Raw genomic sequence first — 208,979 nt, 5'->3', positions numbered from 1 at the left:
GCTCCTGTCTCAAATCTTTCTCTACTACAATGATCAATGTATTGTTCTACTTGTTGCACTCACATAAAACTCAAAAAATTCATTAACTTGTTTCTGTTGCGTGGCAGTGGAACAAACCCAAGTGCTGAACACGGGCGCAGAGGTCAAGTCAGGATGCGTTACAGTCATAGCGAGCGTGGAATGGGTGCCAAGGGAGTCTTTACCCAGAGTCTTGGTTTTAATAGAGAATTCAGGAATGATGGTAGACTTAGAACTGGTAGTCCTAAGAACCATGGAATGAGGTTACTCATACACGAGTCAGCCAACAAACTGGCACCTCCTTCTTGTGGTCACAGGATTTTTATGAGCAAACACAAGGAAATCTGCAGATGTTGGAAATTCAAACAACACACAAAATGCTGGTGGAACACAACAGGTCAGGCAGTACCTGTAAGGAGTAGCACTATCGACGTTTCAGGGGTCTCGGCCCAAAATGTCAACAGTGCTTCTCCTCATAGATGCTGCCTGACCTGCTGTGTTACACTAGCATTTTGTGTGTGTTGACAGGATTTTTATACTGCATTTGCTGATGGAAAGCAGGTGTTTGTAGTTAGTGGAACCTGGGAATGATTGGGAACTAAATAATGTGATTGAGGCCCAATTCCTGAGGAAGATAGCCAGGTGCCAGAAGGGACCATGACAATTGCCAATTTGCACCCGGTTCTCACCATGACATCTTTATTATGCTTTCCATTCTATTTCCAGATCTCATTTAATGAAACACATCAGCTACAAGCCCACAGTCACCCACCACTATCCTACCATCACCTTCCACCCTGCTCCTTTAAGGATTATGTTCCATTCCCTCAGTACTTCTCTGTTATATCTGCTCTGATGATTTTTCCTCAAAGTGCCTTGGAGGTGTCTTCCTTTCACCTGAACAATGCCTTCCTCTCTTCTATAGTTGACAGAGCCCTCAACCGGTTTCCCACAATCTTTAATCTCACTATCTGCCTCTTTGCCAATGCAAGGATAAAATTCTACTGATCTTCACTTTCAATACCACTAGTCTCCACACTCAATAGGCCATCCTTTGTAACTTCTAATACCTTCATGCATATTCCATCACTGGGTGTATCGTCCTTTCCCTTCCCCTTTCAGAAGTCAGAAAAAAAATTACTTGCAAAGCTCTTAGCCTGTCTTTGGATCAACAAATACACTGGACGCTAGAGAAGCAGAAGTAGATTTTCTTTCAGAATGAGTTTGGTGAAAATGTGCAGGGAAGGCTTGGGGCTTCTCTATTTTAGAAAACTTTGATTCATTCATTGGAATTAGTCTTGCAAGTCTAAACTGTTTCAGATTTCTCCTTGGTCACAACATTGAAAGCTTAGGATTGTTATGTAGAAAGAGAAGGATATATTCGGAAATTAAGGTCCTGATTTAGAGGAAGGTTGATTTTGATGAAATAACACATAGCACAAGTGGACCGGGTGCAGCTACTTGTGCTTTAGTCTACACGGGATCAAAAATGAAATTGTGAAAGCTCGGGGTCAACTTGTTACCATAATAGAGAAGGGTAAGACAACAAGTCAAAGGAACCCCAGATGCCAAGGAATATCAAGGGTTCAAAATAAAGGTTTTTAAAAAAAGATAAGATTTGGCAAGTTTAGAAAACTGATACCAAGAGAGGATGTAAAAGAATATAGAATATGTGGTAAAGAAAATCAATTTGGAAGGTGAACAAGGAGCAAAAAATGTCTCTGGAAAATCCCAAAGCATTTATAAGTACTCTAAGGATAAGATGGATATCAGGGAAGAAGGGTCCAGTTGGTACCAAAGTAGTAATCTCTGTCTGGAGCTAGAGGATGTAGTCAAGGCCTTAAGTAAGTACTTCTCATCATATTCATGATGAAGAAAGACTTAACAGCTAGAGGATTCAAGGAAAAGTACAGTGGAATTCTAAACAAATAGCTATCAAAAAGATGGTGGAATTAGATAGTAAGCTGTAAGATGGATAAATTCTCATATCCTGATGTATGTTATATGCTATGGAAGGCAAAAGAGGAGATTGCTGGGCTCTGACAGAAATTTTCAAATCTTCTCCAGCCAAAGGAGAGATGCCATATGACTGCAGGCCAACAAATATAAAAGAGGCCAGGCATTAAAGCCAGTGACTCCAAAGATTAGGTTTATTTGCCACATGCAATGAAATGCACCGTTTCGATCAACAACCAACCCAGTCCAAGGACGTGCTGGGAGCAGCCCGCAAGTGTTGCCACGCTTCCAGTGCCAGCGTAGCGTGCCCATAATTCACTACCCCTTACTGTCTGGTTTGAAATGTGGGAGGAAACTGGAGCACCTGGAGGAAGCACGCTCGGTCACGGGGAGAACATACAAACTCCTTACAGACAGCGGCGAGAATCAAACACCCGACTAGTGATTGCTGACACTGTGAAGCATTGTGCCAACTGCTAGGCTACCATGATGACTCTAAAATCAATGTTAGGGAAATTATTTTTTTTTAAATCTGAGGCAAAGCATTAATCAGCACTAGCAGAGAAAGGGAATGATTAGGGATAGTCAGCATAGGCTTTATTGTGAGAGTGGGGTGTGATTTATATCTGACTAATTTGATTGAATTTCTTCATGGAGGTCACTAAGTATACCACTGTATACCAAAGTATACCATTATATAACACATAGACTACAGGAAGACAAGGTTTGGCATGGTAGGCTCCTTAAAAAGATACTGTAAGAGCTCATGTAACCAAATAAGAGACCAAGGAACTGATTATAGACTTCAGGAGAGGGAAACCAGAGTTCCATGTGCAAGTCCTCATCAGAGGATCAGAGGAAGAGAGGGTTAGCAACTTCAAATTCCTAGGAGTTACAATTTCAGGGGACCTGTCTTGGGCCCAGCATGTAAATCCAATTGCAAAAAAAGCAAGGCAGTGCCTCTGCTTTCTTAGGCATTTGCAGAGATTTGGCATGGCATCTGAAACTTTGACATAGTGGAGAGTATATTGACTGGCTGCATCACAGCCTACTATGGAAACATGAATATCCGTAAATGGAAAATCCTACAAAAAGTAGTGGATTTGGCCCAGCATATCATGAGTAAAGTCCTTCCAACCATTGAGCACATCTACTTTAAAAACTATGATAGAAAAGCTCCATCCATCATCTGGGTTCCCCAAAACCCAGGTCATGCTCTCTTCTTGCAACTGCCATCAGGCAGAAGGTACAAGATTCACACCACCAAGTTCAAAGACAGTTACTATCCCTCAACCATCAGGCTTTTGACAAAAGGAGATAACTTCACTCAACTTTACTTGACCCATCATTGAAATGTTCCCACAACCAATGGACTCACTTTCGAGGATACTTCATCTCATGTTCTCGTTATTTATTGCTATTTATTTATATTTGCATTTGCACAGTTTGTGAGATGGTTTGTTATCTTCTTCACTCTGGTTGAATACCTAGTTGGGCAGTGTTTCATTGATCCTGTCATAGTTACTATTCTATAGATTTGTTGAGTATGTTGCTGTGTGCCAAATCAAAGGTGGGGATAAATCAGCTTACAGGAAGGAGGTAGAATACTTGGCCGAGTTTTATGCCTCATTCCTGACTTCTGAAGAACCCCTGGATCACGAAATGACCACGATTCAACAGTGCCAAATGAAGGCAAATCAGACCAGCTGAGGAAAGCACCCTGGTCAACAAGGACGAGTGAGCTATCGGCTCTGTTTGGGTGCTGTAAGATTCTTTGACGGTAATATTAATGAACAGGTTCCAGTTTATAAAATCCAGTCCAGGAACCTGCTCTAGAATCCTGAATGTGATACAGCTGACGAAATTTTCTCACAGTACCGATCTGCCGAATAATCCTACCTATTCTTTCTGGCTGCATTTCACCTTACCCACACAAACTGCATCGGATGTCCTTCTGATTCCAGACCATTTCAATCCCTCTCCCTACACACCAGGTCACACAACACAGCTCGCACCCCACCACCAGGCATGGACCTGTCCACTTCACGACCACCCCCTCCCCGTTCCCAGTGTGCTTTGCTCCACACCTGCGCCTAAACAAACATCTCTCAGTTTTGAGGCCCGCATGTGAGGGGAAGATCCACCGTTAGTACACCCGGCCCACTTTAACTAACCTGGATTTCAAATTATCCGTGTGGTCTTTTTTTTTCAATCAGTTATTAGTCACTGAAGAATACATATAGGAACAAAATAAAATCACTTAAAGTTTACTTTCTAAATAAATACGTCAATATTGATCACTGCAATACAGTATTGTCAATCCCTGGTTCAATGCGAGGTACATCCGAACAGCATCATAACAGAAAATACACGCATTGCCAACATTTTTTTTGCTTTTATTTCAGATTTCTAGCTTCTGCATTTTTGTTTGCTTTCTCCGCTGCTCGTGACTGTGACTTTTGGACTGTTGTCGGTTAAGGTCTATTTTTTACTGATATTCTAAGCGACGACGTGTATTTTTGCTCTTCGTTTCCTTCCAATCGCCTGGCAAAATATTTACCAATTACGCAATGGTGACAAAACTATAGGGAAGAACCTTCACACACCCTTTAAACTGAAAACTTCCGCCCTGTGCCAGGAAAAAAAGGTTACTGGGATCAGTCGTCGCGCCGCTTAGGTCAGGCTGAACACTAAGGCGAGTTCTCTGTGGTACCAATGGCTACGAAGTTGCCGACTCGGGAAGAGTGTGAAAACTGGAGATGTTGGGAACTTGCAGAGTACCTACGACTAGTAAGACGGAAGTTTCTCTCAATTTAAAGAAACAAAACGAGTTCCAGATAGATTCCCTTAAATGAGCGCTAAAACCACGGCGTAATTTTATATAAAACTATGTGTTTGTACAATACTGCACCTGTTCGCCTGCAAAATCTTGAGATGGTTGTATTTAAGAAAATGGAGTAAAATTTAAGTATAGTTTTGGTATTCCAAAAAACCCAGGAAGTTTTGCAAGGCTGCGCGGCTGCTCTGTAACAACTGATCAACTTAACAGAGACAAACTACCCTTGTTACAGATTAAGCAAAACGCTAGCTGACAACGTGCATTCCATGAAGTGATAACTTAAAGTGAATCTGTTGATTACGTAAAATAGTTTAGTAACAGTTTTGCCTTACGATTAAATGTGATTTTATTTTGTAATCTTTTAACTAGTTGATGCTTGGAGTTAACCACTTCCTAAATCTGTCTTTCCACAGAATAATTTATATGATGCTGCCAAGGTTGTGGAAAAGCAGCGAATATCTGGTGCAATATTTTTGGTAAGTGAATGGATGGCTCCTTGCTTTCTTTCATGAAGCAGTGATATCTTGCCTCTTAGGAATATAGGACTCTGACGTTGATGGGTGGAGTCTTAAACATTCATATGTCCTATAGATTGAAAAGTATCCAACCTAATACAAAATCTCATAGATTACGATTTTATAATACAATAGAATGCAGCTGAGCAGATAAGAACTGCATCAACCTTTGGTATAGAAAAAAAAACCTCACACTTCCTAGTAAAAAGAGCCAACCAAAGGGTTAAGTATTTTTTAATGTTTTACATTGGTTGTTTACCACGTGGCTTTCTCTAAATTTTGAACTCAAGAAGACATCCTTCCAACCTTTATACAAGCAGTGTGGGTTGTTGGTCACCAATTGTAGAGTAGAAGCCGATGTGATGGAAAATGGAAGATGTTGCAGGAGACCTTTGCCGAAAATGTCTTCAACAGAACATATATTTTCTTGTGTGTATACAGTACCGTGCAAAAGTCTTAGGCTCATGTAAAAAAAAATCAGTAAAGCAAAGATACTTTCAAAAGTAAAGGAATGAAAAGTTTATAAACTCCAAAAAAAACTATAAAGAGCGGTACACAGTAAAAAAAACACACTAAAACAAATCAATATTTTGTGTAACTACCCTTTGCCTTTAAAACTGCATGAATTCTCTTAGGTACACCCTCATGCCGTTTTCTAAGAAAATCAGCTGGTAGGTTGTCCCAAGCACCTTGGAGAACTTGACACAGCTTTTCTACAGACTTCAGCCATCTTGCTTGTTTCTGTTTCCCTGGTAACCCCAGACAGCCTTGATAATGTTGAGATCAGGGCTCTGTGGAGGCCATACTATCGGAAACCATATAAATTTGGGGTCCACGGACCCCTTGGTTAATGGTAAGGGTCCATGATATAAAAAAGGTTGGGAACCCCTGACTAGGAGAGCTAAGACTTGTGCACAGTACTGTATATATACTCGGATTCAGTATTAATTTGCCCATTCCCAGTTGCCTTTGAGAAAGTCATGTTTAACTGCCTCCCTGAACCACGGTAAACTTTGTGATATGGGTATACCCACAATATTACTAGATCAAAGATTTTGACCCAGCAACAGTGAAAGAACAAGCAATATTTTTGACGTATCAGGATGGTATGTGGTTTGGAGGCAACACTCATTTGGTATGCTGGTTGGTGGTGTAGTGGCATCAGAACCAGACTTCGAGGCGAATGGTCCTGAGTTCAAATCCAGCCGGTTCCTTGCACGCTTTCCATCTGTGCTGGGTTGAGGGTCAAGCCAGCAACTTGGCCTTGGGGGGGGGGGGGGGGGGGGGGGAACAATCAAAATGCTATGGAAATGGCAAAAGTGCATCCTGATATGCCACAAGGCGTGAAAAGGAACAACAACTCGGTAGTGGCTCCATGCTTTTTCTGCCCTTGTCCTTCTAACTGGTGGTTGTTGTGAGTTGGAAGGTGTTGTCTGAGGAGTTTTGGTGTGCTGCTACGGTCCATCCCGTAGCTGAGACAAACTACTGCTACGGTGAAACTGTGGTCGAGTGGGTGAAATAAAGGTGATGGAGGAAATGGCAGAATAGAATGGAGTCCTTACAAAAAGCAGAGTGTGAGGAAGTAGAGTTGATATAGCTGTGAGGTTCTTTGAGTTGGTTTGTCATTCGACAGTCCATGAGAAAAAGACAGAAAGATCTGAGAAGAGAAGGTAGACCACGTCAAGATGAAATCCGGGTATATACTGAAATTAAGTAATAATGTGTTTGAGTTACGTTTGAGTATAGGAAGAAGTTGTCATTGATAACAAAATGGGTGAGGTGGTCCAAGGAGGACTGAAATAAGGACTATTCCAGATATCCCACAGAGTGCCAGCTATAGCTGGAGTCAACATCAAGAACCACTTGAACTTCAAGTAATGAAGTATACCTGCAATTCAAAACAAAAGGCTAGCCACACTAACATGTTTCTCTTTTCCTCAGCAATTAGAGCTGTAAAAATAAATATTTTCATGGCCATTTCAACACCTATATCAGGACAATAAAACAAATTGCCCTTCCAGCTGCAGGAACAATACCATTTGGGCCAGCATGCCTAGGTCAGTTTTAGGGTAGTTGTATAAATTGGGCCTAATTGCCCCTTGCTTTTTTCAGGTTAGCCCTGTTTATTTTCATTCCTCTAACTTTAGAATGCTGTTAATTCACTACATCTGCCATTGAAATGAATCTTGACCATTTGTAGCAGATCCATAGAAACAAGAATAACTGATGAAATTGGAAGATATAGGGTTCATGAGGTGGTCAAACTGTCCTCAAGAATAATAATTCTGAGGATGCATTACTTCAGCAGAAAAAGTATACAAAAACAAAAGGTATATTGGTGATACAATGCAATTCCATTTCCTGTCTGCATTTAGCAAAAAGTGCCAGTTAATGTCAAAGTTTACCAGTGGCGTCTAAAAACATTTGTAATTTGGCCAGCATTTTATGAATCATAAAAAGCAAATGTGGCCTTGGAGAAAAGTGTGGAAAACAAGTGCTGGTAGTAGACTTTGAGGCCAAGCCTTAGATATGTATTTCTGGCAACGTTTCCAAAAACATAAGTACGACCCCATGATGCAAGTGCGATTAAATGGTAAAAAAGATCAAGTAGATCTCCAGAAAACACAGGGAGGTGCAAATTATGGAAGAATAAAAGGCAAATAATTGGAAACAGTGGGATCTGACCATGCACCAATTTTTGAAAGTCTTGAGGCAGTTTCAGAAAGGTGTTGATGAAATATATGGGATGCTAGGTTTCATAGTGAGCAAAAGCCAGGACATTATGTTTGATCTTTGTACAACAGTGTTTAAAATATTGTATCCAATTCCAGACATCACACTTTAGCAGAATGCAAAGGACGAGAAAGGTGCAGTAAAGATTTATGGGACTAATTCCAGGAATGATGAATATTGGTTATGACGTTGACTGAAGAATTTGGGATTGTTCTTCCTGGAGCTGAGGTGGTTTTTGCTAAATTTAATAAACATGTACACAATGAACAATGATGAAATATTAGGGAAAATATGAACTCATTAGAATAATGCAGGACAATCAAAACCAGACAAACTGTTGAAGAATGCAGGAATAACATGAGGGAATTATTTTTGTGTGCTGCCAGTAATAGTTTGGAATACACTTCCTGACAATGTGTTAGATGCCCATTTAGTTATGGCTTCCAAAGAGAATTGGATTGATAAACGAAGGTAAATGATTTGCAAGTCAATGTGGATATAGCAGGGGGATGGGATTGACTATTTACTCTACAATATTCCAGCACAGAATTGATGGACCAGATGTCCTTGTGTATTACTATGACCCTATCATTCAATGTCCAAACTGCTTTGCTCAGTGATCTCAGAGAATCCTCTTACTTTTAATGGTTTTACTATTTCCTTTATGTATATCTGTCCTTCATTGACCATAAATTTTCTAATTTTTCTATTCATATCCTGCCAGTTGAGATATCAGCTCAAGTTCAGGGGTATGCTGCCAATTCCTGCTTGCTTCCTTTTTGCAGGAATTAGCACACATTGCCCCTTATCTTCTGATGCAACAGTGTAGCATTGTGAGTATGATAATGAAACTTCTTTCAGTGCAGAACTGGTCTTCATGAACAAGCAAATACTTTCAGCCTTCTATTAAGGCCAGTTATGTTTACACTAGACAAGATGTCATGTATGTCATGCTTTGGGCTGCTTTGTTAAAACCATACACTAAATGTACAAAGTAGTAATGTAACATTATGTACATGTTGCAGTTGGTATGATTTCTGTTTAAGTATCATTACAGTGTTAACCCATTCACTAAGACATCTACCTAATGTGATAGCATGAACTTTCAGTCAGTTTCCTATCCCAGTGTGAGTTTGTAAAAGCCTCTCTTCAAAAAAAAATGGACACCAAGAGGTCATCAACATTAAGACGTGAAATTAGTTGCTTAATGTCCACAGATTGTTAAATTGGTCATTTATAATTGTGTTCAAGTCAAATGCCCATTTGAAATTCCTGTCCTTTGCCTATAGACCTTCCCTCCTTCATGATGCTATCCCTGATACTTAATATTTCAGAAGTCTTTTTTTCAGAAAACAAATTAGAAATGGTTAAACCACCTGTCTGGTAGAAATGGGCCAAATATATTTTAACCTTAATTTAGAGCAAAGATCAAGCCATCAGATAGTGATACAATTCTACTCTCTTGTGGGTGAACCCTTGAGCATTTTCTTTTCCATTTTTCACTTGTGCAGCTTGAAACTTTGCTTGAACTTGCTCAATGATAAAAAGCTGGTTTATTTTGCAGCATTCTCAAAAATAACATAGCGGATCTTTTCTAAACTCCCGTGGTGTTTCTCATAACAGTAAAAGCAGATAATGCTGTAACAATGTGGTCACTTCAAGATTCATTTCCTTTCAGGTGAACTTCTCATTACAAAAGCAACCTGCTTTCATTCTGAACTGTAAGCAAACGACTACAATTAGGATTAGTATAGGTTTATTTTTGCCACAAGTATGAGATACAGTGAAAAGCAAGAGAAAATCTGCAGTTGCTGGAAATCCGAGCAACACACAAAATGCTGGAGGAACTCGGCAGGCCAGGCAGCATCTATGGAAAAAAGTACAGTCGATGTTACGGGCTGAGACCCTTCGGCTGGACTGGAGAAAAAAATGATGAGGAATAGATTTAAGAGGTAGGGGTAGGAGAAAGAGAGAAAAACAGAAGGTGATAGGTGAAACCAGGAGGGGCAGGGGTGAGGTAAAGAGTTGGGAAGTTGATTGGTGAAAGAGACGCAGGGCTGGAGGATGGGGAATCTGATCGGAGAGGACAGAATGCGGCGGAGATGGAGGAACTGGGAATAGGAAAAAGGGATGGGGAATCATGAAAGAAGGGGGGGGGCATTACTGGAAGTTCAAGAAATCGATATTCATGCCATGAGTTTGGAGGAATATAAGGTATTGTTCCTCCAACCTGAGAGTCACCTCATCTTGACAGTAGAGGAGGCCATGAATTGACATACCGGAATAGGAATGGGAAGTGGAATTAAAATGGGTGGCCACTGGGAGATCCCGCTTTTTCTGGCAGACAGAGCATAAGTGCTCAGCGATATACAAGAGGCCAAACTGGGAGCACCAGACACAGTATATGACCCCAACAGACTCACAGGTGAAGTGTCATTTCACCTGGAAGGACTGTTTGGGGCCCTGAAAGGACTCTCAAAATGGCATGGACTATACCTCTTCCCACCCTCTTACTTGTAAAAATGACATCCCCTTCTCTCACTTCCTCCATCTCTGCTGCATCTGCTCTCAGGATGAGGCGTTTCATTCCAGAACGAAGGAGATGGCCTCCTTTGGTTCCCCTGCCATCAACACTGCCCTCAGCTGCATCTCTTCCATTTCTCTTACCCATCCTTCTGCCTCCTTACCAGGGATAGGGTTCCTCTTACCCTCACCTGCCACCCCACCAGCCTCTAGCACATAATTCTCCAGAACATCCGCCATCTCCAACTGGATCCTACCACCAAGCACATATTTCCCTGCCCACCGCCCCCCTTCTGCTTTCCCCAGGGATCATTCCCTATGCAACTCCCTTGTCCGTTCGTCCCTCCCCACTGATCTCCCTCCTGCCACTTACCCTTGCAAGCGGAACAAGTGCTGACCCCACATCTCCTCCCTCACTACCATTCAGGGCCCCAAACAATCCTTCCCTCAGGTTGGAGGAACAACAGCTTACTCTCAGGTTGGAGTAACAACACCTTACCTTCCGTCTGGCTAGGCGCCAACCTCACGGTATGAACATCGATCTCTTGAACTTCCAGTAATGCCCTCCTCCTTTCACCATTCCCCATCCCCTTTTCCCTTTCTCACCTTATCTCTTTGCCTGCCCATCAACTCCCTCTGGTGCTCCTCCCCCCTTTTCTTTTTTCCATGGCCTTCTGTCTTCTCCAGTTGGATTCCCCCTTCTCCAGTCCTGCATCTCTTTCACCAATCAACTTCCCAGCTCTTTACTTCATCCCTCCCTCTCCTGGTTTCACCTATCACCTTGGGTTTCTCTCTTCCCTCCCCACATCTTTTAAATCTACTCCTCATCTCTTTTTTCCAGTCCTGATGAAGGCTCTTGGCCCAAAACATCAACAGTACTCTTCTACAGCATTCCTCCAGCATTTTTTGTGTGAAAAACTTCTGTTTTCCATTTTTGCGTGCAACCAGACAGACCATGTTATACATAATGATATTGGGATAGTAACAAGAAAAGAGAAAATTACAGAATATCGTGCAAATCATTCTAACTGTGGAGAACATCCTAACCTGCTGCATCACTGTCTGGTATGGGGGGGGGGGGGGGGGGACACTGCACAGGATCGAAATAAGCTGCAGAAAGTTGTAAGCTCAATCAGCTCTACCATGGACACTAGCCTCCCCAGCATCCAGGACATCTTGAAGGAGTGATGCCTTAAAAAGTTGGCATCCATCTTTAAGGATCCCTATCACCCAGGACATGTCCTCCTCTCATTATTACCATCAGAGAGGAGGTACAGGAGCCTGAAGGCAAACATTCGACAATTCAGCAACAGCTCCTTCCCCTCTACCATCAGATTTCTGAATGAACATTGAACCCATGAACACTAATTCACTACCATTTTTGCATGAGAGGTCTTTTAAAGAGCATGATTCAAAAGGATAGTTGCTGGACATCCTGAAATAAAATAGAAAATGTTAGAAGTACTCAGTTTGTCAGTCAACTTGTGTGAAGAGAGAAACACTTGTCAGTGCCCCTTCTTCAGAACTAGGAAAAGTTGAAATAAAACAACTTTAAAGTTGCAGAGAATGTGGACAGGGCAGTGAGAGCAAGATTGGATAGCAAGAAAGGTGAACCAGTGCTGGCTGAAAGAGGGTGATAAAGGCTATTGAATAACAACAGATATATTTGAGAGAGAAGTAAATAGACAATGAATAAAATTTAAACTTGCTGGAAGAGAAGTAGAAGGGGATGCTGCACAAGTGAAATAAAAGCTCAATCTGAAATTGTTGAATTCCATGTTGATTTAATAATTACAGACATTTATAATAGGGAAATTCAAGTGTCATACTGTTGAAAGTCAAAGTTTAGAGGCAGTGAATTTCCTGATTGAAATAAGGATTTCCCAGCATAATGCTATGTACTACTGTACTTATTTGTCCAAATTTGTGTGCTGCCAACGTCCAACTCGAGACCACCTCCTCAGTTTTGAAAGGGTGATGAATGGAGATGAACATTCAACAGTTGCACTTCTGTTCAAGAATATTCATTGATGGTGGGGTTAAACATGCTCCAAGGTCTTGAAGATTTTCAGAAAGACAAGATTTCCAGTATGGTTAATGTTTGATAAACCGTCTCCATGATTTATTATAGAAAAGAACACCAGTCAGTAGTAATGTGATGAAAATAGATGGTGGAAGAGATTGGGAAGTATTTAGCCATGGTGTTACCTGATCCAGAAGCAATTATTGAATGAATTGACTTTAATACTTACATCCTTCATATAGATGAGGAATAAAAATCTTTACGTCTCTGCTCAAATGTACAATGTGCAATTATAGTAATTTATAATAAATACTATATAGAACAGGATAGTCAATATAACATAGAAATATAGTAGCATCAACATGAATTAAGCAGTCTTATGTACATCAACTGTGCTTTTTAGCAGCCAGTTTATTTGTCACTTGCAATGTGGAAAATCCTAAAGTAAGGGATATCCACCCAGGGATATTTTTAAAATCCAGTGTAATTTTCATATCAAATCCATGCAGCTCATTTTCATAATGATATTAATCCCTATTAACTACTTGTAGAACATTAGAAGGTGGAAAAAACAGATAAATCTAACAATGTCTCTTCCCTCTCTGTTGCACCTGCAGTCCCTAAACTCCCTGACATAAGTTTAGCATTACAACTGTTGAGCTATACCTTTTGGGTAATTTTTTTAACAATTTACCTGAGTCACACAAATTATCTCCTTATATATGCTGCAATTTATGTCACTTTATTGTACAAAAAGTGGTTCCATTCTAAGAACCTTCTGGCTAAATAGTTCTTAATGCTAATTGTGCAGTAAGTGCTGTGATGCATTTAGCAACTGTACATCCACGTTCCAGATTTAATGCCTTTCCTTGTGTTTTTGATGAGCTTTGTAGACAATCCTCTCTTTATGGAGTAACTTTGCAATTAGTCATCACTGTGCCCATTCACAGTGATCACGACCATGGGGAATATTTCTAGTTGCTTGGAGGCGGTTGTGATGGAAAGGTCAAATGCCAGGATGGTGTGGTTGTATTGCATGAGGAGAGCTCCTGCTACTTACCAGCTCTGCTCCAGGTAGTTCCCTCGTACAACAAGTAAAGCCTAGAATCGTGTCCAGAGTTGCAGAATAATTCTCAAAATTATCAGACCATAAGACGTAGACGCAGAGTTAGGCCACTTAACCCATCGAGACAACTCTGCCATTCGATCACGACTGCTTTATTATTATCCTTCTCAACCCCATTCTCCTGACTTTTCCGCATAACCTTTGGTGCCCTTACTAATCGAAAGTCTATCAACTTCTGCTTTAAATACACGTAATGACTTGGCCTCCACAGTCATATGTAGCAGTGAATTCCACAGATTCACCACAGCCTGGTGAAAGAAATTCCCCCTTATTTCAGTTCTAAAGGGATGTTCTTCTACTCTGAACCTGTGCCCTCTTCCACAGTCTCTACATTAACCCTTCCATTCCCAGAACCATTCTTACGAATGTCCTCTGGCCCCTCTCCAATGCCGGCACATCCGAGAAGGACAATCGCTGTCAGAGGTGCGTAAAGAGAGCTCGATTTCAATCAGGGCGGCGATCGATATTTTAAAGGCAGAGCCTCGCGGCAGTTTCTCCAAGTTGTAGGGTGACCAATCAGCAAGAGGAGTTCATTAGAAAGCGCTGATTAAAAATAGCACAAGTGCAAGCAGAGTGGTTGTTCTTTTTGAGTGTGCTGGTATTTAGAGTGGTTTTGGCTCATCAGGCTTGGGTGACATCAGTAAACACAAAATACACTGCAGATGCTGTGGTCAAATCAAGACGTACAAACAAGCTGGATGAACTCAGCAGGTTGGGCAGCATCCGTGGAAACGAGCAGTCAACGTTTCGGGCCGAGACCCTTCGTCAGGACTGAAGAAGGAGGGGGCAGGGGCCCTATAAAGAAGGTGGGGGGAGGGTGGAAGGTGCCAGGTGAAAAACCAATCAGAGGAAAGATCAAGGGGTGGGGGAGGGGAAGCAGGGAGGGGATAGGCTGGAGAGCTGAAGAAGGAATGTAAGAGGAAAGCACTGTGTAGTAGAAGAAGGCAGAATCATGAGAGAGGTGATAGGCAGCTAGAAGAGGAGGCAGAGTGAAAGTGGGATGGGGGAAGGGAGAGGGAGGGAATTGCCGGAAGTTTGAGAATTCGATGTTCATACCAAGGGACTGAGACTACCCAGACGGTATATGAGGTGTTGCTCCTCCAACCTGAGTTTGGCCTCATCATGGCAGTAGAGGAGGCCATGTATGGACATATCCAAATGGGAATGTGAAGGAGAGTTGAAGTGGGTGGCAATCGGGAGATCCTGTCTGTTGTGGCGGATGGAGCGGAGGTGCTCAACTAAGCTGTCCCCCAATCTGTGTCGGGTCTCTCCGATGTAGAGGAGGCCGCACCGGGAGCACCAGATGCAATAGATTACCCCAACAGACTCACAAGTGAAGTGTTGCCTCACCTGGAAGGACTGTTTGGGACCCTGAATGGTGGTAAGAGAGGAGGTGTAGGGACAGGTGTGGCACTTATACTTGTAGGGATAAGTACCAGGTGGGAGATCTGTGGGGAGGGACGTGTGGACCAGGCAGTCGCGGAGGGAACGATCCCTGCAAAAAGTAGAAAGGGAAAGATAAGCTTAGTGGTGGGGTCCTGTTGAAGGTGGTGGAATTTGCGGAGGATAATATGCTGGATTCAGAGGCTGATGGAGTGGTAGGTGAAGACAAGGGAAACATGGTCCCTGTTGTGGTGACGGGAGGATGGGGTTAGGGCAGAAGTGTGGGAAATGGAGGAGATGCGGGTGAGGGCATCATTGATGACGCCAGAAGGAAAACCACGATTCTTAAAGAAAGAGGACACTTGAGATGTCCTGGAATGGGAAAGCCTCATCCTGGGAGCAAATGCGGCGGAGACGGAGGAACTGAGAATAGGAAATAGCATTTTTACATTTGGCAGGGTGGGAAGAGGTATAATCGAGGTGATAGACTGGAGCTAGAGGAAGGGAGTCACCCCTAGATTGCAGGAGACAGGTAACTGGGTGGCTGTCAGGAGGAGGAGGGGAAATGCACTGCTAGTGCAGAGTACCCCTATTGAGGGGGACGACCTGCCTGGGAGAGCCACAGTGACCAGGTCTCTGGCGCTGTGGCTCAGAAGAGCGGAGAGGTGAAGAGGACTTCAGTGTTGATAGGAGATTCCCTAGTCAGAGGAACAGAGACGAGGTTTTATGGCTGCAATACAGACACCCGGATGGTATGTTGCCTCCCTGGTGCCAGGATCAGCGATGTTTTGTATCAGGTCCATGGTGAGGGTAAGCAGCCAGAAGTCTTAGTACATATTGGTACCAATGTGTTACATTAACCCTACAATTGGTAGATAAGTGAGGAGGACCCGAAGAGAGATTTTAAGGAGCCTGTGCCATGTGCCCATGAGGGTAGGAGTAGGATGATTTGGCAGGTGAATGCATGGCTGAGGAACTGGTGCAGGGGCAGGGCTTCAGATTTATGGATCATTGGGATCACTTCTGGGGAAGATATGACCTTGTACAAAAAGGACAGGTCACACCTGAACAATAGGTGTCCAATATGCTTGTGGGAAAGTTGGCAAGAGTTGTTCAGTAGGGTTTAAATTAATTTGGCAGGAGGATGGGAACTGGAATTATATTCTAGTCCTCTTGAAATTAATGCAAACATTGCATTTGCCTTCCTTAACATCAACTCAACCAACAAGTTAAGCTTTAGGGAATCTTGCACAAGGACTCCAAGTCACTTTACACCTCTGATTTTTGTATTTTCTCTCCATTTGTCTTTACTTTTATTCCTTCTACCAAAGTGCAAGACCATATACTTCCCTAAACTATATTCCATCTACCACTTCCTTGCACAGTCCCCCAATCTGTCTAAATCCTTCTGTAGACTCCCTGCTTAATCAACACTACCTATCCCTCCATCTGTCTTCATATCACCCACAAACTAAGCCACAAAGCCAACAATTCTGTCATTCGAATCATCGAGATATAATGTGAAAAAAGCAGTCCCATCACCGACCCCTGTGGAACACCATGAGTCATCGGCAGCAAATCAGAAAAGGCCCCCTTTATGCCCATTCTTTGCCTACTGCCAGTTAGCCAATCTTCCACCTGTGCTGGTATCTTTCCTGTAATACTCTTGTTCTTAGCTTGTTTTTCTGCCTCATGTACAGTATTTTGTCAAAATCCAAGTATAATATGCACTAATTCTCCTTTGTCTATACTGCGCCATAATTTCCTCAAAGAATTCCGACAGATTTGTCTGACATGAATATAAAAGCAAGGGCGTATTGCTGAAGTTTTATAAAGTATTGGTCAGACCACTTGTGGAGTATTGTGAGCAGTTTTGGATCCCTAAGGATGTGCTGCACTGGAGAGGTCCAGAGAAAGTTCACAAGAATGACCCTGGGAATGAAAGGGTTAATGCAGGAGCAGCTTTTGATGGCTGTGGACCCTTTACTTGCTGGTGTTTAAAAGAATAGGGGAGGAATCTCACTGAATTCTATTGAATTCTGGAAAGCCTAGATAGAGTGGACATGGAGAGGAATTTTCCTATAGTAGGGGAGTCCAGGACCAGAGGACACAGCCTCCGAATAGAAGGACGTCTCTTTCTAAAAGAAGTTTATTTAGTTGGAGGGCAGTGTACCTTTGGAATTTATTGCCACATGCCGCTGTGCAAGCCAAATCATTGAGTATATTTACATAAGAACATAAGAGATAGGAGCAGGAGTAGGCCAATTGGCCCCTCAAGCCTGCTCCGCCATTCAACAAGATCATGGCTGATTCAATCTTAACTCTAGTTTTCACCGAATCCCACAAGGCAACAGTGCCAACCAACAGGGCACCATGCCGCCCATTTTATTTTATTATTCATCCCGCCCAAACCCATGTGATCACCCGAGGAAAAAAAACCGAGTTGCCAATTGAGGAGAAAAAATCCGGAAAATTCCTCTCCGACCCATCCAGGCTATCGAAAACTGGTCCAGGAGATCACATGGCTGATCTAAACCTAGCCTCATGTCCACTTACCTGCTCGCTCACCGTATCCCCTAGTGCCATTTTTATCCAGGAAAATGTCTATCTCCATTTTGAATTTATTGAGTGTAGTAGCTTCCACAGCTCTCTGGGGCAGTAAATTCCACAACCCCACTACCCTCTGAGTGAAGAAATGTCTCCGCATCTCAGTCCTGGAACGGTATCCCCTTATTTTAAGATTATGCCCCCTAGTCCTAGTTTCACCCATGATTGGGAACATTCTCCCCGCATCCACCCGATCAAGCCCCTTCACAATCTTATATGTTTCAATAAGATCGCCTCTCATTCTTCGGAACTCCAATGAGTAGAGTCCCAATCTACTCAACCTCTCATCATACATCAACCCACCCATCCCTGGAATTAACCTAGTGAACCTTCTCTGCACTGCCTCGAGAGCCAGTATGTCCTTTCTTAAATATGGACACCAGAACTGCACCCAGTACTCCAGGTGTGGTCTCACCAATACCCGGTACAACTGCAGTAAGACCTCCCTGTTCTTATACTCCATCCCCCTAGCAATAAAAGCCAGCATTCCATTGGCCTTCTTGACCACCTGCTGCACTTGCATACTAACTTTCTGTGTTTCCTGCACCAGGACCCCCAGATCCCTTTGCACAGAAGCACTTTCCAGTTTCTCTCCATTTAGATAATAACTTGCTCTATTATTTTTCCTGCCAAAGTGCAAGACCTCACACTTGTCAGTATTATATTTCATCTGCCAAATGTCTACCCAATCACTCAGCCTATCTATGTCCCCCTGCAGGGTTTCAATGTCCTCTGCACTCATTACACTCCCTCCCATCTTTGTGTCATCAGCAAACTTCGATACATTGCACTTAGTCCCTTTCTCCAAATCATTATTATAGATTGTAAAGAGTTGGGGTCCCAACACCGACCCCTGCGGAACACCACTAGTCACCAACTACCAGTCTGAGAATAAACCATTTATCCCAACTCTCTGTTTTCTGTAAGAAAGCCAATCCTCCACCCATGCCAGAATATTATCCCCAATCCCATGATTTTTTACTTTAAGTAATAATCTTTGGTGTGGCACCTTGTCAAATGCCTTTTGGAAGTCCAAATACACCACATCCACTGGTTCCCCTTCATCTACCCTATATGTTATGTCCTCAAAGAACTCCCAACAAATTTGTCAAACATGACTTCCCTTTTGTAAAGCCATGCTGACTTTGTCCTATTAAGCTATGTTTATCCAAATGCCCTGTTACTGTTTCCTTAATTATCGATTCCAACATTTTGCCAACCACAGATGTTAGGCTAACTGGCCTATAATTCCCAGCCTTCTGTCTATTGCCCTTTTTAAATAAAGGAGTTACATTAGCATTTTTCCAATCTGCCGGGACCATTGCCGAGTCCAGCAAGTTTTGAAAAATTATCACTAATGCATCCACAATCCCGACCGCCACTTCCCTTAAGACCCTAGGATGTAAGCCATCCGGTCCAGTGGAGGTTTGCTTAGTAATGGTGTTAGAAGTTCTGAAGAGAAGGCAGGAGAGTGGGATTGAGAAAAATGCTAATCTATGCTACAAGATCATTTACTTTTTTACTGTCTACTCTGTGCATTCAAATACACTCAGTGGCCTCTTTAATAGGTACACCTGGATAATGCAGATATTATTCATTCATGACAACAACTCAATGCATAGAAGCATGCAGATAGTGTTAAGAAGGAATGAGAAAGAAATGTGAACAAAGTGACTTTGACCATAGAATGATTATTGGCGTTGGATGGGATGGTTTGAGTATCTGAGAACCTGCTGATCTCCTGGGATTTTCACACACATAATCTCTAGTTTTAAACAGAGAATGGTGTGAAAAACAAATTTTAAAAATCCAGTCAGTGGTAGTTCTGTGGGCAAACAAATGGCTTTTTAATGAGAGCGGTCAGAGGAAGAATGGGCAGACTGGTTTGTACTGACAGGAAGGTGACTGTAACTCAAATAACCATGAGTTACAACAGAGGTTTACTGAAGAGCATTTCTGAACACACAACATACCAAACTTTGAAGTGGATGGGCTACAGCAGCAGGCCACAAACATACATACTCAAGTGGCCACTTCATTAGGTACAGGAGGAACCTAATAAAGTGGCCACTGAGTGTATAACACATTCAGTTCTATATTCATCACACTTTCCAATTTTGTTCCCATGTTACCAGGTTAAATTCTTATCCCTTTTTAAACTTCACAAAACATTTACTTGTATACCAAGTTCCCCCTCCTCTACCCCATCACTTTAGTTCCTAGCCCCAACAAAATTAGTTTAAACTCTTTCCAACAGTTCTAGTAAACCTGCCCACAAGGATATAGGTTCCCCTTGGACTCAGCTGTAACCCATTCTTTTTGTAAAGGTCATACCTTCACCTGAAGAGATCCCAATGATCCAGAAATCTGAAACCCTGTCCCCTGTATTAATTCTACAGCCATACATTCATCTACCAATCATCTCGTTATTACCCTCACTGGTTTGTGGCACAGGGTGCATTCCAGAGATTACTACCCTTGAGGGCATGCTTTTCTGCTTTGTACCTGACTCCCAATATTCTCCTTTCAGGACTTCATCCCTTTTGCTACCCACACCATTATTGCCAATATGTACCACAACTTCTGGCTACTCGTCTTTCCCCTTAGAATGCTGTGCATCCAATCTGAGACATCCCTGACCCTGACACCTGGGAGGCAACATACCATCCAGGTGGGTTGGTGCTGCTTCCTGCACCCATGCTGAGCTCGTCGACTTCATTAACTTTGCTTCCAACTTCCACCCTGCCCTCAAATTTACTCGGTCCATGTCTGACTCCTCCCTCTCCTTCCTTGATCTCTCTGCCTCTGTCTCTGCAGACAGTCTGTCTATTGATATCTTGTATAAACCCACTGATTCTCACAGCTACCTGGACTATACCTCTTCCCACCCTGTCGCTTGTAAAAAATACCATCCCTTCCCTCAGTTCCTCAGTCTCTGCTGCATCTGCTCTCAAGATGAAGTATTTCATTCCAGAACTACTGAGATATCTTCCTTCTTCAAAAAAAAGGGACTTCACTTTCTCCATTATCCTTGCAAGCAGAACAAGTACCACACCTGCCCCTGCACCTCCTCCCTCACTACCATTCAGGGAACAAAACAGTCCTTCCAGGTGAGATGACACTTCACCTGTAAGTCTGTATCCGGTGCTCCTGGTGTGGCCTCCTGTATGTTGGTGACACCAGACATAGATTAGGAGACCACTTCACCTGCCACCTACATTCCATCCACTAGAAAAGCAGGATCTCCTGGTAGCCACCTATTTCAATTCCACTTCCAATTTCCATTCCAACATGTTAGTCCATGGCCTCCTCTAGTGCCATGATGAGGCCACATTCAGGTTGGAGGAGTAACACCTTGTATTCCGTCTGGGTAGCCTCCAACCTGATGACACGAACATCGATTTCTCATACTTCCCCTAATTGCACCCCCTGTCCTTCACCATTACCCATTCCTGTTTCTCTCACCTTATCTCCTTACCTGGCCATCAACACTCCTCTCTTTCTTCCATGGTCTTCTATCCTCTCCTATCAGAATCTCCCTTCTCCAGCCCTTTATCCCTTTCACCAATAAACTTCCCAGCCCTTTACTTCACCCCCTCCTCCCCTCCTGGTTTCACCTTTCACCTGCCACCTTGTACTTCTCCCTCCCCTCCCCCTCCCATATTCTTCCTCTGACTTCTCCTCTTTCTTTCCAGTCTTGGTGAAGAGTCACGGCCTGAAACGTCGACTATTTATACTCTTTTCCACTAATGCTGCCTGGCCTGCTGAGTTTGTGTGTGTTGCTGTAAATTTCCTGCATCTGCAGATACTATCCGGGTGTCTCTTTTGCATCCACAGCATCTCCTGCCTGTTCTTCTAACCATGGAATCCCCTATCATTACTGAACTTCTCTCTCCCCACTGCCCTGCTTCCCTTCTGAGCCAGACTCAGTGTCAGAGATCTGTTCTCTGCTGATTTCCCCTGAGGTTATTCCACACCCTCCCCCAACAGTTTCCAAAGTAGTATACTTGTTATTAATGGGAATGGCCACAGGGGTACTCTGCACTATCTGCCTATTCCCTTTCCCTCTCCTGATACTCACCCAGCTACCTGCTTCCTGCAACTCTCTGATCAAATTCCCATGCAGGCACAGCTGTGCCTGGAGTTCAACTAGGTAGCTTTAACCTTGACCTTTGTTCCTAAACAGACGGCCTCCGTAAGCAATATGAGTCAGCAATTTTTGGATTGATTAAGCAGATAGCCGATGCCATGTTTAGAAGACCAAGGAAGCTAATCACCTTTCTCTGAGGACAAACGTTAGAGCAACAAGAAAAAAAATGTGGGCTTTGTTCAGATAGCTGAGCTTTGTAAAGTACATTGCAACTCGTGGACCAGCTGTAACTTCAAAAGTTTCTGAAGGTAATGAAAGGCCTGCTATGAACTGAAATGGCTATTGTTGGCTTAACATGAGTCATTTGTTCAGAAAGATGTGTGTAACTGCCAGCCAAGAATCAGGTTATCCTCATTTTAGGGCAGTTCATGACATTGTTTGATCAATTGTCTATCTTAGACATCGAGGCAGAATTAGATCACTTGGCCCATTGAGTCTGTTCCACCATTCTATCATGGCTGATTTATTATCCCTCTCAACCTCAATTTCCTGCCTTCTCCCCATAACCTTTGACCTCAAGAGGCTATCAACCTCTGCTTTAAATATACCCAATGACTTGGCCTCTGCAGCAGTTCTATGACAATGAATTCCACAGATTCACCACCCTCTGGATAAAGTTGCACCTCATCCAAAGAGACGCTCTTGTATTCTGAAGCTCTGCCTTCTGGTCCTAGACTCCCCCACTATTGGAAACATCCTCTCCACGTTCACTCCATCTACGCCTTGCTTGTATCGTGGCCTACACTGCCTGGTCAGCAAAATGGGACTATAGCAAGTGTGGGTTCCAAACGGTGTAAACATCCACCCTGCACTGAAACCATGCTGATAGATGTGGGTCTGGGAGCATCCTCCAGTGTACCCCTAGAAAGCACTCCCTGCATGCTCTATAACTTAGCACATCAAAGTATTAGCATTAACTCTTCAACAAGAAGTTACTAATCTGGTTCGCTGCAACTATGATGACGTAGCAGTTAACATGACGCCATTACAGCTCAGGGCATCGGGAGTTTATTCCCAGCATCCGCTGTAATGAATCTGTACATCCATCCCATGGAATGAGTGGGTTTCCTCCCACAGTACAAAGACTTACTGATTAGTAAGTTAATTGGTCATTGTAAATTGTCCTGTGATTATGCTCAGGTTAAATTGGTGAGTTGTTGGACAGCGTGGTTCGTAGGGCCAGAAGGGCCAATTCCGTGCTGTGTCTCAAAATGAATTAATTAAATGAAACCCCTTTTGGCAGTCAAAAGAGTTGCATTCATTTTCCACTGAATCCCTGATTATCAGATCCTGTTGATATGACTAGTCTTCTCTCAATCTTCCCACTAGCCCAAGAAAAAGCAATTGCTTAGGCTACAATGGTATAGTAATCTAACCAAGATGTTCTCGGTGTGTGCTGTATCACAAAAGCCAACATGTATTATCGATTTGAGCTCTGTCTCTACCTGTATTTATTGTGTTGTGGCACCCAAGATCAAGACATCTCCTCACCCATCCTTCCACCATTAGAAAGGGAAAAAGGACTTTTTATGGTCTCTTGCTCAAACTGTATTTTTTTATCAGTAATATTTTTCAATTCGCTCTTTCTTGAATATCAGCAGAAATATATAATAAGATTACTACCATTTTCCATCAAGGAACATCTTAATTCTTCCTCTTAATTATTTACATCTTTCCTGTAGGTCAGTGACCAAAACTGCACTCAATACTCCAAGTCAGGCCTCACCAATGTCTTACACAATTTCAACATAACATCCCAACTCCTGTACTCAGTACTGTGATTTATGAAGGCCAGTGTGCCAAAAGCTTTCTTTATGACCTACCTACCTGTGATGCCACTTTCAATGAATTATAGACTTGTATCCATAGACCCCTTTGTTTTAACACACCCCTCAGTGCCCTAATGTTCACTGTGTAAGACCTACCCTGGTTGACCCTACTGATGTGCAACACCTCACACTTGTCTGCATTAAATTCCATCCGCCATTTTTTCAGCCGATTTTTTTTCCAGCTGGTCCAGATCCCACTGCAAAGTATGATAGCCTTCTTCGCTGTCCACTACACCTCAATCGTGGTGTCATCTGCAAACTTGCTTTCCAGTTAACCACATCATCGTCCAAATCATTGATATAGATGACAAACAATAATGAACCCAGCACTGATCCCGGTGGCACACCACTAGTCAACGGCCTGTAGTCAGAAAGGCAACCATCTACTACCACTCTCTGGTTTCTCCTACAAAGCCAACGTCCAATCCAATTTACTACCTCATCTTTAATGCTGAGCAACTGAACCAACATCTCATGTGGAATCTTGTCAAATGCCTCACTAAAGTCCATGTAGACAACATCCACTGCCTTGCCTTCATCAAACTTCCTGCTAACTTCCTCTTAAAACTGTAAGATTGATTAGACATGACCTACCATGCACGAAACCATGCTGACTATCCTTAATCAGTGCATGTGTATCCAAATACTTATACATCCGGTCCCTCAGAATATCTTCCAGTAACTTTTCCACTACTGATATTAGACTCGCCAGCCTATAATTTTCTGGTTTATTTTTTAGAGTCTTTCTTGAACAGTGGGGCAACATTGGCTATCCTCCAATCCTCTGATAACCTCACCTATCACTGAGGATGATTTGAATATCTCTGCTAGGGCCCCGGTAATTTCTACATTTGCCTCCCACAGGGTCTGAGGGAATGCCTTGCAGGCCCCTGGGGATTTATCCACCCTAATTTGCCCCAGGGCAGCAAACGCCACCTCCTCTGTGATCTCTCTAGGGTCCATGAAGGTGATGCCGTTTTGCTTCACTTTTACAAACTCTTCCACCTCCTGAGTAAATACAGATGCAAAAAAAAACTTAAGATCTCTTCCCCCATCTCTTTTGCCTATTATTTTTCCAAAGGTGTTAAGAAAGTTCAGTTAACAACTATAAAAAATATAACCATGCTGTCAAATATGGGAAAGCTCTAACTCTTCTATTACAGGTGGCCCCCGTTTCTCGAATGTTCACTTTACGACAGCTCGCTGTTACAAAAGACCTACATTAGTACCTGTTTTCGCTAACCAAAGAGGATTTTCGCTTTTACGAAAAAATGACGCCCGCTTTACACGTGTGTTTACCCCGAGAAAGACTACCATGACCGTGAAGCCTTGTGCGGGCAGTTGTGTGCGCATGCGTGTACCTGCGTAGGCATGTACATATGCATGTACGCGTCGATTTTTTTTTTCTCCAAATCAATTTTGGCTTGCTGTCTTCCCAATTCTGATAAATGAAACTACACCATACATGCAATATTTCTATTTTATATAGGCTGTATATTTATCATATCATTCTTGCTTTTACTATATGTTCGTGTTACTTTAGGTTTTCTGTTATTTGGTATGATTTGGTAGGTTATTTTTTGGGTCTGGGAACGCTCAATAATTTTTCCCATATAAATTAATGGTAATTGCTTCTTCACTTTATGACATTTCGGCTTACAAACGGTTTCATAGAAATGCTCTACCTTCGGATAGTGGGGGAAACCTGTACTTTTGTTAGAAATTAGCCTCCAGTTCCACCCTCTCTTCTGGGAACTGTGTGGGTTCTAGTCTGACACTTTATATCACACTACCATTTGTGGTGCAACCATTTTTGAAATAAGGTTTATTCCATATTGTTTCTCAATTGGCCAATAACATTCATTCTGATAAAACTATAATTTCAAGTAGTCTACAATGAAAATGAATCTTTTGGTTCTAAAGGTAAGGTAGTACAGAATCTTCAAAAACCTTCTACAATTGAGAATACTCCTACTACAGCCATTGCCATATGTACTGTATACATTCAGTTTGCCATTGCAATTAGAACCCTGGAAAAACAGCACTAGGAAATTGACCAGCTGAATTGGAAACACTTAAGATTCCAATTTAGATCTCCGCCGGGTTTTTGGTCTGGTTTTAGTGCCATTTTGACATCCACTTCCTGCATGGGCAGGTACCTTTGTTCAGCCACTATTGAATTGAATTGTTTTGACTTTATTACTTACATCCTTCTCATACATGAGGAGTAAAACTCTTTATGTTACATCTCTGTCTAAATGTGCAATGTGCAATTTATAGTAATTTGTAATAAATAGTATATACAACGGGACTGTTAGTATAACATAGAAATACAATTGTATCAACGTGAATGAATCAGTCTGATAGCTTGGTGGTCCTGGCTTTTATGCTGCGGTACCGTTTCCCGGATGGTAGCAGCTGGAACAGTTTGTGGTTGGGGTGACTCGGGTCCCCAATGATCCTTCAGGCCCTTTTTACACACCTGTCTTTGTAAGTGCCCTGAATAGTGGGAAGTTCACATATACACATGCGCTGGGCTGTCTGCACCACTCTCTGCAGAGTCCTGCGATTGAGGGGAGTCCAGTTCCCATACTATGCAGTGATGCAGCCATTCAGGATGCTCTCAATTGTGCCCCTGTAGAAAGTTCTTAGGATCTGGTGGCCCATACCAAATTTCTTTATCCGCCTGAGGTGAAAGAGGTGCTGTTGTGCTTTTTACGCCACACAGCTGGTATGTACAGTCTACATGTGATTCTCAGTGATGTGTATGCTGAGGAAATTAAAGCTGTTCACCCTCTCAACCACAGATCCATTGATATCAACAGGGGCTAGCCTGTCTCCATTCCTCCTGTAGCCCTAGTAGTGGAGGTGCCCAGTCTAGTGACTTAAATGATTTCTTTCCTGGCAGTTCAAACAGAGCCAACAGAAGACCAAAGTAATAGTGGAAATTCTGTCCTCCCGTAATCCTGAAGCATAGTTGAATCATTCACGTTTTGAATCTAAATAAATTTTCTTTAAAAACTAATAAAGATAATTAGTTTGTCACAGTCAAAGAGGCGAACATCAGGAAATAGTCCTTTCAGCCCACTGTGTAGACTGTAGCACACTCATTTGCATTAATCCTGTTCTATTCTTCCTGTTCTCCCATTAACTTGACTCAGCGCACCTTCTAGGTCCTACCAATGCACTAGGGGCATCTTATAGTCACCAATAACCAACTAGCCCTCTTGCTTTTCGCATGTGGCAATAAACTGAAGCACCAAAGAAAACCCACCTGACCCACCTGGTCACAGTGGTGGGGGAAAGTACTTGAAATGAGGAATAACACATATAAGATGCTAAATTGGAATAAACAGTCGACATTTCAGGCTGAGACTGAAGGGTCTCGGCCTGATATGTCAACTGTTTATTCTGCTCCCTAGATGCTGCCAGACCTGTGTGTGTGTGTGTGTGTGTGTGTGTGTGTGTGTGTGTGTGTGTGTGTGTGTGTGTGTGTGTGTGTGTGTGTGTGTGTGTGTGTGTGTGTGTGTGTGTGTGTGTGTGTGTGTGTGTGTGTGTGTGTGTGTGTGTGTGTGTCTCTCTCTCTCTCTAGATTTCCAGCATCTGCAAAAATTCTGTTGATGAATTCATGAATAAACCTGAGTTGCTGGAGCTTTGAGTTTGCAGTTCTACTACCTGTGCCTTTCTCCTGAGTAAATGCCAAAATGCATTCAACATTTGCCAGAAATCATATATTGAGAAATGTTTAAAACTTGTTTTCTTCCTGTTGAGTTGTTTGTTGCTTTGCATTATAGGCAAAAAATAGTTTGTCACTAAATCTTAGCTAATCAGGCTCATTGATGAGCTGACATACTGTTAATGCAGTTAGAAAGCTGCGGGAAAGTAATTGATAAACAATGAACAGATACAAAGGATAGTTTTCTTCATAAAAACAGACCTAAAAGGTAGTTGCAAATACAGTTTCATTTTTCAGCTGCGAAATGTCAAAGACCTATGTAAGCAGAAGGGGTTACTTTTCACTGGACAATTTAACTAATACCAGATTAGGAAGGGCCAACAATTCTGGGATAGGACCAATTTTTTGCTGGAGAGGATGAATAGGTTCTTGATCAGGCTTTAAACTGAAGGACTGAAGCGTACACATTTTAAAGAAAAAAATAATATGATAAGGAAACAGTTAAAAAACAGAATAATTGGGGAAAACAAAGCAGCAGAAGAAAAATAGACTTCATTAAAATAATGTTAGAAATAGAATCCAATTGGACTGAAATGAAAGAAAGCAATAATGGTATAACAGAAACTTAATAAGAGAAAACATGTGGAGAAAGAAATATGTAAATATCTGTGTGAATTTATTTGAACTATATGGCTAGAAATTCAATTACGTGCCTTGTGTTCCTGTTCTATAAGCCTTGACAATTATGTGAAATTGATGGTTGTGTGATCTGTAAAATGCATCTCCTATATAATGAAAGACTGAATCCTGAGAGTCTAAATGAAACTCCATAAACCTATGGAAAGCCCATAATGGAGGCAAATCAGTGCCCAGACAATCAGTTGCTCTCTTCTTAAAGAGAAGGAAACTCAGTCCATTGATGTCATCCTTTAAATTATAGAGGCGTTAAATCACAAAACTCTGCTTTACTGAGAGGTTATATCACACAAACTGCCCGTGTGAGCATTCTATAGGTTTTTATTGCCTTGATTGGTCTGCTGTGTGGAATCCTTACAAAAAATCATGCTGAGAGCCTTGGATATTATATTAATTGTTTTATACTTATTAACACTACTTGTTTCTACCTATAGGAATGTCATGGGAATTAAACACCAGCTTCTTTTAATAGATCTATGCTGATTACTTTCGAGTAACCTTTGTGAATTCTGATTCATGTTATCTCTCAGAATTTTTACTGATGTTAAAATCTGGACTGCAGCTACTCAATTGTTTACTTGCTGCTATAGGATTTTTGCAACTTCCACTGGTCAAGACACTTCCTTGCAATATTATTGGGTGTTTATAGAATACTACCAATAGAGTGATTGTCCCCTTCCTATTTCTGACCTGCCACCCACACTCAGTGGAGGAACTCTCTATGACATCCTCCTTTTCTGGAGATGACAAAGTTAAAGTACTCATGAATATAAAATAATTGGTATTCTGCAGAAAAGGAACATTAAGAATCTGGAAGGGCTACAAATTGTTGCATACAAAAACTCACAATTAATGGCAAAGAAAAGAGCTACTGGATTTATATGACTGTAAATCAACAAGACTCTGTTAAGTTTATATAGTGTGTTGTTTAGACCACACTAGGAGTGCTGTGTTATAAAACATGATGTAGAGACATTGGCGAAAGTACAAAAGAGATTTATTAGAGTGACACGTTTAATGAGAAGTTATACTTATCAGGAAGGGCTAGCGTCCTTTTCTGCAGAAAACAGTATTACATGATTTATTTGTGTTCTTAGCAAGGAACTAAATAAATATAAAGAAGATATTTCTCCTTGCAAGCAAGGCAAAATCTAGGAATCCTAGCCAATAATAAATCCAAAGCAAATTGGTAGAGAGAGTTTCATTGTGTGAGAGGTGAGAATCTGGAACTTGCTGCCACAGTGAGCAGTTGAGTGGAAAAGGATGGTGGGATTTGAGAGTAACTTCGGAAAGTCTGTGGTAGAATGGAATAGCAAAAAGGGGTGGGATGAAAGTTTGTGATGTCAAGCATAATTTCAAACCTGATGTGTATGGAACAATTGGCCTCCTTTTTTGACCTTGTAACTATAAAATTTAGAAAGGTTTATCAGCAATTTGAATTTGAGATCAAAATAGCTGCCTTTTTCAATTATAAAATAATTCAGTGAGTAAATGCTTTTGTTGAACACATCGGTGAATAAAACTGTCAAGTGCAGTTTGGCTTGGTCTCCAAGCAAGTGACTTGTGGAAATCACAAATTCTGACAGATTAAACAAAGAATATGCTTGGATTTTTTGTATACTCATAAATATATGTAGCTCAACCTCCAAAAACATACAATCAAATTAGTCACCCTGACAAATTGAGTCTGAAGATACATCTGTGAATTTGATCAAATCTAGGCTTGGGCTGAGAGTGTGTGCTGCACTAAGTCCACCATTGAAACTAAGAGTGGACCAGTGTCTCTAATGGGACTCAAAAGATCATTCTGCAAACAGGAAATACAATGGTATTTCTGAGGCCAGGGAGAACAACTGAAGCTTCTTTTCTGGTAATCTATTTCTATTTGAGCAACCATGCTGTATGCAAATAGGCTGTTGTATCTCATCAAACCTCAACGGAGTCTCTGCTTAAAATTATTTAATTGACCTTCATTTGTCTGGTATGGTTTGAGGTTGTGATAGGTGCTTTATAAAGGTAAGCAATTTACTCTTTAAAATATCAGAGCTCGTGTAATTTGCATTGTTACCAATATTTGTCTAATGGTGTAAACTGAATTGTGAATGGGCAATGCATTTTTCAGAGCCTCCAATTTTTATTTCTATTAATTTCAGAAAATAAATCTGAGTGATAGGATCTCAATTAGCCTTAATGCTGTCAGCACTCAATTAAGATCAACACAAGCTGCTTCGGGAAGACAGAGTGGCAGTGGGAGAATAAAAACATTTACTTTCCCTGGGCAAAAAGTCTAAGATCCTGTTTCATTCATCTATAAACTCCTGTACGTTGCAGTTTTCAAAATGATTTTTTAAGACATTGATCAAAGTTTCTGAGTTAGCAAATGTAAGTAAACCACGAGTTTCCTCTAACCCTTTGCTTGTTCAGCCACTTCAGTGGAGTGTTGATGGAGCATCTTGAAATATAGGGCTGAAGAGAACATCTGTTACCATGTTGCAACACGACGGCTTAATTGTATAACATTTCCGTACTTTGGCTAATTTCCTCTTCTCTTTTATGCTAACGACCAACAAGAGCAGAACTTCACTTATTTTGAAAGTAGCTACGGAAGCTGTTGAGCATTAATATTCTTATAATGATTTAAGGTTAGGGTCATTCAAATTTGCTTTACTTTGCAGATTTGGATGGAAACCAAAATGTTACGTGCTGAGACAAAGTTGTGGGTATGACAACATTAGATAATTTGATACTATCTATGGATGAATGTGAGCAATTGGATAAATAACTCAAGCAATGTACAACATGAGCAGGAATACACAGTATCTGCCAATTTGTTTAAAAACCTGTACATTGCAGTTTTCATTTCTAGTGCATTCCACAGAAGCGGTAGGATATGGTCTGTGTTTATGATGAGTAGCTTAGTAGTGGGAAGCATGCATAATGGATGACTAATAGTCAATGACTGTAATAGGGAGAATGCATAATGCATGAGATATGTGAATAGTAGTCAATATTCGGTTGGGTAATGGTTATAGTGTGTAAAATCTATAGGTTATATGATGGAAGAGGTGCATATTGGATGGCTAATCTTCTGCCAACCAGTTTGCAATCTTATGAAAGTTGACAGCTAAACCTAAGGGCCCCCAAGAGATGGGGAAACTGGAAATGTGCAAGCATAAATGAATTGCTTCCTTCCCTTCTTAACAAAAAAAATTGCTGATTAATCAGCAAATTTAACCACTATCTGCAAAGAAAGCAAAAACATAAGTCTTTCACAGAGCAAACACGAGGAAATCTGCAGATACTGGTAATTCAAACAACACACACAAAATGCTGGCAGAACACAGCAGGCCAGGCAGCATCTATAGGGAGAAGTGCCGTCGATGTTTCAGGCCGAGACGCCCTCGGCCCGAAACGTCGACAGCGCTTCTCCCTATGGATGCTGCCTGGCCTGCTGTGTTCTACCAGCATTTTGTGTGTTAGTCTTTCACAGAGAAGTTTTGATTTTAGTATTCTCACTTTTGTTTCCAAACCTATTCAAGGTGTTAACCCAACACCCCTCCTGTTTTAATTCCAGCTTCTAAGTCAATCCTGAATTTAATTGATCCGTCATTGGCAGCTGCACCTTCAGCCGTTTCCATCACACGCTGTGGAATTCCATTCTATATTTTCCCAACTCTTCCCTCCTTTCAAGAGGCTCTTCCACCATTAGGTCACCTGTTCTAATCCCTCTTCATGTAGTTTAGTGTCAGATTTTGTCTATTACCACTTCTGTAAAGTGGATTTTCAGTGGAGAAGTGTGATTGGAACCAGAGGAGATAGTTGAGGTACTTAATGAATATTTTGCTTCAGTATTCACTATTGAAAAAGTTCTTGACGATTGTAGGGATGACTTACAGCAGATTGAAAAGATTGAGCATATAGATATTAAGAAAGAGGATGTGCTTTAGCTTTTGGAAAGTATCAAGTTGGATAAATCACCAAAACCAGACAAGATGTACCCCAGGCTACTATGGGAGGCAAGCAAACAGATTGCTGAGCCTCTGGCAATGATCTTTGCATTATCAATTGGACGGGGAAGGTTCTGGAGGATTGGAGGTTTGCAGATGTTGTTCCTTTATTCAAGAAAGGGAGTAGAGCTAGCCCAGGAAATTATAGACCAATGAATCTTACTTCAGTGGTTGGTAAGTTGAGGGAAAAGATCCTAAGAGGCAGGATTTATGAACATTTGAAGAGGCATAATATGATTAGAAATAGCATGGCTTTGCTAGAGGCAGGTCGTGCCTTATGAGCCTGATTGAATTTTTTAGGACGTGACTGAACACATTGATGAAGGAAGTGCAGATGTAGTGTATATGGATTTCAGCAAGGTATTTGATAAGGTGCCCCATGCAAGGCTTATTGAGAAAGTAAGGAGGCATGGGATCCAAGGGGACCTTGCTTTGTGGATCCAGAATTGGCTTGCACACAGAAGGCAAAGAGCGGTTGTAGATGGGTCATATTTTGTATGGAGGTCAGTGACCAGTGGAGTGCCTCAGGGATCTGTTCTAGGACCCCTTCTCTTAGTGATTTTTATAAATGACCTGGATGATCAAGTGGAGGGATAGGTTAGTAAATTTGCTGATGACACAAAGGTTGGGGGTGTTGTGGATAGTGTGGAGGGCTGTCAGAGGTTATAGCGGGACATTGATAGGATGCAAAACTGGGCTGAGAAGTGCCAGATGAAGTTCAACCCATGTAAGTGTGAGATGGTTCATTTTGGTAGGTCAAATATGATAGCAGAATATAGTATTAATGGCAAGACTCTTGCCAGTGTGGAGGATCAGAGGGATCTTGAAGTTAAGAAGGCATACAATGCATTGGCCTTCATTAACTGTGGGATTGAGTTTAAGAGCCAAGAGGTCATGTTAGAACTTTATAGGACCCTGGTCAGACCCCACATGGAGCACTGTGTTCAGTTCTGGTCACATCACTACCTGAGGGATGTGGAAACTATAGAAAGGGTGCAGAGGAAATTTACAAGGACGTTGCCTGGATTGGGGGGCATGCCTTATTAGAATAAGTTGAGCGAACTCGGCCTTTTCTCCTTGCAGCAACGGAGGATGACAGCTGACCCGATAGAGGTCTATAAGATGATGAGAGGCATTGATCATGTGGATAGTTAGAGTCTTTTTCCCAGGGCTGAAATGGCTATCATGAGAGGGCACAGTTTTAAGGTGCTTGGAAGTAGTTACAGAGGTGATGTCAGGGGTAAGTTTTTTACACAGAGAGTGGTGAGTGTGTGGAATGGGCTGCCGGCAATGGCGGTGGAGTCAGATACAATAGGGTCTTTTAAGAGATTCCTGGATAGGTAGAGGGCTATTGGTAATCCTTAGGTAATTTCTAAAGTAAGTACAGGTTTGGCACAGCATTGTAGGCCAATGGACCTGTATTGTGCTGTTGTTTTTCTATGTTTCTGTTGCATACATAGCATGGCCACAATGTGCAGCAGAACAATACAAGTAACAATAGCAAAAGCAAGCCCCTTTTTCCTTTCCCACTCTCTCTTGCCCCCCTCCCCAACCCCACAACAGACCACTACCTTTTACATCGGCAGCACAGCCGTGGAAGCCATGAGCAGATTCGGCCTCCCAGGAGCGCACATCTCACACAACCTCTCATGGTCACAGAACACATTCTCCACAGTCGAGAAAGCTCACCGACACCTCTGCTTTCTGAGGAGGCTGACGAGAGCTGGACTGTATGCATCATTTGCTGTCAGAATCACCTTGTGTACAGACCTAATGTCCTGTACCTAATGTCACTGTATGGACATATAATCAATCTATGTATATAAGCTATCTTATGTATTTATATTTATTGTGTTCTTTATCTTAATGTGTCATCATATGCTGCAAGAAATCTGTAACAATTATTTCCTTCTCCTTTACACTGGTGTACTGCAATGACATTAAACAATCTTGAATCTTAAACAATCTGGAAGTTCACTCACCTCGACTCTGAATTGATTCCACAACCTATGGACTCATTTTCAGCGATTCTACAACTCATATTCTCAGTATTATTTATTTATCAATATTTGCCCAATTTGTCTTCTGCACATTGGTTGTTTGTCCGTCTTTGTTTGTGCTTTGTTTTTCATGGATTCAGTTGTACCTCTTTATTTTCCTATAACTGCTTGCAAGAAAAAGATCTCAAGGTGGTATATAGTGATATATACATAATTCAATTCAATTTGAGTTTAATTGTCATTCAACCATACATGAATACAGCCAAATGAGACAGCGTTACTACGGGGTCAAGGTGCTAAAGCACATTACCAACAGTCACACATAAGAACACATTTTCAGAATAAAAGAGTCACGGCGTTCCCCTGCCCCACAATGTTGCAACTTGATGCCCGGTCCTCCTACATCAAGTCAACACACCCATAAGGAATATCAGTAAAGTACGATGCAGAATAAGCGTGTATATAGTTCAGACCCCTCCCAACCCACCGATAACATCTATTGACCAGTCCCGATGCTCGCTAGGCGACACCACAGCTTTGAGGCCCAGACTTCACATATACAAGCTCATATAGAATATTAGGAAAAATACAGTAATGCAGGATATGCACTTGTATTATAATGAATCTACTTTAAACTCTGAAATTTGCAAATATACGGTGGTGCTTTCCTGTATCATTCATTGTATATGCTATATCATTCTATTTACTTAGACAATTTACTTTATACCTCTATGTATCAGCATTTATTCTAATTATATTCCCTTTAGCAAGCAGTCAAGTGGGTTTGGAGATGGATTCAGCATCTTGGTGTGTAGCGCTAATATCTCTTTAATAGAGATTTTTCTTTAGCGAGCCTTGGTGATTACTGAACCAATCTTTGGAGTATTCTTCACCACACAGTACTGGACCATAGGATGTGGCAGTCTGCACCTTACAATTTATTTTTACTTTATTTTATTAAGATACAGTATGGAATACGCCCTTCCAGCCTTTAGAGCCACACTGCGCTGCAATCCCCCAATCTAGTCCTATCCTAATCGCAGGACAATATACAATGACCAATTAACCTACCAACCGGTATGTCTGGAGCATCCAGAAGGAACCCACATGGTCTCGAGGAGAACATGCAAACTCCGTACAGACAGCGACGGGAATTGAACCGGGTCGCCTGTACAGTAAAGTGTTGTGCTGGCCACTATGCTACCGCGTTGTGTACAGTTCCTCACATTGGGAGCCAAGTAAGGTTAGGCAGACCAGAGGGTGTTTTGGTCATGAGTTGATGATCTTCCAGCAACAATTTAAGAAGAATGGTTTCTTTTTTGTGTAGTCTGTGAATTTTAAATTTAATTCACACCTGACCCAATCGCTCACTCTCTCTACCTTCTGATCCTTCTATGAGGATTGGTTTGTGTTCCCTTGTCTTAACCTTTCTAAAGTCCACAATCAGCTCTTAATTGGAGGCACTTAATTTATATGCTGCATATATTGTACAACAAAAACGTTCATTGTCTCTGAGTCAAAAACGGTACTTAACTCTTCAGATTAATAATCATTCACTTTCTTGCTCGTAACACGGCTCTCTGTTCTTGATCATGCTGTGTGATATTAATATTGTACTGATTGTGGTTGCTTTGTGAATGAACTGTTTCATGAATGAAAATTAAGTAATGTAGTTCTAATGAAACTTGTGATTAATAATAATCAACAAAGTTTATTTAACAAAGGGGATTTTTCTTATATATTACCGTTAATTTTAAACATCACTTCCTCTAATGCAAGTAATTTTTTTCAACATGACTTCCTCATTGTGGGATGAGGTCTCTTGATGTTTGTCAGGAATGTTATTTTTTGTAATGTATTATTTTAATTTTACTGTTACATTTAAACTCTACTATTTTTGTATTATTACTAAAATAGCGGTACTCATATTGTTGAAGTGAATTACTAATCATTTACAATCCTTAGGATATATATGAGCAGTTGACAGACACCAAAATATCCAACTATCAATCAAGGTTTTTTTTAATAATTGTGACTATGGGATGATTATTTTAATGTACGTATGTAGTAATAAAGGAGAATTAGAGTTTTATTTACCCCTCAACTACATTCTCCTGCTTTCTCTTCAGCGCTCTAACTAATCAAGAACGTATCAACCTCCATTTTAGATATACAGTATCCAATGACTTGGCCTCCACAGGTACCTGAAGCAATGAATTCCACAGATTCTCCATCCCCTGGCTAACGAAGTTTATTCTCATCTCTGTTCTAAATGGACATCCCTCTAATCTGAGGCTCTGCCCTCTGGTCCTACGCTCCCCTACCGTAGGAAACATTTTTCCCCATCCACTCTCTCTGGGCCTTTCAATATTCAATAAGTTTCAATGAAATCCCCCGTTATTCTTCTAAGTTCCAATGGGTACAGGTCCAAAACCATCAAATGCACCTCACACCTTTCCCAGAATCATTCTTGTGAACTTTCTCTGGACCATCTCAAATGCCAGCATATTTTTTCTTAGATTGGGGCCTAAAACTGCTCACAATACCCCAAGTGCAGTCCAGCCTCAATGTTGCATCCTTACTTTCATATTCTAATTCTCTGAACATGATACTAACATTGTATTTGCACTGGCACAACCTGCCAGTTAACCTTTAGGGAATCCTACGTGAGGGCTCCCAAATCTCTTTGCACTTCTGATTTCTGAATTTGCTCCATTTAGAAACCTTTCAAATTCGCATTTGATTCACATTTTATGTCGAGCCCCTTATCATCTCTTCTATCTGTGCACGCCTACAGTCTCTTGTGCATTGTTAATCAAGTCTACAGTGGCCCAGGCAAGTTTTTACCATGTTCAAATCTCACTTCAACGTGAACTTGTACACGAAGCTATAGTGTTTTTTTGTGTTATTTGTCAGATGTAAACACCATTGGCAATGCTGACATTTCTCTGTCAGTCGCTAACTGGCTCTGAACTAACTGAGGAACTGTAGAGATGGGCAAATTTTCTTCCCTGACGGTATTAGCAAATACAATAGGTTTTCTTAACAGTCAAGTAGTTTTTGTGGTTACCAATACCAAAGCCTAGGTTTTGTTTCTTTCTATTTCCAGATTTTATTTAAATAATCAAACCACTATTCCCCAGCTGAGAAGGAAAGGTCCAGATTCATGTCCATGGATCAATAGATAAGAACTGTGGCTGTATATCCATTAAATTAACCCTTGCACTTCTGATCTGGGTACACGTTAAATCAAGTGATAACGTGCCTTCAGCTTTGCTCTCCTGCTACTCAATTGCCACCTAGCTAGCTTGCTTATCAGAAAGAAGAAAGGTTGGATCTTGTGAGGAGTTTTATTTATTAAGATTCAGCATGAAATAGCCCCTTTGAGTCGTGCTGCCCAGCATTCTCCAATTTAAGCCAAGCCTAATCCTGGGATTATTTACAGTGTCCAATCAGTATGTCTTTGAGCTGTGGGAGGAAACCAGAGATCCACAGGAAACTCGCAGAGAGTGTACAAACTCCATACAGACAGAGGCGGGAGTTGAACCCGGGTCGCTGGTACTGTAAAGCGTTGTGCTAACCACTATGCTAGGGATCTAAGAGCTGTGTGGTTACATCACCTGCTGCTTCTAAATCAGAAGTTATGGAAGGGAATTGGTAAAATGAGAACATGGCTACTGGCCCGAGAAGCACAAGGTGATGTATTTGGGAAGGGTAAAGAAGGCATTCATGGTAATAGCTACAGGGAATTAGATAAACATTAGCTTTTATTGTTACATGTACATTGAAAAATACAGTGAATTGCCTCGTTTGTGTCAACATAATCCAAGGATGTGCTGGGGGGTGGGGCGCACAGGCCACGAGTGTCACCATGTTTCCAGCCCACAGCATATTAACCCTAACCTGTGTGTCTTTGGAATGTGGAGGACACCAGAGCATCTGGAGGAAACCCACATAGTCGTGGGAAGAACGTATAAACTCCTTACAGTGGCAGGGAATGAACTCGACTCACATCACTGGCACTGTAAAGTGTTACACTACAATGCTGCCCCCTATAGGTTGCACATCCTCACATCCTGGGAAGTAGCAGCTGTTAAAGTGGTGCAGCGTACATACAGAGTGTTTCTTTTTTTGGTTTCAAGGAGCTTAGAATATAGGAAAAGAAGTGGGTGCTGTTACTGTTACAAGAGGGAAGGTGCTCAAAAAGCTGAAAAACCTGAAGGTACATTAGTCACCCGGACCCTAGGGTTCTGAAAGAGGTAGCGTTAGAGATAGTAATGGTTTTTGAAATGATCTTTCAAAAACCATTGGACTCTGGCATGGTGCCAGAGGACTGGAAAATTGCAGATGTTACTCCAAATTGGGACTTGGGAGTCCTTGTGCTGACACCCTAAAGGTTAACTTGCAGGTTGAGTTGGTGGTGAGGAAGGAAGATGCCATATTGGCATTCATTTCAAGAGATCTAGAATATGAGCCGGGATGTGATGCTGAAGCTTTATAAGGCACTGGTGAGGCCTTGCCTTGACTATTGTGAACCGTTTTAGGCCCTTCATCTTAGAAAAGATGTGCTGGTATTGGAGAGGGTCCAGAGGAGGTTCATAAGGATGATTCCAGGAATGAAAGGGTTATCATACGAGGAACGCTTATTGGCTCTGGGTCTGTACTCACTGGAATTCAGAAGGATGAGTAGGGATCTTACTGAAACCTTTTGAATGTTGGTGGGAGAGTCTAGGACAAGAAGGCAACAGCCCCTTTCAAAACAGAGAGGCGGAGAAATTTATTTAGCCAAAGGGTGGTGAATTTGTGGAATTTGTTGCCACGTGCAGCTGTGGAGGCCAGGTCGTTGGGTGAATTTAAAGCAGAGATTGATAGGTTCTTGATTGGGCATGGCATCAAAGGTTACGGGAAGAAGGCCAGCTGGGGTTGAGGAGGGGATTTAAAGAAAAAAGGATTATCCATGATTGAATGGCAGAGAATACTCGATTGGCCAGATGCCCTAATTCTGCTCCTATATCTTATGGTCTTATAAGAATATAGATCATAGAACAGTACAGAACATATAGAACCTTTGGCCCAAGATGTACTGATCTTTGGGGAAGTACATGCATAGAAGTCTATTTAGGCTACAGCTAGAGTACTGCGTATATTCTAGTCACCACTCTACGTATTCAGTGTGAATATATCCAATAGTTCAATAGTTCCATGTAATATCAGAGAATATATTCAATATACAACCTGAAATTCTTGTTCTTTGCAGACATCCATGAAAACAGAAGAGTGCCCCAAAGAAGGAGTGACAGTAAAAACGTTAGAACCCCAAACCCCCTCCTCCCCTCCTCCCACGCTCAAGCAGCAGCAAAGCAATGACCTTCCCCCTCCCCGACCTACTACAGCAAAACAAAATCATCAGCACTCCTCCCACCAAGCGATCAATAGCAAAGCCCCCAAGAAAGACCATGATCTGCAATACAACAACAACTCATTGTTCACCTGACAATTCAACATGACACAGGCTCACTCTCTCCTAATGCTTTCACGGCGAGAGGGGAGACCAACAAAGACAAACAACTCACTGATTTATGATGTTAAAGTCTGCCACGTCACTTCCCCCCACCCCCCACCCCCGAGTTCTACAACTCACAGAATCAGCACAAACTCTCTCCCACTGAGTGAAAGAGAGAGAGAGAGTGCAATCTGAATACGGAGCCCCCGCCAGCTGATCCACTGCTCTCAATGTTCGACTTTCTCCTGCAACGCTCCAGTCAATGGTACCGGCATAGAATTGGCTTGTCCCCGGGCGGCAAAGCCTCGGAACCCCCAAGGTGCACTCACCTTCTAGACCGCGTCCTTGGGATATCGAAAAACAGCTGGTCAGTGAGCCCATTCACACTTATCCAATATCAATCTCATTTTTATTCTCCCTACATTCTTATTAACTCCTGCCAATTTGTGACACTCAGCCTCGGAGCAATTTACCGTGCAAATTAACCACTTAATCTGCACATCTTTGAGTATACTGATGAAAGCCATGCAGCCACAGGAGAACAGGTGAACTCTGCACAGTATTGAACCCAAGAACCTCATACTATGAGACAGCAACTCCACAAGATGTACCATAATGTTGCACAAGTCATCTGCAGAGTTCTGGCAATGGACATTGTTCCTTCCCCAGGAGGATATGGTTAAGCATGATCCCAGTCAGTTTATTGCTTTTAGTGCTGGTTTAAGAAGAGAAGAATGGAGAGGTTTTGCAATGTGCTTAGCTGATATGGCTCTTGTGGTAGATTAGCTAGCATTGTGAAAGCTATGAGATGTGATTGCATACTTAGTGGTTAATGTGCGAAGACAATAGTTCACCGAGGATCATCAGCTTGACAAAGTGGAGAGGCTTGTGAGTTCCTAAGAGCCCAAGAGCTATGCTGTCTGGGCCTTGGATCCTAATAGGTTAGAGTCGCCCGTGGTGGTAAAGTCGAGGGGGAAGTTTCAGAAAAAGAGCGATTCAATCAAGACCTCAGTGGTAGAGCTGACAGAAGATGATGACACATTACAGTGCCGGCAGAGGTGGAGGAAGGATCCAGTAGAGAATGGCTCGCATTTGTCTTGATTTCCATGCACTGGATTCTGACCCCAATCTGTCAAGGAATGTGTGGTGTAAACCTGTGCATTCGTCTCCCTGCGTTAAACAAAGCAATGCACAGACATTCTCTATAAACAGAATAACCCCCTAGGAGACTGATTGCACTACTACTGTGCATAGATGTTCTGGGGGCCAGTAAATGTTAGATCCTAGAGCTGATTTGATGCAGCTATCAGTAGAGTGGTGCTTTGAGGAACTCATGGTACAGTCTGAGTGAAGAGATAATTTGAAGATCTATTCACTATACTCATTCAGAAATTGCACTCGTTACAGCACCACATCTGGGTCATGGGACTGGGCACTTAATGCCCCCCTCTATCACCTTCCAGTACCTGAAGGCTGCATCGTCAGCCTGGGAGTAGGTGGGATGTCACCCCCTCAAAACCCATTGGCCAAGACTTCCTAAGGCAGTTCTTCATCCATTTCAACCAGAACGATTTTCACCAGTTAAGCAATCAAGAATACTGTATAACTCACCTTCAGAATGCCCTTAAGCTGCACAAGCCAAAAACTCTCAAATTGGACCCACAGGTGATGTACTCACAGCTCAACAGTTGGTTGATTATTGAAATCCTGAAAACAATATGACAAGCAGGTAGACCAAATTTTAAGCTCGGTATGTACCTGATAAAACAGATGCAGGTTAACAGGCTATCATCCTGGCAGCTTGCAATTTCACCAACCTCCAAGCTTCCCACCACAGTGATGTTGCCCATGACCATGGGCTACAATATATGGCTGGTGGGCTCAATTTCATCCAGCCTCTTTCAGAAATTGACAAGCCCCTTGGTCTCCCCACTTCTCTCACACACACAGTTCTGTCACCACTGGCCATGTCTACAGGACACAAGGATTTCCTTGTATTATGGACTGACGACAATGAAAAGTGCGAAGGAATTGAAACCCGAGAGGGGTAACATTTGGGAAAGAGTTGGGCTTTCTTTAATTAGTGAATGATAGAATAAACACTCCAATTTTTAAGGATTCCTTGGTTGATGCATGAAAGTTTATTCTTAAAATGTCAACTTGCAGATTGTATTTATACAATGTTGTGTTGCTTAAATAGGCCTTTAAGGATGTCTAGGGCCTTAGTAGCTATCAAAACTTTTGAAAGATCAAATGTCTGTGAATGTCTCGAGCCTTTCTCTCAGACCTGACTCATAATCTTGTCTCGGCCCAAAACATTGTTTATTCCTGTCCATAAATGCTGCCTGACCTGCAGAGTCCCACCAGTGTTTCTCCCAACATTGCAATCCCGGTCTCTATCTCCTCTGAACCTGTCCCATCTTCTGAACTTCCTACTGGCAGTACTCAGCGGAAACAAAATGCAGCAGGATGTGATGTTAGAATTTCAGCATTAGCTAACAGCTTCACTGCTACAATCAGTAGTGAAAAAAATCATACCTTTTTGGAATGTAGTGTTTCTTTTGATTGTGAATTAGTGAGGCCAGGAAACAGTCGCTTTTGTGCTATTTCAGTGTTCTAGATGATGCAGGAACCTAGCAGTTATTCCAGAATAGAATCCACATGCGGTACTTCAGGGGGACTGTGCATGTGCAGTCTTTCACGTTTACCATGCCCCAGGTTTCGCGCATGGATTCTCCCCTCTTCCTAACTCTGTAACTTCGAATGAACTGCAAATTTACAGAAGGAGATTACAAGAATTATTAGAAAATCACACCTGACGATTTGTCACTGAACGTCTTGCTGATGAGTGTTTTTTAGCGAGCTGCCGTCAGCTTGTTTTCTGCTCCGTCGCCTGACAGCCAATGATCACGACTACCTCCAGCACCTAACCCACTCCCAACATAGACGGTGCTGTTTCCTAAGCAACCTCGGGAGAGAGAGGTTGGAGAATGCTTATTATTCTAATTTCTTGCTGAAGAAGTAATTGGACATAATAATACAGCATTATCCAGCCTTTTCTCTGTTCAGCAATGACATCATGTTAATGCCAGGTGTAAAGACAAAGTGTAGATGAACAGTCATGGGGCTCTGTCCTGATGCTCACCATTTGTTCCAATGCCCTGAAAGAAAATTGGTGCCACCACGTGGATGGTATGTGAATAATTTTAACATAATACTTTTAACAACAGAGTAGCTGTGCCAAATGTACCACTAAATAAAGATACCATTCAGCCCATTGTAATTGGATGCGTGTGCAAGAATGACTGCCGATGGGGGCTTTCAAAGTTATTTCATTAAATTTGGTCCTTTCTTACAACTCTCTGAAGGCAGATTCATCTGTCCCCATTGTGTTGTCAAATTTCCCTCAGTCTTTCTTCCCTGGAGATGGCAGGAGCAGAGAGACAGAACATGGTCCCAAGACAGTTTCAGCACTGACCTATTTTAAGGAAAGGCTTTGTTTTTATTATTTTTTTCAGGATCTGAGCAATCCTGGAAAGGTGAGCATTTATTTCCCATCTGTAATTGCCACTGAGAGTGCAATGGGAAGTCACCTTTTTTTAAAAAAAAAACTTTTTTTTATTGTGTTTTCAAATAGTTACAGAATAAAAGTGTGTGAAAAAGAAAATATGTGTTACCCATCCCCCCTCCCCTTAACCCCTCCCCCCTAACATCCCTTTGAAAGAAAAAAGAAAGAAAGAAAAAAAAAGGAATGCCTGGATATTAGAAGATCCCCACATGCTCCATGGAGTTCGTAATAACTTTAGTATATATATTTATTTCTTTCCCCAAGTAACCAATTATTTCATCTTCGGAGCGCCTATATATTTAATCCTGTCTTTTGTAAATAAGGGCGCCAAATTTTCAAAAATGTTTCATATTTATCTCTTAAATTATAAGTAATTTTTTCAAGTGGAATACAGCCATAAATTTCTTTCTTCCAACAATCTATACTTAAATATGTATCCGATTTCCAAGTAACTGCAATAGCTTTTTTGGCTACTGCCAATGCAATTTTTATAAATTCTTTCTGATATTTATTCAATTTGGATATCGGTTTTGTCCCTTCAATATCACCTAGTAAAAGTAACATTGGGTTGTGTGGAAGTTGTATTCCAATAATTTGTTCCAATAAAACTCTTAAATTTGTCCAAAAAGGTTGAATTTTAGAACAAGACCAAGTAGAATGTAAAAAAGTACCAATTTCTTGGTTACATCGGAAACACTGATCAGATAAATTTGGGTTCAATTTATTTATTTTTTGTGGTGTAATATATAGTTGATGTAAAAAATTGTATTGCACTAATCTTAATTGGACATTTATTGTATTTGTCATACTCTCAAGACATAGTCTTGACCAATTTTTTTCTTCAATTTTAATATTCAAATCACTTTCCCATTTTTGTCTTGACTTACGGACTCCTTGTTTAATTGCCTGTTTTTGAATCAAATTATACATACAAGAGATAAATTTTTTAGTCTTTAATTGGCAGTAATTGGGGTTAGGGGTAGATGGTGCTCACTGTGGCTGTTCTGTGCAGGAGCTGGAGGGTGTCACGGTTTAAGATTAGGTGCGGTGCAAATCATATGGGTTATTTTGTCATGGATAGTGTTGGAGCAGTAAGTAGAGAGTGGTTCACCAGATGCCTGACATGCATCAATGATGGACAAGTTTTGGAATGTCGGCACACAAGTCAGTTGCCTGAGATACCCAGAGTCTCCCTGTTGTAGCCATGATGGAGTTTGCACCTTCTCCCTCTGACTGCATGGGCTTTCTCTGGGTGGTCACCTCATCTCATACTTCCCAGAATCCCCTACTGTGTATGTGAGTGGTAAAACTGGGGAAGGGAGGAGGAAGTGAATGGGAATGTAGGGAGAATACCATGGATTAGGGTAGGACTGGTATAAAAATGGGTGATCAATGTTCGGAGAGCCAAACTGCCTGTTTCTATGCTGTATCTTTCCAAGATTCTGTGTTTGATGGAAGCAGGGGAAGGAAGTGAGCCAATGGCTTACTGATCAGGGATAAACATCTTCAGTCCCTGGGAACACAGTTTAGTTCATTCCTTCTCTTGACCTTGGTGTTGTTACATTTTTAAAAATGCAGTTATAATGGTTTTGGACTAAGGATTTGTACATGTACCTTTGAATGTGTCCATGTAATGATCAATCAAGTATCCCATCTTCTCAACAATATGCTATCAATTTGTCATGATTCCACCGTTGCATATAAGTGACTGTTCAACTGGTGTGATAACAGAGATGTAGATTTTCAGACCCTGCAGGCACAGTCTATCAAAAAACACTAAAGCAAAACAGAGATTTTAGAATGTGATTGCTGCAATCTGTTCCCATTCCTGCATTCTGGTGTTCAGTTAATAAAATGCAGACAGCCGATTTGTGTACCGAAACAAACAGATTCCCAAAAGAAAAGATCAGAGAAAATTAGCCCACAATTTCTAGAAACTTCAAATGATACAGCCTCTTGAGATTTATAAGCAAGAATCATAAATTATTCTGAGATGTAATCTGAGTTGTTACAGTTTACACATTTTCAATTTATTTGATGATATCATAATCTATGTTACTGCTATCAATGATAATGTTAAGATAATTTATCTTAGTTTAATATTATGGACTTAATTCAATATTTTTATCTTCTGACACTTTGTTCTTTATTAAATTATATGGTACACGGGCAGTTTACATGATAGTAGTAATTCCATCCTATCAGGTTTTGTTTTTGGAGAATTAGTGTTGTAGTGTATCGAGGAAAACTCAAGGGGGTAATTTTGATTGTGGAATGGCATAAATCGAGTGATATGTAACCAGCAGCCTTTTTTTATTGCCTTTTCAATGTAAAACAATTTTAGTAAAAGAATGAATTGTCCCTTTGTGTGTGGGACAGATATTTACTGAAAAGTTCTATAATATTAATTACACAGTAAATCACAGGGGAGTGAGCATTCATATGTTGCTGTATATGGCCTAACCTAAAGGAGGTGCTATAACATGTTAAAATACTGTGACTTCTTTAACAAACTGACTTAGATTCAACTAATATTCTGGCAGTATAATCAAGTATATTTTTCCATATTGGTGCTCTACGTACACAACCTATTAACTTTTTGAGATTTAGCGAAAAAATAAAATGTTATTGTGCATAAAGTAACTGATGCTTTGCATAATAGAATGTATCAGTTCTTCTTTCATTATGCAAATAGTTTTAATCTGAGATTATTTAAACTGTTCCAGTATCACTGACAATCTGTTTTCAAAAATATTTTGTCTGTCCATTTGCTCTTTTTTTTACTGTTGCCAATTCTGATGCCTTGTTTTGCATCGCCATAAAATAATCACTTTTGAAGAAAATGGTCATTCCCTGTGAGGAAATTCGGCATAATTAAATTGAATTGAATTGACTTTATTACTTCCTGGTGGCGCAGTGACATCAGCGCCGGACTCTGGAACGCAGGTTCCCGGGTTCGAATCCAGTCGGTCCGTTCCCGAGTATGCTTTCCATCCGTGCCAGGTTGAGTGTTGAGCTCGCAACTCAACCTCGTAAAATAAAGAAAAATACTACGAAATATCTGTGTGAGGAGTGGCGCACCACACAGTCTTTCGTTCCGTGCCTTGTAAGGCATGAAACTGCCCAATGCTGGCCGCTCAGGCCTGAGTCGACATCATTATTACTTGCAGCCCTTATATACACGAGGAGTAAAAATCTTTACATTACATCTCCATTCAAATGTGCATTTATAGTAATTTATAATATTATGTACAGTTAATATGGATGGTTAATATAACATAGAAATACAGTTGTGGCAGCATGAGTTAATCAGTCTGATGGTCTGGTGGATGAAGCTGTCCTGGAGCCCGTTGGTCCTGGCTTTTTTGCTGTGGTACTGTTTCCTAGCTGGAGCAGTTTGTGGTTGGGGTGACTCGGGTCCCCAATGATCCGTCAGGACCTTTTTACACGCCTGTCTTTGTAAATGTCCTGAATAGTAGGAAGTTCACATCTACAGATGAGCTGGGCTGTCTGCACTACTCTCTGCAGAATCCTGCGATTGAGGGAAGTATAGTTCCCATACCAGGCTGTGATGGTAGATCTGGTGACATTCCCTTCCTTTCCAGCACTGAAGAAGGGTCTCGGCCTGAAACATTGACTATGTTTTATTTTCGATAAACCCTGACCTGCTGAGTTCATAGAAACATAGAAAACCTACAGCACAATACAGGGACTTCGGCCCACAAAGTTGTGCTGAACATGTCCCTACCTCAGAAATCACTAGGTTTACTCTCTCTATTTTTCTAAGCTCCATGTACCTATCCAAAAGTCTCTTAAAAAACCCTATTGTATCCGCCTCCACCACCATTGCCAGCAGCCCATTCCACACACTCACCACTCTAAGTAAAAAACTTGCCCGTGACATCTCCTCTGTACCTACTCCTCAGCACCTTAAACTTGTGTCCTCTTGTGGCAACCATTTCAGCCCTGTGAAAAAGCCTCTGACTATCCACACGATCAATGCCTCTCATCATCTTGTACACCTCTATCAGGTCACCTCTCTTCCTCCGTCACTCCAAGGAGAAAAGGCCGAGTTCACTCAACCTATTCTCGTAAGGCATGCTCCCCAATCCAGGCAACATCCTTGTAAATCTCCTTTGCACCCTTTCTATGGCTTCCACATCCCTCCTGTAGTGAGGCGACCAGAACTGAGCACGTTACTCCAAGTGGAGTCTGACCAGGGTCGTATATAACTGCAACATTACCTCTTGGCTCCTAAATTAAATTCCACGATTGATGAAGTCAATGCACCATATGCCTTCTTATCCACAGAGTCAACCTGCACAACTGCTTTGAGTGTCCTATAGACTCGGACCCCAAGATCCCTCTGATCCTCCACACTGCCAAGAGTCTTACCATTAATACTATATTCTGCCATCATATTTGACCTACCAAAATGAACCACTTCACATTTATCTGGGTTGAACTCCATCTGTCACTTCTCAGCCCAGTTTTGCATCATATCAATGTCCCACTGTCACCTCTGACAGCCCTCCACACTATCCACAATACCTCCAACCTTTGTGTCATCAGCAAATTTACTAACCCATCTCTCCACTTCCTCATCCAGGTCACTTATAAACATCACGAAGAGTGACTGTCCCAGAACAGTAAGTAAGTAAGGAACCCAGAACAGTTCCTTCAGCATTTTGTGTGTGTTGCTTTGGACTTGCAGTATCTGCAGAATTTCTTGTGTTTACAAAATGGTAGTTGCTGTATCTTAAAATTAAACTCCTCCTCCTTCCTCCATTTATCAAATTACCCTCACCTGCTCCTCAAAACTTCATTGCCACCACCAACAGTAGCAAGAGGTATGGCAAATATTTCTTTGTTTATTTATTTCTTCACCTTGGCCTCTGAATGTGTTAGCTAATACTGGCAAATTTTTGGATGTGGTAGCAAGTGTTCTTTATGGAGTGACATAATGGTGCTTCAGTTATTGCTGAACCAGGGACTTGGTTCAGTTCCAACATAGGGTGCTATCCATGTGGAGTTTGCAGGTTCTCCTTGAGAGATATGTTGTTTATTAGATTAAACAGCTATTAGAAATCATTCGTTATGCAGTGAATTCGGGTGATGGATACGTGGGAGACAATAGATTGCAAGGCAGATAAGTAGGGAAAGGCAAGTCATAAACACAAGATATTCTACCAATGCTGGAAATCCTGAACAACACACACAAAGTGCTGGAGAAACTCAGCAAGTCAGGCAGCATCTATTGGGAAATAAACAGTTGATGTTTTGGGTTGAGACCATTCATCAGGACCTGAAAGGAAGGGGGAAGAAGCCAGAATAAGGAGCTGGGTGGAGAGTAAGCTGGCAGGGGATGGATGAGGCCAGTTGTGGGGGAGGAATGTGTACGTGGAGGAGTGGAAGAGGTAAAGGGCTGAAGAAGGAATCTAATAAGAGAGGACAGTGGACTGTGAAAGGAAGAGAAGGTGGTTGAAAAGGGAACTAGAGAGAGGTGATGGGTGAGTGAGGAGAAGCGAAGGGGTGAGGAATGGAAAAAGAGAGAAGGGGGAGAGAAATCACTGGAATAAAGAAAAATTCATGTTTATGCCATCAGGTTGGAGGCTACCCATATGGAATATATGGTGTTACTCTTCGAAGCTGAATTTAGCCTCATCATGGCAGTAGAGGAGACCATGGAAAGACATACCAGAATGGGAATGGGAGGTTGGATTGAAATGGGTAGCTACTAGGAGATCCTGCTTTTTGTGGCAACAGAATGAAGATGGTAGACAAAGTAAGGATGGGGGAACAATGGGGAGGATGGGCCGAGGGAAAATTTGCAGGAAATGGAGGAGATACCAGTGAAAGCAGCATAGATGGTGGTGAAACAGAAACTCTGTTTTTTTAAAAAAAATCTTTGATGATCTAGAATAGAAATCACATCCTGAAAACAGATGCAGTTGAGATGGAGGAACTGAGAGAAAGAAACCGCATTTTTCCAAGTGAGAGTGTGAGAAGACGTATCGTCAAGGTAACTATGAGAGCCAGTAGGTTGGTAAAAGATGTCAGTGTTAAAGATGATCTGGCTCCAGAGATGGAGAGATTGAGAAAGGGAAGAGAGGTGTCAGAGATTGACCAAGTGAATTTGAGGGCAGGGTGAAAGCTGGGGGCAAACTTCATTTCTTCCTACCAGTGCAAGGAACATAGATATTTTTCTCATATGTTCCAACCATCTGCCTCCACTCATTCTTCAGACAGGTTCCAGTAAGATGGTTAATATCTTTCACAGTTATGAAAGCAGAATACTCTTTAAAGGATCATTTATTATCAAAGATGTGTCCATATACAACTCTGAATTTTGTCTTCTCCAGATAGCCATGAAACAAAAAAGAGTATGAAAGTCGTTCAGAGAGAAACAACAAACCCATTCCCCCCCTCCCCGCCAAAACAGAATGGCAGCCCAACCATCAACCCCCAAACCCCCCCCCCCCACCTCCGTACAACATGGAACTGGAATATCACTCCCCCCCCCCCCCGAAAAAACAAACCCTCCCCTGCACAAAGAAACTAACAGAACACAGCAGACCATCAACCCCCAAACACCCTCCCCTCCCACCACAAAATATAAAAGGAACGGGTGGTTTTAAAAATAACCCCACAGAGTATAAAAACCACTAAGTCTGGAAAAAGACCTTCCATAAACTCAGTAGTCCAATCCATAAACGCAGAACCAAGATACCATCCTCCTCACCACAGACTCAACCTGCTGAACACCCTAAAGGTAAACTTGCAGCTTGAGTCGATGGTGAAGAAGGCAAATGCAATGTTAGCATTCATTTCAGGAGGTCTAGAATACAAGAGCAGGGATGTGATGCTGAGGCTTTATAAAGCACTGGTAAGGCCTCACCTTGAGTATTGTGAACAGTTTTGGGTTTGTCATCTAAGAAAAATTGTGCTGGTATTGGAGAGGGTTCAGAGGAGGTTCACAAGGATGATTCCCAGAATGAAAGGGAATACGAGGAATGTTTGATGGCTATGGGTCTGTACTCACTGGAATTTAGAAGGGTGGGGGGGGGGGATCTCATTGAAACCTTTTGAATGTTGAAAGGCCTAGACAGAGTAGAGGATGTTTTCCATGGTGGGTCAAGAGGGCACAGTCTGAGGATAGAGGAGCTGTCCAATTTAAAATAGAGATGGGGAGAAATTACTTTAGCCAAAGGGTGGTGAATTTGTGGAATTTGTTACCACAGACAGCTATCATGGCCATGACGTTTGATGTATTTAAGGCAGAGATTGATAGGTTCTTGATTGGGCATGGCATCGACAGTACAGGAAGAAAGCTGGGGAGTAGGGCTGAGGAGGAGAGAGAAGGATCAGCCCTGATTGAAAAACAGAACAGACTCAATGGGCTTAATGGCCAGATTCTGCTCCTATGTCTTAGAGTCTAAATGAAATCAACATGCTCGGCATGGGTGCAGGAAGCAGCACCAATTCAATCATCAATGTCAAAGGTTGAGGAGCATTACCAGTATAGGCTTGAAATGGGATTGGAAATACTTCAGAAAATGCATAGCTCAGGTGGTTGATCGTCGGGTTGAGTTGTTCTCTGATCTTGACAATTTATTTGCAAATGTTTCGTCACTTGAGGAGACATCATCAGTGCACTGTTAGTTGTGGTGTGTCCTCCGAATGAATGCTTGGCCTCTATATCAATCAGCAGATTGGTCGTCATTTCAGAAACTCAGCTGTGATGTGGGGAGGAAATCTCCTCGCTGATCGGTTGTGTGTGGCAAACTCCTTGTATTGTGGTCTGGAACTTTGCCCGCATTGACTCATGAATAGGGTTGAGGTCTCCGTGTTTGTTTGCAGAATTGTTCGTGGAAACCCATGATTCTAGGAATTCTCTTGCATGCCACGTCAGGTTGCGCCATAACTTTCACTGATGCCCAGTCGAATTTGTAACCTTCTCAATCTTCGGGGGAGGGATGGAATGGTTGAGGATTCTTTGAGAGCTGTCATATAGTAATGGTCCAAATGGTCTCCTTCTGTGTCATGAGAAATTATAGTTAACCCTGGACAAGATACAGACAGGCAATGTGAACAACAAATGAATTGTTTTCTTTATAATGCATACTTAGAGTAGCTTCCTCTGATAACCTGAAATCCTATGATCAGGAGTTGATCCTACAGAAGAATTTTGGATGTAAGCATGTGGTTATAACTCAGAGTAAAACAGCTGTGAGCTTAATTCATACTTTATTCAAAATATGGCAACAGTTTGCATTTAACCAGCTCCATTAACATTTTAAAATGTACCATGGTATTTACCAGATATTATTTATTTGTAACATAATTAAATATGTTAGAATAATTTAATACCATGCCATATAATGTTGGAAATGGAATGGAGTACAATAGGACTGTACAACTAGTTTATCGCAACTAAACAGATAAATTTGTAGGCAAGAAGAAATGATAGAAAAACGATAAGAAATTTCCAGATTCTATAGTTCCAAAATGATGCTTCTAAGAATGTTTGTCTCCTGTTAAAAAGTACCTAAATTTTAAAATTGTCTAGACAGTCAATTATTGTAGATCAGATTTTGTTCTTCCCCTCACTTGTAACTCTGCTTTGAAGCCTGTATAGGAAGAAAGTACACTGGAAGAACAAAGGACACAATAATGGAATATTGTTGACCTTCAAACAATTGATTTATCACCCATACTTAAAACACATCAGCAGCTCCCATGTCAAAAGATGAGGCCAGGGATTTCCTAGAGAATTATGTATAAAGGAGCATTCATTTCTCCCCAAACACAAGAAAATCTGCAGATGCTGGAAATCCAAAACAACACACACACACACACACACACACACACACACACACACACACACACACACACACACACACACACACACACACACACACACACACACACACACACACACACACACACACACACACACACACACACACACACACACACACACACACACACACACACACACACTACTGGAGGAACTCAGCAGGTCTTCCTTTCTCCTCAGCCTGGACATCTGGAAATTTTTCTTCCTTAAATACACATCCATGTATTTAGTTCAATTGACGTCAATGCATTTGTGTTTCAACAGGGAGGAACAGGCAAGAGGTAACCACAGTGCTATGCCCCAGTGCGGTTTGCAATACCATAGTGTATTTTTGCTTGCTTCGTTTCTGTAATCCTCAGTTAGCATCTGTCAATAGCAGAACTGTTACAATTAGACTCAACCCAGCCAAACCACTCTCAGACTTAAAAGCTCAAACTAAGTCACACACGGTCACACACAAATGAATCTGGATATGTGTATGCACACACAAGCAGGTAGTTATACACACATGCAACCATGTGTATAACTGCACACACATTCAAAATAATGCATAAACAAACAGACAAAAATGTCCATTGAAGGTTGATCTTCATGGTAATGTAATGACAGTTCTTCATAGAAAGCTGATCTTCATCGCCATCAATGCCATACTCCCCTTCCCCCTTTTCTTCAAGATTCCAGATGTGAAGCATGAATCGGGAATCAATAATGCTCAACCTCTGTAGTGTTCTGTGGGTTTCTCCTGATTACTCAGGGACATTGCATTCAGATCTCAAATAACCACCAGCATTTTCCATTCATCTCTCTGTTTGTAGTGTCACACTGCTTAATACCCAGGAGCGGGGGAGATGTAATCTGCAGGCACTCTAGCTGCTTTCTGTGATAATATGTCACATGCACAAGAGATTGTAAAAACTTTAAATGCTGTGCAGAACACAACAGATTTGCTTTGTGTAGGGTCGAGCTGATTTCGCTCGCTCTCCCGCAAGGTTCGCTCCTCTCTCCGCAGTGCTGTGGCTATTTGACTACTCTGGATGCTACACGCTTTGTGTCGGTGACCTTCGCAGCGATTTGCCCTGCTATATGATGAACAGAGACCGGAGCTATGGGCCTACTTCGTGTGCTCTGGGATTCGGGACTATGGACTCAGTATGGTTCGGAATGCTGTTGCTTGCTTCTATTGGTTACGTGATCTGTGTTTTTTTTTCTCTTTCTCTGCACATTGGTTGTTGCTGTTTTTTTTAATTGAGTTCTTTTTGGTTCCTTGCTTTGTGGCTGCTTGCAAACAGATGAATCTTAAAGTTGTATAATTTATACAATTTATAAATGTACTCTGCATGAACTAAAACTGCTAAATTCTACTCAGTTCAAGATTTCCATTAAAAGTTACGTAATTGTTCTGTAAATTACTGTCCTGGCCCCAGATTTTCCTATTGCAAAGTAGGGTGAGTCAGAATCCTGTCAATCAGAATTTTGGCCTCAAAGCTACTTTTTTTTAATTGATTTTTTTAATGTCTGTGCTGCAAACTAACTTTCACTCAGGAAGAAATCAATCATTCAAGACTTTTCAGTCATTGGTTTAACGTTGGTGCCTTAAAGTTTAAAGTAAATTTATTATCAAGGTACATGTACGTCACCAGATGCAACCCTGAGATTTGTTTTCTTGCGGGCATACTCAATGCCCCAGTAACTATAATGGAGTCGATGAAAGACCGCAGCCAACAGGCTGGACAACCAGTGTGTAAAAGACAACAAACTATGCAAATATAAAAGAGAAAAAATAAACAAATATCAAGAAAACGAAATGAAGAGTCTTTGAAGTGAATCTGGAGGTTGTGGGAACGGTTCAGTGATAGGGCGAATAAGGTTAAATCTCATTACACTTCCAAGAACTTAAAGGGTCAAGGAATTTTGAGAGCCAAGTTTCAGATTTCCAAAATGCCCCCAGAGCAAATAATTGGTGCTTCAATCAGCAAAAATAAAAAATGTTTATTTAGTTCTGTGTCTTATTTTAGTATCAGTCTTTGTAATAAAAATGTACTTCTAATTTTCATTTAGATGTCAATCTTATTTGATCATCACCTTGCTAATTTTAGTCTGTTAAAAGAACACAACAGATTTGCGAGATGCGCTTATTGCAAGCAGCAAAATTACTAAATTCCACACAGTTCAATATTTCCATTGGAAGTGAATTATTTATTCTCTAAATTGCTGTCCTGGCCTTGGAAATATCTGTTGCAAAGCTGGATCTGCTGTGCATAAACACGAGATTCTGCAGATGCTGGAAATCCAGAGCAACACACACAAAATGCTGGAGGAACTCAGCAGGTCATGCAGCATCTATGCAAATAAATAAACAGTTGACATTTTGGGCCAAGACCCTTGATCAGGACTTGAAAGGAAGGGACAAGAAGCCAGAATGAAAAGAGAGTGGGAGGTGAAGGAGTACAAGTTGGAAGGTGATAGGTGAAGCCAGGTGGGTGGGGGTGCAGGGAAGAAGTAAGAAGCTGGGAGGTGATTGGTGGAAAAGGGATGAAAAGGAAGGAATCTGATAAGAGAGGAGAGTGGACCATGGGAGAAAGGGAAGGAGGAGGGATATAATAAGACATAGGAGCAGAATTAGGCCATTTGGTCCATTGAGTCTGCTCCACCACTCCATCGTGGCTGAATCTTTTTCCCCTCCTCAGCCCACTCCCCAGCCTCCACCCCCCCCCATAACTTTTGATGCCGTGTCTAATCAACTTAACAAGCTCCACCTTAAATACACCTATGACCTGTCCTCCACAGCTGCCTGTGGTAACAAATTCCACAAACTCACCACCCTCTGGTGAAAGAAATTTCTCTGCATCTCTGTTTTAAATCGATGCCCCTCTATCCTGCAGCAATGCTCTCTTGTCCTAGACTCCTCCACTTTGGGAAACATCCTTTTCAAATCTACTTTGTCTAGGTCTTTCAACAATCAAAAAATTTCAATGAGATCCCCCCCCCTCTAAATTCCAGCGAGTATAGACCCAAAACAATCAAACGTTCCTCATATGATAACCCTTTCATTCCCGGAATCATCTTTGTGAACCTCCTCTGAACCCTCTCCAATGCCAGCACATCTTTTCTTAGATGAGGAGCCCAAACCCAATCACAATACTCAAGGTGAGGCCTCACCAGTGCCTTATAAAGCCTCAGCATCACATCCCTGCTCTTGTATTCTAGACCTCTTGAAATGAATGCTAACATTGCATTTGCCTTCTTCACCATCGACTCAAGCTGCAAGTTAACCTTTAGGGTGTTCTGCACAAGGACTCCCAAGTCCCTTTGCATCTCAGATTTCTGGATTCTTTTCCCGTTTAGAAAATAGTCTGCACATTTATTTCTTCTACAAAAGTGCATGACCATGCATTTTCCATCACTGTATTTCATTTGCCACTTTCTTTCCCATTTTCTCCTAAGCTGTCTAAGTCCTTCTGCAGCTTTCCTATTTCCTCAACACTACCTGCCCCTCCACCAATCTTCATATCATCTACAAACTCGGCAACTAAGTGATCTATTCTATCATCTAAATCATTGATATACAGCTTAAATAGAAGTGGTCCCATCACTGACCCCTGCTGTCAACAAGAAAAGGATCATTTTGTTCCACTCACTGCCTCCTACCAATCAGCTAATGCTCTAACCATGCTAGTAGCTTTCTTGTAATAACATGGGCTTCAAACTGTTTGAGTGCATTGAAAACAGTAATATGTTGGTAAGTTTATTTCTGCATTCCATTATGATATAACCTCACACTGCATTATACTTCCACAGAATTTGGTTTCCTTTCTAAGTACCTTGAAAACAGGAAGCGTTAGGTTGAGAAAAGGCCCTGTCATCAATCTGCTAGATGTCAATGTCTGAAAACTACAACACTACTGATATCTCTTCTTAAGTAGTTTTCCAACCCCACCTGGAATATCCTATACTGACAGTCACCAACTGCTCTGAAGCTGGACCACAATTTTGTTCACTATCCAGCAGAATGTTTCAAAGTACAGAGGAAATTGAAGGTGGTGATGTTCCCTTGAGTACACTGAGCTTGTCCTGGTGTTAGAGCTGATGGGTTCGAGAGGTGTTATCAGAGTAGGTGAAAGGAATGAATGCATTTAGTAAATGAAACACAGTTCACCAATGGTGCCAGAAGTGGGTAGATATGACTGATATGTTGATGATTAAACCTTTTTAGTCTTTTATATTATGTGCCATTGTTATTTGATTATATTTGGTCTTGATGATAATGCAAGTTATAATGTTGTATCACATGTCATTAATGCACAAAATGTTGCATATAAATGCTGTTTTCCTTTTACAGAATTCATCTGATAGCCTCCACAACCGATTCAATGTAATAGACTACCCGTAAGTGGAATTTTGCTCTCTATTAATCTATATCATTATCTGCACTGTGCATTATCTATGGCAAGTAGTGAGCACCTTGTTTCCTGTGAAGATTAATGATACTTTTTAGAGGCACAAGGTGGAACGGCTTCACTGATAGGTAGAGAACACTCACTTAATAAGAAAATGAAGACTAACTTCCGTGGTGGACAAAAATCTTCTGTGGTGGAGTCATAGCTTACTGACAAAGGGAAGTTTTCAAAGGACTTTTAAATAGAGTTGTGCACAGGGACAAAATTAAAACATGACTGAACCTAGACTCAACACTATTCTAACCCACAACAAGCCTGAGCATTTATTATTGTTTCCTGAATGTGATTCAGCCATCACCATAATTATAACAGTCCCAGGCATCCAATTGATCTATTTAATGATAATACAATAGTCTCCGAAGAGGAATGAAACTTTAAACTAATGCCTTAGATCATAAAGCCAAATGGCATCTTTTGAAGAAAATACAATAAACCTATACAAATCATTCTGATCTGGATAAAATATTCATTTAGGAGACCAGCCATCTCCAAATATTTATCAAGAGTTCATACCTGACTCAAAGCTAACAAATATAGTCAGGAACTATCAGGATTTGGGCCAGGTAGCCAGTTTCTACTATGAAGGAGAATCAAAGAGTAGTTAGGCAGAGCCATTTTTGCAGTGAGTTCTATTGTAGTGAATAAGCTGACAAATGCACACCTACTACAGTACCTGTTTTTCAGGCTTAGCCACTTAGGGCTTGAGTCAGTGTGTTTGGTATTTAAAAAGGGGAGGTACATTGATCACGGGGGAAGAAACAAATGAGAATTAAGGAGAGGGAAATTCCTACAAAGTAAACAAGTGCCTAAGTATGCCAACTTCATAATGTTGTTTTGAAGGTAAGCATGATAGTTTTGTAGTCTTTGGAAACTTGCTACTTACAATTATGCTAAGTAATTCACCTTTGGTAGTACATGTATTCACTGTGGGTTTACATATGCCAGAACATTTTGTTTTGCTTCAATAGTACCATTGAGCCTCAGAGTTCATCTTTTACCAATTTGCAGGGCCTTAAAAGAGTGTCAGCCTTGTCTCTTGATTCAGTCAGCATTGTCACATGTTCCATCATTAGAGATAGTAGATCAACACCTCTCAGCTATTCCGTGAAGATCTCATTTGCTTTATATGATATCAGAATCTGCTACTTATTCCTGGTGTCTATGTATGCCTAATTTTTCCTTGGCTTTACCAGCAATGAATGGTCTATAAGGAATAACAAGCTCAGAGCAAAATATGACCACTAGAGTTTTGCTCTGAGGTGCGTAGTTGTAGATGTGTGGAAAACAGTGCATCTCCCATTACTATCAATGCAGCCCTCACCGGCGTCTCTTCTATTCATAGAACATAGAACAGTACAGCAGGGGAACATACCCTTTGGTGCTGAACCAATTAAATTAATAATCAAATGACCAATTGAACTAATGTCTTCTGCCTACACAATTTCCATATCCTTCTGTAACACTCACCCAACAGGCTGGTATACGTCTAGGGGAAAAGGAGATCCAGCCACTCACCAACCCCACCTCCTGTATGCGCAGGTGCTGTGGGAATCAAGTTTATGCCTCGCACACACACACAGTATCAAATTCACACCAGATACCGTTATGAAATACACTTTAAAGATTTTACTAAAACTAAAAGAGTACTAGGCAATACAATATATATGAAAGAAAAGAAAAAGCAAAAGGCGCCAACTTATCAAAGTTCAGTCAGTTTAGTGCACATCATTGGAGCTCAACCATCGAACCATTCGACCCCTCGTCACTTTCCTCCGACCTCCACGTCTTCGCACCTGGGACCACCCCCGGTAGTCAACCAAGCAGTGCAGCGCACGTCCACCTTCCTCGGCGTCTCCTTCCCTACTCTCCTGAAAACCCGCGAAAACCCCCCAAGCTCCCAGCCTCACAAGACAAAATAACATTCCCCATTGGTTAACAAATGAATACAATCCCCATATCAGCAAGTCTAAAGCTAAACAACTGCGAGAGAAACACTTATCAGACAAAGAAGCATTCCTACTCTTAACAAACCAAAGAAGCCATTTTGAGTAACATACACAGGACATTGTACACTTCCATTCATGACCCTGTCTAAAAGTCCCTGATGTTTGCCTCTGCCAACACCCAGGCAGTGCATTCTGGGCATCCACCATCCTTTGTAGTGAAAAAAACTTACCCCTCACATCTCCTTTGAAGTTACCCCCTCTCACCTTATATGCATACCCTCTGGTTTTAGACATTTCAACACTGGGAAAAGATACTCACTCTCTACTCTAACTATGCCTCTCAATCTTATAAACCTGTATCAGATTTTCCTTCGGCCTCCACCGCTCCAGAGAAAACATCCCAAGTTTGTTTATCCTCTCGTTATAGCATATGCGCTCTAATCCGGGCAGCATCCTAGTAAACCTCTCCTGCACCCTCTCCAAATCCTTGACATCCTTCCTATAATGGAGCAACCAGAACTGTACATAATACTCCAGATGCGGCCTGTCTAGAGTTTTATAAAGCTGCAACATAACTTCCTGACTTTTGAACTCAATGTCACCTTTAATAAAGGGAAGCATCCCATTTACTGACTCTCCCTACTTAAGCCATGGTTTTACAAATGTTCATAAAAGCAAAGGAGCTGGTCATTGATTTCAGGTAAGCGGGGGTATTACAACATGCTCCTGTCCTCATCAATGATACTGTAGTTGAGAGGCTGAGAGCTTGAGGTACCAAGGTGTGAACATCACTGGCCCAACCACGTAGACACCACAGTAAAGCAGCCAGCATAATGAGAAATCTCACTCTTCCCTTCTTCCATCAGAAAAGTTATGCCAAAGACTGAAAGTTACATATCCCCAGGCTCCAGGATTACTGACTGTTTCCCTAATATGATGAGATGACCTCTTGACCTCACTAACTACCCGTTATAACCTTGAACATGGTTGTCTACCTGCACTGTACTTTCTGTGTACTGTAGCACTTGATTCTGTATTCTGTTACAATTGAGATGTTGTGATGAATTGATCTATATTGCCAAATGCAAGACAAGTGCTCACTGTAGCCCAGTACGTGTGACAATACTAAACCAGTTTACAAATTTATCTTTCCAGTGCCTGGACTCGGTAGCCACTAGTCTATTATTCTGTGTGGGCTTGGGCTCCAAAGAACTGGAAAGAAAGGGATAATTTCTAATAGACACAAATTTACACATGCTTCCAAGGTTGAACATTTCTGATTCTGTTAATAGTATGGGCATAAAACATTGTCAGGACAACTTAACTTTGCAACAGATACTGTTAGAGAAAGCGATGCCCTAAGCCATATATGTCAAACTCAAGGCCCGCGGTGGAATTATCTTTGGCCCGCGAGATAATATCTAATTACTATTAAAGCTGGCCCCAGTAATCGAAGCGCCTATGGCGTATGATATGGCTAATGCTGAGTTTATTCAGGTACCAGGTTTTCAGGGGTTTTAGTGTTTATTCGGCAGTCTTGCTCGGCAGTCTTCTTCATAAGAAACAGAATTTGTAAAGTGAAACACTTTGTAGTTATAGCAGAGACTGAGACACATGAGAGCAGGCTGAAAAAACGGAGGCAACGAAAGCTGCGTTCGCACGCATCCGACTGATCCGGCCCGCATGAAGCTGCATTTTGCTCAATCCGGCCCGTGACCTAAAATGAGTTTGACACTCCTGCCCTAAGCTGTAGAAATGTACCTGTGTATTGAACAATTATAGCAGATTTGAAAGAGAACCAGCAGGAAATTCTGCATTTTTCCTTGTTATTGTACTGTATTTGGCTAATGTAAGCGGGAGACTCAAGACTAGAGATGCTGGAATCTGATGTATAAAACAAAATGCTGGAGGAACTTGGTGGGTCAAGTAGAGTCTATAAAAGGAAATGACCCATTGATGTTTTGGGTCAAACTCCCTCATGCAGTCTGCAATTCCAGTCCAGGCCACAGTATGAAAACAGTTTTCTCCCGCTTTGGCCCTCTATCCACTAGGAGGCATCAGAGATGAGAATCCAAGTGAATTAGGTCATTTACTGGAAAAATCCAGATTAAAAAGGTAATGAGCAGACCCAGACGAAGAGTGTAGGGACCCATATTCTGTCCCCAGGCATCCTAAATTTTCATGTGGTGAACTCTAAAAGTACTCAAAACAATAGGGGAAATGTCACTGATACAATCACCATGAAACTTCCTCAAATATTCTTTTAATGCCACACCCATAATTGTCAGCCTTAGTCTTACTTCACCTGTAATCATTAACATAATCAACAAGGAAGTTCCAGGCACAGTCACAGCACCAGTTTTGGTTGAGTACTGCTTTGAATTGATGTTGGAAGAAACCTTAAAGAATTTGATACCAGTGCTTTTGTTTTCTCTCTGCGACAGTACTGAATGCATGCCCTGTCAGATACTTTGCTAAAAGTTATTCCAACTTCCTTCTATTGGCTTTCCACAAGTGGATTTTGACTGGCAACTAGCACAGAGAGCCAGAGGCTCCTGAATTTTACCAGCAGACATTCAAATAGCTGTCTGAAAAAGGATGAAAGGTGTAAGGTATGCATTGTTTCTCTGACTTTTTTTTAGTGTTTGAGTTAGTTGATGACATTCATGAAGCCATGTATTGAATAATGGATAACCTGTTACAACCATACAACCTGTTAGAATCAATTATGATACTTTAGAGTTCAGTAGTAGAAAGTGGAGACTAAAGTAATCTAAATTTCAAACAGCAGGTGAAATTATACAGCGTTGATTCAACATTTCTTCATCTCTGGAAGAGTACCCCATCTGTTTAACTGCTATTGATAAGTAGGTATGACCACTGTTCATTTGGAGATTTCTTGGTTGTCGGTCTGGGGAAAGAAAAACAGGACTTAGAGCAGTAAACAGCACAAGACAGGTCATTGGCTCATTGTGTTTTCTCTCTTCACCCATAACTATCAGACCCAGAAAATTATAGATGCTGGAATATGAACCGAAGCTATTAGAACTCAGCATGTCAAGTACATCCATGGAGGCAAAGAAATGGCTATGCTTCCTGTCAAGACCAAACACCAATCCGATGTAGGGTCTCAACCTGAAACATCAACCATCCGTTTGCCTCAACAAATGCAGCTTAACCTGCTGAGTTCTTAAAAAGTGGAGATAGAGTTAAAAACATGGCAAAATGAGGAACAAGATTGGAATGGCTGATTACTAATTAGTTAAAAATTATCCTGGAAGCAGTATTGTGCCTTTTTGGAAAACGATCTGTTGTTTCTTGAACTTATTTGAGTTTTATTGGAATACCACAGGCCATGGTTAGTGAGGTCAGAGGAAGGACAGGTAGGAAAAAATTAAAATGACAGTCCAATGAAAATGCAGGGTCATTGTTGAGAACTGAACAAAGCAGGCACCCAATTTTTGTTTGACTTTTCCAATGTAGATGAGAGTACATTGGGAATACTAGGTGCAGTGCACTAAATCGGAAGAAGCATAAAAGTAAATTTCATTTTGGGTCACTGGACAACAGGAAAGGAGGAAAGGAGCATCTCCGGGGTTTGCATGGGAGCGTGTAACGATAAGTGAAGTAAGAACTGAAGCAAATGGAAGAGTGAGTGAGGAAGTCTCTTCAGAATATTGGAAAGGCGGTGGAATGGTAAATATATGGTGATGGCTACGCATTGGAGGTTGACCAGTGGAATGCTAAACATGCACAAGGTCAATCCTATCCACGTTGTGAATGTTGAGAGCAAAAGTGTGAGAAAATGGAACTGGCATCGGTCCTTTGAACCTTTCTGCTCTGGTAAAAAGGGAAATAACTGAAGAAAAAATGAAGTTATTTCAGAAATACTGCTGTGAATGACCTATCAGCAGAGCTTCTACAGTAAATGTGCTGTCCAAAATCAGGTCAAGGCACCTATAAATGCCAATGGAAGGGGCAATATAAGAGTTCTCAAGGCTAGAATAGGGATGGCACTAATCCCTTCTAACTATTATGGACATGAGAGTACAATATTGCTCTTGGTCCTGACATCTGAAGCAATGAATTGGCCTCTCAACAATAACCAAACTAAGTACAACTAGTGGAGCAAGGTTGGGTGCAGGGCTCATAACTGGAATGGGGTGTACAAGGAAAAAGAAGTAAATGTCAATACAAACCTGTATTATATTTCTGCTTTTTGGGTCTCAGCTTTCATAAAGCACAAGATGCTTCTTTGTGATAGCTCTCAATGGAGACGGACAATTCAAACACCGAGCACTCGATACTCCTGTGCTACTAGCAAGCAGGGCAATGAGCAGTTCACCTTCATTTATTCAAACTTCATTAAAATTAAACCTAAGCTTTAAGAATATAGTTGTCACAATGCAAGGGCGAACATTCAATAGACTGAACGAAGAAAACATCTGAGCAGAATTTCTATGGACTTTCGGGCATATCTGCCTTAATTTTGACAAAAGATCACAAGTGCTTTTGTTTTCAAGACAAGATCTTTAATCCAGGGATTTTACAGTCATTTTATTGAAATTAGAGTGGTTGTCAGGAAAAACCTAAGAAACAGCTGCCCCACCACAGCCCCTTAAACTCCCAGACTCTGCAGGTGTACACTTGCTGCATTAAAATACCATTATCCACACTTGGTTTCTGAGACTTTTAGGCACAATTGAAATTGCGCTAGCCATGGTTACTCAAAACAATATATGTTTCATTGCACAAACAGTGTAATACACCTCATTTCTGTGCAGAGTTAATTTCATTAAAGGAAGGTTAAATAGAGTTTAAGAATCCAGTAATTTGATGATGAATGTTAATCAGATTAATTCATCAATGCTATCACGTGAGGTCAATGGTAGAGGTAAAGTAGTTAACTAATAAGGTGTGCAGCTATCACAGGGAAGAAGTATTGCATACAAAGGGGTGAAAAGCTGTTGCCGTACTTGATAAATTGAATTATAGTTAGGTTACAAAAAATATTATCATTATTGTCCAGATGTTTGTCATGACAGTAGAGATTGGTTTAGTTCCAGCAAGATCTACAAATGTCCACATGTTCTGAGGACTCCCTATGAAAAACCTCTTGTGCTAATATTATTTCACAGCATGCATTTAATTGCTAATGTGAACTTTAAGGAGACATAAAGCTCAATCTGTAGGGCTCAGTTGGTTTGCATGGACTATGTGAAAGATGGTCAACACCCCCCCCCCCCAGCCAAATCTACCATAGATATATGCAACTGAAGATAGAAAACCACTCATCAGAGCTCTACAATCACAAGCTGAAGTACGCCTACACCAAAAGGTCATAAGACAGAGGAACAGAATTTGGCCAACAAGTCTGCTCCACCATTCAATCATGGCTGAGTTTATTTTCCTTCTCAGTCTTATTCTCCTACCTTCTCCCCGTAACCTTTGACACCCTTACTAATCGACAGCATGTCAACCTCAGCTTTAAATCTGCCCAATGACTTGGCCTCTACAGCCACCTGCGGCAATGAATTCCACCGGTTCTCCACTCGCTGGCTAAAGAAATTCCTCCTCATCTGTTTTAAAGGGACCTCTTTTTATTCTGAGGCTATGCCTACTAGTCCTAGATTCTCCCACTACTGGAAACATCATCTCCATGTTCTCTATCTAGGTTTTTCAATATTTAGTAGTTTTCAATAAGAACTCCCCCCCCCCCCCCCCCCACATTCTTCTGAATTCTAAAGGCATCAAATTCCAGGGATTATTCTTGTAAACCTCCTCTAGACCCTCTTCTATGCCAGCAAGTTCTTTCCTAGGTATGGAGCCCAAAGCTGATCACAATACTCTAAACGTAGTTTGCACTTCTGTGTTCTGAATTCACTCCCCATTTAGAAAATAATCTGCTGCTTTAGTCCTTCTAGCACAATGCATAACCATACACTAGCCTGCGCTGTATTCCATCTGCCGCTTCTTTACTGCTTCTCCTAATCTGTCCCAGTCCTTCTGCAAACTCCCTGCTTCCTCAACACTATTTTCCCCTCCACCTTTCTTAGTACCATCCATAAACTTGGCTACAAAGCCATCAATTCTGTCATCCAGATCACTAACACATACCATAGAGAATAGTGGACCAAGCACCAACCAAAAAAGGCCCCCTTTTTCCCACTCCTTGCCTTCTATTAGCCAGCTAATCTTCTGTCCTTGCTAGTATCTTTCCCATAATACCATGGGCTCTTATCTTGTTTAGCAGCCTCATGTGCCTTGTCAAAGGCCTTCTGAAAATCCAAATAAAAAATGTCTACTAACTCCCCTTTGTCTATCCTGCTTATTAATTCATCAAAGAATTCCAACAAATTTGTCAGGCAAGATTTCCCCTTAAGGAAACTTTGCTGACTTCATCCTATTTTATTGTGTGCCTTCAGGTACCACAGAACCTCATCCTTAGAAATGGACACTAACATCTTGCCTACCACTGAAATCAGGCTAACTGGTCTATAATTTCCTGCTTCTTTTTTAATTGCCTTGTCTTCTTAAAGAGCAGACTTTTTCCAGTCCTCTGTATTTTTTTTAAAAATCACTACTAATGCCTTCACATTCTTTTCATTTACCTCTTTCAGAAACGAGGGGCACAGTCTATCTTGTCTACTCTCACACCACTCTTGTTGAGATAAATTCTAATCTGCATTTTAAAAACATAAAGCCAAAAGTTTGCGTTTAATTCTTAAAACTGATTCTAACGCTGTGAGTGAGGCGTCCATTGATCAGAGTTGACCATGGATATTGTGTCCTGGCTGTCTAGATATGCAAGCCTGGGCAGTACGATATGGAGGGCAAGCTGTTGCCCATGTAGCAAGCTCCCCCTCTCCACATATCTGATGAACCCAAAGGAACGGCAGAGACCAATTCAGTTTGGTACTGGAAGCGTCGCAGGAATTGCCAGTCAGTATTTACCTCGATGTAGGACTGCTTTAGCAACTCCAGTTCCAGATTTTTCCTTCAAGTGTTTACTGCCAAGGCCTTCCCCATGAGTGGGTTTAGCTGAAGGCAGTGGAGGTTTGAGATCAGAAGTTTTCCTTCTAGGTGAGCTGCCACCCGTGGCTGACAAGCCCCATCTATCTGACGCAACTGGTTTTAAGGCACCCGTAACTCACCTTTGCCCCTTCTCCTGTCAGTAGAAATGGTTCTGCCAGGCTTAGTAGCTAAGGCACATGTGAAGGCCAGGAGCTGGACTTGGTTGTCAGAGGCTACTAGGGCTGTACATTTATTTTAATTACTAGAATAGGTACCTGGAAAGAATACTTCACTTTTGTCATCATTTCCAGTACAAGACTTCACAATAATTGGGATTAATGTTTTTCTGCAGTACATAGAAGAATTCCATAACAATTAAATTCGTTGAAAGTCATAAAAGTTAGATCAAATTCTCGCAAAGGTTGTCATCATTATGTGCCGTGTCATCTGACAAGGGTGATCATGGCCTTTCCGTGGCCATGATTGTTCTTGGCAAATGTTTCCCATTGCTGCCTTCTGGGCAATGTCTTTGCAAGGCGGGTGACCCCAGCCATTATCAATGCTCTTCAGAGATTGTCTGCCTGGCTTCAGTGGTCACATAATCACTGATTATATCACATATACATAATCATGTACATATGGTGTAGTATGTGCCAGCTGCTCATGTGACCATCCACCACCTCCTTCCGTGGCTTCATATGACCCTGACTGAGGGGCTAAGAAGGTGCTACACCTTGCCCAAGGTTGATCTGCAGGCTAGCAGAGGGAAGGAGCATCTTAAACCTCTTTTGGTAGAGGCGTATCTCTACCCTGCCACCCACTCAGAAAGGTACACTGCAAAATTTGGCATTTCAGTTACTTACAGGCTAAAGTCAAAAGGTGGCCATATTTTGGGATTTAGAATTGAGGATTCAGCAGCTGGGAGTTCAGGAAAAAGTGATAAGTAACCTAAGAATAAATATTGGTGTTGCAGAGTACAAGGCAAAACACAATTCACTGAAACCATGAGTGAACTTTGAGGAAGCAAAGCATTTCGGAGTTGAGAAAATAATCAGGCATCATTTTGAATAATCGGGGGTGGGGGGGATAAGGTCTGTTCAGTGTTTGAGAAAACAGTGGGAATGATAGATGTGGAGAGAGATGTTTCTTCAAAATCTTCATAATTATTTAACAGGAAGCTCAGTTCAACTGTTACATGTGGTATGGGCAAACTTATAGGATTTTGAAAGTGAAATTCTATATGATATTCTGCATTTTAATTTTAGTGGTGATCACATCATGCTGCTGTGTGTATCCAATAAAATATAGCTTGTGAGTCAGTACTAAGAGATGGTTTAATTCTAGTGCTATTTTTACTTCATGAAAGACAAGTGCCTGAATTTAACTTGATTATTGGCTTTAGGCAGTCTTTAGGATTGAGAATGATCAATTTCCATTGTTGGACCTTATCAATTGCCTTCCAAAGATCCGAATGTACTACATCCAATGGTCTATACTAGTCACATCCTTAAAGAACTCTAGCAGATTAGCGAAGCATGATTTTCCTTTCATTAAACTGTTGTTTCTGCTCAATCCTATTATTCTTCTCAAGGTGACTTGGTGTTATAATTCTCCAGTCATTGATGTTACTATTACAGACTCAGCTGTTCCCTGACATTCCTCTTTCTTCTTTCTTAAATAGCGCAGTCGTATCTGTCGAGGCATCTGAAGTCCAGGCCTACAATGTCATTGCAGTGTTCAGGTCTGTCACTGCTAAGACTGACTATGAGGAGCTTGTCGTTCCAGGTCCTAGACTTCATTTCGTCAAGCTAGACTATCTTTTAAAATGGGTAGTTGATCACAGCGGGCATCACAGAGCAAGGACTTGCGCTAGCTGCGGAAGGGTTCAAGGTCACTGGAGACCTGCGCTGCTGCATGGGTGTTAATTCTCTCACACAGTTTGGCACATGTAGGCAGCACTTGGCATTTGTTCACTTGCACGCACAAATTAGAGCTTAGGTTCAGAAGACACATCCTCTCCCTCCCTCTTCTACCATTCTGAGATGCGTGAGTACCTGCCTGCCTCCTCCCTCCTCATGTGGAATGTGAGTATCTGATCACATTCTTCCATTCCAATGTAATTCTAATTAGATGTGGTAAATTTCAAGTATAAATCAGGAGAATACTTTCTTTTTATAATAAAGTACAGTCAAGTTCCTCATTTGACAACTCTCATAAACAGCAAGAGTTTATAATAGGTAGTGATGGTTGGATGCACAAATAAATAACATGATGTACTGATAAACCATGGTGCAAACAGCCAACCGCTTCCAATTTTCAAAAGCTAAAATACACTTTGTTTCCTAACTTGTACTTTTCACAGGCAAAGTTTAGGACAACATCACCAAGTAGATGAGTTAGCCATTAAAGTGCCAAACATTCTTCTAATTTGATTTGTCAATGTTGCTGCCTGATTGTTACTATCAATTTCCTACAAACACTGTGTGATGGATCTTTAGAAAATGCCGTACTGCCAATAACCTGTTCTGTTTTGGCTTGGTACGTAAGTAAATAGATTGATAACCTTGTAAGTAAGTAGACTGGGCAGAATAAAGTGCCGGGATAGAGACCTGTGACTCACAATGTATGTGGCGTAGATTAGAAATGACAGTGTCTGCATTAAAGGTTCCACACTAGGACGTTACTGACAAACACTTTTATGCTTTGATGATCATGACGTAGCTGATCAATGCTTTAGATAAAGTTGCAGAGTCTTTATAGAACAGGATAATTATTTTAAAATATTCAAATCCTTTGGAACAGTCCAAAGATATCGAAAAGGTAGGATTTTTAAATGTCCTTTGACAGCACAGGCATTAGAATCCACCGCTTGATGCTCAGTTTGGGCAGACCTAGCCATGCCATTTATTCAAACTAAACAGGAAACTATATTTTTTAACTTGTTCCTTGTTTGGGATCTGAGCATTGGTGGCATAGCCAGCCCTTACTATCCATCTTCAAATGCTGTTGAATGCGTTGACAGGCCATTTTGGGGACAATTTAAGTGTCAACCATATTAGAAGGTGTTAAAATCCAGCTATGACATAGTACGCAGAGCCTCTCTGCTTGACATAAATAGCACTAATCAGGGATTGGCAGGAAAGTCATGAGTTCTATTCTGCCAAGCTGACAAGCATCTTCCATTTGGAACAGAAAGTTGACATGTAACTTTGGTATTGCCTCAAAACATTAGTGGTTTGGAAATCATTTAGTACTTAAATCTCTTGCTGACCAGTCTGCTTTGTAGCTTTATGGGCCTGATTGTGATCATGCACACCTCCATGTTATTCCCATTACCACACTAACTGATGTCCAAACAAGTACATCAGGTCACTGACTGCAGCCGTCCAGGAACCTCCTGCTGTCAAAGGTCATAGAACTTCTCAAATGTGTTTGACGTCTGAGCTGTTCAAATGTATTGAAATATTTTTAAATAATGAATGTAATAAGACCCTAAGGCATAGGAGCAGAATTAGGCCATTCAGCCCATTGAGTCTGTTCCGCCATTCCATCATGGCTGATCCCAGATCCCACTCAACCCCATACACCTGCCTTCTCGTCATATCCTTTGATGCCCTGACCAATCAGGAAACGATCAACTTCTGCCTTAAATATAACCAAGGACTTGACCTCCACCATAGTTTGTGGCAGAGCATTCCACAGATTCACTACTCTCCAGCTAAAAAAATTCCTTCTTACCTCTGTTCCAAAAGGTCTCCTCTCAATTTTGAGGCTGTGCCCTCTAGTTCTGGACACCCCCACCATAGAAAACATTCTCTCCATATCCACCCTATCTAGTCCTTACAGGCAGGTTTCAATGAGGTCCCCATGCCTTCTCCTAAATTTCAGTGAGTGCAGGCCCAAATATACTTAAGACATATGTTACATGATATAATTTAAAAGCATTACAATTAATAAAAATGAAAGAAAAAATGAATATCTACCTGCACTTCAAAGTCCAGATTGGTATCGCTATTTAAATGGACGCTTTGAATGAACCAGCTAAGGTATGATATAATATGACTCCAGCCCCTCAGCTCAGCAGACTGAGCTTCACCCTTCCCTCAGTGGTCAGCTCAGCTCTGACATCTCTTGACATGTTGCATTACACCAGTGGAAGTCTGAGAAGGTTAATCTATGAAGAGGACTCCCCTTTGGTGCTCTACTAAATCAGGCCAATGCTAGTTAGCAATTGCAGTGTAAGTGGAGGGAGAGTATCAGTGCAGGGATAACAAAGAGTTGACATGGCCAAAGGCGGTTGGTCATGAGTCAGGGGTATCATGGGAAGTGGTGACAGCTGTAGGAATACAACAGGAACTTTGATCACCCTGCTATAGGAAAGGTGCAATTAAGTTGGAAAGAGTGCAGAGGAGGTTTACAAGGACGTTGCTGAGATTTGAGAGACTGAGTTACAGAGAAAGAGATACAAGAGTGCTTAATATCATTTCCTGTACACAAGTGTAAGGAGGATGAAATAATTCTTACTCCGGATCTGATGCAGCACAAAAAAAACACAAAAGATATAGAACGGTAATATATTTTTTAAATCATATAATAAATATAAATAAATAAGATAGCGATTATACATTGATTGCCCATAAAGTGACAATACGTTGCACATAAGGTGACTGACAGGAAATAGTAAAGTAGCCATGGAGTTGGTGGGTGAAGCTGTTTATCAGCCTTATTGCTTTGAGTCTGGAGCTGGTGTTTATGCTATTTAGCCTCCTCTCTGATGGGAATGGGACAGACAGTCCGTGAGGAGGGTGGGTGGGTGGGATCCTTTATGATGTTACTGGGTTTTTCTCCTGCACCTTTCTGTAGATTTGCCCTTGATGTTGGTGCTGGTGTTGGTGATACGTTGGACAGTTTTGGCTACCCGTCGTAAAGCCTTTCTGTCCACCGCTGTGCACTTTCCGTACCGAACAGTGATACAAGTTTGTTAGGATGCTCTCTACTACACATCTGCAGAATGACATGAGTATGGATGTGCAAACTCCAGCTCGGTTCAGCCTTCCCAGAAAGCAGAGGTGTGGGTCAGCTTTCTTGACTGTGTAGGATGTGTTCTGAGATTGTGTGAGATGTGCACTCCCAGAAGTTTGAAACTGCCTGTAGTTTCCACTGCTGTGCCACCGATGTAAAGAGAGGTTGAATAGGTTTGGACTCTTTTCATTGGATTGTAGGAGAATGGGAGGTATGTAAAGTCATGAGGGGCATGAGGAGGGAGACTGCACAGCATTTCTCCCCCAAAGTTGGGGAATTAAGAATTGGAGGTCATAGGCTTAATGTAAAAGGGCTGAGAATGAATAGGAACTTGCAAAGTAACTTAATTCGGCAGGTGTTCAATGTATAGAATGAGCTGCCAGATGAATTGTTTAGGCCAAGTTCATTAAAAACATTTAAAAGGTACATGGACAGGTACAAAGAGGGATATGGGCCAAACCCAGGCAAATGGAAAGAGTTTGGATGAAATCTTGTTCAGCTTGAACCAGACAAGCTGAAGAGCCTGTTTCTGTGCTGTACTTCTCTATGTCTTCATGAGGAGGGGAGTTTCAGGGATTGATGGAAGGGACACTTAGAAAAAACAATGCCCCATCCTTTGATAACAAAAGGGCCATCAGAGGAAGAGACATTGTAGGTTAGGACATCAAGGAACGGGTTATTGCGAAGGGGATTTTGAAGGAAGGGGAATCAGTGGTTAGAGGATATGGGAAGGAATGTCAGGGATTTGTGATCAAACTGGATGAAGTATGAACAAGTAGGAATTGTCAAACACATAATCAGAGGACCAGAACAAAATCAGGAGGAGGGGAGGGAAGGGACTGAGTGCCTCAGAAAAATTCTGAGAGGAACTAAGTGATAAAAGGTCAATAGCTTGGACTGCATGCCGTGGTCTGAGATGGTCCAAGTAACGCAGAGGAGCCTCTGCTCTAAAGGAAGCACCTGCTTCTGTGTGACTGCCCCTTGCTATTCACAAATTAATTTGGATTCTTAGATAAATTTCAAAACACACTTTGTATGCAACTTGGTGTCACTCGTCCGAGTGTGTGTGCACACACATGCACAACTTCCCTTGTGGTGAGGGTCTGGAACAAAGTATCCAAACTAAACAACCTGCAAAATTGCTTAGTATGTTACAGAGTATGATGTATTTGCACCTCTACTCACCTTTACTCCAAGATTCTGTCAATAAACTAACACCAACAGTTTGCCCTTCTTTGGACATTTCTTATGCATCTCTGGTATCTAATTCCTCTTTGTAGAAAAAAAGGTGGTAAATTAGTTAATTATTGTCCAAGGTACTGTGGAAAAACTTGTCTTGCATACAGTTCATTCAGATCAGTTCATTATAACAGTGCACTGAGGTGGTCCAAGGTAAAACAATAACAATGCAGAATAAAGTGCTACAGTTGTGGAGAGTGCAGTGCAGCTGGAGAATGAGGTGCAAAAGGTAAATTGTGATGTCTTATCGTAGTAGAGAACCATTTGTTAATTTTATAAGTGGAGTAGAAGCTGACTTGGAGCTTGTGACTTGAAGCTGTCTAACCAAGACTTTCAAACATTGTGGGGACCATTTTTGAACTACTTTCAAAACCTTTGATTTGCTGTTAAAGTACAGATGTTGGCTAATAACATAAATCACTATGTGATAAGGATTTTTTTTCCTTCTTTCTTTCTTTACCAAACAGCTTTGATCTTGGTAGTGGGTTTAGATTCAATTTTTATAATAAAACTATTACAATTCAAGTTACAATTTAATTAATGTATGTGTTTGATTATGAATATAGGGTACTGCAATTGCAAGTGTGATTTATATATGTTTTCAATACTATTCTATATTTTTTTGATTCATAATAACCTCATGTACTCTGTATTCTTCTATGTGAAAATTAATAAAAATATTGAAAAAGAAAAGCTGTCAATCCTCTCAACCTCAACAGTGTTGATATAAACAGCAGTATGTGCACTGCTGCCCCCAACACCCCCCCCCCCCCCAAATGATGACTGGTTCTTTAGTTTTGCTGACATTGAGAAAAAGTTTGTTATCATAACACTCCTGCACTTGGCTCCCTATCCCCTTCCTGTACTCCAACATACCACTACGGTGGAGTCATCTGCCAACCTGGAGATGGAATTTGACAGTATCAGGCCTTGCAGTTGAGGCTATGTAGGGAGTCAGATAAGGCATTGGGGCAGTAGCCTAATGGGGAACCAGCGCTGAGAATAATCATTGCTCCCTGACCCTACTGGTTGCAGTCTGTTGGTCAGGAAGTCAGGGATCCAGATGCAAAGAGAGGTGTTCGGTCTCAGGTCCAGGAATTTGGAGATAAACCTGCTTGGAATTAGAGTATAAAAGGCAGAGCTGCAGTCTATAAACAATATCTGACGTAGGTGGTGTTTACTGTGCAGATTGTCTAGAAATGTGTTTGGCCTGGAAGGTGGCATTTACCATACACCTGTTCCAGCGATAGGCAAATTGCAGTTGGAGAAACAACACCTCCAACCTGATAGCTCTGAACATCGATTTCTCGAAATTCCGGTAATGCCCACCCCCACTCCTTCACTGTTCCCCATTCCCTTTTCCCTCTCTCACCTTATCTCCTTACCTACCCTCTGGTGCTCTTCTCCCTTTTCTCCATGGCCTTCTGTCATCTTCTATCAGGCTCCCCCTTCTCTAGCCCTGTATCTCTTTGACCAATCAACTCCCCAGCCCTTCACATCACCCCTTCTCCCTCCCGGTTTCACCTATCACCTTGTGTTTCTTCCTCCCCTCTCCCTACCACCTAACTCTGACTCCTCATCTTTTTTTCTCCACTCCCGATGAAGGATCTCAGCCTGAAACATCAACTGTACTCTTTTTCCATCGATGCTACCCGGCCTGCTGAGCTCCTCCACCATTTTGTGTGTGTTGCTAGGATTTCCAGCATCTGCAGAGTTTCTGTAGTTTGAAGTTGCAGTGGGCCAGGTTGGCTGGGGGGCTGGAGCTAACATGTGCCTTGAGCAGCCTCTCAAAGTACTTGATGATGGTAGATGTCAGAGGCCCTGGGCAGGAATCATTAAGGCATGTTGCCTATTTTTTCCTTGGGTACCAGGATGATGACATTTTTCTTAAAGTAGATTCTAACTTCGGATTGAAACACCAATGAATTAAAAATGTCTGCAAATACCCCTCCAGCTAATCTACACAGGATCTAAGAACATGGCAGAGACATTGTCCAAGCCAGAAGCTTTCCATAGGTTCACTCTCCAGTTAACTGCTTTTACACGTACAACACTGATTATAGGTTTAAATGCTGTTAAAGCAGGTGGTGACATTTTGTTCAAAGCATGCATAGAATGCATTAAAGTCATCAGGAAGGAATGTGCTGTTGCCTGCGATGCTGCCTGACTTTGTTTTGTAGTCTGTTCTAGCATTGATGCACCATCAATAACTCTCGGAGACGGGAGGCGAACGATAGGCTTTTATTAGCTGCAAGAGACCACCACACAGCATCCTGGAGACTGAGGGAGGAGTAATGCCTCCAATCGCCTTTATACAGTGGTCTGTGGGAGGAGCCACAGGAGCAGTCAGCAGAGGGGCGTGTCCAGACAGGTATATGTAGTTCACCACATTCACCCCCACTTTGTTTTAAAAGAGGGTCCCCATGTGGCGAAGTTTCTTACAAGTATATTTACAGGTTAAGTCTATCAGGTGGTCGAGTCTGTCGCTGCGATCTACGTAGCACTGGTGGTGATTGCACCGGTGACGGTGGTTGTGCTGGCTCCGTCAAGCTGCATGAACATATTGATGGTCTGGCTATAGTCCATGACCATCCTATTTTTCTGCCCTGTCCGAACAACGACCACCTGGGCCCTCCAAGGACTTGTGCTTGGCTCAATGATCCCCTCCCTGAGCAGCCACTGCACCTCCGACTGAATGAAGGCCCTGGCCCCCGCGCTGTACCTCCTGCTTTTAGTTGCCACAGGTTTACAGTCGGGGGTCAGGTTGGCGAACAGCGGTAGGGGAGGGATCTTGAGGGTGGAGAGGCTGCAAGTGGTGTCAGTAGCACGGCTGTTGGCATGGTGCTGGGATGGATGTGCGGGTCGGTGTGTGTGTGTGTGTGTGGTCAGTAGCAAGGTATATGACGAAACCCCACAAAACTGAGGATTTCTGACAGTGATTGGTGGGAGGGGCCCGTCATACTCCATTGTCACACTTTTCAGGTGGCTCTGGAAGTCGAGCCCCAATAGCACAGGGGCACACAGTTGAGGCATGACCAGTAACACAAAGTCCCGATATTCTGTGCCCTGCACCACCAGTGTTGCTACACAACCCCCCCCCCCCCCCGGATGTCTGTGGAATGCGATCCAGAAGCCATGGTGACCCTCTGGCTTACCGGCTGAGTCACGAGTCCGCAGCATTGCACCGTGTCCGGGTGATTAAAACTCTCAGTGCTGCCCGTGTCAAACAGGCAGCTAGTCCTGTGCCCCTCCACCAGGATGTCTATCATTGACCTTGCAAGCTGGTGTGGAGCGCTTTGGTCGAGGGTTACGGAGGCCAGAGTTGAACCGCCGTCTTGGTGTTCGGTAAGCACCCGTGGGTCGGGGGCGGGGCGAGGTGGCGCCGACAAAGATGGCCGCCCCCATGTCTCGCACGAGGCGGGCAGGCAAGATGGCGGCGACCAAGATGGCAACTCCTCATGCTTCGCACGTGGTGTTGCTCAACCCCGCTCGTGGTTTGGACTTACAGGCCTTGGTGAAGTGGCCCTTCTGTCCACAGCTGGAGCAGGTAGCTTCTCGGGCCGGGCAGCGTTTTCGGGGGTGCTTTTCGAGTCCGCAGAAGTAACACTGCACGGACTTGCAACTGGCAGCAGCCGTGGTTGATTCACAGGAGGGTTGCGGGGAGTTCACGGACTCACGAGTGGTAGCAGCTGTGGTTGATTCATCGGTGGGTTGTGGGGTCTGTGGTGTCCATGGAACCGGCAGGAGATCGCGCGGCTGGACAGCGTCAGTTTTGTGCAGAGCAGCCTCCAGTGTGTCGGCCAGCTCAATCGCCGACTGTAAGGTAAGATCGGCGTTTTTCAGCAGCCGCTGGCGTACGTACACTGACCTGATCCCCGTAACGAAGGCGTCTCGTACCAGGAGCTCCACATGCTGTTCCGCCATCAGTTCCCTGCAGTCGCAGGCCCGCACGAGTGTCTGTAGGGCCCGGACAAACTCAGCGCTCGACTCTCCGGCCCACTGCTGCCATGTCGCTAAGCAATGTCTTGCGTAGACGGTGTTCACCGGCTGCAGGTACTGTCTTTTGAGGGCGTCCAGTGCCCCTTGGTAGGTCGGCAGGTCCCTGATTAGGGAGTATGCCCGCGGACTGACCCTGGAGAGGAGAACTCTGTGCATGATAGCAGGCTCAGTCACGGGAATCTCTTCCAGGTACGATTGGAAGCATGCAAGCCAGAGTTCAAAAGCAATGGCTGCTTCGGGAGATTGAGGATCAATGTCCGATTTGTCTGGTCGTAAAATGCTCTCCATGTTTTAAAATTGCAGCTAATAAAATTGATGCACCATCAATAACTCTCGGAGACGGGAGGCGAACGATAGGCTTTTATTAGCTGCAAGAGACCATGATTAGCAGCAAGAAACCACCACACAACATCCTGGAGACTGAGGGAGGAGCAGTGCCTCCAATCGCCTTTATACAGGGGTCTGTGGGAGGAGCTACAGGAGCAGTCAGCAGAGAGGCGTGTCCAGACAGGTATACATAGTTTACCACAAGCATGTAAGCTCTGCCACAATTGCTGGCTGGTCTGGGACTCTACCTTGGACTGATATTGTCTCTTGGTATCCATGATAGCTTTACGGAGATCATATCTTGATTTCCTGCAGAGGCCAGAGTGATCTGATTTCAATGCTGCCATCCTAATCTTCAATATGGAGTAAATCGCCTTGGTTTCTGATTTTGGAGCAGCCAGATTTGGTACACAGTCCTCAACACACTTACTGATAAGTTCGTGACAGTGATGATATACTCATCTAGGCTGTGTATGTGTGTAGGCCTCCGTTAGACTTGATAGACCATGGATTTGCGCCTTGGAAAGTTTCTAGGGTGCAAGCCTGGGCAGGGGTTTTTCCCAAGCTGCAAGTCTGCCCTCTCCACGCCACCAATGTTGCCCAAAGGAAGGGCATTAGGACCCATACAGCTTGGCACCGGTGTCGTCGCAGAGCAATGTGTGGTTAAGTGCCTTGCTCAAGGACACACATGCAGCCTCAGCCAAGGCTCGAACTAGCGACCTTCAGATCTCTAGACGAATGCCTTAACCACTTGGCCACACGCCAACACTCATCTAGGTTACTGAGTCTATGAACATGGACAATTTGCTGTCTCAACAAAGTTGTCTAGAAGCTCATCTGTCTCCTCAGACCAGCACTGTTCAACTTTCTATACTGGACCCTAACAGTTCAGCTTCTGTTTGTATACAGGGAGAAGGAACACATTCATGGTCTGATTTACCAAAGTGTGGGCAGGAAGTAACTCAGTCAGCATTTCTGACAGTCATGTAGCAATGGTCAAGGGCATTTGGGCCCCTGCTGGGACATGGGACATTCTGGTACTATTGCGATAACACACTCCTGAAGCTGGCGTGGTTGAAGTCAGTAGCAATGATGAAGAGGGCCTCAACTTATCCCGTTTCAAGGCTATTGACTAGAATAGCTAAGGTGAACTCCCATGGCAAGAAGTATGGAAGACACATTAAAGTTAGATATTCTAAGATGGGTAAGTAGGAACTCACCAGGACTCTCATGTAGGAGTACCACCTGTTGTTCTGACTTTTCCCAAGTACATCATACAGTCAATTCTGTGAATTAAGAAGCCCTCATGTTATATGCTGCAGTCAGGTGAACCAGGTGTAAGCCATGTTTCGGTGAAACATGAACATAGCAGTCCCTCATTTCTCTTTGGTCGGTCAGTCTCGTTCTCAGTTCATCAACTTTGTTCTCAGTGGCTTTGATGCTAGCTGAAAGCTGATAGCTAGCTGATAGAAGGGACTTAAACCCAGGCTGTTTCACACTCCCTTGCACCTCAGCCCTCTTACCACATATCAGAGATAAGTGGCTGCAGCTGGTCAGTTTTAGGAGTTCTGGAGCCTTGACTGGAAAGTAATTGATCTCTTCTGAGTAGAATCAGAAGACCTGCAAGGTCTTAGAGTTTATTGGCAGTCTGATTTAAGTTTACTGTTTCATTAAGTTCAAAACATGTCTTGTAATTGTATCTGTGTAGATACCTGAAGAATATTCTGATATTAGTATTTGTGCTGAAAATTCTGATTTCAACAGACAGTCTCTACAGAACTGATCCCCGCAGCAACCATCTACTACCACTCTCTGGCTTCTCCCACAAAGCCAATGTCTAATTCAGTTTGGTACTTCATCTTGAATGTCAAGCGAATGAGCATTCTTGACTATCCTCCCATGCGGGACCTTGTCAAATGTCTTGCTTAAGTTCATGTAGATAACATCCACTGCCTTGTCTTCATCCAGTTTCCTGGTAACTTCCTCCAAAGATCTACCTTGCACAAAACCATGCTGACTATCCTTAATCAGTCCATATCTATCCCAATACTTACTGTATATAATTGGTCTCTTGGAATACCTTCCAACAACTTTCTCACAACTGATGTCAGACTCACCGGCCTATAATTTCTTCATTTACGTGTGTGGAGTCTTCCTTAAACAGCAGAATAACATTGGTTATCCTCCGATCCTCTGGTACCTCTCTTGTCACTAAGGATGATTTAAATATCTCTGCTAGGGCCCCGGCAGTTTGTAGTCTGTACAGGGTCCATGAAGTTATTGTCACCTTGCCTCACTTCTAGAGACTCTCTGTCCGTCTTCTGAATAAATACGGATGCAAAAAAAAAAATTAAGATCTCCTCCATCTGCATTGGCTCCACACATGGATCTTCCAGATCCATGATCTTCCTACATTATCTTCCATTCTGGTCTTCCAGATGACCAATTTTGTCACTTGCAATCCTTTTGCTCTTATTTGTAGAATCCCTTAGGACACTCCTTCACTTTGTCTACTAGAGCAGCTCCATGGCTTATTTCAGCCTTTTGCAAGAGAACACTAAAGAATTCTTTCCTTAGTGTTCTTTTGCACTTCTTGTACTCCACAAGCACCCCATTTGTTCCTACCTGCTTATACCTGCTATGTGCCTCCTTTTTTTCCCCTCTTAACCAGGGCCTCAATATCTCTTGTAAATTAAGGTTCCTTCCACCCATTATCTATTATTCTGAGAGGTGCATACAAGCTTTGAACTCTCAAAATTTCACTTTTAAAGGTCTCCCACTTACCAAGTACACCTTTGCCAGAAAATAGACTGTCCAAACCACATTCGCCAGATTATTTCTGATACCATCAAAACTGTTTTTTCTCCAAATTAGAATCTCTACCCTCAGACCAAGCCTATCTTTTTGCATATTTGCTTTGAAACTAATGACATTGTGGTTACTAGATGCAAAGTGTACTTTCCTGAGCACATTTGACAAACTCTCCCATCTAGTCCTATTACAGTATGGGAGTCCCAGTCAATACATGGGAAGTTAAAATCACCTACTATAACAACCTTGTGTTTCTTGTAACAGTCTGCAGTCTTTCTACAAATTTGTTCCTCTAATTCCCTTAGAATGTTGGGTGGTATGTAATACAGCCCCGTTAACATGATCACATCTTTCTGTTTTATCAGTTCCACCCATAATGCCTCTTTAGACAAGTTCTCCAGTCTGTCCTGACGGAGCACTGCAGTGACATTTTCCCTGACTAGTAACTCCACCCCTCCTCCTTTAATCCCTCCCATTCTGCAACGTCTAAAACAATGGAACCCTGGAATACTGAGCTACTAGTTCTGCCCCTCCTGCAACTCAGTGTCATAATTCCAGGTGTTGATCCATGCCCTGAGCTCATCTGCCTTTCCTACAATACTTCTTGCATTGAAATATGCGCAGCTCAGAACAATAGCCACACCATCTTAAACGTTTTAATTCCTGACTTTGTCTGAAGTCTTGCCAACATCTGTCTCCACAACCTCTCCACTAACTGTTCTGGCACTCTGGTTCCCATCCCACTGCAACACCAGTTTAAACCTCAACATGTAGCATTAGCAAATGCACGTGTGCTCTCCAGCAAGAACTGCTCTTACATGCAGCGAGATTTGTGCAGAATAACATCACAAACTAAAAATTGCATCCTTTATGTGTTTTTCATTCTGTATCTAAATCACAATAGAAGTCATTTTGTGCATATTAGATTCACAACATTCACAACTATTTCAGGGAAAGTTATCAGCCGGATCTATATTCTCACATTATACTCAGTTTGTGAGTCCTTTTCTAAATCACTTGATCTATCTATCCTTGTGTGGGGAGGCCAGTATAGCACAAACAACTCCACATACATAGGTCTTGGTGTATGATATTTCTTGTGTCCACAGTAATTACTTCCTTATCTTTCTTTGGTCAGCAAAGTTAGCATCCATATCATTGGTGCTTTCATCTAAGTCCTGGCATAAAATTGCATCATGTTGAGGCCCTGCACCAGTCCCTGTGTTGCACCATGCATTATGCATTGCCAACACGAAAAAAAAACACACTTCCGCTTACTTTCAGTTTCATTTAAGACAGCCAGTCTGCTATCCAAGCCTCCTAATGTTACTTCCTAGACTATCATTTATTTTTCACAATAGCCTTTAAGGACTTCTTATCAAATACTCTCTACACTTAATTTTCCAGTACATCCACTGGCTTCCTGGTGGACAAACCATGTTACTTTGCAAAGATATCCAACATATCGGTCAAACAACATTTGCATTTAGCAGAATCATGTTGAATTTTCCGAAGAGCCCCTTTACAATATCTTTAGACATAGTTATTGACACTTTCTAAATGACAGTTAAGCTAATTCCTCTGTGGTTTCCTGCTTTCTGTTTCCCTCCCTTGTTGAACACAGGATTTATATTTGCTACTTTCCAATCTAATAGTGTATCCCTGAAGCAGCTATCTCACTAGCCACTTGGCTTAAAAACTTGGATGAAATGTTTTAGGACTCAAAAACTTGTCAGCCTGCAGTTCAATACCACTGAACTGGCAATCGAAATTTTCCAAAGGTCCCCCCCGTCTCTCCACCTACCAATATGAAACAATCTGTATGTTAGTTGCACCTTTTATAGTGCTTACTGTTACAAATTAATTTATCTGCCATCTCATCATTTTCCTTCATTTCCCTAGATTAATTTTCTATAGGTCCAATGCTCACCTTGTTAATTTTATCAATATTGGAAGAAACTCTTATTATCTGTCTCTAAGGTTGCAGCTTAGCTTTATTCTCATATTTCAATTTTTACTCCTTACTAATCTTATCGTCACTTCTATTTTCATAATCTGCCCATTTTATTGACTTGCCACTTGTCTTTACTGAATCATTATTATTCTTAAAGTTTTATACCATTTTTGGCTTTTAATTAACCACAGATAGTGAGTCAACCCCTTAGAAATATATTTCTCAATATATTGTTCGTATTCTGAATGATCCATTTAATGTCTGTGACTGCATCTCAGCTAACTGATTCCTTGACCCAGTTTGCAGATCTAATTGAGCTAACTCTGATTTCATGCCATCACAATTGTCCCTTATTTAAGTTTAAAATAATAGTAGCATACCCATTCTTCTCTGCCTCACACTAAGTGTAAAAGTCAATCATATTACAATCCAAGCAACACACACAAAATGCTGGGGGAACTCAGCAGGCCAGGCAGCATCTATGAAAAAGAGTACAGTCAACGTTTTGAGCCGTGACCCATTGTTGCACAATGAGATAATTAATTACTCTTACATGACAATCCTATCTCATTGCACAAAAACAACACATACAAAATGCTGCAGGACTGGTTCTGCCGAAGGGTCTTAGCCTGAAACGTTGACTGTACTCTTTTCCATAGATGCTGCCTGGCCTGCTGAGCTCATCCAGCATTTTGTGTGTGTTGCTTGGATTTACAGCATCTGCAGATTTTCTCTTGTTTGTCATTGCACAAAAGCTCTAGTGTATCCTGCTTTGTGGTTGGTTATACAACTAAGCCATAAACACTCTAATGAGAGCCTTTTCTAAGTTACCTCTGCATTGTTGTTATCCCAGTGAAAGAAATGTAATGTTTCCCAAGATAAATTGTCCCTTCATGTCTCTATCCTACAATGTGGTTGCTGCTAGAGGGCCAGCACTGCATTCCCACAACTAACTTATTGTCTTTACAATTTCTCATCTCCACCCAAACTGTTTCTACATCTCGTTCTGCAAGTTATATGCCAATCCTTTGTACTGCATAGATATCATAAGAACAGAATTAGGCCATTCAGCCCAACGAAGTTTCTCGCAATTCCATTATGGCCGACTCATTATCCCTCTCAATCCCATTCTCCTGCCTTTGATGCCCTGGCTTACCAAGAACATATCAACCTCTGCTTTAAATATACTCAATCTCTTGGCCTGCACAGCTATCTGTGACTATGGTTTCCACAGATTCGCCACCCTGAAATGTCACGGATGTAAGTGGGAAAGGACTGAACCAAGGGGGATAGAATGGTGTCAAGGTATGAGGACACGAGTTCAGTAGGGCAAAAACAGGCAGAAGCAATGGGCCTACCTGGACAGTCAGGTTTGTGGAGGTAGAGACAGTTTACTGATGGTCCAGAGTGGGATTCATTTCAAAGGATAGTTATGAGGATGTCCTGACTGCAGCGAGGTAGAGATCAGTTCGCACAGTACAACAGCACCTCCTTTGGCTGCAGGTTTGATGGTAAGGTTGGGATTGGTGCAGACAGAATAAAGGTCAGTGCTTTCTGAGGGGGTAAGGTTCGAGGAGGGCAGAGAAGTGTTGAAGTCGAGATGGTTGACGTCTCATCGGCAATTTGAGATGAAAAGATCCAGAGAAGGCAGCAGAGAACCAGAGTGGGGTGTCCAAGAAGAGGAGGAGGATTAGAGATGGGAGAAGGGGTCATCAGTATGGGGTGTGGGATTATTATTATTATTTTTATTTCTCTTAGGACTGTCAGGTTGCCTTCTTGTTTTGAATTTTGCATGCATTCTGATACAGAGACTTTGACTTTGTCTTTCATTGTTTTTGATATCGTTACATTATTATACTGATTCACTCTTGGATTTGCACTCAGCTCCTTTCTGTCACAGGCTGGGCTGCCTTTTTCCTTTCTTTCATTTGCCACATCCCTGCAGCTTTGATCCTTTATCTGACTATTTAGTTCAAAGTCCCTTAATCGTTCACAGTTATTGTGGATAACAGTCTAACTGCGTAGATCGCGTACAAGTGTTTGGTACCTTAGGTGAAAGAACATACTGGGATTTGCAGTTTTCTTTAATTAGAAAATGGAAAGTCACACAGATTTAAAAACTGGAGTCAGCCATTTGACTCCTCAAGCTTACTCCATTTAATTAGATCATGGCTTATCTCAACTCATCATTTATGATTGTTTATTTTTATTCACATTTGCTGGTCTTTCACCTCTTTGCTATCAACTAACTCCTTGCTTATTAACTGTTTATCTACTTCTGCCTTACAAATATTCAAAGACTTTGCATTCATCACCCTTTTGAACAAGAGGATTCCAATGATTCTCACCAGTCTGACAGAAGAGAAATCATCTCATATTTGTGTTCTATGTGCAACCCTATTTTTTTAAACAATATCCGGTTTATTCAATGTAATGTCCAACATGCACTCCTTATATTAATAATAAAACTCCAATAATGGGATAAGCTGAAGGTTCCTATCAAGAGAATAAGTTCGTGCAGAAGACAACAAGTTGGGAGGCACTTCAAGCAGTCCAAATGAAAGCAAGAACATGTAGCTATGTAGAAAGATTAAATTACTCAGTGAAATCATGGCAAATGGAATTCAGTGCAGATGTTTAAGATTAATCAATTCGGATGCAAAATAAATCCTTATATATATATATATATCTTTAAAAGCTGGTAATCTATTTTTAAAAAGATGAATGAAATAAGAGCTGCTACTCTAGAGAACTGAATATGAAGGAGAGGAAGGTATGCTTAATTTTTTTAGGTCCTGGCTTTCTGCTCTGTACTTCTGAGAGGACTGGCCTTGTAACATGTGCTGTCAATTAGCATAGAAGGATTAAATTATTGGTGCAGTTTGCATAATTCCCTTCATTTCAAAATATTGAGGGCAGTTCAAATCAAATATTTAATGTAATAAAAAAATTGATGATATTTTGAAAGGGAAATATTTCTTCTGGGGGAATAATTTAAAATGAGGGATATAATAAAATTAAAGCCAATCCATTTAAGAGTGAAATCAGAGAGTATTTCTTCACATTACATAGTGGAAATTTAGCACTTTTGCCGAAATATGGAATTTAATTCAAGATTTTTAATGTCATTTCCAGTACACTGGTGTAAAGGAAAGTGAAATAATTGTTACTCTGGATCTGATGCAGCACAAATAAAAACAAAAATAAGATAAAGAACACAATAATTAACAAAAATACAAAAAAATACGTAAGATAGTTTACATACATTGATTGTATGTGCTTAAAGTGACAGTAAGCTCTGGAGTGTCTGTACATAACCTGACTTTGACAAACTAGTGGCAGTGGGGTTATGGAGGGGTGGGTTAGTAGATTGAGGTGTTTGATCAGCCTTGCTGCTTGGGAGAAGTAACTGTTTTTGAGTCTGATGATTCTGGCATGGCTGCTACACATCCTCCTCTCTGAAGGGAGTGGGACAAGCAGTCCATGAGCAGGGTAAAGAGATCCTTCATGATGTTACTGGCCTTTTTTGGCACCTTTCTGTATATATAACCATATAACAATTACATCATGGAAACAGGTCATCTTGGCCCTTCTAGTCCGTGCTGAACGCTTACTCTCACCTAGTCCCACCGACCTGCACTCAGCCCATAACCCTCCATTCCTTTGCTGTCCAGATACCTATCCAAATTTTTTTTTTTAAATGGCAATATCGAACCTGCCTCTGCCACTTCTACTGGAAGCTCATTCCACACAGCTACCACTCTCTGAGTAAAGAAGTTCCCCCTCGTGTTACCCCTAAACTTTTGTCCCCTAACTCTCAACTCATGTCCTCTTGTTTGAATCTCCCCTACTCTCAATGGAAAAAGCCTATCCACGTCAACTCTATCTATCCCCCTCATAATTTTAAATACCTCTATCAAGTCCCCCCTCAATCTTCTACGCTCCAAAGAATAAAGACCTTATATACTTATCACGGTTTCCACTGATGTGCTGCCCATATCAATGAGGAGTGGGGCGGTTGGTGAGAGGTCTCCTAAAGTCGATAACCAACTCCTTTACCTTGTTGACATTGAGGAAGTGGTTATCTGCCTGGCACCAGACCTCGAGCTCTTCCAGCCCCTCTCTATAGGCCGTCTCATTGTTGGTGGTGATGAGTCCCACCATTTTGTATCATCAACAAACTTGACAATGTGATTACTCATATTCTTGGCCTTACAGTCATGTGTGAGCAGAGTGTACATCAATGGGCTCAGCACACAGCCCTGGGGGGCACGCATGTTGAGGATGATGGGGAGGGGGCTGCAGTTGCATATCTGACTATCTGAGGTCTGTTCATTAGGAAGTTCAACACACAGTTGCACAGTGGGCATTTAGACTGAGGGGTAGGAGTTTGTTCACCAAGGTCTATAGGACAATTCAGTTGAGAGCAAATTGAAGCTTTCAAGACCAAAATCGGTTGCTTTTGCAAATACGCAAAGAAAATATTGGTTAAACCAGACGTGATCAGGTTAAGCAGAGCAGAATGAAGGAACTGAATGATCTAGTCCTGTTGATAATTACACAACATGTACAAGCTTAACACAAATGTCATAAGCATTGTATTAAGTTGGATGTGCTTGTATACTATCAGTAATAATTTTTTCACTGAAACCGCTCAGTGACGTGTAAAAAAAAAAGAAAATATTATTGTTGGTTTGGGATTTTTACGAGACAGTTTTTTTAGTTTCTGGAACTGACAGTTTTGGTTTGGTGGCAGACTGCCCTGAAGTATTTTCATGCTCTTTTATTTCCTCTTCTGTGATGCTACTTTCAGTCTGTAACAAACTTTGCATTTTGTCCCCAGAATTAGAACAACTTTAGTTTCTTTGAAAGTCCCTAAACAACTTCACACCACAGAACCAAGTAAAATTTTTGTGAAATTTATTGTAAATTGATTTGATCTAAATGACATGTGCTTGCCAAGTTAACCTACTTGAGATGGTTTGCAATACTAAAGATGAAGCATATAACGTTGGTTAAATTTGCAGATTTCAAATGGTGTTGTTCAGACTGCATTTGCAGTATTGTGAACTGTCTCTAATATTGGGCCCCATATTTAAGAAAGAATGTGCTTGCATTCGAAAGGGTCCAGAGAAGGCTGACAAAAATTATCCTGGAAATGAAAGGGTTAACATATGAGGAGTGTTTGAGGGCTCTGGGCCTGTACTCACTGGAATTTAGAAGAATGAGGGGGGAAATCTCATTCAAGAGTACCAAATATTGAAAGGGCTAGATAGAGTGGGCTTGGAGAGGATGTTCCCGATAGAGGTAGAGTCTAAGACCAGAGGGCACAGCCTCAGAATACAAGGATGTATCTTTAGAACAGAGGTGAGAAAGGATTTCTTAAGCCAGATGGTGGTGAATCAGTGGAATTCATTCACAAACAAGAGAAAATCTGCAGATTTTAATTCCACTTCCCATTCCCATTCCAATATGTACATCCATGGCCTCCTCCACTGTCATGATGAGGCCACACTTGGGTTGGAGGAACAATACCTTGTATTCCATTTGGGTAGCCTCCAACCTGATGGAGTGAACATTCATTTCTCAGACTTCCGGTAATGCCCCCCCCCCCCCCACCCCATCACTTTTTTTTTACCATTTCTCATCCCCTTTCCCTCTCTCACCTTATCTCCTTGCTCTAGTGCTCCTCCCCCCCTTTTCTTTCTTCCATGACCCTCTGTCCCTTTCACCGATCAACCTCCCAGCTCTTTTCTTCATCCTTCCCCCTTCAGGTTGCGTTTCTCTCTCCCCTCTCTCCACATTTAAATCTACTCTCAGCTTTTTTTCTCCAGTCCTGCTGAAGGGTGTTGGCCTGAAATGTCAACTGTGCTCTTTTCCTAGATGCTGCCTGGCCTGCTGAGTTCCTCCAGTGTTTTGTGTGTGTTTCTGTGGAATTCATTGCCACATTCAGCTGTGGAGGCTTAAATCATTGGGTGGAGGTTGCTATGTTCTTGATTAGTAAAAGCATCAAAAGTCATAGGGAGAAGACAGGAGAATGTGGTTGGCAGGAGATGACTAACCGCCCCCCCCACCCCCCGCCATCATCAATACTCTTCAGAGATTGTCTGCCTGGTGCCAATGGTTGCACAACTAGGACCTGTGATATGCACCAGCTACTCATATGACCATCCACCACCTGCACCCATGGCTTCCCGTGACCCTGCTTGGGAGGGGGGGGGGGGAATAAGCAGGTGCTACACCTTGCCCAAGGGTGACCTGCAGGCTAGTGGAGGGAAGGAGCACCTTACACCCACTTTGGTAGAGATATACTTTTACACCACCACCCAAGTTAATGTGATGTATTTGTCATTTCATTAGTTTAAGCCATATTATGTGCCATAATTCTCCTAAAATTCACCTTGGTGACATGGACAATTTTTTTGTTCTAATTTCTTCATATATTTGCCCCATTATAAAACAAAAATGCACAGAAGAAGTTAAGCTAATAAATTATAGTGATGTTTGTTGTGGTTAATAGTTAATGAAAGTAACTGTAGATGAAAGTGTTGCCCAGTGCTAACTGGGGTGTATTCAGAGAGTTTGAAGTGATGAAGGATGAGCACTGCGTGCAGGAGAATTTCATTAACATATTCCCTCGGGCTCTCAGCACTGCTGGTAGATGTAGAGTGTTAGAACCAGCAACCAGCAGCCAGCTGCTATAAAGTGAGAGAGGATGCCAGGTTAACAGAGCATGTTGATCGAAATGAGAAAGGAGTCAGAGAGAGAGGAGGGGTATCCAAATGGGGCAGATAGGGAAGGGGAAGAAAGAAAGGTGGGGGGACTAAGAGGAAACTTAAAGGAGGAGCGAATCAGGTCAAGAACTTCCGGGGAGAGAAGCTGGCTATATTTATATGCTTGCTCTTGCGTGTGTGGTTACTTTCCACTGCACATCAATATGGTTATGTCCTGAATGGATCTTCCTCCTATTATGGTCCAAATACCAATCTTCATCACATTGATTTCAATGGATGAAGACAAATGATGTTACTGCATATACCACCAATTTGAAAATTATTGCCTTATCCTGAAGTACAAGTAGTGTCTGTTTTTTTTTAATGGATCAATTCAGTGTGGCTGAGCTTGATTTCAATTGTCTTGGTCTTCCAGTGCATTGGACCAGACCTCATGCTGTGGCAAAGGCCACACCTCGTTTTTAAAAAAAATCATGCACTGGCATCTGCCTCTCGTTCAAACAGAAGTAGAAGCAAATCATCTTCAGTACTGAGGAACTACCAGAGGAGGAGGAGGGCAACTGAGTCTAAACCTCTACACAAGCTCACAAGATTGACAACACTGAATCTGAGTAGATATTTGTAATGGACCTGAATTTAATGAGAACCTAATTATTTATATATTGCGTGGTTGTCAATATACATTTCCAATCTATGTACAGGAAAGATAAAACTGTTAAAAAATATAGTTTTGACATTTTCAAGCCTGAAGCAGGGTCATGCATTTCATTAAAATTATCAAAGAGGAAGTAAGACCTTTTCTCTGTCAAGCTGCACTTTCTCAATCCAGTTCTTCACTGAGGCAGCAAGATACTTTTTTATTGTCCTAGAAGATTTGTCCTAGTAAAAGAGGACCAGTCACTCCAGTCAGCTATTTCTGTTTCAGTGATGACAAGTGGTCAGATTAATTTCTGATAAATCTTAACATTGTTCTATGGAGTGAGTTAACACTTCTAAAACTAGAGCAATAAAGGAAATATAGGGCAAGGAGCAAGGAATGGGTCAAGTTCTACCATACAATGCTATCGGATATGAAGTTCCAAGATTAAGATCCAATGGTAATGTTCAAGTCAAGTCAAATCAAGTCGTCACTTCCTATTGTCATTTCAACCATAACTGCTGGTAAAAATGAGACAACGTTTTTCGGGACCATGGTGATGCATGAAACAGTACAAAAATTACACTGAACTACGTAAAAACAACACTGAAAAAAACTACACTAGACTACAGACCTACCCAGGACTGCATAAAGTGCACAAAACAGTGCAGGCATTACAAAAAATAATAAACAAGACAATCGGCACAGTAGAGGGCAGTAAGTTGGTGTCTGGGTATTGAGGAATCTGATGGCTTAGGGGAAGAAACTGTTACATAGTCTGGTCATGAGAGCCTGAATGCTTCGGTACCTTTTCCCAGATGGCAGGAGGGAGAAGAGTTTGTATGAGGGGTGCATGGGGTCCTTCATAATGCTGTTTGCTTTGCGGATGCAGCGTGTAGTGTAAATGTCTGTAATGGTGGGAAGAGAGACCCCAATGATCTTCTCAGCTGACCTCACTAACTGCTGCAGGGTCTTGCGATCCGAGATGGTGCAATTTCCGAACCAGACAGTGATGCAGCTGCTCAGGATGCTCTCAATACAACCTCTGTAGAATGTGATGAGGATCGGGGTGGGAGATTGAGATCGCAGAAAGTAGAGACGCTGCTGGGCTTTCCTTGCTATGGAGCTGCTGTTGAGGGACCAGGTGAGATTCTCCACCATGTGAACACCAAGAAATTTGGTTCTCTTAACGATCTCTACCAAGGAGCCGTCGATGTTCAGCAGAGAGTGGTCGCTCCATGCCCTTCTGAAGTCAACAACCATCTCTTTTGTTCACATTCAGAGACAGGTTGTTGGCCTTGCACCAGTCCGTTAGCCCCTGCTCCTCCTCTCTGTATGCTGACTCATCGTTCTTGCTGATGAGACCCAGCACGGTCGTGTCATCGGCGAACTTGATGATGTGGTTTGAGCTGTGTGTTGCAGCACAGTCGTAGGTCAGCAGAGTGAACAGCAGTGGACTGAGCACACAGCCCTGGGGAGCCCCCCTGCTCAGTGTGATGGTGTTGGAGATGCTGCTCCCGATCCGGACTGACTGACGTCTCCCAGCCAGGAAGGTTATATACTTTCCAATGAGGGTAGGTAATATGTAACTTTTAGTACATGATAATACTTCAATACATGCATCTGAACTATAGTTAAATATATTCATGCATGGATTTAAGTGATTGAAGTTTTCCCCAGGACGAACTATTACTTTGTTGTTGGGATTAAATTCTGTTATCAGGATCTCAGTGACGGGCGGGAAACATCTAATGCACCCAGATCGTTGCAGTGGTAGCAAACTGGTAATGTTTCAGCCTCAGAGCCACAATTACCGAATATGTGTTTCAGAGCTTGGTCAGAGTTGGGGCCGGGCATATATACAGCCATCACGTCAGGAAGAGGGGTGCGATCAGCAGTAATCATTGGGATTGGAGAGATTTTGAAAGCAGTGGCTGAAAGGGTAGAGTTTGAGGCCTTCACCAAAGAGCTCATCTGGAGTTAGGTCAAGGTTGTTGGAAGCAAGATCATTGGGCCAGAAATGATTGGGACCTCAAGAATGAGATCAGGGAGTCTGCAGTGAGTTTTAGGAGGTGGGAGGAAGGGATTAATGTCCAGGGAACTGTGAGTCTGTAATGAGATCTGTGAGCCAAAAGTGAGGCTGGCTGCTTGGGGATTATGTCTGGTGGGAAATTGTAGGCAAGACTTGGGGCTTGTGAATGTGACTGGAGTGGAGTCAGAAGTGAAAGAGGATTTGAAAGTAAAATCAGGGGAATCGAGAGGCACGATCATTGGGTGAGGAACAACTTATCGTTCTCATGAATGACATTTGGGGAGATTAGCAGTGAGGGTAGTGGCCTGGCAGTGAGTTTGGTGTTTTAGGAGCAAGGCTGTGTTGGTGTGTCTGGGGAATTAATATCAGATGAGAGATTTGGAAGAGGAAAACAGAATCAGTAGAGTTAGACCAGGGGGCTTGGGTAAAACCTCTGCATGGTTTGGCTATGTAGTTAGGAATGAGAGTGAGATTGGTTGGAGGGTCAGGAGTGAAGTTAAGTCATTGGGAGTGAAAATCTTAAGACAGAGGAACAGAATTAGGCTACTCAGCCCATCACATCTGCTCCACTATTTCATAAAGGCTGATTTATTATCCCTCTCAACTCTATTCTCCTGCCTTCTCCCAGTAACATTTCACGACCTGACTAACCAAGAACCTATCACTTCTGCTTTAAATATAACCCAATAGCTTGTCCTCCACAGCCATTCATAGCAGTGAATCCCACAGATTCACCATCCTCTGGCGAAGAAATTCATTCGCAACTCTTCTAAGTTGATGCCTCTCTATTCTGAGGCTGTGCCCTCTAGTTACTCACTATAGGAAATATCCTCTCTACGTCCACTCTATCTAGGCAATTCAATATTCAATAGGTTTCAATGAGATTCCCTCTCATTCTCCTAAACTCCAGTGAATACAGGCCCAGAGCCATCAAACTCTCCTCGTACATTAACCCTTTCATTCCCAGAATTGTTCTCGTTGACCTCCTCTGGACCCTCTCCAATGCTAGCACATTTGTTGTTAGGTAAGGAGCCCAAAATTGTTCACAGTATTCGAAGAGAATCTGACCAATGTCTTATAAAGCCTCAGAATCACGTCATTGCTGTTATCTTTTAGTGCTCTTAAAATGAATGCAAACATAGCATTTGATTTCCTTACTGCCAACTCATCTAGCAAATTAACCTTTATGGAAGTCCCTTTGCACCTCTAATTTTTGGATTTTCTCCCCGTTTAGAAAATAGTCTATGCCTTTCTTCCTTCTACTGAACTGCATGACCATATAGTTCCCTGCAGTATATTCCATCTGCCATTTCTTTGCCCATTATCCTTCTGCATACTCTCTGCTTTCTCAACACTGCCTGACACTCTATCTTTGTATTGTCTGCAAATTTTTCCACAATGTCATCACCTAAATCACTGACATATTCTATCATGTAAAAAGAAGCAGTGTCAACACCATCCCTCGTGGGACCCCACTACTCATTGGCAACCAACCAGAAAAGGTCCCTTATATTCCTACTCTTTGTCTCCTGCTAGTTGCTCAATCTTCTATACATGCAAGTATTTTTCCTGTAAAACCATGGGCTTATATTTCATCTAGCAGCCTCATGTAGAGCACCTTGTTAAAAGCCTTCTAAAACTCTAACTAAACAACATCCACTAACTCTACTTTTTCTATCGTATTTCCTCAGCATTTCAACAGATTTGTCAGGCAAGATTTCCCCTTAAGGAAATCACGCTGGCTTTGTCCTATTATATGCTTCCAAGTACCCCGAAAACTTGTCCTTAGTAATAGACTCCAACATCTTCCCAACCACTGAGGTCAGGCTAACTGCCCTATATTTTCCTTTCTTTTGCTTTCTTCCCTTCTTAAAGAGTAAAGTGACATTTGCCGTTTTCCTGTACTCTGATACCATTCCAGAAGCTTTCTTGATAGATCATTGCTAATGCCTCTACAATCTCTTCAGCCACCTCTTTCAGAACCCTGGGGTGGAGTTCATCTGGTCAACATCCTTTCAGCTTCCCAAACACCTTCCCCTTATTAATAGCAACTACACTCACTTCTGCCCTTGACACTTATGATTTTCTAGCATACTGCTAGTGTCTTCCACAGTGAAGACTGACATAAAATACTTAAATTTGTATGCCATTTCTTAGTTTCCCCCATTTCTACCTCTCCAGCATCATTTTCTAGTGGTCCAATATTCACTCACGATATTTGATATCTTCTTTGGTATTATTGGCTAGCTCACCTTCATATTTCATCGTTTCTCTGGTTACTTTTTTTTTTAGGTGCCTTCCATTGGTTTTTAAAACCTTCCCAATCCTTTATTTTCCCACTAATTTTTGTTATATTGGATGCCCTCTCTTTTGTTTTTCGGCTGTCTTTGACTTCCCTTGTCGGCCACAGTTGCCTTGTCCTCCCTGTAGAGTACTTCTTCATCTTTGGGATGTATCTATCCTGCAGCCTCTGAACTGCCCCCAGAAACTGCGGTCATTGCTATTCTGCTGTCATCCTTGCTAGTGTCCCTGTCAAATTAACTTTGGCCAGTTCTTCTCTAATGCCTCTTTAATTCCCTTTACTAGACCCTAATACTGATACATATCACATTATCTTCACTCTCTCAAACTGCAGTATTGTGATCACAGCTTCCAAAGGGTTCCTTTACCTTAAGCTCCCTTATTAAATATGGTTAATTACACAACTCCCAATCCAGAAGTGCCTTTCTCGAATTGAGCTCAACCACAAGCTGCTCTCAAACACCATCTTGTAGGCATATGACAAATTCCCTCTCTTGAGATCCAGAACCAACCTAATTTTCCCAATCTACTTGCATCTTGAAATCCCCCATGACTATGGTATCATTGCCCTTATTACATGCCTTTTCTGTTTCCCATTGAAATTTATATCACACATCCTGGTTATTGCTAGGAGGCGTGTAACTCCCATCAGAGTCTTTTTATCCTTGCAGTTTCTTAACTCTACCACAAGGATTCTACATCTTCTGATCTGATGTCACCACTTTTTAAGGATTTGATTTCATTTTTTTGCCAGCAAAGCAGCATGCAAAGGGATGTGCATGCTGCTGAGTGGAATTGCCACAGAGGAATCTTGTACTGACTGCTTACTCCTTTCACTGATCTTGGTGGCCACCCATATACCATCTGAAGCCTTCACTCTGAGTGGGACTGCCTCACTAAAAGTCACATCTATGAGGTGTTCATCCTTCTGGATGGTCTTGAAGATATCCAGTTCCAGTTCCAGTTTCTTAACTTGTCGGTCAGGAGCTGAAGTTGGGTGCACTTCCTGCAGATGTAGTCGTCAAGGAGACAATTAGGTACCTAGAAATCCCACATTCCACAGAGGGAGCATTCTACTGCCTGGTTCACCATCCTGCCTACACTTGTTATTCCTCTAGCTTAAGCTTAAGTTCTAGCCTGCACCTGTTGTCACCTAAGCCTGCTGAACCAAAGCCTGACCACTCTAACACTACCCACTCCAACTATTGCCACTCTCCTTAAATTTTGCTTCTTTTTATTTTGCCTTGCTAAATTACTATTAACCCAAGCAATCTCCCAAGTCCTGACAGGCCCCACTCATTTTTTAAAACTGGTGCATAATTTCACAAGGAACTGTTTTCAACTCACTCCATGATCTCCCGCTGCACAGAATGCAATGAGCTGGAAGTGAGTTTGGGATTTTGGAAATGAAGAGATATAGGCATGAGATTGAGACCAGGAACTAAGCTCAAGATAGTCGGTGGGTGAGCAATATTGTATGATTTTTTTTCTGAGTATTTTCAAAACTTTCTGTCTTTATTATTGCAGGGTTATGACAAAATAATAAAGCAAATCTTTGTATTGCCTACCTGTTCTGCAGTAGATTTGTTGATAAGGTACAATGTCCTGAATATCAGGTCATGGAGTCATTGAAAGTGTATATTTGTGATCAACTAGTAAATCACTTGCTCTGGCAAACTCAATCAACCTATTCTGAATAGTTAAAATTAATATATAATTTCTGTTCCTAAAGTGACCACTGTTGATGTTTAAATCAAAATACCAATACTGAAAGCATTACTGCAGGCAATCAATTTGTTTCAGCAACCAAAGCTGAAAGAAATTGTACCTTTTAAATGGATCTCAGAAAGAAAAGCAGTAAATATGATAGGTTTGTCCATTATTTTTCAAAACAATGGTTGTGATTTGTTTCTTTCGCTCTCCTGTTTGATGACCTAAACTGTTTATTCTCTGTGGTGTGTCATAACTCTTTTCAATGTGTATAATTAAACTGCTGGAAAAGAGCTACATGTCAAGCCTGCAAGAACATAAAGGGTAAGGCACTGTACCTAACAATAATTATTTACCACTCAAACCCAATGAGGTGGGTTAAAGTTGTAAAACAGAGAACGGAGTCTGTTACTTTGTACCAGCTATCGCTGTGTGAACAGACGAAAGCAGGAATTAGACAAGACATATTAATGACCACAAACTGTTATAGATGAGCAGAACACCTGGTTCAATCTCACAATTTGATTTGAATCCAGGTGAAACTTCACCTTGGTTCCAAATTAATTGCCAGATTTATGTTTCTTGACACAATTCCTTTTGAGTCCAGCTGGAGATTTATCGTGGCTCAAAATTCATTGCCAAGTTTACATTACCTGACACAGTGAATGATCAGCCCTTCTGTGTAACCAGCACTATGTCTGTTTGGACTCTCATCCAGTTGTGCAAATTTCCGCTGGAAGTTTTAGCTTGAACCTCTGGAAATGTATATTGAACTTCGTGAATTGGGAAATTGTTGGCTGCTGGCTTGATCTGTCCTTGAGATGACAATGGATTTAAAATAGTATTTGAATGTTTCAATGAACTGCTTTAGATCTCAAATTTATTTCTCATGCATGATTCGTTTAAGGGCAGCAAAGGATACGGGGAGAAGGCAGGAGAATGGGGTTGAGAGGAACAATAAATCAGCAATTATATAGCAGACTCGATGGGCCAAATGACCTAATTCTACTCCTATATTTTATGGTCTTATAGCCAAAGGTCAAAAGAAAACAAGTGAAAAGTACTATCAATGGGAATATATGAAATTATATCATGTCCTGAAGCCTAGAATTTGATGCACCCAGCATATGGTAATGTAGGGAAGATGTAGTCATAAAAGTCAATTAATAGTTCTAAGAAAGATTACCTTTCTAAGTAAAACCTAGATAAAAGTGAAATCAGTCCTGAATAAAAGCCTCTGACAGAGCCCACTGCTTTAATTTGAATGAAAAATTCAATGGATTTTGGGATTTCTCTCGGTATTTTCCATTTGTTTGTTTTCTCGTGTATGAATCTCAAAGTAGTAAGTACTCGATATGGCGACATATATGTACTTTCATAATAAATTTACTTAGAACTTTGAAACAAGTTACTTTGAGAATGGAGTGGAATGTAGATCATTGCTCAAGTTACATTTTCAATGGAAAGGAAATACAGCTTCAGAATTTTTCAATGTTGCACAATCAATTAACTACTTAATGGAGTGTGGTCACTACTGTAATGTGAAAAATGGAAAGATTGCATAGAGATAAATTACCATATAATACCTTCCTTTTTGCTACTGGGTGAGGGATAGATGTCGACACAAACGCCAGGAGCACTTGTTTTCACAGAATCTTTTACATCTGCCTGAAAAGCCAAGGTTGAAGCTTGGTTGCCACCTTATCTGAATGAAGGCTGCTCTGACAATATCCTCATCACAGCATGGTGTCAGTCTGAGCATGGAGTAATGATTAGATTCCATACAGGACGTTATCAGTTAGACATCATAGTCTGACATGGGTTAGGAGTTGGTTGTCAGACAGAAAGCAAAGAGCGGGGAATAGATTAGCCTTTCTCAGGCTTACAGTGGGAAAATGCAATGACTGGTGCTTTGTCCCCAGATTGCCACAACATTTAACTTGGCCGAGAAGACCATCTGCCATATTTGCTGATGGTCCACAATGTCCACTTAAAACTTTGGGCATCACAGTAGTGTAGTAGTTGGTGCAGTCACTTTACAGGATTAGTGATCACTGATCAGGGTTTGATTTTCATTGCTATCTGGAAGGAGTTTGTATGTTCTCTCCAGTGACTATGTAATGAGGCTTTATAAGGCATTGGCCAAATCACACTTGGAGTATTGTAAGCAGTTTTGGGGCTCTTATCCAAGAAAAGTTGTGTTGGTATTGGAGAGAGTCCAGAGGAGGTTCACGGATGAAAAGGTTACCTTCTGAGGAGAGTTTGCGAGCTCTGGGGCTATACTCGCTGAGGTTTAGAAGAATGAGGGGGGAATCTCATTGAAACCTATGGAATATTGAAAGGGCTGGATAGAGTCAATGTTTTGTATAGTGGAGGAGTCTAGGACCAGAATAGCGGGTCATCCATTTAGAACAGAGATGAGGAGAAATTTCTGTAGCCGGAGCGGAGTGAATCTGTGGAATTTATTGCCGCAGACAGCTGTGCAGGCCAAGTGAATGGGTACATTTAGTGAGGAAGCTGATAGGTTCTTGATTAGTGAGGGCATCAAAGGTTATGGGGAGAAAGCAGGAGAATGGGGATAAGAGGGAAAACAAATTAGATATGATGGAATGGTGGAGCAGACTTGATGGGCTGAATGGCCTAATTCTGCTCCTATGTCTTATGGTGTTCTCTGGGTTTCCTCCAGGTGCTCCAGTTTCCTCTAACATTCCAAAAGCATAGAGTTAGGGTTAGTGAATCTTGAGTATGCTATGTTGGTACCGGAAACATGGCAATACTTGCAGGCTGCCCCCAGCACACCACAAACAATAATGCAAATGACACATTTCACTGTATGTTTCAATGTCCATGCAGCAATTAAAACACACCTCTTTAAATGGTGTAGAGTTCCAAGACCCTTCGCTAACGTCAACTTCTACTTGGCTGATAGACTTGCCAAAAAAGAAATCCAGTGGATGGAAGAGAAGCATTTGCTCTTTCCCAATAGTTACACTGAAAAATCAGTGTTCCGGATGTGGGCCAGTTAGACCTGTTGGAAGTTCAGTGATGCTGTATATTAATTTCAACAAAGAGTAACAGCTGTAAAGGAGAGAGGCAGGTTCCAACTAATTTACCCTTGTTTTGATTGAACTGAGTTATAGAAAACAATTCATTTTTTTAGTGCTTTTAGGTACTTTTGTTTAATAGTAATTTTAAAATATCAAGAGGTTTTCCTATGTTTAAATTGTATTCACTGCTGGATTCTTTTTAATGTTTGTGAACATTTCACACAATTACAGTCACTTAAGCTGTCAAACAGCTCTTTAAGGTGGTCAACTCTTTGACAGCTCTTTAGGATGGCACAGATTGTGGGAGTGTTTTTTTGTGTGGCTGCCAAAGCATTTATGTGGAGTTAGTGATAGTTAAGCACTTTGCAATGCTCAGGGCTTTGCCATTTATCACAGAGGCAGTTCCCCTGAGGACTTTATGCTGGGAGACCTGATCAAGACAGGAATGGTTAAGAAGGTGGCCCAACCAGTTTTATATAAAGCAATTTTATATACATTTCAGATGACTATATTGACACAAAAGGATCAGCAAGGTAGCGTAATGGTTAGCACAACGTTTTACAGTACAGGCAATATGGCGTCAATTCCCGCAGCTGCCTGGAAAGAATTTGCACGTTCTTCTCCGTGAGCGTGTGGGTTCCTCCAGATGCTCTGGTTTCCCTCCACAGTCCAAAAGCATACCAGTTAGCTGGTTAATTGGTAATTGTAAATTGTCCTGTGATTAGACTAGGATTAAATTGGGGGATTGCTGGGTGGCACAGTTCAAAGGACCAGAAGGATCTATCGCGCGCTGTATCACAATCAATAAATAGAACTTTGCACTCCAGTTCCTAGAGCTGGACTCTTCAAATCCGCCCTAAAATTAGGGGAAGGCTTTGAGGATTAGAAACCCTTCACAAAAGGAGAGGAGCAACAGACCCAGAGATGACAGTCCTGTTAGTGCAACCTTTGTCGTGGGTAGATAAACTTTTGGAAACAATAAAGAAGAGCTAGCACCAATTTGTTAAAGGTAAATTGTGTTTGACAAGACTGGTTTGAAACTTTTTGATTAGATTTCATTTCTGAAAGGTATTTGATATAGTTCTACTCAAAAAGGTTTTATGACAAAGCTTGAGGCCTGTAAAATTAAAGGGTGAATAAGAAACGGACTTACAGCAGTAAACAATAAGTAGTGAGTGCTAAATAGCTGTTTTCTCACACTGAAGGATGACAGACAGTAATGGTTACCAGATGGGATCACTGAATTTTGTGATATATGTTAATGATTTGGACATAAGGTAGCAGAGTGTCTCAGCACTGGCAGTGCTGGAGACTCTGATTCAATGCTGATCTTGAGTGTTCTCTATGTGGAGTTTGTACATTCTTCGAGTCATAGTCATAGAGCATTATAGCATAGAAATAGTCCCTTTGGCCCATCTAGTCCATGCTGGTCTGTTATTGTGTCTAGTTCCATTGACATGCACTTGCTCTGTGACCCTCCAGACTCCTCTTGTCCATGTACTTACAGAAACATCCTTTAAGTGTTGAAATCGAATCCACATCCACTACTTTCTCCGGCAGCTCGTTCCTTATGAGCACCACTCTCTGTGTGAAGAACCACCCTGTCAGGTTCCTCTTAAATATTTCACCTTTCACCCATAACCTACAGCCTCTAGTTCCTGTGTTCTCCCTGTGATTGTTTGTTTCCCCCAGGTGCTCTGGTTTCTATCCAAATCCCAAAGACATGCAGGTTTATAGATTCTCCAGTCTTGAGGAAGGTTCTTGGCCCAAAATGTCGACTGTACTTTTTTCCCTAGATGCTGCCTGGCCTGCTTAGTTCTCCAGCATTTTGTGTGTGTTGTTTGGATTTCCAGCATCTGCAGACTTTCTCTTGTTAGTTATAGATTAATTAGTTGTTTTCAGTTGCCCCTGTTGTGAAAGTGAGCAGTAGAATTTTGCGGTGTTGACTGGAATGTGGGGAGAATAAGCTTAGTGTAAATGTGTGGCAGCCAGCCAGTGGTGTAGTGGCACCAGCACCGGACATCAAAGGGAATGGTCCTGGGTTCGAAGCCGACTTGCCCCTTGCATTCTTTCCATCCGTGCTGGGTTGAGCGCCGAGCTGACAATTTCGCCTCGGGAGAAAAAAGACAAATACTAAGGAAACGGCAAAAAATGCCGCCCAATGCGCCACAAAGTGAGAAAAGGAATAACAAATAAAAAACAAACGAATGAGTGGTTAGCGGTGGGAGCAGATTGGGTCAGCTGAAGGACCTCTTGCCATGCTGTATCTCGATGATTTCACAACTTGCGTGTGCAGGATAAAGTTACCAGGTCTACAAATGATGAAGCTCGGACGTATGGTACTCTAAGTAGTGAGGATGGTACTCTGCTGGAAGTAGAAAAAGATGGGCTGGCTAAATGGGCACACATGGCAGTTGTAATTTAATACAGAGAAGTGTGAAATGATACACTTCGTCAGACAATATGGACCAGAGAAGGAACCATCTAAAAGGTACATTTGAACCCAAGCCTTTGACTGTAGTTCTTGTTTAGGCTATGTGTCAACATAGTAAAGCACAGAAATGCATCAGGTAATCGGGAGATCTATTAGAACTTTGGCCCTTTATTTCAACAAGCATAAATTATGAAAGTAAGGAAGTCAATGGAACTGTACAGGGAACGAGTGAGGCTACATTGAGACTACTGCAAATAATTTTGACCCATTATGTATGATTACATGGAGGCAGTTTAGAGAAGGTTGACAAGAATTATGCTGAAAATGGAGGAACATGAGGAAAGGTTAAATAAGTTGGGATTCTATGAGCAATGATCTTTTGAAATGTATCAGATTCTTAGAGGCTACCTAAGGTAAATGCTGAGAGGATGTTTCCACTCAAGGGAGAATCTAGAACAGAGGTATAGTCTGAGAATAAGGGGCCACCTATTTAAGACTAAGATGAAGAAGATTTCTTCTTGCAGCTGGTTGCAAGTCTTAGGAAAATCTTGCCTTAGCTGTCATGAATAATCCTCATGTATATTTAAGGCTAAAATAAATTGATTTCTAGTCAGTAAGAGTATCAAGGATGATGAGGGAATGCAGAAAAACAGCCTAGAGAAATGCTGCATCAGCCATGATCTTATTGGCTGACAGGGCTAGCTTGAGGGCTTCAAGTCTTAAACCATATCTATAAGTAGAAAAAGAGGCAAGAAAACAGGGAAGTTGTGTTCTAACTGTATAAAACATAATTTGTCTGCGGTTCTGTTCACCTGATTTTATAAAGGATGTGAATGTCCTGAGGAGAATAGAGAAAAGATGTTCAGGCAAGTCTCTAGATTTCCTACTTGTAGGCAAAGGGAGGAGCTTCGATAAGAGTGTGCAAGATAATGACTAGTCTAGATAGGTAAATGAAGGGAAGCTTATAGTGAAAATCAGTAACGGTTACACCCTTAGTTCACTAAAGGGGAAACAAATAAACTCAGCACCTGAAGGCCACTAAAGAGATGGGGGAACTCAAAATAAAATAACACAACACTCTCTGGGTTTTGGAAACATACAGGACAATCAATTTTCGTTAACATGGATTTGTTAACATTAAATTATAGTTGATAATTGCATTGATTTAAAAAATAGTTGATGTTGTATATACGGATGTTCAATAATAATTGAAGCAAGCAGTGCATAGTATATGTGTGACCATATTAGGGTCCATGGGATAAAAGGGACAGGGAAACATGGATATAAAATTGGACAAGAGACTGATAAAAGAGTATTGAATGCAGAAATTGTTCTTCAGACTGCAGGGAGGTAAGGAAAAACTTCCTATGTCTTAAGAACAACATCATTTTTGCTACCATATATATTAATGACCCGGACTTGAGTATATATGGCAATACAGTGTGTGTTTGTGTTTGTGTGTGTGTGTGTGTGTGTGTGTGTGTGTGTGTGTGTGTGTGTGTGTGTGTGTGTGTGTGTGTGTGTGTGTGTGTGTGTGTGTGTGTGTGTGTGTGTGTGTGTGTGTGTGTGATATTGAAGTTTTCAGATTACACTAAACTTTGAGACGTTCTTAACCAATGAGAAGGTTAGCAACAGATTTCAGAAGGATGCAGATAAATTGAAGAAAAGATTTGTGGCAGATGAGATTCAACACTGGAGTTTAAAGAGATGTACTTTGGACAGAAATATGAAGAGGGGCAATGTGAATGAGAAAAGAAGGAAAGGGTAATTTGGCTTCTTTGCCTGCTCTGCTATTCAGTTAAATCATTGCCAATCTTTTACCTCCAGCATGAGATTATAAGGTGTAATTTTAAAGGGGAATTGGAAAGGTAGGACTGGGTGTTACATGCACACAAATTTTTGAACAAGGCAGGATAACTTGCATCATGGCTTAAAAGCATTATGTGCTATTTTCAGTTGCACAGAAATAAAAACTTGGGAGTTACACTGAGCATTTGTGAAATGTTGCTGTAGTTTATTCAGATGTGAGCTTCTCGAATCAGAAGGCACACTGAAGTCTTTGGAGAGGTTTCCGGAAGGAGGCTACGAGGAACGACTGACAGTATTCCTCATGGGGTAGAGATTGTTGAGAGGAAATCTGATACAGGTGTCCAAAATCTTTGGATAAAATAAAGAGAAATTGATTGCAGTGGTGAATGAGTTGGCAGGTTAGAACATGAAACATGCGTTTCATACAGTGAGTTGGAATTCATCATCTGGAAAAGCACTGTACCATACCGATGAATGACATGCAAAAGTGAATTGGATACTTCCTGAAAGGCAAGGTTACTAGGCCATGGGTGAAGAGTAGGGTCATGGAAATAGTTCTACCAGAAAATAACTAGGGACTGAATTACAGCCTCCTGTGCTATGTCATCTCCTTTTAATTTTAACTGTTCTGTTTCTGTAATTTGAAAAGGCAATTACATTTATAACAGCACAGAATTTTTACTGTTGAGATAAGATTACAGGTGACACACTAGGCATGGACTGTGTGTTTCCAGTCCAAACAAGTAGAATAAAGGGCACAGGCAAAGCCCATATTGAATATTGGAAGGTTAAACATTAATGGAACAGTGGCATGGTTGTGATCTGTTCAGGATATATGTGTAAATTGATTGTTTAAGATTTTGTTACCAAATTTAATTTTTTTCTGATATCTATTTGCAAGGAGCCTTGGCATGTTGTAGTTCCAACATCTCCTTTGCCAAAAAACATATTTGCCACAGCAAAAGAAAATCATTTTTCACTCAAAAACATGATGTGGGTGGATCAGCAGCCAACAATCTCTGTCACATTTTACCTTTGTCCTGGTTGCATGACAACCACGGTGTGAGGCTGATACACTTAAAGAATTCAGTTTAGCAATAAAATTCCTGATGACAGCTGAGACACTGACGTCAACTCCTTCCTAAAATGGTGACAGCCAGTAAGAAGCCTGGGGCTTAGGACCCAGTTAAAATAAGGATACCAAAATGCTGCTGCTTTCCCTGGTTCCAAGCAATTCAGGCCATCTTTCAATATGTAAAGTGAATCACAGTGCTCACTTTTACTTCTTCAGTGCGTCACCCCAAATGGGACATAGACCATCAATACTTTCCTTTGACCTGGGCCTATGGAAGGTTAATTGGTCCTGTGGCTTCTGCTTTCACCATATGACTTCATAGATCTTCTAGGCGAAGATCTTTCCTCTCCCGGGGATGAGGTCTTTGGAGCTTTTGTTGGCATTTCTGTAGCACTAGTTTTTTACTGGATGGGGTTGCTAGCCCCATGCCCAACCCTCCTCCTAAACAACATTGTTAACATCTGTCTGACCAAACGCAGACAGAATGTCAATGAAAGTTAAGATATTGGGGGCAACACAGGTCAGGAGGGTGATTAAAGGTCTCAGCCCAAAACATAGACTGTTGGTTCCTCTCATGGATGCTGCCTGAGCTCTTAAGTTCCTCCAGCACTTTGTCTGTGTTTCTCTGTATTTCCAGCATCTACAGAATCTCTTGTGTTTAAGATATTGGGACCTGGCCATTAGGATGAGCTGGCCTGTACCTCCTGACTGCTTGTGTCTTGTATGTGGTGATCGTTCCTCTTTCTTATAAAAGTAGGGGATAGACGCCTTTTCTCTGCCATTAGCAGTTCTACTGCCCTTAGAATGCCAGAGACCTGAACGCATGCACATGGAGCTCAGCTGTGCAGAGCCTGGAACTCACTGTAAACTGAACAGTGCAATTTGTCACTGCCTGCTCAGAGTACCAAAGGCCAAAGCTGTGTCAAATTTGCCCTGCTTGATCACCAGAACACTGTATTGTTATGGACGCAGAGGTACTGCAGATGCTGTAAAATCTTCCTCCCATCCCCCTGTCTTCTTATTCTGATTTCTTCACCTTTCCAGTCCCGATGAAGGGTCTCAGCCCAAAACGTTGACAGTTTATTCCCATCCATAGATGCTGCCTGACCTGCTGATCTCCTCCAGCACGTTGTGTGTGTTGCAGTATATTTTTATTATTTTTAATAAGATCAGTTGATCTTTCCTGATATGGGCATCTCTAAATTTACTTCATCCAGAGTGGATGGCATCTAACTCATTTTATTAAACTATTTTTTAAAAGAACTATCAATCTATATTTGGGATGCTGGCAGCTATCTTGAAATTGTTTCATCCCTGATAATCTTTTCCAACATCAGTATTTCTCTTTGATGTAGAGCTCAGATATATAATCTATGAATGCAGGTAAACAATGACTGAAATAAACTGCATCACCTTATGGAATTTAATTATACTTTTATATATCTTGACATTCTGTGTTGGAATCCATTTACTGTGAAAGAAACTATTGCAGTTGACTTGTGAGTAAAAGATAGTTCAACAGCTCTATTCCAAGAGCTTTGTAAATGTAGATGTTTTTGTTGAGATCACTAATGAGCATACGCAGGTTACAGGACCCTGGCTGGGGAGGACTGCGTCTGCTATCTGTGGGGAACTAGAAATGGAAAACCAGGATACTGGAGAGGCACGACAAGGCCAAAGATGACTACTGCCATCTGGATGGAGCCCAAGATAGAAATTAGATGCCTGTAAGGGTTTACTAAGGCAATGAATCAAAGATGTTCATGAGCTGCTAAAATCTGAAGAGCAGAGAAGTTTGGGCCATGAAGGTCGAGGTATTCTGCTCTGGAGGGAGATGAGGAGTATCATGGCATCAAGTTAATGAGTGAAAGGTTCAGCATTGGCATCTCCAGGGGCTTGGCAGTAATTATTGTTTCTTTTAAGTTGACATTACTCTGAAGGGGAAACTTGGCAGAATTGTCCTCAGCTCAGTTCTGGTGAAGCAAAACATAATCTTTACTATAGCTAAATCCAACAATCCCAACTACAATCCTCATTAACTCATTATGGGTCAAAAATTTTCCATGGTTCTGCCTATTTAACCTCCCCACCCACTGACCTTCCCACCACCCCCCCGCTGTCCTTACCCCCCCGATCATCCTTAACCCCTGTCCTTCTCTCCCCCCGCCGTCCGTTCTTCTCCCCCCCGCCGTCCGTCCCTCCCCCCCCGCCGTCCGTCCTTCTCCCCCCCGTCGTCCGTCATTCTCCCCCCGCCGTCCATTCTTCTCCCCCCCGCCGTCCGTCCTTCTCCCCCCGCCGTCCGTCCTTCTCCCCCCCGCCGTCCGTCCTTCTCTCCCCCCCGCCGTCTGTCCTTCTCTCCCCCCGCCGTCCGTCCTTCTCCCCCCCACCGTCCGTCCTTCTCTCCCCCCACCGTCCGTCCTTCTCCCCCCCCATCGTCCATCTTTCTCTCTCCCCCCCTGCTGTCTGTCCTTCTCTCCCCCCCACCGTCCGTCCTTCTCTCCCCCCCACCGTCCGTCCTTCTCTCCCCCCCACCGTCCGTCCTTCTCCCCCCCCCCCATCGTCCATCTTTCTCTCTCCCCCCCTGCTGTCTGTCCTTCTCTCCCCCCCCCACTGTCTGTCCTTCTCTCTTCCCCGCCCCGCTGTCCGCCCTCTCAGAGCAGAAGTAGTGTTCATGGGTTCATTCTTCATCTGATGGCAGAGGGGAAGAGCTGATCCTGAAACATTGTGTGTGTCTTCAGGCTTTGTACCTCTGCTCTGATGGTAGCAATGAGTGATGGGCATATCGTGGGTGGTGAGGGCCCTTAAAGGTGGATGTTTTCTTTTTCAGGAATGACTTTTTGAAGATGTCCTCAATGGTGGGGGAGGCTAGTGCCTATGATGGAGTTCCACAGACCTGCCAATCCTCCTTATCCCACAATACTTTAATTAAAAACCATCTATAGATGTCAGGATTTTCAAGTATTAGTTGATATCAAATCAATTGGCATTTATATAAAAATAAAGACTGCCAGATTTTTACTGCTATTTCCAGGTTAAAAGGTATTCTGATTTAGTGCCTTAAAAAAGTCTCATTCTAATAATTCAGAACTGCCCAAATTCCATGACTTTCCAGCCCAAAGTATATGTTCTTTGCATGAATTGCCTTAGTTCTCTATAAAATCTTCAAAACCTGAAGCAAATAACCCTTTTAACTTTCGAAAAATATAACTCTAGTTTGAGTAATCTCTTCCTATAAATTAATCCCTAGAGTCCAGTTACCATTCTGGTAAAGAATGCTGTGCTCCCCCTGGGGCCAATACATTCATTCCTTGTGATGCTCAGAATTGCTGGCAATTCAAACCAGGACTTATAATTCCTAAAAAATTGTACATGGTCCTTTTACGTTAGAAACATATGCTGGATTTAGTATCATGATGATGCTGGCTAGCGATACCTGCTGTTTGGTCCATAGTTACTGCCAGACCTGCCGAGTATTAGCTTTTTCTGTTTTTTTTTTACTTATGGTGTCTTTTATCTTTAATTTACATCTGCAACTGCTATTAGTTGAGCATGACCAATTTTGTGATTGTTATGTTACGTGCTGTGCATCAGTGATCCAAGTCCAGAAAGCAGAAGTGTTTCTTTTTTCCATGGTTATGTTGTACTCCATGGGGGGTTATAATAGGCAACTCTTAGTTTAAACACATCTGTGCTCATTCAACTGTTTGTTCCATTTTTTTTAATCTGCAGTTTTTTTTTGATTGGCACACAACTTGAACTACCCTTGACAGCCATAAGAACCTCAGCCCCAGTTTTACTAGCTACATAGGCTGTGAGGAGTCTGTAATAGTTTTAAAGTTTTTCTGACTAACAAAGTAAAGTAACAAATGGGTGATTTGGTATCCTGAAACTGTCTGTGAGTCTAGGATTTCTACAGATGACAGCACATGCACAGAAATACCAGATTTAATACTGTTTATGTGTCTTTAATCAAAGTTGCTTATATTAATAAAAGGGCATTTGCCCATTTACCAGTTTGAAGGGGAAATTTACTCATGTTCATCTGAGACACACCCACGCTTGTCATGGTGCTGCTGTTTCTGCAGAAGTGGCAGTGTAATGACCATCTATGGGCATGCCTTGGAACCATATGAGCAAATGTCGCCAGCAAGTGGGGAATGAGCAGGGCCTTGTTTATTAAAATGGGCAGACCCAAGAGGTGGGCTGGGAATCCAGCTTGGGTGGGAACTCTTTAATTTGTTTATACTCACGTGTTCCCCATCTCTGACCCTGCCCAAAACCAAATGCTCTAATGCAATCTCCCATAATTCCCAACCCACCAGACCAGCCTTGGAGGCCTGCTCTACTGTAACCAGATTCCAACACAGGATGCCTGAACACAAACTGCCTCTCTATTCTGTACCCCTGCCCCAGTCTTAGGCCTACCTACTGTTTTATTTTGTGAAATATTCACAGAACGTGCGAAGGAATACCCCTGTACATGCATTAACTGGTGAATTGTGCTTGCTTTTCAATGACAAGACCTCAACTAAAATTGGCAAAGCTCTGCCATACAGTAGTGATTTACCCTGCCCCCGATGGACACTGAAGAATCTCTTGACTCATATACAATATATCTTCAAAGATATTAGTGTGAAAATTATACCAACTAGAAAGATTCACCATACTGTTTTTTTCCCTGTAAGTCAATTTCATTCAAATGCAACGATAGTTAAAGTTACGGTCTAAAATTTCCATAAGATTGTGATATCTCTAAATGTTATTGAAGATAAAACAGTAATTTTAAAATGCAATAAATGTCAGGCATTAAGAATGCAACTGTATCTTAAGTATTGTTCCCACAGATGAAATCAAAAATCATATCTAAGCATCATGGCCTCAAAATAGAAAACATGGAGTTAAAATTAATAAAAACACCACTGGAACCTTCTGACACCTTATTCACGTGTTTATTTAAGATGCAGTATGTAAGTTTTGCAATATTGGTTAAGTATAACTTGATGTGAACAAGGCATGGCTTGAGCTCAGTAGTTTGAGGCTGACTAAATGCTGGTAATGTCCTTCAATCACTAACCTCATTATCATATTATCACAATACCTCGAGATGGTTAAAAGTTACAGTATGAAATGTCATTTGTCATTCATGCAACTGAAAACAACATCTGATATGATGCAACCAGTCAACTTCTGCTTTGGCTGACCTTCTGATAGCAGCTGCCTTCTTAGGCACAGATGAAAATAATTTGCTCAGCATTTGTATTTTCCTGAGTAAAGATGGAAACGTTTAATAAACTTGCTCAGAATCAGAGAATAAGGTGAGTATTTAGGCTCTTCATAAGATAAAGTCCGTTAGAAATGAAGTGTTTGAAAGATTGTTTACATAACTAGGACTTTTGTTACCCCTGCTTGTTTGAAGTGTATAGTATTGTTTGTATGAATCATTTGTAATCGTAATGGACTATAAAACTGCATATGTGGCAGTGTGCTACACTGAATCTCTGGCAAAGATCGATTACAGGATGAGGCCAATGTTTGTTAAAACACACACATAATTAGATGTGTGAATCAATACATTTACAGAAGTATAATGTACCTGAATAGATAAAAGGTCATTGGACTCAATGGAAATGAAAATTGGAGTTGTACAGTAGGCATGACTGTTTTATATATCACTCAATTCAAAATACCGGTGTTTTTACCAAAACTCTGATGTACAGCTAGAGTTTGGGCAAGATGTTTAATATCTCAAAATCTGCAGTGAAACTCATTAGATCAAATCAACAGTCTTATACAGTAATTTGTTTAGAACTTCAATCCCCAGTGCTACTGCTAAAGGTATTACAGGTGTTGGTGCATTGCATGTTTGGCAGGTGTAATGTTTGGTTTACATAGTGTTAGTATGAGAAGGGGAAAATATATGGGTTAGCACTACTATTTTGCTAATATGTGTACGCAGAAGAGCAATGCACAGACCTGTTTTCCCTACTGATTCTTTTTCATAGTAAACATCTAAAGATTACAAATGTATACTTTTGTAAAATTTCAATAATATTTTGTTGAACTTTATCTCCTCAATTTGCATTTAAGATATTTGAATGTTTAAGAAGTTCTGAGCTTTAAGATTTGATGCTAACTACAACAGGTAGCCTTGGTCATGACTATACTTTGCCAATAATTAATCTAGTAATCACACCAGGGTATTTTGTTTTATGTTATGAAAGGAAAATCTAAGAAATCTAAACTCATGCCTAGCGTTAATTTAATAGCAATCAGGACTTTATGGATATTAAATTTAGCACTTAAAATCCAAAGGCCAACAAGGTCGGTAGTTGTATTAGGATGTTTTAATGAATTTATTTCATCAGACAGAATTTCCTTCAAACCTGAACAATTATCACAAGTTACAGCTTCTGAAAGTAGAGCCTAATAATCAATTGTCTCTGCTTTTAAAATATGTAATTTTTGCAGAAGGAAGAATGCACCCGATTATTCTTTGGGTGCTGATTGTTTTAGGCAGTTTTTGTTGGTTTCAGCTCTTTCCATCCTACGAGCAACCTTAAAAAAAATTCTAGTTAAAAATACCAGTGACAGGATCATTGTAAATTTCACCGCTAATTTAATGTAAGTAGATAGTTACAACATGTGAATAAATCTGCACTTTTATTTCTCCCTAACAAGGACTTTCAGAATTTTTAAAGTCTATTAACTCTCCGTTTAGCTCCGGTGGTAGTTGCAAAAGTTGAACAGTGCATCTCATGCCATTAGTAATTCACTGCGTAAAAGCTAGTTCCTGGAAGACATGGGCAGGCTACGAGAATGACTAGTACAGGAGGGTAAAATAAGATGGAACTTTGAATGTCTATTTTTAGTTATAATATATTGCAAATCTGTCTTCCATGGTGAGCAAAGCTTTCTTTTTGCTTAAAAAAAAGTTGGATTCAGCAAATAAATGTATTCCTAATTCTTAACAAGTTAATGAGTTACAGATCTAATCTACACGAAATATCCACCAAGCAGATTATATCAGAATTATTATATCGTGAAATTTGTTTTGTGTAGGAAATGGTCTTCTACTTTCTATCATACTGTTCATAATTTTACCCTGTTTTTGAGTACCTATAAACCTTTCCTGCTCCAGTGTATTTTCTTCAAATAAATAGTTTTTAAACATCATTTTGTATTGCCCTTGGAAAGCAATCCTTCTAAAACCATGTCAGTCAGTGTGGGAAGATATCTGATGCTGCAATTAGGAATTCTGTAGTGGAGCAGCAATGCATTTCAAGCACCAGATGACGTGCCATGGAGGAGAACTTGCAAGTTGTGCTGTTTTCATGTGCTATCAGGTCCTGTCCATTGAGATAGTAGTGATGGTACATTTGAGAGGTGGTGTCCAAACAGCATTGATAGTGTCATGTAGTGCATCTGGTAGATGGTAACTCAGTGCAGCCATAGTGGAAGGAATGTTGATCAAATGGATGCACCATTGTAGCTGGTTTCTGTCTCCTGTCTTCTAAAGCTGCATTCACTCGTACAAATAGGGAATAATGAGAAAGCCTCCGACACGTGTCATAGTTGGAAGAATGGGTTTGCTGAGTTTAGAGGTTGTGGTGAACTACATATACCTGTCTGGACTGCTCCTGTGGCTCCTCCCACAGACCCCTGCTGACTGCTTCTGTGGCTCCTCCCACAGACCCCTGTATAAAGGCGATTGAGGCCTGTTGCCCAGCCTCATTCGCCAGGATGTAGTGTTGTTCATTCTTCCAGTCAATAAAAGCCGATATCTCGCTTCTTACGTCTCAGAGTGAGTTATTGATGGTGCATCAGAGGTGAATCATTGTCACAGAAAGCCCTGCCTCTGATTTGCCCTTGTAGGCATTATTAATGTACCTGGTCTAGGATCTCAGTTATTTCATGGCTATAGGCTTTTGTTATATGTAGTTCTAGCATCCCTTCTCACAGTGAACAGCCTGTGGCCTAAGCAGTATTTTGAATGTCCTTCCATTACATTTTTACTCCTGTAGTCTGTGTAACTACAAATTGGGAAAAATTCTGGAAACAAAATATCAATAATGGGATGTAGGCATTGTTGGCAAGGTGAGCTCTCATTGGCGATCTCCAATCATCTTGGAAAAGTGGCTGGTGAGCCTTCTTGAACAGCAGTGGTCCAGGTGTGCTCCTGTACTACTGTTAGCCAGTGAGTTTTTGAATTTTATATCAGAGGTGTGGAAGAGCGAGCAGTGCATTTCTATGTCAGGAGGTCTGTGATGCTTGCAGTTGATGTAATTTCTGTGGGCAATAGAGAGCTTAAGTTTGTGTGGAGTTATCAAAGAAGCCTTGGCAAAGCTGTGGGAAACCAAGAGACTCCTTGCATCTCCATTGAAAAGTATATTTGAAGTACTTAAAAGGAAAAGTAAGAGGTGGAGAAACTGAAAAGTTTAAGGAGGAATGTCAAAACTTGCACTGTCTCCCCTGCTACAACGGCAGCTGAATCCACAGTGAACGCATCAACTTTTTGGCTGTGAAAATTCTCCCAAGAGCAGGAGACTATTTGTGCTGATCTTCTCGGATAGATAGTTCAACAGGAAACTTGATCTCCAGTGCAGAAACTGAACCACATGTAATGCTATATGAATGGAAATACACAATTATTCATCAACTTAGAGTAATATGATATAATAACATGAATTGTATTAAATTAGAAAGCATTACTGACAAGTACATATTCTGAATATTTTAGAATTTTCTCTTGAGACCACTAAAACCAGATAGCATATAAGGTCTATGCCGCTGCCCATCTATTGCAATTCCTTGCGTCTTTGAGTGCTTTGCACTTTTAAGTGAAGGTGAGAGGGAGGAAAGGGGCTCATTTTGTTGCTGCTGTGTAGTTGCTTGTTGTGTTGTGTTCTATGTTCTCCCAACCTTTATGGGCATGCTATGTTGGCACCAGGATGTGCGGCAACATTTGTGAACTGCCCCCAGCACATCCTTGGTTGTGTTGTTTGTTAATGCAAATGATACCTTTTCATTGTATTTTTACATTGTACGTGATAGATAAATCTGAATCTGTTAACTCTGTCATTTGACCCAGTGGATGGACATCCATTTCTTTTTATATCTGTTATCATAGTCTCCTTAACTATCAGGTATTGCATCTTGGATGACTAATTTCTGGAGAATAAATTTCACAAATCTTTCGTCATTCTGATGCTGAATTATGAACTAATTCTTTGAGCACAGTGAACCTACATTCCTATAATTCACTTGCAAATGATGTTCGATGTAAGTAAATTAGAATTTTGCTAATTAGAAATCCATCTTGGTTTGTAAGCACCAAGAATGTAGTGTAGTACCATCGGCACCCAAAATATAGCTTCTTTTGATATCAGTGCAACCAAATTTCAAAAGTAACAGAATTTCAATAACGCATAATTTACAGGATGCAGTAGGGTCTTTTAAGAGACTCTTCGGTACTGTACATGGAACTTAGAAAAATAGAGGGCTATGTGGTAGAGAAATTCCAGGCAGTTTCTAGAGTAGGTTACATGATCGGCACAACATAATGGGCCAAAGGGCCTGTAATGTGCTGTAGATGTCTATGTTGTATGTTCAGGTGTACTGTACACTTCCATGTTATGTAGTTAGAGCATACAAAGACAGTAATGTACACCAAGAATGTATTGGATGCAAATACTGGGGACACTTCATTCTATGGGGTGTGGTTTAAATTTAAAAACTGATAAATTAAAAGGGATTGACCTCATTATTGGTTATTAATGAAACAGTCAACTTTTCGGGCTGAGACCCTTCACCAGGAGGGTCCTGATGACATCGACTGTTTCCTCTTTTCCATAGATGCTGTCTGGCCAGCTGAGTTCCTCCAGCATTTTGTATGTATCAATTCTCCCCTAGTGGTTTTGATGCAACCAAGCTGCTTGCTGGACCATTTCTCGTGAATGCGTGTAAGAGTAACATGTTGTTGCAGAGTAGAATCACAGACCTACGTACAAATGGGCCGTTAAAACATAATGGACCTGTGTGTATTTTGTGAGAGAAATATCAGATGGAAATTCAATATAGCAAAATGACACTTGTAATGCATTTGCAGGATTTACTCTGTCTATTGTGAGCCATCAAGACAAATTATTAGTTAACGGAAATCTAAAAGAAAACTTAATACATTAGACAACAGTACAGATACTGAAGGCTGAAACATTTCCAGATCCGTGATCAGCCTGAAGTGCAGAATAGATGAATCATCTCAGTTTTCTCTTGAGATACTGACCATCATAAAAGTCAATCTCTAACCAATTTGATTCATTCCTCATTACTGTATATCAAGAAATAGCTGAGAGCATTGGATGTGACAAGGTCAGCTGGACTAGTTAACAACCCAGATAAGGTTCTGAAAAACATACACAGAATACTGAAGGAACTCAGCAGGTCAAGCAGCATCTATGGAAATGAATGAACAATCGATGCTTTGAGCTGAGACCTCAACAGGACTGGAAGGGAAGGGGGAAAATGCCAAAGTAAGAAGGTGGGGTAGAGGAAGCAGGACAACCTAGAAGGCGATAGGTGATGTCTGCTGGATGGGAGAGGGGTTCAAAAAAAGAACTGGGAGCTGCTAGCTGGAAAAGGCTAGCCTGGAGAAGAAATCTGATATCAGAAGAGAGCGGACCATGGGAAGGAGGAGGAGGCAACAAGTTGGAGGCAGGTGAGGTGAAGAGGTAAGAGGCTAGAATGAGGATTTGAAGAAGAGAAAGAAGAGGTATGGGGGTGAATTTACCAGAAGTGAGAGAAACCGATGTTCATGCCATCGGGTTGGAGGCTACCTAGACAGAATATGAGGTGTTACTCCTCCAACCTGATAGTGGCAGAAGAGGAGACCATACACTGACATGCCAGATTGGGAAATGGGATAGGAATTAAAATGGTTGGCCACCAGGAAATTTTGCTTTTTGTAGATGAAACAGGGTGGTTGACAAAGCAGTCACCCAATCTATGTGGGGTCTCACCAATGCAGAGAAGACTGCATTGGAAGCGCCAGATACAGCCAACATCCCAGCAGCTTTGCAGGTGAAGTGCTGCCTCCCCTGGAAACTCCTTTTGGAGCCCTGAATGGAGGAGAGGAAGGAGGTGAATGAGGAGGTGTAGCACTTCTGCCTGTAGCAGGGATAAGTGCCAGGAGGGAGAGTGGTTGGGAGGGATGAATAGACATTAAGACATTAATGAAATAGACATTAAGGAAATGATCCCTGCAGAAAGCAGAAAGTGGGTGGGGAGGTAAAGATGTGCTTGATGATCAGGTCCTTTTGAAGATGCTGGGAATTATGGAAAATGATGTGTTGGATGTGGAGGCTTGTGTGATGGTAGGTGAGAACTAGAGGAATTCTATCCCTGTTAAGGCAGCAGGAAGATGAGATTCTAAGATACTGAGGATCTGAATTTCAGAACTAACTAAATCTCAATGCAGTTTATTCCAGTGTGGTGAGAATGCTGGTATTTACTGAACAGTGTAGCAACTTGCCAGGTGAAGTCCCATTCACAAAGAGCAAGGAAGATCTATTCTGATTAATTACCTATCATTCAGTCAACTCCCAGTCATCTGCAAAGTGATGGAAGTCATTATCAACAATGCCATCAAGTGGCACTGAATTATGCCTAGTTTGGGTTTTCCTGACGTGACATTGCTTCTGACTTTATCACAGTCTTGGTCCAAATATGAACTGAATTCTCAAGGTGAGGAAAAAGTGACCTGCCTTGATGTCAAGGAAGCATTTGACAAAGTGTAGTATCAAAACAATCAGTTGAAACAGAAGTTAATCAGCAACAGAGAGAAAACATTCCAATGGTTCTGTAGTTCTGCCTCACACGAAGAAGAACGATTGTGATCACGGAAGGTCAGTTAACCAGGCCCTGAGGACAGTGCACTTGGTTCAGCCATCTTCAGCTGCTTCATCCTTCCTTCCTTCATCTAGTCAGAAGTCAGGACGTTTACTGGTGTTTGTTCACATTCAATTTAATTTGCAATCTATCAGCAAATGAAGCAGTTCATGCATACAAGTACCAATCCTTGGACAATGTTCAAGTATAGGTTAATAAGCGGCAAGTAAAAGTTACACCAGAGAAGTGTCAGCCAATAACTATCTCTAACAAGACAGAATCTACCTAAATAGCTACCACCACTGGTACTATCCACAGCAAGTGCTGTCTCAGGAAGGCAGCATCCATCAGCAAAGATCCCCACCACACCAGCCAAGTCATAGTCTCACAGCTACTGTCAGGCAACCTGAAGTCCCACACCACCCAGGTTCAAGAACAAATGCTTCCCTTGACCCAATCGCTACAATTTTAACAACACCATGACCACTTAAATTACCTTGGACTAAAGTAGATTTTGTTCTATAAAAACTCTGTGTAATGTTTATTTGACACTTTTTTCTTGTGAATGCTGCTTATATGAAGCTACGTGCCTATGATGTTGCTGCAACTGAGTTTTTTATTGCACCTGTGCATATGTGTAGTTATGTATATGACAATAAACTGGATTTTAACATCACTGACATTACAATTGCCCTGGCCCCTGCAATCAGTATCTTGGGGGTCACCAATTACCAGAAACTCAACTGAACCAGCCAGCTAATCAACATAGCTACAAGAGCATGTCAGAAACTGTGGATTTTACAGCTATTGACCCGTTTCCTACCGCTCTAAGGACTTTCTACCATCTACTCTGCAGGAACAAATCAGATAGGTGATGGAAACTTTTCCATCTGTCTGGATAAAGAGATGCAATCTCAAGAGGCTGGACACTATCCAGAATAAACGAGCCTACTCGAATTACACCTTGTTAATTGCCCTAAGCATTCATCTCCTCTACAATTAGTGCATTGGGGCTACTGTGAAAAATGCACTGCAGTTATTTATCCAGGTTACACCAGCAGCATCCTCGCCACTCACAACCTCTACCATTCGAGAATGATGAGGGCAAGAGGCGCGTGGGAACAGCACCAACTGCAGACTCCCCTCTCCTGTGCCACACACCATACCCACCTGGAAGCATAGGCTGCAACATCTTTCAGACCGTGTTAAGAAATTGGAGCTGGAGCTGGGTGAACTCTGGATCATGTGGGAGGCTGAGGGGTCGATCAACAGAACTTACAAGGAGGTGACAACCAGGTGGCAGGAGGGGTGGGAATAGACAGCTTGTGCAGAGTATCCCTGCAGCCGTTCACCTCAACAACGGGCTTACTGCTTTGAATACTATGGAGGGGGCTGTTGACCTGTCAAAGGAAACCCACAGCGGTCAGGTCTCTGGCACTAAGTCTGGCTCTGTGGCTCAGAAGAGAAGAGGGAGAAGAGGTGAGCTGTGGTGATAGAGAATTCATTGGTTAGGGGAACAGACAGGAGATTCTGCTGATGAGAACAGGATTCCCGGATGGTATGCTGCCTCCCAGGAGCCAGGGTCAGGGACATCTCGAATCAAGTCCACATTCTTAAGTGGGAGGTTGAGCAGCCAGAAGTCTTGGTCCATGTCAGTATCAATGACATAGTTAGCAAGGGTGACGAGGTCCTGTAAAGTGAGATCAGGGAGCTCGCTACTCAGTTGGTCCTCCAAGATTGCAATCCTCAGGATTGCTACTCATGCCATGTGCTCGAGAGGCCAGGAATTAAAAAGGTCATACAGTTTAACATGTGGCTAAGGAGATAGTCCTGGAGGGAGGGTGTCAAATTTTTAGATTATTGGGCTCTCATCAGGTGAATGTAGCACCTATACAGAAGGAATGGTTAGCAGCTGAGCTGGAGGGGGATGAATATTCTTGAGGAAAAGTTTGCTGGTGCTGCATGGGGTGGGGGTGGGGGGGGGGCGGTGGTTAAGCTGGAGTTGCAGGGGAACCAAAGAGCCAGAGCAGATAGTGGAGTGATTGTGGAGACAGATGTTTTTTAAGCCTACAAAAAATCCAGGAATCCGAAGTTTGTTCATGGTGCTACTAATGTTCTAAATAGTGTATATTTCAATGCAAAGAGTATTGTAGGAAAGGTGGATGAGCTTAGAGCATAGGTCGGCATGTGGAATTATAATATTGTAGCCATTAGTGAGACTCGGTTGCAGGAGGACAAGACTAGCAGCTCAATATTACAGTGTTTCTTGCTTTACTCGTGATAGAGCCAGAGGGATTAAAGGGGGAGGGGTGTCATTACTGGTCAAGGAAAATATCACAGCAGAGCTCAGACAAGACAGACTGGAGAGCTTGTCTACTGAGGCTCCATGGGGTGAATTGAGGAGTAAGAAAGGATGACAACATTAAGGGATCATATTATAGTCCTTGGGATATAGAGGAGCAAATTTGTAAAGAGAACACAGACTGTTGCAAGAAACATAAGGTTATAATAGTAGGTGATTTTAACTGCACCTTCCATACTGTAAAAGGGCTGGATGGGAAAAAGTTCATCAAATGTGTTCAGGAAAGTTTCCTTAATCAGTGCATGTAAGTTCCAACTGGAGAATGCAATATTAAATCTATTAGATAATGAGACAGTGCAGGTGACAGAAGTTTGTGTAGGGGAACACCTTGCATTTTGTGATCATAATGCCATTAGTTTCAAGATAATTATGGAGAAGGATAGGTCTGAGATTCGGGTTGAGATTCTAAACTGGAGAAAGGCCAATTTTGATGGTATCAGAAAGAATCTGGCAAGTGTGGTTTAGGATGGGTTGTTTTCTGGGAAAGATGTATAATTTTTAAGTGGGAGGCTTTAAAAATGAAATTTTGAGAGTACAGTTTGCATGTTCCTGTCAGAATAAAAGGCCGAGATAACAGGTTTAGGGAACCTTACTTATTGAAAGATATTGAGGCCCTGTTTAAGAAGAAGAAGGAGGTGTATAGCAGGTATAGGCAGGTAGAAACAAATGATGGTCTTGAGGAGTATAAGAAATGCAAGAAAACAGTTAATAATGTAATTACGAGGGCGAAAGGAGGGCATGCGATTGCTCTAGCAGACAAAGTGTAAAGAGAATCCCAAATGCTTCCACAGCTATATTAAGTGAAAAAGGATTGCAAGGGACAAAATTGGTCCTCTAGAAGATCCGAGTGGTGGAGCTGAAAGAGATGGTGGAGATCTTAAATAGACCTTTTGCATCTGTATTTACTCGGGAGATGGACATGGTCTATAGAAGTGAGGCAAAGCAGCAGCGAGGTCTGGGACTTATGCTGATTACAGTGGAGGTGGTATTTGCTGTATTGGGGCAAATTAGGGTGGATAAATCCCTAGAGCCTGACAAGATGTTCCCTTGGATCCTGTAGGAGGCTAGCGCAGAAATTGCAAGGGCCCTGGCAGAGATATTTAAAATGTCCTTAGCCAGGTATGAGGTGCCAGAGGATTGAAATTGGAAATATTGTTCCATTGTTTAAGAGAGGCTCTAAGAATAAGCCAAGAAATTACAGGCTGATGAGCCTCACATCAGTAGTGGACGTGTTATTGGAAGGTATTCCAAGGAACCAGATATATAAGCATTTTGATAGACATAGAATGATTAAGGTTAGTCAGCATGTCTTTGTGCATGATAGGTCATCTCTAGCCGATCTCATAGAGGCTTTTCAGAAAGTTACCAGGAAAGTTGATGAAGGCAAGGCAGTGAATATTGTCTGCATGGACTTTAGCAAGGCCTTTGACAATGTCTTACATGGGAGGTTGGTCAGGGAGTTTCAGTTACTTGACGTTCAAGATAAGGTAGTAAATTGGATTAGACATTGGCTTCTCAGGAGAAGCCAGGAGGTAGTAAATAGTTGCCTCTCTGACTGAAGGCCTGTGACTAGTGGAGTGCCACAGGGAACGATGCTAGGCCCATAGTTGTTTGTCATCCATATCAATGATCTGGATGATAATATGGTAAACTAGATAAGCAAATTTGCAGATGAAACCAGGATTTGGGATGTAGTGGACAACGAGGAAGACTATTAAAACTTGCAATGGGATCTGGACCAGCTGGAAAAATGGACTGAAAAATGGCAGATGAAATTTATAGCAGACACATGTGAAGCATTGCACTTTGGGAGGACTAACTAGGGTAGGACTTAAACGGTGAGTGGTAGGGCACTGAGGAGTGCAGTAGAACAGAGGGATCTGGGAATACAGATCCATACTTCCTGGAAAGTGGCATCACAGCGAGATGGGGTCCTGGAGAGCTTTTGACACATTGAATTTTATAAATTAAAGTATTGAGTATAGGACTTCAGATGCTATGTTGAAGTCATGGAAGATGCAACTGAGGCCTAATTTGGAGTATTATGTGCTGTTTTGATTACCTACCTGCAGGAAAGTTGTCAATAAGGTTGAAAAGGTGCGGAGGAAAATTTACAAGAATGTTGCCAAGACTTAAGGACCAGAAGTATAGGGAAAGATTAAATAGGTTATGACTTTATTCCCTAGAGGGGAGATTTGATAGAAGAATGCCATTTGCCTTTTAACTTTGGTTCTTTGCGGAAATAGGACCTGTTCTCGGGGCCTCACGACCAGCTGCTTTTCAACAGATTCATGGCCAGTGCCGCCGCCGTGGGAAACGTCATGGTGCGTCATGGGAAACGGAAGGTCGTAAACAGTGAGCTGGCTGCTGACTGTGTGCCCGGAGACCTGATTTCTTTGGGCACAGAGCTTGGAAAAAGCGACGCAACAGATTTTTAACACCATAAATCAACAAGTTGCTTTGTTATGTCGCCCCTCTCGCTGTGAAATAGGGACATCTCTTTTTCCCTGATTATAGAGAGAGCCTGTGGTATGTCAGATTACCAGGTGAATGTGTAGTCTTTGGGGTACTACAGGTCGGTGTCTTTATTAAAGCTTTGCTGCATGCCTGAGTGCTCGGGATGGGGCGGGGGGGGGGGGTGCCATTGCTTTCTTGCTGGTGGGGGAGGGGTCGTTGCTTTTCTACTGCTTATGCATGGGAGGCAGGAGTTGGGGGAGCTTTGGGTTCTAATGTTTAACTGTCATTTATTCTTTGGGCACTCCTGTTTTCGTGGATATCTGCGAAGAAAAATAATTTCAGGATGTAAATTGTATACATTTCTCTGACATGAAATGTACCTATTGAATACAAAGTTATAAGGGGTATAAATAGGATAAATGCAAGCAAAGTCTTTCCACTGAAGTTGGGTAAGACTAAAACTAGAGGTCATGGGTCAGGGTGAAAGGTGAAATGTTTAAGGGGAACATGAGGGGGAATTTCTTCAATCAGAGAGTGGTGAGAATGTGGAACGAATGGCCAGTGGCAACATTTTATATGGGTTCAATTTCAACATATAAAACAAATTTGGATAGGTACATGGATGGTTGAGGTGCAGGTGGATGGGAGTAGACAGATTAATAATTTAGCACAGACTAGATGGGCTGAAAGGCCTGTTGCTGTGTTTTGGGGCTCTTTATTACTATAACAAACTCAAGAGTTGACGTTTCAGGCTAAGATCATTGTTATTCATCATAGTTATTCCTTTATCAGCATTAGGTCTAGCTCATAACAGAACTACCTTCACCAAAGATTGCAAGGGTTCCAAAAAATTAGCTCATCACCACTTCCTTGAGGAAAATTAGAATGGACCATCAATATTGCCCTTGCCAATGATGTTCGGATTCCCAAAATAACTTTAAAAAAACATTTCTGAGATTTGAAAAGCTACATTGTAATCTCCGAAAGCTAAGGCAGCTCTGAGAATGCAGTTAACAGCAGAAGATTATATTAGGTTTATTTGTGATGTGTGCATGGAAGCTGACAGTGAAATGTGCCGTTTGCATCAAATCAAATCAGTGAGAGCTGTGCTGGGCAGCCAGCAAGTGTCACCACCCTTCTGGTGCCAACATAACATCCCTGTAATTCAGTAACCCTAACTGTACACCTTTTGAAATGTGGGAGGAAACCCGAGCACCCAGAGGAAACCCACCTGGTCAGAAGGAAAATGTACATATTCCTTACAGGCAGCAACGGGAATTGAACCCCGATCAGTGATCACTGGCACCGTACACCGTATAGTAATGCGATGACCACTATCCCACCATGTTGCTGAAGGTCATTTAAACCAGAAATGGTGCATGAAGCCTAGTGGTGCGTGAAGACCTCTGGAAAATTCCCATTCCCTGTGATGCATTGAGCCAGTAATTATTTTTATTATTGAGATACAGAGCAGAACAAGCCCTTCCGGCCCTTCGAGTGATCCCTCAGTTCAATCACTTAATCACAGGACAATTTACAATGAGCAATTAACCTACATTTTTGGAGGAGACCAGAGCAGATGGAGAAAGCCCACAAGGTCAAGAGGAGAACACACAGACTTCTTACAGGCAGTGGCAGGAATCGAACCCTGGTCGCTAGAATCATAAAGTATTGTGCTAACCACTACGCTACCATGCCAACCTAACTCTGCTACTGTGTTCGGTGTATTTGGGCAAACCAAAAAGCATATGTACTGTTTGTTCTAAGATGGGCTAGCTTATGCTCTGTGTACCAGCACACGGGTGTAAGCTTGTTATGGGCAGAATTGCAGGCCTTGTTACTGTGCTGAAAGGCCTTTTATTCTGTACCTGCAGCTTTTGTGCACCAATAACATGAAGTTGAGGAAACCCATACCATGAATGTCTGATCATTGGAGGGCCAGCTTGCAGTATGGCTGAGGGGGCTTTGATTTTGAGTTTGGATGCAGTATAAAATCTTCAAGCTTAATTATGGATCATAGTATGGTGATTAGTCTTTGAAGTAATATGATTATGGCAGGTGTTTGTAGAACAGTACCATATCGATGACATCGAAAACAGATGCTTCCTGACTAACGTGAACAGAGACATTACATAACCAAGGGAACTGCCTGTATATAGAAACACAATGAGGAACAGAATTTAGTCAAAAGATTATTCATAAAACAAAGGTCTGTATTGTCTGTTTTTAATTGCTGATTAACCATTTACCCATCTAAAGTGTTCTCAAGCATGAAGCAAAATATCATTGTCAGTCATAAAAGCGGTTATTGAGTTGACCTTCAGCAGAATACTGCTATAACTGGGAGCTAATGCATTAAAATTAAATGGATCAATGCCTTCCATTAACATAGCAGACTGAGCAAAGTTGGTCAAGCAGGTTAATCATTTGTTACCTGTTGTTAACAGGAATTATCAATCCTGAATGTTTGGAATTTTGTGGAAGAGCTTTGCCTTCTTGTTTGTATTTGTACTAACTTTGTGATAAGTATTGTTTTTTTTTAAAAAAATGAATGTGAAGGCCATTTATTAGCAAAATGAAGTCAGGATTAATAAAGTGACAATAGATTCAAAATGAGACCAGTGTTAGAATGCAATTTTAAAAGGGACTTTCCTGGGCAGTTAAGAGTGCCAGTATGTGGGCTGCTTTCCTATGAGCAAAGCGTACAAAATGGTGGAGGAGCTCAGGGTTTAAAGTAAGTTTGTTATCGAAGTATATATATGTCAGAATATACAACCCTGAGATTAATTTTCTTATGGGCATTCACAGTAAATACAAGAAATGCAATAGAAACAATGAAAGGCAGCGCTCAACAGGACAGATAAGCAATCAATGTGCAAAAAGAAACTGCAAATGCAAAAAGAAGAAAAAAATAATAATAATAGGTAAATAAGCAATAAATATCAATAACTTGAAAGTGGGTCCATAGATGGAACAGTTCAGTGATGAAGTGATTGATGTTATCCCCTCTGATTCAAGAACCTGAAGTTTGAGGGGTAATAACTGTTCCTGAATCTGGTGGTGTGTACTGAGGTTCCTGTATCACCTTCCTAATGTTGTGGAGGGACCATGGCCTGGATGGTGAGAGTCCTTGATGATGACATGGCTTTACTGTGACAGCATTCTGTGTAAATGTGCTCAATGGTGGGGAGAGCTTTACCTGTGATGGACTAGCCCGTATCCAGTACATTTTGTAGGCTTTTCCATTCAAAGGCATTGATATTTCCATAGCAGGCCATGATGCAACCAGTCAATATCCTCTCCACCACACATCTATAGAAGTCAGGCAGCACCTCAGCAGGTTAGACAGCATCAATGGAAATGAATAAACAGGACTTGCCTATAATTTGTGTTTAATACCAGCTGCAGTCTTGTGAGACGCAGGGAGCATGGAATGAGGACCATTGGTCCATATGACCTAGGAATGAATAGTTTGCCTTAGAAAGGGAGTTGCTGCTGCATTTTCTACAATGTGTCAGAATAACGTGGTCCTCCTGAAGTTAGCAGTATGTGCTCAGATTGGCATTCAATTACCTTGCTGTTGAAGTCAGCAGCATGGTTTGCAGCAGTGTGTTCTAAATGAGGCTTTGAATACAAGAAGCCTGGCTGGCTACCTCCAGACCTGGTCTTGTTACTCACACTTTCAAATGGATATCGATCTCTCTGAATCAGCAATATAATAATCTAATTATCACTATGAATGTGTAAGCAAATAAGAAAGGACTTTCAAATGGACTTTCAAATTCTGCAACAGATCCATTAAATAACACCATCCCTCCCTCGTATATCACAGTGTTGAATTAGAAGTCTCTGCTCTGGACATTTCATCGTGATTATTTAAATGAAACAAAAATCATCTTATTGAAACCCAGACATTTTTACCTTAACCAGCAATTTTTACACAATAATGAGATTTCTGTTGAATTAACAGTGAAGAAACAATAATAGCTCCACATTGTCATCTCCTCCTCCTCATATCTTTGGAAAGCTCCTAATGAAAGGAACCATTGTCAGATGCCATCAAGGAGACACTGTTGAGGAAAACGAAAAGCTAATTTGCATTTTAATGGCTTTCGTGTAACTTCTTCATGGGAAAAATACTCCAAATAAATAAGCTCAAAAATCATCAGCTCAGTTAAATTTAAAAGGACCATTGGGATGGGTCAGGTCATCTTTCTTTACAAGTTGAAAATAGCCAGTGTAGTCCTTATCCCTTCCATCCAGTGCACCTAGACTGCTGACATAATCTCTAACTTGACCCCCAACTGTGGAAGTGAAATGCAAATAGCATTCTCATTCTCCTTAATCTTTGAAGGTCCAAATTGATGGCCTTTGTGACTAGGATCTTGTTTAAAGACACCCTTCTTCCTTTTCAACCTCTCACAGCCTTTGCTTGAGGTCGACTGTACTGGATTAATTTCACAATTCTTCTACCAGGTCGAATAATGATAGAATGCAGTGGAGAGTATAAAACGTAGCCCTAAAGTTACCAACATATTTAACCATTTCTCTTTTCATCATATTATATTGAAGTTGTATTAGACATCGGTAAGGCCTAATATGGAGTATTGTGTGCAGTTTTGGTTACCGACCTACAGGAAAGATATAAATAAGTTTGTAAGAGTACAGAGAAAATTTACAAGGACTGAAGGAACTGAGTTATAAGGAAAGATTGAATATGTTAGGACTTTATTCCTTGGATTGTAGAAGATTTAGGAGAGATTTGTTAGAGGTATACAAAATTAGGGGTATAGATAGAGTAAATGCAAGCAGGCTTTTTCCACTGAGGTTAGGTAGGACTACAACTGGAAGCCGTGGGTTAAGGGTGAAAGGTGAAAAGTTGAAGGGGAACATGAGGGCAAACTTCTTCACTCAGAGGATCGTGAGAGTGTGGAACAAGCGGTGCATGCAAGATTGATTTCAACATTCATGAGAAGTTTGGGTGGATACGTGGATTATGGAGGGCTATGGTCCAGGTGCAGGTAGATGGGAGTAAGCACTTTAAATGGTTTGGCTTGTACAAGTTGAACCAAAGGGCCTGTTTCTGTGCTGTGTTTTTCTAAGACTCTTATCAGCAGTCTTTGAAGGAGATGTGTTGCTGAACAAGCAGAATTCCCTCAAGGCCTCAGCTATTTTCGGCAGATCCTGTTGTTGACCAGCACATTGATTCTTGAAGATTTCTTTTGACGAGCTAACCACCTTATGTGACACCTTCTTGAAAACTGGAATCTGAACAATTCAGTGGTTAATAATGAGCAATTGCACACTAGGTGAAACAAAAGCTGTTCAGATACCAGAACATCTTATGTGTGTTATTCAACACTTCAGGCCAAAACCCTTCGTCATGATAGTCCAGATAAAGGGCTTCTACCTGAAATGTCAACTATTTATTCCTCTCCATAGATGCTGCCTGTGTTGCTGAGTCCCACCAGCATTTTATGCATGTTACTTTGGATTTCCAGCATCTGCAAAATCCCCAATATTTATGATTCACTGCTCACACACCATCAGCAAAGGGCTTCCAGGCAATAGATCCCTTGAAAATCCATGTGTGTATCACAAAATGCTGTCTCCTCACAAACATTGATAAACAAGTTATTGCAGCCTGGTATAAAGTTCTGAATGACATTGAACCTGTGTATCACTGCATGATCCCCTTAGAACCAGTTTTCATGAAATACTTTGTCCAAGTCCAGCTAGGCAGTGATACAGACCTGAGCAGTGTCAACCCCTGAGAACCCTTGACATTCAGTTCAATGATTGTGACATTATCAACTGTATGGCACCAAAAGAGAAAGGGATTGGGATTGACACCTTTGGAAGATGCGGTTCAAATCCAGCGCTAATCTTGTTCAAGAAATGGCAGGCACAAGATGGAGCAATGAAGCAGTGCTTTCCCAGTTATTATCTATGTCACACTACAATGCACTGCAATCTGAATATATTCCTTCCATAATCTCTGCACAACTAACAAATGGAGAAAGGAATATCTGACTGATTGATTGAATCAGACTTACATCCAACCATCTAAGCAATTTAACTGGTTGACCTTGACAGCTTCCAATTTTACTGACTAAATTGCATATTTTTTTCCCAGAAACATTGACAGGTTTACTCGTGGGTGAGATCATTGATGTCAACTTTAAAAGCTGATGGTCAATATGTGTAGGACAGGAGAAGATACAAGTATAGGTTTTGAGCTGCAAATGACAAAGATAGAAAACATTTCTACCATTTCTCTTGTTTCTCCTGTAACTAATTTTTTTTACATTTGATGCTCACTGACTACTGGAATTGATTGCCAGGTTGAGTAGTTGAGGCCATAACATTGATATTATTCAGAAATAGAAAGATCTTGGGGTTGTTCTCACAGGAGGTAACCAAATGGGTCACAACCATAGTGTGGAAAAGAAACACAAACACAAACTCGAAGCATTGTTCCTTCTCTCTGTACCTGATCACATGAGACATACATTACTGCTGCAGGTTATCGTTCTAGTTTAATTTCTGGGCTGTTTCTGTTAACAAAGGTTCTTTCTTTGCAAATGATTTATCTCCACAGTAAGGATCGCTCTTTCACATCAGAATCAGGTTTAATATCTCCAGCATAAGTCGTGGTTTGTAAACTTTGCAGCCGCAGTACAGTGCAATGCATGATAAATATAGAAAAAGCTGTGGATTACAGTAAATATATATATATTAAATAGTTAAATAAATATTGCAAAAACTGAAATAAAAATGTAGTGAGGTAGTTTTCATGGGTTCAATGTCCAATCAGAAATTAGGTGGCAGAGGGGAAGAAGCTGTTCCTGAATCATTGAGTGAGTGTCTTCAGGCTTCTGTACATCCTCCCTGATGGTAACAATCTGAGAAGGGCATGTCCTGGGTGGTGGGGGTCCTTAACGATGGACACCATCCTTTTAGGCACCACTCCTTGAAGATGTCTTAGATACTATGGAGGCTGGTATTGATGATGGAGATGACTAATTTTACAACTTTCTACAGCTTACTTTGATCCTGTGTAGTATCCACCCTCTTCCACCCCCCCCCCCACATACCAGATGGTGATACAGTTAGTTTGAATATGCTCTCCACAGTACATCTGTAGAACTTTTCAAGTGTTTTAGGTGACATACCAAATGTCCTCAAACTCCTAATGAAATATAGCTGCTGTCTTGCCTTCTTTATACGTGCATCAATGCATGGTTCCCTATAAAAAATTTTAAGGTGTACAGAGTAATCATTTTGTCTTTAAATTTACATTCTGTTTTTTTTTAAAAAAAGATGGTTTTAAAACTCAGCTGATTTATTGCATTCTTTGTATTTTTCACTTTCTTTTCTATTGTGCAGCAATGATTGTATCCAATTTACAATTTAATCCTACCAAAACCACATTCTTCAGACGTATTCCAAGAACTACCACACCATGGAGGATGTGTCAAAAGAGTGCAAGTCTATTTTCTTACAACATCCACTGCTTCCAAAAGATACCAGTGAGCAGCAGGGACCTTGGATTACTTTATGCCTCCCATTTCACGCTCATTTTAATTCCAAATGTGCTCCATCTTTAGACAAAATCTGATAATTTAAATATACCAATTAATTTGAAGCCTTGTCAAGTGGCGTGGATTATTATTACATTGACTAGAATTGTCAGCTCCAATGCTTTGGAGAGCACTCTGTCCTTTCACTGAAGTACCTCTGCATTAATATTGCCATACTAATTTGAGATTAAATGACCATCTTCAGTACTGTATCTTTCTGTGATTACAGAGCTCCGTTTAGGCCAATAACTTATTTCTTGTCATTTCTTTTTCACAGGCAAATACAGAAAATAGTTCATGACATTAAAAAGAATGATGGTGGAATTATAAGGAAGTTTAAAAAGTAAGTTAATGTTTCATTCTAAGTTATTATGTTATTTATAAGCCTATCGTTTAGTTTTCAGCAAAGTTCTCCATGAAGATCAGAATTAATTGCATTTCTGAATGCCTTATTTTCTTAAAGAAACCAAACAGAACAGCCTTTTTATTGTTACTGCTCCTATCCTGGCAAAGACCCAAGCAGTTGTGGTTACTTTGAGTATATTTTGTTCCCACAAGGGACATGCCTTTTTAAACTTCCAAATAAATTAACCTTTGATCTTTCTAATTTAAAAAGTGAATATATCAAATAAAAAGATGAATATTTTCTATTACTTTATGATTGTTTTGCTAGATTATAGTTTTTATTCTCTTTTGTGTCTTGTATAATGTTGGTTTACATTTTCTGTGTTTTAGTGCCTATAGCAGAAGATGCAAATCTTCCTCGTCACTTCACCTCTTTGTCCTTTCTCCTCTAGACAGTTCCATGAAATATCTACCCTAATATTTTTAAACTCAATTTTGTCAGATGGTTCCCAGTGTCTTTTTACCACAATAAGGGCAAGTTATTAGTGTTTAAGTATCATTTTACAATATAGAATACACTTGATTTTTGAAAAGACAGTGTTTGAAATGGATCTTAACTCCACATGTGTGCCTGTGTTTGTGCAGCATTATGTATATGCTTCATTCATATATCTAGTTTCATGGAAAAGCATATTTAAAATGGTTTTTATTTTTATTTTCAAGATGTTCTTATTATTGATGTTACAATGTGGTGTGATTGTTGTATTGTGATGTTACTATTGTATTTTCTTAAGTTTACAGCTAGATTAAGATCCTTGTTTTGCGTAAGAATGTGGATCTTATTTTCTCCCCTCTGATTGATTGAGTTCAAGTGTAGCCAAGTGTGGGAATGTGTTGGACACACGCACGCGCGCGCATTTATGGATTACAGATTCGAGTAATCTTTCACTGTAGTTGTCTGTATCCGGTGTCTTTCAGTGAAACTCCTGGAATGGATGTTTGAGATATGGAACAGCAAACAATATGCTGCTGCAATGCCAAGAGGATTGCAGCAGCGAAAATGGCTATTGGCTCTATAGCGTTCAAATGGTGCGACCAGCCTTGCTGATCATCATTGCTGGCTCTGATGCAACATAGCTAATCATTTACAGATGGCAGAAAAGTTCTTGGATCTTCTTCAGAGATTCTCCAGTTTGAGGAACCAGTAGAGTTCTGGGGCCATAAAACACAGAAGCAGCCTGCCAATTCAGCACCAGATATCAAAACTTCATTTTCATAAACCTCGTTGTCGTGCCATTTTACTTCCCTCTTCTCTCTCTTTCTCTTAAACGCACGTACACACACACTCACTCACTCACTCAATCTAACACACGCACGCACACGCAGGAACTGACCCCTGTTCACTGGTCACTGCCGTTGCAAAGCCTTGCAATAGCCACTATGCTACTGCACCACGAACAGCGATGTCACCATGCTGGTAACTGCTACACCACCCTTCTTCTCATTGCCGTGCTACTGTGCCGCGGACATTTGCGGTTCCTTTCAGCAATGACTTCGGGAAATGTGCTGACATATTTGTTGAACTCTTTGGCATTCTTGTGAATGTTCCCACTGGCCTCAATGGGTATTTTGCCGCTATGAACTGGGAAGCACACCTCCATCCCGCCAGTCTACCTGTTGGACAACTGCTGCATGTCAGGCAGCATCTGTGGAAAGGGGTGAACTGTCAGCACTCTAGACTGAGACCCTTCATCAAGTTTCAGCCTGAAGCATCAACTGTTTATTCCCTTCCATATATGCTGCCTGACTTGCTGAGCTCCTCCTGCATTTTGTGTGACCAGGATTTCCAGCATCTTCAGAATCTCCTCATTACAAATTTGAGACATGCTTAGCACAGTTGATATCCATCCTTTTTCCTTTTTGGTGAGAAGACAACTTGCTCAACAACAATTATTCATAGGGGTCTTGGTGGTGAATATTGCACACAGGTCAATCATGTGGCATCAAATCTATCTTTCCCCATATCTACACGTCTATATTTCTGGAGGGATATCAAAAGAGTGAGGGCAAAACTCCCTTTATTTGTTCCTTCCCCTTCCAGGAATAATGTGGACAATCAGAGTATTGAATTTCTTTGCTTATTGCTACCAGATTACTTACTGGATTAATGTAGTAATCATTTGGGAGTGCTAATCATGACTACTTGACAAATGTGAAGGAATTGATACTTGCAAATTACATAACAGCATTCTTCTTAAAAATTAGAATGTTAATTTTGCATCTAGTGGGATACATTTTTCACCTGAGTGGTTCTGATGGAGAAGCTCATTATTATTAAGCACATTTGAAGCTTAAAAAAATTTTCACTGATAAAAAGGATCAGTTTAAGTCGGTCATTATTTGATACATTTAACATCCTTTTTCAAGTTTTTCGATTGTTAAATTCTGTTTGTGAAATCTAGTTCTGGGGATCATGGACTTAACATGAAATGTTGAAAATACCTTTGTCCTTTCAGATCTTATCTCACCGAAATGGGTTTCATGTTTATGATCTCACTGATTTAAATGTTGTTTTATGATTATTTACAGTTTTTATTTGCTTTTGCTTTTAAAAGTTCGGATGGAATTGTGTAAAGTGATTGATGAGATGGGTTGACTTAATGGTCACTTAATCTTCTCCAAATTTGACAAAGATATTTCTTGACTATCAAATGAAAAATGCATTCTTGGGGTTATGCTAATAAAAATCTGCAATTGCTAAGCTGTTAGACTTTCCTCCATCTCATAGGTTCCAAAATGAGCAAGTGGCCTTGATGCGTAAGACCGGGAGAAATACTTGGGATCGGTATGAATAACCATTGAACGCCTGTTAATTCTTTTCTCTCATCAGCATGCTGCAGGCTTTGTGTGATGAAATAGCCATGACCCATTTAAAGCAGCATATCTACATAGAGACATTATTTTTAACTTTATTTGTACTAATGTATATTGTAGAAAATGGAATAATCATGGCATTCCAGGATTTTGAGGCCAATAATTTTTCGAACCCATGCCTTCAAAACTATGTTAGGTTGAACATTTTGCATTGAAACAAGAAACTTCATTTATGGCCCTCTGTCTCAATATATTATATTTCCTTGAGTATCACTTCTACTCTTATTAAAATATACTTTCGCTAATAAGAAGGCTCAGAGTTATACATTATACTTTAATAGTAAGGTAGGGCTCAAGTTTTAATGTTAGGTATTCTGCATATTTTAGAAATACAATGGATTCCTGTTAATTGGGCCATCAGTTAAGCAGGGTAGCTGGTTATTTGGGACAACTCTTAAAGAACTAAAACAAATCCAGAAAATTGCCAGGATTCCATTCATTTATTTGGAACACTATGCCACGTAATTTGGGTAGGACGTAGACCGAACAGTTTCTAACTAGCGTCAGTCACGTGAACTTATGTAGTGGTTAGACTCCACACTGTGCTTAAAGCGAATAGTTTTTAAATAGCATCAGTTGCGTGTGCTGGTGTTCAAAAACCAGTGACTTTTGTCACTGATAGTTGGCAATAAATAAGCAATAGGACATTTCAGAACTGTAGGAAGGCAGTCCATCATCTGCATTCTGTGTCAGCACTGATTTTGTTCATTGCTTACACTGGATGAATTCCTCCATTGCTAACTATTAGGAACTAATTCGCAGTTTTATAGTACTGTAGTACCATTAGTAGGGTTCTAATTTGTTCTGTATTTCACTTAAATACATAATTGTTACACAGTTTATCTTTTTTATACCCCTTTTTAACTATTTCCCTGAAACTGAGGCTAATCGAGGCAGCTGCTTAATGGTCCAAAATGCATTGGTCCCAATGTGTCCCGATTAACTGGAATCCACTGTAATTACTTGTTTTAGTTTCCTAGCATTAGTTCCTGCAGTTCTATAGTACAAGGTTGGCAGGGCCCAAAACATAAGTATGGTTATCGTGATTATGTTGCTACTTCCTCATCAATCAACTGCAGGTGCAATTTTATAAGATGAGGAAGTGATTTATTTTTTGTATATTTTTCCTTTGAGGTGGAGTTGCTTTGCAGGTGCATGGTTTCTCTTCAAAGAGTAAAACCAAAACTGATTATTATATATTATGGCTTTCATTGGAATGAAACTTTAATTGTCTACTGACTTGAAGGTCTATTATTGGACGGTAACCAAAACAGAAAACTTGTATAACTAGTATAACTGGACAAACATTCCTTTCAATATATGAATGGAGAATAGGTGATAGTGTTATTGTAGATTAAAGTAGCATTAATAATCTGTAAAACAGAAAAAGGAAATACTGTGGTGAAACTAATATTGTCTCAAAAATGTAGTGGTTACATTTAATCAGAATTGTTCTTCAAGGAAATATGACACATTTGGAGAAACACTGGGGATTTCAATAAGAATCTCATTTTGTGGGATGTCCCTCATACATTATGAAATGAAGACTTGTTCTTCCTAGTTTCCAAGAAATTATGATCAAAATCTTTTGGTGGATTTAATCAGACCATTCATAATTTAATGACTCTAAATTCCTGGATGCATTTGGTTTTTACAAATTGAGTGATCATTCCTTTGTACAATTAGAAATGCTTACCCAGAAAAGCTAACAGTTCCGTCACATTCAGAATGAATGCAGCAACTAAGTATTAACAAAGCTAATGACTGCATATCTTTCATAGGTGTATATTCCATTGCATGCAGTACTGTAGAGATTTTCTGTTCCAAGTCAATGCGTTGTGACCTCTGTTAAAATTAAACAGGTTTATTTAATCTTTTACAGTCTGTTTCAAGAACAAGAACACTTTGGTTAGAAAATCATTTCATTGATTTTGGCACATATTACTATTTTGTCCTTGTAGTTTTTAATGGTCAATGCTATATCAATTAATAAAGAATTGCATTAGAAGATTTAACAAAATTTCAGCTGTTCAGATTGGTAAGGATATTCTTACAGTAATAAAGCAGCTCGTTTGCATCAGTAGAAAAGGCACTAAATAAGTTACTTACTGGTATATTTGAATAAAGCAAGATGATATGATTAAGATTTATTTGTACATCAGGGAGCTGGCATTACCCTGGGCTCAGCTGATAGTGCTCTCACATCCGAGCTAGAATCTTGTTGCCCCTTTCTCCAGAGCCCTGAGCACTTTATCTCAAGTGGCACTACTCCGAGAGTGGGGTGGGATTGGAGCTGCTGTCAGTGTGGTGCCTCATTGAAACAATCTGCAACAATGTGGAACAATTTGTTGTATGATTGAAAAGAAAACAAGGGTGTTCCCTCAAAGTTCTGGCCAATATTTATTCTTAAACTAACCCTAATGAAATAGTTAAAATCAAGATATATTTCACAGCCGATTAGCTACACGATATCAGTGACCACACTTGTTTGATTGCTTTAGAATATCTGGTATTCTGAAAGATGATCTAGTGCTTTCCAGGTATATCTCAGTAATTAACTCTTCCCGGGCTTCCAGTGGGTACAGGTATCAGTTATAACTGATATTTCGATGACAGACTCCGCCATCTTCATCGGGGATGATCCCTGAAGAAGCTGGTGGAGTTTCTCATTGAAGCGTCGGTTATAATCAATGCCTGTACCTGTCTGAAAGCCTGGGAAGAGTTAATTCATCTGATATTCTGCCCTTACTAGAACACTCCGTAAGGTGACCCACATGCCTGCCTACAAAGATGCATTATGGCTTGAAAATCTGGATCCTATAAGATGTAGCAAACCTTGATGCATCCAGTTGGAAAATGCACCTTGCATGTTCTGCTTAAATAAGCTAACTGCTAAAGTGGAAAAAAAGATTCTTATATTGAACTGACTAAACTATCTTTTGTGGTTTGGTGATGTAAATATGTTGCTTTAGGCTTCAAGAGGCAAATGGGTGGTGGTAGTGTGGGGGGGTTATAAATATCTCTGCATTCTTTTTCTCCATTATATCACCTAGCAGCAGGCTTCTGCATCACTAGATCGTGTATTGCAGCATAGGATGTTCATGCATCTTTCCTGTGCTGATAGTAATAGCCCTAAAAGTGAAGTAGTGATCCATCTGGGTAAAACTGCTTGCTGCCCACCTGTTCGGTCTCTATTGTTAGAACGTACCTCACATTCTCTTGAAAGGCAGTCTGGAACTTTGTATCGATGTGTGAATAACGCCAGTGCCTCGTTTTATTTACTGACCAGTCGCTTTGCAAGAAGCTAACTTCACTCACATGGCCTCTGACAGTGAACCAAATACTGCTGTGTTTCTAACATGCATGGACTAACTTGGATTTGCTCTTACATCAGGATAACATCTTGTGCATACTTAAACCACTAACAATTTGAAGTTTAACATTCCCTGCCATTGTAGTTCTTGTCTTGACTCTTGCGTCTATTTTTTTCTCTCTTTAATTGCTGCAGAATCACAAAACAAGCACCACCTACTGTCCCTCACAGAGATTACACAGGTAATGTATGCAAAAAAAATCTTGATATAAATTATAAAGCAAATGGGATGTGCTTTTTTATTTTGCTCTGAGAGGAAACATGCAAAATAACTCGAGAAATTTGAAGATATTTAGCTAATTTAGCTTTGCCCAGTTAATTCCAGAAGCCTTTGGGAGTGAAGTCCTTGGTCATAGCAAGAACACCAGTATAAATATTTATCACTCCTCTCACAGCAGGGAATGGTAGGAATAAGATTTATGATTTTTGAGAAGTGCTACCATGATTGAACATACAGTGCCTATTTATTTTTGAGTGAAACACATTAAAATATAACTGATTTTCTTTGGAAGTGACACTTGGCGGGTCCTGATGATGCATACATGTACAACATACCAAGCAATTCTCCAGCCTTCAATCACTTTTGAAAAAATTACCACAGATTTATAATGGATGCAACTTTTTGATGAGTTTTCTGTAAGCAAAATTCAATGTTAATTCAATTTTCTTTTACTTTAAGTCACTTACAAGTTTGCTGTAAGTGCAACTTTAAACTTTCGTTTTCGAAGTCTGCTACTTTGTGTTAAAATATTGAAGAGACTAGTGCAATATTTTAATCTGGAATAATACAATGTTAAAAAAAAGCTTTTTATTACATTCATCTTAAAAGTAATCTTGTTCTGTCAGATGTTATTTCATAATTTAAGTTGTACATCAGGAATAAAAAGATGGTTGAGTTAATCAAAAGCAAGAAAGTATTGTAATGCATTTTCAATGGACACATCACATGCTACCTTTAAAGGAATTATCAATAAAATTCTATTGGCCAATGATCCAGATGACTATTGTAGGAAATGTACAAGAGCACCAAAACCCTACATATCTTCAAAATCCTTACAGCCCCTTTAGATTACTTTCAGAATCAGAAACAGTTTTATTACCACTGACAAATATGTCATGAATAGCGGAGGGGAAGAAGTTGTGCCTAAAATGTTGAGTGAGCGTCCTCATCCTCCTCCCTGATCACGATAATGAGAAGGAGACATGTTCTTAGTGATGGGGGTCTTTAATGATAGATACCACCTTTTTGAGTCAATGCCTTTTGAAAGTGTGCTCATTGATGAGGAGGCTAATGTCCAATATAGAGCTGGCAGAGTTTACCTGTCTCGATCAATAAATAAAAACCAAATTTATTTTCCTCACCTACGTAACTCATTTCTAGAACTGAGATTCTACTTTTGTTTCCTCAGAGGATCAAGTATATAAAGATTCCTTACGCTATTGATGATGTGAACAGTTCCAGCACAAATTGCACCTATTTTTAAAAAGTATATTAGACCCGAGCTTCTGCTCATACCTATTTGCAAATCACCAAATGTAATATCTGTTTTACAAATTATTCCCTGATGATGGTTAAGAGTGTGAAGATAGGTGGATACATCTGAATGTGAAAGAAAGCAGTTTAAACAATTTTATGATAAATGTGCTTAAGCTATTTTCTTGATAGATTGGATTACAATTTTTTAGTTCTAAATTTTAAAAAATTAAATCTTTTCTAAGTTTTGGAATTCTTTGTGCCCAACGGATCCTGCTTGAACGGTAACGAATTAACAGACATTTCATATGATTGTAAATTTATCCATGGTTAATAGCAAGTTTTACTTCTAGCACTCTGATTTTCACTGTGCTGCAGAAGGTCATAGAAACTCGTGTGATTCTAACATTTTAATTTAATATTCAATAAACTTATGGACAAGTTATACTGAAGGCAAGTGAATTATGCCACAAACTCTAGCATTATTGACCAGAACCTCTAGATCCTGTTATTGGAACAGCCCTTCCTCACAGCACCTTCCACACCTGACTCCAGGCTCTCCTGCATCTCAACACTGCGATGCAAGTCTGGAAGCTTCACCACATTCAAACCCTGTTGAAGGTCCAGTCAGATTTCATTCACTCATTAGTGTGGAAGGGCCACTTTAACATTGGCTTTATTTATACTGGATGTGGTTTGGAAATCTCAACTTTCTGGCCAGATGTTCTACATTTCTCAGTAGACAATTAAAAGGAATAAGAGTTTCAACTTGCCTGGTATTCTCCAACATCCATATTAGAGCTCTTCCAATAATTTGTTTTCTTTTGCATCATTCCAAAGTAAAATATTATATTAACATAAGTGTTGGTTTATTAAAAATTAACTTTTCTTATTCTTACTAATAGAAGGAGCTGAAGGTCCAGGTGGTGAACAATGGTCTGACAATGAATTTGTAAGTACTCTGTGTAAAAGTATCTGATTAATGGTGTAATAAAACAGTTAACTGGAAGAACGCCTAATGTTGGAATGTTTGTGTAAGGTGCACTATTTAAAAAGATTTATTTCAATGGACCATATCTTGGTGTATGCCCACCACCAAGAATCACTGTTCTTAGTGTATCCAGGCCAATACTTACCACATGTGTAAATTTCATTGGCTCAAGCCATCAGAGGGTCAAAGTGCAGGGTTTAAAATGGGTACTGAAGAAACATTATCAGCCCCAAAGCTCCCCTTTAGTAGAGAGCAAATTATGTTGTATAGAACTTAGGCTGAAATTGTGCTGAATCTTGTGAATTCTGTTTATCTGATCCCATATGCTGTAAAACTGGTGAAGGTGAGCTTCTCATTGCACCTGATTTTTGTCCCCAGGTTTTCCAACTATTAGGGCATGAGGACTACTGAATAGCTTCTAAATTCAGTGACACTTAACAAATAGTCTTTTTTCATGAAAATATGAAATTAGGAATGAAAATAGCTAAAATTGCCTAAAACAAATAAATGCTCATTTAAATTAAATTAAAGCAAAATACAGTACTTATTAAAAATAAAACTTGCCTTCAGCTTTACTTTTGCCCTCCAGCTTTACAATGCCCATTGAAGTCAACAATTTCCTTTTGATCTTACTCCAAGCCTAGGCTGTTACAGGACCCAGTGGGATTTTCCACTGTAAATGTGTTTTATTCAGTCAGTTTGTTTAATTCAGAATTTCATATTATCAGAATTCACAGACAAAATTCTTTGAATGATCTTGTTCTTAATAGTGCAAGTACATGGGCATCCATTCAAAACAGAGATGCAGGGAAATTTCTTTAGCCGGGGGTGGTGAATTTGTGCAATTTGTAGCCACATGCAGCTGTGGAGGCTAGGTCATTGGGTGTATTTAAGGCAGAGAATCATGGGTTGTTGATTGGAGATGGCATCGGGAAATGGGGTTGAGGAAGAGGGGGATAAAAAGATCAGCCATGATTGAATGGCAGAGCAGACTCAATGGGCCAAATGGCCTAATCCTGCTCCTATGTGTTATTGTCTTCATGGTCTTAAAATGAATTAATGTGACCACGTTTTAAAGCACAATGGAGACAGGACTTAAATAAATGAATGTTGAGTATAGAATCCATCAGATTTGCCTCATTAAGAGTATGGTGCTGTACTTTGGATATCCGCAGGTGTGATTTTTTTCATTACAATTGGATTCATCTGTTGTAAATCTGCAAGGTAATTCTGCAGCAATTTTTGTATAAAAACTAGTTTTCACTGATATTAAATTGCAGATTCCCCAGTTCACTTTGCTCCTTTTATGTACTCATTGGCTTTTTGGCTGGAGATTTCCCCCACTATCTGATTAACCAAACACCATTTGTTTTTATTGCTCCAAGTCATGAGAAAACAGTAAAATGGAGAATCAATAAGTTGAGGAAACTGAGGAACATTATGTTCCATGCTTTTGGTAAATGTGTCCTTTGTAGACTTTAGAAGGAATGTTTTAGTGCAGTATAATTTATGAATTTATTACCCGTAAATTTCCCTGAGTTATTTTGCACATGAACCAAAGGTATGATGTCATGATTGAGATGTTAGTAGATTTTGCTGCCAAGATGCAATAATCCTTCTGAGAGATTTGGGCTTTGTTTTTGTTAATTTGGAACACCAACATATTTTGTAAACATAAAATAATTATTAAATGCAATACATAATTTCAGGACGTCTCCCATAATTATAGATGAATCTTCATTTTGACAAAATGCATGTTTACTACAGAACAACAAGGATTTTAGTAAATGCTGGACATGCTCAAAAGAGAACTTTGAGGTGAAATTGTGCTAGAAGGGAAAAAAAGATCTAGAGTGGAAAATCTGCCGGGTAGTAGGATAATTATATGTACCATGCAATGCAATAAAGGTGAAAATGCAATTATTAAGGGAAAACTGACATTCACTTTGAGGTATGTGAGGTTATGATATTCCTTCCTGGTCCACAATGTAGCTGTAACGTTAATAATGCCAAGAAATGTCCGGGCAGTTCAATCTACTAATGCACAAGCAGGACTACACAATGCAAGTAAGTCCTGCTTCAGTGTTAGTTAATGGAGACTAACCTCAGCTGGTCCAGGACCTGAAGTCACACAGGGCACTCATCTTAATAACTCTAATTTGCAAGTTATTCCTTATGTTGACTTTTCCATGGATCACCCAAACCCCTCCACACTGTAATCCACACTGTAATCCCCACTGTAATTCACTAAAACAATCTTTGTTATGTCCCCAAATCACCAATCAGTCCTTTGCTAACATGCACCATGTCTTAGCCTGGCCCTCATTATCCCATCTGCAGTCCAGTCTCGGATTGGAACTTAATCCACCCCAAACACTGGACTGTTCCCTCACCAACCTTCCTTCCCCATTTTGCAACGCAGACCGTTGCAACTCATTTGTGATTACAAGCCCAACCCTTGTTTTGACAGGTCCAAAAACGAGAGCATAAATCAACATTGTTTTGTAGAAACCAGGGAATTTTGAAAGCCTAATTTTTTTAAGTATATCAAACAATTAACAGATATTCTACTGCATATCTTTATAATTGCCAATTGTGCTTTCAAGTTTTCTAAAGATTTGGACAATGCTGACAAGCTCACTGTGGCTGTCTCGTTGACCTGAGAAGGTAGTGTCAGTCTCCATGCTGAACCATTTTGGCCCCAGTAACGGTGCTAGATTAGGAATTCAGTGATTCTGACTTAGCAACAGTAAAACATTAATAGAAAATAAAAATAATATTTCATTATGGTGTACAACAGATATTCTTGAAAATTGATGAATCCTTCCCGTCATATTTCTTGCACAGAAGTCGATGGAATTTACAAGCTTACAGGCAAGAAATTGGATAGATAAAGATTATGATTCAAAATTCAGTAGAAGATGTAGAAAAATTGCGCAAAGATCCATTAATGACTATAGCAGGACATCTGATAGCCACTGCCACAAGTTAAATTTGCACTTGCATATATTCATCTCTTTTACATTTTCTGTGTTGCAAGTTGCTAAGGTGTGAGCTGATAACATCACAATGAGTGGAAACCATACATCCAGAACATGAACAGGGAAAATGACTGTTTAAATCGGATAAGTGAGATGAATACTCTCCATAAATTAATCAAAATTGCACAAAATTGAATTTTGATATTCATAAATATTATTTCCTAAAAATAACTCATTCCCATCTGCACTGAGTCTAAATTGTATTGCATTGTCTGTATCAGTAAAGACTAAATATAAAATGCCAGATTAGTTTTGACGTACCTGCACATGGAAATCAGACTGTATTTTATTACCTCTGTATACCTGTTAGGATTCTTTATTATGGAGAACATGGATCAACTGGCCAGAAGCTCTGCTGTATGATGCAGTAGCCATTTGTGTAGAAATGTGCCAACTACCCACAAATCCCTTCCATATGAGGCCAGAATGTGTCAGTAATTTGTGTTGATGGATGAGAATAAATCTGCTCCTTGACTCAAAATTACTGGTTTTCGAAAGCTGCAACACACCCAAAAAGCTGGAGGAACTCAGCAGGCCAGGCAGCACCTATGGAAAAAGGTACAGTCAACGTTTTGAGCCGAAACCCTTCAGCAAGTCCTGCCAAAGGGTTTTGGCCCGAAACATCGACTGTACTTTTATCTGTAGATACTGCCTGGCCTGCTGAGTTCCTCCAGCTTTTTCTGTGCTTTGCTGGGATTTCCAGCATCTGCAGATTTTCTCTTGTTTGTGTTTTTTTGAAAGGAAGCCTGTTGAGCTCACTTAGTACTGGAGCTGGGGACGCCCTCTTTTAAATTGCCCAATCAATATGAAATTGGGTTCAAACTAAGAGAAGTAAATTCCAAGAGATGTTAGGTTCTGATATAGATTCCACTTTATCACATGCTTTAGGAGATGTCAACAGGCAGATATAACTTGCTCCTCAGTGGGACTGTGTGTAAGCTAGAGGTGCAGAAACACAGCCTCTCCCACAATAACCATCCGAGAGGTGTGTGCACACATTCACTCCATAGCACGTCTGCAAGCCCTGCTCCGCAGTGGGGATACTTCCTGGCATGAATGTCACATCTCCCCGCTGGAAATGAGGCATTAGCTTGATATGTTTAAAACATTATATTAAAACATTAATCACTTGATATGTTTAAAACATTAAATTAAGTGCTCTGCTACTTACACCAGCCAATGAAATATTAACATTCGATGATGATATGAATGATTGTATTTTTGCAGTACATATTTTTTATTCTAATTCAAAATCACTGTGCCAATTGGTATACCATGTCAAATCAAATGAAGGAAAACCATAGCTGTTTCTGCTTGTGCACAGGATAACAGTGATTATGAAAACCCCGATGGACATTCAAATGATTCAGACACTTATGAGGATCCACATGACGACGGTGATGTTGAAGAAAATTATGAGCCACCTCCAAGTGAGAAAAGCAAGAAAATGATTCCCAACTTTTTCTCAATGTCTAGAGAAGAATATGCAGGTAATACACAGTCCTTTTGATTTCAGAACCAGGGTCCTATGTTTATTAATGTCAACTATTCATTGGATTTTATCTTAATAGCTACATCTGTGTAAAGTTCCAAGTTTTTGTACAGTTAAACATTAGAAAAAGCATAAAATTATTTACCAAGTGAGCATAATCAGAAATATTTATAATCTTAAGACTAACCAATCTTTTCCCTTGGCTTTGATCTGCTAGGTCTCACTTTGGCATTTTGAATCTTAGTTGTAATTTATATAGTTTCATAGAAAAAATACACTGTAAGGAATGGAATCAGTTTGCTTGTTGATTCATAGAAATGTACATCGCAGAAGCATGCTTTTTGGGGGCATGTCACCCTTGACAACCATGATACCTATCTACACTGATCCCATTTGTCCACTTTGGGCCCATACCACTGTGCCTTTCCTGCCCAAGTACTTTTATAAACTTGTAATTGTATTTGCCCCCATCATCTCCTTATTCCAAATATCTCTCTTTCTGCATGAGAAACCTACCCCTCATTTCTTCTTTAAATTCCTCCCCTGCTACCCCAAACATATGCCCTCCAGTTCCAGGCTCCCTGCCCTGGGTAAAACACAATACCTGTGCTATCGATGTTCTCATAATTTTGTAAACTTCCCTAATGTCACCCGTAAGCCTTTTATGTTCCAGTGAGAATAAACCCAGCCTATCTATTCAGTTCTTTATAAATGCAGCCCTCTGTTCCAGGAAAAGTCCTGGTGAAGCTCCTCTGCACACTCTTTACTGCTGCCACATCCTTCAACAAAAACCATACATGGTGCTCCCAACTGTGGTCTAAGTGTTTTGTACAACTGCAGCTTGATGCACCAAACCTAATCCTCAGTGCTTTGGCTTATGAAGGTAAGCATGCTCAATGCCTTTTTTACTAGCCCATCCACCTTTGTCTCCAGTTTTGGTGAGCTGTGGACTTGCACCCCAATGTACAGCAACATTGCTAATGTCCCTACCATATACTCTGTATGTCCCACCAGAACTTAATCTCCCAAAATTCATTACTTCACTCATCTGGATTAAATATTATCTGCCATTTGTCCTGCTCATCTTTCCAGCTGATCTATGCCTCACTGTTTCTTTTGACAACTTCCTTTGTTACCCACAACTCCACCACTTTTTGTGTCATCTGCAAAGTTGCTAATCAGAACAACTGCATTCCCATCCAAGTCACTTATCTGTATCACAAAGGTTCCTGCACCAATCGCTCGTTATGACTTACAGTTAGAAAAATACCCATCCTGTAATACATGCCCTGCATACTATTGTGAGTTAAAATGAAGCCACCATAGAGACTCTGAAGCTGATGATATAGAAGTCTTTGTACATATTCAAGATGGTGGTGTGACGCAGTTTGCAGCGGCCTCTCCGGAGTTGACATCTGTTATTTGTCAAGCGGGGTGCCGTGCACAATCCTAATCTGATGAAAAACGGACGTGGGAGCATGGAGGAACATCTGGAAATCTCCAGGAAAGCCTTCTTCGTTACTGCTGCTGTTGTGAGGTCCGGGTCTGTGCTGGGAAGAACAGGACAGGACCCCAGTCCTCGGGGTCGCGTTGCCGGTGGCGGGACCCTGAGGACCCTGAGGACTTGTGGGAACTGTGTGGTGGTTTCTTTCGAACTTAAAGTCTTTTAACATCTTTGGACTGTTGCCCATGGTCTGTTTTTTTTAATCAATTGTGGTATTGTTTGCACTGTTGTAACTATGTGGTTTTGCATAAGTCTTGTAGCTTTAGTTTTTGGTTTGTTGGGTGGTAGAGTTGGTCTCCTGACTTGGTGTGTCTCGGTAGTCTTGTTTCGTCTGATGGGTTTGGAGCTCCTTTCCGGGGAACGCGCTAAGATGGTAGCGCAATATTAATACGCAGCAGCCTCTCCAGACTCTGGATTTGGGGATTGCCAAACGTTATGTGGATTTTCTGGTGTAGTCTGTTTTGTCGTATGCTTTTGTGATATCATTCTGGAGGAACGTTGCTTCATTTTTTAACTGCATTGCAGACATTCTGAATGACAATAAACCGAAATTCAAACCACAATTCAATTCAATAAAAACAAATGGGGACACGCTCAATAGAGTCTCCCAAACTTAAGGTACATCCCATTTTTATATCCTTAAGATCAATGGTAACAGTAGGTGATTCAATACAGTTTCTATAGTTACAATGACATTGTTTACTTCATTATTTTGGGTTAACAATGGTTCCTTTGAATTGCGTATCTAGAACTGAGACACTTTAAATATTCAAATGCTTTTTCTGAGATAAACTAATTGGGAACTTCCCTGAATTTACATGATGTTTACAATGTTAGAATGGTGCAAATTCTTTAAACCCATTTTTGATGCAGGCCGATTAACACAACCCTATTGCCTTAGCATTTGGCGGATGTGGATGCAGTCTCTTAGTCTGTGACCCAGCCTATGCCTGCAACTTCAATTTACTGCTTTCAACTTACAATAAAACCTGAAGATTGGTTTTTAGTAATATCTGCTATATTCACATAACTCCAGAATACTCCCTAAAACTACCACTCAGCCAAATTTGCGTCCAGCTGCCTTAACCATCTGGGCCAGCCACCAGGTGGGGCCTTAGAACAGTACAACACAGTACAGGCCCTTGTTAGAAGTCTCTCTGAAGCCATATATACCACAATACCTTCATCCACCTTCTTGGTTACCTCTTCTAAAGGATTTGTAAGACATTATCTCTGCTGCACTTATGACACAGTTAGATATTTCCCTAATGACCATCACTGACCCCTGCCCTATTGACCCCACATGCCAATCAGCCCTTTCAATAGCCATGGTCACAATCAAATTTTAGTCTTAAGCTAATAACCCCATTTTCTGTATTCAGTCAGTTTGATTTGTTGCTCAGTGCCAGAATAGATTATGTCAACCTCTTTGTAGAATCCAAACTTGAACACATAAGGAGTGAATCTTTTTGAGGGCTAAGTTCATGCACTCCCTGAGCAAAGGCACTTGCTTCTACATTCGTTCACAGTCTCCAGTTCTCCACTGCCTGACAACCAGTGTATTACTCAGTGAATGCACCACCTGACGCTGGGGTGTTATCAATCCATGACGAAGGTCCTGAATGTTTCCATGCACCCGGTCTAAATATATGCATTTTTTGCCTTCATGGGAGAATGGGGGTGCACCTACTGCCTTTGTCCCCCTCCTCTATCAAAAGCACTCCTTTTCACAGGTAAACATTTGCCCTAGCTTCACTCATTTTGTTAAAAAGAAAACCATTAAAAATCTCTAAATCTACACCCCCCCCCCCCCAACTCAATGGCAAATAACCAAAAGGCAAGAGTTTTATAAAATGCTACCGTAATTCCTGAGTAAATTGGAGCGGATTCCCAATGCTAAACACTGGCTCTTTACTAAATCATCCGTGAACAGGAATCAAACCTACAGGAAAAAGAGCTGTGGTTTTCCTTTACATGAGTCATATGAATCAGCACTTGAGTGTGCAGGGGGAAAAACTTCAGGGGTTGTATTTGGAAGAGCACAGTCTAATCGGGGTAGTCAGCATGGATCCCCACAGGAAAACTTGGACTGAGTTATTTCAGGAGAAGTCTGAGGAAAGGGCAGCTGATTGCAGCACAGGAGAGACATTTTCATCTTTTCATCGTGTTCCAGCTTGAGTCATACATCACAGGCCCTTCATCCCAAAAGGCATATGAGCAGAATTAGGCCACTTGGCCCATTGATTCTGCTCCTTCATTCTATCATAGCTGGTTTATTATCCATCTCAAACTGATCCTCGTGTCTCCTCCCCATAACCTTTGATTCCTTCACTAATCAAGAGCCTAGCAATATCTGATTTAAACAGAACCGCCCCCCCCCCTCCCCACACAGCTTTGTGTGGCAATAAATTCCACAGATTCATCACCCTCTGGCTAAAGAAATTCCTCCTCATCTCTGTTTAAAGCAATGTCCCTGTATTCTGGGACAGAGGGCTGTGTCTGCTGGTCTTAAATTCTGCCACTATAGGTAACATCCTGTCCACATCCACTGTATCTAAGCTTTTCATTATTCAATAGGTTTCAATGAGATCTCTGCTCATTCTCCTAAATGCTCCTCTCATTCCGAGAATCATTCTCATGAACCTCCTCTGGACCCTCTCCAATGCAAGCCCATTTTTCTTAGATTAGGAGCACAAAACTGCTGACATTACTCCAAGTGTGGGGTGACTAAAGCTTTATAAAGCCTCAGATTTATATCCTTACTTTTATATACTAGTCACCTCAAAATGAATGTTAACATTGCATCTGCCTTCCTTGCCATCAACTCAACCAGCAAGTTGACCTTGCATTAAGGATTCACTTGGGCTTCTGAAAATCCAGCGACTCTCCTTTATCTATCCGGTCTGCTATTTCCTCAAACAATTTTAACAGATTTGTCAGGCAAGATTTCCCCTTAAGAAAACCATGCTGACTTTGGCCTATTTTATTGTGTGCCTCCAAGCACTCTGAAACTGCATCCTTAATAATGGACTCCAACATTTTTTCAACTACTGAAGTCAGTCTAACTGGCCTGTAATCTCCTTTACAAACACAATAAAATCTGAAGATGCTGGAAATCCAAGGGAACAGACGCAAAATGCTAGAGGAACTCGGCAGGCTAGGCAGCATCTATAGAAAAAAAATAAAGCCTTTATACCTTTCCATAGATGCTGCCTGACCTGCTGAGTTCCTCCAACATTTTGTGTGTGTCGCCAATAATTTCCTTCCTTTTGCCTCCTTTCCTTCTTAAAGAGTGAAATGACATTTGCAATTTTCCAGTTTTCTGGAATCTAGAGATTCTTGAATGATCATTACTAAAGCCTCTTCAATCTCTTCAGCTACCTCTTTCAGGGCCCTGGGATGTTGCCCATCTGGTCCAGGTGACTCATCTACCTTCAAACCTCTCAGTTTCCCAAGCACCTTCTCCTTAATAAAAGAAACCGCACTCACTTCTGCCCCCTGACACTCTCAAATTTCTGACACTGCTGGTGTCTTCCACAGTGAAGACTGAAGCAAAATACTTGTTTATCTTTGTCCACCATTTCTACCTCTCCAGTGTTATTTACCAGTGTCACCTCTATTTCACTCCTTGTATATCTGGTAAAACCTTTCGGTATCCTCTTTTATACTATTAGTTAGCTTACCTTCTTATTTTATATATTGTCACATCATCTGACCATCTCTGTTCTTGGTCTGTACCCTACTCTGCTTTGGTGATTTCAAGTGCTCATCAGATGCTCTGACAGTATGGATGTCTAACTGTAATGCCATAATGACATCTTTCACCACTGATTCCATTAACAGTGTTATTCTTGGGGAAGCAACCTGAACGCCAAGCAAAATGTCAGTGTACTGTGATGGCGGCTGTTTTCAAATCTACTGTAAATGAAGTATTCATTTCCCCCTTATCACTCCTATAGACAATCGACCAGGAAGCCGGCCAGCAGTCCCCCCCTCAAAGCCAAATCCTGTTCCAACCAAGCGAAAGACTCCTCCACTGCCACACGCCGCTCGGAAGATGGGCCAAAAGGAAGATGATGAGGTATGGTCAAAAACATTAAAGGGATCTCACTCCGTTAAACAACTGTACCCTAAAAATTGCAAGTCTTCTCCAGAAGGTGAGAAGCAGTTCAGTATGTAACTATGAGCCAGGAATATCAAAGTTGACCCTGCACAGTATTTCCTCTTGTATGCTCATCCAATTCCCTTTTGAACACTGCAGTTTAATGGTCCACAGATTTTAATTGTCAGAGTCGTTTAGAAACTATTCAGATAGATTTCAATAATTAAATGTTAAAAATGTAATTAAAGACTTTAAAATACTAACAAATCATTAAAAGCATTACAATATAATCTGGAAAACACCTAACCACTTTTCAATGGGGTTGATGACACCATTCTGATGAATGACATTGGTGATCATACTCCAGCGGACTTTGATATACAGCTGCTTGTGTCCGGCCATTTTCTCAGCGCGACAATGTTCAGTCACAGGGCTTAGTGCTGACTCCAGCAATGAAGTGTTCAGTCAGATGCATGGATATCTGAGGAGTGTTGATGGTTCCTTCTGGGGCTGCCACTCATCAGTGGCTTTGCTTGTTTGAAGTTTATGGGTATACCTACACTGAAGATAAAAAATATTTAAACTTGTGCAGAAAGGAGATCATCTGTGTGGATGCAATAAAACTAGCATTATTTTTCATTCAGGTATTTTGATGTGGATCACTTTCTAATTCTTAATAGCTCTAAGTATAACCCATTTACATCTAATTGAGTTAAGTGATGGAGAGGTTAAGGATATTGTCAAGGATACGTGACTGTTTCCATCTCCTCTGCTTCATCTCTATGTGTAGCTACTGTAATATCAGCATCTGATTCCATTTCTCTGTGATCTAAGGAATAAATATATTAAGACACCATAAAATTATGGCGTTTTTTTTTTGTTGCCCTGAGGTACTTGCGTCCTCAGGATTAAAATAGGCAGCTTTTCAAAAGTACAAATCTGGCTTCACTCAAGTACAATTCTTTTGATTAGCTTTTGATTTCTTTGTTACTTGTTTGAACATTGATTGTGGCTGCACCATGCATCCTAGATTTTCACTTCATGAAATGTGCAATTATAAAACTAAAAAAAAAGGCTTGTAAATATTCTGATGATAGATCACTGAGATAAATCATAAAATCTCCACAGATGTGCTATGTGTTATGGACTTTTTTTATTATCTCATATTCAAATATGAAATGTTCGAGTTTATGCCTTAAAGTTTATTCCATAAATAAGCTTTGAGGCATTGTCAAAGTGGCAAAAGCAAATAATTGCCTAAATGCACAAGTCTGTGCATTGAGTAAGATTAATGCTCTATGCTTGCCATGTTGTGAAGTATTCATAATTCATGTGTGAAGTGTCACACATACTTTCAGAAATAGACAGAAAAAGATTATGTAAAAGTTGGAATTTTGAGTTCTGAAGAAGTCAACCCACATTTAAAATCTCCGTTAGAAAAAGTTAAGGAGAAATTATGTTCCGTTTCTAAGAAACAAATATTTAGGTGTCCAGGACATTAAAATATGATTTGAAATATATGGGGGTGCTCAGAGCATCTGCATTCAATTCTGACATCATCTGTAAGGAGTTTGTATGTTCTCCCCTTGAACCACTTAGGTTTCCTCCCACAGTCCAAAGATATACCGATTGGTAGGCTAATTGATCATTGTAAATTATCCCGTAAACTGGGAGATTACTGACCAGTGCAGTTCAAAGGACCAGAAGGGCCTGTGCCACACTATATCTCAAGAAATAAAGTAAATAAATATAAATATATTCAGTGTGAACACTAAGAGTGCTTATAGAAAATGATTTCTCTAGAAAACAGCTTATTTGAAAGGGATAGCCTCTTTCACCAAACAATATAAAAATATAAAACCATGGGTTTGGAGCACAAAATCACATACATATCCTGCAAAAGTACCTGGTGATTGGAGTTTGCAGACTGCTCAACAGCTGTTGTTTTATTTCAGTGTTTCTGTCTTATTGAGATAATGTTTCTTTAATTGCAGGGTGATTATATTGTCCCAATGAAGGATAATGAATCTGATGATGCATACATTGACCCCAAAGAGGAAAGGGCTCCTTCACCAACAATGAAACGTAAGTTCTTGCATCTCATATTTTTCACCACTTCAAAGAAGGAATTACGGCCCATCGAGTCTGTGCAAGCTCTCAGTGTGATCTCATCAATCTCATTCCCCTGCAATGTATTCCCTCTCCCATTCCCATCAATGGCCGCTCCTTGGGATGTGCAGAGAAGCAGGACAGGACCACAGAGATCGTGCAAAGTCCACACAGACGGCGGTTGACAAGGGTCAGCTGATTTAGAAGCACTAGCTGTGCGCCAGAAGCTGAATGTGCGCAGCATTATGATGAGTGTAGCTAAAGAAAGTTAATCTAGAGAATTGCCACAGCGATGACATGTGTATGGAAAGCATGGATGCAGGTTACGGAATGTGGCTCCTCAGAAGCCGATGAATCACAGCTCTTGTCAGATTCAGCATAGTTATATTCCGATGTAGGGTTTCAAACCAAAACCACAACAATCCCTTTCTCCCTACGGATGCTGCTCGATCTGCTGAATTTCTCCAGCGCTTTGCTTGTTGATTCAGCCAAGGTATGATCACAGAATGGAAAGGCTTGATTTCTCACAGGTGGCTGTAATAGATGCCTGATCAATGTTAGTCAATGTCACTTTCCTATCCTTTGAGCAATTCAGCACAGAGGACCAAAAATGGAAAATGCTAGGCAGACTAATTAGCTGATTTTTTTTTAATATTTCTACATCTGTCTTGAAGCCAATTTCATATTTGTCCTTTGGGCTTGCCAGGATATAATTATTAAGATGAAATCAAATTTGAAACAATTATGTTTAGTTCCATAATTAAGATGCATACAAGTGAATAGAAACATGAACAGCTTTCTAAATTAGTGAAGATGTGAAAAGATCAATCCTTTTAAACTGGAAATTGAGCGTGTGGGCTACAAATTTAAAAGTCTTCAAAAAGGCTAGAAAAATGGGGTAAAATCATTCTAGCGTGGAAATAAGACTGATAAGAATCTCTTAATCCTTATGAAGTAGAGCCAACTATAGATAGCAGACTTGCTGTATTTTTCATACCTGCTTTTAAATCTATTCAGATAAATCTATAACACACTAAAACCCCCACTCCATTCTTGTGCTGATCTCTTTATGCTGCCCAGGGACTTGCTGTCAATGTAAATAGATTGAACAGGACTTTTGCTCAATAGTGTAATATGTATTTTTGCTACACAATATGATCTTTGTAAAAAAAAAAGTTCACTGAACGCAATCATCAGTAGCAACCAACCAGACTTTTGATCGGCGTTTTTCTTTCAAGCTTCACGGGTGCAGAACCCTAGGGTCAGGCACAATAATGTTACAAGGCATTTTAACTATGTGTGAAATTATACATATGAGACCTACAAGTGGTGTCGGCCTCGAATGCTGCAATAGACCTTAAGTTAATGGTTAAGACCTGCTGTATCAGGTCTTAAGGCCTTCTCTGGGCAGCGGATGGAAGATGAGGCCTCAGGGTTTCACCCCAGTTCTCCACTCCCCCAAACTTCAAGATGTGCCCCCCACTTCAGTCAGCTTCCCGATTAACTTTCCCACTTCCGCATCTCTCCAAACAGCAACCCACCCACCATTTCCCACAGTATAATTTTTCAGAAATATAATTTTGCAGTTCCCCCAGGACCTTTCTCCTCTCTTGACACCCCCCCCCCCCCCCCACTAATCTCACACACCTCTAGGATATTCGCCTTACCATCTGGACCTTCCTGTCTGAATCCTAATCATCTTTCTTCCTAATCTTCAATCCTACACTTTCTACTGTTTTCTGACCTGCCTAAAGATATTTCCTCACTGGAGGCCCATTCTGTTATGTGAATCGTCAAATACCACACATGGAGCCTTACACAAAGCTGGTGTGATTCCCTGAGTACTTTTACAAGGGCCCTAGCACTTTAAGTCCATTATCTGTTCAATATATTACTACTATTTCATGTAGGGTGTTGTCTTATCGGTTTTTATGACAAGAATAACTGGACTTTGCTTTGGCTGTAAAAGGAAATTAAAGATCCTCAGATGGTGTTTCTGTTTGGATATAGTGGGTGATTCAGACACAGAAAACACTAATTTTGAGAATATTTTTGAACTTTCCAGATACTATTCAATATATTTGCAGACTGCCAAACATGACATCTGCTATGAACTAACACAGCATTTTACAATGTAATTGGAACATAATTCTTTGCTCTTTAAAAGTAACCAGAATATATAGGATATATTGAAAGGCAGTTCTTGTAGCAGTTAGATTAATACAAGTGAACCTGAAATCTTCACACCAGAGAAGCGTTTTATATTAGTAGTTGATCTGACACTCATCAATTCAAATTAAATAATGGAAAATGACAGTAAAATATCTGTTCAGGACCATTTACTTTGTTTCTTTCTAAATTTAAGGATTAATTTTTTTGGAGTTTCTTCAAAGGCCTGCAAACAATGCAGTTTGTACTAACCGATAATGCAGGGTTTGTTACTTTTAATCCAAAGGTGATACCATTGTCCTCCACTTACTTATAATTAGTATTAAAGGTCGTGCAGGCTCAGATTTCAGGAGAATTAGCTAAAACAAAAATCCAGTGTAACCAAGGTTGAACTACCATCAAGGAATATACTGAGAAATGGTTTGTGTTCGAATGCAGTATTAATACTGAGAGATAATATCTGCCCATTTTTTCCACACTTTCACACCCAATTTCCTTGAGTGCCCCAGGGCATGAAACTACATATTAGGAGTATAAATTGCAAAGATTATTTCTGTGTTTTTCAAGTTTATGCTACTTTTTAATAAAAAAAAGCTTCCAATAAATCTAAACTAATTTTTCATCTTTATCTCTAGCCCCTGTAGTGAACAGAGCAGTTAAGCCATCCAACAAAGCAACAGGCTTATCCTCCAGTCCCAAAGCAGGATATCACCATGCTTCAGGTACTCAAATAATTTTAATAGAATTTATTATATCTTGTTCTATATACAGCAGCTTTTAATTATAGAGCAGTGATGCACCATCAATAACTTTCTGAGACGTGAGGTGAGATATCGGCTTTTATTGACTGGAAGAAAGAACAAGCAGCAATTGACCACCATGCTACATCCTGGAGACTGAGGGCAGGGCTCAGGCCTCAATCGCCTTTATACCGGGGTCTGTGGGAGGAGCCACGGTCAGTGGGAGGAGCCACAGGAGCAGTCAGCGGGGGGGCATGTCCAGACAGGTATATGTAGTTCACCACAAGCAGTTCATCTAATGTCAATATAATAGCCATATGACCATTTGAAAACTGAACAGGGTATTGCATATTTTCACCAGGGATGCCCACTGACATGAGAACAAATCTTTATGGAAAGTGGACTATAAATTGTCTTTGTACTGCCTGGAATACAGCTACCACTTTGCTAAAACTTGCCTGATTCTTTTGAATCTCTGCAATCGATCATTCTGAGCATAGTTGTAACTTTTTCAAAAATATGTTGGATCCCACATTGCTCACCTTTGAACTGTTCAGCCAATCTATTATTCAGTTTAGCTATGATGAAACAAGGAATGATGCTCTGGTAGATATTTCTGTAATTCTTCTTGTGTTCAGGAAAGTTAGAATATACTGTAAGTATGGCAGGTAATCAGTCATAGAAACTATACAGACTGCACTTGGAACACGGTATACAGATTTGATCTCCTTATGTAAGGAAGGGTATGCTTTCTTTGAGTTGGTGCGAGAACACAACATGCAGCATTTCAGCACAGTACAGGCTCTTTGGCCCACAACGTAGTGCCAACCTTTTAGCTACTCCAAGACCAATCCAATGCCTCCCTCCCCCATAGCCCTTCTTTATTCTTTCATCCATGTGGTTTTCGAAGAGGCTTTTAAACATCACTGCCTCCACCACCATCCCCGGCAAGGTGTTCCAAGCACCCACTACTCTCTGTTTTTTTTTTAAAAAATACTCTGACATCCTAAAGACAAGAAAATCTGCAAATGCTGGAAAGCCAAGCAACACATACAAAAAGCTGAAGGAACTCAGCAGTCCAAATACATTCTGTGGAAAAGAGTAAACTGTCGTTGTTTTGGCCCAAGACCCTTCATCAGGAAATCCTGACATCCTGCATTGAAGTGGCTATGATATTAGGAGAAGTTACGGAAATTGTGCCTGTATGAACTGGAATTTAGACTGAGAAATAAACTTATTGAGTAAGTGGTAAGTTAGCTTGAGGACATGGGTTCTGTGATGGTACTTCCTGTGGTGTGAGAGTTCAGAACCAGCAGGCACAATCTCACTATAAATGGTGATGACTGCAGATGAGAAGCAGTTTCTGAAGTTGTATATCTTGGGAAATCTCTACCCTATGGAACTTTGCAAATTATGTAAAATATTGAATGCTGAAATAGATTTGTCAACTCTTTGGTTAATGAAGAACAAGGAAGTCGATGGAATCCAGGCCAATCATTAGCTAAGATCTTGATGAAAGGTCGAACAGCCAAATACCTCATTCCTGCTCCTGTTCCTTAAGTTGTTTGCGCCATGCCTTCCCACACACAGGCAAGTGTATTATCTATAACTAAGGCCAGGAAATGAGGAATGGGAGACATGGCAGGGCAAGAACATGAAGGGAGTATTCCCCTCCATGATTTTGCTTCCTTCTCTGACCACAGGTAGATCAACAACTTGGTGGGACGGAATGATCGAGGTAGGATATTAGTTGTGATGGAAAATTTCTTTCCATAGTAACTGCTGTTTAACATCAAACTCTTTCTTTATTTTGGTTAGTATAAGTTATAATAACTTAAAGCTTTTATGCAGCCAAAATGTTCAAGAGCTCTGCAATATCATCGAGCCCGTATTATTCCTAGGTGTGCAATTTGAAACATGTCTAAGTATACGTTATGGTGAACGATTCTGGTTTGTGCCACGTTTTATCTTGGATCAGTGAAATAACTGAACGTGGAATGGAATGTGGCTTGTGATTGAATGAAGTAACTACAAGACCGGTAGTTAGTTCATGAAGGAGTTGTGATTTCGCATTCTCCATTTCATAGAACCTGCACGTTTAGGTCAAATGTCTTCATTATATTTTTTATCCAGATCAAGCTGCATCTGAGGCACAATTGCACACAGAAAGCGCACAAGGTAAGAAAAATCGAAAATAAACATAATTTTGGAATTAGCCCTTCAATATATAGAGCGTAGAACAGTAGAGCCTTTGGCCAACCATGATGTTGAGCTAAACTAATACCATGTCCCTGTGAGGTGAGTGAGGGCCTACGACAGTCAGAATTGACCATGGATATTGTGTCCTAGCTGTCCAGATATGCAGGCCTGGGCAGTACGATATGGAGAGCAAGTTGTTGCCCATGTAGCAAGTTCCCCCTCCCCACACATCTGATGACCCAAAGGAACGGCAGAGACCAGTGCAGTTTGGTATCAGAAGTGTGGCAGGAGTTGCCAGTCAGCATTGAACTCAATATAGCCTTAGGGGCTCCAGCTCCGGATTTTTCCCTCCTACAGGCTCAAGGCAGTGGAAGTTTGAGATCAGAGTTTTCCTTCCCCTAGATGAGCTGCCAACCGCGGCCGACGAGCCCCATCTGCCTGAACACGGCCCATAGCCCACCATTCCCTGCCCGTCCATACAACTGTCTAAGTACCTCTTAAACATTGCTGTCATACCTGTTCCTGCCACCTCCAGGCATTCCAGGCACCTAGCTCTCTTTATATGATGAACAAGCTTGCCTCGTCCATCTACTTTAAGCTTTCCCCCCTCTACCATAAATATAGGCCTCTTGTATTTGATCTTGTTGTCCTCTCTACCCTATTTATGCCTCTCATAACTTTATATTCATCCACCAGGTCCCCTCCCAAGCCTCTGATGATCCAAACAAAACCATCTAAGTTTGTCCAACATCTCCTTATAGTTAATGCATCCCAATTCAGATTTCTTAGATAGTGTTTCGAAGTTTCTAGTTGGGATTTCAGTCATCTAAAGCGCTGCAAATACAGCACAGCTGAACTCTTGGTCTAAATTATATTTAATCCGCCAGCAGCAGAATTAATAATGAGGCTCAGTGGAGAAGGGATTCCACAGACACCAGACCCGGTGATGGTGACCTGGTCGAAGCCGAGGAGGTGGCAGATGCAGACAGCTTGAGAGGAAGCAAAAGCTTGGCAGGGGATCTGGGTGCTACCGAGGCTGAGAGCGAATCCAACTAGACTGGCATACCATCGCTTTTCCTGGCCAATGTCCGCTCGCTGGAAAATAAACTGGACTCACTGAGACTGAGAGTGAACGCGAGATGAGTAACAGCGTGCCTGACTCTGCATTTCCACACAAAGGAATGACTCTGTTGCACGCGGACATGAACTCCCTGTCGGGGGAAATCCAAAGAGGAGGAACTGTGTGTGCATTAACGAGGGTTGTTGCACAAACTCATCTATAGTGGCAGTCTCTGTTCTGGGGCAGTTGAGCAGCTTACAATTAAATGCCGGCCACATTACCTGCACAGGGAGTTTACTATTGCGTTCATCACGGCTATCTACATCCCCCCCGAGCGCAAACGCCAATGGCGCACTGGGAGAACGTTACAGTATTATCAGCTCTCTACAAAACAAGCATCCAGATGGTCTCTTCCTAGTTTCCGAGATTTCAGTCACATTAGCATGCAGGATATTTTACCCAAATTCCACCAACACGTCACCATGGCCAGTAGGGGAACAAACAAACTGGAAACAGACACAGTACGTACTTAGAAAGCCAACCCACACCCTCCCTCTCTGACCACCTCACCACAACATTAATCCCAGCACTGGTGAAAATGGAGAAACCAGCCAAGAAGACCTTCACTGTATGTCCTAATGAGATCATCTCTATGCTTCAGGGCTGTTTTGAACGGACCAGCTGGCAAATGTTGAAGGAGGCCAGTACAAACGGAGTAGACACAGACCTCGAGGAATATGCCTTGTCCATTATTGGCTACATCAGTAAGTGTGTAGACAATGCTGGTATATCAAGAACTGCCATCTCACAGCCCAACCAGGAGCCCTGGCTGAATGCAGAGGTGTGCTCCCTACTAGAAGCCTGGGACGCGGCCTTCAAGTCTGGTGGAAGCTCTCCGAGCACCTCGGAGAAACCGCATCTCAGGCATCAAGAGGGCAAAGATGGATTACTCACAAAAAAAAACAGGAATACCTGTCTGATGAGGATTCCTAGCTTATGGGATGGGCATCAAGAGCATTACTGACTATGCAGGAACAACAGCATCGACTGTATCGGTGATACCTCCCTTCCTGACGCTCTAAACAACGTCTATGCACGCTGTGAGGCATGCCACGCAACACTGACTACGAAAGCTGCCCCTCTCCCTGGTGATCAGCCACTGTCTAACGGCAGTGGATGGGAGAAAGACTTTACAGGGAGCCAACCCCCAGTAAAGGAGCCGGGCCAGATATCATCGCAGGCCAAGTACTCAGGGAGTGTGCACGCCGGTTCACTGGCATCCTCATGAACATCTTCAACACTTCACTCACCCAGGCTGCTCTCCCCACCTGCTTTAAATCATCCCCTCTCCCTACCCCTTTTCTCCTCTCCCTGCCCCCTTCCCTCTCTCACTCCACAATAGAGACCCATATCAGAATCAAGTTTATCATCACACACATATGTTGTGAAATTTGTGTCTCTTTTTGTGTGGCAGCTGTAGAGTGCAATACATAAAATTCCTACCATACTGTGCAGAAGTCTTAGGATATGTAGATGTACGCCAAAGTCCTGCATGGATTTCAGTTCAGCATGCAACACTATTGCCCCACAGACCTTGGTGAACAAACTCGTATTCCTTGGTCTAAATATGCAACTTTCTAACAAACAGACCTCAGACAGTCCCTCGCTGTCATCTTCACTACAGATGCCCATTACTGTACACTCTGCTTACACATGACTGCCCGGCCAAACACCCAAGAATCACAAATTCAAGTTCACTGATGACACAACAGAGGTGGGACTCAACACCAACAGCGATGAGAAGGCCTACAGAGAGGAGGTGGAAGAGCTCAAGGCCTGGTGCCAGGCAAGTAACCTCCTCTTTAATGTTAACAAGACAAAGGGGATGGTTATCGACTTCAGGAGAACTCGCACCACCAACACCTCCCTTTACATCAGCAGCACAGCGGTGGAAACTGTGAGCAGCTTCAAACTCCTGGGAGTGCAGATCTCACAGAAACTCTCATGGTCCCAGAACACATCCTTCACAATCAGAAAGCTCCCCAATGCCCCTGCTTTCTGAAGAGGCTGAAGAGAGCTGGACTATGGACACCTATACTCAATGTCATTTTCCAGATGCATGGTAGAGAGCATGCTAACAGGCTGCCCCTTTGCTTGATACGGAAACTGCTCGGCAGCGGACAAGAAGATATTACAACGGGTAGTCAAAACTCCCCAACACATCACTAGACCTGCCTGTCTGCCATCAAAGGCATATATACTTAAAGGTGCCAAAAAAGAGCCAGTAGCATCATGAAGGATCACATACACCCTGCTCATGTATTGTTTGTCCCGCTCCTATCAGGGAAGAGGCGAGGTAGCATCCATTCCAGGACCAACAAACTCAAAAACAGTTACTTTCCCCAAGCAGTAAGTCTGATCAACACCTCCACCCACTAACTCAACCACTACTTTATTATTTCCCATTAGTCACCTTATGTACAACCTAGCGTCACTTTATGGGCATACAATCGACCTTTGTACATATGCTATCTTAAGTATTTATATTTATTGTGTTTATTATTATTGTTGTTGTGGTGTTTGGGATTTTTTGGTCTGCATTGGATCCAGTTATTTCATTCTACCTACACCTGTGTACAGGAAATTACATTAAACAATCTTGAATCTAGAAACGTTCTTTAGTACTAAAGGAACACTGTGCCAAAGTTAAAATCAAAATAGTCTTTCAGTAGTTATACTGTTATGATTTACTATAAGTTTAGTAAAGCAAATCTTGGAACCGTTGTATGGAAAAGCATACAAAAATTACTATTCTCATTTTTTTTACTGAATCCAGACAAGTACTCTCCAGTTAAGGTGTGCTACCTTTTTAAATGATACTAATCCCACCATTTTAATGCCTGGCTTTTTATAGATGAATTTGTGGTGTGTTCCGCCCCCTGGTGGCTAGAAATACAAATGCAACATCAGACCAAAAGAGACCAACGGCTAAGGCAACCCAATACCACCTGATAGTTGCTTTTGTAGAATCGAAGTGCGAATGACTTTTTAAATCTGGCTGATTGAGGAACAAAGGAATTTCCTTACCCATCTGAAAGATTTTGTCCTAGTCCATCTTCTCCACCCCGGATACCCATGGAACCTCAGATCCCCAGAACAGCACCGCGTTCTTTCAAAGATGGACAATAGGGGCAAATACTAGGAATTCTGATCAATATCCCATGTCAGTAAAGTAATTAAACTGGGCCAGCACATTCAGAACAATCCTAGTACATTGGAGAACTTAAGCAAATCCTGTCTAAGAGACACTTCAGTCTCTGTGGTATGCATTTAAAGGGAGAGGGGGACAAGTTCAAAGGAGGTGTGAGGGGCAAGTTTTTGCAGAGGGTGGTGGCTACCTGGAATGCACTGCCTGGGGTGGTGCTAGAGCCAAATATGACAGAGGTGCTTAAGAGGCTCTTAGAAAGGGGCATGAATGTGCAGAAGATGAATGGTTATGGGCATTGCGTAGGCAGAAGGGATTCATTTATTTCAGCATTTGATATTTCAAATTTTATATTTCTTTCCATAATCACAGAATAATGATATGCCGAGAGCATCTATTATTTTAACAAAATTGCCACTGTGAGTTGATGTAAAGTGGAATTTGAAATGGCAAATCTGACTCATAAATGCAAACATCAACATGTAATAAACAAATTTGAAACGTTTGAAATTTAAGAAACATCTTAATGTATTTGCTGCTTATCTTATTTTAATTTGTGTCCTCCCCTCATAGATGTGTACGAAGTTCCAGATGAAGCGGTAAGTTTTTGACAAGTTAGTTTGAATGATATTGAAAACTTGTAGAAAAGTTGCTTTAACATGTCAGGTCCTGAAATTCCACTTCTGGCATTAGACATTCTGACGTGATCTTACTTCCATCTGGAGAGAATAAGCAGAATTAGATAGGTTTATTTGTGGGAACTCAAGCGACTGCAAATGCTGGAATCTGGAGCAACAGTCCACTGGAAGAACTCAGCGGGTTGAGCAGCATCTGCGGGAGGGAAGGAATTGTCAACGTCTCGTGTCAAGATCTCGCACCGGGACTCAGGATGGGGTTACCTACCCTCCAGCAACTCCACATGTGAAGTTTAGCAAGCAAAGGCAACAGTTCAGGAATGGTTAAAAGGAGCCCTTAGTGTTTGCTACCCAGGAGGGATTCTGTAGTTCTGTAAATGTCACTGCCTGGTATCCTCCACCCAGTAGCACAGTAACAGAGAGGCAGCTAATTCACAGCCACAGTTGTCTGCTCCCCGTTACTCAGGCTTCGATGCATTTACTTATCACTTGCACATCGAGACACACAGTGAAATGTGTCATTTGCATTAACAACCGTGCTGCAGGCAGCCTGCAAACGTCACCACACATTCTGGTGTCCTCGGAGCATGCCCACGCTGCTGTAATGTGGAGATGTTCCAAATACATCACCGTCGATTTCCTCTAATTCCGTGCTCTTCGTGACCGTCTGCACAGCTGCTGCTGGGTCAGGTCACCGAAGTATCGATCCAACCTCGCCAGCCAGCTTCTCCAAGAAGACGGGTACCACTGGGCAGGTTTATCAGGAATTAAATGCCCCATCAGTAGCGTCACGGTGACACATCAGCGTAACACTACTACAGCACCAGCAGTCTGGGTGCAATTCCTGCCACTGTAAGGAGTTTGCACGTTCTCCCCGTGACCACGTGGGTTTTCTCCGGGTGCTCTGGTTTCCTCCCACTGTCCAAAGGCGTACAGGTCAGTAAGTTAATTGGTCACACGGGTATAGTTGGGCTGGAAAGGGTTGTTATGATGTATGTACAAATAAAAAGAAATAAAGATGCCCATCAGTCCTCAGGTTGGGTTTCCCCACTCTAGGCATCATGATGAGTCGTTAACAGGACGTGCCAACAGAATAGTTAGTCCAACACTGAATAGGTCAGGTGAAAGGTCATCACCGAGAGACACAAGAGAACTCAGTGCTGGAATCTAGAAATAAACTTCTGGAAGGACTCAGCATGCCAAGCAGTAGCTGAGGAGGCAAGAGGATGGCTGATGTTTTGGGTCAAGACCCTGCCTCAGAACTGAATGATGGCCAGGAAGCACCCCTCCTCCTCCACCCTTAGTCCTAATGCAGGGTCCCGTCCCGAGCTGAAGGGTCAACCATCCTCTGTTCTTCCAGCAGCTTGTCTTTTGACTTGAAACGTTACTTCTGATCTTCTCTGTCCAAGTATGCTGCCTAACCTACTGAGTACATACAAAATTTCCTGTTTTACATTCAGATTTCAGATGTATAAGATAATGAGAGGCATTGATCGTGTGAATAGAGCCATAGAACACTACAGCACAGTACAGGCCCTACAGCCCTCTATGTTGTGCCGACCCATATAATCCTTTTTTTAAAAAGTACCAAACCCACACTACCCCATAACCCTCTATTTTTCTTTCATCCATGTGCCTGTCCAAGAGGCTCTTAAATACCCCTAATGTTTTAGCCTCCACCACCATCCCTGGCAAGTCATTCCTGGCACTCACAACTCTCTGTGTAAAAAAAAAACTTACCCCTGATGTCTCCCCTAAACTTCCCTCCCTTAATTTTGTACATATGCCCTCTGGTGTTTGCTTTTGGTGCCCTGGGAAACAGGTACTGACTGTCCACCCTGTCTATGCCTCTCATCATCTTGTAGCCAGGGGCTTTTCCCCAGGGCTGGAATGGCTACCACGAAGGGGCATAGTTTTAAGGTGCTTGGAAGTTTTTCCACACAGAGTGTGGTGAGTGTGTGGAAAGAACTACCAACAGGAGAGGTAGAGGTGGATACGATAGGGTCTTTTAAGAGACTCTTAGATAGGTACATGGAACTTGGAAAAATAGAGGGCTCTGCGGTAGGGAAATTCTAGACAGTTTCTAGAGTAGGTTATGTCGGCACAACACTGGGCTGAAGGGCCTGTAATGTGCTGTAGATTTCTATGATTTTAAGCACCTGCGGCTTTTCGTTTTCCCTAATTAATCTGTTAGTTCTTATTACAGGTTTATTGTAACTTAAACTTCCTGTAATTTGCAAAATAAGCTTGCATACCAATGAAGTGTTTCTTCAATCATTTCCTTAATCCAACTTGAAAATCAATTTGTTCTTTTCTCCTCAGGAGCCTTCGCCACCAATGTTCAGGTATGACACAATTAAGATTGTAACGGGTTGTAACCAGTGCTTGGTGATTACTGTTATTACTGTGTGCAATGTGTAAAGTGATCAATTCACCCACAATGAAGGAATTTTTTCCCAGCAATGGCCCTAGATCTGTACAAGACTGGGGCTACTGGTGTTGTTATTGCCAGAATTCGAACTGTCATGAGAAGCCAAGGCGAACACCAAACGTGATGCAGGTACACACACATCCTCAGTCATACTTAGAACAGTGTTTCAGGCTGTTGGAGCTTTCCCACAAATTGTACTCCCTGAGAGGCAGTAGTTTTATCCTGGGAATGCATTGGAAAGACCTGCAGAATATCAGAGATGTTATTAACATTAATGTTCAGCGCTAATTTTTAAAATTTGGTTTTGTTCAATTTCTCTTAATATCTGCATGCAAAATGTTACAAATAATGTATCTGCAGAATAAATTGAAATAGTTTCTCGCCCTGTCATTAATGGAGATGAATTAGCCATCACTTTTACAATGGTATGATTACTCAAGACATGGTAAAAGATTATCTTCTTCTGGTTAGACTCATTCCATTACAAGGGTCAGTGAACTCACAACTACATATTTAATTTTTGGAGCCAACTGCATTGTTCAAGAATTCAACATAAAGTGTTTGGGAAAAATCTTATTATTCACTTGTGAAGTGTATCCCACATCCATTGTCCTAAATGAATTGCAAATATTTTTTATAGTGAGAGTGCAGTCTTTTACTTCATCCAGGTGAATTCTACGTGCTTTATGTCTCTCCCAGATAACGTCTGTCCATTAATAGTGTTGCTTTCTGCTTGTTATTTGTATAAGAGCGCCCTCAAATGGCCACTTCAAAACTACTTCATCCACCATCACTAGCATTTTATATTGACCCATTCTAAATAATTTACCTGAATTGAGATCCAAGGTTTCCTGAAACTGTTGACTTACCAGCGGTTTTTGGTTTAATTTCCTTTATATCTTGGAAAAGAGAGGCTGTCTTGTTTCAAAAGCTAATTTTGGTTGACATTCATGCAAGCTCAAACTGGTTAAAATATAGAACACAGTGGATTCTGGTTAATTGGGACACATCGGGATGATCAGATTTTGGCCCAATTAAACAGTTGCCCCAATTAGCTGAAGTTTCATGGAAATAGTTAAGAAGGTATTAGAAAAGACAATCATTTAACTGAGTAACAAATTAAGTATTTAAATGAAATGCAGAACAAATTAGAACATCACCAAAGCTACTTCAGTACTGTAACACTGCGCTAGTTCATAACTCTTGTCGACAGAAGAATTAATCCAGTGTATGCTGCTATGTTCTTTTGATTACTGTAAATGAACAAAATCATAGGTATAGGCGCCTAGCGCAGATACTGGACTGCCTTCAAACAATGCTTTAGATGATTGCATCCTCCAAATTTTCATTGTAACATTCAAGGTGATTGTCATTACCTTCAAACTCTTAATAGTTCTTAACTTGCTGAAGTAGTGAAATAGTTTCATTTTCACTCCTGGTTGTTTCAGGCTTGAAAGCTTGAAACTGCAGTGAGCAAAACAATTCTGTATTGTTTTCCTGCTTAGTAATCTCCAAGTATCAGCGACAAAAATCACCGTTTTCTAAACACAAATATGCAAGTGACACTATTTAAAAACTGTTTGTTTTAAGCATGGTGTGGTGTCAAATGGCAATGCAATGTGCACACAACTGACACCAGTTAGAAACGGTTTGGCCACAATCTCCTGTTCCAATTAAGTGGCACAGTGTCCCAAATAAACAAAGGGAATCCTGGCTATTTTCAGGATTTGTTTCTGTTCTTTAAGAGTTGTCCCAAATAAGTGGCTACCCTGTCTAACCAACTGGCCTAATTAAACAGAATCTACTGTGCATTGCAGTGAAGAGGATGGTGTTTGATGCTCCATTAGATTACATAGGGAAAATGGTAATGATATTCATTTTTTTTAACAAACATGCACCCGACCTAGAAACTTCTTGGAGGAGTGAGGAGAAACACACAGCAATAGCAACGATGGAGATGTTGGCCCTTTCCAAAGGCTGTTCTTCAGCCATTGCAGAGAAATGGCAAAGAGACTGCAGATAGCTTTTGCATGCCCCTCACCAATTCTCTGATCAATAATGGGGGGAGGTGTTGGGGTTGCAATGATGGACAGGTGTGTTTCTTGCAATTTTCCTCAGCATTCCTCAGCGCACGTTCAAACTGCAGAAAAATGAAGCAGGAATGTTGGAAATCAGCCCCCTCTTCTGGAGGACATTTTGCCATATACCTATCGTCTCTCTTGAGAAAGCCAAAAATCCCTGGAAATCCCATCAGTCTTAAGTACCCCATTTCCTAAGCAGTGCTGACCTTAACAAAACTGCTCCCAAGAGTACGTCCAATTTACATTGCACGCTTCATCAAAGCGTTACAAGATTCTCTTCACTCGTGATTTGCTTTAAGGTTCTAATTCAATTCCTTATTTCTACTTCAAGACCCAAACCACAACTTCCTAAACCCGGATCTACAGGAACAGGAAGCCCAGGATTACTTCCTCGCTCTTTCCCCAAGTTGGCAACTGCATCAGAAGTAGCCAGGTACCCATTTTTGTTAACACTTTGCTTGCTTAAGTTTCCAGATGGCTTATGTGGGAACCAGCAATGCATCAGCTCACTATAGTGCGGTACATTAGGAACAAATGAATCATAAGTCAACACGTGGGCAGGAAATTAGCACAGGAAATACTAAAGAAATAAGTTAAATGGCCTGAGATTGAACTTTACAAATTGCCAGAGAGATAAAGGAAGGGTGGAAGTAGCAGAAAGGGTTTCAGTTACGTGCTAACTGGTTGGTAGTGGAATAGAAAAGGAGAGAACTGAAATTTTGGATGTTCACCACTAGTTGCAAATGCATTCCACTACAGATGATGCATAATGGGTTGGTCAGTTGAGTTACAGATGTTCAAATCCCTCAGAATGTCTTCTTTTGCTTTTCACAGCCATGGAACTAGTACTCCAGAATTTCATGTTGAAATAGTTTACTTGAAAATTAACATCATCATTTGGCCTCCAAATGTTCATTAAATTATTTGAAAGTATTGAATGGAGTACTATGCTTTTTAATGAAATAAATCAGCCATAAGAGTTCAAAGTAAATTTATTATCAAAGTATGTAATGAATGTGATCTAAGCGATTTTGAGCGTGGAATGAATGTTGAGTATCTTGGAAATTCCTGATCTCCCGTGAATTTCATACACAACAGTCTCCAGTGTTTATAGAAAATGGCATGAGAAACAGAAATCATCCAGTGAGCGGCAGCTCTGTGGGCAGAAATGCCTTGCTAATGAGAGAGGTCACAGGGGAATGGCCAGACTGGTCCAAACTGACAGGAAAGTGACAGTAACCTAGATAACTATGCATTACAAAATGATGTGCAGAAGAACATCTCTGAATGCACAACGTGTCAAACGTTGAACTGAAGAAGACCGCACTGGGTTTCACTCCTGTACCTAATAAAGTGGCCACTGAGTGTATATGATCTCATATACTATCTTGATACTCGTTTTCTTGCAGGATTCACAGTAGAACAAAATCGTACAGTAGAATCAATGAAAACTACACAGAAACTGACAAAAACACATTATGCAAAAGAAGATAAACTGCAAATACAATAAGTAATTATAAATAAAAAGATAGATAACTTTACTACTTATGTTCTTAGTATTTATTTATCTATCTATCTATCTAAGTAGTAAAGTTCCTGAAAGTGAATCCATAGGTTGTGGAATCAGTTCATAGTAAAGTTGAGTGAATATCCACACAGGTTCAGGAAACTAATGGTTGAAGGGTAATAACTGTTCCTGAACCAGGTGGTGTGGAATTCAAGGCTCCTGTATGTCCTACCCAAATGGCAGCAGTGAGAAACGAGCATGGGCTGAACGAGTGGGGTCCTTGATGATGGTCGTTGCTCTCTTTTGGCAGTGCTTCTTGTAGACGTTTTTAATAGTGGGCAGGACTTTGCCTGTGATGGACTAGGCTGTATATGCCAGCTGCTGTAAAAGGATTATAGTATATATTTAATAACATTGACTAATTTTGTTCTTGCTCTTCCTGCATGGACACTAAACCTTGTATTTAGCAAAGAGCTTTCATTGCACATAATTAAGGCATGACTGAAAAATATAAAGCTGTGTTTAATTTAACCTCCCTAGTATCATTTGGGGAAAAATCCTGATGCCCTAACATTAAGCCATATTAAATCAGTGGATAAAGGAATGTTATATTCAGCAACAGTAACTTTTATTTTCACAGGAATTGATAATAGGCAATTCCCTGTTTGTCCAAAAGGAATGATATTTTGATGTTGGAATTGCGATCTCTGTAAAAGGGATTGTTTAATCTGCAAGTGTGTGACAATGATACTGGATATCATAATATTCCATTCCCAGCTTCAGGATTAGTATTGTAAAATCACAAAATTCATAAAATTTGAGGGAAAGCAGATAACTATATTACCCCTGATAACTACTTAATCATTTTTTCAGCTGTAGGCAATTCTTAGTGGGTGACCTGTATCAAACAGTAATGCCATGCTCATCAATCCCAGCCTATTTGTCACTTTTAGCATTGATTGCAGGTTGTCAGACCTTTAACATTGCAGTTTTACGTTTTCTTCAACATTCTTGTTCTTTTCCAGGAAAGAATCACCGCTGAACAGAAAACCACCCATTTTGAAACCTGTAAGTTTAACAAAGGATTACTTTTTTTTCTTCCCTTTATAAGCAGAATAATTCAAGTGAGTAAACGCCCATACTAGAGTAGAAGATGAAACAATGTTGTCCCACAGTAGTGTAATCACACAGTGCAAAAAAAATTTCAATCTTGATCTTGGATGCAGATCTGTGCAAAGACTTGATTAGAATTATGAAATCATAGAATAATGTAACATAGAAATAGCCTCCTTTGGCTCACTCATCCATGCCAACCTTAATGCCTATATACACTGATACCACTTGCCTGCACTAAACCCTTTTGCCTCTAGCGCCCTCTGGCAGCTCATTCCAGATAACCAGCACCTTTGGTGTGAAAGACCTGTTCCTCAGATCTCCTTTAAACTTCTCCCCGTCACCTTAAACCTGTGACTTCTAGTTCCAGACTCCTCCTCCCGCAAAAAAAAAACTGACTGTGCTCCAAAGAATTTTATAAACAGCTGTAAAGTTCCCTGTCAGTCTACATCTTCCTACGTGTAGTGAAAATAAACCCGGCCTTGAAACCAATCTATTCTATGCAATATCCTGATGGATTTCTTCGGCACTCTCTGTATTGTTACACTTCCTTCCTGTAGTACAGGAAACACTGTAGTCAAAATGTGGTCAAATCATGTTGTACAGTTACAATATGACATCTCAGCTCTTAAAACTCAGTGCCCCAGCCTATGAGGACAAGCATGTCAGATACCAGGCATCACTACCCTATTCACCTGTGGTGCCACTTTCAGTGAGAAATAGATTTGCATCCCAACGTCCCTCTGTGTAGCAACACTATTAAGGTCCCTCCCATTTACTTTATATGTCCTACTAGAAAATGACCAACTGCACCACATTTATCTGGATTGAAGTCCATCTGCCACTGTTCTACCCAACCTTCTAGCTGATCTATGTTCCGATGTGTCCCTTAGACAACCTTCCTCACAACCTATAACTCCCAACGATGTTAGTATTGTCCACGTACTTACGAATCAAGCCACTAATGTTCCAAGACAAGTCATAGATAATACTATTACAAACATCAAAGGTTCCAGTGCCAATCTTTCTGGTACATCATTCTATCCACTACCTTCTGCTTCCTATCTCCCAATCAATTTTAGGTGCAGTTTATCAAAACACCCTGTGCCTTCTTACTTACACCTGTTATGCCGCTGGTGTTTAGGGCTGCTATGAAGATCCTTCATCTGGCTTCCTTCATCGTGTCAGAAGCTTCCTCTCAGTTTTCGCTACTATCAGTCATGCAAGTCCCAGCTGGAGACTCAGGAATACCGTCGCACTCAGATGTAGAAGGATTCTTTGTTGCTGATTCCGTAACAATTTTATTTTACCAGTCAGAGTTTTTAGCCCTGATCTGAATCCCCGAACCTGGTAGACCAGTCATAGTCTGTTCTGTATCCTTTGATCTGTTTGGCATGAGTGACCCTACCAAGAGCCAAGCCATAAAGTTTTGACTCCATCCAACATAGCTCTCTGGGTCACTGAGGCACACAAGCCTCCAAACCATGATGAGGTTGTGATCCTTTTGGAGGGGTGCCTTCTGGACCCTGTCAAAACATTTATTGAAGTCCATGTAGACTGTATCTATCAATCTGCCTACCAAGATGATCTACACCATTTTTATTAAGTGGAAATATTGATTCAGGAAGTACATGACTGCATGGAGAATATTCATTTTTATGTGATCTTTATATGCTAAAACAGTAAGCAATATTCATTAACAACATACTATTTGACTTACATTGAAACATATGGAGAAAAATTCAAATGAAAGTGGCTGTCTAATATTTTTGCAGGATGATAATGAAGAAGAATATGAAGTTTGTGACCCTGAACCAAGTTAGTAGTCATTTTATTTTGGTAATAATTTACTTTAAATATATCCTTTCTTTGTATTTCTGAAATGCATGTGAGGAAGACAATGCCAAGCCTTATTTCTATGTACTAGTTAACTCTTCTCGGGCTTCCAGCCAGGTACAAGTATCAATTTTAACTGATGCTTTGATGACAAGCTCTGCCAACTTCATCAGGGATGATGCCTGGGCATATCTAGTCAAGTGGTATTTATACCCCCATCATCTCTCCCTCCTGATTGGTTAGTCCTCATCCAATCAGGTTTCTGCTCTCCCACCTTGTTTACAATTGAATTCCAGTTCTTACTTAGAGCGAGACTTTCCTCTAGTTTTATTTTGATGTCTTCTTTCACCAGGCAATTCCAAAAGGCTTTAGCGTGGCAAAGTAGTTTCGTGCCGTCAAAGTCAATCCTACAACCATTGCGAATGTAATGTTCTGCTACCGCCAATTTCTCCGAGAAACCCAAATGAATATACCTTCTGTGCTCCTCGATGCAAGCTACCACTGTTTTTTTTCCCCCATTGCCCCTTTTAAGGGCCCAATTGATTTCCTTCGCCTTGTAGCCATTCTGTAGGAACATCATGCATAATTGTCTTATTTCCTCATGGAGACTCTTCGGGTCTGAAACAGTGTTTGCACAGTTAATCAAAGTAGAAAAAACTGCTCTACCTTGGGAAGTGTGATGATGGCTGTTATTATTGAGGTATAATTTGTGTGATTGGGTTTCCGATAGACGGCGTGTCCGAGGCTACTGTCCGGTTTCTGTCCTATCAGAAAATCCAAGATCGGGAGGCAGCCTTCTTCTCCATCTCTGTGGTAAATTGAATGTTTGGATGTATGCTGTTCAGATGGCCATGGAACTGTTGGAGTAAAGCAATTGGGACCTTAAAATGGCCAATGGAAAAACCAGGAAACTTAACAACGAGGAGGAACTTGTTGCTATCGCCTTTCTTCCCCATACAGGTGTCCCCCGTTTTACAGATGTTCGCTTTACACCACTTCACTTTTACAAGAGACCTACATTAGTAACCTGTTTTCGCATTACAAAGAGGATTTTCACTTTTATGAAAATTTTTCGCATATAAGTTAATGGTTCTTTGCTTTACACCATTTTGGCTTAAGAAAGGTTTTATAGGAACGCTCTACCTTTGTTGGGGGGGAGCACCTTTATTTCCATGGTTTCTGGAAGAAATACTGGATTTATATCATCCACAAATTGTAAGGAAGCTCAAATCACAGCTTAGGTGGGTCAGATATGACCTGCGACTCAGGATGACTGGTGTTTACAGGATTCCCTGTGAATGCAAAGCAGCGTATATCGGCCAGACGGGATGCACGGTGGAAACTTGCATCAAGGTGCACAGGAAGTGTATCCATTTGGGTTTCCAGGAGAAATTGGCAGTAGCAGAATATTTCATTCACAATGGTCATAGAATTGACTTCGACGGCACAAAACTACTGTGCCGTGCCAATGGCTTTTGGATCACCTGGTGAAAGAAGCCATTGAAATAAAACTAGAGGTGAAGAATTTTAACAAAGATGAAGGTCTCACTCTAAGTAAGAACTGGAGTTCGATTGTAAACAAGGTGTGACAGTGGAAATCTGATTGGATGAGAGCTAACCAATCAGAAGGAATGGACTATGGGGATATAAATACTACCAGACTAGACATGCCCAGGCATCATCCCTGACGAAGACGGCAGAGTTTGTCATCGGAATGTTGGTTAAAATCAATACCTATAGCCAGCTGGAAGTCCAAGAAGAGTTTATAAATCATATATGCCAGGAAGCACTTTTTCATGCACAAGTTGCTTGAAGTGTGGCCCACTCTATCATATTTCATGATGATATCCAGTAGGTAGAATCTTTACGACAACTGCAAGTGGAAAATGATGCACCCGACTCAGAGTAGGCAGGGAAAGAAACCAATTTAAAATAAAAATGAATTAAGAACCGAAAAAAGCAAACACTGGTTACAATGAATGTGTAAGTTATGAGTAAACAGTTTTGAGGTCATATTGGAAAAATTGTATTTTGGAAACTTGCTATTTTGTCCAACTTGTGTGAGTGAAACTGGCCGACATGTAATTACTTCTTCTCAGTTTTCCAAGGTACTAACACAACTTCCCTTATGAACGAAATAGATGAGGGAATCTGTAAAGTCATTAGAATAGTTTCTCATTCCTTGCTTTCTTATGGGATGCTTGGCAATCAAGTGTAAAAATTAGTGAAGGTGGATGTCCTGGATAAACAAATAGAAGGCTAAATATAATTACAGGAAGAGTTTAGCTAATGCTGTAGTTTATGTAGTTGTTTTGTATACTAAACAAGATAGAGAGGGCAATTTATGACATTCTAATGTTTTAGTGCAAAGATGTTTATAAAGTATGTAAATGAGACCGTGTATTCTGTTATTGAATATTTAATGTAAAGTGAAGTAATGGGCTCTTTTCTGCTGCCGACCACAGTTTCAACTCATTTTAAAAACAGGTGGGGACAGAGAGAAGGAGGCATTCTGGCAAAAGGGCATGCTGAAGTGTTTTACAAAAATAACAAGTTTGGGCGACTTCTCCAATCACCTAGGTGCACAATTCTTGTTTAAACTCATTTATGAACCCTCCTTCAAAGGTTTTTTTTTACTCAGTAAACATAATAAAAGTAGTCAGGACTAAAAAAAATTATGAAGAGTGTTTGTAGTGTTAATACCTTTATATTAAATTTATTATTTAACCTAAAATATACATAAAATATTAATCTAGTCAGAACTTTAAGAATGTACTTAATCCAGGAAAGTTTACAGAAGATCTCCAATCAGATACAATCAGTGTAAATTACTAAACCAACCAGAGAGCAACTTATCAGACTTATTGTGATGCAAGTAGCAGGTATGCTGGCACTAAGGTGTTCTGGTGCTGTTAAACACAGCCAGGCTCATCAGCTTTATGTTAGACTTCCTCAGACAGATAACTACGACACTGATTAGCTTTCAATTAAATTTCCATATCCCAATTCTGCTTCCAGGATTTCAGGATGAGTTTTTTTTTCTCGTACTGCTGCTTAGTGCAGAGAACAGCCATTTTGACTTTGCTGCAATCAGTCATTTGCCTCTTTTCACCAGCCTAGAGCAGATGGTTCACTGTGGGGCTAGCTGGAAGCATTTTTGGTTTTTTTAAAAATAACTCTGTGGCTCTTTGTCCTCATGCAATCAGGCTGAGGTTAAAAGTCTATCATTAAGAATAATTAGAGTAGAGGGAACATTTACAGCTACATTGTGTAGGATTAACTATTTATCTGTGTTGTGAAGCATGTGTCTGGCATATTGATAACATGATGGTTGGTGGCAAAGCAAGTTGACAGCAGTGTTTCAGTAAAGCTGTATATGTTTTAATGTTTTGTAAATATTGGCAGTTTTATTTTCACTAATTTTTGTATGTTTGAATTTTAATGCATGAAAGTGATAAGTGACTCTGGTAAAGTAAATAACATAACCCACGGATCATAACATACACATTTGGGATTCAGATTTTACTGATCCCATTCTGGCCTTAAAAAAATTGTCCTGAAAAGGACACTATTTAACTATTTGGACTTTAATAATAAGTACTTCTTAGATCTCTTAATTGTATTTTTCCTACTTTAACCATCTAGGTGATTCATCTGGTGGCACAGAGGATTCCAGGACAGCTAGCATACCAGAAATGCCAATACCACCACAAAGGGAACTGTAAGTTAACAGCATTTGAAGATCATTTTAAATCCCCAAATCAAATCGTTCTTTCACTGTTATACAAAAGCATGTGGTGTGGATGATGAAAATCTGAACCAGGAACAAAGGCACTACAGTTACAACAGGATCTAATTCTGATGTATGGCCATTGAGCTAAACACTATTTCCCTATAACATTTTGTACTTCAGCCTCGATAGTATCTACCCTAGAGACTTGGCACTTCCACCATGTAAAAGGTGCAATTATAGGATTAAAGCAGGAAGTGCTTTGAAGGAAACTGACGTGAAAGGCTAGTAGCTTCTTTCGCCATAGATGCTGTCTGATCTGCCTAGTCTTTCCAGCATTTTTGTTCTATTATCCCTTTTACATCAAAACTATTAAAATGCTTAAGTTGGGCCAAATTTCAAACCCCAAGGAAGTATACGGAACTACAAACAAATAAAGAAACGCTTGTAAAATTAGGCAATATATTTTAAAATTGCTCAAACTATTGAAATTTGAAAATGTTAAAATCTTGAAACTGAAGGAGAAAAAGAGTTAGCAGTCAGGCAATATTGATAGAAGGAGAATACAATTAACATTTCAGATCGAAAAGCCTTCAGTACTGGTAAAGAGAGAAAACAAAGTAGCTTTAATTTGTAGAAAGGTGGGAGAGAGATAAATAGGGCATATGGAAAACACTTGATAGGTTGTATTTCTCTAGGGATAAGCTGTTGATGAAGTAGCATATTTGATGGGATCAACCATAATGGAATGGCAGAGCAGACTTGATGGGCTGAATAGCCTAATTCTGCTCCTATGCCTAATGGTCTTATGGTCCTGTGGATATATGAGGACAATTGGAGCAGCAATTGGTGCCTTAGAAGACATTCAGGGTTAAAGTGGTAGCCATCTAAAATTGGCTCAGGGAAGCTCATGACCGGCTCCATCCATCGTGTTGAGGTTGCACATTGATAGTGCTGATCACTTCATCCATGTTTGACAGAATGATATACATGAATTGTTCAAAGTGCTGTCGCAATGTAGAGCCAAACCTCTACAAGCTGGAGTCAGTGCTGCCCCCAGTGTTCACTTGGCAGAAGACATGCCATATTGAGTTTGACTGCAAACTACTGCAGCATTCATGAACTTAGGTTCCTGGACTACAATTTTTTGTGTGACTGTATTTTACTGATATCTTACATGTGTTTGCCATCTTATATGTGCTGGCTGTGCCCTGTGCTGTGCACGACTGTTGGTACTGTGCTTTGCACCTTACCCCCAAGTAACGCTGTTTTGTTTGCTTGTATTCATGGGTATACATGTTTGGATGAATAACAATTAAACTTGAACTTCAGAATCAGAATCAGGTTTAACATCACTGGCATGCATCGTGAGATTTGTTGACTTCACTGCAGCAGTACACTATAATACATAATAATTGAAAAAACTGAATTACAGTAAGTGTGTATACTTAATATATTTAATATTAATATTATATATATTAAATAAGTACACACATACTTAAATAAGTAGTGCAAAATAAAAGAATTTTTTTTTTAATTCAGTAGGGCTTTGACCCATTGAGGTTAACTAATCTTGCTGGAAAAAGGCTCTGAGAAGCTAACACTTACTGATAATCGATCAGCATACTTTGATAGACTGGGCTTCTAATGGACGTGGCTAGACTCAGTACGTTAAGCTGTTTCCAATCACACGGTCTCCTAAACAGCACCAGCAGCATTCTTTTGAAGCGAGAGTATTTGAAGGCAAAGAACCAGTTCTCAAAATTCCACTATAGAAAGAAAAACAAAGCCAGTGGGAATGCAGATTCATGAAAACTTGAGATTGCACAATTACAAATAAATTTGTAACAACTGAAGCTATTTTCACTAACAACGGGAAGGTTAACAGGAGAATTTAATTTGAAGGATTTCAAAATGCATTTCCTCGGAAAGTCATAACAATTTATCAACTCAAAACTGCCAAAAGATTAGTAATAATTTCATTGAGCAGATGATTATTGGAATCTGAACAACTTCAGCTCAATGTAGTTGAAATGGGGACTAGTCCAACAAGAATGGAAATTGCCCAGAATTTAAAGCAGGTGAAGGAACGGAAACAGGGGTGGTTGGGTTGTCTGTGCCAACACACATGAATAAATGTGCATCCAGCTGCAGGAGTTGGAGCTGGAACTGGATGAACTGTGGATCATTCCGCTGGCTGAGGGGGAGATAGATAGGACACAGAGGGAGTTATACCCAAGGCACAGGACACAGAAGACTAGATGACATTCAAGTGAGGGAAAGGGGTTAAACAGCCAGTGCAAGGTTCCCCTGTGGCCAACCCCCTCAACAACAGGTATACTACTTCGCATGCTGTTGTGGGAGGAAGGGGGAATGACCTAGAATAGGAAAGTCACAGCAGTCAGATCTCTGGTATTGTGTCTGACTCTGTGGCTCAGAAGGGAAGGTGGGGGAGAAGAGGCAAGCTGTGGTGGTAGGGGATTCATGGCTTATGGTAATAGAAAGGAGGTTCTGTGGGCAAGAACGAGATTTTCGGATGGTACATTGCCTCCAGTCCTTAGCATTCTTAAACAAGAGAAAATCTGCAACACACTCAAACTGCTGGAGGAACTCCACAGGCCAGGCAGCATCTATGGGGGGAAAAAGTACCGTCGACGTTTCGGGCCGAAACCCTTTGGCAGGACTGGAGAAAGAAAGCTGAGGAGTGAATTTAAAAGGTGGGGGGAGGGGGGAGAGAACCACTGGGTGATAGGTGAAACCTGGAGAGGGAGGGATGAAGTAAAGAGCTGGGAAGTTGATTGGTGAGAGAGGGGGAAAGGGGATGGGTAAATGGAGAAGGGGGTGTTGGGGGACATTACTGGAAGTTTGAGAAATCGATGTTCATGCCATCAGGTTGGAAGCTACCCAAATGGAATACAAGGTGTTGGTCCTCCTCCCCGCGTGAGGAGGCTGGTCAAGAAGATTCAGTCACTTGACTTTCAACATGAGGTTGTAAGTTGGAATAGACATTGGCTTTGTGGGAGAAGCCAGACAGTGGTAGTAGCTGGCTGCCTCTCTGACTGGAGGCCAGTGATTAGTGGAGTGCTGCAGGGATCCGTGCTGGGTCCATTGTTGTTTGTCATCTTGAGTACAGGAGATGGGATGGTATGTTACATAGAAACATAGAAAATAGGTGCAGGAGTAGGCCATTCGGCCCTTCGAGCCTGCACCGCCATTCTGTATGATCATGGCTGATCATCCAGCTCAGAACCCTGTACCTGCTTTCTCTCCATACCCCCTGATCCCTTTAGCCACAAGGGCCATATCTAACTTCCTCTTAAATATAGCCAATGAACCGGCCTCAACTGTTTCCTGTGGCAGAGAATTCCACAGATTCACCACTCTCTGTGTGAAGAAGTTTCTCCTCATCTCGGTCCTAAAAGGCTTCCCCTTTATCCTTAAACTGTGACCCCTCGTTCTGGAGTTCCCCAACATCAGAAACAATCTTCCTGCATCTAGCCTGTCCAATCCCTTTAGAATTTTATACATTTCAATAAGGTCCCCCCTCAATCTTCTAAATTCCAGTGAGTATAAGCCTAGTCGATCCAGCCTTTCTTCATATGAAAGTCCTGCCATCCCAGGAATCAATCTGGTGAACCTTCTCTGTACTCCCTCTATGGCAAGAATGTCTTTCCTCAGATTAGGGGACCAAAACTGCACACAATATTCTAGGTGCGGTCTCACCAAGGCCTTGTACAACTGCAGTAGAACCTCCCTGCTCCTGTACTCAAATCCTTTTGCTATGAATGCCAACATACCATTTGCCTTTTTCACCACCTGCTGTACCTGCATGCCCACCTTCAATGACTGGTGTACAATGACACCCAGGTCTCGTTGCATCTCCCCTTTTCCTAATCGGCCACCGTTCAGATAATAATCTGTTTTCCTGTTCTTGCAACCAAAGTGGATAACCTCACATTTATCCACATTAAATTGCATCTGCCATGAATTTGCCCACTCACCTAACCTATCCAAGTCACCCTGCATCCTCTTAGCATCCTCCTCACAGCTAACTCCGCCGCCCAGCTTCGTGTCATCTACAAACTTGGAGATGCTGCATTTAATTCCCTTGTCTAAATCACTAATATATATTGTAAACAACTGGGGTCCCAGCACTGAGCCTTGCGGTACCCCACTAGTCACTGCCTGCCATTCTGAAAAGGTCCCGTTTACTTCCACTCTTTGCTTCCAGTCTGCCAACCAATTCTCTATCCATATCAATACCATACCCCCAATACCCCCAATAATGTGCTTTAAGTTTGCACACTAATCTCCTGTGTGGGACCTTGTCAAAAGCCTTTTGAAAATCTAAATATACCACATCCGCTGGCTCTCCCCTATCCACTCTACTAGTTAACATCTTCAAAAAATTCTATAAGATTCGTCAGACATGATTTTCCTTTCACAAATCCATGCTGACTTTGTCCGATGATTTCACCTCTTTCCAAATGTGCTGTTATCACATCTTTGATAACCGACTCTGTCATTTTCCCCACCACCGATGTCAGACTAACCTGTCTATAATTCCCCGGTTTCTCTCTCCCTCCTTTTTTAAAAAGTGGGGTTACATTAGCCACCCTCCAATCCTCGGGAACTAATCCAGAATCTAAGGAGTTTTGAAAAATTATCTCTAATGCATCCACTATTTCTTGGGCTACTTCCTTAAGCACTCTGGGATGCAGACCATCTGGCCCTGGGGATTTATCTGCCTTTAATCCCTTCAATTTACCTAACACCACTTTCCTACTAACATGTATTTCCCTCAGTTCCTCCATCTCACTAGACCCTCGGTCCCTTACTATTTCTGGAAGATTATTTATGTCCTCCTTAGTGAAGACAGAACCAAAGTAGTTATTCAATTGGTCTGCCATGTCTTTGTTCCCTATGATCAATTCACCTGTTTCTGACTGTAAAGGACCTACATTTGTCTTGACCAATCTTTTTCTTTTCACGTATCTATAAAAGCTTTTACAGTCAGTTTTTATGTTCCATGCCAGCTTTCTCTCATAATCTTTTTTCCCTTTCCTAATTAAGCCCTTTGTCCTCCTCTGCTGGTCTCTGAATTTCTCCCAGTCCTCAGGTGTGCCGCTTTTTTTTTGCTGATTTATATGTTTCTTCTTTGGACTTGATACTATCCCTAATTTCCCTTGTCAGCCACGGGTGCGCTACCTTCCCTGGTTTATTCTTTTGCCAAACTGGGATGAACAATTGTTGTAGTTCCACCATGCGATCTTTAAATGCTTGCCATTGCATATCCACCGTCAACCCTTTGTATCATTTGCCAGTCTATCTTAGCTAATTCACGTCTCATACCTTCAAAGTTACCCTTCTTTAAGTTCAGAACCTTTGTTTCTGAATTAACTATATCACTCTCCATCTTAATAAAGAATTCAACCATATTATGGTCACTCTTACCCAAGGGGCCTCGCACAACAAGTTTGCTAACTAACCCTTCCTCATTGCTCAATACCCAATCTAGAATGGCCTGCTCTCTAGTTGGTTCCTCGACATGTTGGTTCAGAAAACCATCCCGCATACATTCCAAGAAATCCTCTTCCTCAGCACCCTTAGCAATTTGGTTCACCCAATCTATATGTAGATTGAAGTCACCCATTATAACTACTGTTCCTTTATTGCACGCATTTCTAATTTCCTGTTTAATGCCATCCCCAACCTCACTACTACTGTTAGGTGGCCTGTACACAACTCCCACCAGCGTTTTCTGCCCCTTAGTGTTATGCAGCTCTACCCATATCGATTCCACATCCTCCCGGCTAATGTCCTTCCTTTCTATTGCATTAATCTCCTCTCTAACCAGCAATGCTACCCCACCTCCTTTTCTTTCCTGTCTATCCCTCCTGAATATTGAATATCCCTGGATGTTGAGCTCTCATCCTTGGTCACCCTGGAGCCATGTCTCTGTGATCACAACTATATCATATTCATTAATAACTATCTGCACATTCAATTCATCATATTCATTAATAACTATCTGCACATTCAATTCATCATTCATGTTGAAGTTGTATTAGACATTAGTAAGGCCTAATTTGGAGTATTATGTGCAGTTTTGGTTACCTACCTACAGGAAAGATGTAAATAAGTTTGAAAGAGTACAGAGAAGATTTACAAGGATGTTGCCGGGACTGGCGGACTTGAATTATAAGGAAAGATTGAAAAGGTTAGGACATTTTTCCTTAGAATGTAGAAGATTGAGTGGAGATTTGATAGAGATATACAAAAATATGAGGGGTATAGATAGGGTAAATGCAAGCAGGCTTTTTCCTCTGAGGTTGGATGGAACTACAATCATAGGTCATGGGTTAAGGGTGAAAGATGAGATCTTTAAGGGGAACATGAGGTGAACTTCTTCACTCAAAGGGTTGTGAGCATTTTGGATGACCTGCTAGTGCAAGTAGTGCATGTAAGCTCAGTTCCAACATTTAAGAGAAGTTTGGATAGGTAGATGGATGGCAGGTTCAGGTCAGTCAGATTAGGCAGTTTAAATGGTTCAACATGGATTAGATGGGCTGAAGGGCCTGTTTCTGTGCTATATGTTTCTATGACTTTAATTGGCTAATATAGGGCAAACTTAATAAGAACCACACTCCATTCAATGACATCCAGTAAAATGAATCATCGTGTAAAAGTTTGATTAACAAGGAATATTAGACAATGATGTTGAGGTTAAGTCAAGTGCAAATTCATTATGCAATACAAATAGTTGTTGATAAATATAATGAATCAGGCAAAGAACATTGATAGATTGAGCTTATAGACTACCCTCATTTTACCCCTATTTAAACTGAGCACAACTGTGAATTATTAACTAATTCAAAAATTTGAAAAGTTTAAGCACTATGCTTAGAGAAAACATTGCAGTTTAGATATTCTGATTAGGGTTAATGTCGCATATAGAGAAATATTATATGAAGAAACAAGCTAAGTTTGGTTGAACTCAAAGGCACATCCAAATTAAAGCAGTCCTTTATTCCTAATGTCTTCTATCACAATATCCCAGACGTAAAAGTGGAACAGCTCCTTAGTTTCACACACAGGATGACCATATGAATGTCCAAAGAAGTTTCCTTTCTGTAATCAAATATGATATACTCACTGATCCATTTCCATCTTGTGTTTTACAGGAAACTAACAAGCAGGCCACTACCAAAGCCGGTAAGAAAAAAGAAGTGGCTCTTTACTTTAGCTTCAGGAACATTTCTTGTTGGTGGTTGATCCATTGATAGAGCTTGTTCCTAAGTGTCATAACTTTCTAATAAGAAAGAGGAAATATTTAAGCAAAAGCTAGTCAAGATAGATCCAAGGGGCAGTAAAGAGATTGATGGGTAAATATCTGTAGTTCTGAAATGCCAGAAAACCCAGGACCTGCGCACAGTTGTAGCAAATTGCACAAGTCCTCAACTTGGTTAATAGTGGACACCAGTATCTTTGAAAATGTAAAGCTCAGTGGAGACCACCGGCAGAGTTCAATCTTGCTGAGATTCCTCTATATTTACACTGGGCTGATTAAGTGGTTTTAATCAATTTCATTTTAAAACTCGAGTTCAAGCTTTGCACTTTCTTCATGTTTGTACATTTCTGAACATGGGAGATATTTAGGGGAGTATAACATCCATAGATTTGAAAGTCAGCGAAGTTGAGGCAGGGTTCTACCAACCGTAAAAGCTTGCAGGGGTACCTCAGGGTTTGGGCTACTACACTGTGTCATCTGGAGTTCCTGCAGCAACTCATGTAGGAAAAAAACTTTTTATACTTGTAATGCATGAAATATGCTGTAATGAATGATCAAAATTGTGATTAAAATCCTGTTTAATTCCACAGATTTGCATGTCCACATGAAACAATATTCTGTAATATTACAGGACAATTCAAAGTGGTCATGTGTTAAAATTAACAATTACTATTTATAAACAGGAACATACTGAGGATATTGAATGTTTTGTACCTAGGTAATAAATGTAAGGTATAAAAGTATAGTGGATCCCAATAACACTCTATCTACAATTTTAATAACAGGACTATGCACTTGGCTGATTTAACAATTTGGTGCACAGCCCTATTTAATAGCTAGCAGTGTGCAAACATTAATGTCTTAATTTCACCCTTTCTGTAATTTGAGTATTGTTAACGTTTCACTATCCAGCTGGTGGCATAGTGGCATCAGTGCTGGACTTCAGAGCAAGATGTCCTAATTTTTAATCCGGCCGGCTCCCTTGCACGCTCTCCATCCATGCCTGGGTTGAGTGTCGGGCTAGCAACTTGACCTCGTTTTTAAAAAAAGACCTGGAGAGGGATGGGCTCCACCAGGTTTCAATGCCCAAGACACGCTGTACAATGAGCAATCACCAAAAAGATTGATGCAAAAAGCTTGTCATGACGGCACCCCAACGACTCCACCAGGAGTTAAGGGCAGACAGACGCATACATACAATGTTTCAATGCCTTTCCTTCCCTTTCTTTCATGTTGCATTTTTATTTTTTCAAACTGACACAGAGAATGGCAGAACCAAGGGAGCATCCACACCCTGAAGGTAGGAGTGATTTAACTATTTAAAAACACCCTTCTCCTGTAGCTGGTAATTTGAGAATATTGAAGATTTTTACGTTATCTAACCCCTTGAAGAACTGTTCATTAAATATGAAAATGTGCCTTAAATTTGTAATTCTTAGAAAAAACAAGTGCTAGAGAAGTTCTACACAAAGAAAATATTCTGCCTAAACCTCGCCAAATCTTAGTGCCACCCCGCTGCCTTGTCCTTTTTCTTTGAATCTAACGGTTTGCCACAGCATAGAGAGAAGCTGAGGTGAAGGATTGAAAATTTAGCAAATGAAGATTAATGTGAAATACGTGATATTGTGCACTTTGGTAAAAGGAATCTAAAAGTAGGCTATTTATGGTGAGAAATTACAGATAAGCGTAGTAGAGAGGGATCTAGTTATTCTTATGATGAATTGCTATAAGGTTAAGTGGCGAGTGCAGCAAGTTGTTAAGAAGACATATGGCATACTGGTCATAAATACAAGGGGGCTGGGATTTAGAAATGGAAGTACTGTTGCAAATGTGCGGGGCACACCTGGAATATTGTACAAAATGTTGACCCCCTGTGGAAAAAGGATTTACTGACATTGGAGGCCAAAGGAGATTCAGTGACCTAATTTTGGGGATGAGAATGGCCTAATATAAGCAGCTAAAGAATCTGAAATGATCTACTCTATATTCTTTGAGGTTCTTTGGAGTGGTTGCCTGGGAAGAACGAATCTCAGAGTTGTATTCTCTATACATATTTTGATAATAAATGTACATTGAACCTTGAATCTTTGATCTTGCTGAAACATATAAGATCCTTGGGGAGCAAAGTAGGTAGATATTGAGATGTTTCTACTAGTGGGAGAATCTGTACGGAAAATATTTAGTTACAGCATCAGGAGATGGTCTTGAAAACTGGAAGTGAATAGGAACTTCTCACAGACTGTGGTAAGCCTCTGGGATTCTCCACCCCCAAGGGTTGTGGCAGTTCAATCATTGGGAGGGAGTATTTAAAAAGGAAGATGGCTTTGAGGAAATTGGGAACTCAGCCGGTCAAGCAGCGTCTGCGAAAAGAGAAACCAGTCAAAGAGTAACCGACCTGAAATGTTGACTGGCGTCTCCATTCTTAAGTGTTGCTTGAATGGCTGAGGTCTTTCAGCATTCCTGATTTTATTTTGAGAATTACAGGAACGGTCATTGAAGAAGAGATGACACTTGGGGGCCCATCACCCATAATTATATTGAATAGCAGGGCAGGTTTGAGGGACTGAGTGGCCTACCCTGCTCCTACTTAATTATCATTATTTCAGCAATACTCCATGCAAGTGTCTCCTAATCTCGCCTTACTCCCTTAGTTTATAAATAGAAGAATCCCCCCCAACTAGCACCCAAACCAGAAAACATACTTCTCCTTTGGCTCCTCCCACTTCCTCCAAACCAAGGGTGTAGCCATGGGCACCCTTATGGGTCCCAGCTATGCCTGCCTTTTTGTTGGCTTTGTGGAACAGTCCAGGTTCCAAGTCTATACAGGTATCCATCTCCCTCTTTTCCTTCGCTACGTCGACGACTGCATTGGTGCTGCCTCCTGTACGCATGCTGAGCTCGTTGACTTCATTGACTTTGCCTCCAACTTTCACCCTGCCCTCAAATTTACCTGGTCTATTTCCGACACCTCCCTCCCCTTTCTTGATCTTTCTGTCTCCATCTCTGGAGACGGCTTATCTACTGATATCTACTATAAGCCTACAGATTCTCACAGATACCTGGACTATTCCTCTTCCCACCCTGTCTCTTGCAAAAATGCTATCCCCTTCTCACAATTCCTCTGTCTCCGCTGCATCTGCTCTCAGGATGAGGCTTTTCTTTCCAGGACGAAGGAGATGTCTTCCTTTTTTAAGCAAAGGGGCTTCCCTTCGTCCACCATCAACTCTGCTCTCAAACGCATCTCTCCCATTTCCCGCACATCTGCCCTCACCCCATCCACCCGCCACCCCACTCGGCATAGGGTTCCCCTTGTCCTTACCTACCACCCCACCAGCCTCCAGGTCCAACGTATAATTCTCCATAACTTCCGCCACCTCCAACAGGATCCCACTACCCGGCACATCTTTCCCTCCCTCCCCTCTTTCTGCTTTCCTCAGGGATCGCTCCCTACGCGACTCCCTTGTCCACTCGTCCCCCTCCATCTCTTCCCACTGATCTCTCTCCTGGCACTTATCCTTGTAAACGGAACAAGTGCTACACCTGCCATTACACTTCCTCCCTCACCACCATTCAGGACCCAAGCCAGTCCTTCCAGGTGAGGCGACACTTCACCTGTGAGTTGGCTGGTGTGGTATACTGCGTCCGGTGCTCCCGGTGTGGCCTTTTATATATTGGTGAGACCCGGCGCAGACTGGGAGACCGTTTCGCTGAACACCTACGCTCGGTCCACCAGAGAAAGCAGGATCTCCCAGTGGCCACACATTTTAATTCCATGTCCCATTCCCATTCTGATATGTCTATCCATGGCCCCCTCTACTGTCAAAATGAATCCAAACTCAGGTTGGAGGAATAACACCTTATATACCGGCTGGGTAGCCTCCAACCTGATGGCATGAACATTGACTTCTCTAATTTCCATTAATGCCCCTCCTCCCCTTCTTACCCCATCCCTGACATATTTAGTTGTTTTTTTCTCTCTCTCTGCCCATCACTCTGCCTGTTCTCCATCTCCCTATGGTGCTTCCCCCCCACTTTCTTTCTCCCGAGGCCTCCCGTCCCATGATCCTTTCCCTTCTCCAGCTCTGTATCACTTTCGCCAATCACCTTTCCAGCTCTTAGCTTCATCCCACCCCCTTCGGTCTTCTCCTTTCATTTCACGTTTCCCCCTCCCCCCACTACTTTCAAATCTTTTAGTATCTCTCCTTTCAGTTAGTCCTGACGAAGGGTCTCAGCCCGAAACGTCAACAGTGCTTCTCCTTATAGATGCTGCCTGGCCTGCTGTGTTCCACCAGCATTTTGTGTGTGTTGTTTGAATTTCCAGCATCTGCAGATTTCCTCGTGGTTGAACATACTTCTCGGTAAGGTTTATGATTATAACCACTGATAATAAATAACCAACGAGATGCAGACTACAGAATTCACATCAAGTCTTATCTCATCCTTCATTGCATTTTTATAGAATGTATACCTTGTTTATTCTTCCAGAGGATGACGTCACCATGCGCCACAATATCCCATCAATGTATTTATATTTGAAAGCTCTCTTCAGCTTTCACTTGTCCAACTAAATAACCCAGTAACTTTTTGTAGCTAAAATGAATCCATGTTGATACCGCAAATCCATCACATAATGGTCTGCTTGTAGTCTTTGGACCAAGTGTGGTGTGTTATCATCATTATCATTCTTCTACTCATTTTTGCTTTTAATTCAAATTCAGAAAAATATGCATTTGAGCCCTCCCCCTCTAGTTCCTTAAGCAGATCTAATAACTGATAGATTAAGTTGAACAATCAATATTCCCCTCAAAATATTAAAGAATTCAATTGGTCATAATTAGCATTTGTAGAACTGAATAGTATTTCATCAATTGGTCATGCTGTAATAGGATAATTACATCTCAAATGTGTTTATTTGTAAGCTGTTAATTTCCCCAAGGATATTCATTGATTGGCAATGTGCCAATGTATTATATCTAATATATGTTGCATTGAATATAATCAGTTTGTTTTAAACCCATTATATGTTTTCTCCATTTTCATTATGGTGGACTTAACATCTTTAACAGAGAGTTATTGTATTTATGATTGAGATACTTTCCTTCAGGTAATAAGCCCAAGATTCCTGAAAAACCTCGACCTTCACATTCAACAGCTGAAGCTCCTGTTTTGCCTACACCACGACTTGGTCCCAAGTATTATTCTATTTATTTACTACTTTATATTTAAAAAAATTCTAAATAACTTAGAACTAATAAGAAATAGATTCCATTTGTTGTGTTCTTAATGGCAATTGAAATGACAAGGTTGGTGGAGTTGTGGATAGTGCGGAGGGTTGTCATAGTTTGCAACAGGACATTGACAAGATACAGAGTTGGGCTGAGAAGTGGCAGATGGAGTTCAACCCAGAATAGTGTGAGGTCATTCATTTGCAAAGTTAAAATTTGAAATGAAAATACAGGGATAACAGCAGGTTTCTTAACAGTGTAGAGGTACAGAGGGATCTTGGGGTTCAAATTCATAGATTCCTCAAAGTTCGTAGTGCAAGTGGATAGGGTTGTAATATGTGTTGGCCTTCATTAGGCTGGAGATTGAATTCAGGTGCCATGAGTTAGTGTTGCAGCTCTGTAAAACTCTGGTTAGATCACTCTTGGAATATTGTGTTCCATTCTGGTTGCCACATTATAGGAAGGATGCAAAAGTGTTAGAAAGAGTGCTGAGGCAATTTACAATTTGTCTCACTAGAGGGGCATGGACTAGAGAGCATGTCTTATGAGTATAGGTTGAGCGAGCTAGGACAATTTTCTTTGTAGTGAAGGAGGGTGAGAGGTAACTTGATAGAGATGTACAACATGATAAGAAGTACTGATTAAGTGGATAGCCAGAGACTTCCCCCCCCCCCCCCAGGTGGAAATAGCTAATATAATGAGGCATAATTATAATCTGATTGGAGGAAAGTACAGGGAGGAGGTCAAAAGTTTGTTTTTATAGAGAGTGGTGGTGCATGGAATGCCCTGCTAGGGGTGGTGGCAGAGGCAGGTACATTAGGGGCATTTAAAAACTCTTACAGAGGCACATGCATGATAGAAAAATAGAGGGCTATGTAGGAAGGTTAGATTGATCTTAGAGTAGTTTAAAAGGTCTCCACAACATCATGGATCAAAGGGCCTGTACTGTGCTGTAATATTCAATGTTCTGTGTTCTGAAAGACCATTGGTACTAATATTCACTTTCTGTTTGCAGACCACCTGGTTTGAGGTTACCACCTTCAAACCATCAAAGTAAGTTTTGAAGTAAACATTATTGCAATAGTATAGTTGTTTGCACAGTATACCTTCAAAACACTAAAGGGAAAATGTCAGTGAAATTGATGTAATTTTAATGGAAAATAATTAAATATTAACTCTAATAGGGAAACACAATATCAGCAATATATTTGGTTTGTATAATATAAATAAGAGCAGAAGCCATGGATGTGTAGATATTGCAAGATGGTCCAGAATTGTCCATCCCCTCAACATCAAAAGTGTGAAACTCAACTGATCTTGTCATGAAACTGTTAGACCACAAGAGGCAGCATCTCCATTACATAACCTTCAAAACTGAAAGGATCCAATATGCCTGAGCAAAGGTTTGCAGCCAGGTGGGTGGTCCATCTCAGCCTCCTTCAAAGGTCCTCACCAAAAAGTCTTCACACAATTTAGTTGAAAAGACTCTATGACATTGCTTACAGCTGGCCCATCGTGCCATACTAGCTGTAAAGCTCCAGAATCAGCCATGGCTACAGTGCAGCTTACAGCACTAGTGTTTACCCAATCACTTGGTAGAACCCCTTTTGCAAAGTATAACTCAGGATATATCAGAGTATATGCCACTTGCTGGGGTAAATAGAGCTTGAACAGCAACTTACAAAGCTGAACACCTTCTACGACAGGGGTTCCCAACTTTTTTTTATGCCATGGACTCTTATCATTAACCAAGGGGTCCATGGATCCCAGATCGGGAACCCTTGATCTAGGATAACTTATACTACTGGCACATTATCCACCCTCTTGGGTATTCACCCCCTCTACAACCATGATCTTCTGGTGGTAAAGTATGCCATCCTCTGTTAATCAGAAGAGGTTTTCACCGATATCTGCCAAACAAGAAGTAACTACATGACCATAGAACAGGTGCATGGAAACGTTACTTATCTGCAAGTTTCCATTCAGGCATTAACCTGTCTGACAGAAATATTAATAGTTACTAGGCCAAAGTGCTAGAATTCAGAGCAAGCAACATTGTTGTAGGATATTTACCTCAATTCAAACTTTGTAAGTGATACCTACAATTCATGAATAAGTAACTTAGGAGCTACTTATAGAGTCTGAATAGTAAACACTCACTTGCACTTGGCATAATTTCTCTGATTTTTAACATATTATTGCTTACTTTCTAGCTTCACAATATGCTTTTCAAGCGACAGGTTCTTTTATGATATTGATTCAATAGTTTGCCATTTGAAATTTTGATAATTTCAAAATAATTGACAACCACAGATTTTTTTAAAAGAGAGAACTTTATTATTCGAGAGTGGGCCAAAAATGTACATGCATTTTTAAAAATTCCAAGTTTAGGGTGCAACTACGGACTGATTGGTCAACAGAGGGTGCCAAAGTGCTAGGAAATGTGCATGTGGGAAACGGGAGAATGAATAAGTCCTACCTTCGTTGCACATTTTTATTCTATCCTAAATCCCTGATCTGCGATTAGAAGTAGCCAAAGGGACGGTAACGACTGTTTCAATTGGTCCCTGTGATTTGAGGAATTAGAAATGATTCTGCCAACTATAGATAGAAAGAGGGTTGGAAAATCCTGATATTGGCATCTAAGTCTCAAAATAGTTTAGGGTCCTCATGAGGGTGTGAATGATGCAGTTAGTCTACTTGAAACAGGCACTAGGGTGTAGCAACGCGGGTAAAAATAAAAGCTATGATGCACAGAGAATTGCAGAGATATAGTACCAGAAAGGAATTCCGAGTAAGGAAAATATTGCTGCCTTTATTGTACCCATGTGTAAGTACCTTGGTGAGCCGCAGGTACAAATAGCCACGTGAGATACGTATAATGTCACAATGGTAACAGAGATCTGGTTTTAAAATAGAGGCTATTTTGGTTATTTAATATTTCTGGATATAAATTCAGCAAAGGTAAGGAAGAGACAAATGGTGGACACTTTTCTAGATGAAGGATCTCAATCCAAAATGTCAACTGTCCACTTCCTTCTTCAGGTGCTGCCTTGGCTCACTGAGTTCCTTCAGCAGTATTTTTTAATCACAGAGTGGAGGTGTGACTTTACAGATCAAGAAAGCTTTGTAGTGACAGAGAGAGGGGATGTATTTTAAGAGTAAATGATTGAATTTATGTGGTTAGATTTAAAAAAAGAAATTGAGATGCACTTGATTGAGACTTATTGATCAAAGTTACATGGAATAGTCACCCCGAAGTTGCAGGAGGCGAGTAGCTGGGTGACCGTCTGGAGAAAAGAAAATAGGCAGATAGAGCAGAGCAACCCTGTGGCCATTCCCCTCAAAAACAAATATACCACTTTAGATACTTTTGTGGGGGATGACCTACTGGGAGAATGCCATGGCAATCAGGTTACAGTCAAGTCAAGTCACTTTTTATTGTCATTTCGATAAATTTTTATCTGCAATTTGAGAAGGATAAGGGCAGCTCGGAGGTGTCAGTGTTGCAGTTGAACAGGGGAAACTATGGAGCCATGAGGGAGGAGCTGGCCAAAGTTGACTGGACGGATAGCCTAGCAGAAAAGACAGTGGAACAGCAATGGCAGGTATTCTTGGGAATAATGCACAAGGTGCAAAATCAGTTCATTCCCCAGAGAAGGAAGGATTCAAAGGGGGGAAAGGGGCCACATTGGTTGACAAAGGAAGTCAGAGATTGCATAGCATTAAAAAAAAGGAAGTATGACAGAGCTAAGGTAAGTGGGAGGACAGATGATTGGGAAGTTTTTAAGGAACAACAGAACTTAACTAAAAAGGCAATACAGGGAGAAAAAATGAGGTACGAACGCAAGCTAGCCAGGAATATAAAGGAAGTTAGCAAAAGCTTGTTTAGGTATGTGAAGAGAAAGAAGATAGTTAAGAACAATGTTGGGCCCTTGAAGAATGAATTGGGTGAAACTGTTATGGGAAACAGAGAAATGGCAGAAGAATTTAATGAGTACTTTAGATCTGTTTTCACTAAGGAAGACACAAGCAATCTCCCAGATGTATGGAGGGGCCAAGGACATAGGGTAACAGAGGAAATGAAACAGATTGACATTAGGAAGGAAACGGTGATGAGTAGACTGATGGGACTGAAAGCTGACAAATCCCCAGATCCAGATGGTCTGCATCCTAGGGTACTAAAGGAGGTGGCCCTGGAAATTGCGGATGCATTGGTAATCATTTTCCAATGTTCCTTAGATTCAGGATCAGTTCCTGAGGATTGGAGAATGGCTAATGTTATCCCACTTTTTAAGAAAGGAGGGAGGGAGAAAACAGAGAACTATCGACCTGTCAGCCTGACATCGGTGGTGGGGAAGATGCTAGAGTCCATTATTAAGGATGAAATAGTGGCATATCTAGATAGCAGTGATAGGATTGGGTCGAGCCAGCATGGATTTACCAAGGGTAAATCATGCTTGACTAATCTGTTGGAGTTTTTCGAGGATGTAACCAGGAAGTTAGACAGGGGCGATCCAGTGGATGTAGTGTACCTCGATTTTCAGAAGGCATTTGATAAGGTCCCACATAGGAGATTGGTGGGTAAAATCAAAGCTCAGGGCATCGGGGGGAAGACATTGACATGGATAGAAAACTGGTTGGCAGATAGAAAGCAAAGGGTAGCGGTGAATGGGTGTTTCTCGGAATGGCAGGTGGTGACTAGTGGGGTGCCACAGGGCTCGGTATTGGGACCACAGCTGTTTACAATTTACGTCAACAATTTAGATGAAGGCATTGAGAATAACATCAGCAAATTTGCTGATGATACTAAGCTGGGTGGCAATGTGACATATGATGAGGATGTTAGGAGAATTCAGGGTGACTTGGATAGGCTGGGTGAGTGGGCAGATACTTGTCAGATGACATTTAATGTGAATAAGTGTGAGGTTATCCACTTTGGGAGTAAGAACAGGAAGGCAGATTATTATCTGAACGGTGTAGAGTTAGGTAAGGGAGAAATACAAAGAGATCTAGGAGTCCTTGTTCATCAGTCACTGAAGGTGAATGAGCAAGTGCAGCAGGCAGTGAAGAAGGCTAATGGAATGTTGGCCTTTATTACAAAGGGAATTGAGTACAAGAGCAAGGAAATCCTCTTGCATTTGTACAGAGCTCTGGTGAGACCACACCTGGAGTATTGTGTACAGTTTTGGACTCCAGGGTTAAGGAAGGACATCCTGGCTGTAGAGGAAGTGCAGCGTAGATTCACGAGGTTAATTCCTGGGATGTCTGGACTGTCTTACGCAGAGAGGTTAGAGAGACTGGGCTTGTACACGCTGGAATTAAGGAGATTGAGAGGGGATCTGATTGAAGCATATAAGATTATTAAGGGATTGGACAAGATAGAGGCAGGAAATATGTTCCAGATTCTGGGAGAGTCCAGTACCAGAGGGCATGGTTTGAGAATAAGGGATAGGTCATTTAGGACAGAGTTAAGGAAAAACTTCTTCTCCCAGAGAGTTGTGGGGGTCTGGAATGCACTGCCTCGGAAAGTAGTGGAGGCCAATTCTCTGGATGCTTTCAAGAAGGAGTTAGATAGGTATCTTATGGATAGGGGAATCAAGGGATATGGGGACAAGGCAGGAACCAGGTATTGATAGTAGATGATCAGCCATGATCTCAGAATGGTGGTGCAGGCTCGAAGGGCCGAATGGTCTATTTCTGCACCTATTGTCTATTATCTATAACTGTTGGTACAGTACACAGTAAAAACGAGACAACGTTTTTCAGGACCGTGGTGCTGCATGAAACAGTACAAAAACTACACTGAGCTACGTAAAAACAACACAGAAAAAACTACACTAGACTACAGACCTACCCAGGACTGTATAAAGTGCACAAAACAGTGCAGGCATTACAATAAATAATAAATAAGACAATAGGCACAGTAGAGGGCAATAGGTTGATGTCAGTCCAGGCTCTGGGTATTCAGGAGTCTGATGCCTTGGGGGAAGAAGCTGTTACATAGTCTGGTCGCGAGAGCCCGAATGCTTTGGTGCCTTTTCCCAGATGGCAGGAGGGAGAAGAGTTTGTATGAGGGGTGCGAGGGGTCCTTCATAATGCTGTTTGCTTTGCGGATACAGCATGTAGTGTAAATGTCTGTAATGGTGGGAAGGGAGACCCCGACGATCTTCTCAGCTGACCTCACTATCCGCTGCAGGGTCTTGTGATCCGAGATGGTGCAATTTCTGAACTAGGCAGTGATGCAGCTGCTCAGGAGGCTCTCAATACAACCTCTGTAGAATGTGATGAGGATGGGGGGGGGAGATGGACTTTCCTCAGCCTTCACAGAAAGTAGAGACTCTGCTGAACTTTCTTTGCCTATGGAGCTGGTGTTGAGGGACCAGGTGAGATTCTCCACCAGGTGAACACCAAGGAATTTGGTGCTCTTAGCGATCTCTACCGAGGATCATTACCGTCTGTCAGGCACTGACCATGGGTTCTTGGTGCAGAAGGGAAAGAGAGAGAAGAAGGGAGCGGTAGTGATAGGGGATTCGATAGTGAGGGGAACAGACAGGAGATCCTGTGGATGGGAATGGGATACCCGGATGGTATGTTGCCTCCCTGGTACCAGAATAGGGACATCTCAGATCGCATCCACAACATTTTGGAGAGGGAGGGGGAGCAGCCAGATGTCTTGGTACATATTGGTACCAATGACATAGGAAGGAAAAGCAATGAGGTCCTGAAAAGAGAATTTAGAAAACTAGATAGAAAGCTGAGAAGCAGGACCTCCTGGGTAGTAATTTCTGGAGTGCTGCCTGTGCCACATGCCAGTGAGGGTAGAATCAGTATGATTTGGCAGATAAATGCGTGGCAGAGAAGCTGGTGCAGGGGCAGAGCTTCAGGTTCTTGAATAATTGGGATCTCTTCTGGGGGAGGTATGGCCTGTTCAAATGCGACGGGTTGCACCTGAACCCGAAGGGAACCAATATTCCTGAGGACAGGTTTGTTAGAGCTGGTGGGGAGGGTTTAATCTAACTTGGCAGGGAGATGGGAACTGGATTGAAGGGACTCAGGAAAGGACAGATGGTTAAAAAAGTAAAGATAGCATGCAGTCAGATTGTCAGGAAGGGCAGGCAGATGATGAGACTTACCTGTAGCCAACAGGCTGAGTATCAAATCATTAGGGATGCAGAGTCAGAAAGGAGAGCAAATACGGTACTCAAGGTGTTGTATCTAAATGCGCATAGTATAAGAAATAAGGTGGATGATCTTGTTGCAATATTACAGATTGCCAGGTATGATGTTGTGGCCATCACAGAATCGTAACTGAAGGATGGTTGTAGTTGGGAACTGAATGACCAAGGTTACACATTGTATCAAAGAGATAGGAAAGTAGGCAGAGGGGGTGGTGAGGTTCTATTAGTAAAGAATGGCATCAAATCAGTAGAAAGATGTGACTTAGGATCAGAAGATACTGAATCCTTGTAGGTTCAGGTAAGAAACTGCAAGGGTAAAAGGACGTTGATGGCAGTTATGTATAGGCCTCCCAACAGTGGCTGGGAGGCTGACCACAGGTTACAACAGGAAATAGAAAAGGTGAGTCTAAAGGGCAATGTTATGGTAGTCATGGGAGATTTTAACATACAAGTCGATTGGGAAAATCAAGTTGGTAATGGATCTCAAGAGAGTGAGTTTGTTGAATGCCTAAGAGATGGCTTTTCAGAGCAGTTTGTCATTGAGCATACTAGGGAATCAGTTATACTGGATTGAGATGTAATGAACCAGGGGCAATTAGGGAGCTTAAGGTAAAAGAACTCTTTGGAACCAGTGATCACAATATGATTGTGTTCAACTTGAAATTTTATAGGAAGAAAGTGAAGTCTGATCCATCAGTATTTCAGTCGAGTAAGGGAAATTACAGTGGTTTGAGAGAGGAGTTAGCCAAAGTAAATTGGAAGGAGCTGCTGGCAGGGATGTCAGCAGAGCAGCATGTGTCTCTGGGGAAAATGAGGAAAGTGCAGGACATGTATTCCAAAAATGAAGAAATACTCAAATGGTAAAATAGTACAACTGCGGCTGACAAGGGAAATCAAAGCTATTGTAAAAGCAAAAGAAGGGATACAACAAAGCAAAAGTTAGTGGGAAGATAGAGGATCAGGAAGTTTTTAAAAAGCTACAGAGAGGAACTAAAACAAATCATTAGAAAGGAATAGATGAAATATGAAAGCAAGCTAGCAAATAATATAAAATTTGACAGTAAAAGTTATTTCAAGTTAAAAAATAAAAGAGAAATGAGAGTGGATATAGAACTGCTAGAAAATGTGGCAGGAGAAATAACAGAGGACAAGGAGATGATTGATGAACTAAATGAGTATTTTGCATCAGTCTTCACTGTGGAAGACACTAGCAGTATGTTGTGTGTGAAGGAAAAGAAGTGGGTGCAGTTACTGTTACAAGAGAGAAGGTGAAAGACCTAAAGGTACATAAGTCACCCAGACCAGAGGAATTGCACCCTAGGGTTCTGAAAGAGGTAGCATTAGAGATTGTGGTGGCATTAGAAATGATCTTTCAAAAATCATTGAACTCCAGCATGGTGCCAGAGGACTGGAAAATTGCAGAAGTTACTCCACTCTTAAGAAAGGAGGAAGGCAGCAGAAAAGAAATTATTGACCAGTTAGCGTGACCTCAGTGGTTGGGAAGATGTTGGGGTCAATTGTTAAAGATTAGGTGATTGGAATACTTGGTGACACAGGACAAGATAGTATAAAATTAGCATGGTTTCCTTCAGGGAAAATCCTGCCTAACAAACCTGTTGGAATTCTTTGAGCAGATTACAAGTAGGATAAAGGGGATGCAGTCGATGTTGTGTATTTGGACTTTCAGAAGGCCTTTGACAAGGTGCCACACATGAGGCTACTTACCAAGTTAAGTGCCCATGGTATTACAGGAAAGTTACTAACATGATTAAAGCATTGGCTGATTGGTAGGAGGCAGCGAGTGGGAATAAAAGGATCCTTTTCTGGTTGACTGCCAGTGACTAGTGGTGTTCTGCAGGGGTTCGTGTTGGGACCACTTCTTTTTATGCTGGATATAAATGATTTAGATGATGGAATAGATGGCTTTGTTGCCAAGTTTGCAGATGATACGAAGATTGGTGGAGGGGCAGGTAGTGTTGAGGAAACAGGTAGGATGCAGAATGAGCAAGAAAGTGGCAAATAAAACACAATGTTGGAAAATGCATGGTCATGCACTTTGGTAGTAGAAATAAATGTGCAGACTATGTTTTAAACGGGGAGAAAATCACAGGAATCTGAGATGCAGAGGGACTTGGGAGTTCTTGTGCTGAACACCCTGAAGGGTAACTTGTAGGTTGTGTCAGTGATGAAGAAGGCAAATGCCATGTTAGCATTCAATTCAAGAGGTCTAGAATACAAGAGCAAGGATGTGATGCTGAGGCTTTATGAGGCACTCGTGAGGCCTCACCTTGAGTATTGTGAACAGTTTTGGGCCCCTCATCTTAGAAAAGACGTGCTAGCATTGGAGAGGGTCCAGAGAAGGTTCACAACAATGATTCCAGGAATGAAAGGGTTATCATACGACAAACTGTACTTGCTGGAATTCAGAAGGATGAGGGGAGATCTCATTGAAACCTTTCAAAGGTCTAGATATAGTAGATGTGGAGGATGTTTTCCATGGTGGGAGAGTCTAGGACAAAAGGGTTTAGCCTCAGGATTGAGGGGCGCCCTTTCTAAACAGAGATACGGAGAAATTTCTTTAGCCAAAGTGTGATGAATGTGTTGCCACATGTAGCTGTGGAAGTCAGGTTGTTGGGTGTATTTAAGGCCAAGATTGATAGGTTCTTGATTGGACATGGTATCAAAGGTTACGGGAAGAAGACCGGGAACTGGAGTTGAGGAAGAGATAGAAAAAAAAGGATCAGCCATGATTGAATGGCGGAGCAGACTCGATGGGTCAGATGGCCTAATTCTGCTCCTATGTCTTATGGTCTTATGTTTTCTCTAGCAGTGTTTAACAGATTGCCAACAAGTGAGAAGGGTGTAATGGAGCAAATTTAGAAAGCAATTAATGCCAAGGTGACAATGTCCTTTGAGGGTGGATAAGGCAAAAAGTCAATGTCAAAAACTGAGGATTTAGTTCTGCATAAAAAGGAAAGAAGAATATGGGAAGTGTGTGAATGAAATTAAAGGAAAAGTTAGAAAATTGAAGAAGCAAGATGAGAAAAAAGCTAGGGGGTAAAATCAAAGAATATCCAAATAAATATTTACATCTACAGAAAGAGAACAACTAAGTGTCGGCCTATTAGGGTACAAAATGGTAACCTATGCGTGGAGGTAGAAGGTGTGAATTAGGTTCAAAGTTAATATTTTGCAGCTACCATTGTAGACAAGAGGCATTATTCCCATACTGTAGATAAGGAAAAAGTTCAGGAGGAATTGGATGTGATAAAATTATTAAAGGAGAAATTAGCAATTTTGAAAGTGGAAACATCAGTAGGCCTGGATGGAATATACCCTAAGATACTTGAAAAAAAAATGGGAGAAAGTTTTAGATTAAAAGTATCATTTTTGAACTCCCTCTGGCTACAGGAGTGGTGCAGGAACATTGAATGTGCAACTCAGGCAATCCTTTGTTTAAAAATGAAGCAGTAGGACATCAAGTAATTATAAATCATTTGGTATAACTTTAGTGGTGGATTTGATAATTATAATTTGTCCAATATCTTCATTTGAAAAGGCAACATACACATGCACAGTCAAAATGGGTGTGCTATGGAACAGGCATGTCTCACTGGCTTAATAGAACTTTCTGTGGAGGTAACCAGAAGAATTGATGAGGGCTGTGATTTTTGTTGTGCTGTACATGGCTATCAGCAAGGCTTGACAAGATTCTGCATGCCAGGGTGGATTAGCTGGAATTGATTTCACTGGCACCAATCCCAGCTAAGCTATGGGTGAGTGGCATATAGGATCGGAAATTTACTCAGTGACGGGTTGTTACAGGGTTCTACAAGTACTTGGTTCCTTGCATTTTGTTGTGCATAATAATAATTTGGATTTGGATGTAGGGAAAAATCATTCAAATTTACAATGTAAAGAATTGTAAAGAACTTTGCAGATGACCAAAAAATTGGTCATGTAATTGACAAGAGCAAAATTTTCTGTTTCAAAATGATATTGATTATCTGATCAATTGGGCTGAGAAGTGCAAACAGAATTTTGTATGGGAGGGGAGTATAACAAGACAAATGCAGTAAGAGAGGAATATTGAGAAACACAGAACATAGAAGGGTTTTCCTTTGTATTTCCACAGATCTTTAATGCTAGTAGATCAAATAGATAAAAGAAATGAAACTGCATGCAGATTGCTTCACTTGTTAGCCCAGACATATATAGGCAAGGTAGTTATGCTAGAATTGCAACACTTGCTAGACAGCAGCATTTAATTTTGTTCACTACATTCCAGAAGAGACATTACAGAAGAGATTGCAGTAGAAGGAATACAGAGGAAATACAAGGATGTTACCAGTACTGGAAGATTTCTGCACTGACGAAAGACTGAACAAAGTTGAAATTGTTTTTGCTGGTACAGAGAAGGTTGAGTGGAGAATTAATTAATGTATATAAAATTATAAGAATCTTAAACGGAATAAATAGGAAGGACAGTTTTCCTTGTGAGGTGCCAAAACAGGAAGCAGAGTTTTTTGGGTACTAGTGAAAGGAACAGAGGTGAGACAAAAAAAAGTATTTTTAACTACAGGGGTTCCCAAACTGGGCTCTGCAGAATCCTTGATTAATGGTAAGGCTCCGTGGCATAAAAAAAAGGTTGGGATCCCTGAACTAGAAGGTGCTAGTGGGTCTGGAACTCACTGGCTGTGAGATGTGGTAGAAACCCCCACCACTTTGAAATGGTGCCTGGATATGTACTTGTGAGCTATAACCTCCAACCGTAAGATACTAGTAGAATGGTTGTTACGTTTGCTTAGCAGACATATGGGTGGCCTCCTGTTTCATTAACTTAGTATAATTCCAACTTGCAGTAGGATGTGATAATGGGGATGTTGAACTACCTTAATGTAGATTGGGGCCATAATGGGAAAGAGTTTTTGAACTATTCAGAACATTGTAGAACAAATTGTTTCTGATTCAATGAGGAACGTAGTGAGCTTGGTCCTAGTTGAAATGGGTCAAGAAGAAGCAGTAGAAGACAGCTGTTGTGGCATCATTGGAGTTTGATTAGTGAAAGGGGGGGGAGAAAGGAACACATTTAATTAAAATTTAAAGAGTGGCATGTGAAATTTTTATCAAGCTATGATTAGTTGCACTCTGTTATGAAGGAATGAAAGGTAGAATTTCCCAGATAACAAAAGAGAAAAGATGAAGCAAAAACAGAGGTTAATGATACAAATGACAACTGAGTACAGAAAATCAGAGGGATGTAAGATCAGAATAGAGCAAAAAGGGAAAATGAGAGTAGATGTGCAGTTAATATAAGAGAGAATCCAAAAGTCTTCTATTGACATAGAAGCAGGAAGTGTGTAGTGGAGTCAGGGACAACTAGGAGGTGCATAAAGAGGGGTAGGGATATTAAGTATGTTCTTTAGCATTTAACTTTACTACAAAGATGTAATTATGAAAATCACAGCTAAATAAAAGGTTAAGATACTAGACTTGATCATTTAAAATTGTACAGACTATACGTAAAGTAGATCAGTCATCAGCTGTGTGAATACGATGCATCCTAGGTTGACAAGGGAAATTAGGCTATCAATCTTACAATCCCACTTGCATATAGGAAATGGTCCAATAGATTAGAGGATTTGAAATGTTTAAAAAGATACAAGGATGAACCCAGCACCACAGGCTAATCAGTCTTTTTCTATGGTAAGGAAACTGCTAGACAATAATATGGAACAAAATGAACTTTTATTTGGACAAGCAAATCATGCTTACCTGATTTATATTTTAGATAAGATAACAAGGATGAACAAAGAAACACAATTAATGTAGTGTCCATGGATGGCTTACAATATTTGGCAAAATGTGGTAAATAAGCTTGTGAACAATAAATGAAGACCAAAAGAATAAAAAGGACCAGTAGCAGCATAAATTAAATGACTTTTAAAAGTTAGAAGAAGTGTATAGTGGTTAACAGTTGTTTCCCAAGCCAGAGGAAGGAGGGCATTTATATTTTCAAAAGATTGATGCTGGTACTCTGCTTTTTTAAAACATATATATGAGAGGTGATTGATAAGTTTGTGACCTAAGGTAGAAGGAGTCATTTTAGAAAACCTAGAACATTTATTTTTCACCCTCCCCTAGTGTTGCCACCATGTCCTCGTGGGTGATAAGCCCGTGAGACAGAGGTAGTGGATGACTGCACGAAGGCCAGTGTTGTCCATTTTCTCAGACAGTGCTTATTTGCAATTTTCAATTATCTGAAACAGAAATACCACAAAAGTTATTAACTTCAAACTTTCTGCATAATCGCTCAAAGAGTTGAACTGCACGTGCATGTAACAAGAGCTGTATAACTCATCTCCTTCTACCTTAGGCCACGAACTTATCAATCACCCCTGCTGTGGACCACTTTCTGAAGGTCCAAGACGCCGACTTCTACAAAGAAGGGATCCATATGCTCCATAACCGCTGGACTAAGTGTGTAAATATAGGAGGGGACTATGTTAGAAAAATAAATGTGCTAGGTTTCCTAAAAATGACTCCTTCTACCTTAGGCCACAAACTTATCAATCGCCCCTCGTGTATATATACACTTCATATTGATAACTTGGGTGCAAAAAGCACAGATGATTAAAAGCTTGGGTACAGTGAGGAAGATGACAGAATTCAAGAGGGCACAAATGAGAGATGAAGTAGGTAGATGCATGGCAGATGAAATGTAACATGATTTACCTTGATGAGTAGAACAAGGAGGGGCAGTATGAAGTTTAGGAATAGGAAAACCTGAGGTGCATATGCACAGTTGTATGAAGGTGACAAATCGAGAAGGCTGTAACAAAGTTTATTGAGATAGTCACTATTGAAAACAGAGGGACAGAGAGCAAAAGCAAGAAATATCTTTTTAAAAAGAAAGAAAAACCTGGTTCAGCTGTGGTTGAATTATCCTAACCGTTTAAGAGGAATGCACCTTAGGAAGCTAGAGAGGTTATAAAAATGATTTATTAAAATAGTACAAGGGATGAGGAATTTCAGATACAGGATTACATTGGAGTTCTTTTCTTTGAAGCAGAGAAGTTTTGAGAAGACTTTGCAAGGACATGGAATTCATGACTTAAAAGGACAGTGGAATTAAATTAAGTCATGGTTTTCAAAAATGAATTAAATAAGTGCTTGAAGCAAAATAAAAGCAGTTAACAATGGAGAAGGAACAAGGGAATGAGGCCAACTGGATTGCATCAAGCCAGAATGACCTCCATGTGCCAAATGGCCTCGTTTGGAGCTAAAATTATAGTATAAAGAAATTAAAGCAGAAAGCTGGGAATGTCCCCTTTGGTCTGAATCAACAAACACCCAGTTTTTCAACATAGGGCTTTTACCAGGAAGTCATGTGTCTGTGTCAGTAAAATAGAGATAATACTTGAAAGCATTAATTGGAATTACTTTTGTGGGAAGCAATTAAACTTTGACTGGTGCTTACTTTCTAATTGTGATTACTTTAGATATTCCAGAAACTGCTCCTAGACATAATGAACGACATCACAGTTTTCATACCATGGAGCAGGTAAAGCTTCTATAAATCAATGTGTATTTAATCACGTTCATAAGATATGAAAATCAATGATATTCTGATCAGCAGGTCAGATTTACACAGCAATTTCCAAGACAACCGCTAATTTCTTTCATAACACTAATCTTAGATTTGTCTCTAGGTATAATGCTTAAAAGATTGCCTGCTACTAAACAAAATCTTCTTTGTAGTTAAAATTCTTATTACAGTCTTATATGCAGTCCACCTCTTTCAGATTTCCACCCTCAAGTGAAAACATGAAATGTTGTTCTTGACTCAGAGCCACGTTTCAGATTTCATATTGTACCATCACTGAAATTTACTGCAAAACATTTTCTTTCCTGCTCCACCATTGAAACCTTGAGATATTTGTCTGTCATCTTTAATCTTAAGTACTTCAGCACTCTTCCGTCCATTCTCCATAAACTCCAATTTGTTTACATTTCTGCAAAAGCTACCTGTCCTACATCAAAATGCATTTCTTCCTTACTTCTGAACTCATCCCCGAAACTACTATGGACTGTCTTTCCCTATGTTCTTTTGATACTATGCTTTTACTGGGATACTCCCCCTGCCCCATTTCAACTTTAAAACAATCTCAGCTTCTATATATTGGTGAGACCCGACGCAGACTGGGAGACCATTTCCCTGAACACCTACGCTCTGTCTGCCAGAGAAAGCAGGATCTCCCAGTGCTCACACATTTTAATTCCACGTCCCATTCCCATTCTGATATGTCAATCCATGGCCTCCTCTACTGTCAAGATGAAGTCACACTGAGGTCGGAGGAACACCACCTTATATTCCATCTGGGTAGCCTCCAACCTGATAGCATGAACGTTGATTTCTCTAACTTCTGTTAATGCCCCTCCTCCCCTTCTTACCCCATCCCTTATTTATTTATTTATTTGTTTGTTTGTTTATTTATTTATTATTTTTCCCCTTTTCTGTCTTTTTTCTCTCTCTGTCCCTCTCACAATCACTCCTTGCCTGCTCTCCATCTCCCTCTGGTGCTCCCCTCCCCCTTTCTTTCTCCCTATGCCTCCCGTCCCATGATCCTCTCTCTTCTCCAGCCTTGTATCCCTATTACCAATCAACTTTCCAACTCTTAGCTTCATTCCTTCCCCTCCTGTCTTCTCCTATCATTTTTGGATCTCCCCCTCCCCCTCTCAAATCTCTTACAGTTTCAGTTAGTCCCGACGAAGGGTCTCAGCCTGAAACATCGACTATACTTCTCCCTATAGATGCTGCTTGGCCTGCTGCGTTCCACCAGCATTTTGTGTGTGTTGCTTCAGCTTCTCTAAAGCCTGGAATGGGTAGATTGTGAATGAAGGTTGTACAAGCTCAACTTGTATCTACTGGAGCTAAGAAAAGTGAGAGATGATTTGAGAGGTCATTACAGATGAATGAAGAGAGGATGATTCTTGGTGAAGTATTGAGGTTTAGGGATCACTTATAAACCCATTTAAATAGGAGGTGATGCTTTCTTTTATCTCTGCAATGAAAATCATAAATATACTTTGGAACACTTCTTGAAATGAAGATGGGAAAAAAACTAGCTATTTTTAGGGGACAAAAGTCAACAGGATGAAAGATCAGCATGGGTAAACAGGATGGCACCAGTAACATTACTAATAGACTATCCAGGGTCTTAGTAATATAACAGGCCAGGCTTGAGGACAGGTATGGCTTACTTCTAATTTGAATGTTTGTATGTGCTCTTTTCATGAATATGTCTTAAAAATAATCCTAAGTAAAATCAACTGTAAGCATAAAATAATGGAAACTTGTAATATCTTCTATATGTAGTAGTTAAAGATCACTGTTACAAAAAATGTTGTCAACAACGAATAATATTAAAATGTTTGATATTTAAATTTTTATTCATTTGAAGGATCCTAGTGTAGATGGCAAAGCATGGTATGCAAATCACTGTGACCGAAAAACTGCAGAAGAGACATTACAGAAATTCAGCAAGGTACAAGAGTACATTTTGAATGCATGTTTTACATTACTTAAGTTTTTGTAGCTGAAAGCACTTTTTTCATCCCAAATAGGATGGATCATACCTCATAAGAAAAAGTTCTGGCCAGGACACACGGCAGCCATATACATTAGTTGTATTATATAACAAAAGGGTCTACAATATTCCTGTGCGTTATATTGAATCAACAAAAGAATATGCATTAGGCAAAGAGAAGATTGGCGAAGAGGTAAGTGATTTACCTTTCATGCTTCTCATTACCCAAGAATAATCAGTGCAGTTAATTGATTTTTAAAGACTTTATTGTAGCCAAGAACAGGTTAAAATAAATAACTGCAAATGAAAGATGATGTAACTGGGTTTAAAATCTACACAAAGTGACACAAAGGTTGGTGGTATTTTGCATAGCATAGAAGGTTGTAGGTTACAATGGGATAGAAACAGGATGCGCAGCTTGACAGAGAAGTGACAGATGGAGTTCAGTCCAGGAAAATGGGAAGAGATGCACTTCAGATCAAACTTGAAAAGGTTAATGCAGGATTCTTACAATGTGCTGGAGGAGCTCAGCAGGTCAGGCAGCATCTATGGATGGGAATAAACAGTTGACGTTTTGTGCCAAGACCCTTCATCAGGATGTATTTCTCTAGATTTCCAGCATGTACCTCTTGTGTCTGTGGCAGGATTCTTAGCAGTGTGGAGGAACAGAGGGATTACATGGCCCATGTCTGCAGATCCCTCAAAGTTGCCACGCGAGGCGGAAGTGTGGTTAAGAGTGTATTTTGTGGTGTAGACCTTCATTGATCGTGCAATTGCAGCTCTATAAAACTCTGGTTGGAGTATTGTCTTCAGTTCTGGATACTTCAATATTGGAAGGATGTGGAAGCTTCAGAGAAGGCATGGAGGAGGTACACGAGGATGCTGCTGGATTAGAGAACATATTTTACAAGGAAAGGTTAAATAATCTAGTGATTTCCTCTTTGGAGCAAAGCTGGATGAGAGCAGATGAAAGACAACTTGATAGGGGTGTACAAGGCCAAGATAGAGTGGACAGTCAACATCATTTACCCAAGACACCAATGGCTATTACCAGAGGACATCCATTTAAAATGAGTGGAGGAAAACGTAGGGGAAACGTGAAAAGTAGTTTTCATACACACAGAGTGGTAGATGCCTGGAATACATTGCTTGGGTTGGTAGTAGAGGCTGAAATAATGGGGATATTTAAAAGACTCTTAGATAAGCAGATGGATGTAGGAAAAATGGAGGGTTATGGGTTATAAAGGAGGGGAGGGGTGGATTTATCATGAAGTAGATTTATATTGGTTGGTACGGCAGCATGGACCAAAGGGCCCATACTATGCTTCATTGTTCTTTTGTAAAAGTGCTCAGTATTTTCTAGTACTTGTCATGGTTATTAACAATTTTTATATTTTTGGATGGTAATACCTTTGTTAATGTAGATTAATTAGGGTGAAAAAGCATGGGGTAAAATTCAAATATGATGGGTTTAGCAGCAAATCATCTTTGTTTATTTAAGCATTACACTCAGCTTTCAGCCTATCTGTGGTTCATAACCCACCTACAATCTCTCTGCTGATTCTCAAAAACCTCCCTTCTCCAAAGTCAAACTGAACAAACTGAGAATTCTTCTCAGAGTTTCATTGCTGCCACAGTACCAAAATGTTTCTCACCAAAGTCACTGATGAAATTCCTATGTGATAGTAACACAGAACATCTTTCCATCCTCATTTATTTAAGACTGAGCCACAGCCTTTGGTATGGTTCACCACACCATACTCCTTTGATAGCTTTCTGCTTTTTGTCCATCATTTTGGGCCTATAATCATTGGGTTTCTTCCTGATTTATGCAAATTTTGTTAGAGATTTCCCTGATAGCCATGAGAGAGTGTAAAAGGATGTTATCTCTTGTGTTGTCAAAGCATCTCTCTCTGCCTCTCTATTTCTCATCTGTATGTAATCCCTCAGCTAGATCCAAAAACTTTATTACCCAAGATGCAAACAAGAAAATCTGCAAATGCAGAAAATCCAAGCAAAACACACAAAATGCTGCAGGAACTCAGCAGCACTGGCAGCATCTATGGAAAAAGGTACAGCCTACATTTTGGGCCAAGACCTTTCCTCGGGACAAATCTCAGGCCCAAAACATTAATTGTACTCTTTTCCATAGATGCTGCCTGGCCTGCTGAGTTCCTCCAGCATTTTGTGTGTGTTGTTCGGATTTCCAGCATCTGCAGATTTTCTCTTGTCCGTGTTTGTTGACTTCATTTGCCTCTTGACAGGAGTCTAACTCTGAACCAATTGTTTAACAACCTCACTATAAGCTTGGGGCATTCCCATGCCCACTCGTATTTCCAGTCCTATCATTAGAATCCATTGTTATCACGGCTTGCCCAGGGTTAAAATCCATAATTATCCACACATCCAGCATCTCTCAGATTCAGTTTAAACAAAGCATTTCAAACTCCCTCTTCTTGGTGTTTTCTTAATAAATTGAAAACCATTCAAAAATCTGCTCTGCATCTTAAATTTTTATCAGGATTGTTCATCTTTAGCTCCTGTGCTTGTTATCCTAGATTAGTACCTGGTTAAGCACTGCTTAAATTACAAAACTTTTTTTAAAGCCTTCCTCGAGCTCACTATTTTCCATGTGTCTAAACTTGCACAGCCTTGCAGTCCCCTAACATGTGAATACTCCAACTCCGGCTTCCCAAATATCACAGATGTCATCATTCCATAAACAGCATCCATGTCTCCAATTGCCAAGTTCCGTAAGCACCTTCCTGGACATCTTGCATTAGGCCTCGATTTCGTCCCTGGAGTTTCCTTTGGACACAAATGTTCATGTTTTTGGTCATCTACCTCAGTATTTCACAGATGAACTCATTAATAAAAGGGGAAATAAGTTTGAAAATAAATACAAAGAACTAATATATTTAAACTAACAAGTATGCTCTAGAACCAAAATCTATTGGATAAACACAGAACACACACACACAAAATGCTGGAGGACTCATACAAGTAATAGATCCAGAATTGGATCATGTAAGAGATTCTGAAAAGAAAATGGCACACTCCCATCTTAGTTTCCCTTTTTGGAATCCCCAGCTCCCTGGACACTCAATCTCCATCTCTTCTGAAATTTCTTATTAATATCTCCTTCTATCAAGCTGGTGTTTGTACCTTTTGATTTCAATTCTGTATGTTTTATTTTTAGCATGTCACGTGGAATGTTTTGACATAAATGTACATTATTTATGCTATAGTTACTCGTAAAAGAGGATTATGATGGGCTAACAATGTTTGTTTCTATTCACTTAGCGGTTCACCAGTGTTGCTGACATAATTGAAAACCATCAAAAGAATCCTTTGGTCCTCATTGACAGCCAAAATAACACCAAAGATTCCACCAAATTGAAGTATCCAGTCAAAGACTCGTGAAGTCCATTTACTGAACAGTATTTATATAGTTTTCATTTTATATCATTTTCAACCACAGATAATATGAATAAAACAATGCATTTAAATTTGCATAAGAAATTAATTTTGTTATGTTTACTGTACATTAGACATATTGGTTTATGCACAGAACAGTCTTATAATTTACCTAATTTATGATCATAATAGTTTTTCAGTTTAAACATTATTAGTCATTTTACAGTAACAAAGATCCACTATCCAGATGACAAAAAAAAATTTCAACTCTAATTATGTGCTGTTTTAATACTGCTGTTCAACAGTAATTAGTACACTTCGCACAATCCAAATCCTAACTATAAAGGTATTTTGATCTAACAATTCAAATATTCTTAATTATTAAAATAGGATGAAACCCCACAGTTTGAGAGAGGGAAACTAAAATCAGATGTATCAGTATTACATTGTCATATGGGGAATTACAGAGGCGTGAGAGAGGAGCTGGAAATTGATTGGAAGGGGACACCACAGGAATGATGGCAGAACAGCAATTGCTTGTAGATTCTTGTAAAAAGACACCAAAGAGGTACCAATTGAGCACAAAGGAATGGCAGACAAAATTAGTAAGATCTCGGTGTCATTCTTCACTGTGGAAGACACCAGTAGTATGCCAAAAATTTGAGCGTCAGAGAACAGAAGTGAGTGTAGTTGCTATTACTCAGAAGATGGTGCATGGGAAGCTGACAGGTCTGAAGGTAGCTAAGTCACCTGGACCAGATGGACTCTGAGTTCTGAAAGAGGTAGCTGAAGAGATTGAGGAGGCACTAGTAGTGATCTTTCAAGAATCACTAGATTCTGAAGAGGTGCTGGAGGAATGGAAAATCACAGATGTCACTCCACTCTTCAAGAAGGGAGTGAGGTAAAAGACAGGAAATGATATGCCAGTTAGCCTGACTTCAGTGGTTGGGAAGATGTTGTAGTCCATTATTAAGTATGAGATTTTGGGAAAATGGCTGGAGTCAGTATGGTTTCCTTAAGGGGATATCTTTCCTGACAAATCTGTTGGAATTCTTTGATGAAATAACAGGCAGGATAGACAAAGTGGATATTGTTTATTTGTATTTTCAGAAGGCCTTTGACATAGTGGCACACATGAAGCTGCTAAACAAGATTGGAGTCTATGTTTTGGCAGAAGGGAAAGAGGTTTTATAATGCATTGGTTAAAGGAGACCTTTTTTGTTTGGCTGCCAATAACTAGTGGTGTTCCCCAGGAGTTGGTGTTGGGTTTCTTTCTTTTAAAGTTTACTATATATCACTGATTCTGATGATGGAATTGATGGTCAAGTTTGCTAATGATACAAAGGTAGGTGAAGGGGCAGGTAGTGTGATGAAGTAGGAAATATGCAGAGGGATTTAAAATTTAGTAGAATGGGCAAAAAAAGTGGCAGATGGAATATAATGCAAGGAAATGTATAGTCGTGCACTTTGGTAGAATAATAAAGGCATAGACTATTTAGAAGGGGGGAGAAAATTCTGAGATAAGAGGTGCAAAGGAATTTTGGAGTCCTCTTATACAATTCCCTAGAAGTTAACTTACAGGTTGAGTTGCTGGCAAGGAAGGCAAATGCATTATTAGCATTCATATCAAGGGGACTAGAACATGAAAACAAGGATATAATACTTTTTGAGGTTTTAAAATGCATTGGTCAGCCTGCAATAGCTATTTTGGGCCCCTTAACTAAGAAATTATGTGCTGGCATTACAGTGGATCCATAGGAGGATCATAAGAATAATCTTGGGAATAAAAGAGTTAAAAGTATGAGGAGCTTTTGGCTATGGGCCTGTACTCACTGGAGTTTAGAAGAATATGGGGGATCTCTTTGAAACTTATTGCATTTGTAAACGCCTAGATAGAGTGAATGTGGAGAAGATATGGGAGAAATTAGGACATTAAGGCACAGCCTCAGAATAGAATGTTGTCCCTTTTTAATGGTATTGGACCCCTTGTTTAACAGTATTGACCCATGGCATAAAAAAAGGTTGGAAACCCCTGCTCTACAACAAAGTTGAGGAGGAATTGTTTTCACCAGAAGGTGCAAATCTGTGGAATTCAATGCCCAATTTGGCTGTGGAGACCAGGTCACTGGGTATATTTAAAGTGGAGATTGATAGGTTTCTGATTAGTTAGAGTGCAAAGGTTACAGGAAGAAGGTGGGAGAAAGGGTTTGAGAGAGATCATAAATCATCCATGATGGAATGGTGGAGCAGGCTCAGTGGGCCAAATAGCCTAATCTTCTCTTATATCTTAAGGTCTTAAACTGAAAAGTCATTTCTGTGGTTTTGTACAGTAAAACTGGCATTTCATCTGGGCTTTAGAATATGCCTGGCCTAATGAAATGAAATTTATCTGGTGATTATAACTGTTGCTCATGGAAATAATTTGAATGGACAAATTGGAATTCTTGATCATAGGCCAACAGCTGGAGCCTTGAATAAAAGAAATATGAAGCTGTTATCATGGGCGATACGGCTAAGCTTCATCCTTGAGAGATTTAAAGTGTTCTCTACATAACTATGCCAAGGAAAATGGCATGGGTAGCTGCTGTGCAATTTTATGGAGCTAGATACAAGTAGTTCCGTGACAGAGCTTGAGCAGGCATTCATAAAAGTTAAATACATTAATTTTGCAGTTTGATTCATGCTTTTGTGATGGGGATCAAAAACATTAAAATGGAATTATATTCACATCATATATTTTGAGCTGAATTAACAATCTTATCATTTAGACCACTACAACAGGGACAAGAACAATGCCTATAAAGGAGATCTGGATGTTGTCAGCTTACAATGACTGTTATTAAGGGACATCCTATTGAAGAAATGTGAAGAATACCACCATTTGTTCTGATGACACACTGAAAACATAAAAGAATAAATGCAAAGTGCATCAGAAAATGCTTACAAGATTTTCCTACCGAAGAAGCCATTTGATAATTCCATTAATCTTCATTGGCTGTGTATATTCAACATTTGGGATAGTGGCCCAAGTCCACATGACCAAGTCCTGATGCAAGGTTGACTCAAAATGTTAGTAATTCTTTCTCCATCCATTGCATGCACCTCCTTGCCGCAACAGACGCTGCTCAACCCACTGTGTTCCTCCAACAGCTTGGTTTTTTTTTGCTCTGACATGAAGAAATTGTTGTTTCAAAGTGAAACTGGTGCCCAGCCATAATGACATTCTGTGTTTCAGAATCAGAATCTGGTTTAGTATCACTGACATAAGTCTTGAAATCTGTTGATTTGCAGCAGCAGTACATTGCAATACATAAGAAAACCATAAATTACACTGTATATATTGAAATTTTAAATATAGTGGTGCGAGAATTTTGTGAATCCAGTAGAATTCTATTTCTGCATAAATATGATCTATACACATGCATATCTCCAAACAAAAAAAATTCCTCCAGATGAAGGCACACATATAAGTTACACTCAACACAAAGTAATATTGGCACAAATAAATTAACAACTAAGGTGAATATAAAAGTTAAACATAATAATGCTACTGGTGCTTCATATGTGACGAAGCTGAATGATGAGATTCACAAGTGGTGGAGAGAGTTCAATAGTCTTAGTCATGGGGAAGAAGCTGTTTTCAATCTTAACAGTCCTTGTCCTAGTACCTCCTGTCTGATGTTAGGAGGTCAAAGAGATTGTGGGGCAAGTGGAAGGGATCATTAACAACACTAAGGGCCCTGTGTATGCTGAGCTCTGGATAAGTATCTTTAATGGGTAGACAAGAGACCCCAGTGATCCTATCAGCAGTGCTCGTAATCTTTTATAGGTACTCGGGGAAATTGACAATAGAAATGTGCAGGTTTAGAGAGTACTTGCAGTGGATTCTGGATAGGTTTGTCTCACTGAAGCAGGGAAGGTAAGTAGGGAGAAGGAAGCACAGTTGACAAGATGTGGAATATATAGCCCAAGACGAAGAAGGAAGAATGGCATGTGAGGGGCAGGTTGTGCCTCATGAGCCTAATTAATGATGAAACATTTTAAGGAATTGACACAATAGGAGAAAAGGCTGGGGCAGATCAGGCAAGTTCAGATTGAATGGTGGGGTAGGTTTGGAGTTGGCCACTTGATCCCTTAAGTTTGGATGTTATTATGTCTGCAGGATGCTGACGAACATGCCTGGAGTACTACATACAGTTTTAAATTCCACATTTAAAGAACAATTTAATGCATTGGTTAAACTGCAGAGAAGGATTCACAAGGTTGATTCCTGCCATGAAGGGTTTGACATGGGTAGAAAAGTCAAACAGATTGGGCCTACATTCACTGAAATTCAAAAGAACAGGTAATCACAACAAAAAACAAGTTTCTGTTGGGGGGGGGGGGAAGGACCAGCAGAAGGGATGCTAAAATGAGGTTTCCCCTCCTGAGGTATGTAGAACGAGAGATTGCTTAGGCACCATTTATTCTCAATATTAGTTAGTTTCTCTAATAATAGTAAAGCAATTAAAAACTACTCATTTATCAGTATTAACTCAGTATAAAGAAAATAAATTTTCCAATGCTTTTATGGCACACCTTCATACTATAATCAGAGATGAAAAATTCAGTAGAAAATAAGACATACCCGTTTGAGTTAGTGTATTCAATTTTAAACAGGAGACAAGACTAAAACTACAGTTCAAGAGCAAACTTTCATTTCCACATGTCCTTAAATTAATTAGAAAAGCAGAACAGAGCAGGCCACATTGTTTGTGTTTTACCACTCTATCCTCTAGTTTATTAAACTGAATAGAAGAAATATTTTTCTGCAAAATATCTACAACTCTGGGGACTGACTACCAATACAAACAGCATGGCTTAGAAATTCAAACACACAGCAATTACTTTTCCTCTTTCAAAAACATGTCTTTACTCAAGTAGACTGTAAACAAGATCGTTGTCACGAGTCATACCAGTATAACCATCCACCACCCTCACCCCCGCCCACCACCACCATCAAATATCAGAAGTTGAACTATACACATTCTCCTTTGCATTAAGCACCTTCTACACATTAAAACATTCTCAGGCATTGTAGGGGATTTTCAACCAAACCTTATTCCACGCAATGGACATTTAGGGAACCCTTGCAGAAGTTTCACTTAAGTTTACAAGTACATTGCCACCTATCCAACTCAGTTGGTGATTTGTTTAAAATTTCAATAAAGCTTTCAGCACTCTGCAACAGAGTTGGAAGACACACTTATTAAGATAAAAATTAAGAGGAAATTTGCATATAGAGCTGGATCAAAATGGATGATTGCATATGCTGCCTGGAGTCAGGCAATATCTGGAGAGCAAGAAATAGGGTTAAGAT

At 40.9% G+C, this 208,979-nt stretch overlaps 1 protein-coding gene across 9 annotated transcripts; it reads left to right on the top strand.

Annotated features, from left to right (window-relative positions):
- Positions 1–4,595: 4,595 nt before the first annotated feature.
- On the top strand, positions 4,596–206,970 carry blnk (B cell linker). 9 transcript variants are annotated; one of them, XM_073027502.1, is made up of 27 exons: positions 4,596–4,764; positions 5,227–5,289; positions 56,352–56,398; positions 127,123–127,188; positions 129,979–130,035; positions 133,633–133,679; positions 135,877–135,923; positions 140,328–140,493; positions 145,959–146,080; positions 148,096–148,186; positions 151,015–151,101; positions 153,253–153,297; positions 158,157–158,182; positions 160,541–160,563; positions 163,062–163,163; positions 165,263–165,305; positions 167,126–167,168; positions 170,832–170,907; positions 178,101–178,131; positions 179,471–179,507; positions 183,312–183,399; positions 184,448–184,485; positions 198,116–198,177; positions 200,078–200,161; positions 200,241–200,396; positions 203,507–203,643; positions 206,389–206,970. In XM_073027502.1, the coding sequence occupies exons 1-26, from the start codon at positions 4,690–4,692 to the stop codon at positions 203,624–203,626; spliced, it is 1,842 nt and encodes a 613-aa protein (XP_072883603.1). In that variant the 5' UTR covers positions 4,596–4,689; the 3' UTR covers positions 203,627–203,643; positions 206,389–206,970. The 9 variants fall into 9 exon arrangements, with proteins under 9 accessions (XP_072883603.1, XP_072883602.1, XP_072883604.1 ...); XM_073027501.1 differs by lacking the exon at positions 206,389–206,970 and having other exon boundaries at positions 4,597–4,764; positions 203,507–203,729; XM_073027503.1 differs by lacking the exons at positions 129,979–130,035; positions 206,389–206,970 and having other exon boundaries at positions 4,598–4,764; positions 203,507–203,729.
- Positions 206,971–208,979: the final 2,009 nt, after the last annotated feature.

The sequence above is a fragment of the Hemitrygon akajei genome, chromosome 23 (genome assembly GCF_048418815.1).
Source record: "Hemitrygon akajei chromosome 23, sHemAka1.3, whole genome shotgun sequence".
In the NCBI taxonomy this organism is placed as follows: domain Eukaryota; kingdom Metazoa; phylum Chordata; class Chondrichthyes; order Myliobatiformes; family Dasyatidae; genus Hemitrygon; species Hemitrygon akajei.
This window is presented reverse-complemented; position numbering and strand designations above follow the sequence as displayed.

What these genes read in the sequence shown, in the direction of transcription:
- blnk (XM_073027502.1), top strand. Translation starts at nt 4,690, where the DNA reads ATGGCTACGAAGTTGCCGACTCGGGAAGAGTGTGAAAACTGGAGATGT. An exon ending in TCCTTCACCAACAATGAAAC is followed by an intron (nt 148,187 to 151,014) that starts GTAAGTTCTTGC and finishes CTTTATCTCTAG; the next exon opens with CCCCTGTAGTGAACAGAGCA. An exon ending in GCACACAGAAAGCGCACAAG is followed by an intron (nt 153,298 to 158,156) that starts GTAAGAAAAATC and finishes CTCCCCTCATAG; the next exon opens with ATGTGTACGAAGTTCCAGAT.